This window comes from Aulonocara stuartgranti (genome assembly GCF_965226115.1).
Source record: "Aulonocara stuartgranti genome assembly, chromosome: 23".
NCBI lineage: Eukaryota > Metazoa > Chordata > Actinopteri > Cichliformes > Cichlidae > Aulonocara > Aulonocara stuartgranti.
In genome coordinates, this window is record NC_138958.1 from 29414531 (window position 1) to 29683994 (window position 269464).

Below are 269464 nucleotides of genomic sequence, written 5' to 3' on the forward strand. Positions count from 1 at the left end.
ACCTGGACAAAGTGTCCTAGAAGAAATAACAGGTAGGAGTCATTTGGGAGCCAACGTGTGGTGCCCCGCAATTCTGACCTGAGAAAAGAAAGAGGAATTGTGGTGAAAGTTGGATGAAGTGGTTTCAGAGGGCCGGCACACATCCATAGGGGAGGATCGCCTGCCACGTGTGAGTCTTGAAATCAAACAGATGGGAAGGCTTTCCACGGTCAATGGCAGAATGATTTGGATTGATCCCTGTTCTAGATCTCGCATCGGAGGAGGCTGAAAATCCACTACAAAGGAGTGGTTCTAAGGCTCCAGCGTCCTCGAAATGGGTAGAAGAGGTACAAAATGGATGGACCAACTCTGTACCAAAACACCTGCCTCGTGTGAGGCTCGAACTCACGACCTTCAGATTATGAGACTGACGCGCTGCCTACTGCGCCAACGAGGCTGACAGGGAAACTGAAAATGGACGATTTCTCGAAGCTGCACAGAAATGAAATTCAGCTTGGACAAACAAAGGTGAGTCCCCAGGTATTTAAGCCCTGAACGGGTTTTGGAGGTGAAGAGTGCCACAGGAGATCCTAAAAACGGTGTTTTGACCCAGCTCCGGCTTACCTGAAAGGGACAAGCGGTAGACAATGGATGGGTTGCCTTTGCCACGTACTGTCTATCAAGCGAGGCTCAAGACACCATCTTCCCCCAAAACGGACCATTCTTCTTTTGTCTCGTAGTGCCGTCTTAAGTTAAATTCCTTAATTACAGCCACATTAGCTCCACTAATAAGACACACGGGTTTACCAGCAATGTCTGTAAACATATATTCAGTCACCCACTGGCGCTGGCAGGCGACAATTCTAAGTCTGCCAATTGTCCCGCCACTGTCCAAAGTCTCCTCTCAACAACATCTTGACTTAATGCAGATACGATGTCCAACCCAAGTTTGGTTTGCACAGGCTTCTTGTTCCAAATCTTGATGCCGTCTGGCCGTGACCGAGAACAAACTTAATGCCCCCCAAGACCCCACGCATAAAGGAACCGTGCATTGGCCGGGAATCGAACCCGGGTCTCCCGCGTGGCAGGCGAGAATTCTACCACTGAACCACCAATGCTCACACACGTGGCAGTTTTCTCAACGAATTCGCGCCATTGCCCAAGCGCTCCTCTCGAGGCGCAGCGGAAAATGTAGCCCGATACACCCACGCGTCACTCATCAAGACACCTCTGTGGCAGCTCCCTGATGGTCTAGTGGTCAGGATTCGGCGCTCTCACCGCCGCGGCCCGGGTTCGATTCCCGGTCAGGGAAACTGTGTTTTGCCCCACCTCCGCCTTACCCGAAAGGGACAAGCGGTAGACAATGGATGGGTTGCCTTTGCCACGTACTGTGTATCAAGAGAGCCTCAAGGCACCATCTCCCCCCAAAACGGACCATTCCTTGAAGCCGTCAACAAATGAAGCAGAGTTGCCAGTTCTTCAAGCCCAGGATGAGCTGCCGTCTTGGAGGTGAAGGGTGTGACAGGACATCCAAAAAATGTGTGGCCGAACTGCGCATCAAAACATGCCTCCCGTGAGGATAGAGCTCAACACCGCCAGTTTTCGAGACTTGCGCATGGCAGGCGACAATTCTACCGCTGAGCTAACAACCCTTGCATGTCCGCCAATTGTCCCGCTGAATTCGCGCTACTGTCCAAACTCTCCTCTCCAGACGCTTAAAATGGATGCACAAACTCTGCCACGTACTGCGCATCAAAGCACATCGCTTGCGTGAGGCTACAAGTCACTACCTTCTGATTTCGTGATTCACATGTGGCAGGCGACAGTTCTAACGCTCAGCCACCAGCCCTTACAAGTCTGCCAATTGTCTCGTCGAATTCGCGCCACTCTCCAAAGTCTACTCTCAACAACATCTTGACTTAATGCAGATACGATGTCCAACCCAAGTTTGGTTTGCATAGACTTCTTGTTCCAACTTAACAGTCAGGCAAGAATGACTTCAAATTATCCCTCTCCATGGACCCTGTTGGCAAAGGAACTCCAGGCAACCTCCAGAGACTCAGCTCGGGAGCTGCTGATAACCAATTATCAGCCCTTGTTCATCCGCTTCCAATGCAAAGACATTCCTAACCCTACCTGGACAAAGTGTCCTAGAAGAAATAACAGGTAGGAGTCATTTGGGAGCCAACGTGTGGTGCCCCGCAATTCTGACCTGAGAAAAGAAAGAGGAATTGTGGTGAAAGTTGGATGAAGTGGTTTCAGAGGGCCGGCACACATCCATAGGGGAGGATCGCCTGCCACGTGTGAGTCTTGAAATCAAACAGATGGGAAGGCTTTCCACGGTCAATGGCAGAATGATTTGGATTGATCCCTGTTCTAGATCTCGCATCGGAGGAGGCTGAAAATCCACTACAAAGGAGTGGTTCTAAGGCTCCAGCGTCCTCGAAATGGGTAGAAGAGGTACAAAATGGATGGACCAACTCTGTACCAAAACACCTGCCTCGTGTGAGGCTCGAACTCACGACCTTCAGATTATGAGACTGACGCGCTGCCTACTGCGCCAACGAGGCTGACAGGGAAACTGAAAATGGACGATTTCTCGAAGCTGCACAGAAATGAAATTCAGCTTGGACAAACAAAGGTGAGTCCCCAGGTATTTAAGCCCTGAACGGGTTTTGGAGGTGAAGAGTGCCACAGGAGATCCTAAAAACGGTGTTTTGACCCAGCTCCGGCTTACCTGAAAGGGACAAGCGGTAGACAATGGATGGGTTGCCTTTGCCACGTACTGTCTATCAAGCGAGGCTCAAGACACCATCTTCCCCCAAAACGGACCATTCTTCTTTTGTCTCGTAGTGCCGTCTTAAGTTAAATTCCTTAATTACAGCCACATTAGCTCCACTAATAAGACACACGGGTTTACCAGCAATGTCTGTAAACATATATTCAGTCACCCACTGGCGCTGGCAGGCGACAATTCTAAGTCTGCCAATTGTCCCGCCGAATTCGCGCCACTGTCCAAAGTCTCCTCTCAACAACATCTTGACTTAATGCAGATACGATGTCCAACCCAAGTTTGGTTTGCACAGGCTTCTTGTTCCAAATCTTGATGCCGTCTGGCCGTGACCGAGAACAAACTTAATGCCCCCCAAGACCCCACGCATAAAGGAACCGTGCATTGGCCGGGAATCGAACCCGGGTCTCCCGCGTGGCAGGCGAGAATTCTACCACTGAACCACCAATGCTCACACACGTGGCAGTTTTCTCAAAGAATTCGCGCCATTGCCCAAGCGCTCCTCTCGAGGCGCAGCGGAAAATGTAGCCCGATACACCCACGCGTCACTCATCAAGACACCTCTGTGGCAGCTCCCTGATGGTCTAGTGGTCAGGATTCGGCGCTCTCACCGCCGCGGCCCGGGTTCGATTCCCGGTCAGGGAAACTGTGTTTTGCCCCACCTCCGCCTTACCCGAAAGGGACAAGCGGTAGACAATGGATGGGTTGCCTTTGCCACGTACTGTGTATCAAGAGAGCCTCAAGGCACCATCTCCCCCCAAAACGGACCATTCCTTGAAGCCGTCAACAAATGAAGCAGAGTTGCCAGTTCTTCAAGCCCAGGATGAGCTGCCGTCTTGGAGGTGAAGGGTGTGACAGGACATCCAAAAAATGTGTGGCCGAACTGCGCATCAAAACATGCCTCCCGTGAGGATAGAGCTCAACACCGCCAGTTTTCGAGACTTGCGCATGGCAGGCGACAATTCTACCGCTGAGCTAACAACCCTTGCATGTCCGCCAATTGTCCCGCTGAATTCGCGCTACTGTCCAAACTCTCCTCTCCAGACGCTTAAAATGGATGCACAAACTCTGCCACGTACTGCGCATCAAAGCACATCGCTTGCGTGAGGCTACAAGTCACTACCTTCTGATTTCGTGATTCACATGTGGCAGGCGACAGTTCTAACGCTCAGCCACCAGCCCTTACAAGTCTGCCAATTGTCTCGTCGAATTCGCGCCACTCTCCAAAGTCTACTCTCAACAACATCTTGACTTAATGCAGATACGATGTCCAACCCAAGTTTGGTTTGCATAGACTTCTTGTTCCAACTTAACAGTCAGGCAAGAATGACTTCAAATTATCCCTCTCCATGGACCCTGTTGGCAAAGGAACTCCAGGCAACCTCCAGAGACTCAGCTCGGGAGCTGCTGATAACCAATTATCAGCCCTTGTTCATCCGCTTCCAATGCAAAGACATTCCTAACCCTACCTGGACAAAGTGTCCTAGAAGAAATAACAGGTAGGAGTCATTTGGGAGCCAACGTGTGGTGCCCCGCAATTCTGACCTGAGAAAAGAAAGAGGAATTGTGGTGAAAGTTGGATGAAGTGGTTTCAGAGGGCCGGCACACATCCATAGGGGAGGATCGCCTGCCACGTGTGAGTCTTGAAATCAAACAGATGGGAAGGCTTTCCACGGTCAATGGCAGAATGATTTGGATTGATCCCTGTTCTAGATCTCGCATCGGAGGAGGCTGAAAATCCACTACAAAGGAGTGGTTCTAAGGCTCCAGCGTCCTCGAAATGGGTAGAAGAGGTACAAAATGGATGGACCAACTCTGTACCAAAACACCTGCCTCGTGTGAGGCTCGAACTCACGACCTTCAGATTATGAGACTGACGCGCTGCCTACTGCGCCAACGAGGCTGACAGGGAAACTGAAAATGGACGATTTCTCGAAGCTGCACAGAAATGAAATTCAGCTTGGACAAACAAAGGTGAGTCCCCAGGTATTTAAGCCCTGAACGGGTTTTGGAGGTGAAGAGTGCCACAGGAGATCCTAAAAACGGTGTTTTGACCCAGCTCCGGCTTACCTGAAAGGGACAAGCGGTAGACAATGGATGGGTTGCCTTTGCCACGTACTGTGTATCAAGCGAGGCTCAAGACACCATCTTCCCCCAAAACGGACCATTCTTCTTTTGTCTCGTAGTGCCGTCTTAAGTTAAATTCCTTAATTACAGCCACATTAGCTCCACTAATAAGACACACGGGTTTACCAGCAATGTCTGTAAACATATATTCAGTCACCCACTGGCGCTGGCAGGCGACAATTCTAAGTCTGCCAATTGTCCCGCCGAATTCGCGCCACTGTCCAAAGTCTCCTCTCAACAACATCTTGACTTAATGCAGATACGATGTCCAACCCAAGTTTGGTTTGCACAGGCTTCTTGTTCCAAATCTTGATGCCGTCTGGCCGTGACCGAGAACAAACTTAATGCCCCCCAAGACCCCACGCATAAAGGAACCGTGCATTGGCCGGGAATCGAACCCGGGTCTCCCGCGTGGCAGGCGAGAATTCTACCACTGAACCACCAATGCTCACACACGTGGCAGTTTTCTCAACGAATTCGCGCCATTGCCCAAGCGCTCCTCTCGAGGCGCAGCGGAAAATGTAGCCCGATACACCCACGCATCACTCATCAAGACACCTCTGTGGCAGCTCCCTGATGGTCTAGTGGTCAGGATTCGGCGCTCTCACCGCCGCGGCCCGGGTTCGATTCCCGGTCAGGGAAACTGTGTTTTGCCCCACCTCCGCCTTACCCGAAAGGGACAAGCGGTAGACAATGGATGGGTTGCCTTTGCCACGTACTGTGTATCAAGAGAGCCTCAAGGCACCATCTCCCCCCAAAACGGACCATTCCTTGAAGCCGTCAACAAATGAAGCAGAGTTGCCAGTTCTTCAAGCCCAGGATGAGCTGCCGTCTTGGAGGTGAAGGGTGTGACAGGACATCCAAAAAATGTGTGGCCGAACTGCGCATCAAAACATGCCTCCCGTGAGGATAGAGCTCAACACCGCCAGTTTTCGAGACTTGCGCATGGCAGGCGACAATTCTACCGCTGAGCTAACAACCCTTGCATGTCCGCCAATTGTCCCGCTGAATTCGCGCTACTGTCCAAACTCTCCTCTCCAGACGCTTAAAATGGATGCACAAACTCTGCCACGTACTGCGCATCAAAGCACATCGCTTGCGTGAGGCTACAAGTCACTACCTTCTGATTTCGTGATTCACATGTGGCAGGCGACAGTTCTAACGCTCAGCCACCAGCCCTTACAAGTCTGCCAATTGTCCCGCCGAATTCGCGCCACTCTCCAAAGTCTACTCTCAACAACATCTTGACTTAATGCAGATACGATGTCCAACCCAAGTTTGGTTTGCACAGGCTTCTTGTTCCAAATCTTGATGCCGTCTGGCCGTGACCGAGAACAAACTTAATGCCCCCCAAGACCCCACGCATAAAGGAACCGTGCATTGGCCGGGAATCGAACCCGGGTCTCCCGCGTGGCAGGCGAGAATTCTACCACTGAACCACCAATGCTCACACACGTGGCAGTTTTCTCAACGAATTCGCGCCATTGCCCAAGCGCTCCTCTCGAGGCGCAGCGGAAAATGTAGCCCGATACACCCACGCGTCACTCATCAAGACACCTCTGTGGCAGCTCCCTGATGGTCTAGTGGTCAGGATTCGGCGCTCTCACCGCCGCGGCCCGGGTTCGATTCCCGGTCAGGGAAACTGTGTTTTGCCCCACCTCCGCCTTACCCGAAAGGGACAAGCGGTAGACAATGGATGGGTTGCCTTTGCCACGTACTGTGTATCAAGAGAGCCTCAAGGCACCATCTCCCCCCAAAACGGACCATTCCTTGAAGCCGTCAACAAATGAAGCAGAGTTGCCAGTTCTTCAAGCCCAGGATGAGCTGCCGTCTTGGAGGTGAAGGGTGTGACAGGACATCCAAAAAATGTGTGGCCGAACTGCGCATCAAAACATGCCTCCCGTGAGGATAGAGCTCAACACCGCCAGTTTTCGAGACTTGCGCATGGCAGGCGACAATTCTACCGCTGAGCTAACAACCCTTGCATGTCCGCCAATTGTCCCGCTGAATTCGCGCTACTGTCCAAACTCTCCTCTCCAGACGCTTAAAATGGATGCACAAACTCTGCCACGTACTGCGCATCAAAGCACATCGCTTGCGTGAGGCTACAAGTCACTACCTTCTGATTTCGTGATTCACATGTGGCAGGCGACAGTTCTAACGCTCAGCCACCAGCCCTTACAAGTCTGCCAATTGTCCCGCCGAATTCGCGCCACTCTCCAAAGTCTACTCTCAACAACATCTTGACTTAATGCAGATACGATGTCCAACCCAAGTTTGGTTTGCATAGACTTCTTGTTCCAACTTAACAGTCAGGCAAGAATGACTTCAAATTATCCCTCTCCATGGACCCTGTTGGCAAAGGAACTCCAGGCAACCTCCAGAGACTCAGCTCGGGAGCTGCTGATAACCAATTATCAGCCCTTGTTCATCCGCTTCCAATGCAAAGACATTCCTAACCCTACCTGGACAAAGTGTCCTAGAAGAAATAACAGGTAGGAGTCATTTGGGAGCCAACGTGTGGTGCCCCGCAATTCTGACCTGAGAAAAGAAAGAGGAATTGTGGTGAAAGTTGGATGAAGTGGTTTCAGAGGGCCGGCACACATCCATAGGGGAGGATCGCCTGCCACGTGTGAGTCTTGAAATCAAACAGATGGGAAGGCTTTCCACGGTCAATGGCAGAATGATTTGGATTGATCCCTGTTCTAGATCTCGCATCGGAGGAGGCTGAAAATCCACTACAAAGGAGTGGTTCTAAGGCTCCAGCGTCCTCGAAATGGGTAGAAGAGGTACAAAATGGATGGACCAACTCTGTACCAAAACACCTGCCTCGTGTGAGGCTCGAACTCACGACCTTCAGATTATGAGACTGACGCGCTGCCTACTGCGCCAACGAGGCTGACAGGGAACCTGAAAATGGACGATTTCTCGAAGCTGCACAGAAATGAAATTCAGCTTGGACAAACAAAGGTGAGTCCCCAGGTATTTAAGCCCTGAACGGGTTTTGGAGGTGAAGAGTGCCACAGGAGATCCTAAAAACGGTGTTTTGACCCAGCTCCGGCTTACCTGAAAGGGACAAGCGGTAGACAATGGATGGGTTGCCTTTGCCACGTACTGTGTATCAAGCGAGGCTCAAGACACCATCTTCCCCCAAAACGGACCATTCTTCTTTTGTCTCGTAGTGCCGTCTTAAGTTAAATTCCTTAATTACAGCCACATTAGCTCCACTAATAAGACACACGGGTTTACCAGCAATGTCTGTAAACATATATTCAGTCACCCACTGGCGCTGGCAGGCGACAATTCTAAGTCTGCCAATTGTCCCGCCACTGTCCAAAGTCTCCTCTCAACAACATCTTGACTTAATGCAGATACGATGTCCAACCCAAGTTTGGTTTGCACAGGCTTCTTGTTCCAAATCTTGATGCCGTCTGGCCGTGACCGAGAACAAACTTAATGCCCCCCAAGACCCCACGCATAAAGGAACCGTGCATTGGCCGGGAATCGAACCCGGGTCTCCCGCGTGGCAGGCGAGAATTCTACCACTGAACCACCAATGCTCACACACGTGGCAGTTTTCTCAACGAATTCGCGCCATTGCCCAAGCGCTCCTCTCGAGGCGCAGCGGAAAATGTAGCCCGATACACCCACGCGTCACTCATCAAGACACCTCTGTGGCAGCTCCCTGATGGTCTAGTGGTCAGGATTCGGCGCTCTCACCGCCGCGGCCCGGGTTCGATTCCCGGTCAGGGAAACTGTGTTTTGCCCCACCTCCGCCTTACCCGAAAGGGACAAGCGGTAGACAATGGATGGGTTGCCTTTGCCACGTACTGTGTATCAAGAGAGCCTCAAGGCACCATCTCCCCCCAAAACGGACCATTCCTTGAAGCCGTCAACAAATGAAGCAGAGTTGCCAGTTCTTCAAGCCCAGGATGAGCTGCCGTCTTGGAGGTGAAGGGTGTGACAGGACATCCAAAAAATGTGTGGCCGAACTGCGCATCAAAACATGCCTCCCGTGAGGATAGAGCTCAACACCGCCAGTTTTCGAGACTTGCGCATGGCAGGCGACAATTCTACCGCTGAGCTAACAACCCTTGCATGTCCGCCAATTGTCCCGCTGAATTCGCGCTACTGTCCAAACTCTCCTCTCCAGACGCTTAAAATGGATGCACAAACTCTGCCACGTACTGCGCATCAAAGCACATCGCTTGCGTGAGGCTACAAGTCACTACCTTCTGATTTCGTGATTCACATGTGGCAGGCGACAGTTCTAACGCTCAGCCACCAGCCCTTACAAGTCTGCCAATTGTCTCGTCGAATTCGCGCCACTCTCCAAAGTCTACTCTCAACAACATCTTGACTTAATGCAGATACGATGTCCAACCCAAGTTTGGTTTGCATAGACTTCTTGTTCCAACTTAACAGTCAGGCAAGAATGACTTCAAATTATCCCTCTCCATGGACCCTGTTGGCAAAGGAACTCCAGGCAACCTCCAGAGACTCAGCTCGGGAGCTGCTGATAACCAATTATCAGCCCTTGTTCATCCGCTTCCAATGCAAAGACATTCCTAACCCTACCTGGACAAAGTGTCCTAGAAGAAATAACAGGTAGGAGTCATTTGGGAGCCAACGTGTGGTGCCCCGCAATTCTGACCTGAGAAAAGAAAGAGGAATTGTGGTGAAAGTTGGATGAAGTGGTTTCAGAGGGCCGGCACACATCCATAGGGGAGGATCGCCTGCCACGTGTGAGTCTTGAAATCAAACAGATGGGAAGGCTTTCCACGGTCAATGGCAGAATGATTTGGATTGATCCCTGTTCTAGATCTCGCATCGGAGGAGGCTGAAAATCCACTACAAAGGAGTGGTTCTAAGGCTCCAGCGTCCTCGAAATGGGTAGAAGAGGTACAAAATGGATGGACCAACTCTGTACCAAAACACCTGCCTCGTGTGAGGCTCGAACTCACGACCTTCAGATTATGAGACTGACGCGCTGCCTACTGCGCCAACGAGGCTGACAGGGAAACTGAAAATGGACGATTTCTCGAAGCTGCACAGAAATGAAATTCAGCTTGGACAAACAAAGGTGAGTCCCCAGGTATTTAAGCCCTGAACGGGTTTTGGAGGTGAAGAGTGCCACAGGAGATCCTAAAAACGGTGTTTTGACCCAGCTCCGGCTTACCTGAAAGGGACAAGCGGTAGACAATGGATGGGTTGCCTTTGCCACGTACTGTCTATCAAGCGAGGCTCAAGACACCATCTTCCCCCAAAACGGACCATTCTTCTTTTGTCTCGTAGTGCCGTCTTAAGTTAAATTCCTTAATTACAGCCACATTAGCTCCACTAATAAGACACACGGGTTTACCAGCAATGTCTGTAAACATATATTCAGTCACCCACTGGCGCTGGCAGGCGACAATTCTAAGTCTGCCAATTGTCCCGCCGAATTCGCGCCACTGTCCAAAGTCTCCTCTCAACAACATCTTGACTTAATGCAGATACGATGTCCAACCCAAGTTTGGTTTGCACAGGCTTCTTGTTCCAAATCTTGATGCCGTCTGGCCGTGACCGAGAACAAACTTAATGCCCCCCAAGACCCCACGCATAAAGGAACCGTGCATTGGCCGGGAATCGAACCCGGGTCTCCCGCGTGGCAGGCGAGAATTCTACCACTGAACCACCAATGCTCACACACGTGGCAGTTTTCTCAAAGAATTCGCGCCATTGCCCAAGCGCTCCTCTCGAGGCGCAGCGGAAAATGTAGCCCGATACACCCACGCGTCACTCATCAAGACACCTCTGTGGCAGCTCCCTGATGGTCTAGTGGTCAGGATTCGGCGCTCTCACCGCCGCGGCCCGGGTTCGATTCCCGGTCAGGGAAACTGTGTTTTGCCCCACCTCCGCCTTACCCGAAAGGGACAAGCGGTAGACAATGGATGGGTTGCCTTTGCCACGTACTGTGTATCAAGAGAGCCTCAAGGCACCATCTCCCCCCAAAACGGACCATTCCTTGAAGCCGTCAACAAATGAAGCAGAGTTGCCAGTTCTTCAAGCCCAGGATGAGCTGCCGTCTTGGAGGTGAAGGGTGTGACAGGACATCCAAAAAATGTGTGGCCGAACTGCGCATCAAAACATGCCTCCCGTGAGGATAGAGCTCAACACCGCCAGTTTTCGAGACTTGCGCATGGCAGGCGACAATTCTACCGCTGAGCTAACAACCCTTGCATGTCCGCCAATTGTCCCGCTGAATTCGCGCTACTGTCCAAACTCTCCTCTCCAGACGCTTAAAATGGATGCACAAACTCTGCCACGTACTGCGCATCAAAGCACATCGCTTGCGTGAGGCTACAAGTCACTACCTTCTGATTTCGTGATTCACATGTGGCAGGCGACAGTTCTAACGCTCAGCCACCAGCCCTTACAAGTCTGCCAATTGTCTCGTCGAATTCGCGCCACTCTCCAAAGTCTACTCTCAACAACATCTTGACTTAATGCAGATACGATGTCCAACCCAAGTTTGGTTTGCATAGACTTCTTGTTCCAACTTAACAGTCAGGCAAGAATGACTTCAAATTATCCCTCTCCATGGACCCTGTTGGCAAAGGAACTCCAGGCAACCTCCAGAGACTCAGCTCGGGAGCTGCTGATAACCAATTATCAGCCCTTGTTCATCCGCTTCCAATGCAAAGACATTCCTAACCCTACCTGGACAAAGTGTCCTAGAAGAAATAACAGGTAGGAGTCATTTGGGAGCCAACGTGTGGTGCCCCGCAATTCTGACCTGAGAAAAGAAAGAGGAATTGTGGTGAAAGTTGGATGAAGTGGTTTCAGAGGGCCGGCACACATCCATAGGGGAGGATCGCCTGCCACGTGTGAGTCTTGAAATCAAACAGATGGGAAGGCTTTCCACGGTCAATGGCAGAATGATTTGGATTGATCCCTGTTCTAGATCTCGCATCGGAGGAGGCTGAAAATCCACTACAAAGGAGTGGTTCTAAGGCTCCAGCGTCCTCGAAATGGGTAGAAGAGGTACAAAATGGATGGACCAACTCTGTACCAAAACACCTGCCTCGTGTGAGGCTCGAACTCACGACCTTCAGATTATGAGACTGACGCGCTGCCTACTGCGCCAACGAGGCTGACAGGGAAACTGAAAATGGACGATTTCTCGAAGCTGCACAGAAATGAAATTCAGCTTGGACAAACAAAGGTGAGTCCCCAGGTATTTAAGCCCTGAACGGGTTTTGGAGGTGAAGAGTGCCACAGGAGATCCTAAAAACGGTGTTTTGACCCAGCTCCGGCTTACCTGAAAGGGACAAGCGGTAGACAATGGATGGGTTGCCTTTGCCACGTACTGTGTATCAAGCGAGGCTCAAGACACCATCTTCCCCCAAAACGGACCATTCTTCTTTTGTCTCGTAGTGCCGTCTTAAGTTAAATTCCTTAATTACAGCCACATTAGCTCCACTAATAAGACACACGGGTTTACCAGCAATGTCTGTAAACATATATTCAGTCACCCACTGGCGCTGGCAGGCGACAATTCTAAGTCTGCCAATTGTCCCGCCGAATTCGCGCCACTGTCCAAAGTCTCCTCTCAACAACATCTTGACTTAATGCAGATACGATGTCCAACCCAAGTTTGGTTTGCACAGGCTTCTTGTTCCAAATCTTGATGCCGTCTGGCCGTGACCGAGAACAAACTTAATGCCCCCCAAGACCCCACGCATAAAGGAACCGTGCATTGGCCGGGAATCGAACCCGGGTCTCCCGCGTGGCAGGCGAGAATTCTACCACTGAACCACCAATGCTCACACACGTGGCAGTTTTCTCAACGAATTCGCGCCATTGCCCAAGCGCTCCTCTCGAGGCGCAGCGGAAAATGTAGCCCGATACACCCACGCGTCACTCATCAAGACACCTCTGTGGCAGCTCCCTGATGGTCTAGTGGTCAGGATTCGGCGCTCTCACCGCCGCGGCCCGGGTTCGATTCCCGGTCAGGGAAACTGTGTTTTGCCCCACCTCCGCCTTACCCGAAAGGGACAAGCGGTAGACAATGGATGGGTTGCCTTTGCCACGTACTGTGTATCAAGAGAGCCTCAAGGCACCATCTCCCCCCAAAACGGACCATTCCTTGAAGCCGTCAACAAATGAAGCAGAGTTGCCAGTTCTTCAAGCCCAGGATGAGCTGCCGTCTTGGAGGTGAAGGGTGTGACAGGACATCCAAAAAATGTGTGGCCGAACTGCGCATCAAAACATGCCTCCCGTGAGGATAGAGCTCAACACCGCCAGTTTTCGAGACTTGCGCATGGCAGGCGACAATTCTACCGCTGAGCTAACAACCCTTGCATGTCCGCCAATTGTCCCGCTGAATTCGCGCTACTGTCCAAACTCTCCTCTCCAGACGCTTAAAATGGATGCACAAACTCTGCCACGTACTGCGCATCAAAGCACATCGCTTGCGTGAGGCTACAAGTCACTACCTTCTGATTTCGTGATTCACATGTGGCAGGCGACAGTTCTAACGCTCAGCCACCAGCCCTTACAAGTCTGCCAATTGTCCCGCCGAATTCGCGCCACTCTCCAAAGTCTACTCTCAACAACATCTTGACTTAATGCAGATACGATGTCCAACCCAAGTTTGGTTTGCACAGGCTTCTTGTTCCAAATCTTGATGCCGTCTGGCCGTGACCGAGAACAAACTTAATGCCCCCCAAGACCCCACGCATAAAGGAACCGTGCATTGGCCGGGAATCGAACCCGGGTCTCCCGCGTGGCAGGCGAGAATTCTACCACTGAACCACCAATGCTCACACACGTGGCAGTTTTCTCAACGAATTCGCGCCATTGCCCAAGCGCTCCTCTCGAGGCGCAGCGGAAAATGTAGCCCGATACACCCACGCGTCACTCATCAAGACACCTCTGTGGCAGCTCCCTGATGGTCTAGTGGTCAGGATTCGGCGCTCTCACCGCCGCGGCCCGGGTTCGATTCCCGGTCAGGGAAACTGTGTTTTGCCCCACCTCCGCCTTACCCGAAAGGGACAAGCGGTAGACAATGGATGGGTTGCCTTTGCCACGTACTGTGTATCAAGAGAGCCTCAAGGCACCATCTCCCCCCAAAACGGACCATTCCTTGAAGCCGTCAACAAATGAAGCAGAGTTGCCAGTTCTTCAAGCCCAGGATGAGCTGCCGTCTTGGAGGTGAAGGGTGTGACAGGACATCCAAAAAATGTGTGGCCGAACTGCGCATCAAAACATGCCTCCTGTGAGGATAGAGCTCAACACCGCCAGTTTTCGAGACTTGCGCATGGCAGGCGACAATTCTACCGCTGAGCTAACAACCCTTGCATGTCCGCCAATTGTCCCGCTGAATTCGCGCTACTGTCCAAACTCTCCTCTCCAGACGCTTAAAATGGATGCACAAACTCTGCCACGTACTGCGCATCAAAGCACATCGCTTGCGTGAGGCTACAAGTCACTACCTTCTGATTTCGTGATTCACATGTGGCAGGCGACAGTTCTAACGCTCAGCCACCAGCCCTTACAAGTCTGCCAATTGTCCCGCCGAATTCGCGCCACTCTCCAAAGTCTACTCTCAACAACATCTTGACTTAATGCAGATACGATGTCCAACCCAAGTTTGGTTTGCATAGACTTCTTGTTCCAACTTAACAGTCAGGCAAGAATGACTTCAAATTATCCCTCTCCATGGACCCTGTTGGCAAAGGAACTCCAGGCAACCTCCAGAGACTCAGCTCGGGAGCTGCTGATAACCAATTATCAGCCCTTGTTCATCCGCTTCCAATGCAAAGACATTCCTAACCCTACCTGGACAAAGTGTCCTAGAAGAAATAACAGGTAGGAGTCATTTGGGAGCCAACGTGTGGTGCCCCGCAATTCTGACCTGAGAAAAGAAAGAGGAATTGTGGTGAAAGTTGGATGAAGTGGTTTCAGAGGGCCGGCACACATCCATAGGGGAGGATCGCCTGCCACGTGTGAGTCTTGAAATCAAACAGATGGGAAGGCTTTCCACGGTCAATGGCAGAATGATTTGGATTGATCCCTGTTCTAGATCTCGCATCGGAGGAGGCTGAAAATCCACTACAAAGGAGTGGTTCTAAGGCTCCAGCGTCCTCGAAATGGGTAGAAGAGGTACAAAATGGATGGACCAACTCTGTACCAAAACACCTGCCTCGTGTGAGGCTCGAACTCACGACCTTCAGATTATGAGACTGACGCGCTGCCTACTGCGCCAACGAGGCTGACAGGGAACCTGAAAATGGACGATTTCTCGAAGCTGCACAGAAATGAAATTCAGCTTGGACAAACAAAGGTGAGTCCCCAGGTATTTAAGCCCTGAACGGGTTTTGGAGGTGAAGAGTGCCACAGGAGATCCTAAAAACGGTGTTTTGACCCAGCTCCGGCTTACCTGAAAGGGACAAGCGGTAGACAATGGATGGGTTGCCTTTGCCACGTACTGTGTATCAAGCGAGGCTCAAGACACCATCTTCCCCCAAAACGGACCATTCTTCTTTTGTCTCGTAGTGCCGTCTTAAGTTAAATTCCTTAATTACAGCCACATTAGCTCCACTAATAAGACACACGGGTTTACCAGCAATGTCTGTAAACATATATTCAGTCACCCACTGGCGCTGGCAGGCGACAATTCTAAGTCTGCCAATTGTCCCGCCGAATTCGCGCCACTGTCCAAAGTCTCCTCTCAACAACATCTTGACTTAATGCAGATACGATGTCCAACCCAAGTTTGGTTTGCACAGGCTTCTTGTTCCAAATCTTGATGCCGTCTGGCCGTGACCGAGAACAAACTTAATGCCCCCCAAGACCCCACGCATAAAGGAACCGTGCATTGGCCGGGAATCGAACCCGGGTCTCCCGCGTGGCAGGCGAGAATTCTACCACTGAACCACCAATGTTCACACACGTGGCAGTTTTCTCAACGAATTCGCGCCATTGCCCAAGCGCTCCTCTCGAGGCGCAGCGGAAAATGTAGCCCGATACACCCACGCGTCACTCATCAAGACACCTCTGTGGCAGCTCCCTGATGGTCTAGTGGTCAGGATTCGGCGCTCTCACCGCCGCGGCCCGGGTTCGATTCCCGGTCAGGGAAACTGTGTTTTGCCCCACCTCCGCCTTACCCGAAAGGGACAAGCGGTAGACAATGGATGGGTTGCCTTTGCCACGTACTGTGTATCAAGAGAGCCTCAAGGCACCATCTCCCCCCAAAACGGACCATTCCTTGAAGCCGTCAACAAATGAAGCAGAGTTGCCAGTTCTTCAAGCCCAGGATGAGCTGCCGTCTTGGAGGTGAAGGGTGTGACAGGACATCCAAAAAATGTGTGGCCGAACTGCGCATCAAAACATGCCTCCCGTGAGGATAGAGCTCAACACCGCCAGTTTTCGAGACTTGCGCATGGCAGGCGACAATTCTACCGCTGAGCTAACAACCCTTGCATGTCCGCCAATTGTCCCGCTGAATTCGCGCTACTGTCCAAACTCTCCTCTCCAGACGCTTAAAATGGATGCACAAACTCTGCCACGTACTGCGCATCAAAGCACATCGCTTGCGTGAGGCTACAAGTCACTACCTTCTGATTTCGTGATTCACATGTGGCAGGCGACAGTTCTAACGCTCAGCCACCAGCCCTTACAAGTCTGCCAATTGTCTCGTCGAATTCGCGCCACTTTCCAAAGTCTACTCTCAACAACATCTTGACTTAATGCAGATACGATGTCCAACCCAAGTTTGGTTTGCATAGACTTCTTGTTCCAACTTAACAGTCAGGCAAGAATGACTTCAAATTATCCCTCTCCATGGACCCTGTTGGCAAAGGAACTCCAGGCAACCTCCAGAGACTCAGCTCGGGAGCTGCTGATAACCAATTATCAGCCCTTGTTCATCCGCTTCCAATGCAAAGACATTCCTAACCCTACCTGGACAAAGTGTCCTAGAAGAAATAACAGGTAGGAGTCATTTGGGAGCCAACGTGTGGTGCCCCGCAATTCTGACCTGAGAAAAGAAAGAGGAATTGTGGTGAAAGTTGGATGAAGTGGTTTCAGAGGGCCGGCACACATCCATAGGGGAGGATCGCCTGCCACGTGTGAGTCTTGAAATCAAACAGATGGGAAGGCTTTCCACGGTCAATGGCAGAATGATTTGGATTGATCCCTGTTCTAGATCTCGCATCGGAGGAGGCTGAAAATCCACTACAAAGGAGTGGTTCTAAGGCTCCAGCGTCCTCGAAATGGGTAGAAGAGGTACAAAATGGATGGACCAACTCTGTACCAAAACACCTGCCTCGTGTGAGGCTCGAACTCACGACCTTCAGATTATGAGACTGACGCGCTGCCTACTGCGCCAACGAGGCTGACAGGGAAACTGAAAATGGACGATTTCTCGAAGCTGCACAGAAATGAAATTCAGCTTGGACAAACAAAGGTGAGTCCCCAGGTATTTAAGCCCTGAACGGGTTTTGGAGGTGAAGAGTGCCACAGGAGATCCTAAAAACGGTGTTTTGACCCAGCTCCGGCTTACCTGAAAGGGACAAGCGGTAGACAATGGATGGGTTGCCTTTGCCACGTACTGTGTATCAAGCGAGGCTCAAGACACCATCTTCCCCCAAAACGGACCATTCTTCTTTTGTCTCGTAGTGCCGTCTTAAGTTAAATTCCTTAATTACAGCCACATTAGCTCCACTAATAAGACACACGGGTTTACCAGCAATGTCTGTAAACATATATTCAGTCACCCACTGGCGCTGGCAGGCGACAATTCTAAGTCTGCCAATTGTCCCGCCGAATTCGCGCCACTGTCCAAAGTCTCCTCTCAACAACATCTTGACTTAATGCAGATACGATGTCCAACCCAAGTTTGGTTTGCACAGGCTTCTTGTTCCAAATCTTGATGCCGTCTGGCCGTGACCGAGAACAAACTTAATGCCCCCCAAGACCCCACGCATAAAGGAACCGTGCATTGGCCGGGAATCGAACCCGGGTCTCCCGCGTGGCAGGCGAGAATTCTACCACTGAACCACCAATGCTCACACACGTGGCAGTTTTCTCAACGAATTCGCGCCATTGCCCAAGCGCTCCTCTCGAGGCGCAGCGGAAAATGTAGCCCGATACACCCACGCGTCACTCATCAAGACACCTCTGTGGCAGCTCCCTGATGGTCTAGTGGTCAGGATTCGGCGCTCTCACCGCCGCGGCCCGGGTTCGATTCCCGGTCAGGGAAACTGTGTTTTGCCCCACCTCCGCCTTACCCGAAAGGGACAAGCGGTAGACAATGGATGGGTTGCCTTTGCCACGTACTGTGTATCAAGAGAGCCTCAAGGCACCATCTCCCCCCAAAACGGACCATTCCTTGAAGCCGTCAACAAATGAAGCAGAGTTGCCAGTTCTTCAAGCCCAGGATGAGCTGCCGTCTTGGAGGTGAAGGGTGTGACAGGACATCCAAAAAATGTGTGGCCGAACTGCGCATCAAAACATGCCTCCCGTGAGGATAGAGCTCAACACCGCCAGTTTTCGAGACTTGCGCATGGCAGGCGACAATTCTACCGCTGAGCTAACAACCCTTGCATGTCCGCCAATTGTCCCGCTGAATTCGCGCTACTGTCCAAACTCTCCTCTCCAGACGCTTAAAATGGATGCACAAACTCTGCCACGTACTGCGCATCAAAGCACATCGCTTGCGTGAGGCTACAAGTCACTACCTTCTGATTTCGTGATTCACATGTGGCAGGCGACAGTTCTAACGCTCAGCCACCAGCCCTTACAAGTCTGCCAATTGTCTCGTCGAATTCGCGCCACTCTCCAAAGTCTACTCTCAACAACATCTTGACTTAATGCAGATACGATGTCCAACCCAAGTTTGGTTTGCATAGACTTCTTGTTCCAACTTAACAGTCAGGCAAGAATGACTTCAAATTATCCCTCTCCATGGACCCTGTTGGCAAAGGAACTCCAGGCAACCTCCAGAGACTCAGCTCGGGAGCTGCTGATAACCAATTATCAGCCCTTGTTCATCCGCTTCCAATGCAAAGACATTCCTAACCCTACCTGGACAAAGTGTCCTAGAAGAAATAACAGGTAGGAGTCATTTGGGAGCCAACGTGTGGTGCCCCGCAATTCTGACCTGAGAAAAGAAAGAGGAATTGTGGTGAAAGTTGGATGAAGTGGTTTCAGAGGGCCGGCACACATCCATAGGGGAGGATCGCCTGCCACGTGTGAGTCTTGAAATCAAACAGATGGGAAGGCTTTCCACGGTCAATGGCAGAATGATTTGGATTGATCCCTGTTCTAGATCTCGCATCGGAGGAGGCTGAAAATCCACTACAAAGGAGTGGTTCTAAGGCTCCAGCGTCCTCGAAATGGGTAGAAGAGGTACAAAATGGATGGACCAACTCTGTACCAAAACACCTGCCTCGTGTGAGGCTCGAACTCACGACCTTCAGATTATGAGACTGACGCCCTGCCTACTGCGCCAACGAGGCTGACAGGGAAACTGAAAATGGACGATTTCTCGAAGCTGCACAGAAATGAAATTCAGCTTGGACAAACAAAGGTGAGTCCCCAGGTATTTAAGCCCTGAACGGGTTTTGGAGGTGAAGAGTGCCACAGGAGATCCTAAAAACGGTGTTTTGACCCAGCTCCGGCTTACCTGAAAGGGACAAGCGGTAGACAATGGATGGGTTGCCTTTGCCACGTACTGTCTATCAAGCGAGGCTCAAGACACCATCTTCCCCCAAAACGGACCATTCTTCTTTTGTCTCGTAGTGCCGTCTTAAGTTAAATTCCTTAATTACAGCCACATTAGCTCCACTAATAAGACACACGGGTTTACCAGCAATGTCTGTAAACATATATTCAGTCACCCACTGGCACTGGCAGGCGACAATTCTAAGTCTGCCAATTGTCCCGCCGAATTCGCGCCACTGTCCAAAGTCTCCTCTCAACAACATCTTGACTTAATGCAGATACGATGTCCAACCCAAGTTTGGTTTGCACAGGCTTCTTGTTCCAAATCTTGATGCCGTCTGGCCGTGACCGAGAACAAACTTAATGCCCCCCAAGACCCCACGCATAAAGGAACCGTGCATTGGCCGGGAATCGAACCCGGGTCTCCCGCGTGGCAGGCGAGAATTCTACCACTGAACCACCAATGCTCACACACGTGGCAGTTTTCTCAACGAATTCGCGCCATTGCCCAAGCGCTCCTCTCGAGGCGCAGCGGAAAATGTAGCCCGATACACCCACGCGTCACTCATCAAGACACCTATGTGGCAGCTCCCTGATGGTCTAGTGGTCAGGATTCGGCGCTCTCACCGCCGCGGCCCGGGTTCGATTCCCGGTCAGGGAAACTGTGTTTTGCCCCACCTCCGCCTTACCCGAAAGGGACAAGCGGTAGACAATGGATGGGTTGCCTTTGCCACGTACTGTGTATCAAGAGAGCCTCAAGGCACCATCTCCCCCCAAAACGGACCATTCCTTGAAGCCGTCAACAAATGAAGCAGAGTTGCCAGTTCTTCAAGCCCAGGATGAGCTGCCGTCTTGGAGGTGAAGGGTGTGACAGGACATCCAAAAAATGTGTGGCCGAACTGCGCATCAAAACATGCCTCCCGTGAGGATAGAGCTCAACACCGCCAGTTTTCGAGACTTGCGCATGGCAGGCGACAATTCTACCGCTGAGCTAACAACCCTTGCATGTCCGCCAATTGTCCCGCTGAATTCGCGCTACTGTCCAAACTCTCCTCTCCAGACGCTTAAAATGGATGCACAAACTCTGCCACGTACTGCGCATCAAAGCACATCGCTTGCGTGAGGCTACAAGTCACTACCTTCTGATTTCGTGATTCACATGTGGCAGGCGACAGTTCTAACGCTCAGCCACCAGCCCTTACAAGTCTGCCAATTGTCCCGCCGAATTCGCGCCACTCTCCAAAGTCTACTCTCAACAACATCTTGACTTAATGCAGATACGATGTCCAACCCAAGTTTGGTTTGCATAGACTTCTTGTTCCAACTTAACAGTCAGGCAAGAATGACTTCAAATTATCCCTCTCCATGGACCCTGTTGGCAAAGGAACTCCAGGCAACCTCCAGAGACTCAGCTCGGGAGCTGCTGATAACCAATTATCAGCCCTTGTTCATCCGCTTCCAATGCAAAGACATTCCTAACCCTACCTGGACAAAGTGTCCTAGAAGAAATAACAGGTAGGAGTCATTTGGGAGCCAACGTGTGGTGCCCCGCAATTCTGACCTGAGAAAAGAAAGAGGAATTGTGGTGAAAGTTGGATGAAGTGGTTTCAGAGGGCCGGCACACATCCATAGGGGAGGATCGCCTGCCACGTGTGAGTCTTGAAATCAAACAGATGGGAAGGCTTTCCACGGTCAATGGCAGAATGATTTGGATTGATCCCTGTTCTAGATCTCGCATCGGAGGAGGCTGAAAATCCACTACAAAGGAGTGGTTCTAAGGCTCCAGCGTCCTCGAAATGGGTAGAAGAGGTACAAAATGGATGGACCAACTCTGTACCAAAACACCTGCCTCGTGTGAGGCTCGAACTCACGACCTTCAGATTATGAGACTGACGCGCTGCCTACTGCGCCAACGAGGCTGACAGGGAACCTGAAAATGGACGATTTCTCGAAGCTGCACAGAAATGAAATTCAGCTTGGACAAACAAAGGTGAGTCCCCAGGTATTTAAGCCCTGAACGGGTTTTGGAGGTGAAGAGTGCCACAGGAGATCCTAAAAACGGTGTTTTGACCCAGCTCCGGCTTACCTGAAAGGGACAAGCGGTAGACAATGGATGGGTTGCCTTTGCCACGTACTGTCTATCAAGCGAGGCTCAAGACACCATCTTCCCCCAAAACGGACCATTCTTCTTTTGTCTCGTAGTGCCGTCTTAAGTTAAATTCCTTAATTACAGCCACATTAGCTCCACTAATAAGACACACGGGTTTACCAGCAATGTCTGTAAACATATATTCAGTCACCCACTGGCGCTGGCAGGCGACAATTCTAAGTCTGCCAATTGTCCCGCCGAATTCGCGCCACTGTCCAAAGTCTCCTCTCAACAACATCTTGACTTAATGCAGATACGATGTCCAACCCAAGTTTGGTTTGCACAGGCTTCTTGTTCCAAATCTTGATGCCGTCTGGCCGTGACCGAGAACAAACTTAATGCCCCCCAAGACCCCACGCATAAAGGAACCGTGCATTGGCCGGGAATCGAACCCGGGTCTCCCGCGTGGCAGGCGAGAATTCTACCACTGAACCACCAATGCTCACACACGTGGCAGTTTTCTCAACGAATTCGCGCCATTGCCCAAGCGCTCCTCTCGAGGCGCAGCGGAAAATGTAGCCCGATACACCCACGCGTCACTCATCAAGACACCTCTGTGGCAGCTCCCTGATGGTCTAGTGGTCAGGATTCGGCGCTCTCACCGCCGCGGCCCGGGTTCGATTCCCGGTCAGGGAAACTGTGTTTTGCCCCACCTCCGCCTTACCCGAAAGGGACAAGCGGTAGACAATGGATGGGTTGCCTTTGCCACGTACTGTGTATCAAGAGAGCCTCAAGGCACCATCTCCCCCCAAAACGGACCATTCCTTGAAGCCGTCAACAAATGAAGCAGAGTTGCCAGTTCTTCAAGCCCAGGATGAGCTGCCGTCTTGGAGGTGAAGGGTGTGACAGGACATCCAAAAAATGTGTGGCCGAACTGCGCATCAAAACATGCCTCCCGTGAGGATAGAGCTCAACACCGCCAGTTTTCGAGACTTGCGCATGGCAGGCGACAATTCTACCGCTGAGCTAACAACCCTTGCATGTCCGCCAATTGTCCCGCTGAATTCGCGCTACTGTCCAAACTCTCCTCTCCAGACGCTTAAAATGGATGCACAAACTCTGCCACGTACTGCGCATCAAAGCACATCGCTTGCGTGAGGCTACAAGTCACTACCTTCTGATTTCGTGATTCACATGTGGCAGGCGACAGTTCTAACGCTCAGCCACCAGCCCTTACAAGTCTGCCAATTGTCTCGTCGAATTCGCGCCACTCTCCAAAGTCTACTCTCAACAACATCTTGACTTAATGCAGATACGATGTCCAACCCAAGTTTGGTTTGCATAGACTTCTTGTTCCAACTTAACAGTCAGGCAAGAATGACTTCAAATTATCCCTCTCCATGGACCCTGTTGGCAAAGGAACTCCAGGCAACCTCCAGAGACTCAGCTCGGGAGCTGCTGATAACCAATTATCAGCCCTTGTTCATCCGCTTCCAATGCAAAGACATTCCTAACCCTACCTGGACAAAGTGTCCTAGAAGAAATAACAGGTAGGAGTCATTTGGGAGCCAACGTGTGGTTCCCCGCAATTCTGACCTGAGAAAAGAAAGAGGAATTGTGGTGAAAGTTGGATGAAGTGGTTTCAGAGGGCCGGCACACATCCATAGGGGAGGATCGCCTGCCACGTGTGAGTCTTGAAATCAAACAGATGGGAAGGCTTTCCACGGTCAATGGCAGAATGATTTGGATTGATCCCTGTTCTAGATCTCGCATCGGAGGAGGCTGAAAATCCACTACAAAGGAGTGGTTCTAAGGCTCCAGCGTCCTCGAAATGGGTAGAAGAGGTACAAAATGGATGGACCAACTCTGTACCAAAACACCTGCCTCGTGTGAGGCTCGAACTCACGACCTTCAGATTATGAGACTGACGCGCTGCCTACTGCGCCAACGAGGCTGACAGGGAACCTGAAAATGGACGATTTCTCGAAGCTGCACAGAAATGAAATTCAGCTTGGACAAACAAAGGTGAGTCCCCAGGTATTTAAGCCCTGAACGGGTTTTGGAGGTGAAGAGTGCCACAGGAGATCCTAAAAACGGTGTTTTGACCCAGCTCCGGCTTACCTGAAAGGGACAAGCGGTAGACAATGGATGGGTTGCCTTTGCCACGTACTGTGTATCAAGCGAGGCTCAAGACACCATCTTCCCCCAAAACGGACCATTCTTCTTTTGTCTCGTAGTGCCGTCTTAAGTTAAATTCCTTAATTACAGCCACATTAGCTCCACTAATAAGACACACGGGCGCTGGCAGGCGACAATTCTAAGTCTGCCAATTGTCCCGCCGAATTCGCGCCACTGTCCAAAGTCTCCTCTCAACAACATCTTGACTTAATGCAGATACGATGTCCAACCCAAGTTTGGTTTGCACAGGCTTCTTGTTCCAAATCTTGATGCCGTCTGGCCGTGACCGAGAACAAACTTAATGCCCCCCAAGACCCCACGCATAAAGGAACCGTGCATTGGCCGGGAATCGAACCCGGGTCTCCCGCGTGGCAGGCGAGAATTCTACCACTGAACCACCAATGCTCACACACGTGGCAGTTTTCTCAACGAATTCGCGCCATTGCCCAAGCGCTCCTCTCGAGGCGCAGCGGAAAATGTAGCCCGATACACCCACGCGTCACTCATCAAGACACCTCTGTGGCAGCTCCCTGATGGTCTAGTGGTCAGGATTCGGCGCTCTCACCGCCGCGGCCCGGGTTCGATTCCCGGTCAGGGAAACTGTGTTTTGCCCCACCTCCGCCTTACCCGAAAGGGACAAGCGGTAGACAATGGATGGGTTGCCTTTGCCACGTACTGTGTATCAAGAGAGCCTCAAGGCACCATCTCCCCCCAAAACGGACCATTCCTTGAAGCCGTCAACAAATGAAGCAGAGTTGCCAGTTCTTCTAGCCCAGGATGAGCTGCCGTCTTGGAGGTGAAGGGTGTGACAGGACATCCAAAAAATGTGTGGCCGAACTGCCCATCAAAACATGCCTCCCGTGAGGATAGAGCTCAACACCGCCAGTTTTCGAGACTTGCGCATGGCAGGCGACAATTCTACCGCTGAGCTAACAACCCTTGCATGTCCGCCAATTGTCCCGCTGAATTCGCGCTACTGTCCAAACTCTCCTCTCCAGACGCTTAAAATGGATGCACAAACTCTGCCACGTACTGCGCATCAAAGCACATCGCTTGCGTGAGGCTACAAGTCACTACCTTCTGATTTCGTGATTCACATGTGGCAGGCGACAGTTCTAACGCTCAGCCACCAGCCCTTACAAGTCTGCCAATTGTCCCGCCGAATTCGCGCCACTCTCCAAAGTCTACTCTCAACAACATCTTGACTTAATGCAGATACGATGTCCAACCCAAGTTTGGTTTGCATAGACTTCTTGTTCCAACTTAACAGTCAGGCAAGAATGACTTCAAATTATCCCTCTCCATGGACCCTGTTGGCAAAGGAACTCCAGGCAACCTCCAGAGACTCAGCTCGGGAGCTGCTGATAACCAATTATCAGCCCTTGTTCATCCGCTTCCAATGCAAAGACATTCCTAACCCTACCTGGACAAAGTGTCCTAGAAGAAATAACAGGTAGGAGTCATTTGGGAGCCAACGTGTGGTGCCCCGCAATTCTGACCTGAGAAAAGAAAGAGGAATTGTGGTGAAAGTTGGATGAAGTGGTTTCAGAGGGCCGGCACACATCCATAGGGGAGGATCGCCTGCCACGTGTGAGTCTTGAAATCAAACAGATGGAAGGCTTTCCACGGTCAATGGCAGAATGATTTGGATTGATCCCTGTTCTAGATCTCGCATCGGAGGAGGCTGAAAATCCACTACAAAGGAGTGGTTCTAAGGCTCCAGCGTCCTCGAAATGGGTAGAAGAGGTACAAAATGGATGGACCAACTCTGTACCAAAACACCTGCCTCGTGTGAGGCTCGAACTCACGACCTTCAGATTATGAGACTGACGCGCTGCCTACTGCGCCAACGAGGCTGACAGGGAACCTGAAAATGGACGATTTCTCGAAGCTGCACAGAAATGAAATTCAGCTTGGACAAACAAAGGTGAGTCCCCAGGTATTTAAGCCCTGAACGGGTTTTGGAGGTGAAGAGTGCCACAGGAGATCCTAAAAACGGTGTTTTGACCCAGCTCCGGCTTACCTGAAAGGGACAAGCGGTAGACAATGGATGGGTTGCCTTTGCCACGTACTGTGTATCAAGCGAGGCTCAAGACACCATCTTCCCCCAAAACGGACCATTCTTCTTTTGTCTCGTAGTGCCGTCTTAAGTTAAATTCCTTAATTACAGCCACATTAGCTCCACTAATAAGACACACGGGCGCTGGCAGGCGACAATTCTAAGTCTGCCAATTGTCCCGCCGAATTCGCGCCACTGTCCAAAGTCTCCTCTCAACAACATCTTGACTTAATGCAGATACGATGTCCAACCCAAGTTTGGTTTGCACAGGCTTCTTGTTCCAAATCTTGATGCCGTCTGGCCGTGACCGAGAACAAACTTAATGCCCCCCAAGACCCCACGCATAAAGGAACCGTGCATTGGCCGGGAATCGAACCCGGGTCTCCCGCGTGGCAGGCGAGAATTCTACCACTGAACCACCAATGCTCACACACGTGGCAGTTTTCTCAACGAATTCGCGCCATTGCCCAAGCGCTCCTCTCGAGGCGCAGCGGAAAATGTAGCCCGATACACCCACGCGTCACTCATCAAGACACCTCTGTGGCAGCTCCCTGATGGTCTAGTGGTCAGGATTCGGCGCTCTCACCGCCGCGGCCCGGGTTCGATTCCCGGTCAGGGAAACTGTGTTTTGCCCCACCTCCGCCTTACCCGAAAGGGACAAGCGGTAGACAATGGATGGGTTGCCTTTGCCACGTACTGTGTATCAAGAGAGCCTCAAGGCACCATCTCCCCCCAAAACGGACCATTCCTTGAAGCCGTCAACAAATGAAGCAGAGTTGCCAGTTCTTCTAGCCCAGGATGAGCCGCCGTCTTGGAGGTGAAGGGTGTGACAGGACATCCAAAAAATGTGTGGCCGAACTGCCCATCAAAACATGCCTCCCGTGAGGATAGAGCTCAACACCGCCAGTTTTCGAGACTTGCGCATGGCAGGCGACAATTCTACCGCTGAGCTAACAACCCTTGCATGTCCGCCAATTGTCCCGCTGAATTCGCGCTACTGTCCAAACTCTCCTCTCCAGACGCTTAAAATGGATGCACAAACTCTGCCACGTACTGCGCATCAAAGCACATCGCTTGCGTGAGGCTACAAGTCACTACCTTCTGATTTCGTGATTCACATGTGGCAGGCGACAGTTCTAACGCTCAGCCACCAGCCCTTACAAGTCTGCCAATTGTCCCGCCGAATTCGCGCCACTCTCCAAAGTCTACTCTCAACAACATCTTGACTTAATGCAGATACGATGTCCAACCCAAGTTTGGTTTGCATAGACTTCTTGTTCCAACTTAACAGTCAGGCAAGAATGACTTCAAATTATCCCTCTCCATGGACCCTGTTGGCAAAGGAACTCCAGGCAACCTCCAGAGACTCAGCTCGGGAGCTGCTGATAACCAATTATCAGCCCTTGTTCATCCGCTTCCAATGCAAAGACATTCCTAACCCTACCTGGACAAAGTGTCCTAGAAGAAATAACAGGTAGGAGTCATTTGGGAGCCAACGTGTGGTGCCCCGCAATTCTGACCTGAGAAAAGAAAGAGGAATTGTGGTGAAAGTTGGATGAAGTGGTTTCAGAGGGCCGGCACACATCCATAGGGGAGGATCGCCTGCCACGTGTGAGTCTTGAAATCAAACAGATGGGAAGGCTTTCCACGGTCAATGGCAGAATGATTTGGATTGATCCCTGTTCTAGATCTCGCATCGGAGGAGGCTGAAAATCCACTACAAAGGAGTGGTTCTAAGGCTCCAGCGTCCTCGAAATGGGTAGAAGAGGTACAAAATGGATGGACCAACTCTGTACCAAAACACCTGCCTCGTGTGAGGCTCGAACTCACGACCTTCAGATTATGAGACTGACGCGCTGCCTACTGCGCCAACGAGGCTGACAGGGAACCTGAAAATGGACGATTTCTCGAAGCTGCACAGAAATGAAATTCAGCTTGGACAAACAAAGGTGAGTCCCCAGGTATTTAAGCCCTGAACGGGTTTTGGAGGTGAAGAGTGCCACAGGAGATCCTAAAAACGGTGTTTTGACCCAGCTCCGGCTTACCTGAAAGGGACAAGCGGTAGACAATGGATGGGTTGCCTTTGCCACGTACTGTGTATCAAGCGAGGCTCAAGACACCATCTTCCCCCAAAACGGACCATTCTTCTTTTGTCTCGTAGTGCCGTCTTAAGTTAAATTCCTTAATTACAGCCACATTAGCTCCACTAATAAGACACACGGGCGCTGGCAGGCGACAATTCTAAGTCTGCCAATTGTCCCGCCGAATTCGCGCCACTGTCCAAAGTCTCCTCTCAACAACATCTTGACTTAATGCAGATACGATGTCCAACCCAAGTTTGGTTTGCACAGGCTTCTTGTTCCAAATCTTGATGCCGTCTGGCCGTGACCGAGAACAAACTTAATGCCCCCCAAGACCCCACGCATAAAGGAACCGTGCATTGGCCGGGAATCGAACCCGGGTCTCCCGCGTGGCAGGCGAGAATTCTACCACTGAACCACCAATGCTCACACACGTGGCAGTTTTCTCAACGAATTCGCGCCATTGCCCAAGCGCTCCTCTCGAGGCGCAGCGGAAAATGTAGCCCGATACACCCACGCGTCACTCATCAAGACACCTCTGTGGCAGCTCCCTGATGGTCTAGTGGTCAGGATTCGGCGCTCTCACCGCCGCGGCCCGGGTTCGATTCCCGGTCAGGGAAACTGTGTTTTGCCCCACCTCCGCCTTACCCGAAAGGGACAAGCGGTAGACAATGGATGGGTTGCCTTTGCCACGTACTGTGTATCAAGAGAGCCTCAAGGCACCATCTCCCCCCAAAACGGACCATTCCTTGAAGCCGTCAACAAATGAAGCAGAGTTGCCAGTTCTTCTAGCCCAGGATGAGCCGCCGTCTTGGAGGTGAAGGGTGTGACAGGACATCCAAAAAATGTGTGGCCGAACTGCCCATCAAAACATGCCTCCCGTGAGGATAGAGCTCAACACCGCCAGTTTTCGAGACTTGCGCATGGCAGGCGACAATTCTACCGCTGAGCTAACAACCCTTGCATGTCCGCCAATTGTCCCGCTGAATTCGCGCTACTGTCCAAACTCTCCTCTCCAGACGCTTAAAATGGATGCACAAACTCTGCCACGTACTGCGCATCAAAGCACATCGCTTGCGTGAGGCTACAAGTCACTACCTTCTGATTTCGTGATTCACATGTGGCAGGCGACAGTTCTAACGCTCAGCCACCAGCCCTTACAAGTCTGCCAATTGTCCCGCCGAATTCGCGCCACTCTCCAAAGTCTACTCTCAACAACATCTTGACTTAATGCAGATACGATGTCCAACCCAAGTTTGGTTTGCATAGACTTCTTGTTCCAACTTAACAGTCAGGCAAGAATGACTTCAAATTATCCCTCTCCATGGACCCTGTTGGCAAAGGAACTCCAGGCAACCTCCAGAGACTCAGCTCGGGAGCTGCTGATAACCAATTATCAGCCCTTGTTCATCCGCTTCCAATGCAAAGACATTCCTAACCCTACCTGGACAAAGTGTCCTAGAAGAAATAACAGGTAGGAGTCATTTGGGAGCCAACGTGTGGTGCCCCGCAATTCTGACCTGAGAAAAGAAAGAGGAATTGTGGTGAAAGTTGGATGAAGTGGTTTCAGAGGGCCGGCACACATCCATAGGGGAGGATCGCCTGCCACGTGTGAGTCTTGAAATCAAACAGATGGGAAGGCTTTCCACGGTCAATGGCAGAATGATTTGGATTGATCCCTGTTCTAGATCTCGCATCGGAGGAGGCTGAAAATCCACTACAAAGGAGTGGTTCTAAGGCTCCAGCGTCCTCGAAATGGGTAGAAGAGGTACAAAATGGATGGACCAACTCTGTACCAAAACACCTGCCTCGTGTGAGGCTCGAACTCACGACCTTCAGATTATGAGACTGACGCGCTGCCTACTGCGCCAACGAGGCTGACAGGGAACCTGAAAATGGACGATTTCTCGAAGCTGCACAGAAATGAAATTCAGCTTGGACAAACAAAGGTGAGTCCCCAGGTATTTAAGCCCTGAACGGGTTTTGGAGGTGAAGAGTGCCACAGGAGATCCTAAAAACGGTGTTTTGACCCAGCTCCGGCTTACCTGAAAGGGACAAGCGGTAGACAATGGATGGGTTGCCTTTGCCACGTACTGTGTATCAAGCGAGGCTCAAGACACCATCTTCCCCCAAAACGGACCATTCTTCTTTTGTCTCGTAGTGCCGTCTTAAGTTAAATTCCTTAATTACAGCCACATTAGCTCCACTAATAAGACACACGGGCGCTGGCAGGCGACAATTCTAAGTCTGCCAATTGTCCCGCCGAATTCGCGCCACTGTCCAAAGTCTCCTCTCAACAACATCTTGACTTAATGCAGATACGATGTCCAACCCAAGTTTGGTTTGCACAGGCTTCTTGTTCCAAATCTTGATGCCGTCTGGCCGTGACCGAGAACAAACTTAATGCCCCCCAAGACCCCACGCATAAAGGAACCGTGCATTGGCCGGGAATCGAACCCGGGTCTCCCGCGTGGCAGGCGAGAATTCTACCACTGAACCACCAATGCTCACACACGTGGCAGTTTTCTCAACGAATTCGCGCCATTGCCCAAGCGCTCCTCTCGAGGCGCAGCGGAAAATGTAGCCCGATACACCCACGCGTCACTCATCAAGACACCTCTGTGGCAGCTCCCTGATGGTCTAGTGGTCAGGATTCGGCGCTCTCACCGCCGCGGCCCGGGTTCGATTCCCGGTCAGGGAAACTGTGTTTTGCCCCACCTCCGCCTTACCCGAAAGGGACAAGCGGTAGACAATGGATGGGTTGCCTTTGCCACGTACTGTGTATCAAGAGAGCCTCAAGGCACCATCTCCCCCCAAAACGGACCATTCCTTGAAGCCGTCAACAAATGAAGCAGAGTTGCCAGCTCTTCAAGCCCAGGGCCCTGTTTCAGGAAGCCGGTTTAGTGGAAAAACTGAGTAAGTATACCCTGAGTTAACGAAAACTCTGGGTTTTCGGTTTCACAAAGCGAGTTCAGCTGCAGCCTGAGTGAGTCACTATGACGACACACTCCGTGAAGCTAACCTGCCCCCTAGCAGGTTTACTACAACTAACCCTGACTGTCTCCGCCCCTTTGTCGGAAACCTGACAGTAGGAAGTGTCGGACATGGCGTGCCACTTCCTTGAAGAGCCAGTAGATCGTGAAGCCCAAATTCTCCGCAGAGCTCTCCGCCGGGAGAGAGTGATCAGAGCGCGTTTGGACATTTTATCATTTCCTGATGATTTTCTGTGCGAACGTTACCGTTTCTCAGCACAATCTATAATTTATTTGGATAACATCCTCAGGCCATATATTACGCATGTGACACATCGCGGACATGCTCTCAGTTCATTACATATTATTTGTATTGCACTTCGGTTTCTTGCAAACGGGAGCTTTCTGTATAATATTGGTGACGCTGAGCACGTTTCCAAGGCTACCGTCTGTCGGGCAGTCAGGAATGTTACAGTTGCACTGAAACGTCTCCTGTACTCGTCTGTGGTGTTCCCCGGTCACAGACCCACAAGATTTATCAAAGAGGGATGCCACAAAATTGCAGGTATCAGGATGACCAAAACTTAATGTATGATGTGGTGATACTTGGACTACTACTTAAATTGCACATTTATTTTCAGGGTTCCCAGGCGTGATTGGCTGTATAGATGGCACTCACATTCCAATCATTGCTCCTTCAGTAAATGAAGGAGACTATGTGAACAGGAAGTCTTTCCACAGCATTAATGTACAGGTACATAGTTCCCTGTAGCATTTCAAACTAACAAATTATTTCATTATAGTAATGGATGCTAATTTGTGTTCTCTGCACTGTGAAGATCATATGTGATGCTGCCAACATTATCACAAATGTGGAAGCCAAGTGGCCAGGCTCTGTCCATGACTCACAAATATTCCGTGAATGTACACTGAGCACAAAATTTGGACATGGTGAGTTGAGAATACTTTAAAATATATAAAGACCAATTGCTTCAGGGACATTTGAACTGAAGTGTACCCTTCTGTCTTAGGAGAGTTCACTGGCTACTTGCTTGGTGATAGGGGGTATCCATGTTTACCCAAAACGGACCATTCCTTGAAGCCGTCAACAAATGAAGCAGAGTTGCCAGTTCTTCAAGCCCAGGATGAGCTGCCGTCTTGGAGGTGAAGGGTGTGACAGGACATCCAAAAAATGTGTGGCCGAACTGCGCATCAAAACATGCCTCCCGTGAGGATAGAGCTCAACACCGCCAGTTTTCGAGACTTGCGCATGGCAGGCGACAATTCTACCGCTGAGCTAACAACCCTTGCATGTCCGCCAATTGTCCCGCTGAATTCGCGCTACTGTCCAAACTCTCCTCTCCAGACGCTTAAAATGGATGCACAAACTCTGCCACGTACTGCGCATCAAAGCACATCGCTTGCGTGAGGCTACAAGCCACTACCTTCTGATTTCGTGATTCACATGTGGCAGGCGACAGTTCTAACGCTCAGCCACCAGCCCTTACAAGTCTGCCAATTGTCTCGTCGAATTCGCGCCACTCTCCAAAGTCTACTCTCAACAACATCTTGACTTAATGCAGATACGATGTCCAACCCAAGTTTGGTTTGCATAGACTTCTTGTTCCAACTTAACAGTCAGGCAAGAATGACTTCAAATTATCCCTCTCCATGGACCCTGTTGGCAAAGGAACTCCAGGCAACCTCCAGAGACTCAGCTCGGGAGCTGCTGATAACCAATTATCAGCCCTTGTTCATCCGCTTCCAATGCAAAGACATTCCTAACCCTACCTGGACAAAGTGTCCTAGAAGAAATAACAGGTAGGAGTCATTTGGGAGCCAACGTGTGGTGCCCCGCAATTCTGACCTGAGAAAAGAAAGAGGAATTGTGGTGAAAGTTGGATGAAGTGGTTTCAGAGGGCCGGCACACATCCATAGGGGAGGATCGCCTGCCACGTGTGAGTCTTGAAATCAAACAGATGGGAAGGCTTTCCACGGTCAATGGCAGAATGATTTGGATTGATCCCTGTTCTAGATCTCGCATCGGAGGAGGCTGAAAATCCACTACAAAGGAGTGGTTCTAAGGCTCCAGCGTCCTCGAAATGGGTAGAAGAGGTACAAAATGGATGGACCAACTCTGTACCAAAACACCTGCCTCGTGTGAGGCTCGAACTCACGACCTTCAGATTATGAGACTGACGCGCTGCCTACTGCGCCAACGAGGCTGACAGGGAACCTGAAAATGGACGATTTCTCGAAGCTGCACAGAAATGAAATTCAGCTTGGACAAACAAAGGTGAGTCCCCAGGTATTTAAGCCCTGAACGGGTTTTGGAGGTGAAGAGTGCCACAGGAGATCCTAAAAACGGTGTTTTGACCCAGCTCCGGCTTACCTGAAAGGGACAAGCGGTAGACAATGGATGGGTTGCCTTTGCCACGTACTGTGTATCAAGCGAGGCTCAAGACACCATCTTCCCCCAAAACGGACCATTCTTCTTTTGTCTCGTAGTGCCGTCTTAAGTTAAATTCCTTAATTACAGCCACATTAGCTCCACTAATAAGACACACGGGCGCTGGCAGGCGACAATTCTAAGTCTGCCAATTGTCCCGCCGAATTCGCGCCACTGTCCAAAGTCTCCTCTCAACAACATCTTGACTTAATGCAGATACGATGTCCAACCCAAGTTTGGTTTGCACAGGCTTCTTGTTCCAAATCTTGATGCCGTCTGGCCGTGACCGAGAACAAACTTAATGCCCCCCAAGACCCCACGCATAAAGGAACCGTGCATTGGCCGGGAATCGAACCCGGGTCTCCCGCGTGGCAGGCGAGAATTCTACCACTGAACCACCAATGCTCACACACGTGGCAGTTTTCTCAACGAATTCGCGCCATTGCCCAAGCGCTCCTCTCGAGGCGCAGCGGAAAATGTAGCCCGATACACCCACGCGTCACTCATCAAGACACCTCTGTGGCAGCTCCCTGATGGTCTAGTGGTCAGGATTCGGCGCTCTCACCGCCGCGGCCCGGGTTCGATTCCCGGTCAGGGAAACTGTGTTTTGCCCCACCTCCGCCTTACCCGAAAGGGACAAGCGGTAGACAATGGATGGGTTGCCTTTGCCACGTACTGTGTATCAAGAGAGCCTCAAGGAACCATCTCCCCCCAAAACGGACCATTCCTTGAAGCCGTCAACAAATGAAGCAGAGTTGCCAGTTCTTCTAGCCCAGGATGAGCCGCCGTCTTGGAGGTGAAGGGTGTGACAGGACATCCAAAAAATGTGTGGCCGAACTGCCCATCAAAACATGCCTCCCGTGAGGATAGAGCTCAACACCGCCAGTTTTCGAGACTTGCGCATGGCAGGCGACAATTCTACCGCTGAGCTAACAACCCTTGCATGTCCGCCAATTGTCCCGCTGAATTCGCGCTACTGTCCAAACTCTCCTCTCCAGACGCTTAAAATGGATGCACAAACTCTGCCACGTACTGCGCATCAAAGCACATCGCTTGCGTGAGGCTACAAGTCACTACCTTCTGATTTCGTGATTCACATGTGGCAGGCGACAGTTCTAACGCTCAGCCACCAGCCCTTACAAGTCTGCCAATTGTCCCGCCGAATTCGCGCCACTCTCCAAAGTCTACTCTCAACAACATCTTGACTTAATGCAGATACGATGTCCAACCCAAGTTTGGTTTGCATAGACTTCTTGTTCCAACTTAACAGTCAGGCAAGAATGACTTCAAATTATCCCTCTCCATGGACCCTGTTGGCAAAGGAACTCCAGGCAACCTCCAGAGACTCAGCTCGGGAGCTGCTGATAACCAATTATCAGCCCTTGTTCATCCGCTTCCAATGCAAAGACATTCCTAACCCTACCTGGACAAAGTGTCCTAGAAGAAATAACAGGTAGGAGTCATTTGGGAGCCAACGTGTGGTGCCCCGCAATTCTGACCTGAGAAAAGAAAGAGGAATTGTGGTGAAAGTTGGATGAAGTGGTTTCAGAGGGCCGGCACACATCCATAGGGGAGGATCGCCTGCCACGTGTGAGTCTTGAAATCAAACAGATGGGAAGGCTTTCCACGGTCAATGGCAGAATGATTTGGATTGATCCCTGTTCTAGATCTCGCATCGGAGGAGGCTGAAAATCCACTACAAAGGAGTGGTTCTAAGGCTCCAGCGTCCTCGAAATGGGTAGAAGAGGTACAAAATGGATGGACCAACTCTGTACCAAAACACCTGCCTCGTGTGAGGCTCGAACTCACGACCTTCAGATTATGAGACTGACGCGCTGCCTACTGCACCAACGAGGCTGACAGGGAACCTGAAAATGGACGATTTCTCGAAGCTGCACAGAAATGAAATTCAGCTTGGACAAACAAAGGTGAGTCCCCAGGTATTTAAGCCCTGAACGGGTTTTGGAGGTGAAGAGTGCCACAGGAGATCCTAAAAACGGTGTTTTGACCCAGCTCCGGCTTACCTGAAAGGGACAAGCGGTAGACAATGGATGGGTTGCCTTTGCCACGTACTGTGTATCAAGCGAGGCTCAAGACACCATCTTCCCCCAAAACGGACCATTCTTCTTTTGTCTCGTAGTGCCGTCTTAAGTTAAATTCCTTAATTACAGCCACATTAGCTCCACTAATAAGACACACGGGCGCTGGCAGGCGACAATTCTAAGTCTGCCAATTGTCCCGCCGAATTCGCGCCACTGTCCAAAGTCTCCTCTCAACAACATCTTGACTTAATGCAGATACGATGTCCAACCCAAGTTTGGTTTGCACAGGCTTCTTGTTCCAAATCTTGATGCCGTCTGGCCGTGACCGAGAACAAACTTAATGCCCCCCAAGACCCCACGCATAAAGGAACCGTGCATTGGCCGGGAATCGAACCCGGGTCTCCCGCGTGGCAGGCGAGAATTCTACCACTGAACCACCAATGCTCACACACGTGGCAGTTTTCTCAACGAATTCGCGCCATTGCCCAAGCGCTCCTCTCGAGGCGCAGCGGAAAATGTAGCCCGATACACCCACGCGTCACTCATCAAGACACCTCTGTGGCAGCTCCCTGATGGTCTAGTGGTCAGGATTCGGCGCTCTCACCGCCGCGGCCCGGGTTCGATTCCCGGTCAGGGAAACTGTGTTTTGCCCCACCTCCGCCTTACCCGAAAGGGACAAGCGGTAGACAATGGATGGGTTGCCTTTGCCACGTACTGTGTATCAAGAGAGCCTCAAGGCACCATCTCCCCCCAAAACGGACCATTCCTTGAAGCCGTCAACAAATGAAGCAGAGTTGCCAGCTCTTCAAGCCCAGGGCCCTGTTTCAGGAAGCCGGTTTAGTGGAAAAACTGAGTAAGTATACCCTGAGTTAACGAAAACTCTGGGTTTTCGGTTTCACAAAGCGAGTTCAGCTGCAGCCTGAGTGAGTCACTATGACGACACACTCCGTGAAGCTAACCTGCCCCCTAGCAGGTTTACTACAACTAACCCTGACTGTCTCCGCCCCTTTGTCGGAAACCTGACAGTAGGAAGTGTCGGACATGGCGTGCCACTTCCTTGAAGAGCCAGTAGATCGTGAAGCCCAAATTCTCCGCAGAGCTCTCCGCCGGGAGAGAGTGATCAGAGCGCGTTTGGACATTTTATCATTTCCTGATGATTTTCTGTGCGAACGTTACCGTTTCTCAGCACAATCTATAATTTATTTGGATAACATCCTCAGGCCATATATTACGCATGTGACACATCGCGGACATGCTCTCAGTTCATTACATATTATTTGTATTGCACTTCGGTTTCTTGCAAACGGGAGCTTTCTGTATAATATTGGTGACGCTGAGCACGTTTCCAAGGCTACCGTCTGTCGGGCAGTCAGGAATGTTACAGTTGCACTGAAACGTCTCCTGTACTCGTCTGTGGTGTTCCCCGGTCACAGACCCACAAGATTTATCAAAGAGGGATGCCACAAAATTGCAGGTATCAGGATGACCAAAACTTAATGTATGATGTGGTGATACTTGGACTACTACTTAAATTGCACATTTATTTTCAGGGTTCCCAGGCGTGATTGGCTGTATAGATGGCACTCACATTCCAATCATTGCTCCTTCAGTAAATGAAGGAGACTATGTGAACAGGAAGTCTTTCCACAGCATTAATGTACAGGTACATAGTTCCCTGTAGCATTTCAAACTAACAAATTATTTCATTATAGTAATGGATGCTAATTTGTGTTCTCTGCACTGTGAAGATCATATGTGATGCTGCCAACATTATCACAAATGTGGAAGCCAAGTGGCCAGGCTCTGTCCATGACTCACAAATATTCCGTGAATGTACACTGAGCACAAAATTTGGACATGGTGAGTTGAGAATACTTTAAAATATATAAAGACCAATTGCTTCAGGGACATTTGAACTGAAGTGTACCCTTCTGTCTTAGGAGAGTTCACTGGCTACTTGCTTGGTGATAGGGGGTATCCATGTTTACCCAAAACGGACCATTCCTTGAAGCCGTCAACAAATGAAGCAGAGTTGCCAGTTCTTCAAGCCCAGGATGAGCTGCCGTCTTGGAGGTGAAGGGTGTGACAGGACATCCAAAAAATGTGTGGCCGAACTGCGCATCAAAACATGCCTCCCGTGAGGATAGAGCTCAACACCGCCAGTTTTCGAGACTTGCGCATGGCAGGCGACAATTCTACCGCTGAGCTAACAACCCTTGCATGTCCGCCAATTGTCCCGCTGAATTCGCGCTACTGTCCAAACTCTCCTCTCCAGACGCTTAAAATGGATGCACAAACTCTGCCACGTACTGCGCATCAAAGCACATCGCTTGCGTGAGGCTACAAGCCACTACCTTCTGATTTCGTGATTCACATGTGGCAGGCGACAGTTCTAACGCTCAGCCACCAGCCCTTACAAGTCTGCCAATTGTCTCGTCGAATTCGCGCCACTCTCCAAAGTCTACTCTCAACAACATCTTGACTTAATGCAGATACGATGTCCAACCCAAGTTTGGTTTGCATAGACTTCTTGTTCCAACTTAACAGTCAGGCAAGAATGACTTCAAATTATCCCTCTCCATGGACCCTGTTGGCAAAGGAACTCCAGGCAACCTCCAGAGACTCAGCTCGGGAGCTGCTGATAACCAATTATCAGCCCTTGTTCATCCGCTTCCAATGCAAAGACATTCCTAACCCTACCTGGACAAAGTGTCCTAGAAGAAATAACAGGTAGGAGTCATTTGGGAGCCAACGTGTGGTTCCCCGCAATTCTGACCTGAGAAAAGAAAGAGGAATTGTGGTGAAAGTTGGATGAAGTGGTTTCAGAGGGCCGGCACACATCCATAGGGGAGGATCGCCTGCCACGTGTGAGTCTTGAAATCAAACAGATGGGAAGGCTTTCCACGGTCAATGGCAGAATGATTTGGATTGATCCCTGTTCTAGATCTCGCATCGGAGGAGGCTGAAAATCCACTACAAAGGAGTGGTTCTAAGGCTCCAGCGTCCTCGAAATGGGTAGAAGAGGTACAAAATGGATGGACCAACTCTGTACCAAAACACCTGCCTCGTGTGAGGCTCGAACTCACGACCTTCAGATTATGAGACTGACGCGCTGCCTACTGCGCCAACGAGGCTGACAGGGAACCTGAAAATGGACGATTTCTCGAAGCTGCACAGAAATGAAATTCAGCTTGGACAAACAAAGGTGAGTCCCCAGGTATTTAAGCCCTGAACGGGTTTTGGAGGTGAAGAGTGCCACAGGAGATCCTAAAAACGGTGTTTTGACCCAGCTCCGGCTTACCTGAAAGGGACAAGCGGTAGACAATGGATGGGTTGCCTTTGCCACGTACTGTGTATCAAGCGAGGCTCAAGACACCATCTTCCCCCAAAACGGACCATTCTTCTTTTGTCTCATAGTGCCGTCTTAAGTTAAATTCCTTAATTACAGCCACATTAGCTCCACTAATAAGACACACGGGCGCTGGCAGGCGACAATTCTAAGTCTGCCAATTGTCCCGCCGAATTCGCGCCACTGTCCAAAGTCTCCTCTCAACAACATCTTGACTTAATGCAGATACGATGTCCAACCCAAGTTTGGTTTGCACAGGCTTCTTGTTCCAAATCTTGATGCCGTCTGGCCGTGACCGAGAACAAACTTAATGCCCCCCAAGACCCCACGCATAAAGGAACCGTGCATTGGCCGGGAATCGAACCCGGGTCTCCCGCGTGGCAGGCGAGAATTCTACCACTGAACCACCAATGCTCACACACGTGGCAGTTTTCTCAACGAATTCGCGCCATTGCCCAAGCGCTCCTCTCGAGGCGCAGCGGAAAATGTAGCCCGATACACCCACGCGTCACTCATCAAGACACCTCTGTGGCAGCTCCCTGATGGTCTAGTGGTCAGGATTCGGCGCTCTCACCGCCGCGGCCCGGGTTCGATTCCCGGTCAGGGAAACTGTGTTTTGCCCCACCTCCGCCTTACCCGAAAGGGACAAGCGGTAGACAATGGATGGGTTGCCTTTGCCACGTACTGTGTATCAAGAGAGCCTCAAGGCACCATCTCCCCCCAAAACGGACCATTCCTTGAAGCCGTCAACAAATGAAGCAGAGTTGCCAGTTCTTCTAGCCCAGGATGAGCTGCCGTCTTGGAGGTGAAGGGTGTGACAGGACATCCAAAAAATGTGTGGCCGAACTGCCCATCAAAACATGCCTCCCGTGAGGATAGAGCTCAACACCGCCAGTTTTCGAGACTTGCGCATGGCAGGCGACAATTCTACCGCTGAGCTAACAACCCTTGCATGTCCGCCAATTGTCCCGCTGAATTCGCGCTACTGTCCAAACTCTCCTCTCCAGACGCTTAAAATGGATGCACAAACTCTGCCACGTACTGCGCATCAAAGCACATCGCTTGCGTGAGGCTACAAGTCACTACCTTCTGATTTCGTGATTCACGTGTGGCAGGCGACAGTTCTAACGCTCAGCCACCAGCCCTTACAAGTCTGCCAATTGTCCCGCCGAATTCGCGCCACTCTCCAAAGTCTACTCTCAACAACATCTTGACTTAATGCAGATACGATGTCCAACCCAAGTTTGGTTTGCATAGACTTCTTGTTCCAACTTAACAGTCAGGCAAGAATGACTTCAAATTATCCCTCTCCATGGACCCTGTTGGCAAAGGAACTCCAGGCAACCTCCAGAGACTCAGCTCGGGAGCTGCTGATAACCAATTATCAGCCCTTGTTCATCCGCTTCCAATGCAAAGACATTCCTAACCCTACCTGGACAAAGTGTCCTAGAAGAAATAACAGGTAGGAGTCATTTGGGAGCCAACGTGTGGTGCCCCGCAATTCTGACCTGAGAAAAGAAAGAGGAATTGTGGTGAAAGTTGGATGAAGTGGTTTCAGAGGGCCGGCACACATCCATAGGGGAGGATCGCCTGCCACGTGTGAGTCTTGAAATCAAACAGATGGGAAGGCTTTCCACGGTCAATGGCAGAATGATTTGGATTGATCCCTGTTCTAGATCTCGCATCGGAGGAGGCTGAAAATCCACTACAAAGGAGTGGTTCTAAGGCTCCAGCGTCCTCGAAATGGGTAGAAGAGGTACAAAATGGATGGACCAACTCTGTACCAAAACACCTGCCTCGTGTGAGGCTCGAACTCACGACCTTCAGATTATGAGACTGACGCGCTGCCTACTGCGCCAACGAGGCTGACAGGGAACCTGAAAATGGACGATTTCTCGAAGCTGCACAGAAATGAAATTCAGCTTGGACAAACAAAGGTGAGTCCCCAGGTATTTAAGCCCTGAACGGGTTTTGGAGGTGAAGAGTGCCACAGGAGATCCTAAAAACGGTGTTTTGACCCAGCTCCGGCTTACCTGAAAGGGACAAGCGGTAGACAATGGATGGGTTGCCTTTGCCACGTACTGTGTATCAAGCGAGGCTCAAGACACCATCTTCCCCCAAAACGGACCATTCTTCTTTTGTCTCGTAGTGCCGTCTTAAGTTAAATTCCTTAATTACAGCCACATTAGCTCCACTAATAAGACACACGGGTTTACCAGCAATGTCTGTAAACATATATTCAGTCACCCACTGGCGCTGGCAGGCGACAATTCTAAGTCTGCCAATTGTCCCGCCGAATTCGCGCCACTGTCCAAAGTCTCCTCTCAACAACATCTTGACTTAATGCAGATACGATGTCCAACCCAAGTTTGGTTTGCACAGGCTTCTTGTTCCAAATCTTGATGCCGTCTGGCCGTGACCGAGAACAAACTTAATGCCCCCCAAGACCCCACGCATAAAGGAACCGTGCATTGGCCGGGAATCGAACCCGGGTCTCCCGCGTGGCAGGCGAGAATTCTACCACTGAACCACCAATGCTCACACACGTGGCAGTTTTCTCAACGAATTCGCGCCATTGCCCAAGCGCTCCTCTCGAGGCGCAGCGGAAAATGTAGCCCGATACACCCACGCGTCACTCATCAAGACACCTCTGTGGCAGCTCCCTGATGGTCTAGTGGTCAGGATTCGGCGCTCTCACCGCCGCGGCCCGGGTTCGATTCCCGGTCAGGGAAACTGTGTTTTGCCCCACCTCCGCCTTACCCGAAAGGGACAAGCGGTAGACAATGGATGGGTTGCCTTTGCCACGTACTGTGTATCAAGAGAGCCTCAAGGCACCATCTCCCCCCAAAACGGACCATTCCTTGAAGCCGTCAACAAATGAAGCAGAGTTGCCAGTTCTTCAAGCCCAGGGCCCTGTTTCAGGAAGCCGGTTTAGTGGAAAAACTGAGTAAGTATACCCTGAGTTAACGAAAACTCTGGGTTTTCGGTTTCACAAAGCGAGTTCAGCTGCAGCCTGAGTGAGTCACTATGACGACACACTCCGTGAAGCTAACCTGCCCCCTAGCAGGTTTACTACAACTAACCCTGACTGTCTCCGCCCCTTTGTCGGAAACCTGACAGTAGGAAGTGTCGGACATGGCGTGCCACTTCCTTGAAGAGCCAGTAGATCGTGAAGCCCAAATTCTCCGCAGAGCTCTCCGCCGGGAGAGAGTGATCAGAGCGCGTTTGGACATTTTATCATTTCCTGATGATTTTCTGTGCGAACGTTACCGTTTCTCAGCACAATCTATAATTTATTTGGATAACATCCTCGGGCCATATATTACGCATGTGACACATCGCGGACATGCTCTCAGTTCATTACATATTATTTGTATTGCACTTCGGTTTCTTGCAAACGGGAGCTTTCTGTATAATATTGGTGACGCTGAGCACGTTTCCAAGGCTACCGTCTGTCGGGCAGTCAGGAATGTTACAGTTGCACTGAAACGTCTCCTGTACTCGTCTGTGGTGTTCCCCGGTCACAGACCCACAAGATTTATCAAAGAGGGATGCCACAAAATTGCAGGTATCAGGATGACCAAAACTTAATGTATGATGTGGTGATACTTGGACTACTACTTAAATTGCACATTTATTTTCAGGGTTCCCAGGCGTGATTGGCTGTATAGATGGCACTCACATTCCAATCATTGCTCCTTCAGTAAATGAAGGAGACTATGTGAACAGGAAGTCTTTCCACAGCATTAATGTACAGGTACATAGTTCCCTGTAGCATTTCAAACTAACAAATTATTTCATTATAGTAATGGATGCTAATTTGTGTTCTCTGCACTGTGAAGATCATATGTGATGCTGCCAACATTATCACAAATGTGGAAGCCAAGTGGCCAGGCTCTGTCCATGACTCACAAATATTCCGTGAATGTACACTGAGCACAAAATTTGGACATGGTGAGTTGAGAATACTTTAAAATATATAAAGACCAATTGCTTCAGGGACATTTGAACTGAAGTGTACCCTTCTGTCTTAGGAGAGTTCACTGGCTACTTGCTTGGTGATAGGGGGTATCCATGTTTACCCAAAACGGACCATTCCTTGAAGCCGTCAACAAATGAAGCAGAGTTGCCAGTTCTTCAAGCCCAGGATGAGCTGCCGTCTTGGAGGTGAAGGGTGTGACAGGACATCCAAAAAATGTGTGGCCGAACTGCGCATCAAAACATGCCTCCCGTGAGGATAGAGCTCAACACCGCCAGTTTTCGAGACTTGCGCATGGCAGGCGACAATTCTACCGCTGAGCTAACAACCCTTGCATGTCCGCCAATTGTCCCGCTGAATTCGCGCTACTGTCCAAACTCTCCTCTCCAGACGCTTAAAATGGATGCACAAACTCTGCCACGTACTGCGCATCAAAGCACATCGCTTGCGTGAGGCTACAAGTCACTACCTTCTGATTTCGTGATTCACATGTGGCAGGCGACAGTTCTAACGCTCAGCCACCAGCCCTTACAAGTCTGCCAATTGTCTCGTCGAATTCGCGCCACTCTCCAAAGTCTACTCTCAACAACATCTTGACTTAATGCAGATACGATGTCCAACCCAAGTTTGGTTTGCATAGACTTCTTGTTCCAACTTAACAGTCAGGCAAGAATGACTTCAAATTATCCCTCTCCATGGACCCTGTTGGCAAAGGAACTCCAGGCAACCTCCAGAGACTCAGCTCGGGAGCTGCTGATAACCAATTATCAGCCCTTGTTCATCCGCTTCCAATGCAAAGACATTCCTAACCCTACCTGGACAAAGTGTCCTAGAAGAAATAACAGGTAGGAGTCATTTGGGAGCCAACGTGTGGTGCCCCGCAATTCTGACCTGAGAAAAGAAAGAGGAATTGTGGTGAAAGTTGGATGAAGTGGTTTCAGAGGGCCGGCACACATCCATAGGGGAGGATCGCCTGCCACGTGTGAGTCTTGAAATCAAACAGATGGGAAGGCTTTCCACGGTCAATGGCAGAATGATTTGGATTGATCCCTGTTCTAGATCTCGCATCGGAGGAGGCTGAAAATCCACTACAAAGGAGTGGTTCTAAGGCTCCAGCGTCCTCGAAATGGGTAGAAGAGGTACAAAATGGATGGACCAACTCTGTACCAAAACACCTGCCTCGTGTGAGGCTCGAACTCACGACCTTCAGATTATGAGACTGACGCGCTGCCTACTGCGCCAACGAGGCTGACAGGGAACCTGAAAATGGACGATTTCTCGAAGCTGCACAGAAATGAAATTCAGCTTGGACAAACAAAGGTGAGTCCCCAGGTATTTAAGCCCTGAACGGGTTTTGGAGGTGAAGAGTGCCACAGGAGATCCTAAAAACGGTGTTTTGACCCAGCTCCGGCTTACCTGAAAGGGACAAGCGGTAGACAATGGATGGGTTGCCTTTGCCACGTACTGTGTATCAAGCGAGGCTCAAGACACCATCTTCCCCCAAAACGGACCATTCTTCTTTTGTCTCGTAGTGCCGTCTTAAGTTAAATTCCTTAATTACAGCCACATTAGCTCCACTAATAAGACACACGGGTTTACCAGCAATGTCTGTAAACATATATTCAGTCACCCACTGGCGCTGGCAGGCGACAATTCTAAGTCTGCCAATTGTCCCGCCGAATTCGCGCCACTGTCCAAAGTCTCCTCTCAACAACATCTTGACTTAATGCAGATACGATGTCCAACCCAAGTTTGGTTTGCACAGGCTTCTTGTTCCAAATCTTGATGCCGTCTGGCCGTGACCGAGAACAAACTTAATGCCCCCCAAGACCCCACGCATAAAGGAACCGTGCATTGGCCGGGAATCGAACCCGGGTCTCCCGCGTGGCAGGCGAGAATTCTACCACTGAACCACCAATGCTCACACACGTGGCAGTTTTCTCAACGAATTCGCGCCATTGCCCAAGCGCTCCTCTCGAGGCGCAGCGGAAAATGTAGCCCGATACACCCACGCGTCACTCATCAAGACACCTCTGTGGCAGCTCCCTGATGGTCTAGTGGTCAGGATTCGGCGCTCTCACCGCCGCGGCCCGGGTTCGATTCCCGGTCAGGGAAACTGTGTTTTGCCCCACCTCCGCCTTACCCGAAAGGGACAAGCGGTAGACAATGGATGGGTTGCCTTTGCCACGTACTGTGTATCAAGAGAGCCTCAAGGCACCATCTCCCCCCAAAACGGACCATTCCTTGAAGCCGTCAACAAATGAAGCAGAGTTGCCAGTTCTTCAAGCCCAGGGCCCTGTTTCAGGAAGCCGGTTTAGTGGAAAAACTGAGTAAGTATACCCTGAGTTAACGAAAACTCTGGGTTTTCGGTTTCACAAAGCGAGTTCAGCTGCAGCCTGAGTGAGTCACTATGACGACACACTCCGTGAAGCTAACCTGCCCCCTAGCAGGTTTACTACAACTAACCCTGACTGTCTCCGCCCCTTTGTCGGAAACCTGACAGTAGGAAGTGTCGGACATGGCGTGCCACTTCCTTGAAGAGCCAGTAGATCGTGAAGCCCAAATTCTCCGCAGAGCTCTCCGCCGGGAGAGAGTGATCAGAGCGCGTTTGGACATTTTATCATTTCCTGATGATTTTCTGTGCGAACGTTACCGTTTCTCAGCACAATCTATAATTTATTTGGATAACATCCTCGGGCCATATATTACGCATGTGACACATCGCGGACATGCTCTCAGTTCATTACATATTATTTGTATTGCACTTCGGTTTCTTGCAAACGGGAGCTTTCTGTATAATATTGGTGACGCTGAGCACGTTTCCAAGGCTACCGTCTGTCGGGCAGTCAGGAATGTTACAGTTGCACTGAAACGTCTCCTGTACTCGTCTGTGGTGTTCCCCGGTCACAGACCCACAAGATTTATCAAAGAGGGATGCCACAAAATTGCAGGTATCAGGATGACCAAAACTTAATGTATGATGTGGTGATACTTGGACTACTACTTAAATTGCACATTTATTTTCAGGGTTCCCAGGCGTGATTGGCTGTATAGATGGCACTCACATTCCAATCATTGCTCCTTCAGTAAATGAAGGAGACTATGTGAACAGGAAGTCTTTCCACAGCATTAATGTACAGGTACATAGTTCCCTGTAGCATTTCAAACTAACAAATTATTTCATTATAGTAATGGATGCTAATTTGTGTTCTCTGCACTGTGAAGATCATATGTGATGCTGCCAACATTATCACAAATGTGGAAGCCAAGTGGCCAGGCTCTGTCCATGACTCACAAATATTCCGTGAATGTACACTGAGCACAAAATTTGGACATGGTGAGTTGAGAATACTTTAAAATATATAAAGACCAATTGCTTCAGGGACATTTGAACTGAAGTGTACCCTTCTGTCTTAGGAGAGTTCACTGGCTACTTGCTTGGTGATAGGGGGTATCCATGTTTACCCAAAACGGACCATTCCTTGAAGCCGTCAACAAATGAAGCAGAGTTGCCAGTTCTTCAAGCCCAGGATGAGCTGCCGTCTTGGAGGTGAAGGGTGTGACAGGACATCCAAAAAATGTGTGGCCGAACTGCGCATCAAAACATGCCTCCCGTGAGGATAGAGCTCAACACCGCCAGTTTTCGAGACTTGCGCATGGCAGGCGACAATTCTACCGCTGAGCTAACAACCCTTGCATGTCCGCCAATTGTCCCGCTGAATTCGCGCTACTGTCCAAACTCTCCTCTCCAGACGCTTAAAATGGATGCACAAACTCTGCCACGTACTGCGCATCAAAGCACATCGCTTGCGTGAGGCTACAAGTCACTACCTTCTGATTTCGTGATTCACATGTGGCAGGCGACAGTTCTAACGCTCAGCCACCAGCCCTTACAAGTCTGCCAATTGTCTCGTCGAATTCGCGCCACTCTCCAAAGTCTACTCTCAACAACATCTTGACTTAATGCAGATACGATGTCCAACCCAAGTTTGGTTTGCATAGACTTCTTGTTCCAACTTAACAGTCAGGCAAGAATGACTTCAAATTATCCCTCTCCATGGACCCTGTTGGCAAAGGAACTCCAGGCAACCTCCAGAGACTCAGCTCGGGAGCTGCTGATAACCAATTATCAGCCCTTGTTCATCCGCTTCCAATGCAAAGACATTCCTAACCCTACCTGGACAAAGTGTCCTAGAAGAAATAACAGGTAGGAGTCATTTGGGAGCCAACGTGTGGTGCCCCGCAATTCTGACCTGAGAAAAGAAAGAGGAATTGTGGTGAAAGTTGGATGAAGTGGTTTCAGAGGGCCGGCACACATCCATAGGGGAGGATCGCCTGCCACGTGTGAGTCTTGAAATCAAACAGATGGGAAGGCTTTCCACGGTCAATGGCAGAATGATTTGGATTGATCCCTGTTCTAGATCTCGCATCGGAGGAGGCTGAAAATCCACTACAAAGGAGTGGTTCTAACGGTGTGTTCACACCGAACGCGATGGACGCGAATAAAACGCCCCAAACGCCCCTAATTTGACGCGTGTACATTCGCGTCTCAACGCGTGTCCAAGAAAAATCCATCGCGCGTCAAAATATCATATTTTGACGCGCGTGAACCGGAAATGTGGGAGGAATGTGGGAGGGAGTTGTGCCAGACCGGTATCTTTGCAAGATGGCAGCTATCGAGCTAGCGCTTGAAGAGAGAGTCTCCCTTCTCTATGTACTGTGGAGAGCAGAGCAGCAGCGTAAAAGACGTCCTCGCCGTACCTGGGTCCATCAGGTCCTCCAGAGGCATGAGCAGTTTGGTGAGTTTCACCACTTGCTCCAGGAGCTGCGCCTGGATGACGGCCGATTCCAGCGCTATCACCGTCGGCCAGTTTGAGGACCTGCTTTCCCTCGTCGGTCCCAGCATCGCCCGCCTAGACACCAACTACAGACGCTCAATCCCACCTGCAGAGCGCCTGTCCGTCTGCCTGAGGTTAGTAAAACTATTTAATACGGTAGTCCTTTATTGATATCTGTGCTAATATGCTAATCCATCCAGTTATACACTGCTAACATGGATGTGCTATGCTAACAGTGAATGCTGTCGGTGTTTACTGAAAGCAAACTGTGGTACAAAGACGACTCTTTATAATATTTCTAGTGATACTCAGAAGCTCTCATCAAGTCCCGATTTAATTCGATTTATGCTGTTATCAGTGTTTGAATGATAGCATGGCTGTGGTGTCACATCAATGTATGCGCTCGGTGTTTGCTGATATCAAACTAGAGCATTAGGACCACTGAGTTAACCTTGTAGTGATACTCACTCCTTTTTATTTAGACCTGGTTTAATTCTGGGATAGTTGAATATTTGTATATAATCCCTGCAGCTGTCAGACTCTATAGCAGGGGTCACAGCCTTTATTAAAACAGAGTTAGATAAAACTGTGAACAGTTTGGTTCATCTCTAGTTACATGGTTCTATCTTGATAAGCTATGTCTTATCACAGATTAATTTTTCAAAAATATTAATGATTTAAGCAAGGAAAGGGCTACATGTCAACATACAACTCTTTATTTCTATTAATGTCTCACTTCATTCCTACCTGATTGACATGTTTAGGAATTATGAGTGATTGGCTCACTGTAGTTGTGAAAGTTGCTACCAATCAAATTATGATATGTTAAAGTTAAAACAAAACACAACTGTTTTAGATATTATCTAATATACATTTTGTAATTATCCTTATAATTACAAAAGGTTTTATGTAAGATTCATGTTTTGTGATTTAAATCTGACATCACAAAAGTATTTTGGAATTTGAATAATGTATTTTGTAACTGCAGTACACATAATACTGATTTTGAACAATTTTGTCCAGGTTCCTTGTCACCGGGGACTCCTTCAGGACCATCGCGTTCAGTTTCAGAGTCGGTGTGTCCACGGTGAGCCAGATCACCCCCAAGGCAGCGACGTCCATCTGGGACTGTCTAGTGGACGACTTCATGGCTGTGCCTTCACCTGGAGACTGGCGCTCCATCACAGAGGGATTCCAGGAGCGCTGGAACTTTCCTCTGTGCTGTGCAGCTCTGGATGGGAAGCACATCCAGACAAAGGCACCCCATATATCATATAGGAGACACACACATTGATATACACTAAATATTGATTTCATTTCTTTTTTGTGGTGCCCAAATTGATGCACCTGCTTGATTTTGTTTAAACAATTATTGCACACTTTCTGTAAATCCAGTAAACTTCTTTTCACTTCTCAAATATCACTGTGTGTGTCTCCTGTATGATATTTAACTGACATTTTTTATTGTAACAACCAACAATTTATACAGGAAAATAATGTCTATTAACAAGGTTGCCCAAACTTCTGCATCCCACTGTATCAGTATATTTTGTCATTAGTATAATATGAAATAAATTCTACATGTGTCAAGTCGTGTGCCAACATTTGCTGTGTAGTAGAACTGAGACATTAGTCATTATAAACATTTATTTGAAATAATATTAAAAGTCTCAAACAGAAAAACATTAAACATAAATATATAAAATATAAGAATTTACAGAGAGACAGGAATAAAAAGGACCAGCTGCTCTCCAGAGCAGGAACAAGGCTGAGGAGGAAATGCTCCATTGGAGACTGGTGTGGCCTCTTCAGGGACTCCAGGATGGCCAGCTCCACCGCCGATGGACCGTCCTGGGACCCGTCCCTCATCTGCCTCGGAGCCGTCCTCCTCTGTGGGCCTGTAAAACAGCACAAAACACAAAGAAATGAGAAGGCTGCTACTAGATTTTAATTTCAACATTGAAAAAAAAAAAAACAATAACAGGATATAATCAGATTGGTTGTAGATATTTAGTAAAGGTGATCACAAGGGAATCCCACCGACTAAAAAGGTATCAGTGTTTGCTGTACATATCTGTGGGTGCAGCAGCAGGAGCTCAGGGACTGGGGATGCTCTGCTGCAGAATCAGTTGGTTCTATCAATACAGTATTAAATGTTAACAGGTTGGATATAATAATCGTAGAGTAGACAGTGGTCCCTCATTTATTGCAGGGGTTCTCAGAATAACTAGCCCCTGGTCACAGTTCTCACAATTGATTCTCAAAGTGCAAACCTTTGTAGATTGCAAAACGTAAAAGTATTATTATGCCGCGGTTTGTCTTCATCTGCCCGCCACTTTCGTGCGCCTTTTTCCCTCACGGTGCAGGTGTCTATTTCCGAATGAGGCTCATAGTTATGGGTGTTTTTGTGCTGTTTTTTCTATTGGACGCGATGGTTATCAAAACCAAACGTGATAAATTTGGCAAGCGCAGGAGATTTGTCAATCAGGCTGCAGAATGCAATGCTGTACTGTGCAATAAAAAATCAGCGAAAAAGCAAAGCAGTGAGGGATGAACAGCGGGACCACTGTGTGCTGTTTATTAATAAACAATAAAATATATTCCTAAATGATAACATGCATAAAAGCAGAACGGTATTTGTACGTCAGTGGGAAAATAGCGGTGGCTTGCTAGCTTTTGTGCGGCTTCCCGGGTCAGTGAAAACTTTCAAAAGAGAAATGAATGAACTTACCAGGTTGCCCGATCTCTTCACATATCTTCCTCCAAGCTCGGTCCTTTTTATTCCTGTCTCGGTACTGAAAGCAGCTGGTGTCGTACAGCTCCGAGTTGTTTGCTACCGCATTGATTAGCCTTCCCCTCCATTGAAGTATGAAAGGCTTTGGCTGGATCTGCCCCTTTGACCTAGGTAACAGCCACGTCACCAGGCTCCTGATTGGTTGTCGCGGCGCGATTTGACGCTGGAGTTCAGATTTTTCCAACTCGAGCGGTAGACGCGAAACGCGCGTATGCACAAAATGCAACACAAAAACTCACGCGCGTGGTTTTATTCGCGAGTCAAACGCGCCAGACGCGCTACACTGACGCGCGTTTCACGCGTTTTCGCGACGCAAATCTGCTTCCGAATTTTCGCGGGACCCGCAATCGCGCGTCATCGCGCCTTTCCATTGACTTTACATGTAAACCTGACGCTCTATTCGCGTCCATCGCGTTCGGTGTGAACACACCGTAAGGCTCCAGCGTCCTCGAAATGGGTAGAAGAGGTACAAAATGGATGGACCAACTCTGTACCAAAACACATGCCTCGTGTGAGGCTCGAACTCACGACCTTCAGATTATGAGACTGACGCGCTGCCTACTGCGCCAACGAGGCTGACAGGGAACCAGAAAATGGACGATTTCTCGAAGCTGCACAGAAATGAAATTCAGCTTGGACAAACAAAGGTGAGTCCCCAGGTATTTAAGCCCTGAACGGGTTTTGGAGGTGAAGAGTGCCACAGGAGATCCTAAAAACGGTGTTTTGACCCAGCTCCGGCTTACCTGAAAGGGACAAGCGGTAGACAATGGATGGGTTGCCTTTGCCACGTACTGTGTATCAAGCGAGGCTCAAGACACCATCTTCCCCCAAAACGGACCATTCTTCTTTTGTCTCGTAGTGCCGTCTTAAGTTAAATTCCTTAATTACAGCCACATTAGCTCCACTAATAAGACACACGGGTTTACCAGCAATGTCTGTAAACATATATTCAGTCACCCACTGGCGCTGGCAGGAGACAATTCTAAGTCTGCCAATTGTCCCGCCGAATTCGCGCCACTGTCCAAAGTCTCCTCTCAACAACATCTTGACTTAATGCAGATACGATGTCCAACCCAAGTTTGGTTTGCACAGGCTTCTTGTTCCAAATCTTGATGCCGTCTGGCCGTGACCGAGAACAAACTTAATGCCCCCCAAGACCCCACGCATAAAGGAACCGTGCATTGGCCGGGAATCGAACCCGGGTCTCCCGCGTGGCAGGCGAGAATTCTACCACTGAACCACCAATGCTCACACACGTGGCAGTTTTCTCAACGAATTCGCGCCATTGCCCAAGCGCTCCTCTCGAGGCGCAGCGGAAAATGTAGCCCGATACACCCACGCGTCACTCATCAAGACACCTCTGTGGCAGCTCCCTGATGGTCTAGTGGTCAGGATTCGGCGCTCTCACCGCCGCGGCCCGGGTTCGATTCCCGGTCAGGGAAACTGTGTTTTGCCCCACCTCCGCCTTACCCGAAAGGGACAAGCGGTAGACAATGGATGGGTTGCCTTTGCCACGTACTGTGTATCAAGAGAGCCTCAAGGCACCATCTCCCCCCAAAACGGACCATTCCTTGAAGCCGTCAACAAATGAAGCAGAGTTGCCAGTTCTTCAAGCCCAGGGCCCTGTTTCAGGAAGCCGGTTTAGTGGAAAAACTGAGTAAGTATACCCTGAGTTAACGAAAACTCTGGGTTTTCGGTTTCACAAAGCGAGTTCAGCTGCAGCCTGAGTGAGTCACTATGACGACACACTCCGTGAAGCTAACCTGCCCCCTAGCAGGTTTACTACAACTAACCCTGACTGTCTCCGCCCCTTTGTCGGAAACCTGACAGTAGGAAGTGTCGGACATGGCGTGCCACTTCCTTGAAGAGCCAGTAGATCGTGAAGCCCAAATTCTCCGCAGAGCTCTCCGCCGGGAGAGAGTGATCAGAGCGCGTTTGGACATTTTATCATTTCCTGATGATTTTCTGTGCGAACGTTACCGTTTCTCAGCACAATCTATAATTTATTTGGATAACATCCTCGGGCCATATATTACGCATGTGACACATCGCGGACATGCTCTCAGTTCATTACATATTATTTGTATTGCACTTCGGTTTCTTGCAAACGGGAGCTTTCTGTATAATATTGGTGACGCTGAGCACGTTTCCAAGGCTACCGTCTGTCGGGCAGTCAGGAATGTTACAGTTGCACTGAAACGTCTCCTGTACTCGTCTGTGGTGTTCCCCGGTCACAGACCCACAAGATTTATCAAAGAGGGATGCCACAAAATTGCAGGTATCAGGATGACCAAAACTTAATGTATGATGTGGTGATACTTGGACTACTACTTAAATTGCACATTTATTTTCAGGGTTCCCAGGCGTGATTGGCTGTATAGATGGCACTCACATTCCAATCATTGCTCCTTCAGTAAATGAAGGAGACTATGTGAACAGGAAGTCTTTCCACAGCATTAATGTACAGGTACATAGTTCCCTGTAGCATTTCAAACTAACAAATTATTTCATTATAGTAATGGATGCTAATTTGTGTTCTCTGCACTGTGAAGATCATATGTGATGCTGCCAACATTATCACAAATGTGGAAGCCAAGTGGCCAGGCTCTGTCCATGACTCACAAATATTCCGTGAATGTACACTGAGCACAAAATTTGGACATGGTGAGTTGAGAATACTTTAAAATATATAAAGACCAATTGCTTCAGGGACATTTGAACTGAAGTGTACCCTTCTGTCTTAGGAGAGTTCACTGGCTACTTGCTTGGTGATAGGGGGTATCCATGTTTACCCAAAACGGACCATTCCTTGAAGCCGTCAACAAATGAAGCAGAGTTGCCAGTTCTTCAAGCCCAGGATGAGCTGCCGTCTTGGAGGTGAAGGGTGTGACAGGACATCCAAAAAATGTGTGGCCGAACTGCGCATCAAAACATGCCTCCCGTGAGGATAGAGCTCAACACCGCCAGTTTTCGAGACTTGCGCATGGCAGGCGACAATTCTACCGCTGAGCTAACAACCCTTGCATGTCCGCCAATTGTCCCGCTGAATTCGCGCTACTGTCCAAACTCTCCTCTCCAGACGCTTAAAATGGATGCACAAACTCTGCCACGTACTGCGCATCAAAGCACATCGCTTGCGTGAGGCTACAAGTCACTACCTTCTGATTTCGTGATTCACATGTGGCAGGCGACAGTTCTAACGCTCAGCCACCAGCCCTTACAAGTCTGCCAATTGTCTCGTCGAATTCGCGCCACTCTCCAAAGTCTACTCTCAACAACATCTTGACTTAATGCAGATACGATGTCCAACCCAAGTTTGGTTTGCATAGACTTCTTGTTCCAACTTAACAGTCAGGCAAGAATGACTTCAAATTATCCCTCTCCATGGACCCTGTTGGCAAAGGAACTCCAGGCAACCTCCAGAGACTCAGCTCGGGAGCTGCTGATAACCAATTATCAGCCCTTGTTCATCCGCTTCCAATGCAAAGACATTCCTAACCCTACCTGGACAAAGTGTCCTAGAAGAAATAACAGGTAGGAGTCATTTGGGAGCCAACGTGTGGTGCCCCGCAATTCTGACCTGAGAAAAGAAAGAGGAATTGTGGTGAAAGTTGGATGAAGTGGTTTCAGAGGGCCGGCACACATCCATAGGGGAGGATCGCCTGCCACGTGTGAGTCTTGAAATCAAACAGATGGGAAGGCTTTCCACGGTCAATGGCAGAATGATTTGGATTGATCCCTGTTCTAGATCTCGCATCGGAGGAGGCTGAAAATCCACTACAAAGGAGTGGTTCTAACGGTGTGTTCACACCGAACGCGATGGACGCGAATAAAACGCCCCAAACGCCCCTAATTTGACGCGTGTACATTCGCGTCTCAACGCGTGTCCAAGAAAAATCCATCGCGCGTCAAAATATCATATTTTGACGCGCGTGAACCGGAAATGTGGGAGGAATGTGGGAGGGAGTTGTGCCAGACCGGTATCTTTGCAAGATGGCAGCTATCGAGCTAGCGCTTGAAGAGAGAGTCTCCCTTCTCTATGTACTGTGGAGAGCAGAGCAGCAGCGTAAAAGACGTCCTCGCCGTACCTGGGTCCATCAGGTCCTCCAGAGGCATGAGCAGTTTGGTGAGTTTCACCACTTGCTCCAGGAGCTGCGCCTGGATGACGGCCGATTCCAGCGCTATCACCGTCGGCCAGTTTGAGGACCTGCTTTCCCTCGTCGGTCCCAGCATCGCCCGCCTAGACACCAACTACAGACGCTCAATCCCACCTGCAGAGCGCCTGTCCGTCTGCCTGAGGTTAGTAAAACTATTTAATACGGTAGTCCTTTATTGATATCTGTGCTAATATGCTAATCCATCCAGTTATACACTGCTAACATGGATGTGCTATGCTAACAGTGAATGCTGTCGGTGTTTACTGAAAGCAAACTGTGGTACAAAGACGACTCTTTATAATATTTCTAGTGATACTCAGAAGCTCTCATCAAGTCCCGATTTAATTCGATTTATGCTGTTATCAGTGTTTGAATGATAGCATGGCTGTGGTGTCACATCAATGTATGCGCTCGGTGTTTGCTGATATCAAACTAGAGCATTAGGACCACTGAGTTAACCTTGTAGTGATACTCACTCCTTTTTATTTAGACCTGGTTTAATTCTGGGATAGTTGAATATTTGTATATAATCCCTGCAGCTGTCAGACTCTATAGCAGGGGTCACAGCCTTTATTAAAACAGAGTTAGATAAAACTGTGAACAGTTTGGTTCATCTCTAGTTACATGGTTCTATCTTGATAAGCTATGTCTTATCACAGATTAATTTTTCAAAAATATTAATGATTTAAGCAAGGAAAGGGCTACATGTCAACATACAACTCTTTATTTCTATTAATGTCTCACTTCATTCCTACCTGATTGACATGTTTAGGAATTATGAGTGATTGGCTCACTGTAGTTGTGAAAGTTGCTACCAATCAAATTATGATATGTTAAAGTTAAAACAAAACACAACTGTTTTAGATATTATCTAATATACATTTTGTAATTATCCTTATAATTACAAAAGGTTTTATGTAAGATTCATGTTTTGTGATTTAAATCTGACATCACAAAAGTATTTTGGAATTTGAATAATGTATTTTGTAACTGCAGTACACATAATACTGATTTTGAACAATTTTGTCCAGGTTCCTTGTCACCGGGGACTCCTTCAGGACCATCGCGTTCAGTTTCAGAGTCGGTGTGTCCACGGTGAGCCAGATCACCCCCAAGGCAGCGACGTCCATCTGGGACTGTCTAGTGGACGACTTCATGGCTGTGCCTTCACCTGGAGACTGGCGCTCCATCACAGAGGGATTCCAGGAGCGCTGGAACTTTCCTCTGTGCTGTGCAGCTCTGGATGGGAAGCACATCCAGACAAAGGCACCCCATATATCATATAGGAGACACACACATTGATATACACTAAATATTGATTTCATTTCTTTTTTGTGGTGCCCAAATTGATGCACCTGCTTGATTTTGTTTAAACAATTATTGCACACTTTCTGTAAATCCAGTAAACTTCTTTTCACTTCTCAAATATCACTGTGTGTGTCTCCTGTATGATATTTAACTGACATTTTTTATTGTAACAACCAACAATTTATACAGGAAAATAATGTCTATTAACAAGGTTGCCCAAACTTCTGCATCCCACTGTATCAGTATATTTTGTCATTAGTATAATATGAAATAAATTCTACATGTGTCAAGTCGTGTGCCAACATTTGCTGTGTAGTAGAACTGAGACATTAGTCATTATAAACATTTATTTGAAATAATATTAAAAGTCTCAAACAGAAAAACATTAAACATAAATATATAAAATATAAGAATTTACAGAGAGACAGGAATAAAAAGGACCAGCTGCTCTCCAGAGCAGGAACAAGGCTGAGGAGGAAATGCTCCATTGGAGACTGGTGTGGCCTCTTCAGGGACTCCAGGATGGCCAGCTCCACCGCCGATGGACCGTCCTGGGACCCGTCCCTCATCTGCCTCGGAGCCGTCCTCCTCTGTGGGCCTGTAAAACAGCACAAAACACAAAGAAATGAGAAGGCTGCTACTAGATTTTAATTTCAACATTGAAAAAAAAAAAAACAATAACAGGATATAATCAGATTGGTTGTAGATATTTAGTAAAGGTGATCACAAGGGAATCCCACCGACTAAAAAGGTATCAGTGTTTGCTGTACATATCTGTGGGTGCAGCAGCAGGAGCTCAGGGACTGGGGATGCTCTGCTGCAGAATCAGTTGGTTCTATCAATACAGTATTAAATGTTAACAGGTTGGATATAATAATCGTAGAGTAGACAGTGGTCCCTCATTTATTGCAGGGGTTCTCAGAATAACTAGCCCCTGGTCACAGTTCTCACAATTGATTCTCAAAGTGCAAACCTTTGTAGATTGCAAAACGTAAAAGTATTATTATGCCGCGGTTTGTCTTCATCTGCCCGCCACTTTCGTGCGCCTTTTTCCCTCACGGTGCAGGTGTCTATTTCCGAATGAGGCTCATAGTTATGGGTGTTTTTGTGCTGTTTTTTCTATTGGACGCGATGGTTATCAAAACCAAACGTGATAAATTTGGCAAGCGCAGGAGATTTGTCAATCAGGCTGCAGAATGCAATGCTGTACTGTGCAATAAAAAATCAGCGAAAAAGCAAAGCAGTGAGGGATGAACAGCGGGACCACTGTGTGCTGTTTATTAATAAACAATAAAATATATTCCTAAATGATAACATGCATAAAAGCAGAACGGTATTTGTACGTCAGTGGGAAAATAGCGGTGGCTTGCTAGCTTTTGTGCGGCTTCCCGGGTCAGTGAAAACTTTCAAAAGAGAAATGAATGAACTTACCAGGTTGCCCGATCTCTTCACATATCTTCCTCCAAGCTCGGTCCTTTTTATTCCTGTCTCGGTACTGAAAGCAGCTGGTGTCGTACAGCTCCGAGTTGTTTGCTACCGCATTGATTAGCCTTCCCCTCCATTGAAGTATGAAAGGCTTTGGCTGGATCTGCCCCTTTGACCTAGGTAACAGCCACGTCACCAGGCTCCTGATTGGTTGTCGCGGCGCGATTTGACGCTGGAGTTCAGATTTTTCCAACTCGAGCGGTAGACGCGAAACGCGCGTATGCACAAAATGCAACACAAAAACTCACGCGCGTGGTTTTATTCGCGAGTCAAACGCGCCAGACGCGCTACACTGACGCGCGTTTCACGCGTTTTCGCGACGCAAATCTGCTTCCGAATTTTCGCGGGACCCGCAATCGCGCGTCATCGCGCCTTTCCATTGACTTTACATGTAAACCTGACGCTCTATTCGCGTCCATCGCGTTCGGTGTGAACACACCGTAAGGCTCCAGCGTCCTCGAAATGGGTAGAAGAGGTACAAAATGGATGGACCAACTCTGTACCAAAACACATGCCTCGTGTGAGGCTCGAACTCACGACCTTCAGATTATGAGACTGACGCGCTGCCTACTGCGCCAACGAGGCTGACAGGGAACCAGAAAATGGACGATTTCTCGAAGCTGCACAGAAATGAAATTCAGCTTGGACAAACAAAGGTGAGTCCCCAGGTATTTAAGCCCTGAACGGGTTTTGGAGGTGAAGAGTGCCACAGGAGATCCTAAAAACGGTGTTTTGACCCAGCTCCGGCTTACCTGAAAGGGACAAGCGGTAGACAATGGATGGGTTGCCTTTGCCACGTACTGTGTATCAAGCGAGGCTCAAGACACCATCTTCCCCCAAAACGGACCATTCTTCTTTTGTCTCGTAGTGCCGTCTTAAGTTAAATTCCTTAATTACAGCCACATTAGCTCCACTAATAAGACACACGGGTTTACCAGCAATGTCTGTAAACATATATTCAGTCACCCACTGGCGCTGGCAGGAGACAATTCTAAGTCTGCCAATTGTCCCGCCGAATTCGCGCCACTGTCCAAAGTCTCCTCTCAACAACATCTTGACTTAATGCAGATACGATGTCCAACCCAAGTTTGGTTTGCACAGGCTTCTTGTTCCAAATCTTGATGCCGTCTGGCCGTGACCGAGAACAAACTTAATGCCCCCCAAGACCCCACGCATAAAGGAACCGTGCATTGGCCGGGAATCGAACCCGGGTCTCCCGCGTGGCAGGCGAGAATTCTACCACTGAACCACCAATGCTCACACACGTGGCAGTTTTCTCAACGAATTCGCGCCATTGCCCAAGCGCTCCTCTCGAGGCGCAGCGGAAAATGTAGCCCGATACACCCACGCGTCACTCATCAAGACACCTCTGTGGCAGCTCCCTGATGGTCTAGTGGTCAGGATTCGGCGCTCTCACCGCCGCGGCCCGGGTTCGATTCCCGGTCAGGGAAACTGTGTTTTGCCCCACCTCCGCCTTACCCGAAAGGGACAAGCGGTAGACAATGGATGGGTTGCCTTTGCCACGTACTGTGTATCAAGAGAGCCTCAAGGCACCATCTCCCCCCAAAACGGACCATTCCTTGAAGCCGTCAACAAATGAAGCAGAGTTGCCAGTTCTTCAAGCCCAGGGCCCTGTTTCAGGAAGCCGGTTTAGTGGAAAAACTGAGTAAGTATACCCTGAGTTAACGAAAACTCTGGGTTTTCGGTTTCACAAAGCGAGTTCAGCTGCAGCCTGAGTGAGTCACTATGACGACACACTCCGTGAAGCTAACCTGCCCCCTAGCAGGTTTACTACAACTAACCCTGACTGTCTCCGCCCCTTTGTCGGAAACCTGACAGTAGGAAGTGTCGGACATGGCGTGCCACTTCCTTGAAGAGCCAGTAGATCGTGAAGCCCAAATTCTCCGCAGAGCTCTCCGCCGGGAGAGAGTGATCAGAGCGCGTTTGGACATTTTATCATTTCCTGATGATTTTCTGTGCGAACGTTACCGTTTCTCAGCACAATCTATAATTTATTTGGATAACATCCTCGGGCCATATATTACGCATGTGACACATCGCGGACATGCTCTCAGTTCATTACATATTATTTGTATTGCACTTCGGTTTCTTGCAAACGGGAGCTTTCTGTATAATATTGGTGACGCTGAGCACGTTTCCAAGGCTACCGTCTGTCGGGCAGTCAGGAATGTTACAGTTGCACTGAAACGTCTCCTGTACTCGTCTGTGGTGTTCCCCGGTCACAGACCCACAAGATTTATCAAAGAGGGATGCCACAAAATTGCAGGTATCAGGATGACCAAAACTTAATGTATGATGTGGTGATACTTGGACTACTACTTAAATTGCACATTTATTTTCAGGGTTCCCAGGCGTGATTGGCTGTATAGATGGCACTCACATTCCAATCATTGCTCCTTCAGTAAATGAAGGAGACTATGTGAACAGGAAGTCTTTCCACAGCATTAATGTACAGGTACATAGTTCCCTGTAGCATTTCAAACTAACAAATTATTTCATTATAGTAATGGATGCTAATTTGTGTTCTCTGCACTGTGAAGATCATATGTGATGCTGCCAACATTATCACAAATGTGGAAGCCAAGTGGCCAGGCTCTGTCCATGACTCACAAATATTCCGTGAATGTACACTGAGCACAAAATTTGGACATGGTGAGTTGAGAATACTTTAAAATATATAAAGACCAATTGCTTCAGGGACATTTGAACTGAAGTGTACCCTTCTGTCTTAGGAGAGTTCACTGGCTACTTGCTTGGTGATAGGGGGTATCCATGTTTACCCTATTTGCTTACCCCTTACCCTGACCCTGAACCGGGCCCACAGCAGCGATATAATCTGGCTAATTGCAGGACAAGAGCCAGAATTGAAATGACTATCGGAATGCTTAAGGCCCGGTTCCAGTGCCTGCAAAGACTCAGGGTCACCCCAGAAAGGGCATGTGACATTATTGTGGCATGTGTGATTCTTCACAACATTGCCACAATTAGAGGAGAACACTGTCCTTCTGAACCAAACATCAGCAGTGATCCAAACCATGAACATCCTGACCCTCCCACGGACATACAAGATGGAAGCGCAGTCAGAGACACCATATGTCACAATCATTTCCTTTGACCCATCACCTCAACATGTTGAAAGAAGAATAAACAGATTTTTTGTTCAACTGGCTTTATTGGTCGCCTGTGTTTCCTGTACACAAAGTATTAAAAGATGTAAACCTCATAAAGTGTCTCTGTTGCTTCCTCCTCTGTAACAGCTGTCAATGTTTCTTCATTATTTTCCTGTAGTAAAGAAATTAACAACATTGCTGTTCTACTGTAAACTCATATAATCTGTGGAGTATTACTCACAACTGCATGTTGGTCTGGCTCAACAGGAGGCTGCACCAGATGCAGTACACCATCACCATCAACTGATAGAATATGAGGTTTATACAGGTCACTTATAACTTACAAGGGACCAAATGGCAATTAACAAACATACCAATCACCTTACACTTCATTGTCATTATGCTCTCAAAGACAACCAAGACTGAGGCAAGGCAAAATCAGTAGGAAAATAACTTCACTACAAAATAATCCATTATGGTAAAGAGTTTATCAAATGAATGAGTAGCACTGCAAAGGTGACTGTGAAGAAAGGATGTATGCACATCATGTATTATTTTGAATTTACCCCTTATGTAGGCACTTGTGTCTTGCGGGGTTATTGACTCAGAGGATGTCCCCGCAGAGATGCCTTCGGCCACAGGGCGCCCACTGTTTTGGCTGAGGGCCAACTGCTCAGCCTCTGTGAGTGGTGGTGGTGGAGGACCCCCACCTGTTTTTCGGGCCTCCGCTTTTTTTCTGTTGGCTATAACGGGCCACATTTGAGCATACAGAGTAAGCAAATATGTACTTGTAATGTGCTCAGATAATTTCAATAAGTGCTTACAGAAAGAAAATTAATGTAGCCTCTAACTGCAATTGATTTACATGGGACAAACAGACCAAGCACTATGGCTCATAATACAATTACACCTTACCTGTTTGGTAGTGTCTCGTAGTGCCGTCTTAAGTTAAATTCCTTAATTACAGCCACATTAGCTCCACTAATAAGACACACGGGTTTACCAGCAATGTCTGTAAACATATATTCAGTCACCCACTGGCGCTGGCAGGCGACAATTCTAAGTCTGCCAATTGTCCCGCCGAATTCGCGCCACTGTCCAAAGTCTCCTCTCAACAACATCTTGACTTAATGCAGATACGATGTCCAACCCAAGTTTGGTTTGCACAGGCTTCTTGTTCCAAATCTTGATGCCGTCTGGCCGTGACCGAGAACAAACTTAATGCCCCCCAAGACCCCACGCATAAAGGAACCGTGCATTGGCCGGGAATCGAACCCGGGTCTCCCGCGTGGCAGGCGAGAATTCTACCACTGAACCACCAATGCTCACACACGTGGCAGTTTTCTCAACGAATTCGCGCCATTGCCCAAGCGCTCCTCTCGAGGCGCAGCGGAAAATGTAGCCCGATACACCCACGTGTCACTCATCAAGACACCTCTGTGGCAGCTCCCTGATGGTCTAGTGGTCAGGATTCGGCGCTCTCACCGCCGCGGCCCGGGTTCGATTCCCGGTCAGGGAAACTGTGTTTTGCCCCACCTCCGCCTTACCCGAAAGGGACAAGCGGTAGACAATGGATGGGTTGCCTTTGCCACGTACTGTGTATCAAGAGAGCCTCAAGGCACCATCTCCCCCCAAAACGGACCATTCCTTGAAGCCGTCAACAAATGAAGCAGAGTTGCCAGTTCTTCAAGCCCAGGATGAGCTGCCATCTTGGAGGTGAAGGGTGTGACAGGACATCCAAAAAATGTGTGGCCGAACTGCGCATCAAAACATGCCTCCCGTGAGGATAGAGCTCAACACCGCCAGTTTTCGAGACTTGCGCATGGCAGGCGACAATTCTACCGCTGAGCTAACAACCCTTGCATGTCCGCCAATTGTCCCGCTGAATTCGCGCTACTGTCCAAACTCTCCTCTCCAGACGCTTAAAATGGATGCACAAACTCTGCCACGTACTGCGCATCAAAGCACATCGCTTGCGTGAGGCTACAAGTCACTACCTTCTGATTTCGTGATTCACATGTGGCAGGCGACAGTTCTAACGCTCAGCCACCAGCCCTTACAAGTCTGCCAATTGTCTCGTCGAATTCGCGCCACTCTCCAAAGTCTACTCTCAACAACATCTTGACTTAATGCAGATACGATGTCCAACCCAAGTTTGGTTTGCATAGACTTCTTGTTCCAACTTAACAGTCAGGCAAGAATGACTTCAAATTATCCCTCTCCATGGACCCTGTTGGCAAAGGAACTCCAGGCAACCTCCAGAGACTCAGCTCGGGAGCTGCTGATAACCAATTATCAGCCCTTGTTCATCCGCTTCCAATGCAAAGACATTCCTAACCCTACCTGGACAAAGTGTCCTAGAAGAAATAACAGGTAGGAGTCATTTGGGAGCCAACGTGTGGTGCCCCGCAATTCTACGGTGGCTGGGAAGTGCAAATCGCAACAAATTAAAAAACCACAACAAATTAAAACCCTGCAACAAATTAAAAAAACCCACAACAAATTACAAAAACCCGCAACAAATTACAAAACCCCACAATAAATTAAAAAACCCCACAACAAATTACAAAAACCCCCACAACAAATTACAAAAACTCACAACAAATTAAAAAACCCCACAACAAATTACAAAAACCCACAACAAATTTAAAAACCCCACAACAAATTACAAAAACACACAACAAATTAAAAAAAAAACCCACAACAAATTACAAAAGCACACAACAAATTACAAAACCCCACAACAAATTAAAAATCCTTGACGGGAAGGGATTTTTAATTTGTTTTCTGAAACATCAGATATGTATCGGATTCAGTACCACATACGAAAGTGACCCAGATCGGATTTGAAAATATCGGAATTGTGCTGTTTTTACACTGTCATACCATGATTGGATATGGGTCGCATAGGGTAAAAATAAAAGTCGGATTTGATGCGCTTTCGCGTGCAGTGTGAACTTCGCCAGAGCCTCCACATGTTCTCACTGTAATTTGCCCCTCATGAATGAATTTATGATTGCACTAATTTGAATGTTCAAGAGAAAATCAAATGCATTTTACTCACAGTACCCTACAAACGTCACTGCTGTTTAGTTTTCTGTCTTCATTTATGTTGGAAGCGATAGCAGAGCTGTACGTTTGAATTTGTTTCCAAAATCCCTCATTTAGATGGAAGTTAGCGAGCTAACTTCCTGCTAATTTCTAACTCTGTTAAATGTCATAAATTCCGTTTCGTTTTCATGGTTGCCTGGATGATAAACTCAATTGTTACACATGGTAGAGCAGAACGCTGATCATTTTATTACAGATGAAAGACTTTAGATAGTTTTTCAACTCTCAGTGATTTATGGACCTGCAGCAGCGTTTGAGCCCAGACATGGCTAGTGACGTCAGACTTAAAGACCGGATAAAGAGTGATATGAACATATCTATAACTTACCGGAATGAAAATGTCTGGAGCACACCAACAGATATTTGGAGATGGAAGAGAACTGCATATCAGCTCGTCTCACAGCTGCTATCCAGACTAGACGCCTTCTTTTGGTAACATACGATACAAGAGCTGCCTCATGTTGCTTCCAGGTGGGGAAAGAATGAAAAGATAAACCATTTTCAACCTTATTGCCTTGCCGGTCGTGTGATCTAAGTTTACAACCAACCGCACAGCAAGTACGAACCATAGCTAGTGTTATCCGTGTACTTTCGCTCCTCTTTCGCTAGCGCTTTGTTTGGGCCAGAAACATGGCGCCTCAACCAAAAATCATGGCCACGCCCCCTCTCGTGACATCACACTCCAAAAGCCCCATTAGGCTAATCGTTGCGTCACTTCCGGTATTTCAGACAATCCCTTCCCGTCAAGGATTTTTAATTTGTTGTGGGGGTTTTTGTAATTTGTTGTGGGGGTTTTTTTAATTTGTTGCGGGTTTTTAATTTGTTGTGGTTTTTTAATTTGTTGCGATTTGCACTTCCCAGCCACCATACAATTCTGACCTGAGAAAAGAAAGAGGAATTGTGGTGAAAGTTGGATGAAGTGGTTCCAGAGGGCCGGCACGCATCCATAGGGGAGGATCGCCTGTCACGTGTGAGTCTTGAAATCAAACAGATGGGAAGGCTTTCCATGGGCAATGGCAGAAACAAATGACATATCCCTCACTTTTAGTGCTGTTATTCCGATTGCTGGTATTTAAACAGTAAAGACAGTTGACAAAGATATCTCCTCGTTAGTATAGTGGTTAGTATCCCCGCCTGTCACGCGGGAGACCGGGGTTCGATTCCCCGACGGGGAGTATTCTAGTTTTTGTTTTTTTTGTTTTTTTTTTTCTTAATAAGATAAACCTTTATAACATACTATATGAAGGGTTCATAAACCTTTTTCACGGTCATATCCAAGCTTTTCAAGCACATTGCATTAGAGTGGACACTCTAATGACCATATGAAAATTAAAACAACTCATCCTAGGTTGACTTAAACGCAAAAGCTCAGAAATGAGCAGAGCTGTCTTAGCAGCCTGCCACGCATGGGGGGTGCTGGAAGTAATAGTTGATTATACAACAAAATAAGCATATGCATAACCATTTGCAAAAACAAGAAATGTGTGTGTCAAAAGATCCTGCCCCGTGTGAGGCTCGAACTCACGACCTTCAGATTATGAGACTGACGCGCTGCCTACTGCGCCAACGAGGCCTAGGATGCAACACACCAATGGACCCACAAAAGTCATATTACCAAGAAATTGTCGATATCTAAAACCGGGAAGCAAATTGGAAAGGTTAAGGATTTGAAAATGTAAGGCTGATAAGTATTTTTGTCTCTTTTATTTTATTGATGCCTTCAAACAAACAAGTACAATTAGGGTCAGTAATATTAACAGTTAAGCCAAAATAAAAGCAACATAAAAAATTAAAGAAAATGCTTCTGTGTACCCAAAGAACATAGGGAACATAGAAATTAATTTATCGACTAAAAAAAAAATTAAAAAGATTGTTGCATTGGCCGGGAATCGAACCCGGGCCTCCCGCGTGGCAGGCGAGAATTCTACCACTGAACCACCAATGCTCACAGATGCCCCTTATCGAATTGCTGAATTAACATGCATACATCAACAATGTCTCTCATGTCTTTCAGTGGTTTCCCACTGAAAATGACATGTAAACTTTCTAGCGTCCAAACACTGGACATCAAAATTACAAAAGAAGACAAACAGGAAGAGGGGCAAATGAGGAAAAGATTAACGCCCAACGTGGGGCTCGAACCCACGACCCTGAGATTAAGAGTCTCATGCTCTACCGACTGAGCTAGCCGGGCTTACAGCTTTAACCTCAACCCCTAGTGTTTCAAAATTCACACTTACGCTTTAGCATAGTTTTAGATGATAGGAAGACTAATACTAAAACTGATATCCAATCCAAGCAAACTAAAATTTTTAAACTACAAGACACAGTAGCTGTGAAATTCATTTATCTATAAAACATATCTCTAAAATGTACTCAAAGTGCCATAAAGTCGATTCTGTTCATATGGATGTAAACAAAATATTCTGCCCCGTGTGAGGCTCGAACTCACGACCTTCAGATTATGAGACTGACGCGCTGCCTACTGCGCCAACGAGGCTTGCCACTACAGTTAACAAGAAGGTTTTTTACACACAGCGGAGCTAAAGCTACTATGGCACTGTCATAAAGAGGTAAAATTGGATACTGGAATTTCGTGAAGATCAATTGGCAACAAGTGTTGCCAATTATAAAATGTTGCCTTATAAAAATAAATAAACAAACAAAAATCCTTTATAAAACATTAACATTTTCAAAATTAGAATAGAGCACACCTGGCATTACTGTGAAGCACTTTCTGGTTTTTAAATGTGCTATATAAATAAAGTTGTACTGTATTGCATTATATTGTATTGCATTGGCACATGTAGTTCTTTTTATTTTCCAAAGGGGTGAAGTAGAACCTTCTTACTTCATAAAAGCATTATGCATAAACTGCATACCAACATTTTAGTGCATTTTTATTATAAAAATATGAACATGCAGTGCATATTTACCCAGCTGACTGTGCACTGTGCTTCTGGCACGCCACAGTGACGGTTAAGAAGTTGGCAACTACCTTCAAACTTAAAAAATGTTAAACCTGCTGACAGCTAGCACACCAAACAAAACCCTTTCACATATGTTTATTAAAACAGTCATATCCAGCAGCTTAAAAAGAAGCAAATTTGCACTGGTGTTAATAACCAAGTAACTGTAATTTAGGCGTCATGCTGATGCTAATGAGCAGGTAGTAGGTAGGCTAGTATTAGTGGCTAGTTGTTCGCTAGTCACCACCTCAAGCTAACAATATCTGCACAAAAACACGTTATTTTAAACTTAACAGAGGAAATTCACAAAAAACAATACAAGCGTCCTCATTCTAGCCCTACAGTGCCTCACCTTGTGTCATGTAGTTAACATCGTCTGCGCTTTTTTTCCTCGACGCACATGTCCGAAGTCCGTGCAGTCACCCGCTAGTAAACTCCTCTCCAGACTCTATTTCCACTGAGGTTTGCTTTAACAATATAAATAGAAATAACTAGTTTTTATGCTTCTCTAGGCAACCTAAATTCATGTGGTTATATAGTGGTAGTCTTGCTATGGTGTGTCCGAGTAAAAACCCGCATCACGACCAGTTCGAGCAGCAAATGGAGGACGCTCGAGCCAAGTCATGAGCACGTGGTGTGAAAAAGTACAAGGCGTGCCCGAACATGAAGTTTTGCTGCATAGCGCTTAAAAACAGAAGTAACTACCGTATCAAAGTCCATTATTTTATCTTACAAACTTAGTTATTTCACTTTTTTACTATTTATTTTTTATTGATTCATTTATCTTTTTTTAAAACACTGATGTCTAAAACTACCATGTATTATTTAATTTAGAAAATTATGGAGCAAAATTTAAAAAGAAAATGCTTTAAAATAGTTTAGGCATTTTGGAAGTCTTAAAAATGTTGTTTAGCCACAGTATACAATATTGTCTCAGTGTTAAAAAATGTTAATAAACATTTATTGGTTTTTGAAAATTAAAATTATACTAAAAGAAATATTGAACTTAAGAGGGAGGTTTTGTTTCCAGGTCTTGTCACTGCTCATAACACAGATACAGCAAACTGGTTACGTTCCAGGGAAATTCAAAAAGTCATCAGAAATACTGTATAAAGGGATCTGTTACATTAATTCAACAGCATTGTTACAGAATGTGGTATAACAATTATTACATTATTACAAACAACCGTTGTTGTCAAAGGTTTGTCAAAAGTAAGTCAGAGCTGCACTTGATTTAATTAATTATACTACAATTAGTAGTTTATTAGCCCAACTATGGATAAGGATTGAAAATGAAAAAAAAAAACAACTTTAAAATCTCTGTGCAGCAGTTTCATACTCTGTATCATTACCATGTTAAACTGCAATGCCCCCATTAAATCAAATGAATACTTGACTATTTTCTTTCTATCAGCTCAAAACAGTCTAGCTATTCCCCTATGACCGCTACCATCTGTCATCACCCAGAGAACTGCTAATCCCTGGATATTTTCTCTTTTTCAAACCACCGGTTGTGTGGGAAGATCACAGTAGATGAGCAGTTTGTGAAACACTCGGACCAATTTGGCCTTAAATCACCTTTCTTCCCCATTATGGTGCTCAGTTTGAACTTCAGCAGGTCTTCTTGGACACATCCATACTCAAATGAATTAAAACCCAAAATTCAGACGACCAACTTAAAGTCATATTTAATAATTTAACTTCACCATGCATAAACCATATAGAAAATACTTTACAGCAATGACAATAAAAAAAAACCCAAAACAAAACCAAAAAAACCCAACACATTTTAATCATGATGCTAAAAAAGCAGCTGTCACAGATCACTGAAGGGTCACAAGTTTTCATCAGGTTAGTCTGATAAGAGTTAGTCTATGGTTAGACAATGTAAATAAAGAAAACAGATAACATGAAAACATAATCCATTAGAAAAATGCTGATGCTATTTTTATGTTACATCAATTTGATTTACACCCAGCAACTGTCCTTGCTTTACAAAAAAAGAAACCAAACCAAAAAAAAGCCAAAAAGGTCTTCAAGTCGGGTGGGTCTTCACTACTCAGTGAACCCCCCGACAAAAATGGGGGGAGGAATGAGTAAAGGTGAGTAGTAGCAGGTGGGGGTACATGCAGAAAGCCTTCATTTTACACCTCCACCCTTTCAAATGGCACTAGTTTAACAACAAATAAAAAAGCATGGACAGATGATTTCTATCATGGACACTGCTTTTACGGCATCAAAACATTACAGCAAACTCAAAAACCTCTGTAATCTGTCACCTGCTCTAGTCAGGGACAAATCTCATCTTCACTGCAGAAGGCAGACGTTAAGATATGAAATACAGACTGGCCTTTGGGCTTGAAATTATCATCACTTCCTCCAGTTTCACAGTTAGATTAAGTGGCATCAACACAAGTGACAGATACATGACTTCCAAACATGTTTACAGAAGGAGAGGCAAAGCACCGATGCAAAGCAATTGGGATTCGACTTGATATTAAAACTTGCCCAATTATCCCACTCAGGCCAATAACAGAGATGGGCCTTGAAATTATCAGTGTGCTTCATTTTGTTGAATTGCAGTCGGGCGAGTGATGATGAATTTCAATTAGTATTTTCATTGCAAAAATCTCCTTCATAACAAAACACTGCTTAATTACAGCACCGCTTTATACAAATGACAAACCAAAACAAAAAACAGTACTGGCCTCACGTATTTGCGTTTCAAGTCAAACGAGGGTGTCCCTCCCCTCGGCATCTGCCACTACAGCAAAGTATGACGGCTAAAGCTGCCTGACAATTACTGGTAAATACTGTGTGTTCATGTCTGACAGATGGTCTGGCACAATACTTCTTGCTCTATGTTTGTAAGTTGTGTCAGAAGCAAAATTTTCACTTGGAAAGATGCTGTTTCAGGAACTGGAAAAACGCTTCCTTTAAATAGACTCTCACTGAATTTTAAGTGTCATTTCCTATCAGGTTTTCAACACGTGGCAAGTGGAGAAGTGAGAGAATTGAAGGATTGTTAATTTGCAGCTCCGCCCGCTTCATCGCCGGGCGCAATTACACATCATCACACCACAAAAAAAGAAAAAAAAAAGAAGAAGAAGAAGAAGGCGGTTTGAGGTTGCTGTGTGGTTATAATTCAGCGACGGGGCAAAAGGGAGAGCTATGAAGCAAAAGCAGAGCAAAAGAAGAGGAAGGAAAAAAGAAAGGCCATAGGTCCAAATCACTTTAGTTCCATTTGGAGGAATGAGTATGCGCCAAACGTGAGCAATACACTTTTTCCAGTCATTCATTCATTCATCCGGCTGTCTACTGTTAGGAAGCCAGTGCTGCTGCTTCTTCTCTTCAAGAGGATCAAACGGGACACACTGACACTAAGAAAACAACGAAAACTTACCAGGACTTTCAATGATAAACACTAACCAAGCTAACATTTTCAATACAGTTATGTTTTTCCACAATCCAAAATGTCAAGGCATCCTTGTAGGAAGAAATGACAAGAACTTAAAGATAGATGGTGCAGTGTTTCTACCACACATTGTTAATTCTCTCGCTGATACAGGGTGTTTCTAATACCAACTCATAGAGACAAAGTAGAGCTCGTTGACTTGATGTTTTGCTCCTATTTTCATTAAACTTTAGGGAAATGCTGGGTCCTTCCATCCACTTCTTCACTCAAAGTTGCTGTGTCTCAAGATAGATTTTGTTAAATTGCTTTCATGAAGACAGACACTTCCTTCATTTCTCGATTTATCCAACCATCACAAAAGCAGGTAGTATATTTTTTGAATCCTCTCTAGCGAGACACAAGTATCTTGCATGTTTCTCCTTCATTTTCTCATTAGAAGCCACCTTTTTATCTTTAAAAGCATTCAAGTGTCATCCCCAGTCTCTCTTTTTATCTCCTCTTGCACCTCAGAACAACACATCTTCATTGGTAATGAGACTTTCCACCACAAGTCTCTGATATCGGATATCGTTGAGTGCCGTCATGGCGTCCAGCTCGGGCGCCCTCATAAGTGTTGGGCCGAAGACGATGCCTAAATTCTCGCTAGTCATGAGATTCTCCTTCTCGTATTGTGTCACTCTGAATGAAGAAAGAGACCAATTTATATAATATGTAAAAACAACAGTCAAATAATAATGGAGATACCAAAGAAATAAGTATGTAACAAAGTAAAACAACTGCTCGTGTGTGTGTCTGACCTCTTGAGGTGACCCATGAGGTATCGCAGCGTCTCGCAGTGAGCTGGTGGCAGCAGCTTCAAGGCCTCATGGAGGGCCTCCAGTCGTTTCTCTGGGTCTGTTATTTCTACAACACACACACACGAAAATATTGAGATAGTGCATCTATACAAATGATAGGTTTAGCCTCCAGGTCAATATTTTGAATAGATGTCTTTCAGAAATAAAAAACAAAAAACAAAAGACCTCAAGTCTCATTTGATTTAACAATATTTTCCTAATGAGTTTATGACCTTTGTCACAAGTTTTAAGTATTATTTTAATGAAATTCTATGGTAATTTACCACATTTGATCTAAAATAAAAAAATAAAGCAAGCTATGACTTTAAGTATGTGTAATTTACAATTTTGTTTTAATTTTGGGGCCCACTATGTAGAGATTTTGGCCTTTAAAATAAAAATATTAAATAATAAATATCAGGTCTGTGATGAGAATATTTTTAGCCAGCATCATACAAGTGTGGTTTAATTTAGGTACCTTTAAAATAATTTCTGTTCAAGAAACAGCCCGAACAGACATAGACTTCTGTTAAGGAGGGTAATAGATACTCTTTGGGTAAAGTATAAGCAAACCAACCATACCACATTATCACCTCCCCAAAAACCAAGATGACATAGTTCCATAAACTTTAACAACCAATGGTGGCTACGTCCATCTTCTATTTAACAGTCTGTTTTCAGGAGTTCTAACTAAGGTTTTATTGAATCTGTTTAAATTTTTACAGTTATTTCAGAAACCTAAATTTCTCCAATAGGAAGCTTAGAAGTCTCATGAGAGTGAATACTGGCGTGTCTAAACCGCCTTCATTTGGCTAACATCGTTTAAAAATGTAACCATACAATTTTAACTGATGTTAACCAGGGGTATTCAATTGAAATTTAAAGAGGATCCAGACTGAGAGTTGCATCTTGGTGACCTACAAAAGAGAGGGTTGTCTAGGACTCCTTTTGTTGCTTATTTCCCTATAACCCTGAACAAGTCATCTTTGAGTTTTAAGGTAAATTGTGGTTAAAAGCCTGAACGTTAAGACCTACTTGCAGCTTCTATGAAGCGTGGGTAGGCATCATACGTGATGAGGGGTATGGGCAGCTCTCTGAAGTACAGTTTGAGGGCTCCGGTGATGATGTTGATGTCCTCGTAAGCATTTGAGGATATGTCTGCTTTCTCTCCGTCTGTGGAGGAACAATCGTGCGCATGACATTTAATTGATTTGGCAAAAGAACCTGCTTATGGAACATTGGGGGGCGACACTTACCTCTATCAAAGGCCAGTTTAACGTCTTCAATCAGCTCGCTGAAGCCTGATATTCTGTATAAACCTTCTGACTGAAGACCTGGAAGGTTTAAATCATACCAATATTAATTTGATGACTACGATAAGCTTAAATTCTGCATAACCAACTAAAAAAAATTCAGTGTACAGCCTCTCAGATGAGAATGTTTTCTATTTATGTCTTAAAGAAATGATAAAATTTATGTTTCTTTCCTGCTATTAGCAAATACAACTGAAATGGATGCAAAAATGATTATTAAACACACACAAACACAACATATGTGAAGGCAGAAGAAAGAAATAAAGCGTGGGGTGAAGACTTCAACTGTCTCTCTCGCTCCAGTCAAGTTCAATCTTTTCAAGTCTTTATTGATTTCACGTATTAGTTTCACTCAAGTCATCAATAAAATGCTGTCTGCGGCAGCTGTCTTGAAGGGAAAACTGTCACTCTCCACACACGCACACACACACACCTACATTCACAGATGAAGCTGCCTGCGTACATCTTTTTAGCATTGAGTGGGTGGGCTGACACACACAAAGGCAATCGCATCTTGCGTATGAACGCCAGCCTCGTGGGTGTTCTCCTTTCCTCCCCCTACTTCTCTTAACCTTGCTGCAAACAATACTTAAAAGCCTTTTTCTGTTATATAATCTCTGAGTCACACATACACGCTCTCTTTCTCTCACCTCTGGCCTCAATTTCCTGTATACACATGTCGACCACCATGGGCCTCTTGGTGTTGTGGGCCTTGACCAGCGTTGTCAGGTCACAGCTGTACACCTTCTTGACGTGCCGAAGGTCTGGCTGGCAGTCGTTGGGTACGACTTTGGAGCACTGCTTATGGACGTTCAACCCACAATCTGACAAAGAAACCCAGAATTTTGTTTTATGTCACTTTATGTCCATTTTTAGACATCTCTGTTTTTTTATTTTTTATTTTACTTGTGATGATCCTTAAGAGTCATTGTTAGACTGCATGATGAAAGTTGCTTTTAAATGTAGGCGTTGCAGAAGCCCAGTTCAATCACCCACACATGCAGTAGTGATCACACTGACAGCTTGTTCTTTGGCACCCAAGCCAGTCTTTTAGCATTTTAAAATCCATGAAACGGCGCAGATGAGTCAACAACAGTGAAAGTGATTAACTTTAGCCTGCTCTCCTACTTTCGAGTCATGCTTTAAGACAGAAAGTACGAGTGAAAGAATTGGAAACTGAATCATGATTGGAAGAGAAAAATTACTTTATGGCGAGAAGGAATGTGCTTGTTTGTTTGTGACTTACCTGCACATTTCACTCCCTGAGCAATGAGACCCCACATGAAGTTGGCACAGTACTCACACCAGTGGGGACCCCTGAATGTATGAACCTGGTTAAATAGGCATAAAAAAAGACAAACTCGATGTGTTTAAACGTTATATTTGCCACAATAATTATTAAACAGCAGCAGATTGGGTCAGAGAAAAAATAAAAAGAGTGAAACACATCAGTCAAAATAGCCAATAATTGTATATTTGAGAGAAAAGGGTGGGAAAATTATTCATATGATCCAGATTGGGTCAAGTAATACCTGAATACCAGCAGTAACCTTTATTAGAGACGGACAAAAGACTGATGGAGACACAACAGGAGTGCTGAAAGGGTGCTCAGAGACAATTTATAGTGAGAGCAGAGTTTTAATCTGCTCATTTATTGCACAAATTGGCTCTGTATAATGAAATGCTAATAACCTCCATCACATCGCAGTACTCTTTGTGTGTCTGTGTGTGTGTCTGTCCACATTTCTCTTGAGCTCGGGACACTGTGGCTCTGTTGTGCCTCTCACTAATAATACACAAAATCATTATACGGGAATCTAAAAGTAAACAAAGGCTGAAAACATGAAGATTGTGTGTGTCTGTGTGCGTTTGTGTGTGTTTCTTAACACTCTAAGCCTTCTATGGTGAATTTGAATAAGTCCCCACGAGCTGAATCAGCGATTCTGGCAGCACACTCACACACATAAATAGGATTTGGGGAGCAAAGGAGTGTCTCACCTTGAAGTTGTGGACCTTCTCGTACTTGGGCGCCAAGTCGCTCTCCCTCAGGGTGGCCCGCCGCACCAGTGATGTGAGCTGTGAAAGGGCAAAAGATCGGATTGGATGCCAGAAAGTGGAAGCAGGGGAGGTGGGTTTGGAGGGGGCTGTTGCCCGGTTGGCTGCAGCACTGGGGTCCGAGGAGCCCGCGGAGAGTGGCAAGGAGGGAATTGAACCAGCACTGGCATTCAAGGCGAGCGCGGCAGTAAACAAAGAGCCCTTCTGACTTATTTCCTTCTCGCCTCGCCTGCGTGACTTCTTTTTACCCCTCCTAACAACATACGACTCTTGGCTCGGCATTGTGGGATCAACAGAGAAAAAGAAAAAATAATATAAAAGAAAACAAAGTTCAAATCCCACTGATTAAAACAATAAACCAAACAGCCTGCTGAAAAATTTAATTATTCTTAAAGGCTGCTTTAAAATAAAATAAATAAATAACATAAGAAAAAAAAAATCCCAGAATAATTAATAAAGTAAAAAAAAAAATAGCAAAACAACTATACTAAATCATCTCACAGCTCCATCTGACAACAACAACCCAAACCGAGGAGCCAGCATGGGACCAATCCTGCTGTCTTAGAACCACAAAGATCAACCAATCAGATTAGCGCAGCATACTGATGGGGTTAAATGGTGCAATTCCAGTTCATTAAAAAAACAAAAAACAAACAGAAAACAAACAAACAGAAAAAGCCAGGCAGGCAACAAGAAATCTGTCCTGAAAACTTCAGTGAATAAAACTCAATAAATCTCCACTCCTTGGAAGGTGTTTGTGAAATCCTGATGCGACAGAATTCCTGTGTCTCGCTCTCGTGTAGGTGAACGCGTCAACCCACATGGCTCTGTATATATGTGTGTGTGTGTGTGTGTGTGTTAATCCGCTTTCCCCATCCTCTACACCAGGCAGAAACAGCGCTTGGGAGGGAGGGAGGCGGAGAGAGCCAGAAGAGGAGGAGGAAGGTGGGGGGAGTAAGCTGAGCTACGGTGCAGCAATGGATGAATTTAACAGGTCACAATGAGAGGGGAAGGAGCCAATCAGGATGCTGCATTTTCTTGTTGTTCGTCACCAATTCTGCCACCTCGATGGTCCCAGGAGAGACGGCGAAAAGGAGGGAGAACGAGCTGAGAAACAATATGTTGTTTCATTCATTCCTTCACATTTTTTTCTTCCTCTTTGTTTCCCCCCGTTTTCCTTTGTCATTCCACCTGCAGCAGCTGGATGCTTTTCCACTAAAAGCTTCCAGTATTTATGACAACTAGGAACTGCTGTATCTGCCTTATACACCCGGCGGTAACAGATAAACACAAACCTTGTGTCCTCGTGTTGCTCTTGGGTTGCATCCATTGTCTCATGCCACATAAGGAACATTATATAAGAGCAGTTTAGTCTGGACTTAAGTGCACTTTAGAAGACGTCCCTTGTCAAGTACTGCCTCTGGGAAGGGGGATGTTTTCTCTTTTTCGACTTGTTTTTGGGCAAAGAATATGTAAGATTTACAAGCTGTGTGTTTTCTATGGTCCCACAGATAGATATAACCAAAGAAACGTGTGGATTTTTTCATCACAAATCCAATTAAAACAAGCTGCCGCACATCCAACTTCATTAATTCTCAGCTTATACACACAACACAGTGAATATGTATGACTGATCATGGATATTTAATGACTGTTGTCACTGTGCTGAATGCAGCGGGGTGCAGGTTGGCGCACAAAAGAGCACTTTGATCACAGTCAGATGCAAAAAGGGCAAAAAAAAAAAAAGACAGAAAAGGAAGAACCATAACAGCTGTAGATAAAATCTGCAGAGCTAAAAGTCACCGGATATTACTGAGTTTTTCTATCATTTTCTCAGGTAGACCAAAAAGTGCAATCTTATTTTTCCGCCACATTTCACCTCACTGTCCAGTGATTTCAATCTGATAACAAGGCTTTAACAATTAATGTTTAAAAACGCACGTCTGAATCGCCCTCAAAGGCACAGTAAAACAGAGTTTAACCCCCGTAACTAAAGGTGATTAGCTGCATGAAAAAAAATACGAATTTCCTTCTCGTGTTTGTTGTTCCCACAGTGAGCTGCCTCTGGTCTCAATGTCACTGGCGTACTGCTTTGTCTGCAAATCCACCCAATTATGAAGGCACACACGTACACAGGACTACCCCCATCACACACACACACACACACACACAGTGATGTATGAGGTGCAGTGCAGGTGGTCATGCACTGCAGGTCACATAAGGCCTCGTGATGCTGAGCAGTGGTTTAGCAGATAAACATACTGCACTGTGGGTGTTTGTGTGTGTGTGTGGAAACTGGATTATATTATTGTGTGTATGTGTTTGTGTGTGTATGCAGGGGTCTTGGGGGTTTTGTAGTATAAGCCTGAATGCAGCTGCATGCACTCATCAGCACAAACTCACAGTTGCAGAACTGAAATTTGCATTAGAAGTTGCTCAGTCATTAGCAAGATGACCAAGAAACCTCGCATCTTCCTATTTAAAAAAAAAAAGAAAGAAAAAAAAAGAAAGAGAAAAAAACCTCGACCGACAGGAAAAAAGTTTCCCCTCAGTTCCTGCTTTAACACTAATTAATTCACATCTGAACGAAAATTAATGAGCCGACAACAAACTTGATTCCTGTATACTTCGTAGCTTTTGGGACATAGCAGGTTTCTGCAGGCAAACCGCTGTTATGTAATTTTACTGCAGAGCCCTTGGCTGGAGGCCATCTCTCCTCTGCATCCATCCTCCGCCTCCTTCTTCTTTTTCTTCACCTTCTTTCTCCATGTTCCTCAACTCTCATCCTTCTATCCTGCTGCTGCATTTACACCAACTTTCCTCTGCTCATTTGAATTCTCTACGTGGTCTCTTAACATTTAAAGACCTAATCTTTTTAGATATATGTGTTTATCATTTATACGTTTTGGTGGTATATACGCTCACATTAGGCATTATGAATGTTATAACCTCTAGTAACACAGGTAAGGTTCAGAGACTTTAAGAAATTACATAATACCTCATACTGCTCACAGTATAAATCCAGTATGAACTAAACTATCACTTGTTAAACTGAAACAGAAATGTAGAACTTTTTATTACCATGTTGTATACACTGTTACCAAAAATGGTTAAATAGCTAGGAAAAACACGCCCTATCAATGGTCTGCTGCACTTTTTCAAAGTCTTGAACAAAATTCTGTTGCAGATACAAATTTTGGCGACCATTATCTTGCGTTCAGGTGACGTACGCTGAACATGCAACTTGAAACGGACACAAATGGAGAACCTAACACTGCACATTGGCCGAACCTGATAAAGAGGTGATGGGATTCATACAGACATCTGAAAAGGTCTTTATCAACAGGAAAAACCTGTACAACTTATTAAAATACATTTACACACCCAAAATTTATGCTTTCCTTCACATTTTCCAAAGCTGTCAGGCAGGTCAGATTGAATTCTTTTGCAGGGCCGAATTTGCCCACTGTGCCCTATGTTTGACATCCATGTACTAGAGGATTGTTGCATTGCTTGGACCAGCCTAAAGTAACAGATTTACATTAATGCAGCGCTTTAGTGTAATTAACAGTAATTAATTAAGTCGTGTTATCTGAAACCAAAGTCTGTGATACTTTTCAAAAGTCTTAATTCAGTATTTAGAGGTGAGTGAAACGAAATTCTGTCACAAATACAAATTTTGGTGAATAAATGATAATCACTGCATGTATGACCATGCTTGTGAAAAGTTTAGTTCAGATTGGACGACCCGTTAACGAGGAGATAGGGTACATACAGTAATGTATACATTATGCTACTAAGCCAGCAAATAACCAAAATATATACATTTCTTTTTTTTTCCATTTTTAATTATCCCACATGTCTGGACTTCACAGTGTAGACTCCAATGTCCTCATCCTTTGCCACTCCTCTGATTAAAATGAAAAAAAACTAGGACTCATCTCAGTGACTGTAAACTTCAGCCAACATTTCTTATTCAATCCCCCGCCAAGGCCTTCAGGTCAGTTGCCAGGAACATGTTTTTAAGAAGCATCTTCCAGAGTGTCTACACAAGATCCTTCTTAAAAACCCACATTTCGACATTTCTTGTAGGAAGTGATAAGCCCAGAAAATATTGACTTGTATTCATTGTGATTACAGATTAAGGTTTATCATTCTTATTATTCACCCTCTAAAGCTCTAAAGTATAGATCCTCTGAATGATCTATTCAAAGGTTTTGGACAAGTCTGAACAATAATTACGAAGTCAAACTTGGTGCATCTTACAGCAGATAAATGACATCACGCTCATAGGATATACGATATCTAGATCACTGATTGTCCTCACCCTTTCCTCTGTGTTGTGGTCATCTTTGGCTGGAGTCGGTCCGTCAGGTTCCTCCTGGCTGTGAGGGAGGTGTTTTTTCAGGGTGGGCTCCTGGTTCAGAGTGGTGTATCCCACATGCTCGTAGATAGGGTTTATGGTCATCTTAGCGATGTACTCTGCTGCCTGAGAAGAGAATTAAATCCCTGTAAATTCAATCTGGGAAACTGTTGCCTTGTCTTTGTATCTCTGAAGGCAGCAGAGAATTTTTTTGGCTTCCAGGGAATAAAATCTTGCCTCTTACCTATAGATTTGGCCCCGTTTTTAGATTTATAGACTTCTTCCAACTTATGTTTAGGTAGTCTATGGGAAGTTCAGTGTTTCTGTGTCCCCTAAAACCTTACATTTTTACTGTTAATTTTTCTTTAGCTGGCCACTATAACTAATAATGTTCTTCATTATCCATGTTTTGTGTCCTGAGACACTTTTTTTATAGTTGAAATAAGCAAATAATAAATAATGGGACTTCTGTCTTCTGAAAGAGATTTGAATTCTGCTCATCTGGATGTAGAATTTTCTCTCTAAGTGATTCCTTCATGCTGACTGCAGGTTTCCTCAACCCTATAAAAAGTACATTTGCGCAATGACTGAAACTAGCGCTACTAACTAACAATGGCTCATCAGATCAGTTTCATGATCGTTGATATGCAAATTCTCATGATCACTGATCAATGACCATGAGTTCCATTCACAGAGAGTTGGGGAATGGCTGCAATCACAGCATTTTAAAATGATGAAAGATATACTTATAGGCCCCCTCCTTGATTCAGAGTAGGTGTTTCCCTTTTCACGGAAACGGCCTCCTTGACTCCCCACTCAAACTAACGTTTCTCCCTGTCCAGGATGTGTACAACTTCATCACTGAAAGACTGGCCACTGGTCTCTAGTTGGAAACAGACTGGAGACTCGTGGCCGAATGAGACAGCTCTTCTGGACTGTGCCATCTGCTTAGCTAGAGGTTGTTTGATTTAACTGTCAATGTGATCGTCATTACAATCTGCATATCAATGTATCAATGATCATAAAACTGATCTGACGGCCCATTGTTAGTCAGTGTTTACTAGTTGCTAATTTGGGTCATTATGCAAATATACCATTTATAAGGTTGGGTTGGTCAAGGTTGTTCAGTTGAGACTGAATAAGACAGTTGAATGAATAATGACGCGTTTTTCCCACTCACAATACATCCAGATGAACAGAGTCAGCTTTCTGGGATTTCTTTACCAGGATGACTGAGCATGCATCAAGGCATTTCAATTTTCCTTCTGTCTTTGTGACTTTTTAAGGAATTTAAGTGTTCACATGATCATGAAAGTGATTAAATATGTCTCAAACTGATGGATTTACACCTGTCAAAGACAGTAAAACTTTTTTGAGAAATGTTGCCATTCTGACAAATACCCATCCATAATTCATACTGAGGCATCACAGGCTTTTATGTCTCTCTGCTGAACAGGACTGCTATAAATAAGGAAAGCAGGAGGAAGGACAGATCAATGCAAAAACGCACCTTTGTCTCGATATAGAGTGTGATGAGGCCATCTGTGACGAGGTCATGGATGGACTCAAACCTTTTTTCCCCAACAAAGTGTTTCCCGTCATGGTAGAGACGGAAGTTTCTTGTCTGGTTCCCAAACCTGCAGATAAAAGAAATGAGCAAATTTTGTTATTCGGTATTTTGAAAGTCAAAATTTATGTTAAATCTTTTCCTTGAATTTTTTTTCAATTAATGCATCCTCAGGGTCTGACTCAAACCTTGACAAATTTTGATAAGAGACGGCCTATAAAATAGCAATAACCTTGTATCTGCCAGTCTTTGTAAGTCGAGGGTCAAAAACTGAGGTTATCTGCAAAACATGTCGTTACTCTCTCCAATTTAAAATCCTGTAGCTTTGCTTTCCGCTAACACGGAGCCAGAAAAGAGTGGCACAAACTCTAATCGACACACAGACTTTGAACTGGGCCACCACACGTGCGCTGTTATTTCTTCCTCAGCGGATCACAATGAGATTAAAGCAGCACTGTTAAATCATTAACCCAAAATCCAACCTTTCTTTTTTCTACCACTCAGACTGGGACTCAAGTTTATGAAAGGGTATTTATGGAAGGTAATTATAACCACAGGGGTAAGGAGGGACAGTAAATGACTGAGAACAGTTGCACAGGTGGAAAAAAAAAATGACACAGCTATGAATAGACCGAACTGACCCAAAACTAAATTCAAATTAAGCCATGCACCCATTTAAAAGTGTGACACCTACTCTGAGAAAATGATAGCTCACAGTCAAGTAAAACTAACAGCGAAGTGTGGGCAGCCGGGTAAACTGACAGAAAACAAGAAACAAGCCTTACTGTTAACAGGCTTACTCTCACTCTTTCACAAGCCTTGCTGTGAGGAAACATGTGCACGTAAAGTTGAGCTCCTCTGAGCTGTTTAAAGGTTGACTGCAGAGATAAATCCTCACACCTTACAGCACCTGAACACAATTAGACAAGCTTTAAAAAGCAGCATGCACTGTCACACAAATGTGTGCTTGTACAGACAGAAAGGTGTAGCCTTGGTAGTTAATATCATATTCTGTGTCTGTATTTCTTCTCACTCTGGCACTGGATACTGTATCAATATAGTTTACACTATGCTTTGAGATGGGAATAGGGCCGATAAGGGGGAAAGGCCTTGAAAACACTGTCACAACATATATCAAAATGTAAATATTTGATCATAATACTCTAGTTCTATCATGGATATCTGATAGCTATAAATATTGTAGAACTGCAGATGGCTAATAGCTAGTAGCTAAACTTTATATAAACACAGAGCTAAGGCAGTCAAATGATGGAAGTTTTGAGGTTACAGCTTTTCCTTTCAGTAAATTTCATCATGTAGAGATTCTGGTTGGTACTAGAGCTATGATTTATGTATCGCACTGCAATTGTGTCCCTTTGCATATCTGCGTACAGAGAGGGGTTTTTTTTCAACCAACAGAACTGTGCTCACATGCAGTCCATAAAATTAAACCATAAACCATAAAATATCTCCTTTATGGTTCAATTTATACTCCATCCATCCATTCTCTTCTATTATCCAATCCTCTCAACAGGAAATTTGAGTATTAAAAAAAATAACAAGACGGAACAGTCGACCGACATAAAGTATTCTGCACATTGTGCAAGAAGGAATTTTCTTTTCACCGAAGCACTTCCAGCTTAAAATATCACATTGACACGAAGCATACGTTAGTCGGGGATGCTGCTAGGACCTTGGCTAACGCGTCACCCAGCTTGCGACAAACCACTCACGGAGCATCGGGGACTGAGTAAGTCTACCTCAGAAATACTGACTGACACAATTGCCAAGTGGATTGCAACAAACTGCAGACCTATTAATATCGTTGAGAACAAGCGCTTTACATAGCTTTGGTTCCTCGTTTCAAGGACTTGAAGTGCCTCTCCAAGAGTGACAGAGAGAGTGGATAAATGTTTACAGAGTTTTTTGTTAACATGAATGTTTAAGATGTTCAATAAACATGTTAAGTGCATATATTTTCCCATTTTTCTGGGGTCTGTTTTTATCATGCAAAATGAAATGTGATTAATATTGAATAAAAATGAATGATATTTAATCATGATTAATCAAAATGAATCCACAGTAACCCTGTGGCGAATTAGATTAAACATTTTACTTGTTTGACAGCACTAATATATATTATATATTAGTGCAGTAGTTCCCAAACTCTTTTTGCTAGGCCCCCCCCTTTGCTTTACAAGAAAAATGTTTTTCACGTTGCGCTGTGCGCCACGTTATTGTTTACATGAGATGAATTGCAGAATGGCAGATAGAAACAAAATACTGTTAATCTGATTATCTTCAGGTTTTACACGCTTACATATACACACACAGTTACTGTCCCTCCATTTAGAAAGGCAGAGGCGTCACGGTGTGATTATTTTACCTGTAGTTTTTTTTTTATTTTTTTTTTTACTGTGTAATAATATTCAACATTGCTATCAGTACATTTTTCAAAAAATGCCTCTCTGTGCAAAATGGGTTTAAACACATAAACAGCTGTGGGATCCTGTTTGTCTGTGATTTGAACCGGGGGAACAAATCATGGCAGGATCAGCCTGATATTATTTGTATCCCACTGTAACTTTACTGTATAAAGAGCTAACATCTCCAAAATGTCAGGAGTAGTTAGTCATTACAACAAGTGTTTGTGAACTAAAAATCAAGAATGTGGGATACTGTTTGTCCTTGATTTGAAGGTTTTCCCTTCATGCTCCCATTCCATCCACTATTTAAGTCTGATGTCATTAGCTATGTCTGGGCCCAAACTACGCTGCAGGTCCCAAAGTCAAGCGCTCACTGCACCATCACTGAGAGTTGAAAACTGTCTAAATTCTTTCATCTGTAATAAAATGATCAGTGTGGCTTAACGGAGTTAGAAGTTACCAGGGAGTTAGCTTGCTAGTTTCCATCTAAATATAATATAGCATGTTCTGACTGAGAGAAAAGGTAAAACTTACAGCTCTGCTATCACTTCCAACATAAATGGAGACAGAAAACTAAACAGCAGTGACTTTTGCAGGGTTACTGAAATTGGGATAGCTGGTATGTGTTAGCTAATGATGTGCTACGTAATCGCTACCGACACACCTATGTTAGCATAATATAAACAGTGAAGCTGGAGGACAAACGCTAACTTTTTTCCACTCAATAGAAGTTAATGTGAGGGTTCCCGATGGTTAGGGACAAATGCAATTGCATGGCAGGATGTTGTAAAAGGACCAAACTTCAGTCAGGAGAACAAGTGAGAAAATCCATCCATAATACAAGGTTAGTCATTAATATACTGCTGCATTGCCTGGGCTGTAGTTACATCATAAGGTTTTAAAAACTGAGCTTTAAAATTAGCGGTAATAAAAACCGAAAGAGGCTGACAGTGATCACTGACTGTTTTAGGTGCTTGTAGATTAAATAAAACAAGATGCAAAGCATTAAAACATGTTAAAAACACAACAGCTCATGTTTGTTCTGTCTCCCCAAACTAGCATACCTTAGAGCCAGTGTGTAAGTGCCTGGCTGCCTCTGACTCTCTCTGATGAGGTAGCTGCCCTCTGCCTGACTCAGTAACTGGTCAGCCTCTTCTCTTGAGATCATCCCATGGAACCTGGATGCAAAAATAGCTAAATGTAAGCTTATTTGATAAACTGAAGAATCTAATGAAGAAAAATCCACATACCAATTGAAAATAATCCTCATTGTTTATAATGTAATGACACAAAGTGCTTAACACAATCTACTACTACAGAGAAAGCCAACTTACTCTCTGCCATAGTATTTAGGTCGGTTTTCCACCTGTAGGGGAGAGAAATGGTGATTGTTAAATAAACAAAAAATTAAAATAATCTCACAATACAGTGTGTAAAATGCTTTAACACTACACAAGTTGTGTGCTCTTGCTCAAAGAGCATGTAACATTTTCAGCATTTGAATGTAAGCCTCACTTAACACTCAGCTGTGTGTGTGTATGAGTGAGAGTTTGTGAGTGTGTGGGCATCAAGAAAATTGCATGAGTCAGATAAAAAGCAGAGCATCGTGTTATTCTCAGCAAAACTGCTGTTGAGCCAATAAATCAGCAAGGGCCTAACAAACAATGGTAAATAATAAGTTAAATGCCCTATGTCTGTGTGTGTGTCTGTGTGTGTGTGTCTGTGTGTGTGTGTGTGTGTGTGTGTGTGTGTGTGTGTGTGTGTGTGTGTGGGGGGGGGGGGGGGGTCTCAAACACCATAAGATGTAGATAAGGAGCAATCAGGGAATGGAAATCGAGCACTTGTACATGGAGTCACGATGGAAACAAGTTTTTATTTTTAGAAGAAATTGGAGCACAAACTAAATGCCTACTGACTCTAATGCAAAAGTGGTCAAGTTGGTAAAATCCCGAGGGGGGGCAGAATTAGTCTAGCTGTTGAGGAGAGAGGAGACATGCGATCTCTGCTGTCTGCCATGCACGTGCACCTCTGGACAGCGTCCAGATCTGCTCTGAGGCCTGTCAGTAAACCATGCATGCAATGGACATACTGTTGAGTGCAAGCTTGGGGGGGAAAGAAGCAAAAAGAAGCTTATCTTCAGTCTTTTCAAAGTTTTTGAATGAAATGATGAAATAAAAGGGCACAGAGGGAAATGGAAAGATTTTTTTCACAATGTGTCAGACAGGGCGTGGAAGCAAACACATGAAATTAAAAAAATAGTGGATCTGAATATATGTCGGTACCAGCATTTACAGAGGCCAATGAAAAAAGCTAAATAAAGATACTGCATGCTTGCTCACCAGAGGGCACTCTACAACTTACCGACATGTTTGGAACACCACAAACACAAAAACTAGCTGATCTGAACAGAGTCAGGCAAAAATAAATAAAAAATAAATAACAAATGTTAGGGAAATATGTTGTGTGTGCCTGAAAGGAAACTTAAAAAAAAAATTCAGCCAAAATATCAGACTTTTCACTAAATATTGGTGTCGGTGTCAGTATCAGTCTTTATTGGTCGGCTCTACTTTGAGCTAGGCTAAGACTCACCTCTGTTAAAACTCTTCATGCAAATCTAACCAGAACATTTTGAGTATTTCTGCTAATAGGCAAACTGAACCAAGTTAGTAATGATGTCACTAAATGCAGCTAAAGGTATGTATTTGCAAGTTGTATGTAGTCCACTCTGTGAGCCAAAGGTTCAGACTTTGCTATACACTTTTCTACTCTTGGATATCTGTGTGGTATCACTAAAAAGGGGATGGGACTAATATGGTCAGCACAGGCACACATATTTGCCTGTGAGCACAGAAGTAACACCCACCAACCTTCTGTTTAAAAGGTGCAACCAATCAGAACAAAGCTGGCCAAAAGGGAGAAGGAAGGGTCTTAACCCTTTAAGACCTACCATAGAACCAAGCCCGCCAGAGCTTATATTATATTTTTACATGCTGTAGGGCCAATTTTGGAAGCATTTCAAGTTGATATACATCAATACAACCATTATATCCCAAATTTTAATAATATGTCTGCATTAAGTGCATAGTAATTATATAAATTGCAAAAAAGTGCAATAAAGTACAAAAAAATGTAAAATCATTTTTGTTTTTTTAACATATATTTCTATTTAGAGAAATTTAAGAGGCTTATCCCTCAAAACTGTAAATACAAAAAATTTTCACAAAATAGTTTCCCACCACAGGAAATTTATTTTGAGTGTCTTCATAGTTTTATTTTTGAAATACACCAATTTTTATATACTGCAGGAAAAACGAAAAAAATTTGCAAAAAAAGCAGCATATGCATCAAAATAAACTATTTCCAGCAGTGCAATATGAGTCCTAAGCATCCCAGAAAAGACACAGAAAGTCATAAAGTCAAACATAACTTTTAAAAACACCAGTATAGGCTCATAAGGCCCTGATAGTAAAAAACTACATTTCCGCAAAATGACGTCACTTCCGGTTTTGGGCAGGAAATGGAGGACATGCGATAGTTCGCGCTGATGGACGTAGGAAGTGTTACAAACAGCTGATCGGATCGGCAAAGCGTGTTTCTGGAATATTATGTTTTTGTTGCTGCAAGTGCTTTTTATGGAGTTTTTGCAAAGATATATGTGGAAGGAAACCGTGACCGAGGACAAGCTGATAGCATAAGATGTAAGTACAACTCCTCTGGTTTCATATGCAAAAAAAATTATTGCGCTAGCTTACGTGGTTCCGGTTCTACAGGTATTTAAAAATAGTTACGCAAAACGGAGCGTGCTGCTCTGACCGGCTTTAAAGGGTTAAAACGGCTCATTTCTGAAAAATGTGAATTGAAGGTCACCAAGGCCCAATTTAAGATTCCAACAATAAAAATATGGAGATGGGAATTACCACAATAGATAACCTTTAAGGAAGAAAAGATAAAATATTACAGTAAAATTATACTTTATGGTCCCAATATGACATTTCTCTTCACAATTTATGTGGTCAAATCACCTTATAATATTTTTAATTTATGGCAAAAATAATTACCTTCCTCACACTCAGAATGTGAGGAAGGTAACTGGCAATACAATAATACAAGAGCAAAAAGAACAAGAGTAACTATGCTTCATGGAAAAGAAGTGATAAAAGACCAACAAGACCAAACATCATCGTCATCTGAAACAACTGCTAAATTAACCCTTCAGTTAATATCAACAGGAAAGCAGCTTTAACATGAAATCAATACTGAATGTTTAAAATATCAGTTATTGCACAGATGAGTACATTTTAAACTATTATGTGAACCAACTTGTCTAGAAAGTCTGAATCCGCTAAACCATGCCAGAAAATTTTAAACCATTATCACAGATTTACTGAAAATCTTTGAACTGTTCAGCCTATCCACATATTAAATTTCTGATACTATATTTCAGAAACATGTGGCTAGTAAATGTTTGTGATTATTATATGACCTTTTTCCTTCAGAGAGGTGTTGTTATGTTTTATCCACTCAAAAAACCTGGTCAAGAACAGAGTTTTTCATGGCACTACTCTTGCCTCTGTGCCCTTTAAAGCAAAGTCAAATCAATAAACCTACAAATGTTTTCAACACCAAGTCACTTAAATGCACTGCAGGCTGTGTTTGCTTCTTTAATGTTGTGTAATTGATTGTTTGATTGCACTGCTTTAAAAAATGTTATTGCCATAGCAGTAACACAGCGTAACCTCCGGTCCTCCAGCTAAAGGACACACACACTCTCTTTGTCTCCTTTGCACCACTGTTATGCACCACAAATTGTACCAAAAGTACCAGCAGCAGATAAGTGCTTATTGGTGCATCATTAAATCACATACGGCTGCACACCCAGGAGACAAAGTGGGGCTGCTGGTGGGGGGGGGGGTTCTGCTTGCTTCAAATAGGTCAGCGGTGACTACCAAACCAAGGCCAGGGCATCAGACACAACAGCTGCTCATTTTGCATACGCACGCACGCACGCACGCGCACACACACACACACAGCCTACTATCCTCCCATCATACCCTAAGATGACTGTCTTTACACGCAAAAACCAGATGTACAACCCCCCCATCCATCTTTATTAATCCCCCTTGGATTTCTCCAACCCATGCTGAGCAGATGTGCTGCTGCGTGGCATTTAGTGGACATCAGCATCATGCCAAACCACCTGCGTGCCCTGGGCTAGGACAAAACCTCTTCTCAATAAACTACTCCACCACTAACTAAGACATAAACACACTTCAGTTTGCTGTAATAATTAAATAAAGCTGTTACAAGTGAATTCGTTTGTGGGAATAACTGGATATTTCCTTACTACTTTAACAAGTGAAGCACCAAGCCTGCATTTTCAGAGGATGAGGATCAGCTGGAACACGACGCTAAGAGGTTTTTTCATGTCCTTTGTGTAGCTCTGGATTAGTGTAGCGTGTGACCTTTAGCACAACATAATTTCTGATCTCTCCCATCTATCCTGTTATGCCTGTTCCTCTGCTAACGAAGCAGAACAGCTTTGAGTACGGCAGGGACAGAGTGTGAAAAATCCTGTTAGATTGCCTTAATAATACCAAAGCTAAACATAATAAGAGCATGATATAGTGCCGGCTGACAACTTTAGATTAAAGACAGCTTGACAAATGTCGCCCCTGAAAAAAACTGAGAGGTGAAGTGCAGCAGAAAAAACAATCAGCCTTGGTACAAGCTGGGTCAGCAGTCTCTTTGAGGAGACAAACATGCTTACTCCAGACTTGATCTACACCAATAAGGTTTCTGTTGTTGGTTATTATCACACTCAACTGTCATTAAAACCAAGAACAGAAACTATGCTGATGCTAGAGATTCAGGGTAAAGGGGTCTCAAACTTACAGCTGAAGTCCTTTGCACGATTTCAGTAGATTTCACTTGAAAAATCCATAATGACACATGCCCATACGCTCTAAAACTTTTAACAGAACAGCGGGTTCTTACCAAAGCATGGAAAGAAGCAGTTTTCTGAAGTAAGAGCAAGTACAACAAGTACACATGTAGACTTCATCACCTGCTTCACATGCTATATACATGCAGAACCACAAGATGTCACGCTGGAGCTCAGCTGCTTCCAGTGGACTGCAGCCCAGCTCATTGCTAAATTCCCCCCAGGTGTCCTAAGAGCCAAAGCCTGGCCCCATAATTAAGCCCATGTAGTATGTCATTTATCGGAAGCCTGTTTCAGTTAAGTGCTATCGCATCAGCTGCACGAAGAACACCAATACAACTAGAGCAAGCTATATCCAACACTCACACTGTAGCATACACTGAACTTGACTAGATTTGTTGTGATAGCAGGTCAGAGGGCAAGCATGAAATGAAGTATGAGGCATGGACTGTAACTTTACCTGTCTACTGTCGTGGCACTGTTCAGCTTGCAGCAGGTCACTATTGCAAAACAATGATTACAGCAACCAGCTGCAGACCAGCATATTGGGGTCTGAGACAGTACGACTATGTGACAAAAGACTCAGGAGGCGCAGATAAACAATCATCAAGGAGCTCCACAAAAGCGAATCGGTCAAAGCGCTAGCAGAAAAATACAAGACAGGAAGGGATATGGATAGCACAAAGTACTGGGCTTTAATATACATGGATGGCCTGCCCAAGTAAAGTCTATGTGTAGGAAACACTGTCCCAACATCACGATATGGGTCTGTCCGCGCTCTGTTTCACCATGTTTGTGTATCTACTAGAGATGGCACGATACCACTTTTTTATGTCCAATACCGATATCATAAATTTGGATATCTGCCGATACCGATATGAATCCGATATAGTGTATTTTTTAATCAATAAAACAGTTTTTTTTAATATCTTGCTGCTTTTTGTATAAGTTCATACTCAAGTTAAAAAAAAAACAAAAAAAAAACAACAAAACACTAAAGCTATTCTGTTATACCTGTATGCAAAAAATACACTGCACCAAAAATATTTCATAGTTCAGCAATACTGATCAATCTAATAAACTTAAACCTACTCCATCCTCCCTATTCTGGTATTTTAAAGAGTACTTAGCAGAAATATTAAGCAACCTAACTAACAACAGCTTATCAAGCTTAAACGTGCTGCTGTTGTTCAGCCGCTGGTTTCCTCTTTCTGGCGCGAAGTGAGCAATAAACAAACAAGAGAGACGGACTTGTAACAGAAAAGCCGATCAGCTGATCATTGATCAGTTTCATGATTGAAGTAGAAGCAGCAGAGGGAGAGATAGAGAAGCAGTCGCTCCATATATCGGTTGTTAAGCTTAACGCAGGAATGCTTTACAAACATTCAGAGATGAACTTACACACTTGCTTTACTTCTCTCTGGGATAACTTCCTATTCTATTTAATGGATCAGATTACATTTTTTTTTTTCATTTCTCTCAGATATCCGATCCAGTAATTTACGTCAGTATCGGACCGATACCGATACGTAATATCAGATTGGTCCATCTCTAGTATCTACTCTGTGGCACTTAGAATATATGCACAGATATGCAGAAACAGACACACAAACGCAGAAAAGAATAAAGTTTTTTTTTTTCTTTTGGTGAACTGGCTGAACGTTTAGTTTAGAATTTAGTTAGTGCTCCTACCTGACTCACTTTTGTGTTCTTTATAAACTTTGGGGGCGACCAACATGCTAACATGGACACAATGCTGGACCACTTACCAAAACAAGCATAGGGAATGGATTTAAATAGTTATCAAATAGTTTTCTGCTGCTAACATTCAAAATCTCACTTGCAGAAACCTTAACTTTTAAAGAAGCAAAGGTTTATCCAGATAAAGGGATTGAGAAACATCACCACAAAATACTGCAAGTGAAAAATGCAATAAAATTGACAACTATGCTCCAAGTGTGACTGTCTTGTTGAGCTGACCGTAGAAAACATGTTAGAGAAGAAAAACTACTTTTGCATTTGAAGACGAGTTCAATGAGGATAAGAATTTGAGCAAAGCCTCGTGTGTATCTAGCAGATCTATTGATGTTTTTTCACTGCAACATCACACAGATAAAAAGCGGATTTCAAAATATGAGACGTGCTAGAATGTGCTGGTTGATAATAAGGACATGTGCTCTCACCTCAGAGGTGCAGGTGACTCTGCGTGGGTGAGGTGCCTCCTGCTGGAGCTGATACACTGTGACGGGAAAGAGGCCATGTTATAAAATCATCAAACAATCATTGAAAACAAAGAAGACAAAATATTTAGGTATGTTTGAAAAAAACAAACAAACAAACAAAAGGTATATTGATACTTACAGTAGGATTTCCACACTGGTGGCCTGTATTCATCATGATCTGAGGACACAGAAAGCTCTCATTTAATTCCTTTGATGCAGCACCCCCATGTGGAGAAAACATGACAGTGACGCAACAGCTCTGTGTCTAAATTTTAATTTTAATTCATTAAACATATAACTGCATCAGAATGCGGATGTATTGATCAAGTCATTATCTCTTTGACATTAGACCAGCGTAAAGAAAGGGGAAGCTTAATGTACAGACAAAAATCAAATGTTTTACAATCACATCAGGGAAGAGCATTACGATTTTAGGGCACTCACATGAATTTCACAGCTAAGCCTTGAAATTGCTGAAGCAAACAAGCCAAACAAACACAGAAATCTACGCTCCAACACTGACAGCATGACTGCTTTATTTTCTAGTCTGTATGCAATTACCTTGGGACATCAGAGTGATGGATTAAGTTTTTTCCACAGCAGAAACCACACAGAGCATAATTGGCGACTAAGTGGCTTAATGAATAAATCTACTCCGTGAAGCATAAAATGCTGTGAAAGATTCATTTATACCGTGGTTGCTTTTAAATGAGCTGTGCAGTGTTTATCTTTGTTACCCTCACACTAGCTTTTACTGTCAGCTCCCCTCCCTTCCTCAGGCCGTGTGAAATTAATTGTAGATGGATATCAACATCATGGCAGTGTTCCCCTGTAGTTTTATTCGGTTGTAACACACCATAAACAACACTGACAGTAGTATTAGCGAATGTGATTAAAACTAGAGATGGACCGATCCGATATTACGTATCGGTCCGATACTGACGTAAATTACTGGATCGGATATCGGAGGGATATATAAAATGTAATCTGATCCATTAAATATCAAAAAAGCACCTCACAAAACTTGCGACATGGCGTAACTCGGCTCATAACCGTAGCACGTAGCAGCAGTACGGGTCACGTGATAGAGCGGCTGTGTGTATTTGTAGCCTCGCTACCAAACCAGCATTTCATCTCCGAGGAAGTTATCCCAGAAAGAAGTAAAGCAAGTGTGTAAGTTCATCTCTGAATGTTTGTAAAGCATTCCAGAGTTAAGCTTAACAACCGATATATGGAGCGACTGCTTCTCTATCTCTCCCTCTGCTGCTGCTACTTCAATCATGAAACTGATCAATGATCAGCTGATCGGCTTTTCTGTCGCGAGTCCGTCTCTCTTGTTTGTTTATTGCTCACTTCGCGCCAGAAAGAGGAAACCAGCGGCTGAACAACAGCAGCACGTTTAAGCTTGATAAGCTGTTGTTAGAATTTATTTAATATTACTTTCTACACCAGGATCCTTTTCTACGTAGCTGACGGCTGGTAACTGTGCAGGGGCGGATCTAGCAAAGTTTAGCCAGGGGGGCCGATAGGGCACGAACAGGGAAAAGGGGGCACAAAGACATATTTTTCTTTCTTATTCTCATTTAAAATGTCTGGCTTTTAATAAATAATTATCTGAATCTTACATCCAAAGTTTTAATCTGATGTAAAATATATAGAAGTCCATTACTGTATATAGTAACTATTAAGTCTAATATACCCTAGTAAGCTATAGTACTTCATCATCTGTGCAGTCTGCAATTTTGTTGAAGAAAGATGTTGAATCTATTTAATTATTCTTGAAAAATAACTGATTTCTGTGCATTTTTTTTTCACACTGCATCAAATTATAGTTTATTACGTCAATTAAGCATCATGAGGTGGAGGGTGGGTGGTTCCCTATTTTTTTTTTTTTTTTTTTTGCTGGGAGTTTTAGAATCCTATTAGTTAGGTTGCTTACTCTTTAAAATACCAGAATAGGGAGGATGGAGCAAGTTTAAGTTTATTAGATTGATCAGTTTTGCTGAACTATGAAATATTTTGGGTGCAGTGCATTTTTTGCATACAGGTATAACAGAATAGCTTTAGTGTTTTGTTTTGTTTTTAACTTGAGTATGAACTTATACAAAAAGCAAGATATTAAAAAAAACAGTTTTATTGATTAAAAAACACACTATATCGGATTCATATCGGTATCGGCCGATATCCAAATTTATGATATCGGTATCGGACATAAAAAAGTGGTATCGTGCCATCTCTAATTAAAACCGAAACACTTTTGGCCCCAGGCGCTGGTGTGGAGTCTGGGTGAACACTTGCGGAGCTGCTGAGCACTTCTACTCAAAGACACCCATTGTGGCGCCTGTAAAATCCCAAGGTACACATTTAAATTATGCACTTTACATCTATTGCATGTGTTGTTACTGCAATGACCTCAATTCCCAACAGAAATGAGATTTAACACTTCCACTTGTACTGGGACAAAGTGAGTCTTGTTACATAAGCATGACAAAGGCATCATCGGTCACTACGACATGCTGTTTACTTTATCCTTTATGTGCCGTAAAGCATAAAACAGGTTGTTAAAGAGGAATCAGTCACGTAGTTGCAATGAATGATGTCTTGCTTCTTTGTACTTCATTATACTGCAGTTTCTATTCGCTTTGTTTATATCTTATTCTGCTCTGAGTTTGGCATTTTGTGTATATTCACAGCACTGAGCAAAGGTTTTGAGTTACTCCTCATCTTTTCATCTGGTGTCCAGGATTTCTGAAGCTTTTTCAAAGTTTTCCTTTGGACACTGGCTGCTTCTTCACTCTTTTTTAGTCCTGTCCTTGTGTCTCACTTGAGTTAGCATATAAAAACATCCTCGCATACACCAAGGCGAAAAGATGCAGGAAGAAGAAAATCTTACGAACCTACACTTTCTACAAATAAATATTTTATAAGGTTATTTACAGTAGCAGAATGCCTATATGCATACATGTAAATGTACCTATACATTTACACATAACCACAAAAACATACAGACAACTCCAAAGCAAAACAAAAAAAATAAGCATAGCAATTTTGAACTGAGTTACTGGCCATTGTATACAAACCATTAAAGATATAGCTTATCTGACTCATGCTGTGAAAAGTGAGATGTGATTTATAAAGTGTCATGTTCACAGTGCTATGTAAAGCTTGTTTTTGATGATTCCATAGTTAGTAATGCTTAAATTAGCTAGCTTTGTTTCAAAGCACTCTGAGAAAAGTAGTTTTCTCGTTTGCTCAGCAAAACTGTCTTATATCACATAACTTCTGCAGTATAGCAGGTAATATTTCACATATTGCTTTGAACAGTCAATTAGATTATTTCCACTCTTTTTGTACATACAAACATATCAAAAATATCGTTTGTGAAAATAATTAAGAAATCCTACACTGAACATCTAACAAAAACTAAATTAAAATACTTAAAGTGGACCCCTATTTTGTGTCACATATATAGGGTTACAGCTTCTACAGAGTTTCAAATTATGAGGTCAGTATGTGTACAGTAATCCCTGTGAGCCAAAGGCTCAGGGTTTGGACTGCTCTGAACACAGTGTTTGAGCTTTTCGGCTGATGTGTGATGTCAGTGAGAGGAGATACCTGCTGTTTTTGAACAACAGCCAATAGCAGAAAGTTAGCTTAAAGTGGAGAGTTTTAGATAGCTGTTCAGGTCCTGTGTGAAGGCAAATCATAAGATGAATTAAGCTTATTTTAAACATTAGGCCATGCAAAGCTACTTTAGCAGAATCCAAGACCAAAAATTTGAAACTGGAAATCAGTACAAAAGGTCCTCTTTAACCCAGGCCTCGAAAATATATTTTTGTCAGCATCTGGCCAATTCAGAAATGTATTCCGTCTTCCATCTTCTTTGCATGGGTAAAACTAACAGTCCGCTTCCTGTCCTTGTGTACAGAGGCCACTCTACAAGCCTTATCTATTCAACACTTGTCGTCTCGGTATCCTGTCTTCAAAATAACTCCAAATCCTCCCCGGGCAATCGTCTCACCCTCCTTTTCTTGAGGTAACACAGGCTCAAAGATACACAAACTAACAAGAACCCAGACAAAACACACGGACTGTTCACACTCCCGGCATCTGCAACAACAAATGGGCACTTTTCCTCCTTCATAACACATGTAAGAAACACTTGGCCCTTTGCTACATTCAGAAAATAAGGGTTACAGTAAATTGCCTCGTATATTTACATTAAAAAAGAAAACTTTAAAATACAACGGGTTGCTAAAGATTAAACGCTTATGACCTCTTAACAAAGTCACATTTCAAATACGAGCTGTTAGCGGATTGTCTGATGTCCTGAAAGGAATGAAAAATAAAATAAAATAAAGTGAAACCACTGATGGCTATGATATTATATATCATATCATTAAAATACTATCAATATGTAGAGCTAGTTGCAACACTGAGAGCTTGGCTGTTTATTACAGCTACCAGGGGCACATCAGCAATATAATATAATATAATATAATATAACCAGCTCGCACTCGAACGGTTCGCAGCCGAGTGTGAAGCAGCGGGAATGAGGATCAGCACCTCCAAATCCGAGGCCATGGTTCTCAGGTGGAAAAGGGTGGAGTGCCCACTCCGGGTCGGGGATGAGTTCCTGCCCCAAGTGGAGGAGTTCAAGTATCTCGGGGTCTTGTTCGCGAATGATGGGAGAAGGGAGCCGGAGATCGACAGACGGATTGGGGCTGCGGCTGCAGTAATGCGGACGTTGCACCGGTCCGTCGTGGTGAAGAGGGAGCTGAGTGTAAAAGCGAAGCTCTCAATTTACCGGTCGATCTACGTCCCTACCCTCACCTATGGCCACGAGCTGTGGGTAGTGACCGAAAGAACGAGATCGCGGATACAAGCGGCAGAAATGAGCTTCCTCGGAAGGGTGGCTGGCCTCTCCCTTAGAGATAGGGTGAGAAGTTCGGCCATCCGGGAGGGGCTCAGAGTAGAGCAGCTGCTGCTCCACATCGAAAGGAGCCAGCTGAGGTGGTTCGGGCATCTGACAAGGATGCCCCCTGGGCGCCTCCTGGGTGAGGTGTTCCAGGCATGTCCCACCGGGAGGAGGCCCCGGGGCAGACCCAGGACACGCTGGAGAGATTATATCTCTCGGCTGGCCTGGGAACGCCTTGGTATTCCCCCGGACAAGCTGGAGGAGGTGGCTGGGGAGAGGGAGGTCTGGGCCTCTTTGCTTAGGCTGCTGCCCCCGCGACCCGACCCCGGACAAAGCGGATGACGATGGATGGATGGATGGATGGATGGATAATATAATATAATATATATGTATATAAAAACCACTGAACGATGACTTTTACTTTTGAAGGAAATTTTACTTATAATGGGAATACTTATCTACACCGATTCAATTCAATTTTATTTATATAGCGCCAAATCACAACAACAGTCGCCTCAGATTTGACATATTTATATTGCACATATTATGTGAGTCATAATAAAAATGAATAAAGAAAAAGAAAAAAAGAAGATGAGAAAGACGAACATGAGGAGCCTGTAGAGAATTTACAGAGCTTGTCTTGGAAAAGCAAAATATATTTGGCACAACAGTGCATTCAGATCATACTTTTGATTGCAAAAGATGGTAGACAGTACATCTTGTTAAAAAAACAACAACCCAAAAACCAAACCATAATTAAAAACAAAGTGTCCTGGAGTCCATAAGAGATGCTATAAAGAATTATAACTGCAAACTGAACCACTTATGGCTATAATGCAATACTAGTTTTCCTTATTTAAAGGATCTGGATTTTTCTTCATTAAATCAAGTCTACTATTTGAAACTTCTGTGAATACGACCACTGACCACTTTTCATTTTTAAACAACATGTTTAAACAACAGATTGGAAGTTAATCATAAACAAATTAACACACCATTCTTAAATCCATAAGACATTCCAGGGACAATCGTGTACTGTGAGATGCTGCTTACCAAAGACATTTAGGGCCATCTTGATTCTAAGATAATAATGATGATGAACAATTAGGCAACAGATCCAAATTTCCACCCTCTCAGTTTAAATCCTGAAAGAGAAGAGGACACAAGCGGAACAAGGTGAGAGTGCAGCCGCAGCTGGAGGTGAGCTACCCGGGTCAGAGTAAAACCAGCTGAGTAATCAGCCACAATAACAGATAACCACGGTATATAAGAAAGCTAACGTTAGCGGATTCACTTTAGTTGGTAGGCTGTCCTGGAGGATAAGGCGGCGCTGGTGGACCCTTTTCTTTTAAAGTTACACTGTGAAGACAAAGCATTTGCTTCGTAGCAAAATAAAAGTGCAACAAACACGGCTCCCAACAATGTGAGAACACACGCTGGTTTTAGTAGCCCAAAGGTTAGCCAATAAGACGTGGTACTCACATCCCCATTCTACATTATAGTCGCCATCTTGCTGGGTCACGTGATCAGTCTCACCCTCTCTCCCTCTCGCTTTCTCTCTCTCTGTCGCTCTCTCGCTCTCTCGTAACTATGGCAACAGACCTGGCTGATGCTGCTTCGTGGCAAAGAAAGACGTCGTCGATGTGGGGCTGAGGTTTTCTTTTCGCCTCGTAGAATTAGTATTTGCTTTTATTGGTTGTCGTGGAATGCGACAAGTGCAATGAAAAAGTGAAAGAGAGAACCAACCACAAGAATATGAGCTTGTTCAACCAATTTATACCGCTTTCGTGAGCAGTACATATGGTACACATATAAAAACAGTTGTTCTGCCGGAAAGCCTCGTGGCCGGTTAGCTCAGTTGGTTAGAGCGTGGTGCTAATAACGCCAAGGTCGCGGGTTCGATCCCCGTACGGGCCATTTCCAGCTTTTGTTTTTTTTTTTTCCCCAAAAAACCCCCTTTGATTTTAATTATAACAAATCATTTTTTCAACCTAATAAAAAAAGAATGTAAACCATCGCTGTTAGGTGAAATGATAGAAAAAACTCAAAAAATTCGACATTAAATTGTAAAAATTGTCAAATTAAAGTGAAAAATTTGTATGAAGTCTCCATTGTGTTGTAGTCCTTACTAGTAGTTGTGTAATTCTGTAATTTCCCATTACCCATTGTGTAATTTTGGATTATCTTCAATATTGATATAAAATTCAAATGTTTTAATCTAAGCAATGTTTACTTTACTCCTATTATATTCTGATATAGTCTGTTTTCTGGGGCCTGAATAATTTGAATCTCTATTAAGTTAAATAGGCTGTAAAGTGCTCATTGTGAGAAACAAACCAATGGCCAACACCTTACTCAGGCCGTGCGATGGCGCTGCTGAGCCGCCCAAGTTGCATTTTCTCTCCCTGACACCACCACCACCAGTGCCGGGGCGCACGGAGCGCTGGAGGCGGTGTGTGTTGCTCTTTATTGTTCCAGTAGAAAGCTCAGTGCGCGGCTTCCCACATTTGTCTGAATGGCTGCCGCGGACAAACCACGTCCCACCTGAGAGGGAGCGGTTCAGCTGCAAGCAAGAGGAGCACCGCGTTCAAAACTTACAGCGTGGATTTTACCATCTGCGGTGGACATAAAAAGCTCTCACGGACGCACATTCAGTGGATCCTGGAGGAAGAGGGGGGGTAAGGAAACCGTGCCATCCGGATTGTGAAGCGAGCTTAAACGCAGTGTTTCTGGTATTCCTCGCACAGTAGGTGCAGATTCAGACACCTTTACTGCATTATGTAGACCAGTTTCTAGGAATAGGAGTCGTTGCTTTTTTAAAATGCAACAGTGGGTTAAGCGCGATGAGTCCGATATCTTAAGTCTAAGCTCGCTTCGATTGCAGCCACCAGTCTGTTCGTTTTCCTAATCGGCTGAGCTTTAGGAGGTCCAGCAGAGCTTCTGTTACTGTAAGCTTAAAGATAGACGAGGATATGCTCCTCCGATTACTGCTACATAAAACTTCAAGATTATTATAGTTTTAACACTTTAATCTTGAATATTTTCCACTTTATTAGTAATTCCAGTATTTTGTATTAATAATGCCACACACACATGCACACACCAGCTCAGTCCCTGGACTGTGAGCAGGTTGCCTTGGCCTACTGACATCTTTGCCCTGGGCTAAAGGATTACTCTGCTAACCCACATTGTAGGGTTCTCTCTGCCAACTGTACTCTGTACTGTATGAGTACGTCTCTAAATGTGGCTCGTCGAAGTGTGCGTGCGTGCGCGTGCACCTAACAAAGCTGCTAGTTGATCTTTGGTGTTCTCAGAGACAATCCCCCTTTCACAGTGTGCACCTTTTAGGTGTCACAATCAGCTGGTAAACAAATCCCCTCCCTTTATTGATTTCTGAGAGACACATACTCTTCTTGGACCCCCTCCATCTTTCAGCATGAGGTCACAGGGTCAGCATCCATGATCAACAATGGTTGGGTGCTCAGGTGGAAATGCTGCCTGTTTGGTTTTGCAATCAGTATGACATGGTATTGATTGCCACGTGGTGTTGATGTTGCACTCCATTTCTTGCCCACACATACACACACAATACAATCTCTCCTGAGGGCAGTAGAGCAGCTTAATGGCTCAGCAGGTGGATGGTGTCACCTTGGTGGAGTCAAGCCCAGCCACTGATCTGTCAAGGAGCGCAGGTGTAGCGGGCTCGCTGTGTCATAGCCTTGATCTCACCCTCGCCAATGCTTGTCGGCTTGGGTGTCATTTTTCACTCGACTCATGTAGAATACACAGAGTGAAAATGTACACAACAAACAACACTGTCAGGTAATGGATCCCCTTTAGTGTTCATTGGCTTAGTGCATGTATTAGTTTTATTGTGTGAGTTTCGGCGGTGGGGTTAGGGGTGGGTGTAAATATATGGGACATAATCTGGAAGCAAGATCCACTTGCTTAGCTGTTTCCACACCTTCCCACCATATGTCGCTACTCAGGATGCCCTCACCAGAACACACAGGGATTTTTTTTTTCTGCACAAAACAATGCTCAGTATGCACCTTCCGACTGACCTACTGACTGATAGTTGCGTGCATGTGTAGTCACCAAAAGATGGACATAGCAACATAACATCAGCCACTGTTTTTTAAGCCTTAAAAATGTTCCCAGTGCTAGTTATTTGGAGCTTTTTTTGGAACTGAATTAACAGCTAGCTCTAAATAGCTCTGTTATCAAGATGCATCTGTAGAGTTTAAGGGCATGTCATACAGACACAATATCTGTTAAGCATCAGCTCTAACCAACACTGATGCGCAGACTTCATGAACTAGGGGTAACACACAAAAAGCCATGTCATTTGTCAAATATTTGTCATTCATTAAAAAAAGAGCTTCTGACATGATGGAGAAGTATCAGTGATCAGTGACTCCAGTTCAGTTTCTTGGGCTTATTTTTTAACAATATATTCCTTACAGTTTTTGTGAAAGATTTATGTTGCTTGTAATTCTGTAAATTCAACAATTTTAACATTGAAGTTGGAGGTTCTGATCCAAGAAAATCCTGATACAGTGGTATGCGAACAGCTAAGTAGGGAATAATTCAAACATATTTACCACTAGAGCCTATGTCTCAAGTACTTGGAAAGAAGGCAAATAGAGTTCTTTTGGTATGTGAACATGTTGTCATGTTCACATACCAAAGTAAAGAAGCCTCTTGGAACAAAGAGGCTTCTTTAGTTCTATAACAACCTATGGAGAGTCCCTGGTATATAACCCTTAGTTTTCACATCCAATGGTTCTTTTACTCTGATTCAAATCAGTTGATGAGTTTGTAAACTTGTAGCTTTTCCCTGTAATTTGACTTCTTTTTACACAGAGTAGAATCCAAGTGAACTAAAATGCATCACAGTCAAAGGAGCTTGCAAAGAAAAGCGTCTGGACTTCTTTAAGTTACTTGAAGACGTTTCACCTCTCATCCGAGAAGCTTCTTCAGTTCTAAGGTCAAATGGTGGAGAGTCCCAGATATAAACCTAGTGGGAGTAACCCCCCACAGAGGGACAAAAGGACCCCCTGATGATCCTCTAATCGCCTTAGCCAAGGTGTGAAACTGGGTGTGGGTCCCAATCAGCCAGAGTTTCGGGTGAGTTCATTGTGAAACCTGGCCCCACCTTATCATGCGAATTCCTGAGATGACCTGGATGACTGAGAACCTTCACAGACATAAAATGCATCACTACAAACCAGATGAGAATGTTATTGGCCATATGTGTCCGGAGAGGGGAGCAACAAAAGTAAATGCAGGGAAAGGGTCCTGTGTTGATCTCCTATTAGAGAACATGTAGAATTTACATTTTCATTTGACTGCGAGTTGCTAGCCTATACATACCTTTCCACTTCTATAGTACCTTGCTGCATCCCAGAATGCAAAGCATACGTGGCTATGGGAAATGTTTCTGTAGCTCAAACTTACAACGTATTAGAGATGGACCGATCCGATATTACGTATCGGTATCGGTCCGATACTGACCTAAATTACTGGATCGGATATCGGAGAAAAATAAAAAATGTAATCCGATCCATTAAATATCACGAAAGCACCTCACAAAACTTGCAACACGCTGTAACTCACCTCAGAACATTAGCACGTCGGAGCAGTATGCATCACGTGATAGAGCGGCTGTGGCATGCGGGACCTGTCGGTGGTCTGGATAGCATGTGGAGCTTCGCTAGCAACCCGGCATTTCATCTCCGACAAAGTTATCCCCGAGAGAAGTAAAGCAAGTGTGTAAGTCCATCTCTGAATGTTTGTAAAGCATTCCTGCGTTAAGCTTAACGAGCGACTGCCTCTTCTTGCTGCTACTTCAATCGTGAAACTGCTTAAATGATCAGCTGATCGGCTTTTCTGTCGCGAGTCCGTGTCTCTTGTTTGCTTTTGGCCCACTTTGCACCAGACAGAGGAAACCAGCGGCTGAACAACAGCAGCACGTTTAAGCTTGATCAGCTGTTGTTAGAATGTATTTAATGTTACTTTCTACTCCAGGATCTTTTTCTACGTAGCTGACGCTGGTAACTGTGCAGGGGCGGATCTAGCAAAGTTTAGCCAGGGGGGCCGATAGGGCATTAACAGGGAAAAGAGGGCACAAAGACATACTTTTCTTTCTTATTCTCATTTAAAATGTCTAGCTTTTAATTATTTAATATTTATCTGAATCTTACACCCAAAGTTTTAATCTGATGTAAAATGAATAGAAGTCAATTACTGTATATAGTAACTATTAAGTCTAATATATATACCCTAGTAAGCTATAGTACTTTTTCCTTTGGGAAGGTACCATCTGTGCAGTCTGCAATTTTGTTGAAGAAAGATGTTGAATCTATTTAATATTTCTTGAAAAATAATTGATTTCTGTGTATTTTTTTTCACACTGCATCAAATTAAGGTTGATTACGTCGATTAAGCATCATGAGGTGGAGCGTGAAGGGTGGTTCCCTATTTTTTATTTATTTATTTTTGTTGTTGCTGGGAGTTGGAACCCTATTAGTTAGGTTGCTTAATATTTATGCTAAGTACTCTTTAAAATACCAGAATAGGGAGGATGGTGTAGGTTTAAGTTTATTAGATTGATCAGTATTGCTGAACTATGAAATATTTTTTTTTGCATACAGGTATAACAGAATAGCTTTAGTGTAGTTGTTGTTTTAAACTTGAGTATGAACTTATACAAAATGCAGCAAGATATTTAAAAAACAGTTTTGTTGATTAAAAAACACTATATCGGATTCATATCGGTATCGGCAGATATCCAAATTTATGATATCGGTATCGGTATCGGACATAAAAAAGTGGTATCGTGCCATCTCTACAACGTATACCTGGTATTTGATTCTGATTGAGGTGTGATCACATTCACACCATAAATGAACCGCTTTGGAATGGGTTACAGTCTGAATTTGAATTTTGGAGACTTTAGCTATGTTCCAATAACCTTGGAAGTCAGAACTCTAGAATGACTTCACTTCCTAGCTAGTGTGTTCCAACAGTAAAGTCAGAAAAGCAAGAAAATCAGGATTTGTTTTGGTTTTTAGCATTGTAGAGCCATTCATGTATGACTAGCTATACAGCATATTTGTTTGTCGGAACTTAAAAACACGCCTGTGGCACACGCATGGATAGAGCCTAGTCAGTGCTCTGCATATGGCTTGTTTAGCGAGTCATGAATATACAACGGCGGCAGTCCAGATTAAAAATTTTACAGTTTTACTGCTTGTACATTAACTGCTGCCATCTTGTATTATTCATTCTTGATTGTTGGGGTTGCTTTGACTTTCTGAGTAGGAAATTCAAGTTAAGGGGGCATTCCAGATTAAACTGGGAACTCAGAAATTTTGATTTCTTGATCTGGAACTCAGCATTAGTCCCACCCTACCATCATGTCTGCTATTCTGGTCATATGATTCAAGGTTTGAGTGGGGCTAAATCACCTGTGAAAGGGATCCCAGGACTGCACTGTAGCACGCTGATTGCTGGTGAGCTACCACAGAGGTGGTCAAAGTCAAAGTCCTTCTATGAGCAAGTCTGGTATCATGGGCATCTTAGTAACGCCTCTGGGCCATTATTTTGGCGGTTACTTTGAAGCACTATCTAAATGAGCTTTCATTTAAGTTACCACAGGAAATCAAAACTACTTGTGTAGTTTTGATTGCTGACGTTATCCACCAAATAAGGTTTTATAAATCCTTTCTCATGGATCTTTGAGGGCCATATCGCTCTCTTGCTATCTCTGGTATTGGACATATGTGTTATGCCACTAGCAGGATATCTGTAATATCCTGATATAACTGTGATAGGAAAAAGTAACTGAGGCCAGAGATTATGTGCTAGTTAGTCTTTTAAATTTGTGTGGGCAGTACTTCCATGAATATTTTCAGGTTTGGGACTGTTTGTCAAACAAAGACGTTTAAAGATTTCCACAGACATTTCAAGGAATGTGTAACACTTTTTTTCCCCGGCATGCATATTCTAATTTTTTTATAAATTACATTATGATCAAATGATTGTGTTATGACTATGCTGATCCAACCTTATGAGGTGAGGCAAGTGGGTCCTTACTATTTGTAAATGTTTGTATTATTCAGAGTTTTTCTGAGAATATTACCCCAGCTCTACCGTGTTACTTTCTCTCTACAGTGGCCCTGACACAGTGCTGTTTAAATATGACTGCAAAGCTCCCTTCATTAGCCTAGCAGTGCACCTGTGTTAGTTTCATCTTGTGATCAGTGATCCTTTTTCACAGCACAGTTTCTGCTGCTCCTTTTGTCAATAATTTAGCTTTTTTTTTAACCAGCACACTCATCAGTCTGTGTACAGACTTCCAGCTTCTTGCATCTCATTTGGCCTTGACATTTTAACCAAACTGCCGATTGCTAGACCTGTTTCACAGCCGACTGACTCTCCCCATTGTGCAAGCTTACACAGATTATGTAATGTCAGACTTCTCACTTCAAAAATGACAAAGCGTTATCTAATTTTTTAACAGATTGGGGTCAGAGTTGGTAATCCTTTGTATGAAAACGATCTGAATCAAATTGGTAACTTTTCTCCCTGTATGACATAAGGCTGTCTCTCATGCACTTGCAATCACATCCGATTCTCTTAGCTTGGCTTCCCTCTGGCAAACTCTTGGGAAACTTTCAGCTAGTTCAAAGCCTGGTTGAGAGGCCTAGGTCCCCCTGAGTTAAAGCCCCACTGCTGGAAGCTCCCACAGTAGCTTCCTTTGTGCCTGCATGAGCAGCTTGCTCTGTATTCCTCTCTTGCACAACAAAACTCCATGTATAATTCTCCCAGGCTCTAAAGAGGAGATGATGAAATCCCAGCTTCCAAATTCCCTCTTTCTAGATTTAATTGGTGGTGAATTTGATTGTCAGTTTAACATGTAGTGTGTTATTATCAAGGTTCCGATTTCTTTTATGATGGTGAAGTCATTGAAATCATTCATGGAAGAATCTGTATTATTTTTATTTTAGTTCCCAGTAGATTCCTTATGTGAGCTTTTCTTTAAAAGACTGAAGACATGCAGACAACAAATCAGCTCTGCTGCCTGCAGAATATCAGCTGGGCAATTGATACGTCATTGTCAGTGAATTATTAGAGCTATAAAACTGGTTTTTGACTTGGGTAATACAGGGAGCTTTAAGTTTGTAGTTTTAAAATATGTAACATTGTTTTGTCAAGCAGGACAGTGGCATGTAAGTTTTACTATAGCTTAAAGGAAGGTGTTGGTCACTGTCTCAGTGCTTCCAGCCGTTACAGCTACCAGTGAACAACTGCATGGCACTTTCATTTCATTGCAGAAGTGGTTGACAGAAACAAAGGAGTGTTCCCACTGGTGTAATGAGTAACTTGAATGTCAGATCCCTTTTTATTGTCAGGTCACTTCCTTGGTACGTCTCCAGTTTCAGGTTTTGTGACTGAGGTGTAGAGAAGCAGTAACCTGTGTGTTCATGTGAAGGGATTACTAAGGATGGTGCTGTTTTTTTGTTTTTCTTTTCTATTGCAGTGTGGTGTTATTAGCCTGGTTATTTCTGTGGGGAAAAAAAATCACCTCAACTGTTCTGGGGTCAATTTTGAAATAAAGGTTTGATAAGGTTTGAATGATCATGAAAGAAATAAGACAGATGTCGAAGTTTCTTTATTTTGACCAACAGTTCAAAATGTTAAGATGTGGCAGCCAAAGTAGGAAGTGCCACTAACTGTAGTTCCTCTAGTGCCCATTTGAGGCCGTTTCCCCATAGGGTCCCATGTTAAAATACCGGCTTTACAGAATACAGCAACTAATACAGCCCTCTACAACCAACTTATCCCTTTGTTACATCTGTGCGAAGTCTAAGTTTTCTTATAACTCAGCTGTTGAAGCTTAAAGTTTGGGGCCTTTCTGCTTTGACTGACAGGAACCATAATAGCCCTATTCAGAGGACTAGTACTTATTCGAACTGAGTGTACTTGGTTTCAGTCGTTTTCCATTATGATTGAGTACACCCTAATGTGCATGGATGGGGTCATTATCGAACATGGCTGAAAGTCCATTTCAGTCAGTGTATGTGGCACAAACACAACACAACAATGTAGGACATCAATGTTATACCTGCTGCTCAGTGTATGGCTTTTTGTTGACTTGTTGACATCATATTTTTAGAGCATTTCAGATCGCTTGGAACCCCGGCCAAGTAGGTGCTAAAAACGGACCTGGTCCCAGGTACTACCACCTAATAGAAAACCCTAAAAGGCTAATCGAGTCCAGCCAAGTACTTAATAGTGGAAAAGGGTTATAATACCATTACAGACAGCTGCAACAGGTGTTGTTAGACTAACTCGATTCACTTACCTGGATTTCTCAACCACATCTGTGATGCTGGTGCCTTTTTGTAACATTTTTATTGTGGTTTATTGCAAAAACTATGACTGTGCTTTTGTGAATAACATTCAAGGATTTTGTCTGCATACCTTGCTTGCCTAAATATTTTGACATCTGGCTCAAAAAATTCACTCAACCTGTACTTTATCCCCAAACTAGATACTCGTCACAGTGGCTTCACCACAGTGTCCTGTCCTCGTAAAACCACAAATTATACATCAGTTTGATTCTCCAGATTTGGGCAAAGGAAAGCTGTATTTTTCAGGCACATTTATAGGAGTCTTTGGAACAGGACAGCTCCCATCAAGCCTATGACACACTGTATTTGCTCTTGAATTATGGGCCCGGCATTGGAAGTGGTGAATGAAGCTCACATAGTTGGGGTGGATGTTTGCCATGGTGGAGTCTCCCTGCTAACTGCACCACTCAAATATTTACAACAAACTGAGTTGTTGGTGAAAAGGAAACAACAGATTTGATTTGATTTTTTCCACTGCAGCTTAGTGGATGACTCATAGTTTACAGTCACACTACATCTGTTGTGTGATAATAATGATCAATTATGTTGACCTTGAACAAGAAGCTGTGTTTTCTAAATGATGTTTACTACTGGGTTAGAAGTGGACATTGATGTCATGATTTATTGACAAGAAATGCCTCTGTACATGATCTCTCTCTTTTTTTTTAATATTTAATTTTTCTCCAGACACAAACCTCAAAGTCTGCTGAGCATTGCTGGAAACGCTGGATAATTGATCCTGTGTGTTAGTGTGTCAGGGCAGCGCAGCACTGTGTTACCCTCGTCCTTTGCCCCCCACCCTGACTGTCTTCTAAAACATTCCTCAGCTGTGATATCACCAGCAGTCCTGAGGGGTTATTTACTGTCTGAGGTTGAGGTTTATCAAGTGTGGGATGGAGGTGGGGGTGTTGTGTAATTGAATGAAAGCAAAGGGGGTGAGGGGCACAGATTGAGTGTCTTTGTGCGTTCTCAGACCGTATCTCATCTGCCCTACTTGTGACGCTTTATTCAAGTCTGAACTGGCCTTAAACAGAGCTCTGTGACTAGCTCATAGGAAATCCCAACTTCATGCTCTGCAGCTGGGTTACATGAGTGTCTAGCTAGGTGTGAGCAAGTCTGTCTGATTCTGTCTGAAGTTTATGCTATGTATGCACTCATTTCATCACTATAGTCAATAAATAAATAAAGCTCATCACTAAAGAACTCAGATTAAATGTCTTTTGGTTTGTACATTGGGTAAGACCAATTTAAAGCAAAGATTGGATAAATATGGGAAGACATTTCACACATTTCTTGAAGTAATTAAACTTTGGAGTTTCTCTCCAAGCAAAGTGCCACAAAAGAACCTCTTACTCCCTTTCTTTTCTTTTCTTTTCTTTTCTTTTTAAATAAGGTGCACAGGTCCTTTATTTTCATGTTTCAAGAATAACCTCCAGTTATTCAAGAGATCTCTCAGGTTTGCATTAATGCAGTTTGGCCTGTGTTTCTTTAAATGCTAATGACGTTTTTAGTCCTTCAGACACCCACAAAAGGGATTTAGAATTCCTATAAAAGCAGTATCAGGATGCCTTTTAAGGAAATTGTGCATGCAGATTTACTAACACACAGGATGTGATGCAACTGTACTGTTTATAGTGAGGGCCCAAAGCATACAAAGAGACAAACTCCAATCCCACATTTTCAGAAAATTCTCTTTTCTTTCTCCACTAGACGTGAACAGAGGTCCCTGCAGCTCGATAGCCTCTTACTGTAAGGTCTGTCATCATGGTCGAACCAGCCGACAGGTCGTCCACAGCCGGGCAGAGGCTGGGTGCTCCTGAAAGCTTTGGAGTGTCCACCCTAGAGCCAGGTCTGCGCCCTCCTGCCCAGCCTCCAGGACGCCAAGTCTCCATGAGGGTGCAGATGCTTGATGACACACAGGAAGTCTTCCAAATATCGGTGAGTAACATAATGTTGGATTATTGCAGGCATACTTTAGTGATCCAGAGGGATTTAAAATAAACATGTGGGAAGTGAAGAGTGGATGTGTGAGGTTTGCACACATCTTACTGTCCATGAAAATATCCACAGCAGTGGTTGTGATGGGAGTAAAACAGGTGTTCAGCTTGGTAGAACCTTCTTGTGTGTTGTTATTGCAAATAAGCAGTGCATGAGTTTAGTTTCTTTCCATTAACCCATCAAATTTCCATATTTGTGTTTGTTTGTTTGTTTGTTTGTTTTTGTTGTTTTGCTTTTTAAAATATTTACATGCTTTCATTTCATTTGGTAAATGGACTGGGACTTACACTTTTCACTACAAGCAACATTCACTCATGGATGGATGACTTGAGAGCAAGTCTGGGTTCAATATCAAGATGAGGGATACTTCAGTTGTATTGGCCCTGTTGGTTGGCGATCCACTGGCATTTCACTATTGCATTTCACGATAACTGTGTAACTGTCTGTGCTGCTCTGTACTTGGTGGAGGATGTGCTTCCAAAGCGCCCCTTTAGTTTATTTATTACCTAAGAGCCTGTTATAAAACCATCGCTGCTCTTGGGTAGCACAAAAGCCTCAAAGAATAAACCTGTGCTTCTGTTCAGAATGTGCAAAATGACTTTCATAGTCTTTTTTAGATTTTTGGCATCACGAAAAGGAAGCATTTGCAGAGTGACATTATTGCCTTCAATGTTCAGATAAGATATTGGTTTGTTTCCTTAAGCCTCTCTCCATTTTCTCTTCATCTAAGCATGTGTTTGTCATTTATTTATTACCCTCTTGCTAAACTGTCACTTTATTAACTGATACAAGCAGAAAAGGAGGGTAAAATATTAAACTATTTTTCCACAGTCCCCATGGAATTCATCACCAGTTTTTGCTCCATAGAGATGGTTCATTTTGTTCCATCCACCTTGAGTCTTATCTTCAATCTCCACTTCCTTGTGATACACGGGAAGTGGGACAGAAGCCAGCTTCCTGTCCGAGCACACCACACCTACAGACTCCTGTTTTGGCTTTGCAGACAGAGGCAGACTTTATTCTGGTTTTTTTGACTACTTCCCAGCAGCTTGTGTTTTTCTAAACACTAAGCCTGCTCCCCTTTTTATAAAAAGATTGCTGTTATGGCATGTGTATATGTAGTAAGCAGTCCTGCATTTGTCCTGTGTTCCTAAGTTTTCATTTTCTTCTTCTTTGCTTTTATTTAGCCTTAAGCCTCCCTCTTCTGTCATTTACTCCATCATAAACATACATAACTGTATATTACTGTAGCCAGTATTCACCCTGCTTCATAAATATTTGCATGTGTTTTGAATCTCCTTGTTAGCTTGAGTATGTCATGCGCGTCTACTTGTGCTCCCTGACTTCCTAATGTTTTGTTTTTTTTTCTTTTAAAGGCGTCCTTTGAGAGGCGGCACAGACAGCAGTTTTAATCACATTGCTGCTGCTGTGGTACTGTGGTATGTCATCTCAGGGTGGGCGTATCCTCGAATTTCAGAATTAATGTCTGCTGCAGGCTGACACAGAGTTTGGTTTCAAGCCTTCCTTGGTGATTTGCATGTCTTTAAAAAAAAAACAGCTGCTGTATTTTCAGCTTCAGATTTAGGGAGTCTTTGTGATGATAATCAAGAGAGAATCCAGAAAGAATCACTGTCTCAGCTGGCTTCTCGAACATTCAGAGCTGCTGGTCTGTGGGGCTGTAATTGGTCCTCATGAAATGGCCAAGAATGCATGCGGTTGTTGGAGTGAAAGTGCCTCAGGATGTGTTTGAGTGGATGATTGGACAGTTTGACAGTGGCCTGGGATCTGGTGTCTGTGAGGGGATGTCATCTGTGTGTGAATACTACTAAATTGATGTCTCCACAAACTGATGTTCTCCACAAAGCAGCAGCCCTCTTCATATCAGGGAGCTCTTTTCTCTATCTATTTCTGTCCTCAACTCCTTTCACAGCCTCTCACACACGTATGAGTTGGTCTGTCTCTCTGGACCCTGTTTCAGCTTCACTCTTTACACCACAGGAGAGCAGAAGTATCAGGTGAAAACAGCAGCATGAAACTAAAATAGTAATATTTTTTATGTATTTATTTATTTATTTATTTTTATTTTTCGTTGCTGTTTTAAAAGCCAAATGTAATAAAAGATGAACTAGAAGGAGAGAAGCGAGAACAGAGCAGAGAAACATGGAACATGGGAAGTGAACCAACCAAATTAATGACAGTTGTTTTCAGTGCTTCTTACAAATTTGGTGAAATAATGGGGACATTGTCTATTGAGCCTGACTCACCTAATCTGTTTTTTCCTGTTACAATAGCCTCCAGTGTATTTGTGCAGTAGGTGCAGTCGAATGTGTGAATCAGGAGATAAGCCTGCAGCTTTCACTAGCATTGGCACTTGACTGGGCATTTTTTCACTGCAGTGGAGGTAAAGTAGAAGGGTAGCTCATTAACCACCTTGTTATCAGCAAACCTCAGGCTGCTGCAGGAGAGGGGCAATAAATATTAAAAATACATTTAATTTTAGTATTTATTTTTTTTTAGCACATGAAGAACAATGCAGACATACCATAGTGTTGTTGTAATGTTGACTAAAGCTTTTTGGGGTTGATTTCTTGAATTTGTTCTTTGTTTTAAACCACTTTTGAGACCAATTACAAGGAAATGAAGATATTTCTCCAAAATCAAGGGATAGTTAGGAGTGCACATTAATTCAGCCTGTTTAAACAAGTCTTCTGCAGGCTGAAATGCCAAACCTGCACTCAAAGCAAATCTGATTTTTGCATACTAAATGAAAATAGATCCTGTGCAGTGTTTTCATATAGATAAGTTTCAGCTAGGTTGTGTTTAGAGGACATAGTGCTTCTGTCTGTTTTCTGGGCTTCAAACGGCAGTTGCTCCAGTACTATGTTTACAATATAAAAATCACTATCTGCAGCACATGTAGCAGAGTAGCATCACAGCTGTGCTGATTGCAGTCACGCTCTATAATCAGTCTTCCTGAAGAAATATGGATTTGGTTAATGTGCAGTCTCAAGATTATCATAAAATGTGCATTTACAAGAACCACAATAATGATTATATTTTTAGCAGGTCTTGGCTAGCTATTAATTGGAAGGCTAACTGTATGGGCCTATCACTTTCTTCAGTTTGAAGCTGCACATATTGAGAAGCTTTGCACATGTTTTGATCAATATTAGCAGTAGCTTTTTGCATCAGTTAAAACAGTAGAGCACAAATTATTCATTTAACAGGGATCTGTCACATGAAGGTGACTCGAGGCATTTGGCTGTGTCGACCCTTTGTTCCCTTCACTTCCACTAAGATAAATGCCTGATTCATCCAGTTACATCAAAGCGGTTTAGTCGTTAACTATCTTGCTATCTACACAAATTGTGTGGCACAGAGAATTATGAGGAAAAACATGACCAGTTGCAGGAATGTTTCACTTTATTGCAATAGTAGACGTTGTAAGCAGTGTAGGAAACTTTCTGTTTGTATGAAATCTCAACAAAGCGCAAATATGTATCAGAGTTTTGATGCTGTTGCTTGTTATTGCGGCCAAGGCAAGCAAGAAAGAATGGCTGATGATGACCTCACTGCTCTATATTTCCTGCAGCATCCAAGGACAACTTCCCCTCTGAGTGGTTTTGCCATAGCAGTGTTGGCAAACCACAAATTCTGAGTTTTCCTTCTTTGTTGATTCTTACCTTAACATCAGTCTTAGGCTTGAGTTAGCCTTTTTGTAAGATGTATAATTCGTTTAGCTTTAATCAGTCTAACCCACATTAGAGTAATATAAGAACAAAATTCAGACTGGTTTAATCCCACAGGCCACATCTTTTTGTGAAGCCGACCCCAGAATTTTGTTCTACAGACCAGGACAAATAAATTGGTTTGTCATGGAAAATAAATTTAGGACTTCAGACATGGGGAAGATTTAGAGTGTATGTACAGCAGGGGTCAACAAAAAACCCCCACTGAAAATGGACTACTGTGACATCTTTATTTTATAAACACACATTTCTAAGATCAGAGCCATGTTCTTAATATGAGCCTCTGTCTTTCATGCTCAACTGTCTGTGATTCCTATGATATTTCTGGTGTTCATGAAGCTGTATCCTCAGGCTTTCAGTCTGGAGTCTGTTCAGGACCATGAACAGACTCTGTCTCTCAGATTTCCCGTGAGAGCTAATGTCGAATCCATTAGATCCAAAGAAGACCTTGCAGAGTTTTTAACTGCACTCTGCTGTTCAGAGGGAAAGAGATGAAATTTCATTAAAAACTTCTCCTGAAATCACGACAGACTGGGCAGATCATCTTGTGCGTTCAGCACTTTGTTTACTGATAGTTAACATTTTATTATTTATATCTATCAGCCTTTTTCTTTGAGCTGATCTTTGGAAATGTATATTATTTGAGTGTACACCACATTAATAAAACATCATGACATGACATGACGTAGGCACACACTGCATTAGTGACCACTGAGGCTACACACACACACGCACATACACAGAGGCACAGACACACTCAGTCTTCATTATTAATGTGTAAAAGAGGCAGAGATGGAGGTAGTGGTAGAGGTCACGCCCAGCTGGTTAATAATTAAAGGTAGACAGGATGTGTGTCTGTGTTTTTGTTTGCATACATGCTGAATGGAGCATAAACTAACAGTATAGCTTTCAACACAGACAATTTCAAGCATGCACAAAGGTTTAAACTTTTGACCTACTCCTCTGATTGTTTTCTTGCATGGCATTAACAGACTTTGCTGTGTGACTCACAAGTAAAACCGTTTCACATTCTCAACAGGCCACAGCATCCGTTATTAAGGGGAAGCAAAATAACCTACATACCAAAATCTGCAATAGCAACGATAATCAATAAGACCAGTGTATTACTCGTTATTTTGTGTTTTTCCTTTTTTCTTTTTTCTTTTAGTAAGGTCAGCTTTGACCTTGGGTGCTAACAACGAAGGTCAAGGTATTTAGCCAACCTAAGTACTCATGTCCCCCGAAGGTTAGTAAGTTGTTTTAAAGTCTGAAGACGATACAAAAAAAATTGTGGGTAATTGAAAGTTTTCACAGATTTTTCACATTTGGTGTGACCTGATTTTTCACCTAATTAAAACAGCTCGAGCTACCATCACACAAAATTTAAAAATGATATGTGGATGCTAGACTGCTAACAAACACATAAACAAACATAGTGGATTACATACTCCCTTCCTTCGGAGGGAGAAAATTTTATGAATTTTAAAGTATACTACCACCTTAAAGGATGCTATAGAAGCATTGCATTTATCTTACTAATGAGCTTTTCTTTTGAACAAAAATTCAGCCCGTCCATTCCTGTGCACCACAGGACTCTATTGTTGTCTGAAAAACACATTATTTTCATTTCTTTTTTTCACATTTCAGTCTCACCTACAACAGCCTGCTGATGGAAATGACCACCGGAACACCGTTATTAATCCATAGCTCAAAATAATCCCCAACAAATGCTCTGTTTGTTCTTCCTCACGTACCAGTTTCCTCCCAGTTTCCAAACCCCACAAAGGCCAGTTTAGCCGCATAGATTGAATTTATATCTCTGTTCATTATAAACAGCCAGGTTCGGGGAAACTCAGGTGTGCACTGTAATGGAAGATTAAGAGGGTGAGGTATGGTGATGATGGAACGGGTACAGCAGGCTTAACCTGAACAGGTTATTTTCAGAGTTAAAGATTAACACCAACTGTTAAAAGGTGCTTTTTTTTTTTTTCTTCCTGAAAATTTCTCCTGAGTTACAGATTATTGGTATTAATCAATAAAATTGTTTAGTAATGCTAAAAGGATTTCCACATATTCTTTTAGTAGGGGACAGTTTGAGTCCAGTTTTCTTAAAATCACATTTAAGGGCTCTAATGTCAGCTGTCACGTTAGACATAAACCATATTCAGAGTGGTAAGTAGGCACATTTACTTATAGATTTAAAAGACTAAATGGCCTGTAATTGTATAGCACTTTATTAGTCCCTAAGGACCCCAAAGCGCTTTGCACAACCAGTCATCCACCCATCCACACACACATTCAGTGTTTGTAGCCCTAACACTTTATGACCAGGTCTTCTAACATAGATGGTCCTTTCTCGGCTTGCCTTAGAGTCTGTGACTTTTATGTGACCGCACTTAGACGTATGAAGAAAACCTGGGTTAAAGAAAACTGCTGACCACTGATTGGTATGTTAGGCCGGTCCATACTATATACACACAGTTGTGTGTATATAGTATGCTTTTCTTTCTTTTTTTTCAGCCTATTGTTTTGTACATTTAGCTACAGTTTGGACATACCTTACTCCCTTGGGGTCCTCGATGATGGCACCTGCAGCTGGTCCCTTTATTTGCCAGACATCTGCAGTGCTTTCACACTTGAGCTCTCTGCATTATGTTGAAAAATATGAGGTCTATCTCTGTTATGCCTGTCCCCTGTGGACCCACCCTCACTAAGAAATATCATTGGCTCATATGATGCCTTTAATGCCTCAGGTGGTTTAGGCCTACACATATGGAGCCACATGTGGCCTCCTGGAGCTTTCACTCCTACATCCCATTTGAGTCCATCTCAGACGATTTAATAGGGAGTTTGCAAAAAATCCCTTTTACCTGTTGATTAGTGGTTTCTGTTTGCTTGTATTGTCTTGTCTAGCATGATGCTTGCTTGAACGTAATCCCTGTAAGTATTTCCAGTATAGCCACATTAAACCAGACTTTAGGTTTCTTTATTAACGATGGCATGAATGAGAGGATGGTGGAGTATTTTGAACGTGCTCTGTCGCAATATGCAGTCTATAAAGGTTTTTGTTGCATGATTGGATTGTGGCTTTATGATCTGTGTCAGCTCCTGACCTTATGTGAGTGTTTGTTTTTTGTCTAAAAAGAGAGCTGGGGAAAGATACAGGACTCTGGGGGGGATGGTTATGAGGATTAGGATGATGGAAGAATAGACCACATAATTTGATAGACTAGCAGTCCCCCAAGGCCTGTGATAAATGAGCTACAAGTCCCCCGCCAAATTATGCAGGAACGCACACAGACTCACTCCTTAGCTCCAGAGTTAAGCTGTTGACATTTCAAATGGATGGCCTTTGTTTTGTCGGTGTCCACTGTCTTGGAATTGAAAGAGTCATGTTAAAGGAACCAGTATAAAAGGACAGATCTGAAAAGGCAGAACGAACAAGAAAATTACTTAAAATGACAGTAACACTGTGGCAAGTTGAATTTTCCCTGTTACTGGTTTGGATGCATGTATCATAATCATTTTAAAGGGGGCCTATTATGCTGATTTCCAGCTCCATTATTTTATTATTGGACTCTAGTGGAGTCATTTTGCATCATTCACAGTTTAAATGATCCTTATTCATCTTGTGCTGGACCTTGGTGCAGCTCCTCAGTTCATCCACTGTCTGAAAGAAAGTTTCTTCTGATTGGCTGCCAGTCAGTAACAGAATTACTGACCAGCATGTGGGTGGGGCTTCTGTGCTTTAGTTGACCATATTAAGGATATCCTCTTTTTTTTTGACATCATACATGTACAAGAGTAGAAAAAACTGCCTGTTACCAAGTGTTTAGAGCAGTCTGAGGCCTGAGCTTTAGACCCACAGGAATTATTGTTGCATTTCCTGATCTTAAAATGACATTCCACTACTGTAACAGGTCCACTTTAAGGACACTGCTTTGGTATCATGTGGCCAAAAACCTTAAAAATCCTGACCTTGCTACTCAGCTAAGAACATCTTTGTGGATTGATTGTGGTTCTTCCCTCCTCAATAACAGGAATGACTGCCTCATTGTTGCACTTCCAGCACGCAGACCTTGGCTATTTGGCCCTAAGAAGAGGAAATTAGTTTTAATGTAGCCTTCCTTTAGTGCATTACTATTCAGAGAACCAGACAGTTAAAATATTGTGCAGTGCCAGATATTTTTAAACTCTGGGTTGCCCAGCGGCATGGTTTTTTTTATTTTCTTTTTATTTCATTTTTAATTTAATTTTCTTTTATTTGTGTGGGTCTGTATGTCTTCTTCTGCACTGTTTTACCCCAAAGCACATTTTAACCCTGCTAAAAGTCATTTAGAGGGAGAGAGTGATAAGAGATGAGAAAATGGGTTTTAGAATTTGGAGCCAAACTCTACTCATGTGTCTTTATGTCTTTTAAAGTTGGCAGATCTTCTGGCAGTAGTTTAAATGTGTAGGTGAAACCAAAGTAAGGTAATGGTTAAAGACGGTTCTTCTCTTCTCTTCTCTTCTCAATAATCTCTTTCTTTCTGGCTTTTTTGGAGCACTTACAGAAATAACTGTACCTTTGGCAGGTCTCATTCGTCATTATAGACAGAAACGTGTGCGTGGGTGTGTGCGCGCATGTGTGTGTGTGTCGCTAGTCCTTGCCTAATCTACCATTGTAACATATTAAATCTATAATGATACTGGTTTCCTGGGCCACCCTAAACCATGTTTTATGGACTTACTATTTGACTTCACGGGCATATGCGCACGTGTGCATGCTACCACCCACCCTGTGGTTCAGTCGCCTAAGATTGACAGTAAAATAATAAAAGTAAATATTTGATTAGATTTGGGGTTGTGATATCCTCCTTTTAATGACTATGGCACAGATGGGAGCAAGAAATGAATTTGATTAAATAATATCATGACCACAGTGGTACATGGATTAGCATTATGTGTGATGTGTAGCCCTGAAATTGACCATCGACTGCACTCTTTCTCTGCATCGTCTAGTTTCCAAAAACTGAAATAAATGCAATCAGATTTTGACGGGGCAATATGAAAGATGTTGTGGTAGTGCCTGTGAAAGCTACTGAAGCAACTTGCATCATGATGTACACATATCTATGTCAATACTGTCTCAAATGGTACTTGCCTGCAATATCATTAGCTATCTAACATGCCTGATAAGGTGTGCCAGCATGGCCTCCATCATCAAAATGTGAAGGTGTGGCAAGAGAGGGAGTCTAAAAAAGAAACCTGTAGCCTGCAGGCTTGTTTCATCTTGTTTGATAAGAAGAAATCAAGCAGAATCAAAGAGTGCACACAAGTAAAATATCCCTGGGCAGTACTTCTTCTCATATTGAGCTGACACTGCCATGACTCACAATCCCATCTCGAGGTACCAAGTGTTGTTTTAAGAGGATAAAGGCAGATGCCAGCTTGACAGCATGGTAACTTCTGAGACTGTGTAAGCCCCGGATAGCATGTTAAATTTCATTACAGCACAGTTAGAAATCAAGTGAAAAAGTATGTCTTGTTTGGAAGTGTTACCAAGAGAAAGCCTTTTCTCTCCACAAAGAACATGACAGGATGTGCGGTGGTGAAGGGGTGATGATTTGGGCTTGTTTGGCAATGACAGACACTGGGCACCTTGCAGCCATTAAGTTGACCATGAACTCCTCTGTATACTAAAGTATTCTAGAAGCAAATGTGAGGCCATTAGTCCAACACCTAAAAATTGGCCCAAACTGGGTCATGTACCAGCACAGTGATTCTAAATTAATCAACCAAATACATAGACATCTACAACAAGAGTTCCTTCACATTCTTTTTGTAATTTAGGTTAATTTGTAATATATTTTTAATTAAATTTTTTTACCAGGTGCTCATTTTTAAGGAGGTAAACTATTGCTGTCTTGAAATATTAGCATGCCATGACTTTTTTTCTACATCCAGTGCTCTGATGGTCTATGGCTAATTGTAGCAGAAAATGGCTCATATGATCTTCACTCAAGTTATTTAGAAAATGGTTTACACTTAATCATAATAAGCACCTGCGGACCACTTATGTGCACCTAAAAAGCTAACCAAAGCAGGGCTTAGCAGAAGGTTAGGATACATATAAAGTGTGAATCTAATACAAATGCATGAGTCTTTTCTGCAATCCACATGAAGTGACCCAAGCTGGGGGAAAATATGGATGCAGCATGCTAGCATGAGTCTCCAACCGAGGAACTGTGCTGTATTATGTAATGGCTGGCATTCACTGTCTCATTCCTGTGGTCAGAGATCTCAAAAAGGGACTTCTGACTGTGGACTGACTTTCCTTTCAGCTTCTTCTTTCTTTCTTTAGCTGTCCCCAGTGTTTAACCAGCTAGGAGAGCAAATGCAGAGAGAGGATCGGTGATGATTCATCTTTTTACAGATGTAAGAAGGTGATAAGATTGTATGTCGACAGTTCTCCCTCTGCTTTCCAGACATTCAGCTTCCGACTTGAGCAAGTAGCTTTGGTAGAACCATGCATTGTGTTATGTTGCTATTAAGGTGGGCTTGTGCACGTGGAGCCACGTGGAAGCATTTAAAACTGCTGAGTTCAAAGAGAGGCCCACAGACGAAGCTGCCCTTGAGCAATGAAGGAGGAAACGAGTGTGTGAGTATACTATTCTACAGTATAGACTCTTTCTGGTGCAGAGACGATCACTGAGAGCTTGTTTCTGAAAGGCAGCGAGATGGGGGTAGAAGGGAATTAAAAAGGGCCCCACTGGGGGACGGAAAGGAGACGTGGTGCTGCACTCACTGTGAGAGACTGCAGCACTGGGAGAGAGAAAGATGAATACAGGCCCACATCCGTCTCCCACAGAAGCCTTTCGCGTTACGCCGACAGCCTCTGAATGAGCGAACACTTTCCTGCACTGCTTGGCTGCAAACGATATCCCCTTTTTTTTTTGGTAATTGGAGTAAATGAAGTCCCCCCGTGATGCACTACTAAAGCCAGTGATGGAAGAGCTGGGCCCCATTTAGGGTAATCACTGCACCCCCCTGCTTCACTGCTGTACAAAACCACCAATTTAGTAGTTTTCCTGGATTGTTTGGAGCAGTGGCCACTGAGGTGGGCTTGTGGTGAAGTTTTCACTGCTGTTTTTACAAGTTCGTCTGGTCATTTTATGTTGCAAAATGGGAGATGAATTATATCCTGTATTTGACGGGGGTTGTGGCATTTTTGATGCTGTAAAAAGTAGCTCCAGTTTGGCATGGTAACACCAGCTGCTAGAAGAAGAAAACACTGGTAGGATTATTGCCAGCAGCTGGCTGACTGGAGGGATGCCAAAACCGATTTGTGGACCTTTTGTTTTATTTCGAAAAATGACTCTGGATGAGATTCTAGAAGGTGTTAAGGGTGACACGTGTTGTTGTTGGACACAGGAGTTTGCTTCAGGGTCTGATTTAATCAATTCAATTCAATTCAATTTTATTTATATAGCGCCAAATCACAACATAAGTCGCCTCAAGGCGCTTCATAGATACAGAGAAAAACCCAACAATCATATGACCCCCTATGAGCAAGCACTTTGGCAACAGTGGGAAGGAAAAACTCCCTTTTAACAGGAAGAAACCTCCGGCAGAACCAGGCTCAGGGAGGGGCGGGGCCATCTGCTGCGACCGGTTGGGGTGAGAGAAGGAAGACAGGATAAAAGACATGCTGTGGAAGAGAGACAGAGGTTAATAACAGATATGATTCAATGCAGAGAGGTCTGTTAATACATAGTGAGTGAGAAAGGTGACTGGAAAGGAAAAACTCAATGCATCATGGGAATCCCTGGCAGCCTACGTCTATTGCAGCATAACTAAGGGAGGATTCAGGGTCACCTGGTCCAGCCCTAACTATATGCTTTAGCAAAAAGGATCAGCCACCAGTCCTGTTTTTCCGAACACAGGAAAAATACAACCTCACATGATGAAGCACAAGTAAAAAAAGTCAGATGTAACTGAACTGAACAAGCTAGACAGGTTTATATGTGTAGACTTATTAGACTATGGGGCTTCTTGTTCTGGCTGTCTATGCTGCTGTAAATCATCACTCAATGATTGAGGGGAATAGTTAACTTGAGTTGAGGTGTCCCCTTGGTGTAGGTCATTAAAAAGTCACCAGTAAAGTAGATTGTGTTGGGGAAGGAGGTTCTGTATTTCAGAGAATAAAACAAGACCCCAGAAAGCAGATCTTGTGGCCAGTTGTCCATAATAAGGGAGCTAAAACCGACTCACAGTGTTTTTTACAGATAACTTCTCTGTTTGCAGAGTGAAATGTGTGCTGGAGCTAAGTGATTCCTCAGTATTACATTCTGGCATGCCGAGAGTTTAGCCTGGAGCTAAAACTCTTCAGTGTCAGCTTCAATATCCTAAATGAGACTTCTCCCCCCTTGCTAAGTGTTAACCATGGCTCCCTCATTATACCTTTCTAAGGCCACAAACCTGCCTCTCTCAATCTCTGTCACAGACCTGGACCAAACCCTGTAACTTCCAGTCCTGAGTCCTTGGACGTTAGTGTGTGTGTGTGTGTGTGTGTGTGTGTGTGTGTGTGTGTGTGTGGGGACTGGGATGTCTTAAAGTGTTGTGAAGGGTTGCTTAATCTCTTTCCTTGCACCCTCCTCGTCTCTGTTGGGACGTTTTCCAGAAGCCTCTGAGGAATTCAATTGCGTCTCCCCTGCTGGGTCCCTGAGCTTCGAGACGTTTGTTTTCTCTGAGAAACTCTGAGAGGAATGCGGCTTGAAATGTGGGGATCGGAGAGTAAAATACGTAGTTGTGGTTTTTACCTCATGCCATCCTTGCTCGCCTTTTCTGTCACTGCTCTCAACCAAGCCATTTTGTCATGTCGAAGTCTCATCATTTGTGCTACGTTTTGTGCAACGTCTGTTATATTTAAACACAAAATTATGAAAGCACTGCTTTTTTCTCTTTTTTTTTTTTTTTTTTTTTTTACGCCTGTAGCCAGAAATATCAAACTTTGTATCCCTGGGCGATTCATCTCATTGGCTTTGACTGTGATGGATTTTTTGATTGAAGTGCTTTTTTTCCCTTTGTTTTCAAATGGATTTAGTGAGCTTTTTGGGGATTTTTATTATATTCATTGACTTTTTGTAATATTGCTTTGCTTTAATAGTGTTTGCAGTGTGGATGCTCATACCACTGCACAAATGTATTTACCACAGGCCTCCGTTAATTATTCTGGTGGGTTTCCACACCCTTTTATTCATTGTATATCAAATTTTTTAGCTATATATGCATGCAAGCGTATACACACACACACACACACACACACACACACACACACACACACACACACAGGCACACACACACACTGGATGAAGATTGCAGAGAGCTCAACAACCCCAGTTGTAATGATGCTTTTGCCTTGAGAAAAAAATAATAGCATTGATTTATTTTTGCCATCTTTGCTTTTTGACTTTGTCTTCTGGGGTAATCAAACTTTGAGTTTTGAAGCTACTATTGATGTTAACAAGAAGAAAATGTACCCTTTTGTTTTCAAGCTTTAATTTATGTGCACACTGAAAGATGGCCACCATTACAAGTGTGCAAAAATGTGTATTTTAGTTAGTTCTTTTAGCAGTAGATCCATAGATTGAAAGGTTGGGCAGATTCCTCAGCAATAAGTGTTTTTATCCTGTGAGGTCTACCCCAGATTATGGTCTGGTTTTTTGTTTTTTTTTTTTGGTTTTGTTTTCTGTTTCACAACATGGACATATTCACCATCATCTATTGTTGTGAAGTCTTGTGTCTTGATTATTTCCACGTGGGGTTTTCGGAGCTAGAAAGTGACCATATTTAGGACTGGTATGTGGAATGTAAATTTCTCTGGTAATATAAGCTAGCTTGGTTAGCAATGTACACCCACAGACGTCACAGATAAATGGCATAAAATTCCATCCATGCAACTTTTTTTTTTTTTTTTTTTTTTTTTTGCCACCTATCTGGGTCCAGATCATAAGAAAAACAACCTAAGAAGAGACGTTCAGACCTGCCTCTACCCATCCACCTCATCCACCACTTCTGGGATGACTGAAGTGTTCCCAAGCCAGGCAAAAGATTTGATCTCTCCAGCTATTCTTCAGTCTACCCCAGGGCCTCCTCCCAGTCTGAAACGCCTCACGTAGGAGGTCAAAAGTGGGGTTTTTTGGGTTGTTTTTTTTTTTTTCTCCACAAAGTTTTCAAACAGTTGCAACATCTCCCCTTTGTATATCTGTATATCTCTGAGTTTCTTTGCTAAAATATCATAAAGCCTCCATTAGCTCCTTTCAGTGTAGCGGACCAGCAGCTTTACTCTGAGCCCCTCCCAAATGACTGAGCTGGTAGCCACAGCAGATGGTAGCAAAGTAGACCAACTAGTAAATCAACATGTTTACTTTTACACTCAACTCAATGTTTTGGTATGTTGTGGGGAAAAATGTCCGCATTACTACAGGTGTTTCACCCTCCCCTCACATGTGAACTAGACAGCAACATACTTAAACTCCTCCACTGGGGGCAGCAAGTCGTTCTCAACCCAGTAGTGGACTCTGCCCATTTCACTCTGAGAACAATACCCTCAGACACAGAAGTGCTAATTTCCATTGACTGATTTACATTTACCAAAAAAATAAGTTTGTGCTTCTTGGGTTGTCTGTTAGAACACTTTGCATAACAACACAAACATGGTCGAGAAGTCTATTCACTTCGCCACAACCACTCATATAACAAGCTAGTTTTATCAAATTTCTTGTATGAGGGACACAGGCTGTAAACCTGCTTACTTCCGCTCTACAATTGGAGTGTATGAGGACTGACTAATACACATTTGCAAATAGCATCATTTTCCAGGCCAATATCTGTATCATAACTGCTCTTTCCAGTTAAATTGTGTTATGACTGTGGGACTCTTTGAATAAAAACACAGTAATGTTAGTTAGCTTGTTTCTATGTTATCATTGAGTTTCTTTGTGGTGCTCCGGAGGATTTTAAGAAGCAGCCCCATTGCAAGATTTAAAGACCTCATTATTGCACAAGGCGTAACACAAATGAACCAACTGCCATACTACGCAAGAAACTAATTGCTTTTTCTTAATGGTACAGCATTGTGCATGTTATTTCCCTCTGCTGTTCAATTTAATTGTCTGCCTCAAGTGCCACACACACACACACACACACACACACACACACACACACACACACACACACACACACACACACACATATATTAATAGTGCATAAAGAGACAAAGCCATGTCTTCCTAGTAGCCCTGTAGGCATTTTCATCAACCCCTCAGCAGGGTTGTTGCCAGTTTGATTTCCTGCAGTGCATTATTGTTACTAGTGACAATGCAGGCAGGTATTCAGCAACATGCTGTTTAATCAGCAGGCCTGTGTGTGTGTGTGTGTGTGTGTGTGTGTGTGTGTGTGTGTGTGTGTGTGTGTGTGTGTGTGTGTGTGGGGGGGGTGCGTGCGTGCGTGGAACCCTTCTGGCCATGATGAAGAACTGGCTGTGACATCTTTCCAGTAGGTTAAGCTACTGATCGTGTGCTGTGGGCAGAGACTGTGCACAACTGGATGTGAAATATGATATATGGAAACTAAATGCTGATACCTGCCATGCAACTGAAAAATTAAACTGAGTACCTTCCAGGTGTAGCTAAAAGGGAGATTTACTTTAGGCATAGCAGTGTAGCAAGAGCTTTAGTGCATCATGTTAAAAATTGACTACCAAGCCTGTGCACTATATTACACATATGTGTCATTGAAGATAAAATAAGAAATTATGGTTCCAGGAACATTCTGAGGGAAAAAATCAGAATTTCTAAGCTTAAAAATAAATTGAATGTGCTAAAATTATAAGAGAAAACTCTAAGTAGGAAAAAAAAAAACTGTGGTTTTTGTCAAGGAACTACATCATTTCACTTTGCAAGGTTGGATCAACCTTGTCATACCACCTTATCAATTTGTGCTTCAATTTGCAATTTGCAAGAAGGACATGCTCAGGAAGACTAGAAAAACACAGCATATAACACTTTCTTTTACACCTCCACCCTTGCATCTTCAATTGTTATTCCTGCTTAATGGTGAGCACCAAGCCTCAGAGCATCAGGTTCTTGATTCAAGTCTCCCGATGGTCCCAGAACTTCCTATGTGACCAACCTCTCATCATTAAACAAAAATATGTACTGGTATGAGAGTGCTTCCTGGAAGTTGCTGACTGTCGCAGGCAAATGCTGGTTGCTCCCAAAACCTCCCTGCCATTGCCTTATTCACTATCAGACTGCATCAATGACAGTAACTTGTCATAAACGCACACCTTTTACTCTCTGAGCTGTAGTAAAGAATACCCAATATGTTGGCATATTGTGCGAAGTAAATAGACACAAAAAGGGCGGTGGGCAGTATGACAACTCGTGTAACTATGTAATTATTGGAACCCTATTCTTTGTCCCTTCCCAAAATGTGCACAGGCCACTAAACATTACATTATCTGGAGCCTTGGGGAACAAACCCAGTCTCATTTGTAATGGTCCCAATAGCTGGTCGGGGGATGGGTTGGACAAAATGCTGGCATGCATACTGGTAGAGAAAGACAGTGTGCAAATAAACACTTTTGGATTCAAACTTCCCTTGAGCATTGGAGTAATTTCTGTGCATGTGCTGTGCTGCATGTTGCTGTAACTCGATCTCTGTTCTCTGTTGTTTCTTTCTTTCTTATTGGTCCACTGATGTGCAGTGAGCAGCATGCTCTGGTATGAAGCCTTTGGAGTTTCATGATAACACCATGAAGAAAAATAAAAAACATACACAGATCATTGCTCAAATATCTGCATGGTATTTGTACTCGGAGCCAGAAAGGAATGTTAGTTGAGGTTCAGGTAATTCTCTCGCACTCTCTATGGGATTTCTCCTTTTTTCCCCCCTCCCTCTGTCATTTTTTTCTTTTCCCTAAAAAAGCTGCTTTTAGAGTAAATTTCACACGAGTACGAGCACAGTTTTTCTCGTTTACCTTTAAAAGCACATAGCTAGATAGATCCCTGCTGGTAATTCATAGCAGGGGCCTGAAGGAAGAAACTGAATAGCTTTGAGGTGTGTTTTGTTTTGTTTTTTCTTTTTTTCTTCCTGGTCTTTCCCCCTGCAAAGCTCTTATCATCACTCTCACCCATCTGGTTTTCATCCCTGTTAACATTAGTCAGACTGCTTCAGACCAGACTAAGACTACATAGAAGAGGAACTTTCAAACATTCCCGTAATTTATGACAGTTTGCCCTGAGTCTTTTTCATTAGTTTCGTGCATATGTGCAATTATGACCTGGATAATGGGAAATCTTCATTTTTAATTTCCGGAAAGCCTGATGAGTTATAAAATGCTATAAATTCCCTTGGCAAGTGTAAATTTAAACCTTCTAAGTAAAGCAGTTGTTCTGCAGACATTACAATTTATCACAGCCAAACAAAACCTGTGTCCATACATTGTTTCTTTCTTTTTTTCCCCCCCTAGGTTTCATAGGTCATTTGCATCAATGGCGCTGTGGGATTCTCTGTAAACCCTCAGCACGCCATGGCAGATGGTGAGAATATTTGCCTTGGCCATGTGTTGCAGGGTATTTTGGGGAAAAAAAAGCTGAAAGAGAGAGTGAAGGGAAAACTGGAGGATAAATAATAAAATCAGCTGGTTTAATGTCTCATAGACTTTCTTTATTGTAAATGAAAGGCTAACTTTAGATTTTAGAGGATCGGGCAGAGAGATACGCATTGGACAGTTAGCTAAAGTCATATTTTAAGCCCTTGGTTATTGGTAACTGGCTGGAGTTGTTAAATTGAGTTGTTTGGGGTTTGGTTGTTTGTTTGCTTGGCTAATTTAGTGATCTGCATCCTTTCTTTGTTCTTTGACTTGCTCCAGGGAACAATAATTTATGCTTTCTTATTAACTTTTAACCTCTAACACAAAGAGAGCTTCAGCCAAGGAGAGACAGTAAAAATAAAAGGAGAGTAAAATTGCACAGAAAAAAAATCTGGTGAAATGTATAGAGGTTTTCTCAGCTATTGGCCTCAAGAGGCTAAAGGACGACTGGATAGGAGAAAAGCGAGCAATTACTTTGATATACCACAGCCCAGTTTAGCCAGACTCTGACCTTGTGGCATGAGAGGAGTCTTGGTTTAAATGCAGCGAGGGAGTGGGAGAGGAAGTGCATTTTAGCTGGCTGATGACTTTGCTGGGTTACAGTGAGGGTGTCTTTTTGGCTGGAAGGCGCACAGACAGGCCTGCTTATTGGCAAGTGTTCCTGATAGGCAGAGAGCCTAACTGAAGTCTGGACACTAGAGAAGTGCTGGAGCGACTCCAGAGGAAATCCAAAAGACACAGAAATAAGTTCCAAGTCCAAGCAACTTTTTTAAAGTTCAAACTACCAAGTTGTAAGTGCCTGCCTTTGGGTTTCAGGTACTTCTTGCTGACTCTAGCCTTGTTTATACTCCTTCACTGAATGGGATTCACCACAATCATCCTGCAAGCAGACCATAATGGATATTTTTATGCTCGGGTGTGACACGCAACCCCCTAACACACATCTTTTATTTTTTATATTTTCTAAGGGGCGGCTCTATAATTTGTGTGTAGTTTGCTGCACAAAAAAGAGCCTGAGTCATCTAAAGAAAGGTAAACAGAAAGAGGAAGCAGTCGGCACACAGCTGCAGACAGGCCTCTGTGTTTCATTGACCTTTTCTCGTGACACGCACTTGATGGAAAATCTTTTTCTTTCTTTTTTTTTTTTTTTACTTTCTTTTTTTTTTTGCTTCGCATAATTAAATTTTTTTCCCTCATTAGCTACATTTTAACACAGCAAGAAGGTGCATAGCAAACATTAGAGAGCTATTGTAATGACTTCTTGAGATTTTTTTTTAAGCATTTTTTTTCTTTTCGCTTGGATGGTTGAATGATACCCGTCAGACTTGAAGCTAGAATCCAGCACCAGTGTACTGGTGGATGGGCACTTAGGTTGGTGGAGCATGCTGCTGGACCTCTAATTATCTTAAATGAGAAAAGCCATGTTGATGTATGGCCCTACAAGAGAGCTGAGTTTAAAAAAAAAAACAAAAACAAAAAAAACCTTAAGCAACATGACACTGGCCTCCACAGGTTGATTTTTGGTGTCTGGAGTTGGAGGATATTTATATTCATTAATGCATCACATATTTCTGGGTTTACATCATTGTGTATCTGATTGTCTGATGGATCAGAGCAAAATTATAGCCCAGCATAAAGTATGATAAAAATGTGCTTCTTTGTGTGTTTCTGGCAGACAGAGAACGCCCCATTGATGGGAGAAGCTGAATGAACTGATTGTGATTTGAAGTGAAAGGATCTCAGTCTGAGCTCTGCAGTGGCCAGTCTGCTCTCTTCAGTTGGATGATTTCAACATACTTATTTTTAGACCCCGACCAAAAGAGAAAAAAAAATTATAAAAGAAAAAAGAAACAAACTACGAACTTGATTTGCCTTGAGGTCCTCTGTCGTTATCATCCTCACTATCTCGGTACATTGCTTTGTATGACACAAAGCCTATTTCTCTTCTCTTGCTGTATGTTTGACCTCAGCTGGATGACCATTTCCTCTGCTGAGACTGTTGCCAAGATCAGAGGAGGTCATGAGAACTGGCTGTACTATTCAATTTTTAAGTACCACTTTCTAGAGTTGAAGCCTCTTTAGAGAACTTGGATTATTTTAGTAATTCCAAGAACTAAGAGTAAAATTTTAATACTAAAATGGGATGTAATGCTAGACTTTATCATTTAACACTAGCTGAAGCTTTTATGGTGTTTTGACTGTTTAATCTAGAGTTTCTCCTTTTCCTGTATTTATGGATATTATTTTTAAACAGAAGATTTGCCTTGAAAAAAGCAGCACACTTTAGACCTCTTGGAAAAGTCAAGCCTCACGGACTACAATTTTTAGTCTCAGCTTTAGAGCAGAAATAAACATGTTTACAGCCTGGTGCAAAAGAAATTGGGACTCTCAGGGATTCTGGTTTTTGTGTTTTGTTTTTAACTTGGCTGTTAAAGTTGTATGCAGTAAAACAGTAACCACACTGACTAACATAATTTTTTGTCACGTTCAGTGTTTAGTTGTACTAAAGCCCAATCCAAGTTCGGTTTCTCTGTGGATGCGTTTATATTGTTTTAAGTCTGTTTCGGTTTGCTAGCCAAAATTAACATCCAATTTAATATTGAGGTTTTGTAGACATGTGACCATTAACCACATGTCTATAACCTATACACCATTTTGGACATGTAACAATCATGGGGACAGGGGAGGATTACTTGAATAAGGCTCCAGTAACTGGCAACCACCTAAATGAGGGAAAAATTAATGTTCCAACCTGCTGTGAGTGGTTCCACGAGGCCGATGGCAACTGTAAGGAAAATGATTGCCAAAGCCTCCGTCACACAGGCCTACAGACCTGCTGGGAACCCCCCATCACTTGAGAAAATTCACCAGCCAGTTGGCAAAAACCTCCTTGTGGTCGCTTTGGTTGTTAGAGTATTGCTGTGGTCATAATTTGAATCCTAGTGACGGACTTGTCTCCAAACAGCTTTCTGAGCTGGGGTTGCCTTCAAAGTTATACCTCTGCTCTGTAGCCAATTTTTTTTCAAAAGACATGAAACATGATAAACTGTAGGCAACTGTGACAATCCTCTAGCAACCATAGTGATAATTAAAAGAATTTTGGTGCAGCACCTTCTTTGAAATCTGTTTGACCCAGCGATGGCCAGAAACCACCTCCAAGAGTCACTACCGACAAGTCAGGGAATACACTTTTTATACAATTTTTCCATAGCAACCGGTGGTGGTGCTACGTTCAATGTGGCGAAAAACTCTTGAGTCACATGAGAAACATAAACACAGTGAAGTACAGATGCACCTTGTTATCAAAGTTGGCTAGTTTTGCAAACTTTGAAACTCCCCTTGTGTACAAATATGGTGGTCACATCCAGTTTCAGAAAGGCCAAGATGGCTGCAATCATCAAATCAGTGGCTATATTCGTCTTTTAAAAACCATTTGATCTCATGAAAATGCAGCAGTGCCTTTGTCAGGCTTCACACTGACAGTTGATTCCCTCAGAGTTTTGTTTTGCTTTATCCCACTTTCCACTTTTGCTTCCTACATCTGAAACAAGTGAATGAAAGTGAAACACCATGAAAATCTACAGTAAACAAGACAAGAAATTCTTGATAACCTTGGAACTGGATTTAACAGAGCTCTCAACGTTCCCCCCTTCTGCATACAACTTTGAAGTCTGAAACCGGCTTCTTTCAGTACTCTGTGGACCAGGTTTAGTGAAGTTTGCCTGCTACTGCATGTTGTTTTTAGAGGTTTGCTTCAGTGCCCAAAAAGAGCTGAGTCTGACCGCGCCTATCGGGTTTGGCATCCTGTTTTCCTCGATTCCCAGCGCTTTAGCGATCACCTTTTAATTCCAGCTCCTCTTTTTTTTTTACCGTTTAAGTTACATTGGGGATTTCTTTTGAGTGCCGGCTAACTGCCGGCTAACTGTTTTGACAGAAAACAGAATACAAACTGGTTAATGAAACTCGCTGCTTTGTTGAAACTGAAGATATGTAAGAAGAGACATGTGAGCCCTGTTATTATAACTGGTATTGATATATATGCATTTCACCTCTGCTCGATCACTGACATTCCCATCTGCATTCCAGTGTGTTGTATTACAGTGCATGTACACTGGCTTACAGTAGTTATTGGAGAGGAGTTTGCTGATATTGGAGGAAATTGCTTCTTTCCAAAACATACTTGGAATTTAGTCTTGATTTCACTTGGATAGTTTTGCCCTAAGAGGAGAGGCTGCACCCTGTTTCAAAAGGTTCAAAACCCTTGGTTAAGTCTAAATCTCCAACTCCATACTTACCAGTATGTGGTTCACTGTGCTGAGTGTTTCTTGGATCACATAATAAAACTCCTGCGTCTCCTCCAAACCCAACATTGCTCTGCACTGCAGAAAACTGGACCCCATATTTTTAAAATTTTGTGCAGGAGATTCCATGGATGTTTTTAGTTAATGGAGCGCATTAGAGAAAATAACACAAGAGAAAAAAGAGAAAATGGTCAAATTAAAAGCAAATAGCTGTTTCACAAATGCTGCTGCAGACAAACCAAACAGGCAGCGCTGAGTGGTTAAGATCAATCATAGGAGTGAAGAACAGAAACATATATCTGGCTACATGTTGAGAAGAAAGAAAGAGGAGGGTGGATTTTTCTCTCCAGACTTGTCCACCTCCTACCCCCCCTTTAAAACCAAGATTACCATTGAACATGCCTGAATCCTGTCCAAACTCCAGAAATCCATGAGCTGTGACATCTGTCACTCTCTCTGTGAAAACATACATACATTCACTACGAGTCCTCAATATCTAGCAGCAGACTGTGTCCATGTCTGGAACCGACATGTTCGGTGTAACTACAGTATGTGGGTGTGTCCCCACAGACTGGTCGGACACATGCGGTAGCCAGATGTTGACAGACTTGGCTCTCATATTGACCTTCAGAGCTCTGACTCCTCCTCTATATTTTCCTTTCCACCTACAGCATAATATATGTGTTTATATGTACTTTTAAAGTACAAAGCCTCTGCTGTGTCAGGAAGATTATTACTTCTAATACTCTGTCCTCCTTGTAAGCGCACATTATCTGTACAGAGGTCCAAAGAGTACAACACTAAGAAAAAAAATGCTTGACATAAATAAAAGCATTTAAATGGTTAAAAACACCACCACAACAAACTGATTGTGCCAGAAATGTTAATCCTGATTATTTTGTTTATTATTGAGGTCATGCTCATTTTTAGATGATTAATCATTAGTCAACTTTAGAAACATTCTGTTATTGAAGTGCCTTATACCACCACTAAATTTTAATTTTAGACCAAACTCCAACCAATCAAAAACCAAATATGTAGATGGGTGGTGGAGTGTTTTTGACCTTGAAGCTTACCTTGCAAGTGCACCTGCAGGGCACAGATGGAGGCCCAGGTGGCAGCAGGCTCACTTTCCTCACATGACCTCCACAGGAGCCACAGGGAGCACGACTAGGGTTTCCACTGGTTCACCTACAATGATTAGAGCTTTAGGGCCCTTAAATAAATCTGCTCATCAAAGGCTTTGTTTTTTCCCCAGAATGTCTTGGCTCAGTCTGAACTAAACGGTGAAGAAGTTTCAGCTTTCAAAGAGGGACAAAAGTGCACTGCTGAAACAAAACATTGCATAACCACTGAATGAATGCAGCAGAGTCATCCTTTTAGCTGTATTATCTTGTTTCCGTTATTGCTGGAAGCAAAAATCATAACAAACTAAATTGTATTAATTACTCAGCCCCCACTCGCCCGCAATTCAGTATTTAGAAGGAAGTCATGTGTAAATGCTTAAATGTCCTGGTAGAAGATGAGTTTACAAGTGTTTTGAGTGTCCTACAGAGAGCAGCACATGTGTAATACGAGGTCAAAGCCAAATTGGAATCAGAGTTTAAATTTTATAGGCGTGACTCTTTTGGATACAAGTCTGCAAATTGTAAAATGTGTCTAACGAGTTTCTTATAAGTGACAGTACATCTACCATATTTAGATCAGTCTGATGCATTATGCTATGGTAACACTAGAGAACAGTAGTTGGAGGCCAAAATTACTGTGATTGTGTTCAAGATGTGGATCAGGTCTGCGATCGCTCAGGCAGTTGCCTTCCTCAAAGCTACTTTGGTTCATCGAGTTGGTAGAAAAACAGCAAAAAGATGGAGTCAGTTTGAAATCAGTTTGCACTTGAATTGGGTTCAGTTGGAAATATCTTTCAATCTGTTTGCAATAATACAGCAAATAACTGTTTATTTAGTGGTCAAACTGTTGCAACAAATTAACTCACATTAACAAGACAGAATCTCAAAGATTTGAAACAGAAAAATAGAAATTCCTCCACAAACTGTGATGTTGTTGCTGCAGGATGATGTTTTAACTGCAAAATGATGTAGGCGCTCAGCACTTAATAATGGTCGTGGCAGATGGCCCCGCCTCTCCCGGAGCCTGGTTCTGCTGGAGGTTTCTTCCTGTGAAAAGAGAGTTTTTCCTTCCCATTGTGTCCAAGTGCTCATTGACGGTCATTTGATTGTCTGGGTTTTCTTTGTATTATTGAAGGGTCTGTACCTTACATTATAAAGCTCCTTGAGGCGACTGGGGTTTTTTGTAATTTTTTGCTCTATAAATAAGGCTGAATTGAATTGAATTAATGGAAGGAAATTAAGTAAACTTTGAAAGTGTGTTGGGTGTAAATTTTGAGCCCATTTTTCAATTTTGCTCTTTTACTTTGGATTTTTCTTCTCGTCCTTCCCTTTTTTTTTTCTTATCTTTTAATTTGCTTGGGAATATTTGTTGCTGGTGTAGGAAAATGATCAAACCATCATTGCAGAGAGAAATGGACATCACACACACACACACACACACACACACACACACACACACACACACACACACACACACGCATACCCACTACCTTCTCCCGATTTTAAGAGCATCCACGCTCTATGTTTTGTCTCCTAGTGAAGCATTAAGTGTTGACTTAAAGTGCAGTTCTCATGATTTAGATGAATATGTGTCATTGGTTGTGTGTGTGCCTGTCAAAGTAAGGAATGTGTGCCTTTCTAACTGCATATTAACCTAACTAGAGCAACTTAAGAATGCATAATAGTACGCTGTAACTTTTCAACAGCTATGCAGAATGGCAGGGTAGTGAACTGCATAGAGAAAATGATTCTGGGCTAATTTTGGGTTTCTGTGCCTGACTATTTTAGCCTCACGTTTGGCTCTCATGTTTTTTGGTGGAATCCAGTGAATCTCAGATTCATGAGGCTTGTACTACTGATGAAGTAAACTAATTGAACAGTGCTTTCCCTCCTCTGCCAGTTCATCATTAAACAGAGCAAAGCTGATGGTGTTGTGTTGCTACTCACTTGCACACTTCTCCTGAGGCATTTTTCTTATTTCTCAATGCTTCCAGCTAATCTCCGACCTCAAACTGTTCATTAGACATCAGCCTGAGGCTTCACATCAGGTTAAAGGTCGGCTGTTTGTTGGTGAGATGAGAAGTTTTAGAAAACTGGAACCACTCACAATCTTTCGAGATATTCTATTGAAAGATAAAAGATAAATGTGGAGACTTCTGATATTAAGGCACTTTAAAGTTGAAAAATCAATTCCATTATCAGCACTCGCCTGATGTATGCACCTGACTTTCCTCCTCTGGCCAGCTGTGTTCTTCAGTTTCCTTTATTTGAATCTTTTTTTTTTCTCTCTTCTAGCAACGTTCACCAGGCAAAGTGCTGTTTGACCTGGTTTGTGCCCATCTCAACCTGGTTGAGGGAGACTATTTTGGACTGGAGTACCAGGACCAGCGGAAGATGACAGTAAGATGCACACATATTGCACCATGGAGTACCTTTAAGTACTTTTAGCTCATTTCTGTTGTTTAAAACCATTTTTTATCTATGCTAACTAGGAAAATGTCTCAAATTAAAACTTCCTTCTCACTTGCCACAAGCTAACTTTAGCTTTAATCACATGGGTACACAGCGTGTGTGGTTGAGGTTGTGCTCAGTCATATAATAGAGGTGTTTGAGGTGCCTTAGGGAAACTCTGCAACAAACTTCGCATTCTGTGTTTCCCCCTTGGCGCTCTTTGGTTTGTCAAAGACAAATGTGGAAGAAAGTCATGCTCTTCATTTTTATGTTAACAAACACTTGGGAAAGCTTTATCACACTGGCGTGTGTGTGTGTGTGTGTGTGTGTGTGTGTGTGTGTGTGTGTGTGTGTGTGTGTGTGTGTGTGTGTGTGTGTGTGTGTGTGTGTGTGTGTGTGTGTGTGTGTGTGTGTGTGTGTGTGTGTGTAGGTAGGCTGAGGACAGGGGAGAGAAACTTCACAAATAAATAAAATATTTTTCTTTTTCTGTAACCACTCTTGTGTGAGAAGTGTTTCAGATATAAATGAGCCTGGATTTAGGTTTTCTATGCTCCAAAAAGCAGCAGCTCGCTGTATAGTGTTTTGTAGACTTGCTGTATGTTACTGGGGCTGTCTATAGTTTTAATCCTTTTGTTTACTTCACTTTCTATTAATGCAATTAATAAATTTAAAAAACTTGTAAAGAAGAATTTTGCTGCAAGACAACAGTAAGTCTGTAACTCAGAGATGGACTGATCCATTCTGTCGAAACACATGAACACAAGCTCTTTAATGTATCTAAACACAGGCAGTCGCTGTGCTTACCAGTGCCTCGGGCATGAGAGCTGTTGTTTTGAAGTGGATCAGTGGAACAAATGATGTAATGCTGAAGAAATGATTACAACTTTGTCAAGACAAATACTCAGAAAGCAGACCCACATGCACATAACAAATGAGGCTGTCCGTCAAGCAGATCGCCCGCATTGAAACATCGCTATATATCAAAGACATTCACACTGAATCTGCTTACAACGTAGCCATCATAACACTGCCATCATATTCAACGGTATCGTTTGTGCTAATACAGTTCTGAGCTTCAGCTACTGCTAAACCCCAAATAAGGACTTTTTTGGGTATTTTCACTTTCCTTTCTCTTGGCATTTGTTATAGAAATATAAAAGACTGGTTTCACCCAGTATCTGTGAGCTCCTCCTACACCATCGGGAGTTGAGCAGCCAAAACTGGCACACAGGTACATCTTAGACCCCTGAAAGTTCTTATCTATATCATTACATAATAACGTAATCTTGTTGCCTGGTAACCACCTATGATCAGGTCAAGATGACCCGTTTGTAGCACCGTAACACCTTGGATAAGCATCACATTATTTTAATTTCACAACAGTGATATGTAAGTTATATCCCCCAAAAATGCTTTGGTGACAATGTTTTGCTAAGTTTGTGCATTTGTAGCATTTCTGCAGGAGTATGTGCCTTGCAAAAGCATCATATCATTTCAGCAACATCTCAATTATTTCCACAAACCTTGAATTATGTATGATATATGATGACATGTCATGTTGCCTGGCAGCCACCTAACAGTGGACTAAAGTCAGAGACCAAACATTACTGTAGCATGAGCATGGACCAGTCATTTAGTAAATGCACATTAAAAAATGTCCAAAGCAAATGTGCAGTGCTTTTTTTAAACAGGAGAAGAATGAATATATGTTATTTTAATCGATATAATAGTTTTAACGTATTTTCTTTGAAAGAAATTCTGCTTTTCCTTCTATTAACAAATTATAGCTGAAAATAGCTCTCTTTTTAGTAAGTGTCCAGCAGATTTGGGAATTATTATGAACTGTGGACCCATGAACTGAACCATTTGAAGGAAAATAAATGAGATAAAATAAATAGATACAGGAGTTTTAAAGGTTAGTAATTATCAGGTGGTGTCTGCTACACGTAGGACCTCAGGTTTCACTAAAGTCTTTAATATTTCCAGTGAAATGATCTCTTTTCTCACAGCTGGAACAAACATGCACATTAGTTGAAAATGAATCATTTTTGTAGCTAGAGATGAAAATCAGGTATCCGTCTTTAAGGCACTAATGAAAGTAAAGCTGTTCCCTGATGCCCGCAGGTGTGGCTGGATCTTTTGAAGCCGACACTGAAGCAGATCAGACGTAAGTCACTCTCAGATCCCATCCCGTCTTTCATCCTTCAAACGCCTCTGTGCTTCAAACTAAAACACAAATCCAAACTCTTCTTAACTCAGACATTAGACACTCCCACTAATAGTAGTAAACGGATATTTCCTCTGCAGCCTTTCTGCATCTCTCCACTCTGTCTCGTTCTTCCTAACCACATCCCGTTATTTCCCTCCTCCAGGGCCTAAAAACACCATCCTTCGTTTTGTGGTGAAGTTCTTCCCTCCTGACCACACGCAGCTCTTGGAGGAGCTGACTCGGTAGGTCTTCCACGCACAGAAACCACACCTATCTGAAGAAGAAGCTCCCAAATTAAAAGACATGCTGTTCAGCATTTGGTTTCCTGTCTGGTCAGCGTGATTTCAGTCCTTCACCAGGAATTTTTAAGGACAATTTATGATTTACAGCTGCATCCAAACATGAGGCAGAAGTCTTGTATATTTCTTGTTGTCTGCCTGTTGTTGTTTTTGGTCAGACCCTTAGCATTTATAACACATTTATATGCCTGACATCAAATAAGCCGTTTTGTCTTTTCTGGACCCAAACATATTTTTGTCATCTGGGAACAAGGCTCAATAAACCTTCTGGTATTCCAAGCCAGCTGAAAGGAAGTCAAAGAAGATGAATGGTCTGACCACTTCTGGCCTTTTAATCATAGTTTAACCCTGGAAGATTGGTTTTCCAGATAAAATCGATCTCTTTTTTTTGGTCCTGATTCCCACCTATTCCCTCTGTCCTTTGCTTAAAAAGTGTAGCGTTATCTGCAGACCATCAAGTCCACCTTCTTGTTTAGTTTAGTGTGACGGAGCCTAGCGGGACCCTTCTGGACTGTTTCTGTTTGTCGGAGCTGATTTAGGACACACGCAGAAATTCTCGGTCACTTGGCTAAAACATAAATAGGACAATTATCTGACCTTCCACATTTTTCCCATGGTGCTGACACTCCTACAGCCACCCAGCTGGGCTCAACCCTCTCGAGGCAGGCGTTGCCGATTTGCAACAGTTAAAAACTAACAACCTGATTACCCCACATACATATTTTATGAGGTTTTTTTACTCAGAAGTACCACTGCAGGACTTGGTTGTGCATTAGCAACAAAAAGTTTAATTTGAGCCTGAGCGGGTTAATTTGAGATGATGGCAAATCAGGAAGCACTAAAGTTACCTGTAGAAATAAAGTTATAGTTATACCCACTGTAGTGAAATCCTACATCTTACTATTGATTCCTGTCACCAGCTCACTGTAGATAAAAGTAGGAGAGATTATTCCACTGACCTCATATCATCTCTGATTGTGTCAGTGGACGAACATGAAGTAGACACATAGTTGTTTCTTTTCCCCTTTTGTTTGGCTCCCACAGTGTTGCCGCTGTCAGTGTTTCCTTTGATGAGTAATGTAAGCACAGATGGAAGAAAGGCTTCCTTGTGTGTATATCAAGCTGTTAACCTCCTATTAGCTGCTGATTACTGAATCTTCACCCCCAACCGGTTGTGTGACATTTATTTTTTTGGTGCTGTATAAACCAGAGCACTCGAGAGAGCATATCAACAACAACAAAAGCTTTGACCTTGGGTGCTAACAAAAAGGTCAAGGTCTAATGCTTAGTCAACCTTGGTCATCATGACCCCTGAAGCCTTGTGTATTCTTGTGAAGTTTGAAGACAATCCATGGAAAGATTGTGGGTAGTATAAAGTTTTTACTTATCCAGTAGTTACTAGTACCTACCATCACAAGTGATCTGCTCGTGATGGTAGGTACTAGTAAAACGTATGACGCCTTTTGTATGGCCTGTTTTAACAACGTGCTAACCTTATTTACAATCAATATTGTATGGATGTAATAATGGTGCTAAAGATACAGAGGGCTGTACCTTATGTACCTTCTCTTTTCAGGGGGTGAGAATAAAATTGAATTGAAATCAGAAATGGGATCTGCTCCCAATAACAGTGCTACTCCAGTATGGTCAAGGCCGCTGGATTGACCTGATGTTTTTCAGTCTAAATAAGTGCAGCTTTCTTGTGTAATAACATTCTGCACTGAAAGCCTCATTAACTTTGCTAGCGAGGTAATCACGCAGCAAAACAGTTGAATTGGATTTTACATTAAAAGGTGCCTCAGATCATTGATCACACTCTCACATGGATTCACTCTGAATGCAGTCAACTGTTTGCCCACATACAGTGAATAGAAAGGCAGCGAATCAGGTTTAAAGGTTGTGGGAGATGAACATGCGGACCTTGAATACTTTTTCCGGTGATGCCGTTTACATTGAATTCTGGCGTGCTCCTACAGGGTGATGTTGCCTACAGGCTTTTTTCCTTTTATTAAGCCTCCCACTGTCGTTGTTGGGCTTTCTTAATTAAAATGTGACATCACAGCCCGGCAGCATGTGCATACACGGGTGCACATGCTTGTGTCTGTGACTCTCATTAAGCCCTCATCATGGCGTAAGTAGCCGCCTGTATAATGATTAACAAAACCCGCAATTAGGGTCAGTTTAAAGGCAGTAGATGCAAAGCAGCGGGCATACACAGGGTTTCTCTCTAAATGCCATCACTTTAATGGTTATGAGATTGGCTCTAACATTGTAAGTTGCTGCGTTTATGGAGTGTGCATTAACCCCTGTAACCTTTCCCCAAACTTCTGTTTTTCATCTTCCTTTTCCTCCATCCCCACAATCTTTCTATTTTTTTGTTTGTTTGTTTATTTTTCCTCCAGGTATCTGTTTGCTCTACAGATTAAACGCGACCTGGCCTGTGGTCGTCTGATCTGCAACGACACGAGCGCCGCTCTCATGGTCTCCCACATTATTCAGTGTGAGTTTTAACACGAAAAGTATTCAAGAATCTGATGTTTGGAAGGCGCTGAAGCACACAAACGAGTCCCTTTTTAGATGATTTTGACATGCTGTGAATGTCATCAAATCATAACAGCAGTCGATGACTGGAAAACAATTAATTAAAATATGCAGAGGTTGTTGAGGTTCCTTTTTGCCTTCACAGTTCAGGGTAATCATTAATAATCACAGCAACTGTATTGATTCGTATAACTTTAATTTTTAATTTGCATCAGTGTAGAGGGGGGGGAAAAGAAGAAATTAAAATCCATGCTTTGCAAAAAGCATGTATGCAAATTAAACGGGAATAAATTAAACTTGAGCCTGAACGTAATTTGATGTCTGAGAGCTGTCGGACCGAATAAAAAGGCAGAAATCTGCACACTGGTTACTTGGCGGCACGGTGGCACGGTGGTTAGCACTGTTGCTGCACAGCAAGAAGGTCCTGAGTTCAATTCCACCATCAGGCCGGGGTCTTTCTGTGTGGAGTTTGCATGTTCTCCCTGTGTTTGCGTGGGTTCCCTCCGGTTACTCCGGCTTCCTCCCACTGTCCAAAGACATGCAGCTTGTGGGGATAGGTTAATTGGATAATCCAAATTGTCACTAGGTATGAATGTGAGTGCGAATGGTTGTCTGTCCCTGTGTGTTGGCCCTGCGACAGACTGGCGACCTGTCCAGGGTGTACCCTGCCTCTCGCCCTATGACAGCTGGGATAGGCTCCAGTGCCCCCCGCGACCCTGAAAAGGATAAGTGGAAGCGAATCGATGGATGGTTACTTGGGTTATTCATTAACGCTTTAGCAGCAAAGTGGGTGGAAGTGATGAAGCCTTTCAAGGCAGGAAAGAGCACTCTTGTTACTCACAGCTTCCTTTCGTTCATCACATGACAGATGCCAGGCTAAAGGCCATTGTGCCACCCAGTAAATGCCTTTCATGTTGAGAGGTGTTGGATTCTTCACTGTCTCTGAAGTCATCAGCTATCCTTTGGTGCCTCCAGGACAACTGCTGATATTTTGGGGCTTTCGCTGTCATCTGTCAATGAGTACACATTGACAGTCTGCTCATCATCAGACAGTAGCTGACTGCATTTCACCAGATATGGCCCCTCTTGCTTGCTTAAATCTGAGGGGTCAGTTGCCTGCAGATACTGCATATTCATATGCAGATAGCTTTTAATAGTTACTAAAATTTCCTTGTCTGAAAATATCTTTGGCCTCTGTGAAGGTTCTATTATAATGTAAATGCTTTGCTTATGTAGATGACTGACTGTAAATCAACAGATTCATTACAGAGATTCCCTGTGGGGGTAATTTCAGCACCACTTACTGTGTTTTATACCAAGTAAATGACAACGAACATAAATACAAAACAGCCTCCTTCAACACTTACAGTAATACCAACGGGAACCACCATAGCATTACAATCTCAATCACCTCTCATTTATAATTGTAAGCGTTATAGTTGAATGAAGTGTGAGCATGTGGTCGTCTACAGGATGCAGACTTTATGGTCGCGATTCGTCACAACGACCATTGTACCTCAGCTCTGTAAATGGAGGATATAGGATCTTGACTCCGTCTTTCAGATGCTGCTAAGGTACAGCGCTGTATACTGAAGGATATTGCTCAGTTGTCATAGCAACTGTCAGTGCTCAGCCCGTATGTGCACCTGCAGGCAGTACAGTATATGGGGGTGCTGCTGGTATAAAACAGATGGGGACGCATGCATCAGTATACTTCATCTACAACAGAGTTGCCAAGGTTGGTTTGTGGATGAGGAAAAGGCCTTTTAACTCTTTTTTTTTTTCCCTCAACACTCTGCATCTTTATTTTAATCAGCTCCTAACCTTCCTCGTCCTCACTTTAAATAAATATCCATTTTCTTTTCCCTCCACCAGCTGAGATCGGAGACTTCGATGAGACCCAGAGCTGGCAGCACCTCCTTCACAATAAGTATCTGCCCGACCAAGACGCCATTAGAGACGAGATCATAGACTGCCACCGCGAGCATGTGTGAGTTATCTCGTGTGCACGTCCACACATGGATTGCTTATTAGATGTGGGTTCCAGTGAATTCAGGGTTTTCTCTATGCTTTGTGGGAATCAGCATGGGTTTAATCTGCACAGTGTCCAAAAAAATGGCAACCAATGTAGGTTTTCAGCCCCTCCCAGTAACTTGAATGGGATTCAAACCCCACTCTCCCATGTGGAAGTCGTGTACACACCCGGCTACTCTACCATGTCTTACTAACTTCATAGCCTTCATGCTCTCTTACTCTATACTTTGCCGGCCTGAGATGTGGGGCAGTAACAATAAAAGTGCCCAAGTTAAATAAGGAGACTAAGAAGAAAAAACAAAACAAAACAGTTATTATCAATAAAATGAAAGCAGGCAGAACACCTGCTGTTACCATCAAAAACAAGGAAATATGGGTTAAAACAACTAAAGAGTAACCTGATTGCTGATTGGAGTAGACTATTAGGAGTAGTATCTAAGTCAGGAGAGAGAGCATGAGGCTCAGACGGGGCCCTGCAAGTTCAGCATCCCCAGGGTATCTTCCTGTAATACATCTTCACTTATCAGCAATCAGGTTAAGCAGTCACACAGAAGTGGTTATCAGATGGATAAGCAGATAACACAGGGGTTCGTCATTTAAGCCGGTCACATTAAAGTGCATTGGCAGCATTTGACAAATTGCAAGCATGCGTCTGAGAGCAACCTAAGTTAAATACAATTTTAAAAAGCAAATTCAACCATATGTGTATAGACTGCACGCTAATTTGATATAGTGTCTGTTACTACAAATACATGGCCTGTTTCAGGATCGGATATTAACACACTATTAGTATTAGACCCTAAAATTATTGTAAGTTGAAATTAAATAAAGTTGCATCAGGAAAACACAAACACATGGAAAAACCTTAGACCCTCCTACTGTCCTTTCACAGCTCTGAGAGATTTTCCAGGAAGTGATGCTGTTTTCCAGAGAATTGATTAGTCAGTAGGCAGTGATGTCATGCCTGATGAGCTCTTATCTGGAACATAACCTGTTTCTGAGCCGGTTAATTTTCAGGTTTGCCTTTAGGTCATCTAAAAAACAATCAAGTCTCCTTATGAATCAATTATTTTACTAGAAGATCAAACTACTTGAGTTACAAAATTCTGGCAAATAATGGTTATCATGATCCTTAATGTTTCTTCCTCTCTTCACGTTTCCCTTTCCCACCGGATCATGATTGACTTCCAACATAGCTGCATTATCTGAAATTAATATAAAGGATTTAAAATCTGATCAGCTTTGGTGGATTAAGTGAACACAGTTCTGTGTATACATGATTCATGGGGGGAGGAAGCCTTTAGTAATCACAAACATAAACTCCACCAGTTTCACAGTATGTTAGCATGAATGTCAAGAGGTTATTAACAATCAGGTCATTCTAACAGTACCAAAGCAGCACTGTTTACCTGCAAACAGCAAGATTATCCTTGCTTAGAAAACAATACTGAGCTGAGGTACAGATCAGTTTCTAGGTGGCAAGCTCAGAGGTGTCAGGAGAGATATGTTTGTCATATATAAACACACACCAAGCTCGCATAATTCCAGTCTGCAATGCAAAGATATTTATCTGTTTATTCAAATATACACCCCCCAAACACACACCCATAAGTCTCCCTCCTGCAGAGAGGTTTATCTTCTAACCACAACAGCCAGCACACACTCACATTCACACACTTCTAAATCTCTCCCCTGCAGAGCTGGCTATCTGCAAACATACCACTTGGCACTCCTACTGTGCCCCTGGGACCACACACACAGACACACACACATCATGTATTTCATTTCCATGCTGCTGGCAGCAAATAAATAAATGAGATTCTTTTCTGGACATGCAAAACCCTCCCTTAACCACCAATAATGTATGAAGCGCCTTGAGGCGACTTTTGTTGTGATTTGGCGCTATATAAATAAAATTGAATTGAATTGAATAAGAGCTGAAAAACAAACTTGTTGATCATCAGTCACCGTCACACCGTGCACCGCACACCCGTTCTCCCCTCACCCTCCTCTCCGCCTTGCCTCCCTTCAATCCTTCACCCTCCCCTTAGCCGACACAGGAAGGAAATGGCCAATTCAGCCGCTTATACAGGAAACAGGAAGCTATTTTCAGATTTTGTGAGGAAACAAACTTTGTGTGGATTTTGTGGCTGATTTCTTCCTCCCCGCTGTGGGTGCCGCAGTGTATTTTAAGGCTGACCCATGTTTTTAAATTCTCAGTATACCCCTGAGATGCACAGTTTAAGCTGTGACTCATTACCTCTTGGTTAGAGGAATTGATTTTCTTACACACTGAGAGCAAGTCTTGAACACTAACTAAGACGAATGGCTTAAATGAGCTGCTGATTGATCGCTGATAGTTTGATGCATCTCTCTTCTCCACAGCGGGCAGACGCCGGCAGAGTCGGACTATCAGCTGCTTGAAATCGCACGGCGGTTAGAGATGTATGGTGTTCGCTTACACCCGGCGAAGGACCGCGAGGGTACTAAACTCAGCCTGGCTGTAGCAAACAGTGGGGTACTGGTTTTCCAGGTAAAATCTTCAATAAGTAGGGGCCATAAAAGGTTTTTGGGGCTTGGGTGGGGCAGTTGGCTAAAAATTGATATTTTCTAGGTGAACACCAACGGTTTTTCGACACACATTAACAAGGCTGACAAATATGTTTTGTATGAGTTGTAAATGCTTTAGATATTTTATAGAAGAAAGAAGGAAGGGAGTCTTAGTCTTAGTATCATAGTACCCTCAACTCAAGGTGGAAGGTTTTCTCCACTGACAACACCGAGATATTAGGCACAGCAATTAACAGATGGTGGTTGCTGCTGCTCGGCTGCAGTTCAGGCAGTTTTTTTTTAATGGTGCTCTGACCTGACACTCTCAAACATAACACACAAAACATGCCATAGAACAGTGGATGCACTCTCTTTTGACCAGGCTGACCCCAATTAAGTCCAGTCTGCGCTGTTTCACTGCCCTGATTTTTTTTTTTGCCACATCTTCAAAGAGTGCTGAGATCTTTTAAAATTTGGCTGATATGACAAATCGATTAATTGGTTCCTGACGTTTTGTGGTAAGCCTCCACCCAACTCATCTGGTAAGGAATGTACCGCCTGGTAGTTTTGGGTTTGTTTTCAATTTTGCTTGTGCTGTCTTAACTGATTCTGATTTTTCTGTATTCAGGGGAACACAAAAATTAACTCTTTCAACTGGTCCAAGATCCGTAAACTCAGCTTCAAACGTAAAAGGTTCCTAATCAAGCTTAGAGCCGACCCCACTGTAAGTTCATGCGACGTTTCCTTTCTTTTCTTGCCTCGCCTTTTCTCTTTCTGCTTTCTGTGCTTATATTTGTTGCTGTATCCTCCCAGCAGAATGCCCACCATGACACGCTGGAGTTTGCCATGGCCAGCAGGGACTGCTGTAAGGTTTTCTGGAAGATCTGTGTCGAGTACCATGCCTTCTTCAGACTCTTTGAGGAGCCCAAACCAAAACCCAAGCCCGTCCTCTTCACCCGAGGATCCTCATTCCGGTTCAGGTAAGAAGAGGAAAGAAAAAAGAGACTGAAAGTGAACTCCTCTTTTTAAAATATTTTGGTTTCGTATCAACTGGTCTTCTTTCCGTGTCCTCTACCTGCAGTGGTCGAACCCAGAAGCAAATCATTGATTACGTTAAAGACTCCGAGCCCAAGAAAGTTCCATTTGAAAGGTGTAGTGTTCCTCCTTCGTTTTACCAAGACTGAGCCAAGCTACTGAAGTTAAATGTAATCAAATTTCTCGGTCGCTGATTAGTCGTATATGGTATAATCTCATCTGTTTCCCTGCTTTTTTTTTTTTTCAGGAAGCACAGTAAGATCCTGTCCAACAGCAGCATATCCCCTCAGTCTGCCTCCACAAGATCACATGTGCCAAAAGAGGTAATGCGAGCTTAAAACTTTTCTAGAAACCCATTATTAATGACACCCACAACCATTAGCAGGTTAGTGTTTATGCAAAAAAGCATGAGCCAAAACTGCGCATACAAAACTACACTGCACTGTTATATTGTGCTATTGCATGCACAATATCTCCAGGATGTTTCGTCTGAGATCGGAGGTCAAAATTAGGCACGTATAGTTGAGGCAGTTAGTCTTTGTTGCATTACTTGAAAAACATGTTTGCGTTTTTATATCCATTTCTGGCCTTTGACAAAGTAGTGTATTCTATGCTTGAATTAGGTTGTTTTTTGTTTGTTTTTTAATTTGGCAGTCCTGGTATTTTTACTTTAGTGTAAGATCAGAAACTCTTTGGGAAACCAAGCTGAACAATACCCACATGCTTCCTGTTGGCTAACACCTGGTAACAAAGCTATTTCCCAAAGCTTAGCTAGCGGGCTAACTTTAGCTTGCTTGGTGATGGAGTTCTGTTTGTGTTAGGAGCTGGTCGTTACTGATGAGAAAGTAGCAGTATGTTATAAAAAGTATAAAATAACTGCTTACCGTTTTAGTTTAACAATAACTAAAGTAACTAAACCTTGTAACTCTTCAGGAACTGCACAATACTGTCACATAATTAAACTGACAAATATTTTATTTTCTGCCTGGGATGTTGTATCTTTGGCCAAGCTTTTTAATCAGCTGCTTAAAGCCCTGCTTTTCCAACACATAACCCCCACCGTAAAATCCATGGGTGCTTGGAGTTATTGGTTGGCATTACGTTCACACTTCATGCTGCTAGCATATCCTGCTATCTTTGCCTCAATGAGCAATATGAGTTTCTTTTACACTTTCAGCAGGAATAGTTTTCTTGCATATCAAAGTACTGTGTTTTGTGAGAGGTTGTTGAAGTAGCTCCGTATTTAGGTACTAAATCAACATTGGGGGCTGACATTGGCTCTCACTCTTAGACATGCTCAGGCTTGTCTTGTCTGAATTATCCTTCAGTCTATGCCATAACCTGATGGGCACCTCCTGAGAAATCTAACTACATGTCAGGTTAACTCAACCCACAAGTGTTTTGAATTAATCAGTGAGAGAATAACAATCATTGCCTCAGTATAAAGAATAATAGTCATAGCGTAAATGTATGGACTCAGAAATGTCAACTACCAAAATAGTGTGAGGGAAAGTACAGTAGAAAACCAGAGGGAGAAATATGTTTACCTTTACTTGGAACTGCATTAGAAAACGCCGAAACACAACCACACGATAATTAACAAGCTTTTTTTTTTCTTCTTCTTTTTTTAAAAATCACTCCTCAGCATCTTTGTTTACATCTGGAGCTGTGATTACAAAGCTTGTGTACCCATGCCGTTCCAGGGAGTGAAAATGTGTAACTGAGTGCTTGCTCTAAGGCTGTCCCTGTAATAGAGCCCAAATAAATAACAGTTTTATCCTTTATTATTCCCCCCTTTTAACCTTTCATTCCTTCTTCACTCCATGTTCTGTCTTTTCTCCCCTCTTGTTATTTGCAGAGTGCCACGTCGATCCCGTTAGCAGACCAGCCTGACTCAGACAGATTGAGCCATCTGGCTGTACCTAATGGTTCGGAGGAGCCACAGGCGGTCACGCCCCCCACCAACGGTCTTCATGGCCTAACGGCAGCGCCTGGCTCAGACCCGACTCAGCCCCGACAGAACCACCACGTTGCGGGATCAGTACTGGACCAGCAGCTCCTCAACCCAGGTCCATCCTGCAGGGCAAACAAAGGCAGCAGCTCTTCTATTCCTTACATAGACTGCAGCGACATAGACAGTGAATGTGATGTGACAAAGAACAACAGGGCTACCCGGGGTCACAGCAATGCAAATGACAGCAATGAGGATGAGCCTTGTGCTTATAGTAGGCACTTGGGTAGTCCTGGTCGAAATGGGGGGCAAGCTGGGAGGCTGTTTGGGGCTGTTAATGGGTTCTATCACACCAATCACCAAGGGCTGATGCAGCAGGGTATGGTGGGGAAGCAGCAGCAAAGCATGCAGGGTAACAGGAACACTGTAAATCAGTCTCCTGTGTGTAACAAGTTTAATGTGAGTCACGAGCTAACAGATGAGGACGTTTTGACAAATGGGCGTCTCCCGCTCCACAGCACGCTGTTAGATGAGATCTTTCAGGGGCGAGACAAGCGAGGTGCAGTGTTGGGTCGTCCATTAGGAACCGGGACACGCAGTCAGTGCTCCAGCCCGGTGATCAGCAGCTTCCATCACCGCACAAACTCACTCAGTCACTCAGAGATGACAAACGGTCACAGTCAGCCACGTTCAGCTTCGCGGTGGGATGACGGCGGGCATTATTTCAGTAAACGTCCTGGAGCGCTCCCTGTGGAGACTCCCACGGTCCCGCCATCATCCCATCCACAAAACCACTATGGCAGCTACTCCCCGATCGCCTCAAACCGCACTTCGCCAAATCTGGCTAAACCGTACTACAACAACAATAACATGAGGAACCGCTCTGACACTGACCCATTCATTCTCAGCCAGCTGACATCGACACCCATCAACCACCGCAATCGCTCTGGGCTGCACGCCAAAACTCCTGGCTCTGCCCCACTGGAGCGTAGAATGATGATGACCAACGGCAATGACAGGAACCTCCTGGTTCCTGGTCAGCCACGGTCCAATACGGTGCAGCGGATGTTCGGGCGTCAGGGAAAGCCCGGCAGCAGCCCGTCTAATAACAAATACAACACTCTAAACCAGCCGGTCCAAATGATCGACGGGTCTACTAGCAGCGGCACAGACACCAGCGACACAGAGTCAGACACGGGCAGCAGTGCGTACAGCCAGCCCTTAATGTACGGCAACCCGGCCGCCGTCAGCTCCATGATTTCGGTTAACTCAAACGGCACATCCCCGCTCTCTCACACCAAGTTCTCTTTCGGGAGTTTGCAGTTGGAGGAGGGTGGCGACGGTGTGGAGGAAGAGGAAGGGTGTTACCGCTTTAATGAGGAAGACATAGGCGGTCGGGTTTTTAGCTGTTGAGCGAGCATGAGTGGGCAAAAGGAAAAAAAACAACGTGTTAATTTAGTGTGTTACAGATAAACAGATGTTTAAAGTCGTCTTTTTCTTCTTAGAGACAGCTTTGTCTTCCTGCTACACTGACGAGCACCGAAATAGAAGGAAAACACTATGGTTGATTGCGGTGCTTTTACACATTTTATAGTCAAGCACGCTTTACGCACAGGGTCTAACGTATTTTCTGGAGCGTAAACATAGGGCAAGATGTGTGTTTTCTAATGGCGAATTGAATCTTTAATAACATCTGTTTTTTCTAAACTCCTTTTTTAAAATTACGTATGCAGATTTCTTAGTAAGCTGCTAGCTGACACTTTTGTGAGCCAGCCAGCTCTTTGTATAAAAAGAAAGGTAAAATAATGAGCATACATTTGGTAAAAGCTTCCTCACAACGTGCCATAACTCAGAAACGTTTATATTCACTGTAGTTGAATGTGCAGAAGGAAATGTTTCATAGAAAGTTCGAGGAAAACCTTGACGTTTTCAAAAAATTCTTGTTCACTTCACACTTGTTAGCATTTGCCACATTGTTGAGAATTAAGACATTTTTTTCTTGTTTGTGGGACATTAAGGTGTAGAAGTGTGTGAAGAGTTTTTTTCTTTTTGGTAGTAAATGTGATACTTGATTGGACTTTCTAAAAGCTGTCAAGCTCAGCAGATTTTCTGCCTTTCTGTGGCATTATACACCCATTTTGTAGTTATAGTGTAGCTTTTTTCTCTAAATCAGACTGTCTGGTGCAATAGATGGACTTTGAGGTAATAGCTGAAGTTCATAAATGGATTTGATAGGATGCTAGGAGGGGAGACTTCTGTACAGTTGGTCTGATCCCCTTTAACTGTACAGTGTATTTGATTTAGTTAGTAGATTGAATTGTACTTGGAGTGTTACACTTTGGGAAAAGTGTGTTTTCTATGTGAGTTACTGGGATCTGCCAGAGGAGGAAAATAGCCGACTGCTGTTGTTCCTGTCTTCTGAGCAATTTTTCATGCATTCAGTTCATTTGTCTGTCTGTCGTGGGTGATCTGCATGGTATTCTGGATATTTGCGGTCATGACTTTTTGTATTTAGACCAATTGAAGTAGTTTTGCATCAATTTTAGGGAAACCCTAATCTTTTATATCTGTGTTTTCTAGCTGAAGCTCCATTTGTCTCTACATTTCAACACTTATGCTACTTCAGCTGGCTGGTGATGGGTTTAGGGGGATTTCTTCAGCCTTTATTTCTTTCTATGGTTATGCTTTCTCTTTCTGTCACGGTTTATATGCACATAATCAGCGGTAATCAAACACACCGACCGCCATCCTCGTCCTGCTTTGCTCGGCTTGGCTCCAGGCATGCGCTGCAACCACAAACAGAGGTAACCCTGTTATCTTTCACCTCTCTGGATGCTGTTTTCTGCTGGTGAAGGCTTCCCATCTCCATCTCTGTCATTGGCTGCTCCACTACAGCACGCTGAATTGGATCAAACTGAAGTGAATTAAAGTGTGGGCTTCTCTTGAGACATGCAGGAAATGTTTGAATGTCCCATAAACTAAATCAGTACAAAAATAAGCCAACCTGTTGAGTATCAGTTGAAATTACTTTAAAGATCAACACAAGGAGCTTTTGTTTAGATGTCATGTTTCAGCACTGTCATCCAGATGGACTGAGTAAGCAAAAATTGCATTAAATGGTATTAAGTCAGTGTCTTAGCTTGCTCATTCTCATTCTGGTTTGGTTCTTCTTGCATATTACAGTCTTTTTGCACCTAAATTGTAGCACAACAAACGCAAACACAAACAGTACTGTTGGTAGATTCAGTTTCAGGAAGCTGAACTGTTTTGCTGATATCGGGGGTTCAAGTTACAAGGTGGCTTAATTTGGACTGAATGTCGTCAAGATTCTATCAGCTTCCAAGGTTGAATGACCTTTTGTTTCCTGCTGCCTCTACCTGAATCAAATGTTCATGATTCACTCTTTGTAAATGTTTGTTTTTAAGCATGTTCTCGCTTCTTTTTTTTTTGTTGTTATTTCAAGGGGTTGAAAAAAAGTCTTTCAGCACTGTTTTCTCACCATTTCACTTTCTGTACTGTAAATGCATGTTAACCAGGTGAAGGATGTTGCTGCTCTCTGTCACTCAACTCTGTTTTTGCTCCCTGTGTCACGCTGTGTTTCTGTCGTGGGGCTTAAACTGGATCCAGATGTGTGAGGGTGCAGTTTAACACAATCCTAACAACAACCCTATAGCTTTGCAGGCTTCTAGACTCAGATACTTCTTACTGCAGTTTATAGCCCTTTTTTGTTGTTGTTATTGTTGTTGTTGTTGTTGCTCCTTGCTCATGATTTCTCAACTGCACTGTTTTGTTTTTAAATATTTAGAAACCATTCGTACCCATTGCGGTTTCCTCACCAAGCATGAGGACAAAACAAGGCTGACTCAACTCCAGTGCTCTTTTAACGGAGACTGAGAGGGCGAAGGTAGACAGACACAAGTAACGTTCAGCTTAAAGCATAATGCAAGTGCAAGTGCAAAAATAAAGATATCTTTGAGAGATATTGGCATTTTATTTTTTAAGGTATGAAAGTCAGAGTATTGTGAGAAGTTATTCACATGCATACACTGGAATACTGGGGTTGAGTCCAGCTTGTCTTTAGTCTCGCTGCCTGTCAACAAGTAGCACTTGAAGCCAGTCACTTCCACTGAAGCTTGTTTTTGTAGTTTTAATATAAAGTAGATGCAGTAAAAGACTGATTGATTGATATTTTGTTTATTTATGGAATTAATTGCAGCCAAATTTGGTTAATTTGACTGATTAATTTAAAATGAAAGGTAAACTACCTTGTAGCTTTTTTTGGCGATTATATATACATATATATACACACTGTGATGATATCAGGTTGCATCACGAAATAGTTTGAAACTTTTGGAAATATTTGATGTCTTTCTGAAAGCTAAAGATTTATATATGTTGAAAATATGAAGCTACAGCCAGTGGCAAGTTAGCTTAGCTTAGCAAAAAACATACCCCATATCTCTGTCTAAAAGTGACAAAGTCCACTTGTTAGCAACTGTAAAGTTTAGAAAATAACTTGACAGGTTGCGGTTTTGTAGGGATTTTCTCACTTGTTGCTAACTAAGCTAAGCTAACTTAAGCTGAGTTCATAGTCAGTCTTCTTATTTAAGTCTGAGCAAGAAAGCAACCATATTTTCAAAGTGTTTCTTAAATTTAGATTATTAAAATGGTATACAAGGGTACTGCTGCGTCACTTGATCCTTTAATCTTTTTCTTTTTACATGATTTTTTTTAAAAGGTGTAAACCACTTGTTTGCTGTTCTTTTAAAGTTAAAGTGGAGACCTTGGTGGCAGTTGGGGTTTGCATGTTTTCTATTTATTTGTTCATTTTAATGACTGTAGCATGCTTTGAAATTATAAATACTGAACATGCATCCATTCTAGTCAAAGATCTGCATAAGCATCTTTACAAATTAACATGCTGATTTTGAATGGACTAAAGCTGCATTGACTCACTGTTTTTTCTGTCTCTGCTGTAACACTTTGTATTCCTCCGCACCTGTCCTTTTTTTTTTTTTTTAATTTTCATCACTAAGCACCTTCTGAATCTTTTTTTGGTGACTTCTCTGAGGCCCCCTTCCCCCATTTTCCCTTTAATCTCTCTTTTTAACACTGTAACTGATTATGTGAACTAGTGTCAATAAACAAAAAAATGATGACGTTTGTCAGAAGAAAAGGGACTTGGGAATTTCTTTAGAACAAACAGGTGCTGAACTGCCGTGCCCCTCACACACCCACCTATATACCCTCCGCCTGCTCGTCACATGGATCCCACCAGTGTTTTGTGTTGTGGTAGTTAGTCTGTAGCGTAGCCTGTTTGTCTTTTTCAGTGTTGTACTTGATTCCACTCCGTTTATTGTTTTGTAGCTTCAGTTTGGTTTTTTTGTGGTAGTTTCTTAGTGGTCTTCTGTATGGTTGTCAGTGTTGTTATAGCATCCCCCCCACACACAGACTTGCACTCATTGGTTGCCATGGTTTTATCCATGATTCAGTTTGGTGTATAGAAGTGGACTCTGTGGAAACTTTGCACCTGGGCAAGTATACAGTCACGACTTAGTACCATGTAGTTACCATGTAGTTAACATCTGTAGTGTTTCTCACATTAGTGAGAAGTAGACTTATCTTTTTACCCTTTCCATCATTTTCATAAAGGGCTGCCAGAAGCAGATTTAAACTACTCAGAGCATATGCCTGTTATACGACAGCTCCATTTAAGGCATCATCAAAACTTTTTAGTAAAAAGTTAAAGTGGCTAACTTTTACTGCTTCCAGCATCTCAAAGTTTAGGTGATCTTTTTTTAAATCATAAATGGTTGTAAATTTAATGGCACTGATCAGTCTTGTACTGTCCTTCTGGTGTTTATGTAGGCAAATTGAAGCAAAAGATAGCTTGCTGATGAACTATGAAATATGCAGAAATGTTCAAAGCCCTCCACTATGCACACCATCATTCTTCCCCTTAATTTGCCTATGTAATGCCTTGATATAACCTTTATTAATGGTTGGCTCCTTACTAACAGTCTGTTTTTCTTCTCTCCATCCCTTCTAGCTATGCTTTAATCATATTCACATTCATATAAGTGAATGCAAATAGAATAGAGTCAGTGGACAGTAGCATTTGGTCAAGTGGCATTTGGTCCTAAAGTATGATCTAAATGAGAGGTGCTCATTTAGACCATACTTTAGAACTGATTGTGTAGAATTATCCAGTGTTGAAATTCATTGCCAATCATCTTGTTTTATGTTTAATTGAGTTATTTGGAGACAATATTATTGAACAATTCTTCTTCTTCTTGTTAAATATGTTTTTAGGTGCACAGTGCAGTGAGCCTGGAAACCTTTTGCTTCACTGCTGTGTCTGGCAGAATAAATAATTCTGTCATGATTAAAAGTTCTATTAAATGATAAGAAATACAAATACAAGTTGGCAGTGCATTTCATTGTAGAAGCTGAATTTCTCTTTGTATCAAATTTAACACTGTCCCTTATCTTCTCTTGTCATCTTCTCTTACTCTTTGTTCTATTCCTAACCTCCGCTTCTCCCCCCTTTCTATATTCTTCTTTTCTTCTCGCCCCTCAGGAAGTCCGGGTTCAGAGAAGTCTTCGTTGGGAGGTCCTCATGTAGCAGTTAATGGGAACGGCTCTGTGAATGGGCAGAGAATGGGAAGGACTGGGGTCCTGGGTGCTGAACAGAGTGCTGAAATCCAGCCGTTATCCCCACTTACCAGCCCGCTGCTTACCGAAGCGGGATATGTTCGCAACGATGAGGAAGACGAGGCGAGGAGGAAGGTGGGTATACAGAGAGTAAGAAGGTGGATGGGGAAATTTCTTGTAGTCACTGAATTGGCCCCCAGAAGGACTTCAAAGGAATTTAGTCTGGACTAAGAAGTTGTGAACACCCAAGTCTTTCAGTACTTGGAAAAAACAATGCTGTGACTCAGACAAATGTGCAAAGCCTTTAGCCACTCCTCTTTTCTTTATATTTTGATTCAAGCAGCCAGAGATTCTTGTAATTTTTGTAAGTGTGCTTGAGCAATAGTTTTCCAGGCTTTCTTAAGTCCTTTCAAAAGTCTTGGTGACTTTTTCACTCATTTCAATCCAGTTCTTTCGCCTGACCATTTTCATAGGAATGATTTGTTTGTTAACACTGACCTATGAATCACTGAAGCATTAATATGGTCAAATCAAGTTATGACCCTGTGTTGTGTTTACACAAAACAGACAGGAAAAAAAACACGAAGTAACAAAGAACTTGTTTTGTTGGTACAGCCTGTCACATATACACATGGAGATATGAAGAAACTGGACAAGTAGTGGACAAAATAAGAAGTGGCATACCTGAAAAAAACAAAACAAGACCTTGTTGCAGATGAACTATATCTGAAAGTCTTGTCTTTAAGAAGCAGGAAAACTAAAGCAAAGACCTGACTCAGGACCTGAGAGATGCATCTGGACCCAAAGGTCGATTCATCGACTGTTCACTGAAACCTCATCAGAAATGGTCTCAGTGAAAGACTGGCTGTCAAGAAGCCAATCTTAAGGAAAGAAAGGGGTGGGGGTAGGAGTGCTGAGGTATTCCACATTACAGAAGAACTGGAATGAAAAACAGTGACATCAGGTCTGAAGGAGTGACAAATCCAAATGTGAAAGTTTTCATTCAAATCATTGTCGGTATGTATGGAGGAGGTCATTAGTGTGCTGTGAGTGTCCACAGCAGGGGTCTCAAACTTAAATGAGCTGTGGGCCACTGCTGGCACTGTCATCTCATTGGAGGGCCGCTTCAGTGTTCAAGTAATACAAATATTGTATAACAATACAAAACTGCAAATTTGTTTTCTCACTCTTAACTAACAGAAGTCTTTCATTGAACTACCAAATAAACAAATTGGTTCTCTCTTTCTGACCAGACATGTGGCAGCACTTCCGCTATAATTTTGTTTATATTAAAAAAAAATGCAGACGTAAGTGTGCACATTAGTTTTTGACTGCTAGTGAAAAATGTTTCACTAGCAGCATTTTTTTTGGCTTTTTAAAGAACTTATTTTAACATTGGACTCAACAACAAACAAATCCTCCCTAACAAAAAAGTAACTTCAAGGGCCAAATAAATGAATCAATGCAGCTATTTCCAATTTTTCTAGCAAAATGCAAAGAAATAAGGTTGGCTGAAGACTTTTGCACGTTACTGTAATTTGGTGAGACAAAGAAATTATTAATTGGGGGAATTCATCCAAATTAATAACAAGAACTGAACTGCTGGTCTTTCGCAACATAAAATGTGCAGACTTCTTTCTGTAGAAGATGAGATAAAAATATATATAAACAGATTGATTTGCTTCTTTTTGTTTCTGTCTAGAAGTTTCCCACAGACAAGGCTTACTTTATAGCCAAGGAACTATTGACCACAGAGCGGACCTACCTCAATGACCTGCAGGTTATCACAGAGGTAAAGATAGTGGTGCCTCTTTGTCTCCATGTATTGTCCAGTCTCTTGTGTCCAATCTGTTATCTCTTCCCTTCACACTGTGAGGCCAATACCATCTGGATTAGACTGAAAGTGGCAGGACCAAGAGCCAGTGGGGTCCAAAAGCATACCGTGAGCCAAGGCTGGTTTCTTTAGAATAATACCGGAATAATGAGTCAAAACTGTTGGTTTAGAAGTCTAATTTTGGGACAGTGTACCAAAATTAATCTTTTTAAAAGCTCATGTGCTGGAAGAGTGAGTCAGGGTTGGTTTGCACCGCACAACGTGCTGAATTCGAGATGCAAGCGTTGGTGTTTTTTACAGCTATATATTAGAAAAAGAGGCCCCAAAGGGAAAGTAAAGGCTCAAGTCTGAACCAAACTCACAAATCTCACAGTGTTTGTTCTCAGTAATGCAACATTAATATTACATTAGTTCCAGCACACAGTTCCAGTCTTACTTCTCTTTTTTTATTCACATCCCAGAAAAAGGCTTTTATGTGCCTTTAGTTTGGCCCCCGACTGAAGGCTGAAGTTTATGAGCACTTTTCTCATGCAGGACAGAGATGAAAATGCATTCAGTGCAGTGCATATGCTACAACTCTCTTCCTTGTAAGTGAGCAGACTTGTATCTTTTTGCTGTTACATAGCTTGGACAGACTAATTAGCTTCAGGCTCTTTTAGTTTACAAGTAAAACCGCTGAAGTCAAGACAGAAAAAAACCCCACTCTGCATTTATAAAAACAGCGTCTGGGATGAAAGTGCAGCTTAATGTGGGTCAGACTCAGTCTTTGCTTTTATATGACTCACTTTTACTGTCTGTCGCAACTGCTTTCGAGAAAAGAAAAAAAAGGAAATGTGATAGGCGGGGTTATGATGAGTAAAGACCACCAATGCAGAAACACAGGTTCAGCACCTGCTTGCTAAAGACCTGTCTCCTTAATACTGAGACACTGACGGTGACCTCTGACCTCGCTGTGGATTGGAAAACGCCTCTGTTCCTACTTTTTCCTTTCTCAGCTGTTTTTCTTCACAGTAGTAGTTTCCAGCCTCTTTGATGTGGAAAGAAGGCATGCGCGGGTGCTTTTTTAAAACCTCTTAAACATTTTCCTTTGCTGGTACAGCTCATGCCTGGGATCCCACACCCACCCATCTTTTTCTCTTCTTTTTTCTTTTTTAAATCTCGTGTCACTCGTGTTCTTTCCGGGCGAGTCTGTCTGTGAAACTGCTGGACTGCCGCCTGTCTGCTCGAGCTCTCAGATCCTGTGTGATTTACTACAGCGGGGAATATAACACCTCTGTGTCAGGGGTCGTGGTGCGCTCACACGGGGCCCTGAGCACATTTATGTGTGTCTGATGGATTTCTGTTATCATGTCCAATCCCTCATCCTGGATCCTACCAGTAATGTGTGGGACCTCATACTGGATGTGTCCCTTCCAATCTCTGCCAGTAATCTGGGGGAGTTGTGGATGAGTAGGAGTTACATTCTCATTATTTTTATTCCTTCTGAATGTTTTGTTCACTTACTTGTGAGGAGCAGAAAAGGCACTCATTATGTGCCGAAGTATCCGATATGGAAATACAATTTAAAAAATATATGTATATAGTAAAAGATAAAATGTGATCTGCATTTTCTTCTTTTTCCACATGTCCACATTGTTTGTCAATTTTCTAGTCCTTCCACAGCGCTGTGGGGAAAGACGAGGCTTTCCCAGACTCTGTTAAGAGCCTGATCTCTGCCAACTATGATCCGGTGTACAAGTTTCATCAGGGATTCCTCAAAGAGACAGAGCAGCGGCTGGCGCAGTGGTCAGTGTCCATCTGTTTCCATTCAGAAAAGTTTTTTTTGTTTTTCAGAAATTTACAGATGAGGTTTAAAATTATTTATTTTTACTGTATGTTTATTATGTTTAAAAAAGGGCTTGAATTAAAGTTGTATTTGTTTTTTTCATTTTCAGCTCTATAATTTTATTCAGCCTACTCTGGAAAAGTAGCTTTGCATGATCCACGGTTCAAAATAATCTGTATTTATCTTAACCTGGGGCTGGCTCTGACTGAAAGAAGGTGTTTTAACTCCTCTCCCCCTACTTTCATATGATTGGCTGCCCCTCTTAGACTGAACAGAGGAGGTGGGTGGGGCTTCTGTGCTCACAGACAGCGCATCCACACTGGAACTGATTCGCAGTGATGTGGTGACCACAGAAAGTGAATGAGTTTCTATTATTTCAGATGACTACATGTTTAATAACCGCTGGTGACGGGAAGCAGGCGAGACCTGAAACTAACTTTGTCAACTTCTACATGACTGACTGAAGCCACTACCAATCAGAGTGAAGAAGACTATTAAAAATGACATATGAATCTTATCGTAAAGGCAATCAGAGCCTGCAATGTCATCAAGCAACTGGCCTTCAGCTTCAAAATGATGCAAAACAAGCGAACCATCTCCGGTGCGAACACAGCTTCAGTCTTGGCTCTGTATGATATCATCTACATCCAAGAGTGGAAAAGGCTGTCTCAAACAGAGCATTGGGCTCATAGGGTTTAGTAATCCTTATTTAAACAACAGTATGTATACAACATTATATAAGGTAAAGAATAATAGGCCCCATTTTTAACAGAGGAAAAAGAATAAAAATAGAAAAATGTTACAAACTAAAAATGGTCACAAATTAATTCCTTCCTATTTTTATGTTTAACCCTTGTGTGGTGTTCGTATTTTTGTTACTCAGCCAGTGTTCATGGGTCTGGTGGACCCACTAGAGTTTTGGCTTTCCAAATTAACACTATCAAACAATTTTATGTTAAATTACTCAACAGATGTTTACTTCATCCCAATTACAAGACATATGAACAGCAAACATGGTTAATTTTTTCCCTTTACCTTTGTTAGATCACATTTATGAATTAATGTGCTTCTCGTTTTTCTTTTATATAAAATGTTATAAATAAATCAGTTATAATCAAGTGGAGTGAGTGGAAAGACACAACACATTTACACGTGAAAAAAAAATTAATTGTTTAATTTTTCTTTTGAAAAAAACTGAACACGGGTCTCACAGACCCGAACACCATACAAGGGTTAATTCAAATGTGTAGAACATTTTCCACAGTGCAATTAAGCAGGATTAGTTCATGTAATCAAAACAAGTCCAAAAAAATGGGAAGCATTTTAACACCAGATTAATCTTGGTGCTGATGTAGGATCAGGAAAAATGAATCCCTTCTGCTGTAGTTCGTCTCTGTGTGCTGCTTTGTTTCCAAGCAGTTCTAGTCATGTTTCATAGTCATATTCAGCCTAGATTTTCTTTTAGTAACCCAAGGAATTATTTGAACTGATTACATTTTCATTTTCCTGAATCTGAGATGGCTAAATGGCTTTGTTGGAAATTTTTTCCTTCACTTGACATAATGTGGTATGAAAAAGTCTGTGTTCGTGCAAATACCTGAAATTCCTCACTTTCCCTGCTGTCAGAATCTGTTTTGTGTTATCTCTGTAATGACAGGCAGGAGCACACATACACACTCACACACACTTACACACACTGGTGAGATGAATGGGGCTGTGGGAGTTGAATGAAGACTTTTCCACACTTGTGTAAGATGTTTTGAGCTGACACCTACTGGTGAATCTGTGCTCCTGCACATTAACGCACGTCTTAATCTCTCTTCAGGGAGGGCCGATCTAACGCCCACATTAAAGGAGACTATCAGCGAATTGGTGACGTTTTACTCAAGAACATTCAGGGTCTCAGGGTAAATCTCCATACTTGACTCTGGATCATTAATTTCATAAAATAAGGTGCATTTTAATTTTTAACTTTTAATTTCTGTCTCTTATCTTGGTTTCATCTCTTTCCGCATCTGCAGCAGTTGACGATTCATCTCCAGAAACATTCAGAGTGCCTGGTAGAACTGGAGCGGGCCTGTCGGTGGGTGGCAAAACAGTGAGCATGCAGACAAGTTGTTCAAATCAAAACAGGATGTCCTAAAGAGAAACTTCATCCCTGTGACTATCAGGTCCAGTCGGAAGGTGGAGACTTTATGTCGAGACTTCGAGCAGCAACGGGTTTGCTACCTGCCCCTCAACATCTTCCTCCTCAGGCCTCTTCACCGCCTGCTGCACTACAAACTTATCCTGGAGAGGCTCTGCAAGCACTACCCGCCCACACATGATGACTTCAGGGACTGTAGAGGTACACAGTCCCCCACACCTACCCTTTCCGCTCATGTGTGTATTTTCTTTCTATATATGAAAATAAATCTGTCTCCTCCAGCTGCCCTGGCGGACATCTCGGAGATGGTGTTGCAGCTTCAGGGAATCATGATGAAGATGGAGAACTTCCAGAAGCTTATAGAACTGAAGAAGGATCTGACCGGCGTCGAAGACCTCATCAGCCCTGGAAGGGTGCGGCTCTTTAATAATTCAGCTAGTCTAGATTCATCCTGGACATTTGTAGAGTTTTCACTTCCTTGCTCTGCCGTCCTGTTGTCACATTGTCGGTGTGATTCTGTTTCACTTACAGGAGTTCATCAGGCTCGGTTGCCTCAGCAAACTCTCTGGAAAGGGCCTTCAGCAGAGGATGTTCTTCCTGGTGAGACTTTATGCTGGTTTCTACTAAAAAAACAAAGCATCTATAATACCTCTAAACAAAGCTCTTCACTCTTTTTTTTCTTTCCAGTTTAGTGATTGTTTGGTGTACACCAGTCGAGGCATGACTCCATCCAACCAGTTTAAGGTTCACGGCCAGCTGCCTCTCTATGGCATGACGGTACATAATCAAAACACACACACACACACACACAAAACACACTTATCTTATCAAAGCAGTTTCTTTTCCTTATGAAAGGTTTTTCAGATTTTTAAATTGTTTTGTTTTCCATCTGGCTCGTTCTATGGAAATGTTACATTTTAGGGTTACAAGTTGTTTATCCCACTGACACGTCTTCCGAGGAGGAAGCAGAGTCTGGGGATGAGGGGAATGACCCGCCAATTTCCGGGGGCGAGGTCACTGAGGCAGTTAAACAACTCCTTGGTGGCAGAGCCCCTGGTGTTGATGAGGTCCGCCCCGAGTTCCTGAAGGCTCTGGACGTTGTAGGGCTGTCCTGGCTGACACGCCTCTACAATGTTGCGTGGAAATCAGGGGCAGTACCCCTGGACTGGCAGACCAGGGTGGTGGTCCCCAACTTTAAGAAGGGGGACCGGAGGGTGTGTTCCAACTACAGGGGGATCACACTCCTCAGCCTCCCTGGGAAAGTCTATGCCAGGGTGCTGGAAAGGAGAGTTCGTCCGCTAGTCGAACCTCGGATACACGAGGAACAATGAGGTTTTCGTCCTGGTCACGGAACACTGGACCAGCTCTTTATCCTCTCCAGGATACTTGAGGGTGCATGGGAGTTTGCCCAACCAGTCTACATGTGTTTTGTGGACTTGGAGAAGGCATTCGACCGTGTCCCTCGGGGTGTCCTGTGGGAGGTGTTGCGGGAGTGTGGGGTGTCTGGCCCATTGCTACGGGCCATTCGATCCCTATACAACCGTTGCAAGAGCTTGGTTCGCATTGCCGGCAATAAGTCGGACTCGTTCCTGGTGGGTGATGGGCTCCGCCAGGGCTGCCCTTTGTCTCCGGTTCTGTTCATAATTTTTATGGGCAGGATTTCTAGGCGCAGCCAAGTGGCGGAGGGCTTTCGCTTTGGTGGCCTCAGAATCTCATCTCTGATTTTTGCGGATGATGTGGTTCTGTTGGCTTCATCGGGTGAGGGCCTCCAGCTCACACTGGAACGGTTCGCAGCTGAGTGTGAAGCAGCGGGAATGAGGATCAGCACCTCCAAATCTGAGGCCATGGTTCTCAGGTGGAAAAGGGTGGAGTGCCCACTCCGGGTCGGGGATGAGTTCCTGCCCCAAGTGGAGGAGTTCAAGTATCTCGGGGTCTTGTTCGCGAGTGATGGGAGAAGGGAGCCGGAGATCGACAGACGGATTGGGGCTGCAGCTGCAGTAATGCGGACGCTGCACCGGTCCGTCGTGGTGAAGAGGGAGCTGAGTGTAAAAGCGAAGCTCTCAATTTACCGGTCGATCTACGTCCCTACCCTCACCTATGGCCACGAGCTGTGGGTAGTGACCGAAAGAACGAGATCGCGGATACAAGCGGCAGAAATGAGCTTCCTCCGAAGGGTGGCTGGCCTCTCCCTTAGAGATAGGGTGAGAAGTTCGGCCATCCGGGAGGGGCTCAGAGTAGAGCAGCTGCTGCTCCACATCGAAAGGAGCCAGCTGAGGTGGTTCGGGCATCTGACAAGGATGCCCCCTGGGCGCCTCCTGGGTGAGGTGTTCCAGGCATGTCCCACCGGGAGGAGGCCCCGGGGCAGACCCAGGACACGCTGGAGAGATTATATCTCTCGGCTGGCCTTGGAACGCCTTGGTATTCCCCCGGACAAGCTGGAGGAGGTGGCTGGGGAGAGGGAGGTCTGGGCCTCTTTGCTTAGGCTGCTGCCCCGCGACCCGGCCTCAGATAAAGCGGATGAAGATGGATGGATGGAAGTTATTTATATCTTTAAAAAATATGTTATTTCAAAAGCACCTTCTTGAGCCTTCTGTTTAGGAATTAAATATTGTCAGTGAATTATATAATTTTATAAATGAGTAACTACAGACGTGCTCCCTACAGTCAAGTATAATTAGTATAGTGTGTGTTGTTTATGAGGTCAAAAAGATAAATGAACATCATATTATAAATACAATCTGTTCTTTCTATATAAACATATTTTTGTGTTTTTTAATTTATTTATTTTTACTCTGTCACATTAAATGTGCTTAAACATAATTTTGCATCTGCTAAATTTTTCTACAGAGAATAAATAATAATAATAATAATTATTATAATTATTATTATTATTATTGTTGTTATTGTTATTACTGACTGAGGAACTAATATTTCATAGAAACCTTTGAAATGGCCAAAGTACTAAAGCAGTAGTTAGGTAAACAGAAATTATGTTATTATGACATTAAATGATGACATTATGTTATTCCCGCAGATCAGAGAAAGCGAGGAGGAGTGGGGAGTCCCTCATTCGTTCACCTTGTTCGGGCAGCGGCAGTCTGTGGTGGTGGCAGCCAGGTATTCATTAACACACATGCAAAGATGCTTGTAGATATCTGAAAATGAAAGCAAAGAAATCGCAGACAGGAATAAAAGGGGAATAAAAATACAAACCGTGCATTGTGAATGGAAGAGGAAAAACAGCTGGTCTGTATTAAATTAATAGAGGGCAGCCTCGTTAAAGTTTGCTTATCCTCAAATTAAACTGGACTGCGTGACCTAGTTTCCAGTCACTTACTCAGTCACTGATTAAAAAGTTTTATCTGGCTGTAAAGTGGCAGTTTCATGTGAAGCAGACTTAATAATATGCATTTCCCTTCATGAAGGCTTCTCATTTTCTGCGTTTTTTCCAAACCGATATGCTCAGCTGTTGAAGTTAGAGATGCCCTATCACTTGTTTATTTTAACATGTCTACTTCCTGCTGTGTCCAGCTGTACATCAGAGATGGAGCGCTGGGTGGAGGACATCAGGATGGCCATCGACCTGGCAGAGCAGAGTAGCAGCTTAAACAATGACCTGCTCTCTACCAGCCTCTCTGACAACAGTAAGTCATCTACTGTTGGTTTAACGCTAAACGTTAAATTGATTCTTCTCCCTGCCCAAACACCACATCATCATCACATCTGTCAGGACTGTGGGAACCAGAAAATCAATAAGATCAGTCATTAACCACATGTCTACACTTCTTTATGAGGCTTTTTTCTATAGGCCTTTTTAAAATAGATCAACCCTTACCTGTTAGACACTACTGCACAGTCCTCCTCCGCAGCTTTCAGCACCCCATGAATATACTCAGGTCCAGGTGGTCGCTTCATCGTATTTTTAATGTTACCTGATATATGTAGGTGCAGACCCGAGGTATCCCTGACTTTACTCATCCTGTTGTATCCGTCAAGCTATTCAATAAGGCCTCCTCCCGTTGACCTGTTTGGTTTGACACCCTGCATTGTTTGTCATTGGAGTCCACATGCCATGTTCATTTTTAACTCAAGCGGTTAAAGAGTATTGCCTTACAAGTGACAACAAAAGAGGGCTTCTTTCTCTTTCTCTTTTCCTTTTTTTAAAAAAATGAAACTTTATTGAAATTGTTTTGATGCTGAAAGATTCCCACGATAAAAGGGCTTTGTTCTCATGTTTTTTGAGCCCACTACCAAAGCCCATGGACATGGATGTTAGGTTAAAAGGTTATTCTAATCTATCCATAGATAGGAACGGGAGTGTGAATGACTGTCTGGCTCTGTGTCTTAGCTGGGATACGCTTCAACCCCTCTGTGACCCTGATTTGTACACAAATGAGTATATTTGTGGTAAAGTCCAATCTGAGCGTGGTTGCTCTAACAGGTGTTTTCACTTTGTAAAAATAATTTGATGGTTTATAATTGCATGGAGCATGAATGAATGAAGAACTCATAATGCATCTGTTCAGAGTGAAGTTCTCTCCTGCTAACCACCCTCGTTTTCATCTGCCTGTTTTTTGCAGAGCTCTCAGAGGACGGAGGAGGCGAGCAGGAGTCTGAGGACGAGCTTGGCGGCTCGCGCTCGTCCCTGGAGCGCCAGGGTCATCGCGGTAACACCACCGTGCATGTCTGCTGGCATCGCAACACCAGCGTTTCCATGGTGGACTTTAGCATAGCTGTGGAGGTACCACTAATGCCTGTCTTCTCCTGCCACATTCCCTGTTTTTCCTTCCCACCTCTGTCTTTGGAGTCCAGCTGCCTGTTTGTGTCCCACTTGTTTACCGCTGTTCTGTCTTCTTCTTCTTGCTCAAAGAACCATTGCCCCGATGTCCTTTGTGTCTTTTCTTTCTGCTCATATCTGTGTTTTTGTCTTTCTCCATCGGTGTCCATCTGTATCTCTATTTCTGCATCTGTGTGCACTAACATTGGTAGAGGCCATCAGTAGTGCGGCCAGTGAGTTGATGAGGCCCCTCAGCAGACTTCATCTCTTGCTTTGCTGGTTTGCTGGTACAGAAAACACAGCCTGTCTTTTAGCGACACCTGCTGGATTAGAGAGGTACTGCAACAGCTGCAAACGTGTTTAGCTATACAAATCAGAAATAAATTAATAAATGACTCTTATAATAAATATTTTTTCCTAAAATTCGCAAATATTTATGCATTTTTTTTGCACTACTGATGCTCACGCTAAATTTCAACATGAGTATATTACATTGACAGGACCTGATGGCTTTCTCTTTCCCATAATCTCCTCCGTTTTAACATCCAGTTAGACTAACACTGTGTTGCATCATTGATTGTTTTATCCATTTGCTTTTTGCTCTCTCCTTTCTTCTGTCGCCCTCGCAGAACCAGCTCTCAGGTAACCTGCTAAGGAAGTTTAAGAACAGCAATGGCTGGCAGAAACTCTGGGTGGTTTTCACCAACTTCAGTCTGTTTTTCTACAAGTCACACCAGGTAAGACGAGAAGGAAAACACTGGCAGTTACAGTGCAAATACGCAGGAATGGTTTGACTTGATAATTCAAAGTGGGAAGCTGATAGTGTCTTTAAAATTTATTGAATTCAGTGTCGGGAAGGTTACTTTTAAAACCTCCAAAAGTTGATTCTGTTCATCTGGACGTAGCGTTTTGTGGGAGAAACATTTCATCACTCATCCAAGTGTCTCAGCTGACTGCAGGTTTCCCCAAATCTTATAAACAGTACATTTGCATAATGACTGAAAACCTGTCATTATGCAGCCCATCGTCCCCTCATATCCACTGAGGGAACGATGGGCTGGGAGGTCAGTTCCTTAATCATAATTATGCAAATTCTCATGACCATTGATCAACAACCACTGACCAAACCCACTGATCAAAGACCACTGATCAATGGCCATGAGTACCATTCACAGAGAGTTGGGGAATGGCTGCAATCACAGCATTGTAAGATGGCGAAAGATGTACCCTTAGGCCCCCTCCTCGATTCAGGAGGGGTCAGTGGTTGTTGATCAATGGTCATGAGAATTTGCATAATTATGATTGACTGACTGATTGACCTCCCAGTCCATTGTTCCTTCAGTGGGCTGGTTTCAGTCATTATGCAAATGTACTGTTTATAAGATTTGGGGAAACCTGCAGTCAGCTGAGACACTTGGATGAGTGATGAAACGTTTCTCCCACAAAACGCTACGTCCAGATGAACAGAATCAACTTTTGGAGATTTACTTTCCTGGATATTTGAGAATGCATCAAGACGTTACTTTTAAAATGTATTCCACTACAGATTACAGAATACATGCCCCAAAAATGTATTTTGTAACGTATTCCGTTACGTTACTCAATAATAATAAGGTATTCTGAATACTTGTGGTTACTTAATATATTATCATGTTTTTCACAACTACATGAATGTACTATTTCTGTGTGATTTATTACTTTTACTGAAGGTTATTCGCCATACTAAAACAAACTAGATGTTTAAATCTTAATATAAATGAGTAACAGTAGGTGGACATTAGGTAAGGCTGCACTCTTTGCAGCGATCTTGTATAGAAAACTATTCTGCGCGTATATAAAACAGGTCCGCGGCTCCAAACCGTAGTAAAGGGACCTCTGGCTTATATGTCGGGCTTGTAGCTGAAAACTAGCTTTACTTTGTTGTCTGGGTCCACTTTGCTAGCGAGAGACAGAGAGAGGCGTTGAAAGGCTGCTCCAAAAGGAAACTTATTGTTTCGGAAACACGAATACAGTGTACAGTCGAGTCTTAATAACTTACTTACAACTGGGCTTGTCAGGCACTCTTTTTGGCTGCAGTGGTTATTATTATGTTTGCATGCTTCCAGTTCCCGTTTCTGCTCGGTGACAACTCGTACTTTTCAACTTTTTTTCTCCCTCCCTCGCGCTCACAGACACATAACAGGTATGGCAGCTCATTCTCCCTGCAGCACGGACTACACTGCCCATGAGGCTACATTCTTTAGGGCTGTGCCTGTAACACTCTCCCTATTGCCTTCATATTAAATCATTTTTGTGAATAATTTTTTAAAATATTTCTTCACGTCATTATGCGGGCCGCATGTAGAGGTGACATGGGCGGCAAGATTGAGACCCAGGCATTAGAAGCCTCATAATGTGTGTTTTGGTGGAAACCAAAAATAGAGAGGTGACAGAAACAGGAAAATACCACCGTGTAATCCATTCATTTCAACAAAGTAACTGTATTCTGAATACTACCTTTTTAAACAGTAACTGTAATGGAATACAGTTACTCATATTTTGTATTTTACATACGTAATGGTGGTACATGTATTCCGTTACTCCCCAACACTGATTGAATTAGATTGAATTTGTGCAGTCGCAGCCACAGAATGTAGTTTCGGTTACTCTGATCAGTTTAATAGTAGAGGTTGTATTAACAGATGTTTCCCTCTTCTGACTCATGTGCAGGATGACTACCCTCTGGCGAGCCTCCCTCTGCTGGGCTACTCTGTCACCGTCCCATCGGAGTCAGAAAACATCCACAAGGACTACGTCTTCAAACTCCACTTCAAGTCTCACGTCTACTACTTCAGATCAGAGAGCGAGTACACCTTTGAGAGGTGGGTGTACAGTAATAGAGGCAAATACAGAAATGCAATTAGTTACAACGTGCTTTAACTTAAACCATCCTTTTATTTTTTTAATCCGACTCTCTGAAGCTACATCCATCTTTTACAACGTTTGATAAATTCCTTAAATCTTTTTAATGTCCAGAACAACTCCACAGCTTGATGCTGACTTTTTAAATTGTCACCATTTTTACAGTAAAATAGAAAATAAAGCAAAATATGCCTTAGGATGTGGCTAAGCTGTGAGTGGCAACTCATATGGGTATGCAGTGGTCTCAGGCGTCATCTAAAGCCTTGAAAATTAAAATGAAAATTTTTTTTTTTTTTAGGAATATTTGGAAATGCATTTACTATATGTGTTCATACACTGAATATCATGTTCTAAATATAAAGCTCATCTTCTCTTCTTTCTGAAACATTTAGATTTTCTCTCTAGCACAGATGGTAAGAGAGTGACACTCATTTAAAGAGCACTTGTAAATAAAGGCTTAAAATTTAATCTGACACTTGAACAGCTGAAAGGCATTTCTACATGCTATGTGTGGGTCCAATAAACAGGTTTAGAAAAAACAATTACAAACTACAGGAAAGAGACTGCTTATAGTCTGGGCCCTCTTCTGAAATTCAGATAAATTGTTTCATTTTAAATGTAAAAGTCAATTTCTGTCTAGTTCAATTTACCAAGTTGTATTGCATTATATATTTAAATTATTTTAATAGAACGTTTTGTGAGCAAACCCAAGTAAGGAAAGCATTAAGTATTTTAAAAAGTGAATATTAACAGTAACACTATTCAAACAGTCTCCTTAGCCCTGTAACCGACTAGCAACCTTCCCAGGGTGCACCCCACCTCTCGTCCTATGATAGCTGGGATATGCTTCAGCCCCTCCCATGGCCATAAATTAGATAAGGTGGAGTAAACGGATGGACGGAGTATTCCAACAGAACTTCTGCGATGTTTGATATATTTCAATCAATGTTTGAAGCTACTGATATAAATCCTTTTTTCCCACCAGGTGGATGGAGGTGATCCGGAGCGCAACCTGCTCTACTAGCCGATCACTGCCGAGCACCAGGAAAGACCTTTACTGATGATTCCTCCACCTCCACCTCATACTCTCTTGAGTGAAGATCTCGACTGCACAAACACCAGGAAAGACTCTTCCAGCTGCACAAGCTGACACTAATTATTACCTCTGACTCCTTACACAGACTCCACTCAGAGGTCTTCTCTCTTCACCTTATTATTACACTTTCCACACCATTAGTGTTTGATTAGCAAAAACGGTCTGCAGTCATCCACAATGTAATTCTATGTGTAATTTTTCCATTTGTCCTTGTCAGCCTGGAGCGCCACATTGTGTTATTTTTTTCTTCCACCAAAGCGAGAGAAAAGGCGTACCCGAGCGCGGGCGAAGGATCTGAATCCCTTTGGCCTCACTTTCTCCGAGCGCTCCTCTGTTTCACTGATATTTGGCCGGTGCTTTATAATATTTTATATTTCTGAAATGGATGAAAAGTGTCTTAAGATTGGAAATAAACGTTATGTAGAAAGCTGTGTGCATGTGGACACAATAATTATGTTTTTAATTGTATGACAATCGGTCTGTATGTAATTTGATGACTTAAATGTAATGTAAGTTTGGACAATAAGAAATCCTGCAATGTTTTTTTTTATCATTATTATTATTATTAAGTCATCTTTTTTGTACAGTACTTTTGACACTGTGAAATATTCTTAATTCTTTTTTTTCTTTGTCTTGTTTCAAAACACCTGAAACCTTCTTCCAAAGCCAACAGAGATTTTGCTGGTTTATTGCCAATTACCTTCTCTTCAGTATTCCTCAAGTTTTATGGGTTTTACTATTTTAAAATAAAGATGAATAGATTGTGTTCATATGGAACAAAATGAAACTTATACAAAAATTTCTTTTTTCCTCTTTTTATTGAGTTTATCCCTTAGAGGGGATGAACACAGCACATGGAAGATCATACAAAAAAAATCAGGGTGAATTTTTATTTTTGAGGTAAACAAAGATGTGCAGAATGTAAATATTAAACACATTGTCTGCAGATTAGTGTAAAATCAGAGTTCATATCTGTGTAATATAAATGCTCTAAGCCTAGAGTGTCAAACTCAGTGAAAATCTCCTTTCTGTCAGTATAAACACATTTAACTACACATTTAAAGTGCAAATCATTTTTTCTACCATAGTAAATGAAAAGAAATGTTAAAAATCTGAGATCTTTATCAGTGTGTAAAAATGCTATAAAAATTTCCAAAGCCCACCCAGTGGGTCAAATTGGCAGCCTTTGCTGGGCTGAATCTAGCACCCGGAGCTTATGTTTGACAGCACTGCTAAGAGCAGGTGTATCAAATGACACAATGTGTTTTGTTTAATGGCATTGACACCACACATTGATCAGCAGCTGGGTCATTTCCTCCCAGACTTCTATGCAATCACTTTTTATGAAGCACAGGCTGGCCATACATTACTCATAATGCTTCCCAGATGATTATAAATCATAAAAAGAAAACCAAATTTGTAAACAACATCACTAATGTGCAACTTTCAGTGGCACAGTGTGCCCTTTTCCTTCTCTACACTATCCTTACTTTGATTGTAAGCCTGCCTATCTGCTATTAAAATTAATTTCTCTTGTGATTTATTTCAATTCGACACACGACAGGAAACAGCACCCATGTCCAGGTGTTGTTTTCCTGAGAGCTCCTTCACCCGTTCTGCTAACACCACATAGAGGTCCATTTGTCAGTTGCATCAGCATGATGAGATCAGTCCCGCTCTTCTCTACGCCTATATTTGAGCCCATGATCTCCCTCTGAGTCGTAGTTCTCGTAGCACGGCAGCGAGCGCCAGTCTGGCTCGTACGTTGTGGCGGTGTACACAAACACGTCCGTGATGCTCCCCGGTGACACCTTCTCCTCTCCTTCCATCTTCCCCACCCACTCCTTCACCTCCAGCTGGACCACCGTCCGCTGGTACAACGTTGGGACGCTTTCAAAGTCATCCAGGAATTTCAGCATCTGGTCATCCACTTTGTAGATCTCCCCGTGCACTCGGTGACCCTGGCCAGGGATGTTGAGCAGGAAAGGGATGTTGTCCTTGGTGGTGATCACTAGCGGGTATTTCTGGATGGTGAACGCCGAACCCAGGTACTCGGCCTTTCCATTGTTGCTGTCGAACATGCGGTAGTTGTTGGGCTGCCCCTTCTTCAGAGTGCCGTAAACGAAGACCCGAGTCATGAGGACAGAGGACCAAAGACGCACCTGCGGTGTAAAGAAAGGAGAAACATCTCTGTGAGCAAATTCCCAGCAGGTATTACTGGCAAAAATATATTTATACAATTTTATTATTACTCTGTATGTCAGTCACTTGTGCAGAAGTGCAAATTTGATCTCATTTAAAATGATCAGACCTTCAAAATAAAATAAAATCAAACTCAAATCTAGGAACACTGTTTGGAAATTTGAACTCCTTACACGCATTAATTAGGAAAGCTGTCACGGCCAGCGGAGGCAGACCTTGTGGAGAGTGTGTGGTGGACCCAGGCGCGAACACAGGCGAGGAGACGGGAGTGAACTTAAACTGATACACATACGACACGACAACGAACAAAGGAAGACTGAGGACTTAAATACACACATGAGGCAGAGACAGATGAGAACACAGCTGACTAGCTGATTATGAAACATAATGACAATACAGGGGAGAGTAACACTAACTACAATGAACAAAGAACGCCAGACTCTTCCAAAATAAAACAGGAAACACGGAGACATAGACTTAACATAACCACATAGACATGAAACATGACAGGTAGACAACTAAGAAATAAAGGACTAAACAGAAACCTAGAAATTAACTAGATCAAAAATGAATACAAAAATACATAAAACTCAAACACTGGGTCACACGACCCAGTACCGTGACAGAAAACAATCAGCAGATTAGCATTACATGCACAGATTAAACATGACTATAATAAAACACTACCTACAACAGCAACTGTCAGACTGGATCTGCACACATTCCTGTCATGCTGTGACTTGTGAACTTGGACCTGTCGTGACTGGATCTCTTTGGATTGGTTATTAATATAAAGTACAGTACGTGCTCAATGATTAACAGGCTGAGAGATAATCGGACAGATACTTTAGTGTTAGAGCTGGGAGAGGTCATTCAATGACAGTATATGAGTGAAAAACACTGTTTACACCATGTTATGCTTATGGGTAAGTTAACAGTCAGTTACAATTACCAGGCAAGCACATCATCACTGTGTAATGCAAAAGCATAAGCTAGGCTACCTCAGAGCTCCTCAAACCTGCTCGAGCTGTAAGAACAATACCGATACCGGAAGTGCAGCTTTAATACACACGCTGTGAAGTGACACACGTTTTTTCCGTCATAAATCTACCATAAAGAAGCGCAGACCCACCTTGAATAAGCAGTAGCTTTACTGGAAAGAGCCGTCACTACTGTCTCTGGATGGCGCATGCGTGGAAGCAATCCAAATAAAGGCGGAAACAACAGAGGGCGCTAAAGTGACAAACAAAACAAGAGGGAAAGGACCTAGAAAAAGGGTTTTTATACTATACTGAAGTCAAAATTAAGCAAAAAACAAACAAAGAAATAAACAATTAAACATTAAATACATCATTAAATATCAATATTTTTCACTAACTATGTTGGAAATAAGATTATTATTGAAAAATTAATTGTATGTATTAATTAATTGACTTTGTCATTAATTGCCCTCCTGTAGACTGGCGATCTGTAACCTTAACCTGCCTCTTGCCCTAGCCGGGCAGCTGATATAGGTTTCAGCCCGTGCACGTCTGCTGGCATTACAACACCACCGTGTCCATGGTGGACTTCAGCATAGCTGTGGAGATACCACTACTGTGTTTGTGCGCGTCTTTCTTCTCTTGCCACATTCCCCATTTTTCCTTACTACCTCTGACATTGGAGTCCAACTACTTGTATCCCACTTGTTTACCACTGTGTTTTCTTCTTCTTTGCTCAAAGAACGATTGCCCCAAATCAGAAATGACAAAGCAGAATAAAAGTTTATCCCCTGGAGGGGACAGACTCAGCACAGATCATACAAAAGAAATCAGGAATTAATTTTTATTTCAGAGGTAATCAAAGACAAGTGGACTGTAACAGTTAAACACATCAGAGTTCATATCTGTGTGGTATAAATGCTCTAAGACAGGGGTGTCAAACTCATTTTACATCATGAGCAACATACAATCAGCTTTGATCTTAAGTGGGACCAGGAAAACTCGCCTTTCTGTCAGTGTAAACTTGTTTAACTGCACATTTACAGTGCAAGTCCATTTTATATTGTAGTAAATGAAAAGAATTAAAAGGAATCTGAGATCTTTCTCAGTGTGAAAAGCTTTAAAAGTTTCCAAAGCCCACCTGCCAGGCAGAATCTGGCCCCTGGGTCTCTTCTAAGCCTTTCTTAACCTAGTTGCCATTAAATAAGACTTTCTTTGAGACCACACACTCATCGGAAAACTCTTTGGTGAGGTCATAAATCAAGTAAGCAGCTGGGTCATTTCCTCACAGACTTCTATGCAATCACATTTTTATGAAGCACAGGCTGGCCATTCAAAAGAATGCAGGTTGAAGGCACTTACACATTAGCTTCACCTGGAAGTTAATGGTAGTAAACTTTAAAAGGTCAGTGTTATGAAGCTGATCTGACAGTACATCTTCATTTTTCTGAGAAAGGTTTGCAGAGCATTCTTCTAGGTGCACAGCATCAGGCTGGAGTGATTTTCTCAGGCCCGAAGAGGGTGCATCTGGTGGCTGGGCCTTAGTCCATGGGGCACAGCTGGGCACAGCCCGAAAAGGGGACATGGGCCCATCCTCGAACTTGCTCGAGCTGTAAGAAAAATACAGATACTGGAAGTGTAGTTTTAAAGCATATGCTGTAAAGTGACACACGTTTTTTCCGCTTGGCGCTCAGTGATAAAACTACCACAAAGAAGCGCAGACCCACCTTGAATAAGCAGTAAGTAGCTCTTCTACTGTAAAAATGAACCACCGTAACAGTTTGAGGACGTGCCAAGGACGACGCATGCGTGGAAGTGCTTCAAATAAAGGCGGAAACAACAGAGGACGCTAAAGTGCGCTAAAGAAAAAAATTGCATTGTGGGAAAGGACCCAGAAAAAAGGGTTTTATACTATACTGAAATCTAAAATTAAGCAAACAAACAAATAAACCATTAAATATTGAATACATCATTAAACATTTAATGAAATGTGTCATTAATTACCTTAGAAATAAGTCATTTAGTATTGGCAACTTCGACATTAATTAGCTCTGCTGTAGCCTGTCAACCTGCAGCCTGCGTCTTCCCTCAGCTGGGCAGCTGATATAGGTTTCAGTCCATGCACACCTGATGGCATGGCAACACCAGCATGTCCATGGTGGACTTTAGCATAGCTGTGGAGGTACCATTGCCGTGTTTGTGTTCGTCTTTCTTCTCCTGCCACATTCCCTGTTTTTCCTTCCCACCTCTGACTTTGGAGTCCAACTGCTTGTTTGTATCCCACTTGTTTACCGCTGTTCTGTCTTCTTCTTCTTGCTCAAAGAACCATTGCCCCGGTGTCCTTTGTGTCTTTTCTTTCTGCTCATATCTGTGTTTTTGTCTTTCTCCATCGGCGTTCATGTGTATCTCTATTTCTGCATCTGTGTGCACTAACATTGGTAGAGGCCATCAGTAGTGCGGCCAGTGAGTTGATGAGGCCCCTCAGCAGACTTCAGGGGCCCGCATCTCTTGCTTTGCTGGTTTGCTGGTACAGAAAACACAGCCTGTCTTTTAGCAACACCAGCTGGATTAGAGAGGTACTGCAACAGCTGCAAACGTGTTTAGCTATACAAATCAGAAATAAATTAATAAATGACTCTTATAATAAATAAGATAAATACATATATCTAAATCAATGTAAGTAGTTTGCAGGATGTTTAGTCTGCTTATGACAAATGAGTAAAACAATTTTTTCCTAAAATTCGCAAATATTTATGCATTTTTTTGCACTACTGATGCTCACGCTAAATTTCAACATGAGTATATTACATTGACAGGACCTGATGGCTTTCTCTTTCCCATAATCTCCTCCGTTTTAACATCCAGTTAGACTAACACTGTGTTGCATCATTGATTGTTTTATCCATTTGCTTTTTGCTCTCTCCTTTCTTCTGTCGCCCTCGCAGAACCAGCTCTCAGGTAACCTGCTAAGGAAGTTTAAGAACAGCAATGGCTGGCAGAAACTCTGGGTGGTTTTCACCAACTTCAGTCTGTTTTTCTACAAGTCACACCAGGTAAGACGAGAAGGAAAACACTGGCAGTTACAGTGCAAATACGCAGGAATGGTTTGACTTGATAATTCAAAGTGGGAAGCTGATAGTGTCTTTAAAATTTATTGAATTCAGTGTTGGGAAGGTTACTTTTAAAATGTATTCCACTACAGATTACAGAATACAGGCCCAAAGTGTATTTTGTAACGTATTCCGTTACGTTACTCAATGAGAGTAACGTATTCTGAATACTTAATATATTATCATACTTTATACAACTACATGAATGTACTATTGCTGTGTGATTTATTACTTTTACTGAAGGTTACTCGCCATACTAAAACAAACTAGATGTTTAAATCTTAATATAAAATGAGTAACAGTAGGGTGGACAATAGGTAAGGCTGCACTTTTTGCAGCGATCTCATATAGAAAACTATTCCGCACGTATATATAATTCTTTAAAATATTTCTTCACGTCATTATGCGGGCCGCATGTAGAGGTGACATGGGCGGCAAGATTGAGACCCAGGCATTAGAAGCCTCATAATGTGTGTTTTGGTGGAAACCAAAAATAGAGAGGTGACAGAAACAGGAAAATACCACCGTGTAATCCATTCATTTCAACAAAGTAACTGTATTCTGAATACTACCTTTTTAAACAGTAACTGTAATGGAATACAGTTACTCATATTTTGTATTTTACATACGTAATGGTGGTACATGTATTCCGTTACTCCCCAACACTGATTGAATTAGATTGAATTTGTGCAGTCGCAGCCACAGAATGTAGTTTCGGTTACTCTGATCAGTTTAATAGTAGAGGTTGTATTAACAGATGTTTCCCTCTTCTGACTCATGTGCAGGATGACTACCCTCTGGCGAGCCTCCCTCTGCTGGGCTACTCTGTCACCGTCCCATCGGAGTCAGAAAACATCCACAAGGACTACGTCTTCAAACTCCACTTCAAGTCTCACGTCTACTACTTCAGATCAGAGAGCGAGTACACCTTTGAGAGGTGGGTGTACAGTAATAGAGGCAAATACAGAAATGCAATTAGTTACAACGTGCTTTAACTTAAACCATCCTTTTATTTTTTTAATCCGACTCTCTGAAGCTACATCCATCTTTTACAACGTTTGATAAATTCCTTAAATCTTTTTAATGTCCAGAACAACTCCACAGCTTGATGCTGACTTTTTAAATTGTCACCATTTTTACAGTAAAATAGAAAATAAAGCAAAATATGCCTTAGGATGTGGCTAAGCTGTGAGTGGCAACTCATATGGGTATGCAGTGGTCTCAGGTGTCATCTAAAGCCTGGAAAATTAAAATGAAAAAAATTTTTTTTAGGAATATTTGGAAATGCATTTCCTATATGTGTTCATACACTGAATATCATGTTCTAAATATAAAGCTCATCTTCTCTTCTTTCTGAAACATTTAGATTTTCTCTCTAGCACAGATGGTAAGAGAGTGACACTCATTTAAAGAGCACTTGTAAATAAAGGCTTAAAATTTAATCTGACACTTGAACAGCTGAAAGGCATTTCTACATGCTATGTGTGGGTCCAATAAACAGGTTTAGAAAAAACAATTACAAACTACAGGAAAGAGACTGCTTATAGTCTGGGCCCTCTTCTGAAATTCAGATAAATTGTTTCATTTTAAATGTAAAAGTCAATTTCTGTCTAGTTCAATTTACCAAGTTGTATTGCATTATATATTTAAATTATTTTAATAGAACGTTTTGTGAGCAAACCCAAGTAAGGAAAGCATTAAGTATTTTAAAAAGTGAATATTAACAGTAACACTATTCAAACAGTCTCCTTAGCCCTGTAACCGACTAGCAACCTTCCCAGGGTGCACCCCACCTCTCGCCCTATGATAGCTGGGATATGCTTCAGCCCCTCCCATGGCCATAAATTAGATAAGGTGGAGTAAACGGATGGACGGAGTATTCCAACAGAACTTCTGCGATGTTTGATATATTTCAATCAATGTTTGAAGCTACTGATATAAATCCTTTTTTCCCACCAGGTGGATGGAGGTGATCCGGAGCGCAACCTGCTCTACTAGCCGATCACTGCCGAGCACCAGGAAAGACCTTTACTGATGATTCCTCCACTTGGTGTAGTGATGGTAAATTTGATTCTTTTTACTGAATCGAGTTTTAATGAGTCACTCACCAAAGTGAATCGAGTTTTTTGAGTCATTTGATTCACTGAGTCAGTTGACCAGAGAGTGCAAAAAATTTACATTTTCACTCAAACTTAATTTGTTTCTCTTTTCATGTAAATCCCACTGCTAAGATGAATGATTAAAAAACAAACAAACAAACAAACAAACAACTATTTTATAGAGCAAAGAAGAGCAAAAACATTTCTAAAATTAAGCAATTTCCTATCAAAATTGCTTAATAAACATTTATTTTGTTTATTTGTATTTTATTAGTATTTTCCTTAAGTGTGTCAAATATATATTTTCTCATCTAAATGTCCACTGAGCTGTGAGCCAGGGGGCGGTAATGCGCCTTAACATTGGTTGCCAACCAATAAGAAGAAGAAGCTTCTTGGTTGACTGAGTGGTGTTCAGTTAACAACCTCCAACTGAACACCACGAAAACTAAAGAACTTATCTTGGACTTCAGGAAGTGCAGAGCAGACCCGGCCCCACTTTACATTCACGGGAACTGTGTGGAGAGGGTACACTCCATGAGGTTTCTGGGCGTGCAGATCTCTGATGACCTCTCCTGGACTGCAAATACCACGGCGGTGGTTAAAAAGGCCCAGCAGCGTCTCCACTTTCTGAGAGTGCTCAGGAGGAACAACCTGGAGGAGAGGCTGCTGGTGACATTTTACAGAGCCACCATAGAGAGCCTCCTAACGTACGGCATAACATCATGGTATGCAGGGTGCTCAGCTGCGGACAGGAAAGTACTGCAGAGGGTCATCAACACAGCCCAGAAGATCACTGGCTGCTCTCTGCCCAGCCTGGAGGTCACTGCAAACTCTCGGTACCTCAGCAGAGCTGGCAATATCATCAAGGACCACTCTCACCCCAGCAACCAACTGTTTGAACTATTACCGTCAGGCCGACGGTACAGGTCACATAAAACCAGGACAAACAGATTCAGGGATAGCTTCTTTCCCGGAGCTATCACCGTAGTAAATAAGCACAAAAACAATTGAACCTATTCCATACCGTCACTGTCATTATATTATGCTGCTATTCATACTGTCATTATGTTAATGCTGCTATCCTGTATATATTGTACATACTATTGTTTGAGTACTTACGATTGTTTTTTTGTACTTTTTATATTTTACATTTATATTTATTATTGACACTTGCACCAAGGGAGTGGCACTCCAATTTCGTTGCACTCTGTACAATGACAATAAAGGCTATTCTATTCTAAGCTGTGAGCCAGGAGGGAGGGGGTGAGTGAGTGAGTGAGTGAGTGATTCGTTCGCTCGCTCTATGATTCAGCACAGGAGGGAGGGGGTGAGTGAGTCCTGAGTGGTTCGTTCGCTCTATGATTCAGCACAGGAGGGAGGGGGTTAGTGAGTCCTGAGTGATTCGTTCGCTCTATGATTCAGCACAGGAGGGAGGGGGTTAGTGAGTCCTGAGTGGTTCGCTCGCTCTATGATTCAGCACAGGAGGGAGGGGGTGAGTGAGTCCTGAGTGGTTCGTTCGCTCTATGATTCAGCACAGGAGGGAGGGGGTTAGTGAGTCCTGAGTGATTCGCTTATGCTTACGATTGAGCACAGGAAGGGAGGGGGTGAGTAGCTCAAATGTGTTGTTAGCATGTTAGCAGAGCAATGCTACTCTGAACCTCGGAGCTATTTTCTTGATGTGATCTACTCAGGATTTTTTCTTCCAGTTCAGGGCAGAAATGCTTTTGTTACAAAACTGGCTGTTGTCCCCCCCCCCCACAATTTTAATTATAAGCTAGATATATTTCTACTAATGAAATTAGTTTGCTAACAGCAACAGGGATGAGTCAGTGAGTCAGTTGGGCTTGTGAATCATGATTCACGAGTCAGTAAAGTGATTCTCGAGTATTGAACGATTCGTTCACGAATCGAACATCACTCACAAATGATCTTCTTATGGCCTCTGACAGTGGACTCATCTCTGTGCTTGTCCTGCTAGACCTTAGTGCAGCGTTCAATACTGTCGACCATAATATCCTATCAGAGTGATTAGAACATGCTGTAGGTATTACAGGTACTGCACTGCAGTGGTTTGTATCATATCTATCTAATAGACTCCAATTTGTACATGTAAATGGAGAGTCCTCTTCACACACAAGGTCAATTATGGAGTTCCACAGGGTTCAGTGCTAGGACCAATTCTATTTACATTATACATGCTTCCCCTAGGCAGCATCATTAGAAGGCACAGCATAAATTTTCACTGCTATGCAGATGACCCGCAACTCTATCTATCCATGAAGCCAGGTAACACATACCAATTAGTTAAACTGCAGGAATGTCTTAAAGAAATAAAGACCTGGATGGCTGCTAACTTTCTGCTTCTTAATTCAGATAAAACTGAGGTTATTGTACTCGGCCGTGAAAATCTTAGAAATATGGTATCTAACCAGATTCTTACTCTGGATGGCATTACCTTGGCCTCCAGTAACACTGTGAGGAACCTTGGAGTCATTTTTGACCAGGACATGTCCTTCAACGCGCATATTAAACAAATATGTAAGACTGCTTTCTTCCATTTGCACAACATCTCTAAAGTTAGAAATATCCTGTCTCTTAGTGACGCTGAAAAACTAGTTCATGCATTTATTACTTCCAGGCTGGACTACTGTAATTCATTATTATCAGGATGTCCAAAAAACTCACTGAAAAGCCTTCAGCTAATCCAAAATGCTGCAGCAAGAGTACTGACAGGGACTAGAAAGAGAGAGCATATTTCTCCTGTTTTGGCTTCCCTTCATTGGCTCCCTGTTAAATCCAGAATTGAATTCAAAATCCTGCTCCTCACATACAAGGTCTTAAATAATCAGGCCCCATCTTATCTTAATGACCTTGTAGTATCATATCACCCTATTAGAGCACTTCGCTCTCGCTCTGCAGGCCTACTAGTTGTATTTAAAAGTAGAATGGGAGGGAGAGCCTTCAGTTTTCAGGCCCCTCTTCTGTGGAACCAGCTTCCAGTTTGGATTCAGGAGACAGACACTATCTCTACTTTTAAGATTAGGCTTAAAACTTTCCTTTTTGCTAAAGCATATAGTTAGGGCTGGACCAGGTGACCCTGAATCCTCCCTTAGTTATGCTGCAATGGGCTGCCGGGGATTCCCATGATGCATTGAGTTTTTCCTTTCCAGTCACCTTTCTCACTCAGTATGTGTTAATAGACCTCTCTGCATTGAATCATATCGGTTATTAATCTCTCTCTCTCTCTTCCACAGCATGTCTTTCATCCTGTTTTCCTTCTTTCACCCCAACCGGTCGTAGCAGATGGCCCCGCCCCTCCCTGAGCCTGGTTCTACTGGAGGTTTCTTCCTGTTAAAAGGGAGTTTTTCCTTCCCACTGTCGCCAAAGTGCTTGCTCATAGGGGGTCATATTTGTTGGGTTTTTCTCTGTACCTATGAAGCGCCTTGAGGTGACTTTTGTTGTGATTTGGCGCTATATAAATAAAATGGAATTGGATTGAATTGATTCCTCCACCTCATACTCTCTTGAGTGAAGATCTCGACTGCACAAACACCAGGAAAGACTCTTCCAGCTGCACAAGCGGACACTAATTATTACCTCTGACTCCTTACACAGACTCCACTCAGAGGTCTTCTCTCTTCACCTTATTATTACACTTTCCACACCATTAGTGTTTGATTAGCAAAAACGGTCTGCAGTCATCCACAATGTAATTCTATGTGTAATTTTTCCATTTGTCCTTGTCAGCCTGGAGCGCCACATTGTGTTATTTTTTTCTTCCACCAAAGCGAGAGAAAAGGCGTACCCGAGCGCGGGCGAAGGATCTGAATCCCTTTGGCCTCACTTTCTCCGAGCACTCCTCTGTTTCACTGATATTTGGCCAGTGCTTTATAATATTTTATATTTCTGAAATGGATGAAAAGTGTCTTAAGATTGGAAATAAACTTTATGTAGAAAGCTGTGTGCATGTGGACTAGAGATGGCACGATACCACCTTTTCATGTCCTATACTGATATCATAAATTTGGATATCTGCTGAAAAACTATATGAATCCGATATAGTGTGTTTTTTAATCAATAAAACTTTTTTAAATATCTTGCTGCTTTTTGTATAAGTTCATACTCAAGTTAAAAAAAAAACACTAAAGCTATTCTGTTATACCTGTATGCAAAAAATGCACTGCACCCAAAATATTTCATAGTTCAGCAAAACTGATCAATCTAATAAACTTAACTTGCTCCATCCTCCCTATTCTGGTATTTTAAAGAGTAAGCAACCTAACTAATAGGATTCTAAAACTCCCAGCAAAAAAAAAAAAAAAAAAATAGGGAACCACCCACCCGCCACCTCATGATGCTTAATTGACGTAATCAACTTTAATTTGATGCAGTGTGAAAAAAAATGCACAGAAATAAATTATTTTTCAAGAATAATTAAATAGATTCAACATCTTTCTTCAACAGAACTGCAGACTGCACAGATGGTATCTTCCCAAAGAAAAAAGTACTATAGCTTACTAGGGTATATTAGACTTAATAGTTACTATATACAGTAATGGACTTCTACACATTTTACATCAGATTAAAACTTTGGGTGTAAGATTCGGATATTTTTTTATTAAAAGCTAGACATTTTAAATGAGAATAAGAAAGAAAAGTATGTCTTTGTGCCCCCTTTTCACTGTTAATGCCCTATCGGCCCCCCTGGCTAAACTTTGCTAGATCCGCCCCTGTACAGTTACCAGCCGTCAGCTACGTAGAAAAGAATCCTGGTGTAGAAAGTAATAATAAATACATTCTAACAAGTGGGCGATAGACAAGTAAGAGAGATGGACTTGCGACAGAAAAGCCGATCAGCTGATCATTGATCAGTTTCATGATTGAAGTAGCAACAGGAGAGGGAGGGAGAGAGAAGAGGCAGTCGCTCCATATATCGGTTGTAAAGGTTAATGCAGGAATGCTTTACAAACAGTGGCGGTCCTAGCCTGTTTGGCGCCCTGGGCGAACACTCCCTCTGTTACTGTTACTATTTTTACCATTTCTTCTTGGAGCAACTGTAACCCACATAGGGATTAATAAAGTATTCTGATTCTGATTGTTTCAGGATGACCTGCCATTATCCAATGACACATCTGCTTACCTGTATCTTTTTCTCGTTTCGCCTCCTCTTCTTTTCTCTTTTTTCTAAACTGAGGACCTGATGGCTTTGAACTTTTCTTATCCATCTTCCACTGGTTTTAATTTTGCACTCCAGTATAAACACCCATCCCACAACCCAAGGATCATCACAACATAACCTAACACACCTCCACCTTAGTTCACAGATTCGCTTTGTCTAGGGTGCATTTCTGAGATTTCGCACAACCCAGGATTCAAATCATGAATACATAATGGGCTTGGATTTACAACATTATAAATGAAATGTGCTCTATTTGGAAGCAGCCCCCCCCCCTCCCCTTTCGACAGGTTGTGTGTGAGACTTTAAATCATCAAACTGTAAATTTTAAATTGTTATTGATCCCTTTACCCCTGGTCCTAAAGTGTATGTTTATTTTCTTACTCTTCTTATATATATTGTTTGTTTACTTGCACTGCTGTAACTGGAGCCTTGTCGTCTCGTCTCTCTATATACTGGACTGTATGTAGCGGAGATGACAATAAAGTTTACTTTGACTTCGGCAGCAAGCAGGCGCACTGAGGGCTCTCGCGCTCACTTTTCTTGTATAGAATTTCGAAAAAACATCGGTGCAAATTATAAGTCTGTATTATAATGTCTGGTGTTTTCGTGTTTGTTGGTTTGTTTTTATTTTGTTTTATTGCGAGTTGGTTATTAGATGCTGCTCCCCGGAGCCCCGCCCTCTCCTCTCTGCGCTGCAAGCAGCTCGCAAACGAAGGACGCCCTTACTCCCAGCAAATGGGCGATAGAAAACCGATCGGTGCTTATGCCATTCCCAATATGCGCTGGCTGACGTCGGGGCAGCATGAGTACGAGCATTTTTTTTTTTTTTGCCGATGCCCGTGATGCCGCCCCGGGCAACCGCCCGTATCTAAAACCGCTACTGTTTACAAACACTCAGAGATGAACTTACACACTTGCTTTACTGGGATAACTTCCTCGGAGATGAAATGCTGGATTGGTAGCGAGGCTACAAATACACACAGCCACTCTATCACGTGAGGCATACTGCTGTCACGTGCTACGGTTATGATCCGAGTTACGCCATGTCGCAAGTTTTGTGAGGTGCTTTTTTGATATTTAATGGATCGGATTACATTTTTTTTTATTTCTCTCCGATTTCCGATCCAGTAATTTACGTCAGTATTGGACCGATACCAATACATAATATTGGATCGGTCCATCTCTAATGTGGACACAATAATTGTGTTTTTAATTGTATGACAATCTATCTGTATGTAATTTGATGACTTAAATGTAATGTAAGTTTGGACACAATAAGAAATCCTGCAATGTTTTTTTTTTTTTAAATTATGTCATTCTTAATTCTTTTTTTTCTTGTTTCGAAAAACACCTGAAACCTTCTTCCAAAGCCAACAGAGATTTTGCTGGTTTATTGCCAATTACCTTCAGTATTCCTCAGGTTTTATGGATTTTACTATTTTAAAATAAAGATGAATAGATTGTGTTCATATGGAACAAAATGAAACTTATACAAAATTTTCTTTTTTTCCTCTTTTTATTGAGTTTATCCCTTAGAGGGGATGAACACAGCACATGGAAGATCATACAAAAAAAATCAGGGTGAATTTTTATTTTTGAGGTAAACAAAGATGTGCAGAATGTAAATATTAAACACATTGTCTGCAGATTAGTATAAAATCAGAGTTCATATCTGTGTAATATAAATGCTCTAAGCCTAGAGTGTCAAACTCAGTGAAAATCTCCTTTCTGTCAGTATAAACACATTTAACTACACATTTAAAGTGCAAATCATTTTTTCTACTGTAGTAAATGAAAAGAATTTTTAAAAAGGAATAGGAAAGGAATCTGAGCTCTTTCTCATTGTGGAAAGCTTTAAAACTTTCCAAAGCCCACATGCCGGGTTGAATCTGGCCCCTGGGCCTCATGTTTGACAACCCTCTTCTAAGCCTTTCTTAACCTAGATGCCATTAAATAAGACTTTCTTTGAGACCACACACTCATCAAAAAACTCTTTGGTGAGGTCATAAATCAAGTAAGCAGCTGAGTCATTTCCTCACAGACTTCTATGCAATCACATTTTTAAGAAGCACAGGCTGGCCATACAAAAGAATGCAGGTTGAAGGCACTTACATATTAGCTTCACCTGGAAGTTAACGGTAGTAAACTGTAAAAAGTCAGTGTTAATAAGCTTATCTGACAGTACATCTTCATTTTTCTGAGAAAGGTTTGGAGTATATTCTTCTAGGTGCACAGCATCAGGCTGGAGTGATTTTCTCAGGGACATGGAGGCTTGTCAGTTTCTAAAACTATGCTTTTATCCTGTAAGAGGAAGCTAGCTGCTGACAAATGGGTGCACGTGGTTCAGAGAACGTTGCCCATACAGTTTATATTTAGTATACATGTGCAATTACTGAACTGCAGATCAGCTTTTCTATTAATATTTTCACATTAGTGAGAAACTAGATGGCCAGTATCTGTGTTTACAGTGCAGCCATTCACAACATGTGAAAGGATGTGCATATACGGCTACTGTATGTTCTGTATCTTTGCATTATTAAAAGTGCATGTGTTTAGCATTTAAACCGGTAGTGTCATAGCAGACATCCAACCAAAATATTTAGCGTTAGAGATACAATTCATGTTACAGCAATACGCCAAAATAAAAGCCTTCCAGTTTGATCATAATGCTTCCCAGATGATTATAAATCATAAAAAGAAAACCAAATTTGTAAACAACATTACTAATATGCAACTTTCAGTGGCACAGTGTGCCCTTTTCCTTCTCTACACTATCCTTACTTTGATTGTAAGCCTGCCTATCTGCTATTAAAATTAATTTCTCTTGAGATTTCTTTCAATTTGACACACGACAGGAAACAGCACCCATGTCCAGGTGTTGTTTTCCTGAGAGCTCCTTCACCCATTCTGCTAACACCACATAGAGGTCCATTTGTCAGTTGTGTCAGCACGGTGAGATCAGTCCCTTTATAGCTTTTCTTCCGTATTATATTTGAGCCCATGATCTCCCTCTGAGTCGTAGTTCTCGTAGCACGGCAGCGAGTGCCAGTCTGGCTCGTACGTTGTGGCGGTGTACACAAACACGTCCATGATGCTCCCCGGTGACACCTTCTCCTCTCCTTCCATCTTCCCCACCCACTCCTTCACCTCCAGCTGGACCACCGTCTGCTGGTACAACGTTGGGACGCTTTCAAAGTCATCCAGGAATTTCAGCATCTGGTCATCCACTTTGTAGATCTCCCCGTGCACTCGGTGACCCTGGCCAGGGATGTTGAGCAGGAAAGGGATGTTGTCCTTGGTGGTGATCACTAACGGGTATTTCTGGGAGGTGAACGCCGAACCCAGGTACTCGGCCTTTCCATTGTTGCTGTCGAACATGCGGTAGTTGTTGGGCTGCCCCTTCTTCAGAGTGCCGTAAACGAAGATCCGAGTCATGAGGACAGAGGACCAAAGACGCACCTGCGGTGTAAAGAAGGAAGAAACATCTGTGTGAGCAAATTCCCAGCAGGTATTACTGGCAAAAATATTTATACAGTTTTAACTATTATTCTGTATTATATCAGTCACTTGTGCAGAGGTGTATATTTGATCTAATTTCAAATGATCAGACCTTCAAAATAAAAGAAAATCAAACTCAAATCTAGGTAACACTGTTTGGGAGTTTGTACTCCTTACACACATTAATTAGGAACACAATCAGCAGATTAACATTACATGCACAGATTACACATGACTATATCAATACACTTCCTACAACAGCAACTGTCAGACTAGATCTGCACACATTCCTGTCATGCTGTGACTGTGAGCTGGGAGAGGTCATTCAGTGAAAAACACTGTTTACATGTTATGCTTATGGGCAGGGGCGGAGCGTGGGGGTGGCTTACTGGGCTTAAGCCCGGGTCTTTTTGTCAGAAGCCCGGGGTCTTTTGGAGTGTAATTTTTTCATAGTTAGATGCCTGGCTGACAACTGTATAAAACAAAAAGTACACACAATATTCAAAGCACATAGTGCACACTGTGGGAATTTACGACTGTGTGTGAATACCCCCTGATATTGGTATGATCCGCTCAGGCACTAAGCGACTGAGCGAGGGGGCGAGGCAGCTGCTGCCTGTGAGTGCGCTGTTGGAGAAACGGAGCCAGCCATACTAAGGAGAGCTTAAGTTTGACCAGGTACCAAAGCAAATCATTCGTACCGTACAAATAATGTAAATATGACGGTGTATCACGAAAGATTGATATCAAACTGATCACTTGACCAATATTACGTTACTTGCTCTTCAAGTGAATCAACAAATGGCGAAATGAAAAGCAGAACAAATGCTATTTTTTTAGAGAGTCTTAGCTTACGTGTTTATTTCATATTTTCAGTTCTTACCCTCCCCGACTAAATCGGTTTCAGTTATGTACTGAAATATAAGAATGGACATTAGAGGGTTCTTTCAAAGAAAAAACTCAGGTAAATGTTATTTTATATATTATGCTTTGTATGTTGTTCAGTATATTTCTATGCAAAACAAGAGGGATTTCAGTACACAGCAGGATATTCACATTTGTAACCAGATATTTACATACACTTTAGGGAGAAAACATAAAACATTTTTACTGTACAACATCAATTTAGAGTAAACTTTTGTTTTAGATAAATATTGAAATATATTTTGAATTAGTTAAATGTCAGAATAAAGAGAGACAGAGCTGTCTATTTATTAGCACTTTCATCAAATTTAGGAGTACATGTACACTAAGTTTATTGTTAATTAATAAGAAAACTCCAGACGATTCCATTCTGAGCTGAAGAAGCTTCTGATAGGTTAGTAGAGTCCATGTGAGTAAACTGGTGGCACAGCTGTGGATGCATATAAGGCAAAACACAGAGCCTGTTTCTGTGACATGGGAAAATCAAGAGATATCAACCAAAACACCAGGAAAAGAATTGTGGAGCTCCATAAGTGTGGCTCAGTTTTGAATACAATTTGGATGTCATTTGCAATTAAGAAATACAGATAGTTTCTCTCTTTACTCTTAAAGTTAACACATATAAATTAAACATTTAGTCTAATTTGAGGTTTTACCTTAAATAAGTGTTTGTGTTTTTATCTGTAGAGCATGTAAATATCTGGTTTCAACTGTATATTTGATGATTGTCAGCACAAAGAGGGAGAGAGAGGAGCAGAGAGGGAGATGGAGAATGAGGACAGAACAGAGGTGGAACAAGAGCAGGTGAGACATACATGTTAGTCAAATGGTTGTTTACCAAAAGTATCACCGTATCATAGGTACTCATGTATCTTGTACCTAGTGTTTCTTTTTAGGCTTACAATTTTTCAAATTCTACATTTATTAAGTTATGCAGGCTTGTTTGCACAACAAGGCTCAATAATTATATAAACTTTTCTCAATCTAAATATTGTACTTTGGTAGAATTAAAAAAATAAGTGTACTGCAGGTCTATGATGATTTTTAGTGCTACTATCATCTAGTTCTGATTCTGGTTCGGTCTTGGTTAAGTCCTCAGTAGTCCTGATTTTGAACTGTTGTAGTCCTGTTTTAATTCTGGATCAGTTCTGAGTCTGGTTGAATTGGGGTTTAGTCCTCATGTCTTGATAAAGCCCCGACTTTGTTCTGCCTTGCTGCTTAATTAAAAAACTAGTTTAAGGTGTCCTGCATATGTGATATATATTTTTCCCTACATGAAGTCATTCTTTTTTGAACAAAACTCAAAACAGAGCCAATTAATCTTTCAGTCATTTCTACCCCCCCCAAAAAAAGAAAAAAAAATCCCACATGCCCCTTTAGGGCTAAGCCCCGGGTATTTCAAATGTCTGGCTCCGCCTCTGCTTATGGGTAAGTTAAACATCGGTTACAATTACCAAGCAACCACGTCATCACTGTGTAATGATAAAGCATAAGTTAGGCTACCTTAGAGTTCCTCACACCCCCCTCGAGCTGTCAAAAAAAATACCGATACCGGAAATGCAGTTTTAAAACACACGCTGTGAAGTGACACACGTTTTTCCTGCTTATCTCTGTCATAAAACCACCATGAAGAAACACAAGCCCACCTTGAATAAGCAGCAAGTAGCTCTTCTACTATAAAAATCTCCGTGCCACCGTGACAGTTTGAGGAAGAACTCTGGATTAGGTGCGCTCCTTCTCCTTCTCCTTCTTGTTTAATGGCGGTTGGCAAACAACTTAAAGGAGCGTTACCGCCTCTTACTGTTCCGGAGTATGTGTCAGACAGCGAGCTTACATTGCGCACGCGTGGAAACAATCCAAATAAAAGCGGAACAACAACAGAGGGCGCTAAAGTGCCAAAGGAAAAAATATTTTATTTATTTTTTAATTGTTAATTAAACAAATGTAACAAGTACAACAAATACAGCCTCTAGGCTGTATTTAAAGACAAATAATGAAAATAAAATAGACATAAGTAATTAAAGAAATCAACATTTATGAATGCCTTTTTCTTAGATCTGAGATCAGTCCCTTTATAGCTTTTCTTCCGTATTATATTTGAGCCCGTGATCTCCCTCTGAGTCGTAGTTCTCGTAGCACGGCAGCGAGTGCCAGTCTGGCTCGTACGTTGTGGCGGTGTACACAAACACGTCCATGATGCTCCCCGGTGACACCTTCTCCTCTCCTTCCATCTTCCCCACCCACTCCTTCACCTCCAGCTGGACCACCGTCCGCTGGTACCACGTTGGGACGCTTTTAAAAGTGTCCAGGAATTTCAGCATCTGGTCATCCACTTTGTAGATCTCCCCGTGCACTCGGTGACCCTGGCCAGGGATGTTGAGCAGGAAAGGGATGTTGTCCTTGGTGGTGATCACTAACGGGTATTTCTGGGAGGTGAACGCCGAACCCAGGTACTCGGCCTTTCCATTGTTGCTGTCGAACATGCGGTAGTTGTTGGGCTGCCCCTTCTTCAGAGTGCCGTAAACGAAGACCCGAGTCATGAGGACAGAGGACCAAAGACGCACCTGCGGTGTAAAGAAGGAAGAAACATCTGTGTGAGCAAATTCCCAGCAGGTATTACTGGCAAAAATATTTATACAGTTTTAACTATTATTCTGTATTATATCAGTCACTTGTGCAGAGGTGTATATTTGATCTAATTTCAAATGATCAGACCTTCAAAATAAAAGAAAATCAAACTCAAATCTAGGTAACACTGTTTGGGAGTTTGTACTCCTTACACACATTAATTAGGAACACAATCAGCAGATTAACATTACATGCACAGATTACACATGACTATATCAATACACTTCCTACAACAGCAACTGTCAGACTAGATCTGCACACATTCCTGTCATGCTGTGACTGTGAGCTGGGAGAGGTCATTCAGTGAAAAACGCTGTTTACATGTTATGCTTATGGGTAAGTTAAACATCAGTTACAATTACCAAGCAACCACGTCATCACTGTGTAATGATAAAGCATAAGTTAGGCTACCTTAGAGTTCCTCACACCCCCCTCGAGCTGTCAAAAAAAATACCGATACCGGAAATGCAGTTTTAAAACACACGCTGTGAAGTGACACACGTTTTTCCTGCTTATCTCTGTCATAAAACCACCATGAAGAAGCACAAGTTCACCTTGAATAAGCAGCAAGTAGCTCTTCTACTATAAAAATCTCCGTGCCACCGTGACAGTTTGAGGTAGAACTCTGGATTAGGCGCGCTCCTTCTTCTTCTTCTTCTGCTTCTTCTTCTTCTTCCTCTTTTTTCTGTTTAACGGCGGTTGGCAACCGCCTCTTACTTTTTTTTTTATTTTTTTTTTTATTTTTTTTATTGAAACAAATTTCCATATACAAAACAAGTCAAGGAAACAGACCAGAATTGTAACAATTTACATTATAAAGATGGTGAAGCAAGTCATCATAACTTTACAGGGAGAAAATAAAAGTTTCTAGAGTAAAGAAATAAGGAACATAGACCTTTTGACACAGGCAAGAAAATTAGAAGAGCAAGTATTTTTTGATTTTACAGTATAGTACAGCAGTTTTTTTGTTCACATTTGAAATAAGCTTAAGTGACTTAAAGTATTGACAAAAGTAATTCAAGAAGACGGTAAACATAGGAGAGGCATTCTTCCACTTACATAAATGAATGAAAAACTTACATAGCACTATTACAAAATTGACAACATCTGAGATTTCAGAATCCAGATTGTCCATAAAGTAAAGAATATCCTTAGATGTGAAGGCAGGTACATTGGAAATTCTGAGTGAAACCCAACAGTGTATTTCAAACCAGAAAGCATTAACATACTGACAAGTGAAAAATAGATGCTCTAGTGTTTCTGGATCGGAAGAACAGAAAGCACAAGAGTCGGCCTCAAAATTAAACCTTTTATGCAGGAATTCTCCAACTGGATAAATGCCTGATATGATTCTGAAGTGTGTTTCTTTCATTTTAGGCGCAAGTGGGTATTTTAAGTAAAAAGAAAATGACTTGTCTTTCAATATGCTATCAAGGTCATGTCTGACATTGACATTGTAGTTGCAGAATACTATTTGCTTAAAGGTATTAGAGATGAACTTATTATTAAATTGTTTGTCCTTTATTGAGGTATTACCTATCGTCAGTGAAGGTAAGCATGTTCTTATTAATGAATACTTTAAAGTATTTACGATAAGATTTAACAACGGTGTGGGTATCGCTTTACAAACCTTATTATAATTATTAAATGAAATCTCTATTTTATACTTATCAATAAATTCTTCATAAGATAGCAAGTTTCCATTTCTATCAAGCAGATCAACAACAAAACATACACCGTTATCATACCAGTCTGATTTAAATAAGGACTTCTTATTGATGACTATAACCCTATTATTCCACAACACAGAATTGTGAGGTGAAAAATTGTGGGTGAAAATTAGTTTCCCAAAATTCAAAGCTTGCTTATAGAAACTAGACAACTTAAGAGGAAGCTTAGATATTTCATAATCACATCTGAGCAAAAAATCTAACCCCCCGACCTTATTAAAGAGTTTGTTTGGAATATGGTACCACATAGATTGAGGACAGGAAATGCAGTCTTTTATCCATCTGAGCCTGAATGCAGCAATAATAGATTCAAAGTCTAAAGCTTTCAAGCCCCCATTTTCATAGTCTTTAACTAATTGTGATTTGCGTATATAATGTGTTTTATTCTTCCAGATAAAGCTGAATATAATAGAATTGGACAGTTTAATCATTTTAGGAGATGTAAAAATTGAATAACAGGGGTATATGAGTCTTGAAAGTCCTTCTGCTTTAGACAGTAAGATACGACCTAATATGGATAAATCACGTGTTAACCAATGATTAAATATTTTTTTAACTACATTTAATCTAGGAGTTATGTTATTATTCTCTCAATCATTAGTATTTTTACTGATTATTAAACCAAGGTATTTTACCTCCTCTTTTACTGGTATATTGTTAATAGTATTTTGATTACAGTTGTGTACAGCTAAGATTTCACATTTTTTAAGGTTTAGTGTTAAGCCGGATGCTTTTGAGAATGAAAGGATTTTATTAATTGCAGTAGAGACCATATTTACATTCCTTAGAAATAAGGCAGTGTCATCAGCAAATTGACTAATTTTAAATTCTTTATCAAGAATGTTTATGCCTTCCAGATCTGAAGAGAGTTTGATATAAATGGCAAGCATTTCTGCTGCAACAATAAACAATAACGGGCTAATAGGGCATCCCTGCCGAATGCCACGATGAATTTTAAAACTATTAGAAAACTCCTGATTGAGTGCAATACTACTTGTTATATCTCTGTACAACATTTTCATTACACTAACAAATCTGGGACCAAAACCCACAGCCTCCAGAGCTTTAAATAAAAAATTATGCTCCAAAGAATCAAAAGCTTTAAAGAAATCAAGAAATAAAATAAGGCTATCATGAGGAATTAAATGATTGTAATCCAACATATCTAATACTAAACGGGTATGATTATGGATATGACGCCCTTTTATAAAGGCTGACTGTGTCTCATCTATTATTTGAGTAATTCCTGTTTTTAATCTGTTGGCATAGACATGAGCTAATAATTTGTAGTCACAGCAAAGAAGTGTGATAGGTCTCCAGTTATCTAAAAGGATAGGGTCCTTGTTTGGTTTAGGAAGTAAAGAAATTATTCCTCGTTTCATAGTTGGAGATAGCATCTGATCATTTATACATTCATTAAATACCTCTAGTAATAGATCTTTAATGTCATTCCAGAAATATCTGTAAAATTCAATCGTGATTCCGTCGGGACCTGGTGATTTACCATTCGCCATTTGGGAAACAGCAGCATCCAATTCAGCTAAAGTGATTTCAGACTCATTGAGATTTTTAAAGTGTGAGTCAATTTGAGGAATTTTTCCATGGATAGAGCTAAAAAAAGAATTAGTCTCCGAACTGGAATAATTTGTAGTGTAGAGGGCTGAATAGAACTCTGTGATATAGTTGTTTATAGTCTGTTGGTCTTCAGTCAGGGTATTATTAATTTGTAACTTCATTATAGTTTTTTTTGTTTGTCTAGTTTTCTCCAGGTTAAAGAAATAAGAAGAATTCTTTTCCCCCTCCTCAATCCATTTAGCCCTTGAGCGAATGAAGGCACCTTTTGCTTTGTCTATATAAAGTTCATCTAGTTTGTACTGCAACTGGTTTAGTTCTATAGAGTTTTCCTCTGTCAGATGTGATAAATTGCACAATGAACTTATTTGTGCAGTAATTTCAGCCTGTTTCTGTCTCCTTTTATTAGCCATTAATTTTCCTTCTTCACTAGCAATTTTTCTGACATTAAACTTCAACCATTCCCATTTACTAGTAGAAGAAAAATCCTCCATTGCTTTTACCTCTCCTATCAATGATTTAATTTTTATACAAAAAGACGAGCTTCGTAAGAGGTTACTATTAAACTTCCAGTGAGAATTCTTTGGTTCTGATAATCTATTATCCGGGGAGATTGAAAGTGTTATGGCACAATGGTCAGTAACAGGGGAGTGAAGAATCTTACAGTTGGATGATAGGGGGAAGAGACTACCAGTTATTAAGCAATAATCCAGTCTTGAGCATTGAGAGCGCTCAGAATTATTCCAGGTGTATTGCAGTTTTTCTGGGTTTAAGTTACGCCAGATATCGATTAGGTTGAGGGTGCAGGAGAAATCCATTAATATTTGGTTAAAATGAGAAGAGTTATATTTAGTTGGAAATCTATCCAGTTTTTCATCTGGTACCATATTAAAGTCACCTGCAACAACGACTTTTTCAGTTGAATAGATGATCTTCCATTCTTCTATCATTTTTTTCAAATCAGAAATCAATTTCCTGTTTTTAGCTCTATTGTTGAACCCATAAACATTTACTAAAATGTACTTAGTATCATCCAACTCCATGTTAACCATTAACCAATGACCTTCCTCATCACCTTTATGATCAAGAACTCTTCCATTAAAACGATGTAGAAAAATAGCCACTCCTGCTGAATGAGAGGTACCATGAGATAAATAAATATCACCGCTTCCCCACTGCTTTCTCCAAAATATATGATCATCTTTACTACTGTGTGTCTCTTGAAATAAAAAACAATTCGTGTTAGGCTGTTCCTTACAAAAAAGATTTTTTGTAAGCTTTATGCTTTATGTTACTTCTTAAACCTCGAACATTTAAAGAAAAATATTGAAAGAACCATTGAATATAGCTTGAAAGTGCTGTAATAACTAGAGTAAGGCAATGGAACATTTTACCTCCTATTAACTAATAGACCCAGTCAAAGTCAGGGACCATTGAGCAAGTTACCGGCTTAAATTTAGTTGAACAGTTATACCTTCTTATCTAGGTCGTTATAAAGTTCTTTCATTCTTTGATTTGACGACCATCGATGACAGCATATCCGTCCTTCAGGAAAGCTTTGAGCCCTCTGCTCCTTGCCTCCTCCACCCTCGGCCACAGACGTTTGCGGGCTTCTCTGTCTTCCTTACAAAAGTCCTCTCTAAACCGAATCTTCATCTCCTTGCAGAGCTTCGCCTCCTTGGACATCTTCCACACTAGGTCTCGAACAGTTCTCATGGCAAACTGTATGACAATCAGCCTGGGTTTGTCACCAACTCGTCCCTTCTGACCCAGCCGGTGCACTGTATCCACTGTGTTGTACAGCTGCTCGGCGTTCGCAGGAATTATCTTGGTCAGAATTCTGATTATTTCTTCTCTCGTGTTCTCCCCCTCCTTCTCAGGAACGCCAGTTAGCAGCAAAGACCATCTCCGTTTGTATCTAGCATGCTCCAGACACATTTCACGAAGAGCCTCGTTCTCTTTTTTCAGCGTCGCCATCTGCGTTTTAATACGTTTCACATCTTCCACCACAGATTTAACAGCTTCCGTATTAACATCCACGGACTCCTTTACTTTTCTTACAGCGTCGGTGTTTTCTTGCAACTGGAATTCATAATTCTTTAAATGTTCACTTTGGGTGTCAAATTTACATACCAGTTTTTGGATAGCATTGAGGAGAACTGTGTTTGAAACTTCGTTTTGCGTCTGCGATTCGTTAGCCTTCATTTTTTTAGGATTTGGACTTTTAACTGGTGTGTGGTGACGATCAGCTTGCGGTCTGTCTTGTGATAAGTCGTGCTGCTGTTCCATCCATTCAATATCTTCTTCGTCGCACGCCTGTCGAAGAGCCGCTAGGTGGTAGCCATGATCTTTGTTAATGTTAGCCATTTCGCCGCTTCGGAGAAGGTGGCCGAGAATGACGGAGAGAAACACAGGGAGGAAGTTTTTGAGTTTTAGAGATGAAGTATAACTAGTCTGCTTCTAATTCCGGTTAACTTGATTGCGGTCAAGACATAAAGGAGGTTCTTTTCAGGAAAAGCCTCGGAGCCCACTCAAGTTGAACCGCTCACTCCGCCATCTTCCCAGTCCCCCGTCTCAACCGCCTCTTACTGTTCTGGAGTATGTGTCAGACAGCGAGCTTACATTGCGCACGCGTGGAAACAATCCAAATAAAAGCGGAACAAAAACAGAGGGCGCTAAAGTGCCAAAGGAAAAAATATTTTATTTATTTTTTAATTGTTAATTAAACAAATGTAACAAGTACAACAAATACAGCCTGTAGGCTGTATTTAAAGACAAATAATGAAAATAAAATAGACATAAGTAATTAAAGAAATCAACATTTATGAATGCCTTTTTCTTACCATTTTTTGCACAAAGATTGATTTGTTTCTAACTTCTATGTAACGATAGTTCCACAAGGGAGTATTACGTGGGCTATAATTATGTTTGTATATTAATTTCCAGTATAATAAAACTTGTAAATAAAAGATTAATTTCGCCTAGATCTGAAAATATTTTGTTTGGAAAAAATAAAACCATAGGCTATTTTGATTTGACATTTGAAAAATGACCTGAGCCAGTTTATTTTTAGGGTGCCATTTAAACTGTCAAATTCAATAGCTTGCAATCCTCCATCTTCAAATTGTTTGACTCAATTACCTTGCCTAATATAGAGGGTTTTTTTTTTTTTTTGCTTCCATATAAAATCAAAGTTTAGCTGGTTAATAGATTTGATTGCTGATTTAGGTACACCTAATGTATATGCAGAGTATATTAGCCTGGAAATATTCTACCCAGAATCAATAAGTCTGTCTGTGCCCAGTTACTTCAATGAGTTCTACAATTTTGCATTTTCTTTCAAATATTAAGGTTTTCTAACTCAGTTCTGTTTTAAGTTATATACATACCAAATATTTGACATTGGATTTTTTTACAGGGATATTGAAAGTGTTAGATATAGTACAGTCTTTTAAAGGTATAAGATCTCACATTTGTCTGAGTTCAGTTTTAGGCCTGAAGCTTTTGAGAAATTTTCAATGATTTGTAGAATTTTGGGGATTTGATTCAAGTTATTTAAGAAAATGGCGGTGTCATCGGCTAACTGGCTGATAGAGAGCTCTTTACCTAGAACAGATTACTTACCAAATATAGTATTTTTAATCAGTATGGAAAGCATTTCTGTTGCTGTGATAAACAGCAATGGTGAGATTGGACATCCTTGTTTTATTCCTTTGCAGATCCTAAATCTCTGTGAGGTGCCATGTGGAAGACACACTGAACTGTTTGTGTCTCTATACAGTAATTATTAAAGCCACTTCCAAATCTAGGGCTTGAAACATAAACTCGTGCTCTATCATATCGAAGGATTTGTAAAAGTCTAAAACTAGGAAAAACCTTTGTTATTAATTAGGTAGTTATAGTCAATCAAGTCCAGAACAAGGCAGATATTATTATGGATTGAGTGGCCTTTTATAAATTTGGACTGAGTGTAAGAAATTATTTGAGTTATGCCTGATTTTAATCTGTTAGCAAAAATATGTTTTAGAAGATTATAATCATTATTTAAGAGTCTTATTGGTCTTAAATTATCAAGAAGTGTCGGATCTTTCCCAGGTTTGGGTATGAGTGTAACTACCCCTTGTTTCATAGTGTGTGTGAGAGAACCATTTTCTAAAATTTCTGTGAGCATCTCAAACACAAGGATTCTAGTATGATCCCAAAAATATATGTAAAAGTTACTCGTCAGGCCATCACATCCTGGGGCTTTATCGTTGGATAAAGCACCTAATGCTTTATCTAACTCTTCAAGGGTAATACCTGCATCACAGTACTGCTTAAAATTTTCATCAGTTTTAGGAATCAGGTGTTTAATAGGTTGATTCTATGCCATTGGCCTCAGCCAAATTGCTGTAAAAGGTAAAGATTTCTTTGGATATTAATTGAGGGTCAGTGCATAGCCATCCTCTATCCACTTGGCTTGGGATCTCAGATATGCACCTTTGGCCTTTTTAGTATAACTATTGTCTTTTTTTCATTTTTCATTTTCTTTGTTGTAAAGCACTTTGTGATTTTTATCTGCAAAAAGCGTTATATAAATACATTTTCCTTACTTACTAGGTTTTTATCATTTGAAATAAGTTCTAGTTGTTCAAGTATTTTGTTACTAAAATTTTCATTGGTAAGCAGGGTTGAGTTAAATTTCCAGTAACCTTTATTATGAGATTTTTGGGCGACCGTGGCTCAGGGGGTTGAGAAGCGTATCTATAATCGGAAGGTCGCCGGTTCGATACCCGGGCTCTCTGTCCTGGTCGTTGTGTCCTTGGGCAAGACACTTTACCCTACTGGTGTTGGCCAGAGGGGCCGATGGCGCGATATGGCAGCCTTGCTTCAGTGGCTAAAACCGTAGCTTGCCTCCACCAGTGTGTGAATGTGAGAGTGAATGAATAGTGGCATTGTAAAGCGCTCTGGGTGCCTTGAAAAGCGCTATATAAATCCAATCCATTATTATTTTTTAAGTTGAGGTGCGACATTAAGCTGTATCAAACAGTGATCGGTTAAAGGCGCAGCTGAGACACCCGCATCTACATTGTTCTGCATTATACTGTCTGAAATTAGCCAGAAATCAAAATGAGATTTAGCTGAGCGATCGAGCTTGAACCATAAAAAGGGCTGATGAAGTTGGTTCACTAATCTCCAAGGATCTATTAGGTTAAAATCTAAACAGAAGATGTGTAAAAATGAATTTATATGATGAGACTGGATTTTAGAGAGTGATCTATCAAGCCACTCGTCACAGACAATATTGAAATCTCCTCCCACTATAAAATTGTTTGTGGAGTACTTGTGAGATAGTTCTTTTAGGTGATTGGTTATGTCAGTTAATAAGAGTTCGTTCTGAGCAACACTGTTGTAGCCATAAACATTACATAGAAACAGAAATGTATTTTCCACTTTGAGTACACAGATTAGCCAATGGCCCAAATTGTCTTTCCTATGAGTTTCTATGTTATTACGGACGTTTTTAAATATATCAAATTTGATAAATAGAGGTTTTCTGAGTTTCCTACCCTCACCTGTGGTCACGAGCTGTGGGTAATGACCAAAAGAACGAGATTGTGGATACAAGTGGTGGAAATGGGCATCTCCCTTAGAGATAGGGTAAGAAGTTCAGCCATCCGGGAGGGACTCAGAGTAGAGCCGCTGCTCCTTCACATCGAAAGGAGCCAGTTGAGGTGGTTCGGCCATGTTACAAGGATGCCTCCTGGGCGCCTCATGGGCGAGGTGTTCTGGGCATTTCTACCGGGAGGAGGCCCCGGGGCAGACCCAGGATACGCTGGAGAGATTATATCTCTCAGGTGGCCTGGGAACGCCTTGGTGTTTTCACGGACAAGCTGGAGGAGGTGGCTGGAGAGAAGGAGGTCTGGGCTTCTCTGCTTGGGCTGCTGCCCCACGACCTGGCCCCGGATAAGCGGAAGAAGATTGATGGATGGATAGATGGATGGAGGTTTTCTGAGTTTTTGAGACTTCTACATCATCATCATTAGTGTGAATCCTCCAAAAAAACCTAAATTAATTGTACAATATTTTTTTAAGCAATAAATAGCAAAAATATTGGTAGATGTATCAATTATGATACAAATTCAAACTCATTTATGCAAATTAATATTCATTCATTCATGTTCATATAATTTAAATAGTTAAAGTTAGTTGGTTTGAAACAACACAGGAAGTAAATATCATGGAGACACAAAGCACACGTGGATAAAGCAGTAGCAGTAAAAGTAAAGGAAGCACAGGAGTCACAAATGTGGACATCAAGAAACGTGAGAGAGTGAAACAACAGGAACCAAAACTCAACAAATATACAGCAGATTTGTTAGTATCATGACAAAGAATTATTTTTTCTCCCTACAGATTACACCAATTTTTTCATCTGCCTCAACAGAGTGTGTTTCTTGTAGCAATATACAGTTAGCATTTACATTTTTACAAAACAAAAATACTTTATTTTAAGAATATCTCTCAAGCCCCTACTATTTAAAGACACACAGTTAAAATTAGAAGTGAAAAATGACATAAAAAGGAAAATAAACAAGAGACTGGAACACTAAATCCTTTAAATTGAATTCACAAAATGCAAAAGAGCTCTAAAAAATATAATATATATAGTCGTTATGTATAGTCATTATAATACCGTACCAAATAGGTAATATGAACCTGCCTACTTAAACTTAACGGGCGTGCTCTCTGTAGTAAATGTTCTTCCCTTCAGCTCCGGCTTGCTCTATTTTGGCCAAACTGCAGCTCCTGCCTCCTGGTCTAGTTTGCAGAAATCTTGCTTGATGTAGATGCCTAGCTCCTTGCACACCTGGGAATCCTTGGTCAGCTGCCAGAAAGCATCTCGATGGTGTCTCACGGTGAACTGAACTATTATTTGTAAAGGTCAACCCGCTTCTTTTTTCCCTAGGCGATGGACGGTGTCCACAGCGTTGTCCAGTGAAGAAGCCCAATGTGGTGCGATCTTGGCTAAGATGTCGATGACCTCCTTGCAAGAATCCTTGTCGTTTGTTTCTTTCCATCCCTGAATTTTCAAGTTCCAGTGGCACATGTACCATTCTAGTTCCCACACTCTCTCCTTCAGCTCCATGTTTTCTTTGTTGAGAGGAGGCATGCCTTTTTTCCAAAACAAACAGTTTAGCTTTACACTCTTTTATAACGGCTGCGTTCATTTCAGCTAGCTTGGCAATATTAGCCACCATTATCATGTTGTTACTTAGCTGCACACTGAGGTGATCAATCTTGTTTGTTAGCTTGTTAATGGCTTCTACTATGGAGTTGTTGGTCTCCACACTTTGGGACACAATTCCCTTACAACGGTGCTTTGGTGGATGTAGATGGGGTTTTTCTTTTGGCTGACGACATTGAAATCACCATGGAGTATTCGTGGTCAGTGGCTGCGGAGCTTTTGGAGGCTACCACTTATTTGGCTGAAGCTTCTGCTTTTTCCCGCGTCAACTTCTTGTCTTTTAAACGGCAGATTGGGTTTGCTCAAAAAGGCTTTAGGTGATGTACTTTGTCTTCAAAAACTATAGGCAAAAACAGCAACCTATTTGGTGGTCAAAAGAAGAGGTCTAATTGGATTAGATTTTTTTCCTTCCCACCTCTGACTTTGAAGTCCAGCTGCCTGCTTGTGTCCCACTTACTTACCACTGTTTTGTCTTCTTCTTTGTGCTCAAAGAACCATTGCCCTTGTGTCTTTTCTTTCTGCTCATCTCTGTGTTTTTGTCTTTCTTCATCGGCCTCAGTCCTTATCTCTATTTCTGCATCTGTGTGCACTAACATTGGTAGAGACTATCAGTAGTGCAACCAGTGAGTTGATGAGGCCCCTCAGCAGACTTCAGGGGCCACATCTCTTGCTTTGCTGGTTTGCTGGTACAAAAACACAGCCTGTCTTTTAGCGACACCTGCTGTATTAGAGAGGTTGTATCATGAATATGTGACTCTTGTAATAAAGAAGATAAATACATATGTCTAAATCCCTGTAAGTAGTTTGCAGGATATTTATTCTGCTTATGACAACGCAGAGTAAAAGCTTATCCCCTGGATGGAACAAACACAGCACAGATCAAACAAAAGAAATCAGGAATTAATTTTTATTTCAGAGGTAATCAAAGACAAGTGGAATGTAATGATTAAACACACCAGAGTTCATATCCGTGTGATATAAATGCTCTAAGACAGGGGTGTCAAACTCATTTTACATCATGGGCCACATACAATCAGCTTTGATTTAAATGATCCAGTAAAACTCGCCTTTCTGTCAGTGTAAACTTGTTTAATTGCATATTTACAGTACAAGTCCATTTTTTTATTGTAGTAAACAAAAAGAATTAAAAGGAATCTGAGATCTTTCTCAGTGTGAAAAGCTGTAAAAGTTTCCAAAGCCACCCAGTCGGCTAAATTTGAAGCCTTTGCTGGGCTGAATCTGGTTCCTGGGCTTCATGGTTGACACGCCTGCTCTAAGCCTGTCTTAACCTATGCCATTAAATAATAGTCTTATTTATGGCATTGAGACCACACAAGGAAACTCTTTGGTGAGGTCATAAATCAAGTAAGCAGCTGGGTCATTTCCTCACAGACTTCTATGCAATCACATTTTTGGAAGGACAGGCTAGCCATACAATGCAGGTTCAAAGCACTTGTGCATTAGCTTGACCTGGAAGCTACATGCAGGTTTTTTTTGTTTGTTTGTTTGTTTTTGTTTTTTACATACAATATATATGTAAAATTCTATTAGCTCACGATATTTGCCAGCAAGTAGTCAGCACTACACAATTACACATTGTTAACAGGTTGTTTTTTTTTTTAAAAGGGTTAGGGTTAGGGTCTGACATTACAGCTTCATTTTTTTGACAAAGGTTTACAGGGCATTGTTTTAGGTGCACAGCAATAAGATAAATTACAAAAATAAAAGCAACTTTGTCAGTTGCATCAGCATGATGAGATCAATCCCGCTCTTCTCTACACCTATATTTGAGCCCGTGATCTCCCTCTGAGTTGTAGCTCTCATAGCACGGCAGCGAGGGCCATTCTGGCTCGTACATCGTGGTGGTGTACACAAACGCATCTGTGATGCTCCCCGGTGACACCTTCTCCTCTCCTTCCGTCTTCCCCACCCACTCCTTCACTTCCAGCTGGACCACCGTCCGCTGGTACCACGTTGGGACGCTTTTAAAAGTGTCCAGGAATTTCAGCATCTGGTCATCCACTTTGTAGATCTCCCCGTGCACTCGGTGACCCTGGCCAGGGATGTTGAGCAGGAAAGGGATGTTGTCCTTGGTGGTGATCACTAACGGGTATTTCTGGATAGTGAATGCCAAGCCAAGGTACTCGGCCTTTCCATTGTTGTTGTCGAACATGCGGTAGTTGTTGGGCTGCCCCTTCTTCAGGATGCCATACACAAAGACCCGAGTCATGAGGACAGAGGACCAAAGACACACCTGTGGTGTAAAGAGGGAGAAACACCTCTGGGAGCAGCAAGTATTACTGGCAAATATATTTATCCAATTTTAACTGTTACTATGTATTATATCAGTCACTTGTCCAGAGGTGGAAATTTGATCTAATTTAAAATGATCAGACCTTCAAAATAAAAGAAAATGAAAGTAGAGATGGACCGATCCGATATTACGTATCGGTATCGGTCCGATACTGACCTAAATTACTGGATCGGATATCGGAGAAAAATAAAAAATGTAATCCGATCCATTAAATATCACGAAAGCACCTCACAAAACTTGCAACACGCCGTAACTCGCCTCAGAACGACGTTAGCACGTCGGAGCAGTATGCATCATGTGATAGAGCAGCTGTGGCATGCGGGACCTGTCGGTGGTCTGGATAGCATGTGGAGCTTCGCTAGCAACCTGGCATTTCATCTCCGACAAAGTTATCCCCGAGAGAAGTAAAGCAAGTGTGTAAGTCCATCTCTGAATGTTTGTAAAGCATTCCCACGTTAAGCTTAACGAGCGACTGCCTCTCGCTCTCCGGCTGCTACTTCAATCGTGAAACTGCTAATGATCAGCTGATCGGCTTTTCTGTGGCGAGTCCGTCTCTCTTGTTTGTTTTTGGTCCACTTTGCACCAGAAAGAGGAAACCAGCGGCTGAACAACAGCAGCACGTTTAAGCTTGATAAGCTGTTGTTAGAATTTATTTAATATTACTTTCTACTCCAGGATCTTTTTCTACGTAGCTGACGGCTGGTAACTGTGCAGGGGCGGATCTAGCAAAGTTTAGCCAGGGGGGCCGATAGGGCATTAACAGGGAAAAGAGGGCACAAAGACATACTTTTCTTTCTTATTCTCATTTAAAATGTCGAGCTTTTAATAAATAATTATCTGACACCCAAAGTTTTAATTTGATGTAAAATTAATAGAAGTCAATTACTGTATATAGTGACTATTAAGTCTAATATATATACCCTAGTAAGCTATAGTACTTTTTCCTTTGGGAAGGTACCATCTGTGCAGTCTGCAATTTTGTTGAAGAAAGATGTTGAATCTATTTAATATTTCTTGAAAAATAATTGATTTCTGTGCATTTTTTTTCACACTGCATCAAATTAAGGTTGATTACGTCGATTAAGCATCATGAGGTGGAGCGTGAGGGGTGGTTCCCTATTTTTTATTTATTTATTTTTGTTGTTGCTGGGAGTTGGAACCCTATTAGTTAGGTTGCTTAATATTTACGCTAAGTACTCTTTAAAATACCAGAATAGGGAGGATGGTGTAGGTCTAAGTTTATTAGATTGATCAGTATTGCTGAACTATGAAATTTTTTTTTTGTATACAGGTATAACAGAATAGCTTTAGTGTAGTTGTTGTTTTAAACTTGAGTATGAACTTATACAAAATGCAGCAAGATATTTTAAAAAACAGTTTTGTTGATTAAAAAACACTATATCGGATTCATATCGGTATCGGCAGATATCCAAATTTATGATATCGGTATCGGTATCGGACATAAAAAAGTGGTATCGTGCCATCTCTAAATGAAAGTCAAATCTATGTAACACTTTATTTTAGTAATCTGCTCTCCTTACACGCATTAATTAGGAAAACAATCAGCAGATTACCATTACATGCACAGATTAAACATTACTATAAAAAATATGTCCTACAACACCTGCACACCTCTCCAGAAGAAAGGTGTGGAGGCTCTCAAACATCAGCACCCCCAACTGCGTCACTGATCTATGCTCTTGTGACACCTCCACACTCCCCTCTACCACCCACCAGCCCCTGCACTCCACACCACACTCGAGCTGTTACAAAATACCGTTACCGGAAGTGCAGTTTTAAAACACATGCTGTGAAGTGACATGTTTTTCTGCTTGGCTCTCAACTAAACTATCGTAAAGAAGCGCAAACCAACCTTGAATGAGCAGTAAGTAGATATTCCTTTCTAAAAAATCCGCCACCGTGACAGTTTAAGGAAGTGCGAAGGATGCCGCATACAGGGAAGCAATTTAAAGAATGGCGGAAACAATAGAGGGCGTTAAAGTGCCAAAGAAAAAAGGGCCTCGTGGGAAACGAGGCAGAGAAAAGGCTTTTATACTATACTGAAATCCAAATGAAACAAATAAACCATTATACATTTAACAAGATGTATCATTAATTATCTTGGATTAAGTATCATTTATTATCTTAAGTGGAAGATAATTGATGGGTGGATTTTATTTAAATACATATTTTATTATTTCACATTTAGTTTATTATTTTCATTGTTCTTGTGCTGCAGTGCATCATAAATTAATTTTGTTTGTCAAACTCACCCATCAAAGTTGGGAAAGGCATAAAAAGATATAAAATGATTTTGAAAGGGGATAAACACTGAACTGATTTGGAAAAAGGTGTTAAACAACTGTACATCATTATTTCAAATTAAATATTACAGATGAATCAACTGCTTAGTTCATCCTGAGCTGTCTTAAAAACATTATACAAGTAACTCCCATTGCTACCTGAAGAAAAAACACACAGCTCTTTCTTCTTCTTTTTTTTAAACTCCAGACTTCCAAAACTTATAGCAGACATCTGGTGTTTTGAATACAGTTGAATAAATATTAAGAAACAAACAATTGAATAATTTCTGGAGCAGGCTTGACATCACTCGTCAGGATATCCATGACCAGCATGAACAACATGCTGGTCCAGATGGTTCTGCTCCCAGTGAAAATGCTCTCACTTTCCTCCCTATGTATTACATTTTTTTTATGTTAGTTTTAATTGAAAACAAGCTGTTCTCAACAAAAAGTATGACCTGTGCACATCAGGAAATAAAGACGTGCAAATGATTCAATTCAATATATTCTGAGAGCATTCCTATATGGTTCACTAAAAATACACAGTTATGAAATTAAACAATAATCTCAGCTTAACTGATTTGCTTGGGAACGAATACAAAACTAAAACTAAACCAAACATAACCTGTTAGATATCACCTATCACCCGTGTTTAACCTTCACTGAGAGGCGAGGATCAGGAAGGGGTACCATGGGCTCTGATCACCCGGTCAGCTGACAGAGGGTGAGGGAAGCTGTCTGTTATGCTAACAGGACCTGACAGCTATGAAAAAATTTAATTATTTTTGCAAACAGGCTCTCAATAAACCAGCCAGATATTCATTTTCGTTCAGACTATGCCATTACATTTTTACCTTAGAAAAACAACTAAAAAATGCATTTGGTGACAGAAAAATCATGTTCCAAAACTGTACTTACAGTTTGAGGGCACTTTCGCAGTGGTGGAGGAAACAGCTGATGTGATTTTATTCCAAATGCATTCTGGGAAACCTGCCAACCCCATGTCCACTGGATCAATCCATTTTCCAAAATCAGTCTGCCAGAGTAACCAGATGTTAGCAACTGTTGACAAGCTGCAATGATTGTTTATTTTATTTCATGGGGTGCACTGAAGCACAAGAACCAGGAAATAATAAATTAAATAGTGAAATAAATAGTTTTGTGTAAAGACTAATACGTTTTAAGTTTTTAAAACAATATTTTGAGGCAATTATTTAATTATATATTTTCATTTTAATTAATCAAAAACACATTTACATAATTAATAGATTTATTTATACATTTATATATAATTAATGATTAATTGCCAATTTTAATTATTTAAAACATGTCAGATTAATTATTTACTGACATTTTATATTATTTTGTTTTAGCATTCTTAAGACTCAGTTCTAGAAAACTGAGTGAAAGTTTAAAAAGTTTTATAAATGATAGTCAGTCAGTGGAGGTTTAGGTCAACTCAAATGCAATGAGCCGAAGGTACTCTTTCCATCTCTGTCCATATAAAACATGAAAAATATTTTCAGGTTCATTTTAAAACATAACACCTCTGTGGGGCATAATGTGCTGAGAGGAAGAAACTTTGATCATTCATAAATGAAATACATTTGCAACCCACCAAACTACTATAAGCATAGATGGAAGGTAAAGTTTTTTTATGGTGCTGGTGTTGTCTGTATACAATTCATGTTTTCTGCTTCAGTATCTGTTGCAACAACTGTTGTACTCCTGTATTTGGATTTCAGGAAACATGCATGGATGGATCATCTCTTCAAGTGATCCATCCATAATTCAATTCAATAAATAAAATTGAATTGAATTGAATTGAAGTAAGACTTTTCTTAGGCAGCGTTCACTATTGTAAACCACAGCCAATCAAATTGCAGGACATTGCCTCCGTGTGTGGGAAGAGGGAAGGGTGGATAAAAATGCTTTGCAGTCCCAGACATCTGGTCACCCTACAGCAATGAACAGCATATTGTTTAAAACCCGATTCATCTGAGCCCAATCTTGCATTCATAAAAAATCAAAACAGATCTTATATATTAAACATTTTTTACATTTAAAACCAGGCAGGGAAAGGAACTTATATTAAAAGAATGCCAGATTTTTATGCCTTCCTTTTTAAATTTTTTTTTATTGCAAATATATTACTTTGAATAAAAAACTGGGTTCATTCAAAGTGCAGAAGAGGTGGGGGGCCTCCAATCTGGCCCACTACATGCTTTGGAATATATGAAGGACATAGATTTTGAACTGTTAAGTGTATTTTCACAAGTTTTACAGCTTTTCCTATGAATGTAGAATTACCCCATTACCACTGTCCTTCATATTACACCACAGTAATTAAGTAATAGATAAACAGCTAAATCATTTTAAATGACATTTTTTTTCCACTATTGACTAAAGAAATGGGTTTTTTACACCGGGTCAATGGTAAAAATGAATGAATTAATAAAACATTTCTGTGAATTAATGATTTTTTTTTTTAACTGAAATTTTCACCAGTCGCTGCCTGGTTTTTCCATTTCAAAGCTCTTTGTCTGGAGCTGCACTGGATCCCAGTAAACAAATAAAAATGATTACTGTGGCTTTATGAGAGCAGCAGACACATCTCATAAAAATTAAGCTGAAGTTGTCTCGGAGGAGAGGGAGGGAGGGATGGATGGAGGGAGGGAGGGAGATGATGTTTCTTCAGACAGGCTCTCTAAAAGACGTGCTTTCCTCATTGTGTCTCACTCCTCCGACTGCAGAGTCACCAGCGAGTACTTGCCGAGATGAACTGGGGCAAATAACTCAGCCTCGGAATAAATAAAGTGCAATCCATCTTTCCTTAAAAGACACTTGACATTCAGTCTAACAGCAAAACAGCCCGCTAACTCAGCCCGGGCGAGCTGGAAAAATCTAATAAACTTTGTGCTTTGGCAGAATGAAGGGAATTGGTAACTGATGGAGCAATAGGAAATAATTTGTCTTTAAAAATACATCTCACCGTGTCTTGGTTTGTCTTTGTCTCCTTTTCTCACTCAGCTCAAGAGAGTCCATTCTGGTGATATGAAACAAAATTTTGGGGGGGAAAGCTCAGGTACAGTGGATGATATCAAAAAACTAATAAAGGGAGCCAGTAGAGGGAGGCAAGATGATATTAGAAGAAGTATTAGGAAGACATCTGATATTTCATGACAAATACAAACTGCTTAATTAATTTTGTGCTGTTTCACACCTTTTAGCTTGTGTGTTTATGGTGAAATGTGGTTTTTAATACATATTTGCTGATGTAGAAATGTTTAATCTGGTTGATTGGAGGGACTTTGATGAATGAGGTCAAGACATTTGTTCTATTCGTTACCTATTGGTTCACCTCATCCTCATACGCATCACCTGTCTTCTTAACCTAGCTTCAGCAGCTCTTCTCATATCTTCATGGTTTGGCTCCTCAGCTTTATCCCTCTGTATGTGGTACAGCTCTGCATATCAAAATCAGTACCAGTATACCTCTTCTCCAGTCCTCAGGCATTCTCTCACTTTCCAAGACTGTGTTAAACAATCTGGTCAAAAAGTCCACTGCCCACCTCCTACACGTCTCCATACCTCCACAGGTATGCCACCAGGACCAACTGCTTTTCCAGTCTTCGAACTTTTCATAGCTGCCCTCAGCTCCTCCTTATAACCCCCTGAGCTTTTTGATTCACCAATGTTCCTCCATCCATCCCCTTCTCTTTCTCATTTTCTTCAGAGAGCATAACACAGAGCAATTATATTATTGTTAATAATAATAATAATAATAATAATAATAATAATAATAATAAGTAGTATTATTGCAGAGCAATGTAACTCATGGGCCTAATTTAAATGTACTAGCTGTGGTCAAAGGAGCTTGCAAAGAAAAGCGTCTGGACTTCTTTAATTAAGTTGCTTGAACTGTGGACACACTTTTCCAGCTAATTAAATACTAAAAAAATAACAACAAATTATTATTATTCCTCGGCATTATAGCTGTAGTAGGTTATTTGATTGGTCACAATTGTAACGAGTGCGCAGGCTCGGAATCTGCGCTGGCGCTGATTTGTTGATGACGGAAGATGACGAAGGCACGTCCGCAGCCTAGCAGCAGAAAAGACGGCGTAAACAAAGCAGACTGCTAGGAATCGGCTAACGCTAAGTAGCGAATATTTCAGTAGTAAAATACTCAGTATTTATGCGCTTGGTTACAAACGAGCACATTTTATTGGTGAGTAGGGCTCAGATGTAAGTGGTAAACGACTCACGTATTTGCGGACACTACAAACTAAACGATACTACAAATACCGTTATTGCTAACTACATTAGCTTTGGCTAGCCTCGTTTAACGGGATGTTCAGCTTCTGGAAAATAATGTCTTCCAGCCTAATATTTATCGAAAACACACGGTAACGACTAAATTATTCACCGACGTAAGTTGGGTGAGGCATTTAAAAGCTAAACGTTTACACTTTGATGGGTTAGTTCGCCATGTAGCTAGTTTAGGTTAAGAGTCGATGAGCAGGGCTGGATAGTGGAGTGTCGCTGCCCACCTGGACCACCACTCAGTCATTCGGACCCGGACTGCGATGTTTAGCCTGATGGCGAATTGTTGCAACTGGCTAAAACGCTGGCAGGAGCCTGCAAGGTAAGTTAGGTCACGATATGATGCCCCAAAATCAGTGCTTCACACTCCGAAATCACGGACAGCTTCAACCTGTTGAGGTGCTTCGAAAAGTGGAGCTGCTCGTTGTTATACATTCAGTTCGTTTTTCAGTGAAACAGTAAATGAGATACTATCACCGACACATCACACGCCATAAACCTTTTAATAAAGCTGAGACAGTTCTGTATTTGCAGTTTTGTTAGTTTATGACATAATCCATTAAAGTTAGCTTAAAAAAAATCCCCTCTAGCTTTTTATTTCTTGCAGAAGAAATGGCCTTTTTTATTTTTTAAAGGCCATTAGATCTTTTATCTTGTGATACTGAAGATGCAGTTTTTCTTCTAATAAATAAGTAACATAAAACAACTTTTAAAGTTAAAATAAACCAAAGAATTCATACAGTGTGGATTTCAGGCTTTGTTTTATAGTGTTATAGCATTTCTACCTAAGTATTACATATTTATTTTTTCTATCAACGTGTTACTCTATATCAGAAGATCACACCACATCATTTATTTTATTACCATGTAACATTTTTGTTTTATTATTGTAGTTCCTCATTTAACCTCCTATATCTATATATATATATGTATGTATGTATGTATGTATGTATGTATGTATTAGGGGTGCAACGATACACAAAATTCACGGTTCGGTTCGATACTTTGGTGTCACGGTTCGATATTTTTTCGATACAAAATAAAATGTTCATGCATTTTTAATTTGTCATTTATTAAAATTATAAATATATATTTTAACTCAAAAGTACAGTTTTTAAATTTAACCCTAACCCTTGTGCGTGTTTTTTATTTTGACAGTGAATGCGCACCTGCGGACCACTTATGTGCACCCCTGGTTATTTAGCTGATCATATCGCAGCCACAAATTATTTTGTCCATGAAACCATAAAGCTGCACTTTCTTTTTGCCTTCTAGTCTGATTTGTCATAACTTTTCCGTTTTGCGGTAAGCTTTTCTTTGGCTGTCATTTCTTCACCCTGACCTGTCTTATGTGGCTCAGCAGAACTGAAATATAAATCCTGCTGCTTTTACACACACACACATAACGGTCAGCGATTCTCTGCGCAATCAACCTATCACATGTTTAAGCTTGCTGCGGGAGATTTCACTTGTCATGTTTGCGTAGTAAGCTAACGATTAATAAGACAATGTCGGAGGAATTGGTGCACAAATTATCATCACTCACCAATCAGTACTGTCGCTCTCTATACACAGTTCACGCGATTGCAAAGTGAATGCAAAAAAAACAAGCGCAAATTCAAACGCGATTTCAATATGTCACATATTGACAGTGGCTCACCGATGCCAATGACATAATTACCCAGCTACATTTCTGAAAGAATGCAAAAGCATTGACATATATTTTTCCTTCCTACAATAGCCGGACGGGCAGGGCAGAGATAGATTTTGGTAGCCCGACTGAAAAAAATCGCTGGCCCCGGGACGTCGGGCTAGCGATATTGCGAGCCCTGTATCTGATTGAGGAATCACTCATCTTTGGAAAAGAGAGTTTATTACAGAGAAATGGCTCTTTCCAAAATAAAAGCTATACTATCCGCTTCTTCTGGGCTATATTCTCAGCAGCATATTAAACATATCAGGTCCCCATAAGGAGGATCATGTGCTAACGGCTGTCTAAATGACTTGGCTAAAGTTTGTAGCATGCATGCTTGTTGTTTTTGTCTTTGCACTAGGATGATGTCGGCGTAAATGTGCAGTCATATTCGTTGTGTTCCCACTAGTGCTTTCAGGTTAACCTCGTTAAAATGACCTTAACGCCACAACACGGTAGGGCTGCTCGATTATGGCAAAAATGATAATCACGATTATTTTCACTGAAATTGAGATCACGATTATTTGACGATATTTATTTAACCCTTTAAGACCTACTATAGAACCAAGTCCACCAGAGCTTATATTATTTTTTTTACATGCTGTAGTGCCATTTGTGGGAGCATTTCAAGTTGCTATACATCAATACAACTGTTATAGCCCATATTTTAATAATATGTATGCATTAAGTCCATAGTAATTACATAAATTGCAAAAAAGTGCAATAAACTACAAAAAAAATTTAAAATCGCTTTTGTTTTGTTTACATATATTTCTACTTGGAGAAATTTAAGAGGTTTATCCCTCAAAACTTTAAATACAATAAAGTTGCAAAAAATAGTTTCCCACCACAGGAAATTTATTTTGAGTGTCTTCATAGTTTTATTTTGGAGATACAGCAATTTTTATATACTGCAGGAAAAACAAAAAACAATCCTATGATGCAAATTTGCAAAGAAAACAGCATGTGCATCATTTCACTGTGGGAAGTGTTACGAACAGCTGATAGGAACGGCAAAGCGTGTTTCTGGAATATTATGTTTTTGTTCCTGCAAGCGCTTTTTATGCAATTTTTGCAAAGCTATATGTGGAACGAAACCGTGACCGAGGACAAGCTGATGGCATAAGATGTAAGTACAACTCCTCCGGTTTCATATGCAAAACAAATTATTGCGCTAGCTTACACGGTTCAGGTTCTACAGGGATTTAAAAATAGTTACGCAAAATGGAGCGTGCTGCTCTGACCGGCTTTAAAGGGTTAACAATGACTTTTAAAAAATAATATAAAATGGTGTGCAACACCACTGAAGTTTTTTTTTTTTTTTTAAACTCTTTTCAACCAGCGGCAGTCACTCTCCTCTCCAAATAACTTCTGCTTAGCTTTCCGAGCTTCCTCGGGTCCTCTTAATCAGCGGTCTCCAACCTTTTTTGCGCCACGGACCGGTTTATGCCCGACAATATTTTCACGGACCGGCCTTTAAGGTGTCGCGGATAAATGAGGGAGGGGCTAATAATCGGCTCAGTCATTTTTAATGATCGTTGAAAGCCCAGATCGTAATCGTGATTAAAATTCGATTAATTGAGCAGCCCTACAACACGGCAAATCTCCGTTAACGAGCTACCCCTGATAGCCCCGTGCATGGGGCTAGACGGCCAACATGTTAACGAGCTAACTGCGCTAACACACTAGCTCCCACCCATGTAATTGAGCATTGCGTGGCACATCCAACATACTGTTTTACTTTAGTCCATGACGCGCTTACCTTCAGGGTCATATGTCACATGAAAACCAAAATAATTCCAAACGCCAGATCTGAATGAGGGTGGGGGAGGTTCAATTTGCCATGTTGCAAGGAGAGCTTAACTTCTGTCTGGCTAGCTTGCCCTGCGCTCTTCCTTCTGACGATGCTGTCTGTGTGGAGCGCTCAGTGGATCTGCGCTCGACAGTGCAGCCTAGGCGGAGTAGTCGAACGCAGATTCACTGAGTGCTCCACACAGACAGCATCGTCAGAAGGAAAGTTGATAAAATAAATTGCAAATGTTGTATTGTTCGATACATATGCGTACCGAACCGAAAGCACTGTATCGAACGGTTCAATATCGATACGAATATCGTTGCACCCCTAATATGTATGTATATATGTGTGTGTGTGTGTGTATATATATATGTGTGTGTGTGTGTGTGTGTGTGTGTGTGTGTATATATATATATATATGTGTGTGTGTGTGTGTGTGTGTTAGGGCTGGGCGATATATCGAGTTTTTTAAAAATATCGATATATTTTCATACGAGATATAAGATGTGACAATATCGTTTATATCGATATAGTCTATGTTACGTTATAATTATACTTGTGGAGCCGCAGGTTTGCCTCTCTTTCGTCCACTTTTGTCTCTACGCAGTGTTACTCTGCCTCGCCTCTCCTTCACTGAACACAACTCCGCCTCCCCCATAGCTTCACCTGCAGGCAATGACAAGATGAAAGCGGAAAATCTCCGTTAGCGAGTTACCGCGGATGGCCCCGTGCGTGGGGCTGGACGGCGTCAACGTGTTAGCGAGCTAACCGCGCTAACGAGCTAACCGCGCTAACGACATGCAGCCCGGAGGAGCTGCACGGCCTAAAATCCTTTCATTTTCTCAAAACTCGACAGTGCGCCTTATGTATGAATTCTGGTTGTGCTTACTGACCACGAACCGATTTTATGTGGTACACAGCGCTCAGCAATCTGTCAAAAAATGTTTTAATATGACTTTGCTAAGCTACGGAGCTGCACGGCTTGATGTCGGAGGATTACGGCTACCGGGGAGGAGCCTCGCGGAGTGATACGTACTGTGTGTGTATAAGGACCACAAACGGCACCTGTTCAGAGACGTGGTGCAGCTGTGAAATCTGTCTCTTTGTTATTATGCTCAGCGTCTATTAGTTTACATTTTGACTGCACAATTGTGAGCTTTTTGTTATGCACAAAAACAACATTTTCTTTTATTTATGGACCATGATTATTTAATAAATGCTGATAATTTATTTTTGAGTAATTTCTTCATGTACATCTATGCTGTATGTAAATAAAAGTGCCCGTGTGACATCTGGGACACAGTGTGACTAAGAACTCTCTTTTTGTTCTTAACTTATGGCTTTAAAAAAAAAATCGAGATATATATCTTATATCGCCATCCAGCTAAAAAATATCGAGATATGAATTTTGGGTCATATCGCCCAGCCCTAGTGTGTGTGTGTGTATATATATATATGTGTGTGTGTGTGTGTGTATATGTGTATATATATATATATATATATATATATATATATATATATATATGAGACAGATAAATATGAAGGCATCGGGACAGATAAATATGAAGGCATGCCGGCTCGGACGTCGCCCGGATCAACAAGGTCCGCGTCAGGTGTTGAGGAACCAGGGCACCCTGACGAAAAGTGGGCTACTGGAACAAGAAGGCATCGGTGGGCAAGAGACGAAAACAGGGCGTTGTTGGAATGCTACTATGCAAGTAACCCCGGCGGAAGGGGCTACATGAATAGGATGACGGACCTATGGATTCTTCGATACCCAACATCCACAATGACGGCGAAACAACTAGTAGCTCAGTGTTCCAACATTCGAAAGAAGGGACTGCTCTCACAGCTAGAGATTGACGTGGTACAACACAAATGCTACGGCAAGGAGGACCCGACCCCCACCCGAGATTGGGTACATAGCCCCAAGTGCGCTAACAAGCTGATCTACAATACGGCAGCAGTGATCAGTGAGATGCTTGGCTACAAGTTGAACAGCCACAAGGGGCAGTACCCTCCATGGAGAAGGAGGCTAGAGGGCAAGATCAAAGTAGCACGGAGGGAGGTTAGCCAACTAACGGAGTTGCAGAAAGGTGCGACAAAGAAGGTGCATAAGAAATACAGCAAGCTGTCCATACCTGAGGCCTTGGAAACTGCCAAGCAAAGACTCACAGCCTTGGCCAGCCGCTTGAGGAGGTACACCAGAGAAAAAGGTGTACTCTCAGTGGCAAGGGAACAATAATAAGAGAACAGCACCACCAAGGCTGGAGATGGAGCAATACTGGAAGAGCATATGGGAGAAGGACGCAACCCATAACGGCAATGCTCAGTGGCTAGTGGATCTGAGGGCAGACCACAGCGACCTCCCTGAACAGGGTCCAGTAACCATCACAGTGGCAGATATCCAAGAAAGGGTCTCCAGTATGAAGAGTTGGACAGCACCAGGGCCCGACATGGTTCACGCCTACTGGCTAAAGAAGCTGACTGCACTCCACGAGCGTCTGGCAGCACAAATGAACCAGCTGCTAGTTAACGAGAGACACCCGGAATGGCTAACCGAAGGTCGGACGGTCCTGATCCCCAAGGACCCCAAGAAGGGACCGGTCCCCTCCAACTACCGACCAATAACCTACCTCAGTACTACATGGAAGCTCCTGTCAGGCATCATATCGGCTAAGATGAACAGGCACATGGGTCAATACATGAGTGGGACACAGAAAGGAATTGGCAAGAATACCAGAGGCGCAAAACACCAGCTACTGGTAGACAGAACAGTCAGCCGAGACTGCAAGACCAGACTGACCAACCTGTGCACTGCCTGGATTGATTACAAGAAGGCCTATGACTCAATGCCTCCAGATGGGGATGTGGCGTACAACACTAGAGGCCAACTCCAAGCCCATAGCACAAGTCACCATCAAGTGCAGGATCTACCAAGGAGATGCTCTGTCCCCACTGCTGTTCTGCATAGGCCTGAACCCCCTCAGTGAGATCATTAACAAGGCTGGCTACGGATACCGACTACGGAACGGAGCAGTTGTCAGCCACCTCCTGTACATGGATGACATCAAGCTGTATGCCAAGAGTGAACGAGACATCGATTCACTGATCCACACTACCTGGCTATACAGCAATGACATTGGAATGTCGTTCGGACTGGAGAAGTGTAGTCGGATGGTAACAAAGAGAGGGAAGGTAGTTAGAACTGAGGGGATTGAACTACCAGAAGGCAACATTGCAGACATAGAGGACAGTTACAAGTACCTGGGGATCCCGCAGGCAAATGGGAACCATGAAGAGGCCGCTAGAAAGGCTGCAACCACCAAGTACCTGCAGAGGGTCAGGCAAGTCCTGAGGAGTCAGCTGAATGGTAAGAACAAGATCCGGGCCATCAACACGTACGCCCTGCCCGTGATCAGGTACCCTGCTGGGGTAATAGGCTGGCCAAAGGAGGAGATAGAAGCCACTGACATAAAGACAAGAAAGCTCCTTACCATGCATGGAGGGTTTCACCCCAAGTCCAGCACCCTGAGGCTGTACGCTAAGCGGAAGGAAGGGGGCCGGGGACTGGTGAGTGTCAGCACCACAGTCCAGGATGAGACAACGAACATCCAAGAATACATTGGGAAGATGGCCCCAACTGACCGAGTGCTCAGTGAATACCTCAGGCAGCAGAAACCCAAGAAAGAGGAGGGAGACGAGGAACCATCATGGAAGGACAGGCCCCTGCACGGTATGTACCACCGGCAGATAGAGGAGGTGGCTGATATCCAGAAATCCTACCAGTGGCTGGACAAAGCTGGACTGAAAGACAGCACAGAGGCACTAATCATGGCAGCACAAGAACAAGCTCTGAGCACAAGATCCATAGAGGCTGGGGTCTATCACACCAGGCAAGACCCCAGGTGCAGGCTGTGTAAAGATGCCCCTGAGACAATCCAGCACATAACAGCAGGGTGCAAGATGCTAGCAGGCAAGGCATACATGGAACGCCATAACCAAGTGGCCGGCATAGTGTACAGGAACATCTGTGCCGAGTATAACCTGGAAGTCCCGAGGTCAAAATGGGAGATGCCCCCAAGGGTGGTGGAGAATGACCGAGCTAAGATCCTGTGGGACTTCCAGATACAGACGGACAAAATGGTGGTGGCTAACCAACCGGACATAGTGGTGGTAGACAAAGAGAAGAAGACGGCCGTAGTGATCGATGTAGCGGTTCCGAATGACAGCGATATCAGGAAGAAGGAACACGAGAAGCTGGAGAAATACCAAGGGCTCAGAGAAGAGCTCGAGAGGATGTGGAGGGTGAAGGTAACGGTGGTCCCCGTGGTAATCGGAGCACTAGGTGTGGTGACTCCCAAGCTAGGTGAGTGGCTCTAGCAGATCCCGGGAATAACATCGGAGATCTCTGTCCAGAAGAGCGCAGTCCTGGGAACAGCTAAGATACTGCGCAGGACCCTCAAGCTCCCAGGCCTCTGGTAGAGGACCCGAGCTTGAAGGATAAACCGCCCGCAGGGGCGTGCTGGGTGTTTTTTATATGTATATATATATATATATATATATATATATATATATATATATATATATATATATTAGGGGTGCAACGATATTCGTATCGATATTGAACCGTTCGATACAGTGCTTTCGGTTCGGTACGCATATGTATCGAACAATACAACATTTGTAATTTATTTTATCAATTTTCCTTCTGACGATGCTGTCTGTGTTGAGCGCTCAGTGAATCTGTGTTCGACTACTCCGCCTAGGCTGCACTGTCGAGCGCAGATCCACTGAGCGCTCAACACAGACAGCATAGTCAGAAGGAAGAGCGCAGGGCAAGCTAGCGAGACAGAAGTTAAGCTCTACTTGCAACAGGCAAATTGAACCTCATTCAGATCTGGCGTTTGGAATTATTTTGGTTTTCATGTGACGTATGACCCTGAAGGTAAGCGAGTCATGGACTAAAGTAAAACAGTATGTTGGATGTGCCATGCAATGCTCAATTACATTGGTGTGAACTAGTGTGTTAGCGCAGTTAGCTCGTTAACGTGTTGGCCGTCTAGCCCCATGCACGGAGCGATCGGCGGTAGCTCGTTAACGGAGATTTGCCGTGTTGTGGCGTTAAGGTCATTTCAACGAGATTAACCTGAAAGCACTAGTGGGAACACAACGAATATGACTGCACATTTACGCCGACATCATCCTAGTGCAAAGACAAGTGGAAGCAGACAAAAAAAAGCAAGCATGCTACTAACTTTAGCCGAGTCATTTAGACAGCTGTTAGCACATGATTCTCCTTATGCTGCTGAGAATATAGCCCAGAAGAAGCGGATAGTATAGCTTTTATTTTGGAAAGAGCCATTTCTCTGTAATAAACTCTCTTTTCCAAAGATGAGTGATTCCTCAATCAGATACAGGGCTTGCAATATCGCTAGCCCGACGTCCTGGAGCTAGCGATTTTTTTCAGTCGGGCTACCAAAATCTTTCTCTTCCCTGCCCGTCGGGCTATTGTAGGAAAAATATATGTCAATGCTTTTGCATTCTTTCAGAAATGTAGCTGGGTAATTATGTCATTGGCATCAGTGAGCCACTGTCAATATGTGACATATTGAAGTCGCGTTTGAATTTGCGCTTGTTTTTTTGCTTTCACTTTGCAATCGTGCGAACTGTGTATAGAGAGCGACAGCACTGATCTGTGAGTGATGATAATTTGTGCACCAATTCCTCTGACATCGTCTTATTAATCGTTAGCTTACTATGCAAACATGACAAGTGAAATCTCCCGCAGCTTAAACATGTGAGAGGTTGATCGCGCAGAGAATCGCTGAGCTTATGTGAGTGAGCGTGTAAAAGCATTTCAGTTCTGCTGAGCCAAATAAGACAGGTCAGGGTGAAGAAGTGACAGCCAAAGAAAAGCTTACCACAAAACGGAGAAGTTATGACAAATCAGACTATAAGGCAAAAAGAAAGTGCAGCTTTATGGTTTCATGGACAAAATAATTTCTGTGGCTGCGATATGATGAGCTAAATAACCAGGGCTGCACATAAGTGGTCCGCAGGTGCGCATTCGCTGTCAAAATAAAAAAACACGCACAAGGGTTAGGGTTAAATTTAAAAACTGTACTTTTGAGTTAAAATATATATTTATAATTTTAATAAATGACAAATTAAAAATGCATGAACATTTTTTTGTATCGAAAAAATATCGAACCGTGACACCAAAGTATCGAACCGAACCGAACCGTGAATTTTGTGTATCGTTGCACCCCTAATATATATATATATATATATATATATATATATATTTATTATTATTATTATTATTATTATTATTATTATTATTTTTTATTTTTTTTTTTTCTTGGTTTTTAGCGGTATTAGTAATATTTTGTTGTATTTATCCGCGACACCTTAAAGACCGGTCCGTGGCCCAAAAAAGGTTGGGGACCGCTGCTGTAGAGCCATGTAAATAAACACTGTACAATGCGGCTCTCTCTGTTAGTTATGAAGCAGCATCATACGTTTTTCCATACAAGATGATAAGAGGGGAAAAAATCAAGAGGTTTCAACATGATTGTAAAAGCAAGTATATAAACAATGTCACCTTAATAAAGAGAAGACAGAAATGTGTTTTGTACAGTGATCTGATGGCTAGTGAAAGAGATTTGTTCTGTGCTGTTTGTGTTAGCTGTTCGTTTTTTTTAAGCCATGAGGCTTTTTGTGGACCCTTTAGACTACTTCAGACCCACAGTACAAAGCAGCAAGACCAGCAAAATGTAATTGACAGTGCTTAACTCACGTGGTACGTGTGAAGGATCTCATCCTTTGGACTTAATCAGAAATCCTCACCTAATCCCGCAGCCAGGTGGTTCAGCAGGGCTCTTCAGTTTGACCTGTCACCATGAGGTATTCACAGCAGCCAGGACTGATGGCTGTGGGTTAGGGGACAGCAGGGAGACAGTGCCTCACCCTTTGTTTCTGCTTTTGGGAGGTTTATGCCGAGAGCCTACCCTGATGAAGGCCGGTTGGCTCCAGAAGACGGTTAGATGGATAGTGCGGTTGATGTATTTTCGGCGAAAGTGTCAAAGTTAAGTATGCAGCTAGGAAATGAAGAACAGGTCCTGTGTAAGTCTACAATTGAGCTTTATTATCATGTCAGCTTGCTCCGTTTCAGTGTGTGTTTCCTCAGTTTAATATTTTCGCCTGTTTCTTCCCACTTATTTATTTATGTATGCTGGGAGCTTTGATGTAAACCTCAAGATTTGGGTTATGATTACAGCATAAGCGTCCAGTGTAAGTGAAGTGCCGCGTCTCTCATTGTTTTCCTTCCTTCAGTTGAAGCTAAGTGTCGTCACAGTGTGATTATGACCCTTTTTAAGCAAGTGTAGCTAATTTTGGTGCAAATCTTGCATTGCTTTCAGAAAAGTTTTTTTATGCTTGCATATGAAAATTTTCCACCAAGACTGTCAGAGCTCCAGATTAGCCTCCCAGCTGGCCACCCAGGTGTGCGCACAGCTGCACAGATGACTGATTGTGCATCTGTTTCTTTGTTTGCCAGTGTTCATTTAAGGCATGTTTTTTAATTATTCACAATGGCCACTGCTGCTGACTGCAGCTCTCTAATGGAAATAAAAAGAGGATTAAAAAACAAGACTGTGATCATTTTATTCTGCTGTTAATTTGAAGTATGCAAATTTACAAGTTCTACAGTCGACCAGGTGTTAATAAAACAATTACAGGTATTAATTGGAGTCAATCCGCAGCAATGTTGTCATGCGTTATTTGTGTCAGTTCACAATGTGACTGTTGTTGACTCACTGTCTGATTGCGTTCAGATTATAAAGTGGCTTATCTGTGGCCCCAATTGAGTCATGAGAGCTAATGCCATGCAGCCTCTTTTGCTCACAGACTCCATCCAGGCTCTGTGCAATGTGGTAGACCCGTTTGTGTGCACCTATATTTATGTTTTCCCGTTTCCTATCTTATAGGAAGGTGACTCTGGTGATGGTGGGATTGGATAATGCAGGGAAGACTGCCACGGTGCGGGGAATTCAGGGAGGTGAGAATCCAGTTTGCAGAATCATGTTTTATTGACCTCGTTGCGGATGCGTGACCTCTACCTGCTCGTGTTTTCAGACAATCCGCGGGACGTCGCTCCCACAGTGGGCTTTTCCAAAGTCGACCTGAAGCAGGGCAAGTTCGAAGTGACCATCTTTGACCTGGGGGGCGGGAAAAGAATCCGGGGAATCTGGAAAAATTACTACTCGGAATCGCACGGTGTGGTGTTTGTGGTCGATTCCAGCGATGTCCAGCGGATCCAGGAGACGCGAGAGACCATGGCTGAGGTCCTTCAGCACCCACGCATCGCTGGCAAGCCTGTGCTAGTGTGAGTTCTCTGAATAAATAACATCATTAGCTTTTGAGTAGAATTTACTTTGAGATTGCCTATGCACATGAGGGAAAACAGAACGACCAGCAAAGTGCAGAGGGTAAGCTGAAATAGATGGAGATAATAGAGAAATTGCCCAGATTTGAAGCCTCAGCCCTCGCTTCAATTTTGTTGAATGCGGGGTGCACTGCAGGTTGATTCCTGCAGGCATCTGTTTAATCAGTAATCAGGACACAACATGCTGGCTGCAGAGATGAGAGTTAAGTGTGTTTCCAGGTATGCAGAGTGCTTTAATGAGCAAGTCACAATCAGAACAGATTTCCATAAGATTTCCAGACATTGTAATTATGCACCTTGCAAAAAATTGAGTCTGATAAGTGTCCTTGGAACTACCTTACCTTTCTCTTTAATGACTGGGTGAGTTGGATTGCTTCAGGAAATGTAGTGAAAATATTAAGCTGTTTATATACCAGCCAATGGCCCATTCAAAGGGAGGTTAACTGAGGTTTGTTCGCAGCCACAATTTATGGGTATTCCTTAAATGCATCACACTGTGTGAATTAGCAAGTTGCTAATTGGCAAGTTACTGAATTACCTGTGTATAAACGAGGATACACTCTGTGTGTGTGTGTCTAGAGTTTTGGAGGACTGTTCATCCAAACAACATGATTTAGGCCTTTTGCTGGAAATCAAAGACAAAATTATATAATGTGGATTAAAAAAAACACAGACTATAGCGAGTCATCCATCTACCTTTATGAGAGTTTCAGACCATCAGATTTTGAAAAAAATGGGAACTTTTTGCTGAGCTCTCTATTATTTTGTTTTTCTCTGTCCTCTTGTTGGTTAAACTTTTCTTGCACACAGAGTGGAGCAGGTAGCACTATGCCTTGGTACTTGCAGGCCAAATATGAGAAGACCTCAAACTTGGCACTGCACTTATTTGGGTCCCCAGCTATACTGATGAACTGTTATGGAGCTAGGTGGAAACAAAACTAATGGACGGTGGAATGAACAGAGATCTGTTGATGGCCATAACCAACACGTCTTGTTTTTTCCTTTCTGTTTTCAGACTTGCAAACAAACAAGACCAGGAGGGAGCACTGGCTGAAGCTGACATCATTGAGAACCTGTCCTTAGAGAAGCTTGTTAATGAGAACAAGTGTCTCTGTCAGATTGTAAGTGTTTGTGAACTGAATTTATAGACAGAAAGTATGGCTTTGAGTTTTTTTTTGAAAACAGTGAAGATGACCTGTTAATCTAGTGGGTGCAAAGCTACATTTGCATCGGTTAAAAGTTTGTGCTGTTTTGGAGGTGATGTTAATGTTTTAACCTCAATGTACATTTCTTCTACAGGAACCATGCTCAGCCGTTTTAGGCTATGGGAAAAAGGTTGACAAGTCCATCAAGAAGGGCCTGAACTGGCTGCTCAGCAACATTGCCAAAGACTATGAAGCCATCACCGAGCGAGTGCAGAAGGACACGGCTGAGCAGCGCGCTCTGGAGGAGCAAGACAAGAAAGAGAGGGCAGAGAGAGTACGGCGGATACGAGAGGAGAGGTGAGGACGCAGCAGAAGTCAGTGTGGCAAACAAAATGTGGAAGAGGTTAAACTATAAAGTGGAAAAGTCTAAGACAGAAATTTTTTGAAGCATAACAGGAGGGAGGAGATGGTCAGAAATGTTGAGTAAAGCTCTGGGAGCAGTAGAAATGTTAAAAGGCCAAAGGTTACAAAAGTGTCTGCAAAGAGATATTTATCCCTAAATAAATTATTGCCTCTATTAGAAAAGGCCAACCTTCCTGCCAGTGCCTGAACTACGAGCTAGAACAAATGCACATTTTAATCAAATGTGATCTTAGATCAATTTTTTATAAATGTGACACCGCTACCAAGGAGGAGCGTATCATTAAGCAGAAAGGTTAACATCTTATCTGTCCGCAGAGAGCGACAGGAGCGGGAGGAGGCAGAGCGAGAGGGAAGGCCCATCCAAGAAGATGAGCCCGATGATGAGTACATTCAGAGCCCCTTTCAGCCAATAGAGAGCATGATTTCTGAAGTGAGTCGTGTGTACACTCTGGGGCTGATAGTTTATTACTCTGGTTTATGTTGTTGAGACTCTAAAGTTAGAGTGCTTCAGAGAGCCCTTTACTTTCATGTTTTCTTCAGAACGAGGATAAAGAAAAGGAAAGGAAGAGGCAAAAAGAGCTGCAGGAGGGAAGGGGTAACAGCCCCAGGGCAGCCACTGATCAAGAGGAAGAGGAGGAGGAGAAGGAGCAGGGCGACATGAGACAAACACTAGAGAACAACACTCCAGGTGAGTTTCAGGACGCCCGGATCTCCCAAGCTCGGAAATTGAGTTGTTAGAACAAATTCAGTCGAAAGTTTCAGTTGAGGAAAAGTTGATTGGATGAAACGACTTTAGTTAAGTCTTCTGGCAAAGCATTCGAAAGTCTTCTAAAAGTAAGCAGAGTGCGAAACAGTTTTTATGAATACAAAAATGATCTGCCTTGATGTGCAGGGCAGAGGGGGTGTTTGAAGAGCTTTCGCTGGCAGCGTTGTTGTTCAGCTTTGCAACGAGTGAGCTTCTTTTCACTTTGAAAGTGAACTATTGAACAAGATGTTTTAAAATTTAAGAGAGAGATGCAGTCAAATTAAGCCATCTTTTTGATAATCATCTTCTTATTATGATCTAAGCTCAGAGTGCTCATAGATAAAAGGTGATTTAACTTTAAGTAGATGCATTAGAGGATGAAATGATGGCTTTGGGCATTAATTTTAACTTGCTTAGGCCCACTGTTGAAAGCTGAAAGCTGTTATAGTTAAGCTCGTGTTGAACATCTGGATTCTCCACTTGCAACACATCTCTGTTCATTCAGCCACGACAGGTGAGCAGAGCAAGAAGAAGACGAGCAAGCTGCACCTGAAGAGGAAGCACAGGGTGGACCCGCTGAGGATAGAGGACGGACCAACGGAGAGCCTCACCCCTCCTCCGCCTCCAGGTCAGTCTGTACTTCATCACATTGAGCTGCTGTTACATGCAGCTTCTCCACTGCTACCCCTCACCCTGTTGTGCAGAACTGGCTGATTGTACTAATTGGCTCAGTGAGGAAAAACGTCTGTTATGTTTCACTTCCTATTCAAGACTTTTATTGCGAAGGAACTACAGGAAATACGATATGTTTGATGGATTTGGCAGAACTTATTTTACCCATTAGCCGTACAAGGCTGGTGGGGTATTGTATTCACACTGCCATGTGGGCAGGCAGTGTGGACACCCAGGTTAACTCGAGAACAATCTGACATAGGATTTTCAAATTTATACCATAAATTTTTCCACAGTCAATAAAAATTATTTTGCACAATAAACTATGGACACTGTCACACCGACACTAACCCAAAAACAAACAAACAAAATGTCCAACAACATAATTTATTTTACTCGACAATGTGATGGAAAAAGACTTCCAACGCACAATTACAGGCACGTAATAGATGTGAACTGAGCTCAGCATGAGTCCTGGACAAACCCCCAAATATGTTCCTATATATATGAGATGTCAGAATTTTACTGCAATTCAAGAAATGGTTAATAATACAAAAATAATTACAGACAAAGACACAGGACAAGACCTAAACAAGGGCAATGGGAGCCCCGTTAATAACAAACAAAAGCGGAAGAAGGCCTTGAATGACCAAGACTGACAACAGGACCTGCTGGTTACTCTCAAATGAAATCATTATTAACAAACAAAACTGCAGAAATCAGCAGCATGCATATAAAGCCTGTTGCTTTATATTTAAGAGGTATTATAGGAAGATATTTAATACATTTTGATAGGCTGCTTTATAGCTCTAGATCACACAAATACATTGTGGTCCTGTGAGTTTTTGTTGTTTGTGTGCAACATTCGATCTTAAGGAGTGAGATAATCCGCTAGTTATGGCTTTCTTTTTCAGGATCCTTCACTGTTCTCCTCATCCCTCTCTTCTTTATTTTGTTTCTTTAGTGGGATGGGCCACGCCCAAAGTCTCTAGGCTGCCGAAGCTAGAGCCACTCGGGGACACGGGACATTCTGGTAAAGCTGTTTGTGCCGTCAGTGTTAACCGCTGTTTACGTGCATGCATTAACCACCCACCATCTGCAGTTTGTCACTAACTTGGTCTTACTCATTCACTAACTGCAGCACCTGATCAGTGTTTTCTCTACACAGTAGTGATTAAAGCTACATGGAAATAGTAGTTTTGCATGTGTTTTCCTTTTTCTTTTTTTTTCTTTTTAAGGAGGAAGCCTGGTGTTTGTCTCACAGTGTTGGCGGTAGATTTCTAAGTTGCAGTGGAAACCCTGAACTCTGCCTTGAGACGTGCGCTGACTGTTAATTAGCATCTCAACCCCACGTTGTTGTCTTTATTTTTCTCTCCCTCCTGCATCTCTCCAGGCATGTGTTTGCATGTGTTTGTGTGGATCTTTCACGGGTGCAGACATCTAAAATCAACTCAAAGACTTGTCTGTGTATTCATCTGTATTCATTTTCCTCCAGTCTGTGCAGCATCTTTCACGGTTGCTTCCATTGAGTGCTTACTTTTTTAAAAAGAAATTTGTATTTCAGGTCTCCGTGGGCGTTGCGTACTAACACAACCAAACCTTTTCTCCTTCCCTCCACAGAGTTTTACAAGAAACCTCTCCCGCCGGTCGCCAACAGGCCGAGGCCTAACGGCGATGCTCACGACATCATTTCTTAAACCCCCTTTTAGCGATTGAGGTTGACCAATCACGACTGTATTCTCCTTTCCTTTTTGTCTCAAGAGAGCGGCGTGTAGACAACCAAGCAAATAAAAGCTTGACTGCTGTGGATGCCGGAGCCGGGGACCTCTGAAAGGGCGATGGACACTAAACAGAGTTGCGACAGGAAGTCCTGCTCAGAAGCTGTAATTTGACCTCACAAATTCATTGTGAAACCCACCTGAACTGTGCATAAGACTCTGTCTTCACAAGCAAAAGCACAACTTTGAACTCTCTCCAGCTCGTAGACTTTATATCCTTCTAATAATATCAGTGTTAGTTCGGACTTCTGTGTCAAACTCTGATGCTTTTAATCGACAGCAAATGTAAATATACCCTTTAAATATGTCTGAATAATTTATTTGTATACATGCCGCCATTAAAATAACCACACCATTTATTTTTGCACTTCTGGGTTTTTAGTGTAAAACACCATGTGGCTCAGGCACCTGAGTAATGATTTAAAAAAGAAAAAAAAAAGAAAAAGAAAAAAGGTATCGGTCTTAAGTGGCTTCTTACAGGTGAGTGCTTTAAATTGGACCTTTTGTGAAGTCGGAAACATTTCCAGCTTTTTTTTTTTTTTTTACAGCACTGATGTGTAAAGAGGGCGAGTCACAGCTGGCAAGTGGATTTTGTGGAAGTCACTTTTTTTTTTTTTTTTTTTAAGGACTATGTTGACTTTTGATGTAAAACACAAAGAAAAGGAAAACACTAATTTAAAAACTCTTTAACTGGATACATTTATAAAGGAACTTTTTATCTACTGTTTTAAAACATGAACATTTACATGTCTACAGAGCTTTTAACACATTCTGCTGTTTACACTGTGTGTCAGTTTTTTTTTTTTTGTTTGTTTTTTTTTAAAAGTGATATTTCTCTCAAGACAGACTCGCTGCCTTTTCAGGTGGCCCTCGAGGTGTGAGCTGGTGCTGTTGGTGTCCCATCTGTTGCGGCGCGGCTGTCTGCTGCGCCCATTTTTGCTTTGCTTTGAAAAAACCCCCCACTAAAATTGCATCTCGACGAGCATAATCACAAATCTGAAGCTTTGAACACTCCACTGCCCCAGTTAAGTTTGTTTTGTGTGCTGGAGGAGTTTGCAGTAGGGATGATAAGGGAAGAAGAACATACTTCTACAGCAGCACCTGGAACAGCCAGTATTGGGTCAGAACACATGAGAATATGTGCACCAGAAGTAATAAAAGAAGTATCACTTTAAAAAAAAAAATCCCTGCAATGTTGTATTTCAGATCTGTAGTACCATGCTCACTCTCTTTTAATGTGCTAGATGTTTTAAAAAAATAAAGATATTTTTTCTATCCAGATTGAATTTTATAATGGCAAAATAAAAGATGTTTTAAATATATTACTGAGTGACTGCAGTATTTCTCCATGAGTATTTGCACTTGTCAGGGAAATGAGTTGCCTGTTGCTGTGGAGTGTTTGTTGTTTTATTTTTAGCTTAACATTAAGAGCAGTGCATTTGACATCCAGCTCCTGCTTAGCATAAACTTCTGTCTCTCAGGCAATGCCGATAATGGCTATTATTGCCATTTTGCAGTCAGGTTTTCCCTCGTGAGGCTTGTATTTGAAGCTTCACTGTATAATACTCTGGTCTATCTGCTGTGTAGCCCTCAAACTGCCGCAATAAATAAAGAACCACAAATAAGCAAAAGATCTAGTTAGAAATAAAACTTAGATCGTCCTGTCTGATGGTACTTAATGGTACTTGATATTTAATCAAAGTTCATCATCTGATCACACTTTGACACGTCTCTAAGAACACCCTGAGGATATAAATATGGAAACATAATTATAGTATTATATATATATATATATATATATATATATATGTATATATATATATATATATATATGTGTATATATATATATGTATATGTGTATATATATATATGTATATGTGTATATATATATATATATATATATATATATATGTGTGTATATATATATATATATATATATACTCACACACACACACACACATATATTTATGTTACATGAATAATGAACTCATTGGCCACTTAGGTATTATTAGGCATTAGGCACAGAACAAAGGGATGGACATGGTTAACAACAATACTTCTGTGGGCTGTGGTGTTTAAATGTTACTTGCTTTGTACCAGGGGGCACAGATTGCAAAGAAAATGTTCCTCACATCATTACACCACCAGCATGTTCTTTACGCACCATCTGAATATGGCAGCAACTCAACCAACTCTTCAGAATTCTTGAGACTCTCATTGTCTTCCATTGTTCAACTTTTGTAAACCCCTCAAAACTTTAGCCTCAGTTTCTTTCTTTCTTTTTTTTTTTTTTGTTACAATAGTGACACTAAGTGTGGACTTCTGCATTCAGAGATGCTCTTCTGTATACCGTGGATGAGGTGGATCTTGTTTTTTTTGTTTTTGTTTTTTTTAGTAACTATAGCCTTCCTGTCAGCTTGACCTCTTTCATAGATATTTTCTGTATATTTTCTCTTTTTCGCACCATTCTCTCTCGAGTATGGAAGCTTGTTTCCACCACTGAAAATGATTTTTTGCCATCCATCCAGTCAAAATTTCACCAACTCAAACTTACCCCCCAAAAAGTGAAATTTCAAGTTAGTGAGCTGAATTTTTTTTCTCTTTATTAGCCAGATAGTGAAGAGCATGCAGGAAAGCAGGGAGAGAGAGTGGGGAAAGGCATGCCTCAAAGGAACCCGGGCTGCTGTATTTAAGCTTGCCGCTTATGATTTCCCTGTGAGCTAGATTGCTGCCAAGTAAGTTGAAATTTTGACTCATGGATGGATAAAAAAGTTTTTTTCTGCAGCGGAAACAAGTAAACCCTACAGATGGTTGTTGTGTAATCAGATAATCGATGTCCGCATGCCTAAATGGACTGAGCTGTTGCCATGTGATTGTCTCATTAGATACTGTGATAGTGGGCAGTTAAACAGGTATACTTATAGGAGTTGTTGTTCTACTTGTGGTTTCTACTTTTCTATTAAAGCAACAAGTGAAAAACAGTGTTTTAAAAGAGATATCACAGGAACAACTGGGCGTGACTGATACAATCAGCAGCAAACTGCTGTGGTTTTAGTATACCTACATGGTCTAAAACATGAACAACGTTCGTACTGAAGAGTTGCTGTTCTGTGGCTTTTATACTGATATCTCCATCATGGAGCAGTGACAGATAAACAGAAGTGAAACAATGTTTTGAATGAGCAGGTCCATTAAACAGCTCTTCGCAGAGAACAAAAGACAAAAATAATTTAAAGGGTGAGATGAAAACAAGTAAGCACAATGTTGAGACATTTGATAAATTGGCTCCTTTGTTTGACAAAACACTGTAAGATTCATGTGTTTGGGCTTCGAGAGCAAACTGAACTGAATGAACCCACCGCAGCTCTAAAACACACAGAGCCTGGATGCAGCGTCTCTTCTCGTTCCCATCTCGTGGTGCAGTAGTGATCTGTCACTAATACAAATTAAACTCCCCACAGGCGAAATGTATTCCAATGTGGAATTAGCCTGTATAGTAAAAGAGCTAAAATGGAACGTGGGGTGTGGGGGGAGGCCCCTCACACCTGCGATGAAATGATGGATAACACTTAACCTTAAACTAAATCTTTAAAGCATGGTAGGCAATTTAAGCCCCTTGCTGACAAAGTAATTACACATTTGCTAAAGTACTGATGAGAGTGGGCTGACCTCATCTTCTGTATTACTTCTTTTTCCAGAAACAGGAGGTAGAGACGTATTTGCCAGGATTTTTAAAGACTAAAACGGGAGAATGAAAACTTTAGAGAGACTCGATAATGTTTCTTGAACACATCCAGCATGTGACAATTCAGAAATGAGCTTCAGTCTCTCTAAAAATAGTTGTTTTTCGGCTGCTCTGTATCCTCATTCAGGTCTTGTCAAACATCTGCTCACAGCATCTACAGCCTGTGTCTCCTGCAAGCTGAACATTGAAATGATGTGCTGTCTCATTACTGCTCTGCCTGTTGTCGATGTGCAGGCAGGCTTCATTTAAGTGAAGGATTTCGCAGTGCCGGAGCTGAAATCGGTGTGATGATGCTGTGTCCTGCAGAAGGAGGACAGCAGATGCACTGGTGCCCTTAAGCAGGCGCTTTTAACCATCAATCCCCTCCCTCATTATGCTCGCATCCTTTAATATCATCAATCTTTGACGTCCATCTCATTCCAGGAGCGGTTTTCTGATGAAGTGTTGTAATTTACTTCCCTTACCCCACTCAAAAATCTGCTTCTGTGCATCTGTTTTAGTTAGTGATTTTCTGATGACCGCAAATGCCTTTAAGCACATCCCAGACAGTGAGGAGAGGGTTAGCACTCCCTTTATTTAGCCTTTACAATGGTTCAGATCACAAAAAAGAGGGTTCCTTGTTTTGAATTATGATATGAGGTTGTGTTGCATTTTGGTCTATTTTGTCAGTGAAGAAACTGGTCTCTGTTCCTCTTCAACAATAGATGTCTCTGTGTATTGTTGTGCAAATGCAGTTTGGTATCACAAAACACTCAGCTATCAAGCTCTGTTGTGTCTGTTCTGGAAATGCTTCAGTGTGATATCAAGTTAAGGTAAGTAATCAGAAAACGCTGCAGTGCTGTGGCTCTCTCTTTTGAAGCAGCGTGCTCATCACTGCCATCATTACACATATGGGGAACAAATTAAGGTTTAAATTGGGATAAATGGGTTTTAACCCAGAAAAATCAAAATGGATTCACAATCTTCACAATAACAACTGAAGAATTTTCAGACAACTTGCAGAAATGGTAAGTAAAAGACTTTGGAAGCACAAGCAGGAGGTGGTTAGTGGATAATTTACATTTTATTCACTTTAGAACTCAACCTGATGTTAATTTGCTTCAGTAAAACTCTTTAAAGAGTGTGTTAAATAATCTCTAAAGCTAAGGGATCATCTGTGAAATAGAGTTTAGCTGAACGTCAGATTTGGTGTCATGTTGCTGACATTGTTAAATGAGCTTTTTCTCTGCTTGTGGTAATCTATGGTAGTCTAAGTGTATCATAGACTAAAGATCAGATGTATCCAGTCATAAATACGCAGCCTTCTTTAGAAAACACAGTTTTGCTCACTGTTGCTCACTGTTGCTATGACGATTTGAGAATCCTCAAAGACTCCCTTTAACAATCTTCAATCTGTGCCCAATGTATCCTGGGTGATCAACACAATTAATGTATATATATGTGTGTGTATATATATATATATATATATATATATATATATATATATATGAGGGACCTATGGATTCTTCGATACCCAACATCCACAATGACGGCGAAACAACTAGTAGCTCAGTGTTCCAACATTCGAAAGAAGGGACTGCTCTCACAGCTAGAGATTGACGAGGTACAACACAAATGCTACGGCAAGGAGGAGTCAGGACGCCAGGTCAGGGGGGAGATATCATCACCCCCACCCGAGATTGGGTACATAGCCCCAAGTGCGATAGGAGAAGAATCGTTGAGTGCGAGAGGAACTGACCTGAAAAATAGGATCATGGCCAAGCTTGAAACCTGGATCCCCCGTAGCCGGTTACCAAGATTACGTGAAGTACCCTCAGAAGGTCTGCTAGATGATGTTAATGCAGCACTACGGGCAATACCTACAACCACGATTACCGACACTAACAAGCTGATCTACAATACGGCAACAGTGATCAGTGAGATGCTTGGCTACAAGTTGAACAGCCACAAGGGGCAGTACCCTCCATGGAGAAGGAGGCTAGAGGGCAAGATCAAAGTAGCACGGAGGGAGGTTAGCCAACTAACGGAGTTGCAGAAAGGTGCGACAAATAAGGTGCCTAAGAAATACAGCAAGCTGTCCATACCTGAGGCCTTGGAAACTGCCAAGCAAAGACTCACAGCCTTGGCCAGCCGCTTGAGGAGGTACACCAGAGAGATAGAAGGCAGGAGAATAAACCAGCTGTTCTCCACAGAACCAGCAAAGGTGTACTCTCAGTGGCAAGGGAACAATAAGAGAACAGCACCACCAAGGCTGGAGACGGAGCAATACTGGAAGAGCATATGGGAGAAGGATGCAACCCATAACGGCAATGCTCAGTGGCTAGAGGGTCTAAGAAAGGGTCCAAGAAAGGGTCTCCAGTATGAAGAGTTGGACAGCACCAGGGCCCGACATGGTTCACGCCTACTGGCTGAAGAAGCTGACTGCACTCCACGAGCGTCTGGCAGCACAAATGAACCAGCTGCTAGTTAACGAGAGACACCCGGAATGGCTAACCGAAGGTCGGACGGTCCTGATCCCCAAGGACCCCAAGAAGGGACCGGTCCCCTCCAACTACCGACCAATAACCTGCCTCAGTACTACATGGAAGCTCCTGTCAGGCATCATATCGGCTAAGATGAACAGGCACATGGGTCAATACATGAGCGGGACACAGAAAGGGATTGGCAAGAATACCAGAGGCGCAAAACACCAGCTGCTGGTAGACAGAACAATCAGCCGAGACTGCAAGACCAGACTGACCAACCTGTGCACTGCCTGGATTGATTACAAGAAGGCCTATGACTCAATGCCCCACAGCTGGATACTGGAATGCCTAGAATTGTACAAGATCAATGGGACCCTAAGAGCCTTCATCAGGAACTCAATGGGGATGTGGCGTACAACACTAGAGGCCAACTCCAAGCCCATAGCACAAGTCACCATCAAGTGCGGGATCTACCAAGGAGATGCTCTGTCCCCACTGCTGTTCTGCATAGGCCTGAACCCCCTCAGTGAGATCATTAACAAGACTGGCTACGGATACCGACTACGGAACGGAGCAGTTGTCAGCCACCTCCTGTACATGGATGACATCAAGCTGTATGCCAAGAGTGAACGAGACATCGATTCACTGATCCACACTACCAGGCTATACAGCAATGACATTGGAATGTCGTTCGGACTGGAGAAGTGTAGTCGGATGGTAACAAAGAGAGGGAAGGTAGTCAGAACTGAGGGGATTGAACTACCAGAAGGCAACATTGCAGACATAGAGGACAGTTACAAATACTTGGGGATCCCACAGGCGAATGGGAACCAGGAAGAGGCCGCTAGAAAGGCTGCAACCACCAAGTACCTGCAGAGGGTCAGGCAAGTCCTGAGGAGTCAGCTGAATGGTAAGAACAAGATCCGGGCCATCAACACGTACGCCCTGCCCGTGATCAGGTACCCTGCTGGGGTAATAGGCTGGCCAAAAGAGGAGATAGAAGCCACTGACATAAAGACAAGAAAGCTCCTTACCATGCATGGAGGGTTTCACCCCAAGTCCAGCACCCTGAGGCTGTACGCTAAGCGGAAGGAAGGGGGCCGGGGACTGGTGAGTGTCAGCACCACAGTCCAGGATGAGACAACGAACATCCAAGAATACATTGGGAAGATGGCCCCAACTGACCGAGTGCTCAGTGAATACCTCAGGCAGCAGAAACCCAAGAAAGAGGAGGGAGACGAGGAACCATCATGGAAGGACAGGCCCCTGCACGGTATGTACCACCGGCAGATAGAGGAGGTGGCTGATATCCAGAAATCCTACCAGTGGCTGGACAAAGCTGGACTGAAAGACAGCACAGAGGCACTAATCATGGCAGCACAAGAACAAGCTCTGAGCACAAGATCCATAGAGGCTGGGGTCTATCACACCAGGCAAGACCCCAGGTGCAGGCTGTGTAAAGATGCCCCAGAGACAATCCAGCACATAACAGCAGGGTGCAAGATGCTAGCAGGCAAGGCATACATGGAACGCCATAACCAAGTGGCCGGCATAGTGTACAGGAACATCTGTGCCGAGTATAATCTGGAAGTCCCGAGGTCAAAATGGGAGATGCCCCCAAGGGTGGTGGAGAATGACCGAGCTAAGATCCTGTGGGACTTCCAGATACAGACGGACAAAATGGTGGTGGCTAACCAACCGGACATAGTGGTGGTAGACAAAGAGAAGAAGACGGCCGTAGTGATCGATGTAGCGGTTCCGAATGACAGCAATATCAGGAAGAAGGAACACGAGAAGCTGGAGAAATACCAAGGGCTCAGAGAAGAGCTCGAGAGGATGTGGAGGGTGAAGGTAACGGTGGTCCCCGTGGTAATCGGAGCACTAGGTGCGGTGACTCCCAAGCTAAGCGAGTGGCTCCAGCAGATCCCGGGAATAACATCGGAGATCTCTGTCCAGAAGAGCGCAGTCCTGGGAACAGCTAAGATACTGCGCAGGACCCTCAAGCTCCCAGGCCTCTGGTAGAGGACCCGAGCTTGAAGGATAAACCGCCCGCAGGGGCGTGCTGGGTGATTTTATATATATATATATATATATATATATATATATATATATATCCCGACTCAAATATGACCTATAGATCACCTTTACCAGATGGCTTTCATAGCCATCAACAAACTCCTGGGATAATGCTAACTACATATTTGACTGTTCATCTTGGTAGAGTTCATTTAAATCAATTAGTTTTCTGCAATAGACCCAGCTTTAAAGAACAGCTCACAAATTTTCAGTAGGGCTGATGCCAAGAATTTGGGAAGACCATTCCTGAAGCCTAATGTTAGCCTGATTTACCCATTATAAAAACCAGTCTTGATGTGTGTTTGAGATCACTGACCTGTTGGAACAACAAACTGTGTCCAAGTTTCAACCAATTTGGAGAATTTGGAGCTAGTCCTCCTTCATCATTAGTGTAATGTTGTAGTACCACTGGCAGCAAAACAGCCCCGGAGGATGATGCTACCACAAACATACAGTACAGTTCTCTTAGGCTTGAAAGCCTTACCTTTATGTCTCCAAACATACCATAAAAAACATGTTTTACCACAAAACGTTTCTCCAGAACTCATTTGATGTGCCCTGGGAAAAGAACAGTTCAAAGAAGTCCTTAAAAGCATAATATTATCATGACATTCATTCCCACGATGAGTGGATGTAAGCTTCTGACCACAGCTGTATAATTTTTTTTTGCCTGATATTCCATATTTTCATTGCCAAAAATCAAATTATTGGTCTACATGTCCCAAAAAGAGTATGTACAGATTTAAATTTCCTCTTTAAGAAGTTAAAAATCTTTTATTTTAAGGTAACAAATAATGATTTTAGAGGGGTCTCTAAGGGTCTGTGAAACACCTCCACAACAGTGGGAGGTTTTGTTAATCAACAATAAAGCCCCAAAAATGCTTCACTTTTTCCATCATGTAGATGTTGTAGTGCAGTCCCTGAACCGTGATTGGCCCAGTTGCATAAGTGCAAGTCAACCCAAATTCCTGCCTCCACTCAACCCTGATTACAGAGGCACCCAGTCCAGCTCACATCTTGGTGCTGATACCTTTTTTTTTTTTTTTTAAATAGCATGGAAGTTCTTCAGGTTGGGCAGTAATTTAACAGCAGCTGTCCGCCTTCCAGTATGACATTTCATTTTAAGAAATGCCTGGTTTTAAATTTTACTCTTAAATAGTTACTGATGTTTTGTACTTCTTGCTGCTTCACTAGAAGCAAAGGGCCATGCAAATAATATGAAATACAGTGGGATTCGACAGCAAAGAATCACTTCACATAAAATTTTTAATTTAAAAAAATAAACTGTAGTGAGTTAAAAGAAGACACCAGGAAAGTAAACCAGTTCCTCAGGCTGGTCCTTCCTCAAACAAGGAGCCCTAACAGTAAACACTCCACCACCTTTTGTGTTAAATGTGAGAAGGGAACAATTAGCAGGTTCTTACCTGAGGACCTCAGGCTGCACAGCTGATGATACAAAGAGAGCAGTCCAGTAGCCTGTGTCTTCTGAAGCCAGCCAAAGAAGGGCTTTCAATGTGGTAAGTAAAATCTTGAAATCTGTGGAGTCATTAATACAGGTGTAACAGATTCCGGTTTTTAGTCCTTGAAAGAAGTCTTGATTCTGTGTTTGAAGTCTGTTAATGGATATCAGAGTGAAACCTTTTAAAAACCCACTACAATAATCCAACCGACCAAGGTTATTATCGTTAACGAAAACTAACGAAATAACGAAAACTAGAAGTGAAAAAACATTTTCGTTAACGGGAATAAATATAAAGACAAAAAAAGGAAAACTAACTAAAACTGTAATGAGTTTTCACAAAACTAACTAAAATTAACTGAATTTATAGCAAAAATGTGTTTAGCTTTCATTGATGTGTGCGTGTCATACAATAGTCAAGGGTGAAAATGAAGTTTAGTTTCCAGATTTTTTCTTGCTGTCTCATTATGCCAGCAGGTGGCAGTACGTTAGTCGAGTCGTCTGTATTGCTGCTCTGTCCACGCGCAGAATCATGTCAGGAACAGTTGAGAGAAAGCGCCAGAGTCCAATTTGGGATTACTTTGAATATGACTGTGTTTTGGATAAAGCAAGTGTCTTGTAGTGGAAAGAGACAAATTATGAGGGACATTTCTAAAGGGGAAAAAATCCCACAAACCTTAAAGTGCACTTGAAAAGCTCACACAAGAAGGCTAACCTAGCTTACCTTGAGAAGGTAAGGGAGCACACTCAACCCTCATCCCCAGAAAACAGAAGCTAACCCCAGGCAAGGCAGCGTGATGCATCCCGAGACAACAGGACTGGGGTATCTACATAACTGTGTGAGTCAATTGCCTTCAAAAAGTTTATCAATTCACTTGGACCAAAATTACGAACACCCGGTGCTGCGAGAGTTAATAGTCTCATTGGGGCCAAGATATACATTTTATAGTTGCCTGGTATCAATGGTTGTTCATCTGCCTTTATTTATTTATTTATTTATTTATTTATTTATTTATTTATTTATTTATTTATTTATGTATTTATTTATTTAAAGAACCCATAGGTGGGAATGTGAGTTGTTTGTCTCTGCGTGTTAGCCCTGCGACAGACAGGCGACCTGTCCAGGGTGCAGGGTATGGTAGCTGGAATAGCAACATACCCAAGGATAAGCAGAAGAGAATGACTGATATGATGAAACTGGGATTTTGTTAGACTTAATTATTGCAAACACAACTAAAACTATAACTGAAACTAATCAAAACTAAACTGAAACTAAGGATTTTCAAAAAAATAAAAACTAAACTAAACTAGCAAACAATTGGTAAAAACTAATTAAAACTGATATAAAATTGAAAATCTGAAGTCAAAACTAAATAAAAATAAAAACTAATGAAAATTGCAAAACTATTAAAACCCTGCAACCGACAGGAAATACAAGCATGAATTACAGTCTGAGTGTCACTAAAGCTCAAGGCAAGGCAAGGCAAGTTTATTTGTATAGCACAATTCAACAACAAGGTGATTCAAAGTGCTTTACAGAGACATTAGAAACAAAAACAAATAAAAAAAGCATGATTTAAAATTGATTAAAACAAGCAAACAAACAAGCAAACAAACAAACAAGCAAGCAAGCAAGCAAGCAAGCAAGCAAGCAAACAAACAAACAAACAAACAGACAAAACAGTGTATAAAATCAAAACAGATAAAATCAGAACAGTAGATAAAATCAATAGTTAAAATGTAAGTTTTGAAATTTAAGCTTAAGTGCGGATTTGGTGCTTTATTTAAATGCAGCTGAGAACAGGTGAGTCTTCAAACTGGATTTAAATAAACTGAGTGTTTCAGCTGATCTGAGGCTTTCTGGGAGTTTGTTCCAGATATAAGGAGCATAAAAGCTGAATGCAGCTTCTCCGTGTCTGGTTCTGACTCTGGGAACTGATAAAAAACCGGATCCAGATGACCTGAGTGATCTGGAAGGTTCATACTGGGTCAGGAGGTCACTGATGTATTTTGGTCCTAAACCATTCAGAGCTTTATAGACCAGCATCAGAACTTTAAAGTCTATCCTCTGACGCACAGGCAGCCAGTGTAAAGACCTCAGAGCTGGACTGATGTGGTCCACTTTTTTGGTCTTAGTGAGGACTCGAGCAGCAGAGTTCTGAATGAGCTGTAGTTGTCTGACTGATTTTTTTAGGTAGACCTGTAAAGATGCTGTTACAGTAATCAAGCCTACTAAAGATGAATGCATGGACTAGTTTTTCCAGGTCCTGTTGAGACATCAGATCTTTTATCCTTGAAATATTCTTGAGGTGATAGTAAGCTGATTTTGTTATTGTCTTAATGTGTTTTTCTAAGTTTAGGTCTGCATCCATCACTACACCCAAATTTCTCGCCTGGTTTGTGGTTTTTAGGTGTATAGATTGAAGTTCTCTGGTGACCTGTAATCGTTTTTCTTTGGCGCCGAAGACTATTACCTCAGTTTTGTTTTTGTTTAGCTGGAGAAAATTGTGGCACAACCAGTCATTAATTTCCTCAATGCATTTACCAAGAGCCTGTACAGGGCCTCGGTCTCCTGGTGACATTGTGATATATATGTGATATATATTTGTGTGTCATCTGCATAGCTATGATAGTTTATTTTGTTGTTCTTTATAATCTGTGCCAGTGGGAGCATGTAAATGTTAAACAGAAGGGGTCCCAAGATGGAACCTTGGGGAACTCCACATGTGATACTTGTCTGCTCAGATGTGAAGTTACCTATTGATACAAAGTATTTCCTGTTTTCTAAGTATGTTTTGAACCAGTTTAGTACAGTTCCTGAAAGACCTGCCCAGTTCTCCAGTCATTTCAGTAATATGTTGTGGTCAACTGTATCAAATGCTGCACTGAGATCCAGTAAAACTAAGACTGACATTGTTCCACTGTCTGTGTTCAGACATATGTCATTAAACACTTTGGTCAGAGCAGAAATAATTGAGCTGTTGAGAAACTACTTTTTCAATGATCTTACTTAGAAATGGGAGATTTGAGATCGGCCTGTAGTTGTTCATTTGTGTCTTGTCAAGATTGTCCTTTTACAGTATAGGTTTTATTACAGCAGTTTTTAGTGATTCTGGAAACACACCTGATATTAAAGAAAAGTTGACGATCTGTAACAGGTCTGACTCTAAAGTCTTTGAGGCCTTTTTGAAAAAACTTGTTGGCAGGACATCTAAACAGCAGGAGGAGTTCAGTTGACCTAAGATGTCCTCCAGGTCTTTGCTGTTAATAGGGTGAAACTGTTTCATGGTGTTTAAACAGTTTTTCGGTGGGCACAGTACATATTCTGGATCTGCTGTTGAAGTACCAATTGCTTGTCTAATCTTTTGGATTTTTTCTGTGAAGAATTTGGCAAAGTCATTGCAGGCCATGGTTGAATGAAGTTCAGCTGCCACTGACACAGGAGGGTTTGTTAGCCTGTCAACTGTAGAAAATAAGACCCGAGCGTTAACTCAGTATTGATTGGGTCCTTGCAATATTCCTCAGGTGGTGCCGGAGCAGGACTGGGTGATAGTGCCATTATATGTTTCTCAACACTGAGTTTAGAATGAAAAAAAAGCAAGTTTTCTGATTGTACATTAACTTTTCAAGGAGCAGGAAAGGACTAAATGACAGATTACAGTTTGTCTGGATCAATGATAAGTATTTTTGAGAATGATTTCAGAATGATTGCTTCACATTCATGGGGGCAAAAAAAATCCAGTGTGACACCCAAGATGGCTGATAACTTTGCCCAAAACCTCTGCGCACTGGCTCAGGAAACCAAACAACTTGCATGGAGGCTTCATAATACCCCCCTTTACCCTCTACTTTTGCTTTTCTTGGATGTAGCATATGATTGGGGCTACTCCGGGATGCTGTACACGGCTTATGGAAGAGGTTGTTTCACATTGTTGTTTATTAAATCTCAGAGAAGTCAGCCACTCTGTGAGAGTTTTGGTGGTCTGTGTTTATAATAAGATGTCAGGTGTGCTGGAAATTTAAAAGTGCTTACCCTTGTGGATGAGGTCAAGGGACAACAAGTCATTTTTACTGCTGTTTTTCAAAGGGTTGTTTCACAAGGGCCATATATTTTCGTTTAGTGTTGCATTTAAACCATTCAGACATCCTTCATACTAAGCAATCCATGCTGTGTACAGATCTGCCCTTAATCAAAAGTGTCCAGCTCCATTTCTTTATGCTTGTTGTTTATTCCAAATAAAACTGCTGCTGCTGCCACTGGAAACATAAAACCCATCACTTCCTGTTCATCATTCCTGAGAGTGACCTACAGCAGCTGAGCGCTTAAAACAGCAAACATAAAAGCTTTCATGGGCAGGGAATAGGTTGAATCACTGTTGTGTTAAATCACTTGGCAGCAGCAAAAGGGCCATGAGCAGAGATGAAATCTTTTGGGCAGTTGTACTGTTGCCAGCAGGGCTAAAAAGTTGACTGAAAATGTTGCACTCAGTGTCTTGAACTTGATCACATGTAAGCCTCTGAGGCTGCCTCCTCACTAACACAAACTATTGTTCATAACTCAAGTAACATTGCTGCTGGCAGTCGGGGAATTGTTTAGTTCATTCCACTGTGACTCTTAACTGCCTGAACATGTTGGAAAAGGCCGCATATACAGACATTTGGTAAAAAGAAACCAACCTATATGAATGTACAAAATGCGTGCAATTAACTTGTGGTTTTGTCCATGACTTAATCCTGCACAACAAAATTTCTACCATATTATTAGTCAAGTATTTTCCAAAAGTGGAACAGCATGGGTGCAGACTTTCTTGTTTTAATAACCGTCCAGTGACAGTAAATATTTATTTCATTCTGTGTAGATAAGACAAAATTGGTTATTATTCCTTATTCCAGCAAATCCAATTAAAAGAGCAAACCCAACAGTGAATATTTCACATAAAGTACTGCTTGGAGTTAAAGATTGTCTTTCTGTTTCTTGTTATTGGTAAAAATCGTTCTTTTATTTATATATGGGAAATCCCAGACTCACTGTGCTGCTGCTGAAATGCTTAATGTATCAAGCTACAGCTAAAAATTGTCTTCAAATAATGCAGAATTTCTTCCTCTTTAAATGAGGTTTGTAAGAAAACAAAGTAAAACAAAACCTAAATTTATGAAGTTTGAAAAATATTTACCAGCAGAGTGATGAATTATCATTTTAGTGTTATGTTATATGGAACAAAATGTCAGAAATAAATTTTAAATTAGGGCAAAATGATGTATATAGAATAAAAACTGTTGAACTGTTGGATGTGTAAAGATGTAGAGATTTTGTTACTCAGGTGTTGTACTTCTTCAGGGCACAGCAAGGCTGAGTTTTTATGTTTTTATGCATTGATTCATTAGACACAGTAGAAGCAAAAGGGATACTAGTCATCTTCTATTGATAGTTAGTAATATATATATGAAACATAAAATATCTAATAATAATAATAAATCCCTAATCATAATTTTTTATTTGTATAGTATGTAACCCAAAACCAGTGTTACCAGTGTTATTGAAGTCCATATGAGATGAAATTTCAAGATAATGGCCCAGATTCTTTCATCCATTTTATTCCACAACTTAGATATCCACATTACTCACACTCTCATAACAAATACATATAGCGCCTTGGGCGTGGGCATGCTACACAGCATCCAGAGGACCGTCTGTGTATACAATGTCACCTCTGGCGTCGTTGCCCACCTCTCAATTTTAAATACATGTACACATTGAGGGCTATCAGGAGGGGCTATGCGCTTACCTGCTGCTCTTTGGCAGGTAGCTGCATGCCCTCCTGTGTTTTAAATGCACCTTAGAACACACATGCATCAACACTACATATGAGCGGGCGGAGGGAGGTTTGGAGTCTTTGCACACACCCATTCTCTGTTGCCCGTTGGGGCGGGGGGGCGGCGGCTGGGAGGATAAGTTGGCAGTCCGATTGGGGTCTGGAATGTGGGGCCTCCCTGCTGCTGCGGAGTTGGGGGCGGTCTGCTTGTCTCCACTCCAGGGAAAAGGGTAATACCTCCTGGGCCTGGGTGCAGTTTCCCCCTCTAGGGGGAATGGTAACTAGACCTGGGGTATAGAGTACGTTTGGGGAGTGTGATTGTGTGTACAGTGTCTATTTATGTCTGTCTCCATGTTGAGTGAGTGCTGAGTATTTGCATGTGTACATGGGAGTGGGAATGGATGTTCGTATCTGTGTGTGCCTGTTTGTCTGTGTCTCTCTCTAGAGATGTCCCTAGAGAGATGTTCTCTCTAGGGACATCTCAAGCCCTCCAAGGTATGGAGGCCTAGCTCCCCTCACCACTCCCCCTCCCGGTGGCTGACGCCCTCAGGCATCGGTGCGTTGGTGGTTCTTGGTGTCCGGGGCTCGGCGCTCAGGTATGCACCGACTCACTCCCGGTGGCTGCCTGGCGCCTGTGGCTCGGTCGGGCCCTTCGGGGGGTGGGATGCCTTCGGCCTCTGGGCCTGGTGGGCCTGGGGCTTGGTCCACTCTGTCACAGCTGGATGCAGGTGGAGCTCACGGGCATGTCACTGTAACCCCCTCACGTTTCTGCTCCACGGCTTCTGGGTGACCCCTCATCTGGGACTCTCCTCAGCCCTTTCCGGGAGAGTGGCACGGTTGCCCCTCCGTTGTTCTTCCTTGTACTCTTGCGCTCTGGGGGTCTCTGGATGTCTAGAGCCTGGATCTCCTCCATACCTGCTTCATGCCCTGGGGGACGGGGCTATGGCTCTCCATACCCTCTAGCAGATCGTTACATGAAGGAACCTTTTAAATACAAGCGCGCTCATGCTGACAGGTGTACACACGGGTGCTCACAGATACAAACTACACCCTTTTTGGCTGCAACCTCAAAGCACACTGTGCGCTGTCGATCTTACGTGCTGCACAATAATATTCAATATTCAGTATTTACTGTTATATACACATAGATTATCGCGATGATGATGTTTATTATATTGCTCTCTTCTTTGCTTGTTTTCTCTCTTTTTTTCTCAACAGGTGATCCAGGAGATTGACATATATATGTATATGCCAGGAAAAAGACACCGAAATCAACCAAACTTCAGTCAAGAGAACGTTTGAGATGATCCATCCCGCAATCGAGGTTTGTCATTAATATGTGGCTGTTGTTTGGATGACTTCCTAATCCTTAACCAAAAGAACCCACTAAAATCTTAGTTAGCCAGAAAGTAATTATTTTTTGAAGCATTTAAACATTTGGTGCCTGCTAAACTGTAAGCCCATGGGCTGCAGTTGTAGTAGCTGTAGTAATTGTTAAAAACATTTAACTTTTAAAAACTTCTTGAAGCTTAAAGATGAGCTGCATGTTAACATGCATGAATAGTGCAAATAAAAAGCCAGAGAAGCAGATAATTTTAGGGGTTTTGTGTATATTAAATAGAATAAGGTACAAAGCATTACAAGGTATTAAAAAAACAACAGCCTGACTGAAAAAAGTAGGAGCTTGGACCCAGAAGCACGCTTGATACATCATCACTTAATTAATGAATTAGACTACTTTAATGGTGCCTAACTTTACATCAGAAATAAGCACGTTTAAAGCATGTAAAAATGTTTTGGTCTCCTTAGCCAACTTTTACCTTTTAAAACGATTCTACTTGGATGACTTTTAAAAAAAAATCTAACTCTAGGGTTAAAATTATATAAATAATTGTAACTTTGAATTGGAAAATTAAGGGTGTGGATACTTTGAAAGATAGGTGCCTGCTAACACCGGTATAATTTCTAAAGAAACTTTCCTATTCTTTTGTTAACTAAAGGGTTATTAAACCATTTACAAGCAAGTACTAGTAAGCAAGTATATATCATTTCAATACACTGATACAGTCTATGGATTGTATAGCTCTATAGATAGATATGGTAGGTCGGCCTTGCTAACCAAAGTAGCTAAACAGCATTAACATTAGCTAACAGCTTAGCACTGCATGGTCTCTTGACTTGTGGAGGTACCATCCTTAAGTTAAAAAATCTGTCACTTCTTTTACTAGCAAAGGCACAAGCCAGAGACTAGAAGTAGAAATAAAAATTAAACTTTGTCTCATTTTAGTATTTCCTAGATGACATCATCATCTTGTGTGCCCTGGTTTTCACCTTACAGCTGGAGGAGAGCAGGACCTCCAACTGGAAAAAACATGTCAGTGCAAGTTGTAGCTGGCTGGATGTTGCTGTTGTTTTTCATCATAAATTACTTATGCCACTACTATTTTCATTGCAGTATTGGTGCTACTGTGCAAAAGGCAACATTTCATAAAAAAAAAAAAAATTCAAACGCATAGGCCATGAAGAGGACAATAATGCTGCAACTAACTGCATGGTCTTCACAGCAGGAAGTCTTCAAACTTTGATTAAAAAACCTTCAAAGAGGTGTCACATATTATAAAGTAAGCTTTTAACTACCACTGCAGCTGCTTTCACGTCACAAATAATTAAATATTATCATGAAGTGATTCACTCAGAGTCACAGAGGTTGTTAAGTATAGGAGAACATGGTGCACACCTCTCACTTCCTCTGCAATGAGATACATTTTTGACCAACACAATGCTTTCTAACTACAACTTTTGCCCTTACTCTTCAGTGAAAAGTCTTCTAGGTAAACTGGCAGCAGATCAAACTCATGCTGATGCGCTTAGGTGCCATCACGCCTACATGAGACCTCTGTGGCATGTCAGCTGCTACTGTTATAAACACTTTTCTTGTTTATTCTTGTTTTTTCTTGTAGTTTTGAATGTCCACTTCAACTAAGTCTGTACCTTCAGGTGCTGCATTAGATCACTTTTACACTCATGCATGACATAGCCAGCAGTTGTGGAAAAAAATTACTCAAGTGCTGTTTTGTGGCACTTTTTCTGCTTTTATCTTCCACTTTACTACATTCTGAGGGATATTTTATATCTTTTACTACAAATATTTGAAAGTTGTTAACTCTTCAAATTAAAAGTGCATTAAAGTTCACCTATCATGCTTTTCACATATATACTGTTTTAATTATTGATGCTTATATTATACATGCCACATATTTCAGTTAGTGTATGGACAATATCATCAGAACAATCTGAATTTTTATAAGGACGTGAGCCATGTGAGCTGAGCTTCAGGGCATGAACTGATGGTCAGACATCCTCCTACAGGATTTTCTGGCAGAGAGCAGAATTCATGGTTCCATCAATTACACCAAGTCATCCTGAAGCAGCAGAGCAGCCCCAGACCATCACTCTACCACCACCGTGTTTGACTGCTGTTATGATGTTCTTAGATGAAATGCTGTGTTAGTTTTATGTCAGATGTAACGGAAATCAAACCTTCCAAAAAGTTCAACCCACAGAATATTTTCCCAAAAGTCTTGGGGATCATCAAGATGCTTTTTGGTGAATCTGAGACAAGCCTTTGTGGGGTTTTTTGGGTCAGCAGTGGTGTTCTCCTTGGAGATCTCCCATGGATGTCAAGTCTCTTTCTTATTTTTGAATCATGAACTCTGACCTTAACCACAGCAAATGAGGCTTGCAGTCCTTTATATGTTGTTCTGGGTTCTTTTGTGACCTCCCAGAGGAGTCATTGATGCATTCTTGGAGTAATTTTGGTAGGTCAGCCTCTCCTGGGAAGATTCACTGCTGTTCCAAGTTTTCTCCAATTGTGTATAATGGCTCTCACTGTGGTTTGTTGGAGCCGAAAAGCCTTGGAAATGGCTTTGTAACTCATTCCAGACTGATAGATATCAGTGACTTTTGTTTCTTAGTTGTTTCTTTAGATTGTGACATGATGCATTGCCTTTTGAGTCTTTGAGCCTGCTTTATTTTATCAGACAGGTTCTGTTTAAGCGATTTCTTGATCCAACAGATCTGGCAGTATAGTTAATCACAGTTAATTCATGACTTTAGCAAGGGCCAGGAAGGTTTGGATAACCTTTTTCCCTTAATAAATAAAGTCATAAAATGCATTTTGTATTTACTATGGTTATCTTTGTCTAACATCAAAGTTTGTTGATCATCTGAAGCATGTACGTGTGACAAACTGCAAAACGATTAAAAAAAATTGGTACAAATAGTTTTTAGCAGCATTGTAAATAAGGATTTTCTTTTTCAAATTGTGAATTCTTGAAATTTATTCTAGCCTAAGATTAAAACTATGGAGCTGGAAATTAGTCCAGTTGGTCCCATTAAAATCACTAGCAAGAAAAATCCAGTGCACTGGTAAAGAATTATTAGTGGTTTCCAACTCTTTTGGGTATTTGTCATGATTCAGATGCCTATGAGCTATTAGCAGATCTAACAAGAAGTGATTCATTTAGATAATTTTCTGCAGCCCTGAGAGATTTAATCTCCAATAATTTATGCAAAATTTATACAATCTTGTGAAGTAGATCTGCACCGCTTCACAACTGATTCATTTAGTAACCCACTGGAAGGGATTCAGCTTTCAGGTGGGAAAACACAGGATCCATTTATCCTCATGTGCCTCTTGCCTAAGCAGACCAACCCCCTGTTCCAGGTCAGTAGCACTCTCCAGCAGCAGTGGTGTCGCCCGGCAGGGCAATACACTCTGACACCTTGCGAAAGCAGCCACGGAACAACTCAAGGAACACGATAAAGAGCCCAAGCTGTTGTTTCCAGATCCCACCACAAGAACTGCTGGAGCAAATGATTCAGTAAGACCTCAGGTGCAGAACACAGGACTCAAAAGATCCTTAACCGATATACAAGTATCCCCCGCCCTACAGGTCCTGCGTCCACATCCCAAAGGGCCATGCCTGAATTGCTGGCATAAAGGGGACCTTCATGTTATTGATGATGTGGCTTATCTGGTGAGGTCCCATGAACGCTTATACAGTTGAGTTGTGGACCTCATTCTGTGACCTCATCTCGGTCTATGGATCTTTTGCATGTGAGGTGAACGAGCAAACCGCTTGACTACAGAGCCACTTTGTCAACAACATAAAGCAGCAAAACTATTTATTTCTGATATTAGGTAACAGTAGCTTCAACACAACCTTCTACAACCCAAATAAAGTCGCTAATGCATTCATGCACCTGTGTCAGCATCTGTCACTACCAGTTAAACAATAACTTAAACCGGAAACATACATATTTTCATATGTATCCTCATAGTTGATTTAGTAGCATATGAAGTAAAGTACCTGAGTTTCAACTTGTGGCACTCTCACCTCATTTACATTAATTTAGTTGTTTGGAATTCAGCAATGGGAGTGAAAATATTGGCAGCGCTGATGCCCCTGAGCACAGAGCTAGCGCCCATACGCACCCTTTAACACCTTGAATAATTCGAACTAAAGCTCCTATCAGTGAAGCAGGTGATAATAAATAAGAAGAAATGCTTCAGTTTGCTGCTGAAGGACACGTGGGAAGCTCGATTCACCAACTGCATACAGAATTCAAACAAGTGGCTGTCAGTTTTTTGGATACACCAATTGTTGCTGTAATAGGCGAAGGCACCCTGTGTTGTCTTTCTGCAGTAGCCACAGCCTGGAATTTTCCTCAAACAATTGAATATTTATGAGACGTTGACACGAGTAAAGGATAACTGTTTGGAAAATGTGCAAAAAACATACCTTCAAAACCTGTCAGCTACATCATTTTGTCAAATCTGGGCCTTAATATCTCCCTGGCATCTGTTCAAAAAGGCTTCGCAAAGCTGTTCTGATGCTTGTTGCTGACTTATCATTCATCATGAAGCATACTGTATCGCTTTAAATGCAGTGGCAGAGCTCACTGCCGGCAGTCATCACTGCAGGAAACTCTCCCGTTCTTCCTGTGCCATTAAATAAAGGACAGTGAAGAAGACTAACAATCCACATCTGTAGGAGAGTGTGGTATGATTCTAAGTCATTCCTATACAACTCCTATGCCTTTGATCCTGCATCACACACCAGTGAAGGAAGAGAGCTGTGCTTGAATAATCAGCGGCAGATCTCTGATTTTGCAGTGTAACAAGTTTTTTAAAAAATGCCTGCTGTGCGCCGCGTGTCGACAGAACGCAACCTGTCGAGAAACCCTGAGGGTTAAATAAAGACAAACTAATGAACAACTTGTGTTCTGGCTTGCGGTTTGTGCATCTGTCTTAAAAATGGGATAGCAAAGGCAATAGGTAATTGAGTGTGCTTGTGTGCTGGAGGGGGTGTCTTCTGCAGCAGCAGTAGAGGTGAGCCGATGGGGGAACCTCTGCTGCTCTGTGTTGTCACTGTGCAGTCCTTTGTTATTGCCTGCAGAGGGCAATGCAGCTCCAATAATACATGTAGCACAGGGAGTTGGAAATACTTGGAATACTATTAACTGCTGTTAGTCTTGCCATTCTTCTGAGCTGAATGGCATCTTTTAGTTTGTTTCTAGGGCCAGCTAAGTGTGTAACCTAAGCCTGTTGACAATGAAGGAACAAAATAGTAACTCAGGAGAGGTTCAATCTAGGGTATTCAGCTGAGAGCTGGTTCTAACTAAAGAGAGCCAAGCTTTCATCTGATAATGGAGCCCATGTAATGGCTCATTATGTAACTAAACAGGGGGAAAAAGGGGAAAGTTGAAACATGAAATGAACAGATTTTCCTGGAGGAGTGTACAGTTACAAACAGCTGCTACGCACACACTGACTGATTTGGTTTGCGTCGAATGCTGCTGCATAAATTTGAACTCATATTGAGGTGAGAGAATGAAGGGGCAGCATCACTAGTAATACAGACATTCACTTACCGCAAGTAAAATTGAACAGTGATTTTCCACTTTTAAGGTGTTTCCAGAAGCCTTTAATTAATAAATTTTTTACTCAAAAGTCCACTTATTTGCTTTTACTGGGCTTGCAGTCTTATTTTAGTCTCCTCTGTGTTTGATGGTTGGCTTTGTTTGCTGTCTAAAGGCCAAAGAGAATACCATTTTGAATGTTCAGCTCCACCAGTTAGCTTGCAAATTAAGTGCCAAGTGCAGAAAATATGGATTATCTCTATAGTTAATCAAGCTATCAAGCTTTTATAACCAGATAGTATTTATGCAAAAGCTTTGACCCTTTGATTAATCGTGAGGGGTTTCTGTATTTACCCATAAATAAAATATAATCATTTTTAATCAAGTCAGGTCACTTTTATTCATACAGCACATTTGAAACAATGTGAACTAATTCTAAATCAGGCAAAAACATAAACACAAAAATGCAAAATCTTAAACATACTTGAAACCAGTATCTATACCTACACGTTTACAGTGTGCTGTTAGTTAGATGGCTTGCCTCAGCCGATCTCAGTGCTGGTTCACTTCACATGAAAGGTCACTGATTTCCCACAGTGCACTTTTTTGTCTTTTCTTTTTTTTTTCATCCCTGTAACAGCAAATGTATCATATTTAATACTAATACTACATCAGTTTGTTTTTTTTGCCATCCCCACAAAACAAATTGTTATGCAATAAATTGCATAAAAAGAGAGCTAGATTGAGCAAATCTGATAAAAAAATTATAACTCATACATGCGAATAAACATTTTATTAATTAAATAAACACTGGATTATTTCTCTGGCAATTAATTCATGGTTCAGGCTTTAAGTAGTTTTTTAGCATGAACTAAAAGACACTTGGCAACCCACCTCCTTTACATTCTGCTTGGACTGAATTATACTGCCGTTTATATTTTATTCCAGATGAAAATAAAAAAAATTTTTCTGACTGAACTGGGCGTTGGGCTCGTATTAAGGATCAGAAAGATATTTTTTGTTGTTATCTTCAGGTACGATGAAAACTTAGATGGCATGTCAAATACTGTATAAAGAAATTATTTCAAAAGCAGAAATTAAATTAATAATACAAAAAGAAATTTTTCTCACACAGACATGTTCTTCAGTATATTCTTTAATACCCGTTATTCTTTTGCAGTTTGAGGTACAGATGTGCTGTTCATAGACTTTTTCTTGGTTCACATTTAAATATTTTTCCGGCAGCTGCCATGCCCTTGAATGTAGCCACCTTAACAACTGTGGAAGCCACTTTCAGCTGTTCCCTCATTCATACAGGCTCACCAGAACAGGAAGCTTCACATTTGATTTGGAGCAGTTTTCAAGTTAAACTTCCTTCCTGAAACAACCCCAACGAGGTTTAATGAGTCCTCCTAGGATCAAACCAGGGATCGCTCGCTTCTTAGACAAGTGCATAAACCACTGCACAAACCACTGCACTGTGGAGCCACCTCAGCAAAAGTAATTACTAAAAATGGTCTCTTTTTTCAGTGAATCGTTTTTAAAACAGTGTTTCTGTGATGCTTTGTAGTCCCTGCAGAAACACCACCACCTGCTCTAATTTACAGGTGTAAAGTCCAGTCAGTGGGTCTTTAAACCTCCTCACTGAGCTGTTTTAACACTGCACAGAAATCGAGGGACTCGTTAGGAAATGGGGCAGTGTGGGGACGAGGCGATTAGACAGAGAGAAAATAGATTATTAAAATGCCTTTCCAAATGCAAAGATTTGGTCCATTTCTCTGTTTTGTATCACATGAAATTTAATATTTTCAGTTTTGGACTCGTTTAAAATCTCACCTTGGGCTGTGAGAACCAATTTCTGGTATTTTATTGACTGAGGAAAGCAACTCCTAACTTCATTGTCCATCAAAAAATCCCAGTCAAAGCACTTTTTTCATCTTTTTTCTTTTTAAAATGCCTTTCTTAACAACATACCCCTGATATTTAGGCTTCTGTTTCTCACAAGGACACTGTAGTTCAGATGGACAGCTGGCACTGGCCCGTGTATCCCACACCGTGACAGCTAGATGGCTCATGAGTGCTGGATCATGACATTCAGGCTTCCACAAAAGCAATTTGCACCTATTGGTGAAGATGAATGCAGTTAATGTAAATGAAGAAACCGCCATGCAAAGCACTTGAGCCAGAGCCCTCGCTATCTAGTGCCCTTATCTACAAATGCACTCTGCTGTGCTAATGGTGGACCTATTTCATTGTCACATTATAATATCATTTCTGATCCAATAGCCTCATTGCCAGCAGTAAGTACTCATTTAAAACAATGGACTAATGTGCACTGATGCACTCTGCTGTTAGTCAACTCATTTTCCACAAAAGCTTCCCAGTTTTTTGGTGCTTGTGCACCTGATACAGGAACAGTGCACGGCCTGATTGAGGCCAGTTAGATTAAAAAAGTTCAGGTTAACAAATGGTAGAAGGAGATGCAGAGAGAGAGTAGAAGAGCAAGATTAGAAGGGGGTAGAAAGGCAATGAGAGATGGGCAAGAGACCAAGAAATGCAGATAAGGGATAATGAGGTGTTCACAGGGAGGAGTGATAGAGAAGAGAAAACAAAAGGGTGAGGGGAATTTGGAGGAGAGACCGAGGAGATAAAGGTGAAAAAGGAGCAGAGGCAGGTTCTGGCCAAATCTGGCCAGGCTCAGCAAAACAGGGGCTGAAAGAGCAAGAGGGGCCACGCTGAGCGAGTCACAGGATTGTGAGAAAGCCCGAAACAGATGAAGCCATCGGATTTTGAGGGAATGGGGACGCAAGGGTGGACAAAATGTGAACAAGAGAGGTAGTGCGGGGGATAGGTGTGCGTGTTTTAGCAGATGTAGGAGGTCTGAACACATGTTTCAGCCATTTTAAACAGCAGCAACTTTAGCTCTGCCTGTTGTCGATTCTTAGGTCGGGTCAAAGAGCGTAGACAAACATCAGCCTCATATCCGACTGACACAAGATTGACAAGGGCGCTTTCTGAAATGTCAGAAATCCTTTCCACACCTGACTGGAAGAACACAGCCTGCGATATTCTGCCATTTCTTTGTGGTTTGTGTTTATTTAACCACTACAAGTGAAAAATCCTTTTTTTTGCTCCAGCTCACAAAATCTTCTGGGCATACCTGACTTTTGTCTTTTTTAAAGGAGATATTTGATGACTGTCTGAATAATAACTATGGCAGAACGCCATCCACCTGTCTTTGTGTCCGTGCTACTTAATGCCAGAGGTTTGGCACCTTTTTATTCACATTTGCACTCAATTTCTGCAATGGTTTTATGGCTGAGAATCAATAACACATCTGGATGTAAGGCTCTCCTAATGTTAGCTAAACTTTTTTTATGGCTGCTTATTGTTAGACTCAGGCCTGAGTCTCCTGCTGCTGCTTAATGCTACAGACTGTTATGATGTGACTGCACTCACATAGATATTGAATGTAGATGCCCTCATTCACACACTGTTGGTCAAGGAGGTTGGTTCTCATCCATTTTACCCACCGACAAACAAAAGGAACACAGATTATGAAGGAGACCTCTAGTGGTTGTGTGAATAAGCGCATGTAAAAGTTATGCTGCTATCCTGGAAAATGCTTTCTAACTCATGGTTAAGTAAAACTTTATTACCTTGTATTGCCTAACAAACAGCATTTAAATAAAATGTAAAATATTGAAGTCCAAATGACTTTTTAACTGGGGGTAACTGTAGTTAACCTATTAATTGATGTAGGAAGCTGCCTACTGGTAATATCTGTGTGGGAGAACAATTGATAACATACCTTTGTTATAATCAGCTGACTTGTCTCAGCTGCTGTTGTTCAACATTCATTTCCATTGCATCCAATGTATCAACGCAAACTACTCATAAATAATTGTGGGTCTTTTAAAATAAGGTAATGGCAATGTATTCCTGATTTTGTTGATGAGGAGATCATGTGGCTGAGCTGTTTTACGTTTTAGGCACCACCTAAAAACGCTTGATGTTCCTGTGGATCATACCCTTTTTTATGCTGGTTGTCCACAATATATAGTGTCGTACAAAAGTCTTGACATTTCTTCATATTTTGCTGTGATGCAGGGAAATATGCAGTGATTTACTGAAACATTTGCATACACACATGGAAATTCAGTACATAAGGTACAAACAGATGAGCTTGAAGTCAATATTTGGTTTGACCGTCTTTGCTCTTCAACACAACCTGAACTCTCTTTGGCAGCTTTCTTGTCTTTCTTGTCATGTCTTTAAGTAGTCTTCTGGAATAGTTCGCCAGGCTTCTTGAAGGACATTCAAAGATCTTCTTTGGATGTTTCTGCCTTTTGTGCTGTTCTCTGTCAACATGATCCCACACTGCTTCAATAATGTAGAGGTCTGGGCTCTGGGGAGGCCAGTCCATGTGTGTTTAATCCATAGTGTTCCACTGTGTGTTTTTCTGTCCAGGTATGATTTTACTGCATTGGCAGTGTGTTTGGGATCATTATCATGCTGAAAAATGTTAACAATCAGATGCTTTCCAGATAGTGCTGGACATAAAATCTGATGGTCCCTTTCTGTGTTTATAATTCCATCAGTTTTGACAAGATCCCCAACACGACAGGCTGAAATGTTTCCCTTCCTTAAAAATGGCTTTTTGACAGCCGCCCTTCCACTGAGACCATTTCTGAGGCTTCAGTGAACAGTAGATGGATGAACTGTAGGGCCAGATACATCTCTCAGGTTCTGTGTCAGGTCTTTGCTGGATTTTTTTCTTATTTCTTAAAGACATGACTTTCAGGTATGGTTCATTTGCCATAGGTGGTTTTTATGCCTTTTAGGCTGAATTTTTTAAAGGGAACACTGACCCCTTTGGCTAATAGTCTAATAGAATCATCTTGCAATTTTTTTAATAGTTTCAACTAAAGAAATGGGAACAAATGATGTGTTTTTGTGATGGGCTGCTAGTAGCAATATGCTGAAGATAGAATTTAAAATGTTCTTTGCTGAATTGTCTGTTATACAGCATTGTTTATGCTTGAATGATTCATAGGTCAGCATTAAGTGGTTTAACATACAAACTTTTCTCTGAAAAAGGTCAGGTATATGAAAATGATTGCCAAATTAGCCAATGTCCAAGGAAAACCTTGAAAGACTTTGAGAAAGCCTGGAGGTCTGTTGCTCAAGAATCAGTTTTAAAAAATGAAAAGAAATGACACAAGTGGTAGCTCAAGACATTTGCAGAGCACTGTAAATTATTACATTGCTCTGTACAATAACATTAGCTGTATGTCTGCACATCAAAGAAGAAGATATTCAGAGGATGGGTGCAAGGAAAAAGGATGGATGCGTTTGCAAAGTTGTGATGGCTGGACTTGACATTTGAATAAAAAACATAGATTCACTGATTCGTTTTCTTTTGCTGATTTTCTGGAATTTCCATTAACATTCACACTGCACATGACTGGTTTAGCATCCTAAGTAAAAAATTTAATATCGGATCTCAACAGGTTGCCAGTGCCACATAGGCTTAATTAAAGCACAGCTGTGGGTGCATCAATTTGCACTGAAGACACCCCAAGTGCACGGGAAGTATTATTTCATACAGCCAGCAGAGCTGCTGAGTAAAGAAGTATCATATTTAAGGAAAAGATAGGCTAGACAGATGGTGAAGCTGCGTATGTCATGTATGTTTCACTTGTCAGCAGACTCAAAGGAGAGATCAAAAGTGAAGCAAAGTTTTTAAATTAAATGTCTCATACTGCCAGTGAACATAATACCATTTACAAATATGCATCTTTATCTAACAGAAATTCAAACAATACAGTCAGTGGCATCCTCTCTCTTGCTATCTCTCAGTGTTTTCCCCTATCTGCCGTCTATTTTCATCTCTGTCCAACTTACCATTAAATGTGCAGGCATACAGAGAGCTGAGATTAATCTAAAGTGTGATTTTAACAACAGTCACACACACAAACAGAAGCTTCTGTTCCCAGTGAAGGACTGATCCATGCTGAGTCGGGCTGTAATTACTTGCTAGCAGACGGCGGAGGATAGGGAAGCCAAAAGAAATCATTAGGGAGCTGTCAGCTACCTACAACGCTCTGATGTCAGTCTTCTTTGGGCTCAGCCAGGCGACGGCATTGTCGTTTTTAAGCTTTTTGTGCTTGGAGCACACAGGAGAGGATGTGAAAACCAACAATGAGTGAAACATTTGGAGCCTTGATGATGTAGATATCAAAGTACAGTACAAACAAGTTGGTACAGACATCTCACTCATTCCTTTAGATACCTTCTCTGTCTCTTGAACTAGATTGGCTTTTATTGGCTTAATAGTTTGGCTGAAGTGTTCTTTTTGGTTGTGCAGACTTGTGCTCCACACAGTTGATTCAATTTCAGGGTTTTGAACTGGCTCAAAATGGACCTTTGAGGGGTGACTACTTGGTGTGGTTGGTCTGCATACAGTTTCTGCCTGATATTACTCAAGAAGTTGATGCTTTTTCCTCCTAGTTTCACAAACAAATAAATGAAACCTATAAATATGTTTATTAAAATTATGGTTATTTTCTTTGGGGGGAGACCTAAACCTCTTTGAGGACACCAACATTTCTTGTATGCAGGAAAAACCCAGATTTTAATAGTAGATTTTAAAAATTATACACAAATTAAATTCGCTGTGGTCTATATTTTAGCCAACAAAAGTGTCCTTTCTTAATTTCCACTTGTTTGGTGAGCCCAAATGATCATTTTAGCTAATAATTAAACCGTGCTCTGGTTAAATACTGAGAAACCGATCAACAATAGCTTTCATCTCCAAGTTCAATTGGTTTTTCTATCCCAGGGGGTCAGATACTGTCACAGTTTTTGATGTAGAGAAGAAATTGCAACAAAATATACAAAAGAGAGACTGAAATCACAGATTTTCTTAACTTGTTTCACTTGATATGAAAGTGCATATACTTTTCAATTATGATAATTATTTTGTGTGTCGTTTAAGTTTGTTATCTACATATTGGATACCAAGTGCATTTAAATATAACACCAAGGGTTATTTGCCCTGACATGGCAAATTGGGGATATGTTGATCACAATCATCTACATCTTAAGTTTGAAGCTGTGGTAATTTTTGGCAACTTGGAGACAGCAGCAGAGAAGAAAAGAAAAAAAATCAGAGACAGCTAAAGATGGATATAGCTTCTGTGATGTCACCCACTGTTTTTTGGAAGTCTTGTTTCAAAGACTCAAGACGAGCATCTCATCATCACATTTTATTACAACAAACCTGACGTGGTGAGCAGGGGTGTTTCAGACTGTAAAATTGCACGCTTATGGGCTAATTACTTCTGATAGCTAATTATCCATAGACAGCCACCTCTTCTGTATGAAAAAGCATGTTCAGAACCTGGTAAAAAATAGTTTTGGCTTCTCCTAGTTTCCCCCTTCCTAACACCTCCAAGGATGGAAAATTAGGGGAATGGACAGTTTTTTGACAACAACAACAACAACAACAACAACCTTTATTTATAGAGCACATTAAAAGCCTAGGCATACCAAAGTGCTTTACATAAAAGAAAAAAATTAAAAAAAAATAAATAAAATAATACAGTTAAGAGCATTAATATCAATTTAATAAGAACAGCAGACAATGTTCACAGATAAGAGCCACTAATAGAATAGACTGCAGCACATAGGTTAAACAGACTCTATGCCGCCATGATAGAGAACAACAAGAAAGAAAGAAATAATAAAAATAAATGCAATGAATCGCAGCTAACAAGTCAACATTTAACAAGTAGTGAAGGCAAGTTTAAAGAGATAAGTTTTAAGCCGTGCTTTAAAGGAGTAAATGGAATCAGACTCCCGGATGCCAATCGGGAGGCTGTTCCATAACACAGGTGCAGCAACAGCAAACGATCGATCGCCTCTAGATTTCAATCGAGATCTAGACTGAACTAACAATGACTGCGAGGATGACCTTAAAGTCCTAGCAGGGGCATAGGGGGTTAAAAGTTCCTTAAGATAAATTGGTGCTGTATTATTGATAATTTTAAAAGTAAACAGCAGAATTTTAAATTGAATACGGTATTTGATAGGTAACCAATGCAGTTCAGCAAGAACAGGAGTAATATGGTCAAACTTCTTGGTTTTAGTTAGAATACGTGCCGCAGCATTCTGAACTATCTGTAGTCTATGTAGAAGGGTAACATGGAGACCAGTATAAAGTGAGTTACAGTAATCTAATTTCGACGTTACAAAAGCATGGATAAGTTTTTCTAAGTCATTATACGGGATATACAGGTATGTCGACACAGGCAGCTGTAATCTGCAGCTCTCACCTCCCGAACTGGAGACAATGAACTGGACCTCAACATCAATTTTGTGGTATTTGTGCCTTTTGGAGTATTTTTTACTGAAATGATCTGATAGCTATTGTGGCTCGCTTGTTTTGGTAAGAGAACTTTCAGTGTTTTCTTCACTGTTTGATCAGCTCTAAAAGGCAGGTGAGTGTGTGTGTTTGTGTCTGTGTGTTACACCTACACTGTTTATGACCTGCAGCTTGATAACAGAGCTTGTCAGTGGTAGCTGGTAATTTATGACTGGATGTCCTAACTTATTTTTTCATACAATTCACACAATCTATAGTGCTCACAATGCAAAATCAAGTTAGTAGAGCAGGTGTGGAGTACATGTAATCTTAATTTGGAGTGTATTTCTGCATATAAGATGAATAGAATGTAAGTCAAAATAAATAAATAAATAGTAAATAAATGATAAAAATAAGTTAAAATACATTTCTGTGTTCGTCATTAAAATTTTTTAAAATTTGTCTCTTTAGCTGCTAAACAGCTCCACTATATTAGCCAGCTATTTTGTTTTTATCAGTTCAATGGAGAGTAGCTAACTTACAGTCTGGTTATCGAATGGATAGATTAATAGTGGTATTATAACAGGAGGCTGGCTAAACTGGTTCTTTTATTGCACCCATCTACTCAGTCAAGCACTCAAACTGTCTCATTCGCACATAGCGTTTTTATCAAAGTCTAAGCACTTTCTAATGCTCACACTCACACTCCATTGGATGCACTGAGGGCAACCCAGTGTTCGCTATCTTGCCCAAGGATACTTTACCATACAGATTAAGGACTCACTGACCTTCTGATTGGTAGACAATGGCCGAAAAATTTGTGACGTCAAGGGCCAAAAAACTAAAACAGTTGATATATGTTAGCATTGACTTTTTCAGCTTCAATACCTGAAATCCAATTCAATAAAACAATCAAAGAAAAAAGAAAGAAAGCAAAAATACATATTCAGTAGAGAAGCGAACATATTCAGTATGGCCAGCAAATTCACACGGAAATAGGAACTCATTATTTTGCATGATGAATGCATGTGGGCGGCGGACGACTCTGCTGCTGAGAGCAGATGAAGGCAGAGAAGTACTGTCAAATCAAAGCAACAAGGCAAATCAGAAATAAGCGAAACCAAGAGAAGTGCAGCTCTGACGTTGATAGGCGGTGCAAAACAACTGTCTGGAAAGGTATTGAAGGCACTGAAGAGTGATTGCTCCCCGAGGGGTGAATCAGACACAGAGGGAAGAGTGATTCTGCCCAAAGGGAAGATGTATGTTTAATAGAGTTGGTCCACACACACACACACACACACACGCACGCACGCACGCACGCACGCACGCACGCACGCACGCACACACACACACACACACACACACACTCACTTAAATCGACCGTGACTGTGTGGCTTTCTCCTAATGCTCAACAGCATAAATACAGTTCAAGTGAGGCGGCACAGGTACTGTCAAGTCATTACTGCTTCATGTATGACCCTACGTGTTTGATCCTCCACAGCATTATGCCACAAGTGGAGCAATTACAGCGCCTAAATATAGGCCGTTGTAAAAGGAAGGACATCTAAGAAGATGCTTCAAAGACACACTTTTCATCCGTGGCATGCCAAGTTCACAGACGCGCAGAGTCACTTCAAGGTCTCGAAAATTGGATTTATTTACAGCACAAGAAAAAGGGTCATAAATAGAAAGAAACGGTTGGGGTAACAGGAGGAAAAAGATGTTGCGTTTGGTGATCAAAGAGCTGTGACTCACAAAAAACTGACCCACTGAAACAGCTGCAGGTATCATCTAGGCTAATCTTAAATGGACGTTCAAAAAGAAAGTGCAGCTTTTAAATAGACATGTACACAAGGACATCCACAGCCATATATGAACTTGTGCAGGTCGGAGGCAATAAGCTCGAAGACCTTAAACCCCACTGGTAAGATAAAAAGGATTACATTAAATGAAAATAATGAGAAAATGTCAGGTGGTTCCCGAGAGTCTCCTCCCTTTTTAACCGTCTCTACTGACAGAAAGCCATTGCCAGATCTTTATGTTTCTACAAGTGATCTCAACCTCTTCTTTTCCTTTTTGGCGATTTCAACACCAACATTCCCCAAAGTCCAGCATGTGGTCCAGAGCTTATTTTGTAACCAGCTGCTTGGAGGATTCCTGCAGGGCAGAAGGAAAGAGAAAGGAACAAGGGAACAAAAGTAATGTAAATAAAAAAAAAAGTTTACTACAAAAATGTTTTTCCACAGAAAGTTTCTGGTAGTGGAAAGCTTTTGTCTTGAAATCTCGAATCAAGGCTGGCCTTGCAGTTGTGGGGCTGATCAATAAGTACATGTGTACCTTTTTTTTCTGATGCTTTAGCACCTGTTCCAGTGGACAGTTTGTAAAACCGTAAATCCAGGGTTGCAAGGCTGGATGGGAAATCAAAAAAAATCTAAAGTAACCCTGTGGGTGGACGTTGAGGGCTGACCGAAACCTGTACAAACAGTTCTTGAAGAGTGACGCTGAGGCCACTTGTGCTGTTACAGAAAGAAGTGGGTGAGCGGAGTATTCACACAGGCTTAAAATCATCGCCTGAGAGGAAGCAGAAGAGATCTGTAGTGAGGTTGCCTTGTTGTTGTGTTGTTGTCCGCAGGAAGTGTAGGAACTTGGAGTTGCGTGGGTGGAAATCGAAACCATTACATGCCCTGCAGATCCTGGAACCTGACACGCTATTGTTCCATGCAGTTTGGTTTTGCCTTATAACCACTTATTTGATTTTTCTTTTTCCCTGGAACTCACTGAATGAGTAGATTCTGTGAAGAAAATAGACGTCATAATCAAATTCTTGTAATCTGCAAAGAAATGAGTGTCTGTGTCCAACACTCTTTTCCATTTCATTGAGCCCATCAGTTAAGGTTCGCCTCAGTTTACTCTAACCCAGAGACCTCTGGGTAGTCAGCTACACTAAAAAAAAAGATTTAAACCGCCCCAAAGTTGTCACCATAATTTATGTGCTTTGGTATTAACAATGTCAGTCTGGTCGAGCACTTGGCAGCCATCTTGGCAATGCTCCTGGTTAGTTATTTTTGAAGCCCTTTTCTAAATCAATGGCGAGAGGAGTCATAACTTTAATTTTAATGGTCAGAGGGAAATAAAAAAGGCATCTGTAGAATGACCAGTCAAATCTGTTGTACAAAACAATAAAAAACGTTGTGATTTTTTTTCCTTAAAAAACATTAAACTGATGCCATTTTTCTGTAATTTACACATGTACACGTTAATAAAGTTTCATGAAATGACGGTTTCGTTAATCATTCATCCATCCATCCATCCATCTTCATCCGCTTTATCATTCAATCCATTTCAATCCATCTCATATACAGTGGGGCAAAAACGTATTTAGTCAGCCACCGATTGTGCAAGTTCCTCCACTTAAAATGATGACAGAGGTCAGTAATTTGCACCAGAGGTACACTTCAACTGTGAGAGACAGAATGTGAAAAAAAAATCCATGAATTCACATGGTAGGATTTGTAAAGAATTTATTCGTAAATTAGGGTGGAAAATAAGTATTTGGTCACCTCAAACAAGGAAAATCTCTGGCTCTCACAGACCTGTAACGTCTTCTGTAAGAAGCTTTTCTGTCCCCCACTCGTTACCTGTATGAATGGCACCTGTTTGAACTCATCATCTGTATAAAAGACACCTGTCCACAGCCTCAAACAGTCAGACTCCAAACTCCGTCATGGCCAAGACCAAAGAGCTTTCGAAGGACACCAGGAAAAGTATTGTAGACCTGCACCAGACTGGGAAGAGTGAATCTACAATAGGCAAGCAGCTTGGTGTGAAAAAATCAACTGTGGGAGCAATCATCAGAAAATGGAAGACATACAAGACCACTGATAATCTCCCTCGATCTGGGGCTCCACGCAAGATCTCATCCCGTGGGGTCAAAATGATCATGAGAACAGTGAGCAAAGATCCCAGAACCACACGGTGTCATGGTCCGCGGCCCGGCGTCCGGGGTGCTGTTGGGATGCCCAAGCCCACGGGCGTGGCTGCTAACCCCACACCTGCATCCCATCCCAGGCGATCACCAGGTGGACTATTTAATCCTGCCCTACCTGCTGCTCCACGCCAGTCCGTAGTCGCCTCTCGGCGTTTTTGCGAGCCACCTGCCTGTCCACCTGTCCGCCTGAGATTCGGAAGCACTATCAGCCTCGCCGTCTCGACCCTTTTGGAGCCCCCCCCCTCTGGTTCACTCAGCCCGGCTACCTCCCTTCTCACAGCCCCGCTCTCGGCGTTCCCTGCGCAGTTCACCTCCCCAGTCCCTCGGTTTTTTCTGGTTCCATACGTTGTTTTTTCGGCTACCCTCACGGGACACCTTTAGTTATAATAAATTTGCTTTCTTTATTCCCTCCTACCCTGGTGTGTGTGTGTTCTGCTTCTGGGTCCAGCTTGCGCACGGAACTTCGGTTCATAACAGTACGGACTGGCCAGTATGGACCCAGCAGATCCACTCCGCTCCGCTATTAATAAACAGGGCGCTATCCTCGGTCGCCACGATCAGCAGCTCCAGTCTCTCCAAGACCGTTACCAAGAGCTCAGCGACACTCAGGATAAGCTGCAAACCAGGCCGCCCGACCCCGTGCACCGCAGTGTTTCGCCTCCGTCGCTGGAACCCTTCCACGGGGAGTTAGACCTGTGTGGGGGGTTCCTTTTCCAGTGCTCCTTATTTTTCAGCCGCACGCCTCACGCTTTTCCCACGGATGCCGCTAAGATCTCCCACTTCGTGGGATTGTTACGGGGACGTGCTCTAGCATGGGCTGAGGCTTACTTAACCTCTCACCCCATTCGCGAATGTGAGTACGATGAATTCCTGGAGGAGTTCCAGGCTACATTCTCCCCTCCGGTTTCGGAGGACGATGCCGCGCAGAAGTTGCTGGGGCTCCGTCAGGGGCGGCGCAGTATTGCGGAGTACCTAGTTGACTTCCGTACCCGAGCGGTCGCCGTAGGTTGGCCCGATTCGGCCCTCCGTGGGGTTTTTTTGCGGTCACTAAACGACCAGATGAAGGACCAACTAGCATTTCACGAGGAGACTAGATCCTTTGAAGAATTAGCATCCCTCGCCCGTAGGATCGATAGACGCTTGCGGGAGAGGGATGCCGAGCGGCGGCTTAAGCCTATGGGCTCCGTATTGCGCCCCGGGATCCGCGTTTCTCCGCCCCCGCCCCCGGCTGCGTGTGCGCGCTCTCCGTCGCCTCCCCCGCCCGAACCCATGCAGATCGGACGCTCTCGGCTGTCTCCGGAGGAGAGGGAACGCCGATTTCGGGCTGGAGAATGCCTGTACTGTGGGAGGCCCGGTCACCGCATCGCTGTTTGCCCGGTCCGCCCAAACGACCCGGCCCACCGGTGAGTTCGGGGATACGGGTGGGCAGCGCTCTAAGCACTAGTAGACCCCGATTGTTACTGTCCGTTACTATTGTGACTCCTAACCAGACTTTTACATGCCCTGCGTTGGTGGACTCCGGGGCGGAACAGAATCTTATGGATGAGAAGCTGGCTAAGAGGTTAGCTGTGTCTCTTACCCCACTCGAACCGCCCATCCCTGCGTCCACATTGAACAACCAAGTGTTTGCATACATAACTCACCAAACCGCGCCTGTACGGTTAGTCACATCAGGTAACCACCAAGAGCAGCTGTCCTTTTTCACTTTTCCCGCTCCTGACACCCCGCTTATCTTAGGCTACCCCTGGCTACAGAGACATAACCCACACATAGATTGGGCCGGAAAGAGTATCGCTGGAGTGTGTTTTGTCTGGCGAACTGCCTGAGGTCAGCCGTTCCCTCCGCCTCAGCGGAACGGAGTCCCGCCCCGCCACCCGCACCGGATCTCTCTTCCGTGCCCTCCGACTATCACGATCTTCGGCAGGTGTTCAGTAAAGACGAGGCGCTCTCACTCCCGCCTCACCGTCCATATGACTGTGCTATTGAGCTGCTCCCGGGTGCATCGCTGCCCTCCAGCAGATTGTATAACCTGTCTCGCCCCGAAAGAGAAACCATGGAGAATTACATCCAGGAGTCGCTAGCTGCAGGACGTATTAGGCCGTCGTCCTCCCCCGTGGCTGCGGGTTTTTTCTTCGTGGGAAAGAAAGACGGGACGCTCCGCCCGTGCATCGATTACAGGGGGCTGAACGACGTCACCGTCAAAAACAAATATCCCCTCCCACTCATTAGTTCTGTTTTTAACTCACTCCAGGGAGCCACAGTCTTCACCAAACTGGACCTGCGGAACGCCTACCACCTGGTACGGATACGTGAGGGCGACGAGTGGAAGACCGCCTTCAATACCCCGCTAGGGCATTTCGAATATCTGGTGATGCCGTTCGGGTTAACGAACGCCCCGGCGGTTTTTCAAGCCCTAGTCAACGACGTGTTACGGGATTTCCTGAACGTGTTTGTTTTTGTGTACCTGGATGATATTCTGATTTTTTCCAGGACGCTTGAGGACCATCGCATCCATGTGAGGAGCGTGCTGCAACGGCTGCTCGAAAACAGACTGTATGTCAAAGCGGAAAAATGTGAGTTCCACGTCTCATCCATTTCCTTCTTGGGCTACATCCTCGCAGGTGGGCAGGTGAAGACCGACCCGGTGAAGGTTAAAGTGGTATTGGAATGGCCGGTTCCGGAGTCACGGAAGAAGCTTCAGAGCTTCCTGGGGTTTGCGAACTTTTATCGCCGCTTCATACGGAACTACAGCCAGGTGGCCGCGCCTCTCACCCAACTCACCTCACCCAAGGTGCCTTTCACATGGTCCCCTGAAGCCCACGCAGCCTTCGCTAAGTTGAAGCGATTATTCACGTCCACACCCATTCTAACCCATCCTGACACTTCAAAACAGTTTATTGTTGAGGTTGATGCGTCTGATGCGGGAGTTGGGGCGGTTCTCTCCCAGCGGTCCGGGCCCCTGAATAAACTCCGGCCGTGCGCCTTCTTCTCACGCCGTCTCACCCCCGCGGAGAGGAATTACGACATTGGCGACAGGGAACTCCTAGCAGTAAAACTCGCATTGGAGGAATGGCGTCACTGGCTGGAAGGGGCCGAACAGCCCTTCCTTATATGGACAGATCACAAGAACCTACTGTACCTTAGAACCGCCAAGAGGTTGAATCCGCATCAAGCTCGCTGGTCCCTGTTCTTCGCCCGCTTCAACTTCACGCTCTCCTATCGTCCCGGGTCATGGAACATCAAACCCGATGCGCTCTCCCGTCAGTATTCCCCCCGACAGTGAGGCGCCCCCCCCCGCCACTATCCTACCCGCCGCCTGCGTGGTGGGCGCTCTCACCTGGGAGATTGAGGAGACCATTCGCCGAGCGCTCCCGGGGGACCCTGACCCAGGGACTGGACCGCCAGGACGGCGCTTCGTTCCTGCCGCCGCCCGGGGAGCGGTCATCCACTGGATCCACACAGCACGATTCACGTACCACCCGGGCGTGAGCAGAACGGCGCGCCTCCTCAGCAGACACTTCTGGTGGAAATCGCTAACACGGGACGTGAGAGACTACGTGTCTGCCTGTGCCGTCTGCGCTCGTAATAAGTCATCCACTAAGCATCCCGTAGGTCAGCTCCACCCGCTCACTACACCCCACCGGCCCTGGTCTCACATCTCCCTTGACTTTGTTACTGGTCTCCCTACCTCTTCTGGAAAGTGTGTCATCCTCACCGTTGTGGACCGGTTTTCTAAAGCCGCTCACTTCATCCCGCTGGCCAAACTGCCCTCGGCTGCTGAGACTGCCCAAGCATTAATCACTGAGGTTTTCAGGCTCCACGGAATTCCCCTGGACATTGTCTCCGATCGTGGTCCCCAGTTCACCTCACAAGTATGGAGGACCTTCTGCTCCATTCTCGGCGCCAAGGTCAGTCTGAGTTCCGGTTTCCACCCGCAATCCAATGGGCAAACTGAACGTCTCAATCAGGAGCTGGAGACTATGCTGAGGTGTGTGGCTAGTCAAAACCCCTCCTCCTGGGTTACCTACCTGCCCTGGGTGGAGTACGCCCATAACACCCTCACCTCGTCCTCCACCGGATTATCTCCTTTCGAAGCGTCCCTCGGATATCAGCCTCCACTGTTCCCTGAAGAGGACTTAACTCTCTCCGTCCCGTCAGCTCCACATCACCTCCGGCGCTGCCAACGTGTGTGGCGCAGCGCTCGCCGCGCCCTCCTGCGCGCGAAGGAACGACACGCGCACTACGCCGATCGTCGCCGCGCCCCAGCCCCTGACTACCGGCCGGGACAGAAGGTTTGGTTGGCTGCTGGGAACATCCCGCTCCGGGGCACGTCCCGCAAACTGGCTCCCCGTTTCATCGGGCCGTACGAGGTGGACCGAGTCGTCAACCCAGTGGCGGCCTCTCGGCGTGTACACCCCACGTTCCATGTGTCTCAACTTAAGCCGGTCCGCCTCAGCCCCCTGTGCCCTCCTTCCGAGCCCCCTCCTCCCACCCGGCTCATCGGCGGCCATCCGGCCTATGCGGTCCGGCGTATCCTGGATGCGCGCCGGCGCGGGCGCGGCTGGCAGTATCTCGTGGATTGGGAGGGGTACGGCCCCGAGGACCGCCTCTGGGTCCCGCGCTCCTTCGTTTTGGACCCTCGTCTCATCTCTGCTTTCCATGCTTCTCTCCGCAGGCGGGGTCCTGGCCAGTCGCCTGGGGGCGACTCTTGAGGGGGGGGTACTGTCATGGTCCGCGGCCCGGCGTCCGGGGTGCTGTTGGGATGCCCACGCCCACGGGCGTGGCTGCTAACCCCACACCTGCATCCCATCCCAGGCGATCACCAGGTGGACTATTTAATCCTGCCCTACCTGCTGCTCCACGCCAGTCCGTAGTCGCCTCTCAGCGATCACAACTCTGCGTTTTTGCGAGCCACCTGCCTGTCCACCTGTCCGCCTGAGATTCGGAAGCACTATCAGCCTCGCCGTCTCGACCCTTTTGGAGCCCCCCCCCCTCTGGTTCACTCAGCCCGGCTACCTCCCTTCTCACAGCCCCGCTCTCGGCGTTCCCTGCGCAGTTCACCTCCCCAGTCCCTCGGTTTCTTCTGGTTCCATACGTTGTTTTTTCGGCTACCCTCACGGGACACCTTTAGTTATAATAAATTTGCTTTCTTTATTCCCTCCTACCCTGGTGTGTGTGTGTTCTGCTTCTGGGTCCAGCTTGCGCACGGAACTTCGGTTCATAACACACGGGGGGACCTGGTGAATGACCTGCAGAGAGCTGGGACCAAAGTAACAAAGGTCACCATCAGTAACACACTACAACGGCAGGGAATCAAATCCCGCAGTGCCAGACGTGTTCCGCTGCTGAAGCCAGTGCATGTCCAGGCCCGTCTGAAGTTTGCCAGAGAGCACATGGATGATACAGCAGAGGATTGGGAGAATGTCATGTGGTCAGATGAAACCAAAGTAGAACTTTTTGGTATAAACTCAACTCGTCGTGTTTGGAGGAAGAAGAATACTGAGTTGCATCCCAAGAACACCATACCTACTGTGAAGCATGGGGGTGGAAACATCATGCTATGGGGCTGTTTTTCTGCCAAGGGGACAGGACGACTGATCCGTGTTGAGGACAGAATGAATGGGGCCATGTATCGTGAGATTTTGAGCCAAAACCTCCTTCCATCAGTGAGAACTTTGAAGATGAAACGAGGCTGGGTCTTCCAACATGACAATGATCCAAAACACACCGCCCGGGCAACAAAGGAGTGGCTCCGTAAGAAGCATTTGAAAGTCCTGGAGTGGCCTAGCCAGTCTCCAGACCTCAACCCCATAGAAAATCTGTGGCGGGAGTTGAAAGTCCGTGTTGCTCGGCGACAGCCCCAAAACATCACTGCTCTCGAGAAGATCTGCATGGAGGAATAGGCCAAAATACCAGCTACTGTGTGTGCAAACCTGGTAAAGACCTATAGTAAACGTTTGACCTCTGTTATTGCCAACAAAGGTTATGTTACAAAGTATTGAGTTGTATTTTTGTTATTGACCAAATACTTATTTTCCACCCCGATTTACGAATAAATTCTTTACAAATCCTACCATGTGAATTCATGGATTTTTTTTTTCACATTCTGTCTCTCACAGTTGAAGTGTACCTCTGGTGCAAATTACTGACCTCTGTTATCATTTTAGGTGGGGGAACTTGCACAATCGGTGGCTGACTAAATACTTTTTTGCCCCACTGTATGTCATTTGGGCAAGAGGAATAATTGTAAAAGCGACAAGTCTGTTTTCAGTGTTTATCCCTTAAAGAGAAAGTTTAATTATTTTTGAAGGTAAAGTGTTTATTGAAACTTCTGACACATTAAAAAAAGTTAAATCTACATATATCAGTTTTAATTTGTGTCACATGTAATGTGCAATTTATTTAGATTTTTTGGTGAGAAGAAAATCTCAAAAACGTACAAAAACTCACATATCAAACACAATACACCAGACATTAAGGGGTTAAATGGTTAGTCAACAAACACGGCACACTTACAAACTTATAAGATAGTGAGTAGATAAGCCCGAACCACAAAGCTGAAACTGTTTTAAAGTCCTACCTTGCGCATGCTTGAGAGGAACCAAATCACTGGCTCATATGTTCCCCATGGCCCCTGTTGATTGGCTCTTTGCAGGTGAGAGCAGGATAACCACCGTCTTTGTTCACTGAATTATAGAGAAAAAGCATCTGAAGTCATTATTCAGGATGTCTATCTCTTTTAATGTCTATTATTAAAATCCTGACTCAGTTCCATCTGGATTCTCTTGCTTTGCTTGTCAAATGTTTATGTTCATGCAGAGCACATACTGGCTGGTTGAAAATGCTTTCTCCTAACTTTTAATGTTTCACACTCAGTCCTTTTAAAGTTGAAAACTGTGTTAAAATCAGCTTAGGACTTGAGGGCTTGAGAGTTCCAGACTGCATTCAGCACTTTCCAGAATCACATAAAGTTGTTGCAGGTGTCTGCTCCAAGTGTGGGCTTTTCTTATTCCTGTTAGATTTAGGGTGCCCTGTTTCACAGCGATGACTAAATGTCCAAATTTAAGGTTGCTTCCTGTCAGCTTTTTAACCAGTTTGGATTTGGATTGCATGGGGAATGCTAAGTTGGTTTGCTGGAGGGCTGCACTCACTATGTCACATTTACCAGGTAAAAGGTCTGTATTCTCACAATACATGAATCCAAGAAGAGGAAATATAGAAACACTATTAATTTTCTGTTGTAAGTTTAAGCTGATTAGGTGACATCGGCCAATTTTCAGCATTCACGGCCCAGACAGTTTAACCCGTCAGTCAGCCTCCCATATGTCTGACTGTGAGCCACTCTGTTTCGTGCACATGTAACACTTGTACAGTGGCAGAGGCATGTATTGTTAACGTGGAAGCTCTTCATGTGATTGAAGACAAAAAAGTAACAAAGTAACCACCACACCACAAAATGTTTGTAATAACAAACCTAATCAGAAACTTAAGTCACCCTCAGCTGAACTTGGACATTTAGAAGAAGATAACAAAGGCAAAACTGGATAAAGCAAAGGATAAAAAACAGTTAGGAAGAAAATTATGGAGAAGAGAGAAAAAGGAAAAGAGGTTCATATCCTGTTATCTGGTGAATTTATAAATGAATTGAAAAATGATGATGTAACAGACATTTGTTGTTCTGTTCTACCTACTTTTTTTTTTGGTGAGGTACAATTAGGGCTGAACGATTATGGAAAATAATCTAATTGCGATTTTTTGCCCCAATATTGCGATTGCGATGCGATATGCGATTATTTTTTAAGGTCTTTGTCTTCTGTATTATTAAACAAAGACAAGCAATACATCATATAGTATGGCCAATACTATATTACATTAATTTTAAACTGTTCTTTCCTGGAAGACAGACCTCTGTTATGATGACATGAGGTGATGCATGAATTGATGACTGACATTTTTATTTAACTTCTTCAATCACAACAGTATATTTGAACATACACAATAGTTTATTTTTAGCTTACAAACATCTGAGCATAAAGTGCTGACAAGGAACCCTGGTGTAAACATTAAAATGAAAGTCAGTACAATGTGCAGATTGCAGAAATATACATAAAAAAAATCAGTGGCTTTACCACACTCAGTTTTTCGACATCTGTGAACTACTAGACAGGCATTCAATTAAAAAATAATATTAAATAAATAAAACTAATAAATAAAAAATACACACATCTTACTGATCTCTGCAGTCAGTAACATTACACATAAAGTGCAAACATAATAGCAATTGTATAAACACACACACAAACACGCCTTTAAAATTTAAAGGCGTGAAATTGGACGGTCTAGCCTTCTGATTAGCTAATCAGAAGGCTAGTTCTGATTAGCGTCACCGCTGTCTCGGTGGAGTTTAATAAACTCGGCCGTCTGCTTCTTGCTATCTAAAATATAACCAGACACTGGTGTAAATTCTCGACTGTCTCATACTTCTGTTTAATAAGTTTTCTGTTTGACGTTTAGTCAGCTGTGTGAAAACCAAGGAGGAACCCACCCGGGGGATTAATTAAGTTTTATTTTATCTAATCTAATAACTTTAATCTCAGCCAAACCGATTTACTCACGAACAAACAAAACACTGAAAAAAGCCCAACAATAACATTTTTAGGTTGTCTAAGTGACTTATATATTACGTTTAACCCGAGCAGCGAAACTCCGCGGTGATCTGAAAATGATGTGCCGGGAGTTGTGCCGTTCTCGGCCGCATCAGTAACCCTCGAGCTCCCGGCTAGCTGTCGAGCTGGTGGGTAGCAGACGCCTCTGAAAACGTCGAAGCACTTTTGCAAATATGGGATATCTTGATAAACCGAGCAGATATTTGATGTTTACACAACTACTTTCTCGCCTGAAAATATGTTAAAAGTTTATTTTGTGACCCAGAAAGATTAGTATGAGTAATTTTAAAACTTAGTAGCGGCCGCCATTGCTGGAAACTGGAGTTTGGCTGGGCCGCGCTATGAATTCTGGGATATGGTAGTAATTTGGACAGCCTTCGGCGCGTCGCTGTGACGTAATCGGTCTACAAATGCGGCCTCAGGAGGATGCAGCCCATGAATTTGGACATGTCCAGAGTATAATCGCAGCCTTTGCGGTTAGAAAATTGCACTTGATCATGTCGCGATATTATCGCAAATGCGATATATCGTTCAGCCCTAGGTACAATATGATTGCATAAAGGCCGATGCAGCGTTTCCTTTTCAGTTTGTATTTGTTATTTCCACTATTATTTTAATAGTGGAGCATTTATTTTTATTTTCAGTGTAATTTTTTTTTTTTGCTTTTTAATGTGAGAGAAAATCCTGCAGTTTGGGAGTAATTGAAGTAAAATCAGTGATTTTATACTTAATATATTTTGCACTGAAGGAAATTAGATTTTTGACCGTAAATATCAATGAAAGATCTTAGAAAATATGAATTAGCAAGTCATATTTACAAAAAAATCAGAAAATGCATCTCCACTATTATGATGAAAGCAAACAGACTGATTTGGTTTAAGTCATAATTTAAGCATCTTAATGTTTTTTTAGTTTTAGTTGAGCTTCAGACGACAATACCATAAGATGATCCTAGACTAAATATAAAGCTGATTTAGTCGACTAAAATATAAAGTGTAAAAGTTTTTTGGTTTACAAATCCTCTTCCTTACCCTGATATTAAATGTGAAATGTGTCCATATGTCTGCTCTTCTCTTCCTCCCCAGCGTTGATATTTTGTTGCATTCTCATGAGAAACAGAGAGTCCTCCCTCGAACTGACCGTGATTCTCGATGACAGAGCAAATGTGCGCATCTGATCCTGCTGCACATGAAGATTACTGCTGACTGGATCACTTCCAAACTTGTCCCGTCCTTCGACACAAGTTAATTAGTTCTGATTGGATTTCATCTCGACACAGCATTTTCATCTGTTTTTATTTGTTGATGAAATAGTACATTCATGATAGATTTTGTCCTCATGCATTCGTTTTTATTACTCCTTAGACATAAAAAGCTGGTGGGGTATTGTCATCACACCATCGGGTGTACAGATGGGCAGTGGGTTGGCATGGAAACCCAAGTTTGTGATAACTCGAGAATGAGGCTATTTAGGAGTTTCAAATTGATTGAAGAAATGTATCTACTAAAAGTCTAAGGGCCAGTATTTTTATTTAGTTATCATCTGGTTTTCATCCAAAAAAAAAAATTGACGAAAACTGTACGAAAACAAAATAACATTGCCTCCACATCTTGTTCAAGTCGGCCAATACCTTGATATTTAGTAAATGTGTTAAAAAGAAGACATTTCAGACATTTTCCAAAGACTAAAATAATATACATGACATATTGTCAACAATTTAAATCTTTAACTAGTATAGAGTACATTTTAAAATTTTGACCTTTTACTTGTGTTTCGAGTCAGTGTTCAGAAATGTTCAGAAGTAAATCCCTCATATCCCATAGAAAGACCTGAGCAAACTTCTAATCTGGTCTCTAACCTGAACAAGTTTATAAGTGTAAGATAAGAATTTTATTTCATTCTAATATGACCCAGCCTGGCTGCTCCCCACACATACAAACAAGACACAGGTTAATATTTGAGAGAAGATTAAG

The 269464-nt window shown here is 42.8% G+C and overlaps 10 protein-coding genes and 2 long non-coding RNA genes across 27 annotated transcripts; 5 read left to right on the forward strand and 7 right to left on the reverse strand.

Moving 5' to 3' along the window:
- Positions 1 to 47276: 47276 nt before the first annotated feature.
- On the forward strand, positions 47277 to 49235 carry LOC309700914 (uncharacterized protein). The gene is made up of 2 exons (XM_082524825.1): positions 47277 to 47779; positions 48669 to 49235. Exons 1-2 carry the CDS (start codon positions 47520 to 47522, stop codon positions 48937 to 48939), a joined length of 531 nt encoding a protein of 176 aa, XP_082380951.1. The 5' UTR covers positions 47277 to 47519; the 3' UTR covers positions 48940 to 49235.
- A 43-nt stretch (positions 49236 to 49278) lies between these two features.
- Positions 49279 to 50870, reverse strand: LOC309700915. Its single transcript, XR_014274806.1, has 2 exons — positions 50377 to 50870; positions 49279 to 49543 (listed from the first exon to the last, which is right to left on the reverse strand). It is a non-coding gene; the product is annotated as an uncharacterized lncRNA (long non-coding RNA).
- A 3363-nt stretch (positions 50871 to 54233) lies between these two features.
- LOC309701062 (uncharacterized protein) lies at positions 54234 to 56194 on the forward strand. Its single transcript, XM_082525037.1, has 2 exons — positions 54234 to 54738; positions 55628 to 56194. The coding sequence occupies exons 1-2, from the start codon at positions 54479 to 54481 to the stop codon at positions 55896 to 55898; spliced, it is 531 nt and encodes a 176-aa protein (XP_082381163.1). The 5' UTR covers positions 54234 to 54478; the 3' UTR covers positions 55899 to 56194.
- A 43-nt stretch (positions 56195 to 56237) lies between these two features.
- Positions 56238 to 57829, reverse strand: LOC309701063. The gene is made up of 2 exons (XR_014274849.1): positions 57336 to 57829; positions 56238 to 56502 (listed from the first exon to the last, which is right to left on the reverse strand). It is a non-coding gene; the product is annotated as an uncharacterized lncRNA (long non-coding RNA).
- Positions 57830 to 68270: 10441 nt separating this feature from the next.
- Positions 68271 to 97302, reverse strand: LOC309701191 (N-chimaerin). 3 transcript variants are annotated; one of them, XM_082525258.1, is made up of 15 exons: positions 97139 to 97302; positions 96710 to 96801; positions 90878 to 90916; positions 90700 to 90755; positions 83910 to 83941; positions 83640 to 83753; positions 80093 to 80219; positions 78547 to 78708; positions 74163 to 74240; positions 73411 to 73495; positions 72815 to 72988; positions 72108 to 72185; positions 71887 to 72024; positions 70813 to 70918; positions 68271 to 70693 (listed from the first exon to the last, which is right to left on the reverse strand). In XM_082525258.1, the coding sequence occupies exons 2-15, from the start codon at positions 96726 to 96728 to the stop codon at positions 70522 to 70524; spliced, it is 1380 nt and encodes a 459-aa protein (XP_082381384.1). In that variant the 5' UTR covers positions 96729 to 96801; positions 97139 to 97302; the 3' UTR covers positions 68271 to 70521. The 3 variants fall into 3 exon arrangements, with proteins under 3 accessions (XP_082381384.1, XP_082381385.1, XP_082381386.1); XM_082525259.1 differs by lacking the exon at positions 97139 to 97302 and adding an exon at positions 96951 to 97132; XM_082525260.1 differs by lacking the exon at positions 97139 to 97302 and adding an exon at positions 96937 to 97132.
- A 747-nt stretch (positions 97303 to 98049) lies between these two features.
- Positions 98050 to 167981, forward strand: LOC309701184 (FERM, ARHGEF and pleckstrin domain-containing protein 1-like). Its single transcript, XM_082525237.1, has 28 exons — positions 98050 to 98334; positions 107788 to 108015; positions 133187 to 133291; positions 135467 to 135509; positions 135715 to 135793; positions 138253 to 138350; positions 140267 to 140381; positions 142811 to 142958; positions 143604 to 143699; positions 143789 to 143955; positions 144057 to 144125; positions 144258 to 144333; positions 145869 to 146079; positions 152542 to 152750; positions 154318 to 154407; positions 156101 to 156234; positions 158100 to 158181; positions 158296 to 158357; positions 158446 to 158621; positions 158703 to 158833; positions 158952 to 159020; positions 159108 to 159197; positions 161455 to 161537; positions 161952 to 162064; positions 163001 to 163161; positions 163827 to 163934; positions 165907 to 166058; positions 167084 to 167981. The coding sequence occupies exons 2-28, from the start codon at positions 107842 to 107844 to the stop codon at positions 167157 to 167159; spliced, it is 3117 nt and encodes a 1038-aa protein (XP_082381363.1). The 5' UTR covers positions 98050 to 98334; positions 107788 to 107841; the 3' UTR covers positions 167160 to 167981.
- Positions 167982 to 167993: 12 nt separating this feature from the next.
- Positions 167994 to 170612, reverse strand: LOC309701199 (gamma-glutamylaminecyclotransferase B-like). 6 transcript variants are annotated; one of them, XM_082525280.1, is made up of 3 exons: positions 170529 to 170600; positions 169570 to 169675; positions 167994 to 169356 (listed from the first exon to the last, which is right to left on the reverse strand). In XM_082525280.1, exons 2-3 carry the CDS (start codon positions 169573 to 169575, stop codon positions 168862 to 168864), a joined length of 501 nt encoding a protein of 166 aa, XP_082381406.1. In that variant the 5' UTR covers positions 169576 to 169675; positions 170529 to 170600; the 3' UTR covers positions 167994 to 168861. The 6 variants fall into 6 exon arrangements, with proteins under 6 accessions (XP_082381406.1, XP_082381407.1, XP_082381405.1 ...); XM_082525281.1 differs by lacking the exon at positions 170529 to 170600 and adding an exon at positions 170088 to 170522; XM_082525279.1 differs by lacking the exon at positions 170529 to 170600 and adding an exon at positions 170088 to 170522 and having other exon boundaries at positions 169570 to 169719.
- A 1881-nt stretch (positions 170613 to 172493) lies between these two features.
- Positions 172494 to 179537, forward strand: LOC309701203 (FERM, ARHGEF and pleckstrin domain-containing protein 1-like). Its single transcript, XM_082525288.1, has 5 exons — positions 172494 to 172558; positions 173322 to 173429; positions 174272 to 174423; positions 175446 to 175521; positions 179087 to 179537. Exons 1-4 carry the CDS (start codon positions 172526 to 172528, stop codon positions 175519 to 175521), a joined length of 369 nt encoding a protein of 122 aa, XP_082381414.1. The 5' UTR covers positions 172494 to 172525; the 3' UTR covers positions 179087 to 179537.
- A 2733-nt stretch (positions 179538 to 182270) lies between these two features.
- On the reverse strand, positions 182271 to 187001 carry LOC309701201 (gamma-glutamylaminecyclotransferase B-like). Its single transcript, XM_082525286.1, has 2 exons — positions 186833 to 187001; positions 182271 to 184223 (listed from the first exon to the last, which is right to left on the reverse strand). Exon 2 carries the CDS (start codon positions 184197 to 184199, stop codon positions 183732 to 183734), a length of 468 nt encoding a protein of 155 aa, XP_082381412.1. The 5' UTR covers positions 184200 to 184223; positions 186833 to 187001; the 3' UTR covers positions 182271 to 183731.
- Positions 184864 to 224931, forward strand: arl13b (ADP-ribosylation factor-like 13b). 8 transcript variants are annotated; one of them, XM_082525263.1, is made up of 13 exons: positions 184864 to 184940; positions 185139 to 185226; positions 185919 to 185990; positions 204707 to 204736; positions 218767 to 218837; positions 218915 to 219164; positions 220240 to 220345; positions 220524 to 220726; positions 221108 to 221222; positions 221333 to 221480; positions 222043 to 222165; positions 223174 to 223242; positions 223830 to 224931. In XM_082525263.1, exons 3-13 carry the CDS (start codon positions 185959 to 185961, stop codon positions 223904 to 223906), a joined length of 1224 nt encoding a protein of 407 aa, XP_082381389.1. In that variant the 5' UTR covers positions 184864 to 184940; positions 185139 to 185226; positions 185919 to 185958; the 3' UTR covers positions 223907 to 224931. The 8 variants fall into 8 exon arrangements, with proteins under 8 accessions (XP_082381389.1, XP_082381388.1, XP_082381387.1 ...); XM_082525262.1 differs by lacking the exons at positions 184864 to 184940; positions 185139 to 185226; positions 204707 to 204736 and having other exon boundaries at positions 185944 to 185990; XM_082525261.1 differs by lacking the exons at positions 184864 to 184940; positions 185139 to 185226; positions 185919 to 185990; positions 204707 to 204736 and adding an exon at positions 200869 to 201075.
- Positions 187087 to 188469, reverse strand: LOC309701386 (gamma-glutamylaminecyclotransferase B-like). The gene is made up of 2 exons (XM_082525507.1): positions 188369 to 188469; positions 187087 to 187750 (listed from the first exon to the last, which is right to left on the reverse strand). Exon 2 carries the CDS (start codon positions 187724 to 187726, stop codon positions 187259 to 187261), a length of 468 nt encoding a protein of 155 aa, XP_082381633.1. The 5' UTR covers positions 187727 to 187750; positions 188369 to 188469; the 3' UTR covers positions 187087 to 187258.
- LOC309701197 (gamma-glutamylaminecyclotransferase C-like) lies at positions 199253 to 206339 on the reverse strand. 2 transcript variants are annotated; one of them, XM_082525276.1, is made up of 4 exons: positions 206311 to 206339; positions 205954 to 206007; positions 203880 to 203997; positions 199253 to 200598 (listed from the first exon to the last, which is right to left on the reverse strand). In XM_082525276.1, exons 2-4 carry the CDS (start codon positions 206004 to 206006, stop codon positions 200104 to 200106), a joined length of 666 nt encoding a protein of 221 aa, XP_082381402.1. In that variant the 5' UTR covers position 206007; positions 206311 to 206339; the 3' UTR covers positions 199253 to 200103. The 2 variants fall into 2 exon arrangements, with proteins under 2 accessions (XP_082381402.1, XP_082381403.1); XM_082525277.1 differs by lacking the exons at positions 203880 to 203997; positions 205954 to 206007; positions 206311 to 206339 and adding an exon at positions 202200 to 202662.
- Positions 224932 to 269464: the final 44533 nt, after the last annotated feature.

Bases quoted from the DNA above. Each gene is read 5' to 3' on its own strand.
- LOC309700914 (XM_082524825.1), top strand. From the start codon at position 47,520: ATGTACTGTGGAGAGCAGAGCAGCAGCGTAAAAGACGTCCTCGCCGTA. The intron at 47,780-48,668 runs GTTAGTAAAACT...AATTTTGTCCAG, and splicing joins CGCCTGTCCGTCTGCCTGAG to GTTCCTTGTCACCGGGGACT.
- LOC309701062 (XM_082525037.1), top strand. From the start codon at position 54,479: ATGTACTGTGGAGAGCAGAGCAGCAGCGTAAAAGACGTCCTCGCCGTA. The intron at 54,739-55,627 runs GTTAGTAAAACT...AATTTTGTCCAG, and splicing joins CGCCTGTCCGTCTGCCTGAG to GTTCCTTGTCACCGGGGACT.
- LOC309701191 (XM_082525258.1), bottom strand. The intron at 72,989-73,410 runs GTAAGTCACAAA...TTTCTTTGTCAG, and splicing joins TCAGGGAGTGAAATGTGCAG to ATTGTGGGTTGAACGTCCAT. The intron at 72,025-72,107 runs GTAAGTGTCGCC...GTTCCTCCACAG, and splicing joins TAAACTGGCCTTTGATAGAG to ACGGAGAGAAAGCAGACATA.
- LOC309701184 (XM_082525237.1), top strand. From the start codon at position 107,842: ATGGTCGAACCAGCCGACAGGTCGTCCACAGCCGGGCAGAGGCTGGGT. The intron at 163,935-165,906 runs GTAAGACGAGAA...ACTCATGTGCAG, and splicing joins TTTTCTACAAGTCACACCAG to GATGACTACCCTCTGGCGAG. The intron at 166,059-167,083 runs GTGGGTGTACAG...TTTTCCCACCAG, and splicing joins AGCGAGTACACCTTTGAGAG to GTGGATGGAGGTGATCCGGA.
- LOC309701203 (XM_082525288.1), top strand. From the start codon at position 172,526: ATGTCCATGGTGGACTTTAGCATAGCTGTGGAG. The intron at 173,430-174,271 runs GTAAGACGAGAA...ACTCATGTGCAG, and splicing joins TTTTCTACAAGTCACACCAG to GATGACTACCCTCTGGCGAG. The intron at 174,424-175,445 runs GTGGGTGTACAG...TTTTCCCACCAG, and splicing joins AGCGAGTACACCTTTGAGAG to GTGGATGGAGGTGATCCGGA.
- LOC309701201 (XM_082525286.1), bottom strand. From the start codon at position 184,199: ATGACTCGGATCTTCGTTTACGGCACTCTGAAGAAGGGGCAGCCCAAC.
- LOC309701386 (XM_082525507.1), bottom strand. From the start codon at position 187,726: ATGACTCGGGTCTTCGTTTACGGCACTCTGAAGAAGGGGCAGCCCAAC.
- arl13b (XM_082525261.1), top strand. From the start codon at position 200,975: ATGCGGGACCTGTCGGTGGTCTGGATAGCATGTGGAGCTTCGCTAGCA. The intron at 218,838-218,914 runs GTGAGAATCCAG...TCGTGTTTTCAG, and splicing joins GGTGCGGGGAATTCAGGGAG to ACAATCCGCGGGACGTCGCT. The intron at 220,727-221,107 runs GTGAGGACGCAG...ATCTGTCCGCAG, and splicing joins CGGCGGATACGAGAGGAGAG to AGAGCGACAGGAGCGGGAGG.
- LOC309701197 (XM_082525276.1), bottom strand. From the start codon at position 206,006: ATGGACTCTCTTGAGCTGAGTGAGAAAAGGAGACAAAGACAAACCAAG. The intron at 203,998-205,953 runs GTGAGATGTATT...TTACTCTGGCAG, and splicing joins CAAAGACAAACCAAGACACG to ACTGATTTTGGAAAATGGAT. The intron at 200,599-203,879 runs GTAAGTACAGTT...TTTACACCACAG, and splicing joins TGCGAAAGTGCCCTCAAACT to GTGTGTCTTTGGTCCTCTGT.